At 38.7% G+C, this 288,358-nt stretch overlaps 2 protein-coding genes, 2 long non-coding RNA genes, 1 other non-coding gene and 1 pseudogene across 7 annotated transcripts; 3 read left to right on the top strand and 3 right to left on the bottom strand.

The window, feature by feature from the left end:
• The first annotated feature begins 45,820 nt into the window (after window positions 1–45,820).
• Window positions 45,821–113,883, top strand: B3GAT2 (beta-1,3-glucuronyltransferase 2). Its single transcript, XM_028508988.2, is given in 5 exon segments — window positions 45,821–46,628; window positions 81,864–81,978; window positions 81,981–82,010; window positions 113,517–113,665; window positions 113,754–113,883. Coding segments are annotated over 5 exon segments (978 nt in total). The 5' UTR covers window positions 45,821–46,031; the 3' UTR covers window positions 113,841–113,883.
• Window positions 104,031–104,788, bottom strand: LOC114494055 (annotated as a pseudogene).
• A 42-nt stretch (window positions 113,884–113,925) lies between the features above and the next one.
• On the bottom strand, window positions 113,926–278,959 carry SMAP1 (small ArfGAP 1). Of its 3 annotated transcripts, none has more exons than XM_028508985.2 (11): window positions 278,593–278,959; window positions 226,491–226,624; window positions 204,735–204,820; window positions 197,468–197,543; window positions 180,601–180,681; window positions 175,235–175,315; window positions 142,768–142,858; window positions 123,642–123,769; window positions 118,463–118,634; window positions 117,265–117,572; window positions 113,926–115,262 (listed from the first exon to the last, which is right to left on the bottom strand). In XM_028508985.2, exons 1-11 carry the CDS (start codon window positions 278,708–278,710, stop codon window positions 115,128–115,130), a joined length of 1,410 nt encoding a protein of 469 aa, XP_028364786.1. In that variant the 5' UTR covers window positions 278,711–278,959; the 3' UTR covers window positions 113,926–115,127. The 3 variants fall into 3 exon arrangements, with proteins under 3 accessions (XP_028364786.1, XP_028364788.1, XP_028364787.1); XM_028508987.2 differs by lacking the exon at window positions 278,593–278,959 and adding an exon at window positions 211,719–211,839 and having other exon boundaries at window positions 226,491–226,619; XM_028508986.2 differs by lacking the exon at window positions 180,601–180,681.
• Window positions 179,327–200,445, top strand: LOC118500240. The gene is made up of 3 exons (XR_004902793.1): window positions 179,327–179,338; window positions 191,591–191,597; window positions 200,289–200,445. It is a non-coding gene; the product is annotated as an uncharacterized LOC118500240 (long non-coding RNA).
• On the bottom strand, window positions 200,540–204,728 carry LOC118500242. The gene is made up of 2 exons (XR_004902794.1): window positions 204,213–204,728; window positions 200,540–203,151 (listed from the first exon to the last, which is right to left on the bottom strand). It is a non-coding gene; the product is annotated as an uncharacterized LOC118500242 (long non-coding RNA).
• On the top strand, window positions 245,150–245,288 carry LOC114495885. Its single transcript, XR_003684546.1, has one exon.
• Window positions 278,960–288,358: the final 9,399 nt, after the last annotated feature.

Below are 288,358 nucleotides of genomic sequence, written 5' to 3'. Positions count from 1 at the left end.
TGGCTGACATCTTTATCCCCTTTCTCAGAAGACGAAAGCAAGGCACAGAGAAATTAAGAACTTGTTCAGAAACACACTCTCTGAGGCAGTAATGCCAGGGCTTAAATCCAGTCTGACCCCAGAGCCTGTCCTCCTGAGCACTGCGCAATACCACTCATAAGCATGAGAAAAATTCCCTGGGCACCTTCCTTCCCGGTTGACCTCTAAGACATGCAGACAACCAAAGCAAAGAAACATGGACTAGTCTTAGCAGCCTGGCCAGCATCCTGCCCACGGCACTAAGCTGACACTACAAGCCTGCGACTTTTCCTTATTTAAAAATTTAGACTGTGGTTACATACAGAAGTAATGAAAATATGGTCTTGATTGCCTTAGTCCTAGTTTAGGAAGCCATTGATTCACAATGACATAAGAAAATTACTGACAAATCCATTATGAGTTCTGCAGCTAGTATATGATATCTCGAAGTGTAGGGAATTACTAGAGTGAGAGCCTCCAGATGAAGTAAGCTAGGGCTTGAAAATTGATTGGACATTTCTCAGGATAAAGCTGCAAGCTCTTCTACTGCTGGATATAAAAATGCAGAGCTTTCAGATCTCATAGGAATATTTCAGTATCTAGTTATGTTTCTCAAGAGTGACTAGAAGTACTGACACATTTACTCTTCTCTTAAAGGGCAAGATATCATCTGTCATCACTGATTAATACTTAGAGAGAGTCATTCTTCATAAATCATCCAGCAGTCAGTGTAGCAACCCAGGTGGCAAGGGCCTGGAAATGCAGTCTTTCCTGAACCAGAACAAGGAAGACAAGCCTGGAAGGTGGGGCAGAGCAGGAGAGAGGCCCAGGATTAGACCATGCTAATGACAAAGTAAGGAGCCCATAGAAAAGGCTCAAAATGGCCAAGTCAAGGTTGCAGCTTTCCCTTCTTTGCTAAAAGCAATAAGGAGTAACCCAATGAAGAGAAACCCATATCTTCAGTGAAATTAAAAGGTGTATATAACCCCAAACTACAGTACTAGAGGAAGAGGAGTCAGATGCAGTGATGGTCAAGATGGATGCTGAAAGAGGCTGAAAGAGAATGCCTGTACCCTAGAGCTCAAATCCATGGAGAAAGCACAATTCTATAAAGTAAGAGGTGCCATCTGAGAGGAAATGCAATGACCTCTTGTATGGAATAACAAGAACAATGTGTATGGGAATTGGCCCCATGAGCTATGAAGACTCATTATAAAGCGGTAATAATTAAGATAGTGCAGTTCTGGGGCAGGTATAGATAAATTATCCAATAAAAGGGAACAGAGAGCCCAAAGCAGACCCACACATATATGAAAATATGATTCATGATAGAAAAAGAGTTACAGATTAGTGGGGAAAGGAGGAACTATTCAATAAATTGCACAATAAGAAGTAATGGGCCAATTAGTTATCCATTAAATATGAAATGGGATTTCTACCTCTCAAAATATAAAAATTCAATTCCAAGCTGATTAAAGATTTCAATATGAAAGGAAGAACTATAAAACTTTTTAAAAAGTAGTACAAGAATCTACCATTATTACATAAAACAGGGAAGAATTTTATAAATTAGCATAAAAGGCATAAATCATGAAGTTCAGCATTGATATATTAAATAAATTTAAAGTTAAGAGCTTCCATTCATGAAAAGATATCTTAGGCAGAGTAGAAAGACAAGCCACAAAGTTAGGAACAGTTTTGCAACATATGCAATTCACAGAGGACTGGTAGGTGTCAGAACAGCAACAACGAAACATATCAGCACAAAAAGAGACGACCTACAGGACCTACGGAGACTGGGCAAAAGTCACAAGCTGGCGTTTCATTGATGAAGATCCAAGTATGGTCGTGAGCACATGAAAAAATGTTCAGCTTTATTGGTAATTACAGAAATGCAAATTAAACAACAACAAAACTTCATTTCCCTGTATCTATTGGAATAAGTTAGCAGTGTAAGAGTACTAAGTACTGGAAGGACAGAGAAGTCTACCCCAAGACTGACATTACCGTGTAGATTCAAATGTATCTGTACTCCATGATCCTGCATATCCAGTCATAGGTTAAGACCCTAGAAAAATGACTTTCTCCCGTCAGAGTGAGAGGGCAGTAAGTTCAAAGGCCCACTGTGCTGGTGAAGGAACAGAGTAACAAACTTGCATGCCTTGCTAGTGGAAGTGTAAATTGATATAACCTTTTGGAGAGCAATTTGTCAGTGTATTTCTAAATTAAAATGATATGTTCTCTTAGATCCTGCAATTCCACACCTGAGACATAGTTATAGTCCTTATCAGTGCGGGTCAGTTGCTTGGGCATTGTCCCGGAAAGTAAAAAGTCACAGATTTAATTCCAAGTCAGGGCACATGCCTGGTTTGAGGGTTGGGGTCCACATGCAAGAGGCAATGGATTGATGAAACATGATGTTTCTCTCCCTTTCTCCTTCCCTTCCCCTCTCTCTAAAAACAAATAAATAAATTTTAAACAAAAAGAAAAGAAATAGTCACAAATGTGTGAAATTATGTGCAAGAAAGAAATTCATTTTAGCATTATTTGACATTTCAAAATATTTGAAATAATCCAAATATCTTTCAAAGACCACAATGAACTACTATGCAGCCCTTAAAAACCTAAGGGAGGTAAGATCAAGGGTGGGAAGTGGGGATGGCTGGGGTAGGCAGGAGTGGTGGGGAGAAATGTAGACAACTGTACTTGAACAACATTAAAAAAATTAAAATTAAAAAATAATAATTGAGCCCAATATGTACTGATATGGATGACTCTTCAAGGTATACTGTTAACTGAGAAAACAAGGTACATATGCTGCATTTGCATATTTGAAACAAATATATCCATGTATTCACATGAATTCATATAATCATATCCACATGTATCTATGTACATATCTGTGTGTACGTGTATATGTGTGTATACATGTGTGTTTATTAACACACCTGTATGTGAACATAGAATATTCCTGGAGTACGTAAGAAAAACTAGAGTGTAACTGATTTCAGAGATGTGCACAAATGAGTCAGAGTCCAGGTTTACAGGGAGTTATACTTTTAAATTGTATAATCTTATGTGTTTTTTAAAGTGAGTATGTGCATGTATGATATATTAAAAAAATAATTTTAAAAAGTATAACAGTCACCTGCCATGGCAGACCGGGAACCTGGAATCAGGAGATCAGTACAGAGTGGGAACATATCCTGCTCCTCAAGGTGAGACTCAGGCAGAAGAACGTGGGAAGACCTAGAGAGCAAATGTCAGTGCAAGCAACAAGTCCGCAAGTGAGGGAGGCTACGAGGAGTGGGAACTCATAATTCGTTGCGGGTAGAAGGCAGAAATTACATGGTCTGACCCTGGGCACCAGCATTATTCAAAGTTCTTGATACTGAGCCAATACGTTGTCTGTGTCTTCTTTTTTTATGGTTGTATTTTTATTATATTTTTTCCATTACCATTTAATCCCTTTATGTTCCCCTTCCCCCAGCAGTCACCACACTGTTGTCCGTGTCCACGAGTCCTCTTTCCTTTTTGCTCAATCCCTCCACCCCCTACCTTCCCCTTCCACCTTCCCCACCCCCCGTCCTAGCTGTCATCCTGCTCTCTATGAGTCTGTCTCTATTTTGCTTGTTAGTTCAGTTTGTTCATTAGATTCTGCATATAAGTGAAATCATATGGTATTTGTCTTTGTCTAACTGGCTTATTTCACTTAGCATAATGTTCTCTATATCCATCCACACTGTCACAAAGGGTAAAACTTTCTTCTTTTCTACAACCAAGTACTATTCCATTGTGTAAATATCCCATAGTTGTTTTATTCACTCATCTACTAATGGACACTTGGGCTGCTTCCATATTGTGATTGTAAGTAGTGCTGCAATGAACATAGGGGTGCTTATGTTCTTTCAGAGCAGTATTTAGGGTTCCTTCAGCTATATTCCCAGAAGCTGGGTCAAATGGCAGATCCATTTTTAATTTTTTGAGGTATCTCCATACTGCTTTCCACAGTGGCTACACCAGCCTGCATTCCCACCAACAGTGCAAAAGTGTTCTTCTTTCTCCACATCCTCTCCAGCACTCATTGTTTGTTGATTTATTGATGATAGCCATTCTGACAGGTGTGAGATGGTATTTCATTGTCGTTTTAATTTGCATTTCCCTGATGATTAGTGACATTGAGCATCTTTTCCTATGTATATTGTCCATCTGTATGCCCTCTTTGGAGAAAGGTCTATTCAGCCCTTTGCCCATTTTTAAATAGGGTTGTTTGGGGGGTTTTCTGGTGTTGAGTTTTGTAAGTTCTTTATAAATTTTGGATATTAACCCCTTATCAAATGTATCAGCAAATATGTTCTCCCGTTCTGTGGGTTGTCTTTTTATTTTGTTTATGTTTTCCTTTGCCATATAAAATTTTTTATTTTGATGTAGTCCCATTTGTTTATTTTTTCTTTTGTCTCCCATGCCTCAGGAGATATAGCTGATAAAAGATTGCTATAAGCAATGTCCAAGATTTTCTTCTATGATTTTTATGGTTTCAGGTCTAAGTAGTAATCAAAAACCTCCCAACAAACAAAAGTACTGAACCAGATGGCTTCACATGTGAATTTTACCCAACATTCTGAGAACTAATCCCTCTCCTTCTTGAACTATTTCAAAAATTTTAAGAGTAAGGAAGGCTCCAGAGTTCATTTTACAAGCATTATCCTAATTCCAAAACCAGAAAAAAACAACACACAAAAAAGAAAATTACAGGCCAATATCCCAAAGGAACATATACACTAAAATACTCAACAAAGTATTAGCAAACAAAATACAGCAATTCATCACAAAGCAATGCATATACCATGATCAAGTGGGATTTATTCTGGGAATGCAAGGTTGGTACAACATTCATAATCAGTAAATGTGACTCCCCACATAAACAAAATAAAGAATAAAAACCACATCATCATATAAATAGATACAGAAACAGTATTAATAGAATCCAGCACCAATGTATGATAAAAACTCTCAGCAAAGTGCAATTAGAGGGAACATACATAAACACAATAAAAGCCATATATGACATACACACTGCCAGCACCATACTCAATGGGCAAAAACTACAGTGTTCCCCTTAAGATTGGGGACAAGATAGGGATGCCCACTTTCTCCTCTCTTATCCAACATAGTACTGGAAGTCCTAGCCACAGCAATCAGACAAGAAGAAGAAACAAAAGGCATCCAATTTAGGAGGGAAGAAGTAAAACTGGCAACATTTGCAGACATGATACTGTACATAGAAAACCAAAAGATTTCACCAAGAAATTAGTAGAACTGATAAATGAATTCAGCAAAGTAGCAGGGTACAAAATTAATATCCAGAAATCAGTTGCATTTTTATATGACAATAATGAACTAACAGAAAGGGAAATTAAGAAAACAATCAACTCACAATTGCTACAAAAAGAATAAAATACCTAGGAATAAACCTAACCAAGGATATAAAAGACCTGTTTTTGGAAAATTATAAGACACTGAAGAAAGAAATTGAAGATGATACAAATAAGTGGAAGCACATACCGTGTTCATGGATAGGAAGAATTAACATCATTAAAATGTCCATACTACCCCTAGCAATCTATAGATTCAACACAATTCCTATCAAGGTTCCAATGATGTATTTCACAGAACTAGAACAAATATTTCAAACATTTATATGGAACCAAAAAAGGCCCCACATAGCAACAGCGATCCTGAGAAAAAAGAACAAAGTTGGAGGAATCACAGTACCTAACATGACACTATACTATAAAGTCATTGTAATTAAAACAGGATGGCACTGGCATAAAAACAAATACTTAGATCAATGGGACAGAATAGAGAGCCCAGAAATAAACCCACACCTTCCTAGTCAATTAGTATTTGACAGAGGAAGCAAGTACAGACAATGGGCTAAAGATAGTGTATTCCATAAATGGTGTTGGGAAAACTGGACAGATTCATGCAAAAAAATGAAATTAGACCACCTTCTTACACCACACATAAGAATAAATTCAAAATGGATTAAAGATTTAAAAGTTAGACCCCCAAAACTATACTTTGTCTTGATTGGGAAGCTTTGTATGTTTCCAGGATCCTGGAGTAAGTCTCTACCAAGATAGCCAGAGAGGAGGCAGCGGAGAAAACTAGGAATGGCCATCTGGAAAGGAAAGTGAAGGAGCAGGAAACTGGCCATTGGTAGCAGGCTGAAGAGACCTGCCTCATCCAGGCAGGGCCAGTTACATCATTTGTAGGGGTTAGGGCAAAATGAAAATGCCCAGCCTCTTGCTGAAAAAGCAAGAAAATGTACCATTCATTAAAGGTGCTAAAACATAAAGATTTTTTCTCCTGCCATCTTTCTCTTGACTTGTCATGGTATTTTATATTTGCAATGTAATATCATTCTAAGTAAAGAAAAATTAAAATTTTAAATTATTATCATGCATTTTACAACTCATTTTTATATCATGTGATGACAGTTTAAATGCAAAACAAAAGCATTTAACTCATAGGCAGGACCACTGAAATTATACAACTCATATTTCGCAGCTCATCTATGCATATGTATTTTGTTCTTACCAGAACAGTGGCAGTGCTACACAAAATTAACTCCACTGTTTTATTTCACTTCTTAATATGTGTACATTCTACCAATACTCTACCTTCGCTTATGGATGAGTAAGGAAAGACTGAAAGGAAAAGAACTGTGGGTTGTCCAATCTTTCCCTTTCTTCTATGTCATTAATTTTTCTGTAAGCAGTTGGCTAATACAAGGAAGTGATGTGAGTTAAAAAGGATATGATTTGGTTCCTTAGTCATTCATGTGTCTTAGAATGCCATTGCCTCCTCTCTATGCTTGAAGCAAGTTCTGATTTAAATGGAAAACGTGGCCTGTTGGGGCTGCCAGCATTCCCACTTATTCAGTCATATCCAGAACCCACATATCTTGTATTCCTTTGAGTCTCCCCGACTCCTACGTGTTGTGGGTCCACAGGAATGATGTACTAATGTGGCATCATGAGTACCGCCTGCAGACGGGCGCCAAGGAATGGCAGACACACACTGTGCATAGTGCTGCTCAGGCCTGTGTTCCATTGTCCCCCTCTGATTTAATTTACCAAAAAACAGGTTCAGAGGTAAAATTATTAAGAATTTCATGATGATGAAGGCAGAGTATTAACGAAAACTCAGGGCCATTCTAACCACAGCGCCCTGTGCAACAGCACTTGTATGGCCACAAAGCCAGCCCTACCTGCTGGAGTTTGCTATTAAAGACGAAAATCTGGATAAACATAGTTGGTTCTCTCTCGTCAATATTTTTCTTTTCTATTTAATATCATAATAAATGCTTAGGAGGTACAATGCTAGAGCCATCATATTGAAACATGTGTGAATGACGAGCATTATGTTGTACATTTTGATTTTTCAGTGTTCTCTTTATCAGTCCACCACCAACCTATCTCTCTGTGAGAAAACAAAACCATCCTCTGAGGGCTCTCAATGACGCTGCCCTGAATTCTTATGATTATTACTGCAGGCTGTGGAAATTCCCCCTAACCAGCTAGGAATGAAATCTTAAGTCTGGAGTTTTCTTCAGGTAATAAACTCAAACAGATAAATTCTGGGATGAGTGTGCAGTGGAGAAACAAATGGAAGTGTCAGTGTGCATGCTCCTACTGTCTGTGTAAACTTGACAAGAATGCAGTGGGTTTCTCTGCATCATTTACTTTGCCATGTGATAGAGACTACACGATAGGAAGAACATGTTTCAATCATTGTGATGCCTATTCTATTGAGAGCTTTTCAAAATATATTTGACTTCCAATTGCCCCCAAAAGAAAGTTGGCTCTATTATAGAAAGGGACCAGACTCAGGACAGGGAGGAAAGTCTCTTCAGTTTTGATCAGCTGTATCAGGTGTGAATATATCTGAAAAGAGTGTCCTTGTAAGAGACCTTAATCAAGTCACTTCATTTGTCAATCGTAAAGGATCTGATGACAATAGTATGCATATACAGCTTGTGGGCTTTATATGATTTAAATAAGATGAACCTAGCCTAATGCCTATGCACAGAAAGTGCCCCATAGCTGTCAGTCATTATTATGAGCTGTTATTCCAGCTAATGTTAGAGGTAGAGATGGTGGCAGCACCCCACATATTCCTCTTCAGCCACCTGCTCCTTTTATCCCAATGGAATACTGAAGGATATTTTTAGTAGAATTCTCCTGGCAAGTCCTCAGACTTCACCACCATGTGTTCTCCACCCTTAGATAACAGTTTCCTGGACTTTATCAAAAGGCCCAGGTGACAGGCAAATAGAGCAGTTTATTCTACAGCCCCTTTCCCTAAGCCCAGTACCTGGCACTACCTGCTGCTCATCCCTCTATAGGGACCAATTACAATGGTCCCGGGGATGCCATTTTATTTAAGGCCACTATAAGAATTTCTTCCCCTAGAGGAAGGAAAGTAAGGCTTATAATATGCATAATTATATCTTTAAAAATGCTTCAGTGCATGAAGAGATGATCAACATCACTAATCATCAGGGAAATGAAATGGCTATCATCAAAAGATAAGAAATAATAAGTATTAGTGAAATTGTGCAGAAAAGGGAACACTTGTGCACTGCTGGTGAGAACATAAATTGGTACAGCCACTATAGAAAACAGTGAAGTAATTCCTCAAAAATTAGAAAAGAACTACCATATGATCCAGGGTTTCCACTTCTGAGTATTTATCTAAATTCAAAACACTGATTTGAAAAGATATGTGTATCTCTATGTTAATTGCATTGTTACTTACAATGGCCAAGATATGGAAACAACTAAGTTGTCATCAACAGATGAATGGATAAGAAAATGTTATATATACATATATAATGGAATATCATTCAGCCACAAAAAGTAATGAAATCTTGCCATTTACAGCAATATATATAGACCTTGAGGGCATAATGTTAAGTGAAATAAGAAAAACAAATACCAGCTTCCAGTCAAGATGGGGCATAGGTAAATATGGCTCACCTCCTCACACAGCCACATCAAAATTACAACTAAACTATAGAAAAACCATCACTCAGAAATGTCAGGAATTTATTTGAATGGCAGTCTGACAACTACAGAATCAAAGAAACCACATCCATCCAGATGGTAGGAGTGGTGGAGACACAGGACAGGCTGGTCCCACACCCACATGTGGTGGTTAAAAACTCAGAAGGGATATCTCAGGAACAAGGAGTCTCGACCCCACACCAGTACCCCCAGCCCAGGGTTTCAATGCCAGAAAGATAAGTTCCCATAACTTCTTGCTATAAAAACCAGCAGTTTGAGTGGAAGAAACTGCTGGATTCCCAAACAGTTCCTCTTAAAAGACCCACACACAGACTTACTCAGACTCACTCCCTCTGAACTCCAGCACTGGGGTAGGTACCTTGAAAGGCACCAGTGGCATATACGAAGGAGCTGAAGTGTCTAGCATCAGGGCAAGAGCTGGGAGACAGCTTTCAAGGTACCTACCCCAGTACCTTGAAAGCCTGAGTATAGCAGGTAGATACCATACTCGGATATGGTATCTACCTGCCACCCACTAGATAGAACAGTGGGCAGAGGCCATGGTTCCTTTTCTGAATCCTCTCCACAACAGAGCCACAGGGCCAGCAGGCAGGTGCCATATCTGAGACTCCATAAACCTGACTCACACTGTTTGCCCTGATCCTGAGGCTCTGTGCCACCCAACTTACTGGCCCGCCCAAGCTGTTAACAGTGGCATTTGCACATGAATGGCTTGCCTTGGCTCATGCTTTACATCTTCCTAAATCCTCTCAAACCAGTAACAGCCAGCCTCATCAAGCCCTCAACCCCTGTACCTCTTGCAAAGTGGCCTCGGGCACAGCACTAGCAGCAGCCAGCCTTGTTTCACAGTTTGGTTTTACCTGGGAATCTCCAACCCATCATAAGTATGAACCATATCTAGATTGCTTTGTAGCTCATGCTGGGTGGCCCTGGGTAGAACACAGGTTGGGGCTGACCTTGGCCTGCACCACCCAAGAAACCCCAAAGCCTGCATACCCATTGGACAGCTACAGACCTGATCATCCACAGAAGGTGGAGGTGAGTGGCCAGTGGTCACAACCAGTCTTTGCAGCTGACTGGCCTGGGTAAATCTCTCCCATTCACCTGACAACAGCAATCAAGTCTCAACTACAAGAGGAGGGTGTACTCAGCCCACATAAAGGGCATACTTCGAGTACCCAGCTTGGATGATATGGGAGGCTTTGCCACTGGACCCTACAGGACACCTACTACATTAAGCCATACAAAGACAGGGAGTCATAGGAGCTCTACCTAATACCTACAAACAAACAGAAGGAGGCTGCCAAAATGAAGAGACAAAGAAACATGGCCCAAATGAAAGAACAGGTCAAAACTCCAGAAAAAGAACTAAACAAAATGGAGATAAGCAGTCTCTCAGATGCAGAGCTCAAAACACTGGTTATAAGGATGCTCAAGAACTTAGTGAAGACCTCAATCGTATAAAAAAGATTCAGTCAGAAATGAAGGATGCACTAATTGAAATAAAGAACAATTTATAGGTAAACAACAGTAGAATGAATAAAGCTGAGAACCAAATCAATGATTCAGAACTTAAGGAAACAAAAAACAATCAATTAGAACAAAAAGAAAAATAATCCAAAAAATGAAGATATTATAAGGAACCTCTGGGAAAACTTCCAGTATTTCAATGTTTGCATCATAAGGGTACTAGAAGAAGAAGAGAAAGAGCAAGAACTTGGAAATCTCTTTGAAAAATAATGAAGGAAAAAATCCCTAATTTGATGAAGGAAATATACATGCAAGTCCAATAAGCACAGAGAATCCCAAAACCAAGATGGACACAAAGAGAACCACACCAAGACACATCACAATTAAAATGCCACAAGTTAAAGATAAAGAGAGAATCCTAAAGCAGCAAGAGAAAGCAATTAGTTACCTATAGGGGAGTTCCCATGAGACTGTCAGCTGATTTCTCAAAAGAAACTTTGCAGGCTAGAAGGAATTGGCAAGAAATATTCAAAGTGATGAAAAGCAACAACCTACAGCCAAGATTGCTCTACCCAGAAAAGCTATCATTTAGAATCAAAAGGCAGATAAAGAGCTTCCCAGACAAGAAAAAACTAAAGGAATTCATCATCACCAAACCATTATTATATGAATTGTTAAAGGACTTATTTAAGAAAAAGAAGAAGACCAAAAGTACCAGGGGTGTTCAACCTTTTGGCATCTCTGGGACATACTGGAAGAAGAGGAGTTGTCTCGGGCCACACATGAAATACATTGCAATACATAATCACAAAAGAATCTCATGTTTTATATAAACTTACAATTTTGTGTTGGGCTGCGTTCATAGCCATCTTGGGCTGCAAGTGGCCCATGGTCATGGGTTAGACACCCCTGAATTCAAAACGATGAGCAATAAAATGGCAATAAATACATATCTATGAACAACTGAATCTAAAAAACAAACTGAGCAAACAAGAAGAAAAGAGACATAATCACAGATATGGAGAGCATTTTGATGGTCACCTGATGGGAGGGGGGTGTGGGAGAATGCGTGAAGAGATAAGGGGATTAAGAAGTACAAATAGGTAGTTACAGAATAGCCATGGGGATGTAAAGTACAGTGTAGGAAATGGAGTAGCCAAAGAACTTATGTGAATGACCCGTGGACATGAACAAGGTGTGGGGATTGACTGAGAGAGTGGGGGCTGTTGGTGAAGGGGAGCAAAGGGGGAAAAATTGGGACAACTGTAATAGAATAATCAATAAAATATAATTTTAAGAAAATAAATAAATGCTGCCAATTCAGTTTGAACCCAACCAAACCTTCCTTTTCACCACCCAAACATAACTTCATCCCTCAAAGAGCTTATTGGACAGAATATACTATATTTCTTTTAAAAAAAAAGAAAAACAAATACCATATGATCTTACTTACACGTGGAATCATTTTTTTAAAGCTCAGATGCAGAGAATAGATGGGTAAAATGGGTAAAGCGATTCATTTCTTTCTTATATACAACTTACAGTAAATGAAAACATTCCTTGAAAGACCCAAGTTACCAAAGTTGAAAATAATAATATTTTTTTCAAAAAACATGAAAAGCCCCATATCTATTGAAGAAATTGAATTTAAATTACAAGCCTTCTCACAAAGACAGCGTCAGGCACGGTTAGCTTCACTGTTGATGAGTGGCCAAACAACTCTGAAAAGGAACATCATTGGAGAGCCTGTACTACTGATTTCAAGGTGACAGTAACCCAGACTATGTGGTATCAGTCTAAAAACAGATAAAGAGATCAGGAAAATAAAATAGATAATTCGGAATAGGCCCAACCTTATATAGCAAATCAATATTTAATATATACTAAGCAGTTTAGTATAATAATTTATTTAGACTTAGTCACCTTATGAGGTAGCTACTTGGGTACCTCATAAGGTGACAAATGTGGGTATTAATACCTACATGTGACAGATGAGGAAGCTGACACAGAGAGGCTATGTTACCAGCCAAGGGTCACACAGCTGCCAAGTGGACAGGCCAGGCTTGAAAACCACATGGAGCACACCAAGAATTTTTACTCTGTCTCATTTTTTTAGTAACTGTCACTGTACAAAATTACTACAATATGAGAATTTATAATCAACCCACTACACTGTTCTCCTTCTATGACAAGTGTTTCTTTATTAAATCAACCTTGTAAACCCTGAGAAAAATTATAATTAAATGTATAAGTGGCAATATAAATCAAACCTATAGTATTAATATTTTGAGCTATGTTTAGGGGAAAATAGTGAATATTTGGTATTTTAATTATTTATACTGTCTAATGACATATTAATTAGTAGGTAAGCCTAGGGGCAACTTAGATTTGTTATTTTTAATTGGCAAGTAAAAGATAATTCAGCTAAGATTACAAGTAGTTTGGAGCATGAGAATATAAGATCATGGTACATATATCAGGGGACACGGAGGACAGAAGTTTTCCCTCCCAGGAAGGATGTTTTATCACAGTTATTGTTAGCATGTCAGCACACAGAGATAATAAAAAGCAGGCTAATAAACATTTAATTGGTTTTATTGTTTCTAAATTCTTTACAGATAATGCACCTCCTTAGCATCTACGCCTAACGTAGACCACATTTATCACACCCACTGCTATGCTGCTGCTTAAGACTCCTCATATTTTTAACTTAAAAATTTTAGATATATGAGAATTATTTACATACAGGCATACCTCACTTTATTACGCTTCACAGATGTTGCATTTTTACAAATTGAAGGCAAAACCCTCCACCAGCAAACTTCACAGCTCACGGGATTTTGATACTGGCTTCTTACCGTGGTCTGAAACCACACCTGTGGTATTGCCAAGGTAAGCCCTGTACTGATGTGGTTTGTTTTATAGATGGATGAATTTCTTAAAGAAAGTAAAGAACACTGGATTTATAAATGTGTTTTAAAGTGTATTAAATAAATTAAGTTGTTGCAATACTGTGGTTTATAATAAGAAATATATATATTTGGCCTTTGTTCAGTTTCTGACACAAAGCTCCTAAAACTCTTGGAACTCCCTGAGTGCTGAGAATCATACAGTTGCCTGTTGTTACCACAATGAGAGGGCTTTGGATCACACCTATGGATAGAGGCTGGGCAACAGAGGAATCAACCCTGTGATTAGATGGTCCAAAGTTTCATGCCCACTCCCCACCTTCACCCTACTGCCCCCAGCCAACCAACCGCCCACTGTCCTCTGAGGATGAGAAGAGGCTGGGGACTGAGTTCAATTACCAATGGCCAACGATTTAATCAAACATGCCTGCATAATGAAACCTCCATAAAAAGAAAAGAAAGTTCAGAGAGTTTCCTGGTTAGTGAAAGTGAGGAGATCTGGGGAGAATGACACACCTGGAGAGGGCACTGAAGTTCTGTGTCCCATCCCCATACCATGCCTGATCCATCTCTTCCATCTGGCTATTCCTGAGTTAGATCCTTTCATAATACACCAGCAATCTAGTATACACAATATTTCTCTGAGTTTTGGAGCTTCTCTGACTAATTAATTCAACCCAAGAAGTGAGTCTTTGAAGCCATTGATCCATACATAGCTCTTTGGATGGAAGCACAGGTGAGAACCTGGCCTTGTGACTGGGGATGAAGTGTGTGTTGAGTGGAGGAGGCTTGTAGGACTGAGCCCTTAGCCCACAGGATGTGTATGAGGAGAAGTCATCAGCCCAAGGTTGTGGAGTTAGCAAGTGGTTGAGCTGAGACTCAGACATTGTATCTGCCTCCTTGAACCCAAGCTTTTAAATTTTTAAATCATAACTTTAATTAAATTGAATATTAATTTTTTAAGACCACAGTGGTCCCTGAAATAGTCCTTGGGCATAAAAGCTATCTTCAAGGACACCAGAGAGCACATCGATAAATAGTAACTCTATAAGTAAGATATTATTGTTATAGAAGAGAAAACTTCATTGAGGTCAATCACCTACTAAATAACAAGGGAAATATTCTATCTCAAGTCTATCTGACTTGAGAGCCAGTAGTTTCAAGCAGTCTGACAGAAAGTGCTCGTAAGACCTTGCTTCTTTTCAGTGTGGTCCACAGACCCACCAGCACTGAGGCATGTACTCAAGAGCTTGCTAGAAATACAAATCTCATGTCTAAGACAAGAATCGGAATCTGTATTTTAACAAGATCCCCAGGGACGAAGATGCGCTAGAATTGGGAAACACATCTCTCATTAACCTGACCTCAAACTCCCTGCCATTTAGAACTTCCTGGGCCTCAGCACACAGCTGACTTTCATTTCACTAATATTTTCTGAGGAGAACTTCTGCTAGCCGAAAAGTATGAATGAACAAGGGGAAAGATAACTGGATGGTGAGAGTCAGAGAAAAGAAGAATAGAAGAGAGAGGGGGAAAGACTTTGATAGTTCTTCTGAATATTTCAACTGGAAATCTCACCTTTCTAAATCATTCACTTCATGTGTAGTTTAAGTCTAATTTCCATATCATTTCAAGTACCATAGTTTTATCTCCACGTTCATATTTTAAGTAGTGTGTGAGTAGTAGATTGAATAACTTCTTTAAGTAGCCCTAATTATGGGAAACTCCTGGTATTGATTGGATATGTAGAAATAATAAGGAAAAGAAAATTGGGAGCCCATCTTTTCCTGACTTAATATTTAAAGGATGAGCTCTGGCTGGCATAGCTCAGTGGACTGAGCATGGGCTGTAAACCAGGTATCACAGGTTCGATTCCCAGTCAGGGCACATGCCTAGGTTGCAGGCCATGGCCCCCAGCAACCGCACATTGATGTTTCTTTCTCTCTCTCTCTCCTCTCTCCCTCTCTCTCTCTCTCTCTCTCTTTTCTCCTTCCCTTCCCTCTCTAAAAATAAATAAATAAAATTTAGAAAAATATTTAAAGGATGAATATAAACTTCAACCCCTTCACTGCTATTAGTTTCATTAGTTCCATTCAGTTTAATACAGGTTCTGCCCACTATCCTCATTTTTTTGGCAATGCTTCAAATTTAATCTTTCCAAAATTGAATCAATCATTTTCCTTCAAAAATTGCTATTTATGTTATAGTATCTCAGCTTAACACCAAGACTTTCTACTCAGGCCTCCTAGAATTCCAATGCAGGCCCATTCTCAGTGCCTCCTTCTCCTTTACCTGCTACAGTAAATATTGTCCCCAATTACAAGTGGATTCTGCCTCCTCAGTCTCTTTCTCATGTGCTCCCACCTCCCCTCCCTATGCCATGGCCTCACTGTACACCCTGAATATTTATCACCTGAACCACTGAAACAGCTTCCTAATTGCTTTTCCTGACTCTGGTTCTCCATTCTTCAACTGGTAGACAGTCCCCCTTCAGGAAACGAATCTGATCACATCACTCTCCTGAAAACCCTCTGATGGTTCCCATTGCTCACAGGACAATGTCTAGGTTTGAATCTAGCACCTGAGATGCTTTGGAAGTGTTCCCCCCTGCCCCACGTGCCCCATGCTCTACTGACCCCGAAGGGCTCACCACCACCCCCATGTGCTTACACCATTCTCTGCTTAGAATGCACATACCCTTTTCCATCTGCCAAACTCCTCACATTTATTAAAAGTCCCAGCAGAGATGTCACCCTCCCCAGGAAAGCCTCTCCTAACTCTCTGCCTCTAAATAGTGATCCCCAGGACAAACAGCTCACCATTACCTGGAAACTTGTTAGAAATGCAAATTCTCAGAATCTACTGCAGACCCACTTAACCAGAATCTCGGGCCGTGGTGCACAACAACCCTCAGTTCAATCTGGCAATTCTAACCCACATTCAGGTTGGAGAACTGCTGCTCTCAAACTCCTGCCCACACCCTTGGTCTCCTCACACACTACATTGTTGTAATTACTACGGTCTTTGTCTCCACTCGTTGACAAGGAGTATCTAACATGCAGGGGAATGTCACACTCATCCTTATTTCCTCGGCATCAAAAACATAGCAGCCTATCAACACTTCTAACAAATAAAAAATAAGTTCTCATCTGGATTTTTTCAGTAATATCCAAATATGTTTAAAAAGACCATAATTATTCTTTCTGCCACTTCTCTGACCTCCCCTAAATTGTTAGATTCTCATGGATGGGAATTCTCCAGGGTTGGTAGGTTGGTTGGACAATGCTCTGTTTCCCAAAGACCAGAATGTGAAATCCCATTTAATGAGCCAGCCAGGCAGCCCCCAATACCAATTGCTTTCGCTGACAAAGGACCTGGTAGAACAAGCTTTTAGGAGCCAGGCCTGTCTCCAAGGGCTCAGGGAGTTTGTAGCCATTCATCTGCAATTGCTTCCAGCTGGCTTTAAAGGACAATTGCCACAAGAAAACCTTGTTGAAGGCCCGAACATTTAATGCTCTCAGTAACGATAACCTCATTAAGGAATGACATAGGAGGAAAATATAACAGCTAACTGAATGTGTTTGGTTATTGTTTCTCTTTTGAGAAACATATCTCATACCATAATGGTATTTTAATATAACTCTGAAGTGTATTTGTACAAAAAGAAAGAAACTTTGGTTTCGATCGTGGCAGCACAATGGTGTGTATCTATGTCCCCTGACCCAATATTAAATACTAATACAGAGGGCAGGGGTTTTCATGTCTATTCCTCTTAGAGGAACACCTGGTACTAGGTAGGCACTTCATAAATATTTGTTGATTAGTGACTTTTTTCTTGGTTCTTACAATTCCATTTTTAGTTAAAGACAAGAACCCACATGCTATGCACATGCAGTTTTAACATTCTGGTTATATAAAGAGAAATTACTGTCTCCATTTTGAACTACAAAATGCAAATTAGTTTTGTGTTTTGTTTAAAATTCCCCAGTCTCCTCCAGCCACCACTCTGGAGAGTTGAGGATCTCCCATCTTTTCATGACCTGATTACTGAAGCCAGGGCATAGCGGCTGGTGGGTAACTTCCCAACACACTGTTGTTGGTGGGATCCTCCCCTCCTTTCCCTACAGCCAAATTGCCCCAGCAGTTCCTGCTATCCTACCCACGTTTCATTCCGCTCAGAAGATGGCTGAGCTATTCAATGAACAAGAGGGTGGGGCCATACCCAAAATTTGGCTTTCAGATTTTACTGCCAGTTGTCTGTGCACTGCCCCCTCTTCCTGTCCACTAGATGGTGCTGCAGAGCCATGTTTGTAACAAAAGAAGTGGAAAATATACACAAGTGAAATGCTATGGAATGCTTGAAATTTATAAAAGTTAATCCTTTAAACATTCTGGTCCATGCCTGTGTCTTGGCAGACACTTGAACAAAAGGTCCATCCAAATGAATACAATTATGCGACATGCCCATTTATTTATTACACCTGGCAGCCTGGGCATACACATTTTCAGGACAAGTACCTCCTGGCACTTCTGTTTATAAAATAAAGCAACTGTTTACTCAGTGCATGACAATTAATATGCTCCCTAAAGAATATAATTTAGGATGCTGAATACAGAAGAGAATGTTTTGTGATCTCCTGAGACACCACTCAGTAAAGTCAACGTGTTGTCAGGTCTCAGGCTCACTAATTGTTCCAGTGTCCTAACACCCTGTAGAATATTAATGGGAATTACCAGAGGTGAGCCCCTGTACTTCACTAATCACCTTTTCCTTAGAACTGAAGGTCAGGTTCATGGCAAAATCTGTTACCAAGGAAATCTTGGCATTTCTTTTGACTATGAAAGAACTCCCCCAATGGTTATTGCTACTCCAGTTTTGCTGCAGAGGGGGTAGGTTAGTTAATGCGACTCATTTGGAGAGTGATCTGTGTCCTTTTGTAAAAAGGGCTAATTTTGTTGTTCTGGTGTGTCCTTTCTCTGTGGTGCTGAGAACCTCTCTCAGTGATAACATAAATCAAGCAGATTTGGCTTGGAGGCAGCCATCAGCTTCCTGTCCACATGACAAAATGAGGTTAACCTCATTTGCAAGTGACTACCCTCCTTTCACTGATTTAGAATTGTTTGGTTAACTCACTTTGGGAAGAAGTATCAATAATCAGCATGAGTCACTTGGCACGTCTCCCTGACAGATGGAAACAGCAACAGGTCTATGGATTCATTTATTCCCTGGGGTGTGGGTGGGGGCAGCAGTAGTGAAATTCCCTTCCCACTCCATCCACACTCCTGCCCCCCATCTACGAGACAGTGAGAAAAGAAGATGGTTCCAACTGTCACTAAAGCCTGTCTAAGACCTCCAGTGACAGCCAAATATTCAAATTTGCTAGGAGGTTTTCACTTTAGGGGGGAAAAGAGGAATGAAGAAGCAAAAGCAAAAGGACATTAACGATGCACCTGAGGAGAGAACTGAGCAGCTTGGGGAGAGGAGATGGTAGGCAATAGATGGCCCAGAAAAAGCTCTCAGCCAGAGACCAGCTTCCTGCTTCTGACACAGCCTTCCTCTCTGGAGCCTGAGCAATGAATGGGAGGAAGAGGGTGTGTGTGTGTGTGTGTGTGTGTGTGTGAAATTGTATGCTGCAATTGTTGTGGGCTTTTTGGCTTCTGATTTCCCTGCTCTCCTGATTTATCAGCTGCTGCTACTAAGCTGTGCTTAGGATAGCGAGGGGCTGTCAGTGCAGTCAGTGTGGAGCAAGTAACTAGCTGGTGGCCGAAGGCCCCAGTCTGGGATGGCATCTGGAAGGTCTGGCTTGTGTCTATGGCTGAAATAAGCTTATTCTCCTGTTTTGTTTTATGTTTCACCTACCTCTGGGTACATTCAAATTAACAATTCCATAAAGAGTTCGATTATACTGCCGAATTTTTTCAGTTCTTCATTGCCCGAAATAGTATCTTTGAAAGTGATTAAAACAAATGAGTGACTATATTTCCATTAAAAAAAAAGCTACTGTTTGACCAAGGTGTTGTTCATCCTGGAGACCTGGAAACTCTTACCTTCGGTTGGCTCATCGTGGTACTCTCAGAGTTCCCCTCTGATTTCAGGTTCCTCCCAGGGCCTTGGCTGCAGAAACACATCTTTGCTTCTGTGACTGTCAGGCTGTCTGTCCCCTAGCCTTCTGTCAGGGAGCAACATCGTGGTGTCAATCAAGCCTTGATTTCCCAATGCTCCCCCAAGCACACAGCCCCAGTCTGCCCCTCCCCCTACAGCGGCTGTCTGCAGGATGTCTCCACCCCGCAAGGACCCTCACCGTTGATTTGGGCGGCTGTGGGCAGGACTCTGTTGTGTGATGCCCTTTTTTCCGTGAACCTCACAGGTGACACTGATGAAATCACTACAGATGTTAGAACAACAGTTGCGCCCGTGAGAACAAGAGGGTGCAATGGGTGTTTATGCCACTTTCATTTGGTCTCAGGTGGAAACACCTCCTGGCCTCCCAAATGATACGATCGGTCTAGGGTTTCCCTCGGACAAGCAGACTCACTAAAACAGTCTTCAGGTAACACTAAATAACCCATGTTTACACAGAGTTTTAAAATTTGCAAAAACTCCTTTGTTAATATTACCTCATGTAATCATCACAAAATGCTCTTTGCTAACACTAGTTTTAAAGATGGTGAGAACTGAGTGGAATTGCATGATCTGGCTGCAGTTTCATAGATGATGAATGACAGGGCCAGGTCATTTGAGTCTATATCCCATATTCTTTTTCCTACCTCTGTCCTAAGCAGAATTTACTGCCTTTGTATGCCTAGGTTAATTACTGGACTATATTGGAATAATACTGGAAATAAAGCCCCCAAAATGTTGTATACTGTACTGTCTCCTCACAAATCTACAGAGGTTCAACAAGAACAAAGCGGGGTCACAGCAGAGTGGAAATAGTATGGAATGCAGGGTGTGACCACCCTGAGCTCGAACCCGCCCTACCTCTGTGTGAGGCACTCAGCCGCCCTGGCCTCCGTCTATTCTTACATAAAATGGAGATGATAGTTCCTACTGAACACACTGGCGAGGTTTAGAAATCTTGCCAAATACCGAAGATCATAAATTATATTGAGGGCACCTAATAAATACTAGCTTTTATCAGCTATTATGATCATTTTTATTAGTTTTAACATCACTACTACTATTGAAAAAACAGAGACTTCATACAATTCCAGGATAATCGGTGAGCTTGGGGTGATAACTTTAGAAGCTCTAACTGTACAAACAATAGAAAACTGGCCTTCCATCTTTACACATGGTAAAGATTGGCTGATGTCTCTTACTAACAACTTGATATTTGTACATCCTCTGGATACTGAAAACTATTTATTGTGTGTGAAAATAATTTTGGTCACAGAAAACAATTGTTTCTAGGAATATGGAAACTCTGAAAGACACTTGGCAACTTGTTTTGTTAACCACTTGCCAGTGATATACCCAATTTTGCATCTGATTTCCTGACGTTGTCAATTACGTAGTACCATATCAAGATTTGGAAAAGTTAATCAGGTTGGCTTGCTAGGCAGCCTCGAGTCTGCCTTGATTTACTCAGAAAACACACACCTGCTAGCGCCCATCAACTTGCCTTTATGTGAGCTTCATTGTTGCGATGCTTACCTTTGCCCACAGCTTCCGGTTTGCTGATTTCCATGCCAGAGAAAAGAACTGCGATATAGAAGAAGCTTCTGTGAGAAAGGGCAGTCAGAACAAAGGTCTGGGGTGAATTTAAAGAAAGTAATTTAGCAGAAAATCCATGTAGTCCTAATCCATTAGTCTGGGTAGAAAATGTGTTAACAGATGGTCAGGACAATGCCTGCATTCCACCAGCAGAGATGTGGTGCAAGCAGCATGATGGAAACACAAGGGAACACCTTGAGGAGGGGCTGAAGAAGTGGATCCAAGGGCACCACAAGTATCGCATGGACAGCAATGGGTAGTGTGTACTTAAGAGGCTAGATCTCCTGTTACTGCTCATGCCCCACAAAAGGGGAGCGCAAAGAAACTTTTGAGATGACATTTTACTACATTGATGGGGGCGATAGTAACATGATAGTATATATATGTCCAAACTTAACAAAGTTCATGCATTAATTATGTGCAGTTTTTTTTCTTTGCCAATTATGCCTCATTAAATCTAGAGGGATAAACATTTGTTGAGACCTACAAAAAAGTGGCGACAGTGAACGTAAGAAAACCACAGCAACATTCTATTATCATGGCCTTATTTTTTTTTAACTAAGGTCAGTTTTATTTTTCTGTAAGTGAACTTAATGGCAGCAACCCCGCAGAACCTCAGCGCATGAGTGCGGAAGACGCCATCACCGGCTCTCACGGGCCTCAGCCCGTCCCGCTGAACAGTGAGAATGCGGGGGAAGATGCGTCACCCACCATTCACCAGTTTAGCAAATTTTGAGGAACTCCTGCCACTTGCCCCTGGTGTTCTTGATTTTTTTTCTGGGTCTCACTTTCTGTGTTTAAACATGGACAGTTTAGATTTCTAAAGTCTTTTCCAATTCCGCATTTACAAATTTGTAGCGCTTTATATTTAACTCATGTATGACCTCCCGTGACTCCCACTTAAACTCTGAGGCAGGCAGGAAGGTGTTCTCTCCACTTCACTGACAAAGAAATGGCTCCCCTGAGGCTACCGCCAAACTTAGTCGCCCTATATTGTGCTGTTAAGCTCTGGACCACTGCACTTGGTCATCATGGGTGGGCAGTGCTGACCAGGCTCAAAAATTTCTTGGACATGGCTCTAGAACTAACGTGCACAAGACATGCAAATCTGTCTCAGTATGGTCCAATGGCACACAGACAGGAGTGTGTGTGCTGGTGTGTATGCACGCTCATGGAGATGTTACTGAAAAACAATTACCCAAGTTCAATCATTTACTATACTCACAAGGATTGCCTCTGGGTATTTTGGAAGTACTCCAAAATTCCAAATCCGCCTTTTTAAAAGTAAAATGTGGTATTCGAATGGAATGAGCTTCAATAGGTGACTTGGGTTCAAATATGGTGAATTGACATAACATGATATAGCCTCTGGAGACCACATCCTCTCTTGCTCGCTTGCTGTGTGTTGTGTGTGTCTGGTTCTTACTCTATTGCTCTCATATTTTGAGCCATCTAATCTTATATGAAGGGGAATAGAGAGCACATGTTTGTTGAACAACAGAGAGTGCCAGTTAATGCATTTTATTTAGTCTCCACATTCCTGAGAAGTAGGCATTATCCCCACCACTTTACAATTGAGGAAACTGAGGCCCACACAGGCATGGTGCTTTGGTAGTCCGTGGTGAAGCCAGCATGGTGGCCTCACTCATTTGGTTTTAAAAGCCAGTATTCTTTTGATCATACTGCCACAATTCTGAAGGTGACAAAATTCATTTTGAGGTATAGTTCTGACACTATATATTTTGCAATGAGTTGAGTTCCTTTCTAATCGTACCTTATATTTCAGAGATGTCATATTTATGGGGACTTTGGTCGATCTATAGCTCAATTTCATTTCTCTTCACAGCACTACTTTTCTTGGTTTCCATTCATCTTGTACGGCTCATACAATGTTATTTATATCCTTTCATCTGAATTAGCTAACAGGAAAACCTAGAGCAAGTCTTCAGTGGTCTTAATGGTGTTTGTCTTTTAAAAAAGCAACGTGTAAAAACCACACCCTAAAAAGGAGCAGATCCTGCTGACTTCACTGTTTCTCTGCCTTCTGAGGTGCCAGCTAGGTTTTTCCAATGGGGGAAGAAAAAGGAAGGACCTTTTTTAGCCTGGCCATTAACATGTTTCATTATATAAAAGAGAAATATCAAGCAGATTTGGAAGAGTAGTAGCTTTCACAGAAAGAAGTAGGGCACGCAGTGTTTGTCAGACAGAACAGAGGCCTGGAACAAAGGCAGGAGCGTTTGGGGAACAGAGTGCATTCTGACTGCAGACACACCACACACCAGGTCCGCTGAAGTCTGCCATTAACCCCCGCCCGGGGAGGCCTTTCACACGGCACACCTGGGAATGAGTGAGAAGGAACGTTCTCCAGGGATAACTTCAATTTTAAAAATCAAGACAAATGTTTAAAATAAAAGATGAAATTGTGCCAGGCATCAATTGGTGCTTTTGTTAGTGCTTTACTGTCTATGTTATGTTTACACAACATAAACATTGTAATGCTTTCTGAAGAGAAGCTGTGGACAAAAAAATTTTTGGCATGGTTGGATATGATTTGTTAGAAACACAAGCATATTCAGAGGTAGTTAGCTGTATAATTTATAGAATGGTGAGGCGTATTTTTCATGCCTATTTTCTTCCTTAAACATCAAAATAGTGGTAAACATTCTTTTCAGACACTTAACCGCAAGTGTGGGCTACCTATCTTTTGATAAAGGTAGGAAAAATAATAACTCTGTGACATTTGTGTCATTTATCTTGGAAAACACATAAATCCCATGCACTTATTATTTTTAGGACTGTTATACCAGATAAACAAATTTTAGCTGAATGAGGATGGTACCTGAGGTAATAAAACTTAAGCTCAGACGCAGGCACACTCACTTCAGGAAGAGATCTGTCGGCAACACTTGGCCTTTCTCTGAGTCAGGAGTGTGATTGTTTAACCTTTACTTGATGTCTCATTTTATCATTACAGACTTTGATTTCAGTATATTACATTTTGATTCTCATTGAGGGCCTTCAGTGCTATAGTATATAATATGTTTTTAATTTTGTGTGTATTAGGATGTTTCAGCATCTTACTGAACCTTTCTAGCTGGCAGAGACTGCCCTTCCCAGGGCTAGCCAATTCTTGGAGACTATAAAGGGCCCAGCTGGGAGCATGCCTTTAATGGACAAACCACGTAATCCAGAACCTCACTTCCTCTGTGGAGCGTGCACACCCCAGGAGTCAACATTCTTCTGCTTTAATCATCCCAGGACTAGGGACCAGACAGCTAGAAGCCACCCATATAGCCCGAAGCCCACCATAGTTATCAAACTAGCCAATCCTATGTTTTTCCTGTCCTGCTTTGCCTTTCCCAAGGAAACTCCAGGAAAGGCTGCGGCCTACGTGATCCCAACCCTTGTCATATGCCTCCTGACCATGCCTGTGTCTTTCCCACGTAGCCCTGCATGCGCCAGTCCTCTTGCTTCTAGGCCCTGTGCATACAATAAACTTTTCCTGAACCTTTCCTCTGTCTTCTCTTGCACCTGCACCTGACTGACCAAACAAGTGCTCATAAAGTATGTACATAAATTTCCCTAGGTGACTATATTTATATAATTGAAGAGTCTGCTCTTTTCTCTGTCACCATGGTTACTGTTGCTCAATATGTCGACTTCCCAGTCAAACTTCCCAACGCCACACCCTCCTGCATATGCTCACACTCATGAGATCTCACACTCAATGCAGCAGACACATCTATCTCCATCCATATCACCTCAGTCCAGTGTCCTCTCTGCCTCTGCCTCTGCCCCTGCCTCTGCCTCTGCCTCTGCCTGTCCCTCTGGGGCTCTCTCTTCCTCCATCCTTACATCTAATTGCCTGCCTTCTGAAATCCAGGAAGTACTGAAGATCACCAGAGAAACCAATCAAGTTTGTTAAATCAAGTTTTACATAACGCAAAGTGTATCCTGGGGCAGGTTCCAGTCCCATCCTATGAAATCTCCTCAGTACCCAAAGAGAGCTTTCTTATTTTATTGTGAGTGTGTAGCTGTGTGGGGAGTCATTGAGAATGCCGCATGCCCAACCACCAGAGACGGAGCATGATTTTCATACCTCCATCCAGTGATTCTGCTAAATTTCCTTCTTTATTAGAGATGAAAGATTCTCTCTAGGTTCTAATTATCCTGTACATTGGCAAGCCAAGACTCCTTTTTTATCCTCTTTTGAAAAGATTTAATATATTGTTTCTACTAATGATTTGCTTAATCTTAAAATGCCCAAGACCACATTTTAGTGAATTTTTGAAAGATAAGAGTCATTCCAAGTTTTTTGTTCCACTTTAGAAAGTCGTAACCTCATCCCTAAGTCTCTAAATAATATGGTCTCAGTCAACATAATTAATAAATTACTCAGGCAAGGTGACCTCAACAAGAAGTCTTTAACTCAACATTTGTGTTTCTCCTGTGAGGGAGTGGTTAGGGGGATTTATTTTGTTATCAGCAGTATTGGGAAAAAGAAATGAAGGACGGACAACAAAACAGAGAAAAGAGATTTATTTTTTTAATCAATTCAATCTGTCCTGGGGTCAGTACAAATCCAGCCATCATCTCTTAAACCTTGTATGTCTCCATTATGTTCCCAATCTAAATTGATGTTCACCAAGATATCCCTGGGCCATTGTGAAAGCTTTAGTTATCTAATAAAAATCAATTATGTCAGTGCATTCCCACTCACTAGAGTAAAGCAAGATAACTTCAGAAGATTCTTAACAACAGCCTGAATGGCAACCATCTTCTGATTAACTCTAACTTAACCCACATGGTTCACTTGCCCAGAATTCTCTCTTTTCCAAATTAGGATTAAACAAAGTTTGATATGTTTACTCCCTCTTGAAAATATTTTTATATGGGTCTCAAATATCAAAATGTATATATTTTTGTTTTCTGAAATGTGTTTATATTTAACCTACCATGGTACCAAAAAGATTTGATTGCTTATAAAATTCAAGTATGATAACCAAACAAAACAATTCAAAATAGGTTTTAAAAAAAACTGAGACATAATATAATAAAAATAGGAAAGTTAAGCTGGGACCAACCAGGAGTGGATAAGCACAAAACATGGGCTATAAAGCCCTCTGCATTTGCTAGTGTAAACTATAATCTTGTCCTTAAGCCTTTAGTGGCCATGCATTCGCTCTGTAATTCACAGAAAACCAAGCAGAGTGCTTGTGTACCAGGTAGTGGATGCCTGTTAGCATCAGCTGACAGCCAGTCCTGAGACTCTGAGACTGCAACAAGAAAATGAACAGGCCAGCCAACAACTTTCCAATGATTTTTATAGATCATAAAATGCCAGGAGCATGTTGGGGGATGGGGGCGATGTGGCAGAAAGGGGCTCGTGGAAGCCAGTCGGTTCCAATCCACAAAGACACCAGTCTTAGTGAATTCGAGTGCAAAGGTAAGACACATGAACACGTCACTTTGCCCACTGGGCACCATTCACCCTTACCGTCACTGAAAAACACTCCTTGTAGATCGTATTTTGTTTGTTTTTCAAACAGCTTAAAAAGAGCTTAAGAGTAAAACCCTAACTAGCAGAAACTTTCTAGCAAAAAGTAAATAAAAATAATAAGATCCAGGTATGGAAATCAGCTTCAGTTAATTTTTACTTAGAATAACATAAGTATTAAATATTAATATCATTTTCCAAAATTAATACATTTCATTCATATTACATAGCATATCATAAATATTGAGGTTTCTCCCCTTGATAAGAATAGTCAGGGGCTCTGGAGGCCTGGGCAAGGCCCTGATGTGGCCACCCCAGAAGGGGCTTCCTAGGAAAGTGCCAGATTCGATTCTGGCAGACAGTCTTGAAATATTGTGAAACTAAAGGTTAAAAGCAAAGGGGTGGGGTGAGGGGCCAATGTATAGCCAGACAAGCAGAGCTGAGAGGGAGGGTGGAAGTCATTGAAGAAGGAAGGACACTGCTTAGACAGTGGTCTCATCTGTTCCCTAATGCCACTGCGTGGGCCTCGAGAGCATTCAAAGGGAGCAAATATGAGGTTCGGAGGCTCAACATGCAACCTGAGTGCTGTCTGTTTCAGACACACAGATCCAGCACGACAGAGTGGCCCACAGATTTGTAGTAGTTATTATCTCATAATATTTGGGGTTACATATTTTTTATGTCAACTTCATGGGTACAACAAACTTCAACTTTGGTTAAATCCAGTGAACATGTTTGACCACCTTCTACAATGCACAGCCCTGGCCCAGTGCTGTGGGGGTGGAGACAAAGGTGCACAGGACATGGCACTTCCCACAGGGAACTCACTGAAAAGAAGGAGGCTGCGAGGAAATGCCAATTACAAGTATAATGCTAAGGCGAGAATATGCTCATGAGCGCTAGCACCAGCACGTGCAGTGAAGGAGAGAGTCTGCCCTGGAGGAAGCAGAAAAAGACCCTGAAAATTGCTGATGTTTGAGCTAGGCATTGAACCTTACGTAGGACCCAACAAGAAGGTCCTCCAACCAGAAGGTGGAAATGGAGGAGGACACTGCAAGGCAGAAGAAGAAACTCAGCAAGGCAGGAAATTGAGAGTGTGTGAAGAGAACAGTGACATTGCTATGTTACAGTGGGGATTACATAGTCACGCACGTGATTGCTGTCCTAAGACTGGTGTTGTAAAGACTTACTCAGAGTGTCTGTAAAACCATCCCAAAAGATACAGTAAAACCTTAAGTATTAATTCTAATTCTTATGATAGGCCACAAAAGACTCAGTGTTTCACATATAAATTTCATGGTTTTTAAAGAACAATACTTGTCTATTTTTATTGTTTATGCTATGACAGTTGTTTCCTGAATAACTTGTCTAGTTTGCAGCATTCTGTTGCTGTGAATTTCTAGTTACTTCTTGCAAATGTCCATGAGAAACAATCACAAAGTTGTTAAACTAATAATTCCTTCTACATCACAGCTTCCTAATCTAGGTATGCCTAAATTGGCATTGCAAAATGTGTTATGGTAAATTTTGCACTTAATAGTTATAATGACTACCTTTTCAATGAAATAACCAATTCACATACAGGAAAATAAATTGTTTTTGCAGTCCAGAGTAGTGAGTGGAGTAAGAAAATGAAGGAAGTGAAATTTCATTATAACAAATCTGATGTAGGAGATGACATATTTAATAAAACTCATCACTTTTCATAGATAAGGAATTCCTAATATAGATGTGTCAAATAAAATGTTAATTATACCATGGGAGAATGATACACTATCTCATCTTTAGTGGAAAAGATAGGAAAACTACATAATTGCTTCATTGACAAATTAAATAGTATTATCTTCTTTGTAAAAAATTATGCAAAGAATCTTAATTAATTCTTAGCCTACATTTTCAGGAAAAGTACATTATTTTAAGTGGTGCAATACAAACATCTTAAGTAGGTAAAATAAGTATTGCACAAATATTTGAAATTTGTATTTCCAAACTGCAGAACAATTATGAAATGAGTTCACCTTATTGTAACATACTTTTCTAGTTTGAGGAACCAAAACTATTCCAGCATAGGGATCAAAAAATTGACTTGAAAAGATGAATTACTCTGGTAAGTTTCCATTCCAAGTCAATATAAGTTAAGGTTAAAATTGGATATCTGACCATATCTGTTGAGATTTGATTCCTGGATGTCATGTTGTTGTTCTTCCTGTTGAAATTAATTTTTTCTGGAGATGCATTATAATTTGTATTTGTATCCCCCCACCCCAAAAAAGTACTTGCAGTGATTTTGAAAGATACATAAACTATTGCGAGGTAAAATCGATGAAGAGGATGAAGCAGTGGAAAAATAAGGAGAGGAAAGCAATACAAAGCCAGGGTGAGGTGAGTGCACACAATGTGTGTCATGACGTCCTGGACCCTCACCTGAGGTGGCCACAAATTTGCCTCTAGTGTTTCTAAGCAGTTACTATATATTGTGAACCATATGTCAGAGGGTCCTGTGACCAGTTATATTTTCCTAAAATGGACATGGCATTATTTCCAGTCCCTCGTGTTTCTCTATGTGCTTGCTACGGGTAGACTCTATTTCCCTTCCCTTTGAATATGGGGTGTGACTATGTATTTGCCTCAGCAAGTGAAAAGCAAGAGAAGTAATGCTATGTGATGTCCATCTTTAGGCCATAAAAGATGTTACAGGTAGTCTCTCTCTCCCTCTCTCTCTCTCTCTCTCTCTCTCTCTCTCTCTCTCGATACTCACACTTGGAATCCAGTGCCCATGTGTGAGGAATCCCAAGCTACATAGAAAAGCCATATTATAAGGGTTCTAGCCAACAGCACCGACTAAGGTCTTGGACAAAGCCAGCATTAGACATATGAGTAATGAACTTAAAGAAGATTCTAACCCCCAGCCTGAGTCTTTCATGTGACACCCCAGACGGTGGAGCAGACCAGACATCCCATTGTGTCCTGTTGGAATTTCTGGCCCACAGAATTCATGAGCATAACAAATGATCATTTCACACCATTAAGTTTAGCGTAATTTATTATGTGACCATTGCAACTGCAACAGCCCTTTGGATGAAAACAAATCTGGAGAAGCTCCACCCTCCCCAGTTCTAAGAGACTAAGAGGCAAATTTGTCTTGTAAGTCTTCATTGAGAGAACACTGTGAAATAATGAGCAAGTTCTCAACCACATTTGTACAGCAAACATGGTCATGGTTTCCTGAGTCTCACCTTATAACTCTCTGGGTAGGCTGATTGCATCAGAGCAAAGGGCAGTCTGGCAAAAGCAAATACAGGAAGAGAATGGAAATGCAGTTCACATTCACAGCTCTCTGATGGCCTGACCTGATGCAAACATAGGTTGTAACGTGTATGTAGAAGGCACACAATCAGATGTAACTCAAAGGCACTATTAACAGTGCTTCATACAGAGGAGTGGAGATGCTGGGGTTTGGGGGAGGTGGGATAAAAGTGGAACAAAGAGAACTCCTACTCTTTATTGCTATTTAAAAATTTTACCCTAATTATGTCCTTAACTTAAAAAAGAGTTTTGAGTTAATGAGGCTTTGAGTCTAAAATGAGATATTTATAGTCTTCCAAATTTGTCTTTTTTTATCTTTTTGTAAACCCTTCTAATGTATTAGTATTGATATATAAACCCTTATCACATTGTCTCCCAAATATACATATTTGAGGATGTATATAATCTTACCTTTTCTTATTTATCATTAGCACAAGCAATTCACCTTTTTAGTTGACCCATATTGCTTATGTTGTGCTAAATTGATTACTGCTACCCTCTAGTTACTGAATCCTGAGAGCTGGCATGTGTGTGCTGACGGAGGAGGGGTAACAAGGGCATTGTGGAGTTCTGATTGGTTGAATTCCCTGGTGTCCTAATTAGGCAGAACTCAATCTGTGATGCATCTTCCCAAATGAGCAGGTTGTGGTAACAGCACTTTCAGTGACAAGATGTTGAGTTCACTTTCTGTTTTATATAGCACATAAGAGTATTTATTTGTTCTAAGTAGCTGGCAGTGTCTAGTTGCACAGATCCTCAACATTAATAACACAGTTCCTCCCTACAAGACAGCAGAGACTATGCCCTTGCTTATGTTTTATAATGTAGCACTATGTGGCTGTGATAGAAGCATGTTTGTATGAGACCCTTGCCCGGGTAATGCCTCCACAGGCAACCTATCCACCAGGCTGCCCTTCCTCTTGTCATACTTTTGACTCATTGAAAGTTTAAAATTATGCCCTTTGAGAAGTTACCTAAAGTGCAATTACTCTATGTTGACAGTCAAGTTCACAGTCTAAATACGGATAGGTTTGACATTTTAGGGAAGCTGGGATGGCATGGGATTGGGATGAGATGGGATTGGGATGGGATTGGGATGGGATGGGTTTGGGATGGGATTGGGATGGGATGGGATTGGGATGGGATTGGGATGGGATGGGATGGATGGGATGGATGGGATGGATGGGATTGGGATGGGATGGGATTGGGATGGGATGGGATTGGATTAGATGGGATGGGCTTGTGATGGGATTAGATGGGATGATATGGGATGGGATGGGATGGGATGAGATGGCACGGGGTGGGATGGCATGCTAACTATGTGACTTGCCACCCCAAACATTACTGCTTTTGGTGGCATACCATGACCAAGATTTGGTCTTGGTAACTGTGGGGTGAAGGATTTAACCTTGTCTATGAAGATGTCTGGCAGTCGCCTTTGGACCCTGGGAGTTCATCTCTAAACCCTTGGAATATGCTGCATGATGGAAGTATTTCGGTTTACTGGGGGCTTTGAGCCACACCAACAATGTGATGTAGGGTGGGGGTTTACTGTCAGGTGGTTCAGCTCAACCTCCCAAGGGGCTGGAAATTGAGGTCAGTCTTGTGGGGACCAGTCAGGTTTGCATGACCGAGCCCCTATAAAGACTCTAGATGGAAAGGCTTGGGTGAGCTTCCCTGGTTGGCAGTGTTCCATGTGTATTGTCACAGACCACAGCCAGGAAAATAATGCTGTCCAGGACCCCATGAGGAGGGGACAGTTGGAAGCTCCATGCTTAGGATATTCCAGATTTTGCCCTAAGAACATATGCTCTTAATTGACTTTAATAGACATGTATGAAAAAAACAGGTGTGTATGTGTATGTATATATAACATTTTACATTTCTGACACAACTAATAAAAACTATAACTTCTTTAAAGTTTTGAACAGTTATAGACAAATTTTATTCATTAAAGTTTTGACAAAGAATCTGCCAATGACTGTTCAAAACTTTAAAGAAGGTTTATATTTTCATTACTCATGTCAGAAATATAAGCTGTTTTATTACCTTGTTATCATTTATAAAGTGTGTCTGTATACATGAACAACCATGACCTTCATAGCAACCCCTGAAGGATGCTGGTATTGTGTTATTTGTTTTCCTTAGTCTATTTGGGTCACATTAACAAAAACACCATAAACTGGTGGCTTATCAACCACAGAAATTTATTTCTCACAGTCCTGGAGGCTGGAAATCCAAGATCAGGGTGGCAGCACGGTGAGGCATGCAAACAGCTGGCTTCTTTTTGTATCTTCACACATTGAAAAGAGCTCTGAGCTTCTCATCCCTCAGTTAAGTCACCAGCATGAGGGCTCCACTCCTATTACTTCATCATCCCAATGACATTAGGCTTCATAGATGAATTTGGAGGATTCAGTTCATAGCCTCTCTCCTAGTCAGTTTCTCTAAAAATAGCAGTAATACTGTTACAGGGTGCAGCCAAGAGGGGGGATCCCAAATAGGCATTTGAAATTGGGTCCAGAACTCAAGATGTCCAGGAGATTTTAAGGTGTCTTCACCCCTTCCCCCACAGGTGTGAGTTGGGGGAAGGGGCACACAGAGCAAGAGCATGCAGGGCAGCTTTGCAGCTAATCCATGGCATGGTCATTTAACATACCTATAGCCTTTGGCTGGTTGCTTAAATATGCTAAATAGCTATGGCCAGTCTCAAGGCCAGGGGGATGGAAAGGGATCTCCCCCCAAGATGGGACTGGGGGGCAGGTCCCCTGAGTTACAGCGCCTGCGTGGGAGCTGGGAGAAGATTGGCTCCATGACTGGGGTGACACCTGCCCAGACCCATGATGGCGACCAGAAAAGCTGGAGAAGACAGCAGATTGAGGGCAAGTGTGCCCAAGTGTAGGAGGAGTCGGAAATGGGGCTGCAGAAGAAGATTGGCGCGGGGGATTTAAACCCAGACCGGCAGCCATTGGGGCAGAACCACGCGGCCTTGACGGAGTGGGGACCTCTCCTTCCCATGGCCCTGGGAAGAGAGGACCACGAGCCTTTGCCAGAGTGGGGACCCCCCACCCCGCAGCTTAGAAGGGGGAACCACAACCTGGTTTTAGCAGAGATCCCAGCGACTCAGCTGAGTGTGCCGGGAACCCAGGGAGGTCTCCCAGTCGAGATGGAGGACTAACTGGGAAGAACCAGAGGACTGCCTGAGTCATGGACTTCTATTTCCTTTCCTGAGATACGGTACTCTGGACTGGGCAAAGGGGGAAGGAAGGACTGTCTGTTTGTGGGTGTTTTAGGGACTTTAGGATTTTTGATAAGACATTAGGTCACTACTTGAAGTTTGCATAGCATTAAATAAACATTTCCTTTCCTTTTCACGAATCTCTGGCATTGAGAGACGTCTTTCCTCGGGCGGCGGACATAACGGACCCTGGGCCTTCGTTCAATAATAGTATATCGTCCCAGGCCCCCCCTTGTTTGTTCTGTAACAATACTAGTTAACACACACTGCACTTAATAAGTGTGAGCACTGTTTGAAGATCTTCAGGTATGTTAACAAACAATACACTAAATGAAAATTTTCAATTTATTGGAGACTGTTTTCCTCCTTTTATTCAAGTGCCCTTGTTAAAAGGGGGTCAGAGGAAGAGAACTGTTCCTCTGAACCTACAGTTTGTATTCCCTATCAAATCAGTTAAATTCCCCTTTCTGTCTCCAGTCACCACCGGTCTGCTGCTGGCAGCAACAAAGAGGAAACACAGAATATCAATAGATCCTCAGGCCCCAAAAGAGATTACCTTCTTTATTGACCAGCATTTTTATAGTGTCGTGCCCATTACAAATAGAATTTCACACACTGGTGAAGTGAGCATGAACCTTCCCCCACCCCCACAGTTCTTATTATTCTGAATAACAAAATGGGAATGGCCAAAACGGGACCCTGATCTTCTGACCTCAAACCCAGGCCTCTTTCTATCACCAGTTTGTGCTTCTGCATTACAATGACACTTGATTACTCATTTTTAAAAATGTGTGCAATCAGTCCCATTCTAATTGTCATGATTCACTGTGTACTTAGAGGCCAAAAGTGCACCTTGCATCATCGTTTCACTGCATCACAATAGCAGCAGCCAGTGCTTACTGAATACTCACTATGTTATTGTTCTCGGGGTCTTACATGTACCAACCCATCTGATGACAAGGACTTTAAATGCTGAAGTAACTCCATTTACAGACCAATTATCCACTCAACTCTTTTACATTTGTGGAAAACAGCTACGGTGGAAAGAACATTAGCCTTGGAATAAAAAAAGAATTAGATTCAAATTCAGTCTTTTATACTTACTGGCTATATTATTTTAGAAAGTTTCCTCATTTTCTGTACCCACTATGCATCACTGTTGTGTTATAAAAATACATTTAGTGTGCTGAACAGAACCTGGCTCATGGTGGTTCTTATACAGCATCTTAGTTTTAGAAACAACAACAAGAGGCAAGTATTGTCATCATGTTCACTTGAGGAGTGAGGCAGAAGTTCAGAATGGTAACCAATGAGTAGCTACCTAGGGTATGGACTCAGGTCTCCTCATTCTTTCAGGTCATTCCTCAGGTGCCACGTTGTCACCCTCTTCACAGCGTTGGCCTGGGTCTCAGGTACCATCTAAGTCTCAGAGTAACCTGCCTGGGAGACAGTGTTCACACCACTAGGTTTCTGTGCTTTATTACTGCCAGTTTCTAAATAACCAAGTGCTTTAGACACTACCAAGTGACAGCGCCTCAGCTGTGACAGCCTTGACACCTAGCTGCTCAGGGACTATGTTTTTGGAATTGGAGGGCTTTTGTTTGGCATTAGTTGAAGTGTGACTCTAAGCAATTAGACCATAGTTTGGGAATGATGATTTTGTTGGCTTAATTACATTCTATTTGAATAGAATTCCAAGCACTTTTCTTGAAAATAATGAGCTCAATTTTGCAGCACCAATGCTATTCCTGCTTCAGAACCAAACTTCTTAATGAGCTCCTATTTTGACTAAATCTGTGTGAGCAAATTCTTAGGCTGAAGCTATCAAGTCCTAATGGCAGAGAAATAAGGGAACAAACCCCATGTCCACTTTGTTTAAGGGGTTCATTTTACTCAGACCACTGAATGCATGCCCACCTCATGTTGTACTTAATCTGGTACTCAAGAAACAGGAATGAGTAAGTGTGTACACGGTACTTGTGTGAGTTTAGTCTCATAAATTAATTAAATTTAAAAAAACTAATTCAAGTCAGCAGACTGCCACAGTTAGAAGAAATTGCACCTAAAACATTGATAGCGTTCTGTTGTTGGTTCTTTATATTTTGGAGGTGGGGTGCTCACATAACGTGTGTTTACCTACAGGGACCAGATTTACTTCTGAGACTTGCACAGGATACTTTCTTATTTAATAAAATGCTCCAAACCTTCTTTATCCTTGTGCAATGGACTAAATGTTTGTGTCCCCCTAAAATTCATATAACAAAACCCTTACTCCTAGTGTAATGGTATTAGAAGGTGAGGTTTAGGGGAGGTAATTGGGTCATGAGAGTGGAGCTCTTAACAACAGGATTAGTGCCCCTAAAACCAGAGCTCCACAGAGCGCTCACCCTTGCTCCGCCTGGTGAGGATGCAATGGGAAGGAAATAGTCAGCAGTTCAGCAGAGGGATCTCACCAGATACTGAATATGCTGGCACCTTGATCTTGGACTTATAAGCCACCAGAGCTATGACAAATAAATATTTGTTGTTTAAGCCACCCAGTGTCTGCTACTTTGTCATAGAAGCCTGAAGGGTGACAGAATGTGCCACCCCAAAATATGCTATGTGTCATAAATATTATGTTAAGCTCAAGGCACTTGAAAAACAGCAGGTATAAGAAGGGCTCTCTGATCCTCCTTTTTTCTTCCTGAAAGCTGGAGATAAAACTCCCAGGTGAAAGATGTTCTCCCTATACCAGGAAAAAAAAATTCTTATCACCATAGAGGAGTCGAAGCTGAGAAAATCCCATACAAACAGACCTTGTTAAAATAATTCTCATCTTTGGCTAAAGCCTCTCATATATTTTAGTCAATTTCTCAAGATGCTTCTCTGTTCATCCTAGTATAAAAGCATAGGTTTTGCCACTTCTTTGGGGTCTTCATTTCCTTATGAGGGTTCCCATGTCACATAAAACCTGTATTAGTTTATATGGTTTTCTCCTTTTATTCAGTTTTACATCTGTTTCATTCTCAGGGCCACCTAGAGACCCCCGGTCTGCCTCCCCTACAGTTTCCGGACAATGAGGATGTGATCGTAAAAGGCCTGGACGCCCACTCCCACTCTCTCCAGAGCCTGTGGTTGGGAACTGGGAGAACTGACAAAAGCTGGCAGAAGCTTTCCTGGATCTCTGTAGTAGTGGTCCAGAGAGGAAAGTTAAAATGTATCATTGTCCCTTCCTTTCCAAGTTCAGGTTGGCAGGGGAAAAAACATTTTTGAAAAAACTAGTTCTTTGGATTGTGACCCTGTGAATCTGGTCTTGGTACCAACTGACTGTGGATCCTGTCCACACCGGGGGCAGCTGTTGCTTTCCTTTCAGTCTCATTTGTGCACTGAGAACAGGGCTTGGTGCTCCACTTGCCAGGGCCCATCCACTTGCCAGGGCCCACAGGCTGTTGGGTCTATGGCTGCAGGCAGCTAATGGTCAGAGCGGGGACTCTGAGGGCGTGGTGGGACAGACACGTGGGTTGCCACAGCTCCTCATTCTCAGGGGGATTGTCTAAGTCTTTCTTGCTTTGAAAGACTGTCTATGGGAGTGGCTCTGGAACTTGGGACAGCTGCATCTTTTGCACCGTATTTAGGGACACTTCTTGTGACCACAGTTAATCCATTAAAAGGCTTATTGGTTTTAAGCCATAAGAAGGCTTATTGGTTTGAAGTCACATTGAAATAGATAGGCCTTGGAAGATTTGGACTTCTACATCTAAAAGGATTTTTAGAAGATCTCTTATTATAAACAAATGCACTCACTATTGCTACTATGTGAACATCAGATTAAAAGGAAAAAATTAATAAAATGAAGATGAGAATCAACTCTTATATAAGTTAGTACATTTTGAGTTTCTGTATCTGTACGTAACTCATGGATAAGAATTAACATGAAAACTATAAAACCTCTGCATCAGTCTGTGTGTTTATGTCTATGTATGCATTTATGGACACTGGGCAGGGCACAAGTATCTCTACAGTTGTGAGTACATGAAACAGTTTATTCTTGTATTATTTATTAATTGTTGCATTATTTTTATATGAACAAATGTAAACCTGCTTTTGCCCCCACGCTATATATGGTCTTTTTCCTACCAACAGATAATATTGCCAAAATTAATTTGTAAAGAGCTCTATTTAATTGGCTTAAGAAAAATAAGTGCTATAAAAATTCATGAAAACTGTCAAATATATAAAAACTAACCCCAATGTTTTTCAAGTTCACATGATCTGGGATAATCTTCAGTAAATAAAAGTTTAAGTTTGTTGGCTTCATAAAAATAGACGTGTCTTCAGAGTTGTCAATATTAAATATAGCGCAGGAATACAAATTCTTCTACCTGAGCTTACTAGTTACATAAGCGACTAGATGTTTACAATTATAAAATTATAAATTAAGCCTAAGAACAAAGCATGCAATAAAAACTAAAGTGCTTATTGTATGTCAAGCATGGCAGTAAACAAAAAAAAAGCTGGAGAGAACCATGTGTTTTAACTTTTAGGTTCTTTGCTTATGTGATTTTTTTTCTCTGATACTTACTTGAGTCATCTACAAGAAAAATAACATAAGTTAAAGTTAATTTACAAACAAAAGCTATTTGAGTCTGCTAATAAACATGTTCTTCTTTTGTCACACTAAAATCTTGTACTATGAAAAAACGTACCTATAAATTACAAAATGGTATACTCATAAATTGGCTAGTTTGCTACAGTATGCTAGTACAGTAAGTCCTCACTTAATATCATTGATAGGTTCTGCAATTTTAAGCAAAACAATGTATAATGAAACCAGTTCTACCACAGGCTAACTGATAGAAACAAGAGTTAAGTTTCGGTGGCATCTCACAAATAGTATAACTAAACGACACCATTTGAGGACTGTATATGACTGGCGATCAATATATGTAAATGAAACTACTAGAAACCATAAGAGTGAAGGGAAACAATTTTGTATGCAAAGTTTACAAGGAAAGTAGGATGCAAAAAAAAAAAGAAAAGGGATTTGAAGGACATAATCTCAAAAGATTTGTTCTCTCTCCTTATGAAAAGAGAGCTGTTGAACTAATTAGGCTTATTTGATATGTTTAATTATGTAGGAAACATTGCCAAATAAAAATGATGCTTCACCTTTTAGCTTATATTTGTATGAGTATATGCTACTAAGTATTTCAAAAATTGTATAAAATTCCTGGAAAATTTGTCAATGCTCTTATGACAAATAAGAACATTGTATAATCAACCATAATTATATATATCTTAAAATGTTATATGTCACAGAAATAACCAAATTGCCTCATCAATTACACTATAATGAACTCTCACCAGGCCTTTAACCGTGGCTATTTTTGAGTGTTTTGTTATTCACAGATAGTTATTTTTCACTCTGATGCTTTCCTGAAAATTTTTGCAATCAACTACAAATAAAAGTGCATCTTCAAAGAAATTCATGAAAGGACTTGTACAAGTACCCCGGAATATAGGTTTCTGATAACTTTAAAATCATATCAATGTACTAGGTAAGAACTTCTAGAAAGCTAATGGTAAAACTGATTGATTCATAAAAGTGCTAACCCAAGATCAGGCAAAACAAGAATTAATTACATGGGACTAAGTAAATTAATTTTTAAATTAATTTTTGTAAAACAATAAAAATGTTGTTGTTTTTAATATTTTTACATTTTAAAATTTTTAAATTTAAACTTATTTTTAAATATTTTATCTTCCAGATTAAAAATTTCATTTTTTCTTTTCTCTTAAATTATCTGTAACTTATAGGAATTTTGTGACTTATGCAGAATTTGTAAACAAAATTGAAACATTTATTTTTTCTCCTTACCTGATCTCTTCAGAATTTGGAAACTCTTACTAAATATTTGTATATTCATGACAATATAATAGTTGTTAGCATAAGTTCAGTAAGGACATGTTCTTCTCAACAGTACATGATTGGAAACATTGGTGATTTTACCATGGCTTTGACTGGAACATCATATTTGGGAACAACATGCATAGAATTAGATATGACCAGACAGATTTAAGGAACTAAAGTCGACTTTATAAAGTCCCTTGAAATACCAGCCTGGTGCCTTGCTTACAGGGTTCCCCACTAATAGGTAAATAACAAAGGTCATTTCCTGGCAGACACAGGAAACTTGGGGACTTCTAAAAGAGAGTAATTCACTCAAATCTATATAGTATTGCAGGAAAAGTATGGTGCCAAATTCCTGACTTGGCTTATGTACCTTTATAGGCTTTTAAAGGTCCAGTCTGAGATTCCTTATTAAAAGTTGTGGCAAAGTAGACTTAACAAGAGTCTATACGATAAACCACTATTCTTGTTGCACTTATGTAAATAACCAAGCCAAGTTTAATGAGAGTAGACTTGTTTTACAAACATATTTATCTTGCTTCAGTTACTATCTCCGATAAAAATGGACGTGATAGTAGAGGGGAAATTTTGTGTTTCAGTAAAAGCTATAACACACCCTTGTGGGTCATCAAAAAGTGCCATGCTCACTGATGGTGGGCTTTCTTTCTCTTTGTAAACTCGCTCCTGCAACGCTGTGTATTTTGTCAATAATTAATATTCTCTATTTTTTCCCACCCTTTTGACTTGACACCACTAAAAATTACAACTGCCCTTTTTCTGGAGCTCCTCAAGGCAAGGCTGGGTGACTTGATATAAATGTTAAAGCAATCACCACAACAAATCACATCTGGACAACCTTCATGCCTGCCGCTGTGCAGGCCACATGGAAAGTTCACCATGACACCTGATGCCCCCACCAGAGACATTCAAACTAGAAAAAAATAAATAAAGTTAATCGGATTGCCACTGCCTGTCCTCCCTCTACTACCTAAAGGCACTATCTAAAAATCTGCTTGACTGACTGCCCTCCAGAGTAAAAAACTGAGTGTGTAGTTTGTTCTAATCATTAAACTTTGTTTTTCTTTTGTTTCCATTGAAATACCCCTCATTCCATGCCTGTTACTCCTACTATAAAAAGGGCTAATTTAGATGCCCCCCACTTCCACCTACACTGACGCCTCCTGAAATGGGCAATAACTGTGTAGGCGAATTGACCTATTTGCAGGGCTGAGAGACTGACTCAGTGAGATACGGAACAATCTACCAACTCAGCTTCTGGATTGTGACACCAGTATTATTTTGGTAAATTAACTGTAGTGTGTAATAACCTAGTTTGTGTATTTTAACTTTCCAAAGGAAATTTGGAAACATGTAAAAATAGGCCCAATAGTATAAGGAACCCGATGTGTAATCTTCCAGCTTCAGCAATGATCAATTCATGGCCAATCTCCTCTATTTTACATGTATGAGTTACAGTGTTTAAAATACTTTCACCTACATCAGCAATTTTCAACCAGCGCGCCACAAGAATTTTTAAAACATGCAGCACCTGACTATTTCATCAGGGCTCTGACCTCTTTTCCCTTAGATTGTCAAATTTTAAAATGACAACAGCCAACACAACAGTAGCTGTCTGGTGTGAACGAATCAAAATTATACCTATTCTTTTTGTCAGGTTAGCCAAAAATGTATTTTTTAGTGTGCCACAGAATACTAGTAATTAGTTTGTGTGTGTCATGAGATGAAAAAGGTGGAAAATCGCTGATCTACATTATCTCCTTTGATTGTACTAAAAATTGCAAAAGGTAGGTAGGTTGTGCAGTGTTACACTTAAATTCCATTTCTAACAAATTAGCATTTTAATGTAAATGCCAATTGTTAAGATAGTGGAGCAAAAGATATAACGTCCACTCACATTCTTTATGTGTGTTTTATTGGATTTTTGTGGGAAAGGAGGGACACTGGCATGTTTCTCCTCAGCTATTATTCAAACAGAATTGAATTATTTTTACTTTTTTACTTATTTAATTTACCCTCTCCCAAGGACATGCTTATTGCTTTTGGAGAGAGGGAAATGGAGGGAGTTGGAGAGGGAGAGAAACATTGACTGATTGCCTCTCATCTGCACCCCAACTGGGGACCAAGCTGACAACCTAGGCATGTGCCCTGACTGGGAATCAAACCCACGACGTCTCAGCCAACTGAGCCACACCAGCCATGGTTGAATTATTTTAAATAAAATTTTTAGGATAAAATGCCAAATTTTACTGTACTAGAAAACTCTTTTTACTGAATAACCTTGATCCCAACTCATTCTATAGAAAATGGGATTTTACTAAACAAATTACTTCTAATGTCACATTTTCTGCCTAATAACTGCAAATGTCTAAAACTTTAAGGAAGCACTATAATTTACAATAATTCTAGGCCAAAGTAATATTTGTAGAGGATCCAGATGCATGGAAATAAAATAAACCAAAGAAGCCATTTAATCATGGTTTGGGTATCATTTTGCTGACAGCCATCAGTTGAGACTGTCACATACCGCTGGAATCAGGGGCTGTTAGAATTCTTCACGTTGATGTGGCCCTTTCATGTAATTGTGTTTGATATTTTAACAGAAAGTACTTAGGTTCACATGCATGTGCGTATTGATTATTGATACCCCCACATTACATTATTACTCGTGCATGGTTTAGTTCTGATTCTGTGTACAACCTGATTTGCATACCCATATTATCATATAGATATTTACAAATACATAACCGTGAACAGATATTTTCCCTGCTCTTTCTTACTTGACTAAGAATATCAGCGATGTCCCCGGATGCTCTTCTGAAGGTTGGTGTAGTCGCATGAGCGGAACCCTGGGCTCCACTGTCAGATGGGATCAGTTCTATGCAGTGCACTCATCGTGCGGTGGTCTTTCTGCCGCAGAAGTGCAGATGCATGTTACTCATCAAGGCAAAATGTCAATGTTTAGTGATTATACAATATGTTTTTGTTAATTCCCCAGATGGGATTTTTTTTAACCTTTGTTTATTTGAGAACAGCTACTGCCTCCTGAAATGCAGGGGCTGGCGCCAGCAATCGGAGCCTTCATTAGTACAGATGAAGCAAGGCTCATTTGTTACACAAATAATTAGAGAGATTAAATGAAAATAAACACTGAGAGGATGTACAGAAGCTCTAAAGTGAGGTAATCATTTTAATTACTCTAGTGATTTCCACCAACCTTCATTATCAGCCACACATCAAGTTTAAATTGTTCTAGGGGAAAGTACTAGAGCTACCCAGTGATTATGCTTCATAAAAATGACATTTCTTCAAGCTTCCATTTAAAGGAGTTGTTTCTATTCCAGCACCTAGTAAATTATCTAAATATTTTAAGGATGATAAAATCTTGCACTTAAAACGGTTTAACCCTCATATGCTTCAAATGGACAGTCTTAATAATTTTTGTATTTTGATATCTTTACTGAGATTTGATCATAAAAGTTGTGGGTCCACATTTTTGAGACACTGACTAAAACATTATGGCATATTTCAGTAGTTTGAAATAAATTCCCCTCGGAATCTTATCACCCTTAGTGATGACAAGCTGCACCTTTTCTTTGGGGTAAATTGATTTACTCTTTCTTCCCTTTCCTACCTCAACCTGGAAAAAACTCTACCACACACAGTAACACCTTCCTGACCTGTGGGAGCCCTATTTAGAGGCATGGTCAGTACTGTTTAGAATGGATTTCATTTTATATTCTTAGGTGATGATGATCCTGCAAGATCTCCTAAGATCTTTAGAGGACATGCTACTTGTATTTATAAAGCATTTATTGATTGCACTCACAATACCAGCTCCTCTGTAAAATACTATACCTAACTTATCCTATTTAGTCCTTACAGGATTCCCGTGAAGTATGTATTATTTTCTCCATTCTCCAGGTGAGAAACTGAGGCTTTGAGAAGCTCCTTGACTTTCCCAAGTTGCCTAAGCAGCCCAGCTGGGAATCAAACCCAGTTCTGCCAGACTGCAAAACCAGGATGCCCTCAAGGGACGACTGAATGAGGAAGACCTGGATTCGAATGCTGACTAAGGATAATAGAAAAGATGAAGTGATCGCATGATGTGGATTACTAGTCATGTGTTGTGTTGCATGACACCTGGGAATTCTGGGCACCAGTTAAATCTCAAATTCCAAAATTGATTGAGTTTGAAAGTGTCTCATCTCTGAACAGCCCTGATTGCTGAAGAAGAAGCAATTAGGAAGTAGGTTTTATGGTGTAGTGGGAATAACTAAGTGTTCCCTACTAACAAGGTTAGTAAGGCTTTTTAATGCCATTCAGTAACCACTTGAGCTTTACTCCAGCTAACACACAAGGCATTTCTCTTCAACTACATCAACATTTCTGGCAGCATGCACGAGACTTTGGTAATCTTTGTGGGGGTACTGCTTTCTAATAATCAAGAAAAGCCTTTACTAAATTCCATTCTCTTCCTCCTTCCCCAAGAAGGAGGACATGTCTTCTGAGGGCCAACAGCAGACCTAACAAGGACACGTTTATTCTGAGGTTGTATTATACAGGGTGTGGCAAAAATAAGTTTACAGTTGTTGATATGGAAAATAATACAATAATTAAGAAATAGCAATGCAAGAATAAACTCTAGGTTCTGCCAATTCACAGATGTAAACCTTATTTTGCCCCAACCTGTGTTCACAGGCCCACTGGCTAGCGCAGAATACATGAAGCTGTCTAGTGGATTCCTCGTTTTCTGTGTTTAGGGTGTACTAATCTGCGGAGTTTAAGTATGAGTTGTGGGTGACCCGGGGAGGTCGGGACAGAAGACTTGTCCTTGCGGGGGTCCCGAGGGAGTGGAGCTGTTAAACCTGCACATTTCACTCTGAGGGGAAAGTAAGGGAAACTCGCATATGCGCCAGCACCGGATGAAAGGAGGGTGCAACGAGGGTAGGGCTGAGAGGCTGAGAGGCCCAGGAGGTCAGGAACGCTGGAAGGGCATCCGCCCTCACTCAAAAAGCGCAACCAGAGAAATTTACTTGTGAGCAAGACAGAGGAAGACAGACAACTGAGGGAAGATGGACTCGGAAATTATCATAGGCTGAGGAGGCTGGGGAAAAAAGGCTGTCTTGCTGCTTTGCAAGCACCTCCCTGGGACGTGAGCATGGTACGTGGCCCCTCTTGTCTTCCTGGTACATACATTACAGGCAGCCAGGGACTCAGCTAGTAGGTCTGCTAGACTGAAAAAGTCCAAACTAAGCACCAACGGTTTACTAGTCGTCTTCCAGACATTGTCACAGTTTTACATGTCAATGCTTACATGTGCAGGAGGGCCAGCTCCTCCCGGTCGGCTGGGTCCGACGGGATTTCTCCAGGCCTCGCACAGGGGAGGCCACTGGCTGCACCCGGGGAACCACGTTGCATTTTCACTTGGCTACTTAACATTGACCTCGGAGAAATCACTTTAAACTCTGGGCCTCAGCTTCCTCATCCACAAAATGGAGGTGACTCGACTTCCCAGACCCCCGTGAAAGGATCGTTTGGGAGGGTCAAGCGGAATACTTCCTATGGCAGCAAACTCCGAGTAACTGTGATTCCAAATTACCGAAGAAACACAAGTAAAACATATTCAAGTGGAGTTTCAGGAATTTCCCCCACTGATCTAACTGCAGCCAGGCAGCAACCGTTCGGATTGATTCTTTCTTAAGAAGGCTATCTCACAAGTCAAACACCTTTGTCCGCCCCTCTCGGTCTGTCAGGCCTTCCAGTGATTTCTGCCTTTCAGTGAAAGCGCTTTTTGTTGCCGCTGTTGGGCACACCCCTAGCAAACCAACCCCGCAGCTGGTAGCCAAAGAATCCAATGCCCTCTCCCGCCTCTAGGTCTCCCCAATTTTCTGCGCGTGAATGGGTTTTCCTGGCTTATCTCCAAAAACCCTGCAGTATTTCAGAAAGCTGGGGGCGCACAGAGATGAGCAGAAGAGCATCAACCCCCTCCCCGGGGTCGTGCACCCTCGGGGACCCGCCTCCCTTGTCTCCTTCGGCGGTGCAGCAGCCGCCTCCAGAGCTAGCTCGCGGGGGCCGTCAGCTCCAGACCCGGCGGAGAACCGGGCCCCCTCCCCACTTGCCTCTCGTAGCCCCTCTCCGCCAGTAGCAGCGCTGCTGTCTTCCCACGGGAGGACTGGGAGGACGCCGGAGTCCGCAGCGCCCCCGCCCCCTCGCTTTTTCTTTCTTTCCCTGGTTTGGGATCTTGCTGCCGGAGCCTGGAGAGGTTCTGAGAAGAGCAGAGCGAGGGACAGGAGTGCAGGCTTCTGCTGCAGAGCGGGAACGGAGCTGGGGTCCTGTATCTCAGGCGTCCCCTCCTGGTCCTCGCTACCCCGGCTGGGATGTGACCAGGGAAGCCCTAAGCGCCTGCCTCCAGCCCTCGAAGGTGTCCCGGAGAGCCCACGGTTGGAGTACCTCTGCACGCAGGGCGCGGGACGGAAGCGGCGAGGCGGCCCGCCGGGGGCCAGCTCCCCGTTCCCACTCTTCGAAGAGAGCGCAGTAGGAATCGCCGTCTTCCGGGCGCTTGACACAACTCTGGGGTAACAGCGCGCAGCTGGACCAAGTCTCGCTTCCCGCCGACTCACCCCGAGTGCGGGACAGCACCTGCCCTCCTGCCTGCACTCCCTGTAGCCCTAGCTCCTTGGCACCTGCGCCTATCCCCCACGCCCAGGCGCTGAAATCGCGGCTCCCGGACCCCGCAGCGTCGCCCGACCCTGTGGAGAGCGCGCGGGCCGCAGCTCCCTGAGTGCGGGCGGCGTCGCCGTCCAAACTGCGCGCTGGGGTCCACCGTCTGGCCCCTCTTAGGGGCGTCTGAGAGGGAAAGAGCGCACCATGAAGTCCGTGCTGTTCAGCCGCTTCTTCATCCTCCTGCCCTGGATCTTAATCGTCATCATCATGCTCGACGTGGACACCCGCAGGCCCGCGCCCTCGCTCACCCCGCGCCCCTACTTCTCTCCCTACGCCTTGGGCCGCGGGAGTGCACGACTCCCGCTCCGCAGGGGCGGCCCGGGACGCGGATTGGAGAAGCGCAACCAGTCGCGGCCACAGCTACAGCCTCAGCCGGAGCCTCCTCTGCCCACCATCTATGCCATCACTCCCACCTACAGCCGCCCGGTGCAGAAAGCCGAGCTGACCCGCCTGGCCAACACGTTCCGCCAGGTGGCGCAGCTGCACTGGATCCTCGTGGAGGACGCGGTGGCGCGCACCGAGCTGGTGAGCCGCTTCCTGGCGCGGGCCGGCTTGCCCAGCACGCACCTGCACGTGCCCACGCCGCGGCGCTACAAGCGGCCGGGACTGCCGCGCGCAACTGAGCAGCGCAACGCCGGTCTCGCCTGGCTGCGCCAGAGACACCAGCACCAGCATGCGCAGCCCGGCGTGCTTTTCTTCGCCGACGACGACAACACCTACAGCCTGGAGCTCTTCCAGGAGGTAGTGGCCGGCCCTCCCCAGCTTGGGGGTAAGGGCGGGAGGGGGCCTCGGTGGTCGGCCCGGGTGCGGCTGTACTTTGGCGTTATCACTTCTCAGTGCACTCTTTTAGGACTCCAGGTGGAGCGCTCCTCGCAGGCACCCTCAGCCTTGTCGTCCCTGGCATGCTTCCCTGACCAAGGGGGTGGGGTTTCGGGTGAGGGACAAGGACCACTGCGGACTCAAGGGAGGAAGTCTGGCCAGGGGCTTTGCTCTCTGCCTGGCCCCAACATTGGGCGGAGAGAGTAGCACAGTTGTGGGGCGCGGGAATGATTTCCAAGAACAGGATCTGGGTAGCCTGAGGGTGAAGCTCAGATGTAGAGGGCGGTCAGGGTCGGCTTGGTTACTCCAGAGGCCTTTCAGCAAACAGGTGTGACTGCGATTCTAGAACCATACGGAGAGGAAGGTGGAGATGATTATTAAAAATCAGCCCAGAGACAAATTTCTCTGGCACAGTCCATTGGCATGGAAGTGATTATTAGTGAAAACGGTGCCTTCTAGGGGGTCCTCCCTGTTTCTTCTGCCACCCCACAAAAGGCCTTTTCCACTCTGCATACTACCTCTTTTTCAAGAAAACCCTTTGGCAAATGACTTGAGACTGTTCTGGCTTGAGACTGCTCTGCTTGAGACTGTGGTTATGTTATTTTCACCGTCAGAGCTACCAGGTGCACTGTCCGGTTCCTTTTCTCCACCTTCCTCGAAGGTCTGTCTCTTTGGTGAGTTAGCCAGTCCACTCTTACATGGTGCCATTCCATCCTGATGCTCGCCACGAGGTCCTGGGTGCAGTCCAGCCCCAGCTGTTGAAATGGCCTTATTTTCCTTTGGAAGGCCATACGTGCACACAACCAGCCAGCACCGGGTTAGAACAGGTGTTATTTTTTGAGACTGGTATGTTGTGGTCTGTGTGTGTATTCTGCAAATGAGACTGAGTTACATGGGTTTTTTTTCTTCAGTTTTCTTCTTTATACACAAGTACAACTGAAACAAATCTTGGATTCTTTGACATCCTGTGGGGCCATTGCCTTCCTCTACCAAAAATTCCTTGACATCTCCTGCCTCTGAGACTCCATCGTCCCCCCTACCCCGCAGCTTCCCCAGGTAAACTAGATAAGCTGTGTGTCTAATAATCATATATGCCCCACACCCTCATCTTAACATCTATTTGGCTTTTTTAACCTCAGGACAAAGCTACTCTGTACACTTCCAGTTTAATTTTTCTGCCTATGTGGCTTTTAAAAAATCCACTTCTTAAAGGCAGTTGCTGCCTCCATTTCTATTCATCCTCTTCTTCATGAATAAAAGGACCAGTAATTGCTCTCCATCTTTTCTCCTCTATCTTTTCAGGATGTAGGGCTTTCTGTTCATGTTTCTTCAGAAGAAAAGAATATATGGTATAGACTTCATTATAACCAAGATTAGAAATATCATCTGATGTTTTTAATTTGGGCTTTTAGTTTTCCGCTTGTGTACTCTGTCTCCCAAAAGATGTGGTTTGTATTCTGAAGCACAGACTGTTCCATGTCAGTTCACCATAATTTAAACCCACTTTTCTCCTACAACTGGGAAGCTGCCTTACCTGGGAAAATTCGGTCTTGTGTATGTAAAGTAATGCATATCATTACTAATTAACCTTTTAGGGGGCTGGGCTGTGACGGGAGAGTGATTTTCAGTGTATCCCCAGCTGCTAGCCCCTTTTGTGAGATGTTAGATAAAGGGGAAGGAAGAGTTGGCACTACAGGCAATAAAATTATTCAGAACAGTCTTCCTTTGATGCTTCCCAAACTGAAAGGAAGGCTTGTTGGTGGATGTTAAACAGCAAGAGAAGAATCCAGTATTTTTTTTTCTTTCCCATTGGTCCATAGGAGGAAAAAAGAGAGAGAAGATATAAGAAAGGAGGGGATGAGGAGAAAAAAATAGTAGTGGCCAGAGAAACTATAAAGGGAAAAAGCAAAATTTTCAAGGTGCTAAAATTGTGTACAGTTGGAAGTAGTGAAATAAAGAGAATAAAATTAAGAGCACATGCAACTTTTTTAAATGTCAAGGTACCAAGTATACAAAATACACAACAAGCAATTTTTATGCACAATATGCACAATACACTTAGAATTTAAATTCTACAACTCCTAGAGGCCCCTTGAGGACTGTAATTTTATGATCAGTCCCTTTGTCTACCAGCATCCTCCCTCCCTCCCACACGATGTGTTTGGACAGAGTAGACATCTGGATGCCTGTATGTCAGCACTTTCAGTTTTCCTCTTTACAATACATTCTTTCCTCTCAGGGCAGGCGGTACTGAACCCTCCAAAAAGTCAGATTCATGAAATTTGTGCACCCTTAGATTTATGCATTAATGGGATGGCCTCCCCTAAACCATTTCTAGAATTAATGATTCCATGTGGATTACAGTGTAGACACTGCCCTCTTGGAGAAAAGGTAGGAGCAGATAAAACGTCTACACTCTGAAGCTCCTTGGAAGAAGGGGAGATGCTGATCAGGGATGCTGTCGGGCTGAGGTCCATATCTCACCCCTGTGTGTGGACACACGCACAGATCAGTTTTTAAGTAAGTCACAGCCCTTAAGGAAAGAATGTCCCAAGTCAGTCTTCATCTTTTATTCATAGCGCTTCTAATTTCTGTGGTTGATGTAAACGCAGATAACATAGGAGGAAAATGAACCAGGTACAAAATTAGCTCACTAAGCATTGGTTGCAAATGAAGGAAAGTAAAAGATGAAAGGTCTCCAAATTAAATTAAAGGCGCAACAGGCAATCCATGTTCAATTATTGCTCTGTGGTAACTGGCATGGTGCTTGCGTCTCCCATACTGCTAACTAATTTTCAGCCAACCCTTTCAACCGAGTTGAGCTGCTAGGAAAGAAATATTTGGGTTGAATGATTCCTACGTTGACAGCCAAATCCATTTGCAAATGAAGCTCAGTGTGAGTTGCAACCACAGAAACTGGGCCAGCCTTTGGAGAAAACAGTGGTTGGGGCTTTTTTCAGATTTCCAGTATCTCAAGAACTACTGCTCTTGCTGTGGCCTTGATGGGGCTGTGCACCCCAGATCACAGGTAATCCTGCCTGCCTGTGCACTTTGTCAGTCCAGCTCTCGGAAAAAGCTTATTTGCAAAGGATTGAGACTGCTTTCATAAAAGCAACAACTACAGAGAAATGTGACTCTAGCCAGTCAGGTTTTCAATAATGCTTTTGATCAGATTTTTGTGCTTTACTGGACAACCTTCCAGGCTCTCCTGAGTTTAAAGCTGGTGCATTTCAGGTGAAGTTGCTTTCACCTTTGCAAATTAATCATATTGAAAAGTTAAAAAATAGCACTTTCCCAGCTATTTCCCAGCTATTTTCCAGCAAGAACAAAAACTTTTAAACATTAAATGTAATGAGGTAAGACTAGAAGACAGGTCAACTCTGAGACATTTAAGGAGTTCATGAAAGGACTCAGTTAATGAGACTGCATCTTGAAGATGTTCCAACAGCAGTGAACTAAAGAGGCCCTTTGTTTCGATTTTTGTTGGTTGGGGGGGGAGGGTCAAGCTATTGAGTTGGCCAAAATGTTCATTCGGTTTTTCCGTGTGATGGCTTAATAGCTCTTAGTAGTCTTTAACTTCATTTGAAACAATTTGTAGATTGTATTGTGACAACTGTCATATCAGTGTGCATTTAAAAAAAACTTACCAAACTTGGTGAATTTTTGTGTAGCCATTTTAATATTGAAGATGGAAGAAAATAAGCGATATTTTGGGCATATTATGCTTTATTACTTCAAGAAAGGTAAAAACATAGCTGAAACACAATACATAGATTCGCGCAGTGTATGGAGAAGGTGCTGTGATTGGCCAAACGTGTCAAAAGTGCTTTGCGAAGTTTTGTGCTGGAGATTTCTTGCTGGGTGATGGTCCACAGTCGGGTAGACCAGTTGAAGTTGATAGCAATCAAATTGAGAGATTAACTGAGAACAATCAATGTTATACCACACGGGAGATAGCCAACACACTCAAAATATCCAAATCAATAAAGTTATTGGTGAAAATGAAAAGTGTGTATTTTATTTTACAGAAAAAAATTAAATGAACTTTTTGGCCAACCCAATATTTATATGCTAGGCAGGTGGAAGAGTTGAGGCTTAATTCTGCCTTACTCCTTTTCTGAAATATTCATAAACTCTCCCTTTATATGCAGCTTTTTGGAGCTATAATCCAAAGAATACTTAAATTCACAAGGTAAGCCCCCAAAAGTAAATTCTGTATGTTGCCTGAAAGAAGACAAAAGATCTACCCTTCTTTTTATCCTTGAGACAGTTACTTGGTGTAGGGTAATTATCTTTTCAAAGTGAAGAAACCTAGAAGATTCCCTTAGGTGCAGCATGAAAAGATTATTTTACCTGAAATGTGTCCCTTGTGTTTTATTTCCCCCTGTCTAAGAGCATATTAATAGTCATGCCATAAGTCTCATGAAATGTGAGAGTTTTGTAAAAATATGTTCATAAAACTATAGCCAGCTTTCTCAGGCGATCAATGTTAAATCTTCTGATTTGCTTTAGTCTCCCTGTGTATAGTACTTGAGTTATGGCTAGTTTTTGACAGGGCTCTTTGGAGACCAGCAGTTTTCATTTGGATTTTGATAATTTAATGGACCAGAAATAATAATTCAGGTATAAAAGACATTCTCCCCTGCCTCTTTCAATTGTCTTTTCCATCATTTGTCCTCCTGCTTTTTACTGATTATTCTTTCTCATGAATAGATATGAAGACACGTCTGGATTATTGTTTGGTGCAGTGAATGTGTGTCTTTTAAACATTTAGGCTGTTGTCTGCTGCTTCTTGGAAACTATGGGAGTGACTCAATTTCCTTCTGTCTATTCCACTTCTTCTAAATTACAAGCTGGTAATTTTTCTCTTGTGTCAACAGTCATGGAATAGTAATTGCTTCTAAGGCATGCTACAAAAGCAAAATAGGAGAACCAAAGTGAATGGTCTTATTTATTAACAATTCCAGGTGGTATTCAAGTAGTGCTTTTTTTTTTTACTAGTTCAATAATGTTCAGATATGTCTATTCAAATCTTTTGGACTCTGATGGACTATTTGCTCAGTCTGTGTAAGTGAACGTGTTATTGTATACTTGATTTGCAGTACTGTTGAAGCATGGTATTTAAGTTTGGCATGGTTCTCAAATTCTCTCCCTAAAACATACCTAAAATTGTCACACCACTCCATAGATAGGTAGGTAGGTAAGTAAGCAGGTAGATTTAGAATAGATTTCCAACTCACAGAAATAAACTAATAAAATATAATCCATTGTTCATACCTGGTAATTTTTGTGTACAACCTGAAATACATGTTAAAAATACCGTTTGCCATGGATACAAGCAAAACATACTTGACATCATCAAGCACTCACTATGGGCCAGGAACCACCGGTAGGATTTTACCTGTATTAGCGTAGTTGACCCTCATCACAACAGCTCCTAATGTAGGTACGAGTTCTGTCCTCATTTTTCTTTCATCTTAACACTGATGCTCAGTCGTGAACACAGTTCCTCAGTGAGTGAAGGGATTTTTCAAAGTGCAGCCTGAATCTAACATGGTGGGTGCAATCAGTAACCCCTTCTATACTTGAGCCGAAGGTCCAGGAGGTAACTGGAAAAGATCATGCAGACAGGATTTCATTCGGAGACCGGACTTCAAGCCTCAGGGCCCTTGTCACAGAGCCTGTGCTCCTGAGTGTCCTGCAGCTCGTCCAACCTAACACGCATGCGCAACACGCGGGCCTGGTCAGAACAGTGTTTAATTAGCAGGGGGCCTTCTGAACTTGTTGCTCTCTTCTTTCGTGCGGTAGCTCAGCTCTGCCTTCTGGACTACACCAACTTCTAATTTTCCCTTATGACCTTTTTGTCCTGACATCATTTGGTCTTAAAAAAATGTTACCTCCTCTCTCACTGTCTCACTGATAGATCGTTTGATTTTTGGATTTTTTTTTCTAGTCAAGTGAAAACTGCCAAGTTAGTACATAAACTGTAGTCTTCTGTTTTTTTTAATCATATATTCTTGTGAACAAGTAAGAACTGATCGTTTCTGCAAGAACATAAAACATTAAAGTTAATTTTTTTTTCAGTTAATATGTGTACATCAGCAGCTGTATCTCCTGGGCATGTATACTATCAGGGAAGACAGAATTGAATGAGAGATACTGAATTGTTTGCAGTTAACCACTGGGACAGAGGAGAGGAGCTGGGAACCGATTTGAGCTGGAGTTCCTGTGGGAGGCAGACCCTGCTGGTTGCTCCTCCCACAGAGGCGGAGGGGGCTCCCCCTGGAAGCACGAAGTGGTAGGGCACTGTGAGCTCTCAATGGTGCACTGGGTGCGCTGGCTGCGGTGGGCCTGCATTGCCAGGCTCATGGGACTGCTCACTTGTTGGCAGGTTTGTTAATTTTCTTGTCTCATTTCTTCTGGGATTAGTGATTTCCCTGGATTAAAATCGAGATGAATAAAAATCATTGGTCAAGTCTTTTTGCATGCTAGGAAAACTGGGAGATAGCTGTGTTCTCTACCACAAGTCAGGTTATTTGGTCTTTCCTCCAAATAACCAAAAACTCAATAGTCCCCAACCCCATCAATCTCCTCCACCAATGGAAAGAGAACTTTAAACAGTACGTATGATAAAAAAGAAAATAAACACTATATATGGTACATGCAGAATCTAAAGCTCTTGTTCCTTCAACCAGCTATTTATAAATTATATCTTCATCTTTCTAATGAAAGCCAAGTGTGCTAAATGTTAAACATTCTCTATTAACTGGAATTTCAGTTATCTAAGAAAATTGCATATTAGCAGTAATAGTGTATCACTCTGGGAGATTCCATCTACCTACCTGAGCTTAAAGTTAGCACATTCAGAAGATATTTAAATATAATTAATCAGTATGCCTTCTCCTCGACTTGACATATGTTAATTGATCACTTACTATGTGCCAGGCACTGTGCTTAATTACTGTAGTAGGTAGTACAGCTGTGAACACAGAGCACCCCAGCCCTCCCAGGCTGAGCACCTGGTCTTAGTAAGCACACTCTCAGTGTCTGCTGAGAGACCTGCAGGTGCTTGGGAGTGTAAAGCAGAGTCACCCAGTAGAGTTGTAAGTTGGTTTTGTGTGTGGTGATGGGGGAGGGGTGGGGGTATGATTACTTGGGCCCATGTGGACTAGGGGAGGTTTATTCAGTGTGTAGGAAAACAGAGAAAGAGCACAGTTGGGCTCACAGGGAAAAAGGCCCAAGATTCTAGTGCTTGCCAAGGAGCCACTCTGAGCTCTGACCCCTCCTGTGAGAAGCATTATAGGGTTACTAGGCCTCTGGGGATGGGCCCCAGGCAGGCAAGGATGAGAATACAAACCAGCTCGGCTTCCCACCAGCTGCAGGGGTGGGAAGGGACCCATCAGGCCCTACACAGCAATGGACCTGTCAAGGAAACCGTCCTCCCAATGGAGACATGGACAACTGATGGGTGGCCATCTTGGCACTGCTGTTGGGCACCACATGCTCCTTGACCCCCTGATTTTTCTTTTCCTGTGAAAGCAGCAAGCCCTGGGCCCCAAGAGCCCTGGCTGCCTGGTGACAATCAGTGTAGGCCAAGCCACAGGCAACGGTGCTGTCCAGACAGGGCCCCTGCTCCCGAGAAGCCTGGGGCCTGCCAGCATCCAGAGCTCCCCAGGTGAAGGGAGCCAAATTTATGGACCTGAGGAAAGAAGATGCGTGGATATCCAGAAAATTGAAAGGTGTCCTGTTAGCTTTGGGAGAGGAGTGGGAGTCTCTCCCCGAAACCTGTCCTGTACAGGCCCCTCAGTTTCTCTGTATTTGGAAGTGGCATTCAAATCATGCCCATTAGAGTCTTCTTCCCAGGCACTGCCTATCCTCATGCCAAGCTGTGGATTTGAGAAGTGTGTACTGAGCAGTGTGAGTGGCATGCTTCCATTCTTTCTGTCTGGCTTTCAAATCACCCACAGGCAGATCTTTGACCTTTAGCTTTTAAAATGGAACTTGGTAAATTAATAGAAAAACTACAGATATGTATCTGTACATCTGGTTGTATTGAGAAAGCAGTGACATAGACTGTTGTGCATTCGGTACAGCACCTAACATTACATTATATAATGAAGTACCTGTATTTCAGTTCACTTTCTCTCGTGAGAATATAAGCTCCACAAGGACAGGAGTTCTCTTTTGTTCGCTGCTGTGCCTCTGGTGTCCAGAGCAGCACCCACCATGTGGCAAATGCTTATTTGTTGAACGAATGAATGAAGGACACTTAGAAGCTGGGAGATTCTATTTCAGAAGGAAGCTGTTCTAGAAAGGAGCTCTGCACAGATTGTCAGTCAGAGAACACGTTTGAAGTCTGTGTTGTGTGCCTCGGATTATATCGAGGCTTTGAAGTAGTAATGTCAAGATAAATGTGGCCCTTGCTCTGTCTCAAAGAGCTTCCATACTAAAAGAAAAGAGAAGGAGAAAAGGTCCATGAATATTTATGGTATCCCTGTCAGTGCTCGTTAAGGTGTGTCAAGGTAGTTGTGAGCCAGCCTAGTGTTAGACTGCTTCACACATGTGAAAGGCTGGAGGCTGGTGGGGAGCTCAGGTGGGTGTCGGGGAGTCAAACAGCCCCATACTCAAATGCAGCCTTACCACTTGTTGGCTGCATCACCTCGGCAAGGGTTGCCTGCCTCCTGTGATTGCTGTCAGTGCCGAACCATAGGCAAGTTGTAAGTATTCTTTTCCCCGTGTTTTCTCCTCTGTGGACAACTTCCCCAGTTGGGGGGTATACCAGACAGCTGCACTGCCTCAGTTGGGTAGATGCCTTAAAACACTTTGTTCCTGAGACCTGGACTGTGTTTCTGGAGGCCTGGTGGGGAAGAGGAGGGAGAGGTGCTTGGCTTTCACAACCTAGTCTATACCCAAGTGGAACTGAATACATTGGGCATTTCAATTACACCATTGGGTCACTACAGTGATTAAAGGAAGAAGAGTTAAGTAGGGCTTGTCTGCAAAGAGTCCTGGGAGGAAGTCATATTGAGACGAGGAAAAAAAAGCATCTAAAAGACATTTTAGGTTGAGAGCGGGTAGTAGGGTGGTCTCCTGTGGGTTGAGGGGTCTGAGGCTGATTAATGAGTGTGTGAAATCTAGCTAATTAGCTTACATGTAGTTCAGAGTAGGGTACCAAGCTGCCTGAAGATCCTGGGTGTAACTCTCCATCACTGCTTTAGTCCCAGTGCCCCACGTGGACCCAGGACATATCACACGATAGGTTGTTTCTGGTGTGAGTGAATGGATCAAAGAGACGGTGTGCAGTCAAGGAGAGGGCAACGTAAAAGGGATTAAATGAATAGATTTTTGAAGCACATTATTAGAAGCAATAGTTTAAGGTAATTTGAGAAGGTTGGGAAGGTTAGTAGTGTTCCTCTACCAGCACCTCTTGGAGGAGGAAGGGAAGATGCAGTGTGACAGCCCTACCTTGTGCCCAGGCCCCTTCAGCCTCACCTGGGCCACTGAGCTGGACTTCAGCTGATGGGCAATTCCTGGGAAGTCTACCCTTTGCTTGTTTCTCATTTTGCAAATGTTGCTTAAATTTTCATAAACAAGAATATTTAAGGCTTATTTTTTGCCAGAATGAGGAAGATGTGATAGTTGCTTTGTGTGCGTGCATGCGTGTGTGTGTGTGTGTGTGTGTGTGTGTGTCTGCCCACAGGGTCCCCTGGTTGCCTCCTTGCCTGTGAATGTTGCTTCTTCACACACCCTCCCTGTGCTGTCCCGGTCAGCCTCTGGCAGGAATGGCAGTCACACCAGAGTCTGGTGCTATGGTGCTCAACACTTTCTGTTTACGTAACTCCTAAAAAAAAATTTAGTGCCCTGAGTAGCATAGCTCAGTGTGTTGGGTGTTGTTTTGCAAACCTAAAGGCCACCAGTTCAATTCCTAGTCAGAGCGCATGGCTTGGGCTGCAGGCCAGGTCCGTGGTTGGGAGTGTGCAAGAGGCAACCGATCAATGTTTCTCTCTCACATCCATGCTTCTCTCCCTTTCTTTCTCCCTCCCTTCCCCTCTTTCTAAAAACAAATAAATAAAATCTTTAAAAGAGAAAAAACTAATAAAATTACACAGCCTCTAGGATATTTTTAATTGGTATCTAAATTTAAAAAATCATTTAAAATAGTTGCAAAGTATGTAATTTCCAGTGTATTATAAATGTCAATATTCATAAATTAAAAATACATCCAGTGGATATTATAAATACTATAATAGTTTTATACTTATTATTATTCATTTAATAAATATACTTCTCAATAATTTGGGAATTTTATATTGTCCTTTTTTTCTATCTCTGTTGTCCCTTGGAATTTTATTCTACCATAATATTTTAAGGTTCAAGGTCATTTATTGTTTCTCCTATTATGTGTATCTTCAGTAACAAAAAATGACTGTACATGGAATTTACATTTTTCAAAAATTCCCATGACTTTAGCTTCTGTCTTAAAAACTCTTAGGACTGAGTTAACATTTTAATTAGTAGCAATTAAAAAGTAATCAAAACAACAACAAAATTGGTTAATTAACTGTTAAGCATAAAAGCTACATTTATTGGAAATTGATATCTTAATGACGTGGATAGACATTTTGTTGTTGATAGATACTCCATATTCATGTATGAACATTATTTATTGCTAGAAGGAAATAAAGTTCAGCATACATTGTTTTCCCAGTAGGTCAGACTTGTTTACATAAAGAAGTAAATAAGACAGGAAGCATCTTCTCGTTCTGACGTTCTTCAGTTTTTTCAACTCTCAGGCTCTAAGCCAAAAATTCTATGTTGATCTCTTCTCGGAAACTGTTTTAATGATCTGTTGATGGCATTAGTTTTCCTTCCTTCAATTTTGTTGGAAGTAAATAATTAGAAACTTCCTGTCTTCCAACAGGATTGATTACCCATTCAATAGAGACATTAGGTTTCTTAATAAAGACAGGGATATTTCTAATTACCTTTGTTTAGTGCCGAAGAGGTTTGGCCACTTTGGACAGTATTTTCAATACCATTCAGATTGGAGAGAAGTTGCCCTTCTGTGAGGGGAGGGGTGGGGAAGAGGGGAGGCAGAACCCGCCCCTCTTTCATGGAGTCAGCCAGAGTGAAGCATGTGTGGGATTTCTGCGGGTCTGGGATGTGTCCCCGTAAAGCCGTCCATGCTCACCTGTTCCATGGAGTCTTTGTATACATGCAGCGACCATGCTGTCCCAGCCTGGGAGTTGCTGTTCTGGCTGAAGGAACACTGAGTTAGGAACTGGAACTGTGGGCTACAGGCTTGGCTGAGCCAAAAGCCCTCACACCTCACGACCTCAGAGGAACTAACATTTTTGATTGCTTACTGTGTGCGGGGCCCCACCCTAGGCATTTAGAGGTGCATGCTGCTGTTTAATTTTCACATCTCTGAGGTAGAAACTATTGGGTTGGCCAAAAAGTTTGTTTAGTTTTTTCCATACATCAGCTCTAGTAGTGCTTAATTGTCTTTAACTTCATTCAAAACAATTTTTGTTAGGATGTGTTGTGACAGCCGTCATATCAGTGTGTATTTAAAAAACATTCCTGGCTGGTATAGCTTAGTGGATTGAATGTAGGCCTGCCAATCAAAGGGTCACAGGTTCAGTTCCCAGTCAGGGCACATGCCTGGGGACTGTGTGGCACAGTCCCCAGTAGGGGGCACTGTGAGAGGCAACCACGTATTGATATTTCTCTCCCTGTCTTTCCCCTTCCCTTCCCCTCTCTCTGAAAATAAATACAGAAAAAAAATGTAAAACTTATCAAAACTGGTGAATTTTGTGCAGCATTTTAATATTGATGGAAGAAGATACACACCATTTCAGTGTATTATGATTTATTATTCTAAGAAAGGTAAAAACACAATTGAAACCACCCCCCCACACACACACACACACAAATTGTGCAGTCTGCAGAGAAGGTTGTGACTGATTGAACATGTCAAAAGTGGTTTGTGAAGCTTCTTGGTACTATTGACATTTTGGCCAAATCTTTACTGTGGGGCTGTCTTACGCATTGGAAGATGTTAAGCAGCACCCCTGGCCTCTTCCCACTAGAAGCCAATAGTGGGACATAGCCTACATACTCAAAATATCAATAAAGTTATTGATGAAAATGAAAACTATGTCTTTTATTTTACGGAAAAGATGTAACGGAATTTCTGGCCAAACCAGGACAACATCTGTTTTACAAATGAGGAAAAGCTCTGATACTCAGCCTCCTCACAGGGCCTGATAGAACTGTATGCAGTTGTTGTGAGAGGTGGGGTGAGGATGGACAGGCAGAGTGGGTGAACGGGCAACTTTCCCACCCTTTATCTGCTCTTCTGGCAAGTCAGTGGCCACAGGCACTGTGGAGCGGCTCCAGAAGGCAGGATGTCACAAAACCACCCTGCTGACCGTCTCCGCGGCCCCAAGATGCTGCTCTGTCATCCAGTGGGAATGGGAATTTAAATATGAGATATGTTCCATGTGTGGGCATGTTGTTTGTCTGAATAACCTGGGCCTTGCAAGATTAAAATGCCAGTGTCGGTTTTAAAGGTCAAATGATAGTTTGTGGATGTTTCTGTAACTTGGTAAATTTCCTCAGCTACCTCTGGCAAAAGCGCCGGAGACATACCTGGGCTTCTCTACCGGGAGCTGCGGCCGTGTTTGCAGAGAAGCTCTGTGGCTCATGGTCCTCAGAGCCCGTGTTCGGAGCCCATGCCCTACCCGGTCATTGTTTTCATGTTTCTTTCACAATTACATGGAACTATTTGCCCATTACCTTTGAGTCCTGCCATGCACACTGAAAAGACAGGTTTTGTAAATTTTAGCTTTGTTTAAGGATTTAAAGAATAGAACTGTCAAGAAGGCGGGTTGACAGTGCTTGTACTTTCTATGGGCAGTGATCTGGGTATGTACAGAAACCTAGGCTTTCCTCTGGAAGTCAATGATTGTCCTGTAGATTAAAATATAGGTGTTCATTTGGTTGGCTCTTGTAACTGTAGTGACATTTAAAAGTAAGTCCCACCCTGGCCAGGTGGCTTGTTTGGTGGGAGTGTTCTCCCATACACTGAAAGGTTGCAGGTTCAATTCCTGATCAGGGCACATGCCTGGTTTGCTGGTTCGATCCTGGTCCAGGTACATACAGGAGGCAACCAATCAATGTTTCTCTCTCTCTCTCTCTCCCTCTCCCTCCCTCCCTCTCTTTTTTATCAGACTTATTTCACTTCGTGTAATATCTTTGAGATTCAAACACATCACAAATGTATCAAAATTTCATTCCCTGTAAGGCTGAATGCTATTCCATTACATGTATAGACCATACTTTGATTATCCATTAAACCCCCCAGAAATACTTGTGTGTTTCCTTCTTTTGACTATTGTGAATTCTGCTATGAACATTGGTGTATACTGGTGTATGTTCAAGTATCTGCTGTCAATTTTTATGTGTATATACAGAAATATTGGGTTGGCCTAAAAGTCTGTTATGTATTTTCTGTAAAATAAGACACATTTTTCATTTTCACTAGTAACTTTATTGATTTGGATATTTTAAGTATGTCATCTATCTCCTGCTGTTGGCTTCTAGTGGGTAGAGGACAGGGGTGCTGCTAAACATCTTCCAATGCATAAGACAGCCCCACAGCAAAGAAGTATTTGACCACAATGTCAATAGCACCAAGAAACATCACAAACCACTTTTGACACATTCGATCAGTCACAGCACTTCTCCATACACTGCACAAATCTTTTACTTTTTTTGTATTTCGGTTGCATTTTTACCTTCCTTGAAATAATAAAGCATAATATGCTGAAAATGGTGTGTATCTTCTTCCATCTTCAATGTTAAAATGGCTGCACAAAATCCACCAATTCTGATTTTTTTTGTTAAATGCATGCTGATATGACAGCTGTCACAATACAATCTAATAAAGTTGTTTTTAATGAAGTTAAAGACACCTAAGCACTACTAGAGCCATCATATGGAAAAAACTAAACAAACGCTTTGGCCAACCCAATAGAATTGCTGGATCATATGGTAATTCTGTTTAAGTTATTGAAAAACTGCCAGTCTGTTTTCCACAGAGGCTGCACCATTTTACATTCTCACCAATAGGGCACAAGGGTTGTATTGCTTCACATATTTATTTTCTGTATTTTTATAGTGACCATCCTAATACATGTGAAGTGATATCTCATTGTGGTTTTGATTTGTGTTTATCTAATGAGTAGTGATGTCACCCACCTTTTCATGTGCCTATTGACTATTTGTGTATCTTTTTTGGAGAAATGTCTATTCATGTCCTCTGTCAATTTTTTTTAGTGTTTAATACTCTTTTTATTTTATTTTTCATTTACAGTTGACATTCATTATTGTGATTAGTTTCAGATACACTGCATACTAGTTAGGTAATCATATACCATACAGTGTTCTCCCCAATATTTTCAGTACCCACCTTGCACCATACACAGTTAGGATAACATTATTAACTATATTGCCATATGCTGCTCTTTACATCCCATTCCTACTTCAGAACTACCAACATGTACTTCCTAATTCTTTCTAATCCAGTTTTCCCAATTTCCTTCCCTCTGGCAGCCATCAGCTTGTTCTCTGTATCTATGAGTCTATTTCAATTTTGTTTGTTCATTTATCTTGCTCTTTAGATTCCACATATAAGTGCAATCATATGGTATTTGTCTTTCTCTGACTGACTTATTTCATTTAGCGTAATACTCTCTAGATTTGTCCATGCTGTCGCAAATGGTGAGGTTTCCTTCCTTTTTATGGCTGAGTACTATTACATTACATATGTGTACTACAGCTTTTTTTATCTACTTGTCTATTGATGGACATTAGGGCTGCTTCCATATCTTGGCTATTGTAAATAACGCTGCAATGAACATAGGGGTGCATATATTCTTTCAAATTAGTGTTTTGTTTTTCTTCAGATTTTCACCCAGAAGTGGGATTACTGGGTTGTAAAGCAGTTTCATTTTTAATTTTTTGAGAAACATCCATGCTGTTTTCCACAGTGGCTGCACCAGTCTGCATTCCCACCAACAGTGCACAAGGGTTCCCTTTTCTCCACATCCTCGCCAGCATATTTTTGTTGCCTTACTGATGACAGCCATTCTGACAGGTGTGAGGTGGTGTCTGCTTTTGGGTTTGATTTGCATTTTTCTGATGTTAATGAAACATTAGAAAAACATCAGCATCTTTCATGTGTCTGCAGGCCATCTGTGTGCCCTCTTCGGAGATGGGTTTATTCAGGTCCTCTGCCTGTTTTTAATTGGATTGTTTGCTTTTGGGTGTTGAATTGTGTGAATTCTTTATATAGTTTGGGTATCAACCCCTTATTATATTATTATTATTTGCTCATTTATGAATTGGGTTGTTTTTTGTTCTTGTTGAGTTTTGAGTTCTTTATGTATTCTGGGTATTAATCTGTATCAAAACTGTGTTTTGTAAATAAAGTCTCCCATTCTAGGGGTGGCCTTTTTATTCTGTTGATAGTGCCATTTGATGTTCTTGAGTTCTAAATTTTGATGAAGTTTACTTTGTCAGTTTTCTTTTTTGTTGCTTTTGCTTTTGGTGTTATAGCCAAGACTTTGTTGCCAAATTCAATGTCATAAAGTGTTCCCCTAAGTTTTCTTCTAATAGTGGCATATTCTTAGCTTTTACATTTAGTTAACTAATGGTCCATTTTGAGTTAATTTTTACACATAGTATTTCATAGTATCTTTTGAATATGGATATCTGGTTTTCCCCAGCACCATCTGCTGAAAAGACTGTCCTTTCTCCATTGAATGGTGTTGACACCCTGTCGAAAATCATTTGACCAAATGAGGGTTTATTTCTGGGCCCTCTTGTCTATTTCATTGGTTTGTATGTCTGTCTTTATGCCAGTACCACACTGTTTTGATTACTGTTGCTTTGCAGTAACTTTTAAAATCAGGAACTGTGGGTCCTTCACCTTTCTTATTTTTTTTTTTAAGATTTTATTTATTTATTTTTAGAAAAGAAAAAGCAAGGAGAAACAGAGGGAGAGAAACTTCAATGTGTGGTTGCCCCCTGTGTGCCCCACACTAGGGACCTGGCCTGCAACCCAGGCATGTGCCCTAACTGGGAATCAAACTGGCGACCCTTTGGTTCACAGTTTGGCTCTCAATCCACTGAGCCACACCAGGCAGGGCAACTTTCTTCTTTTTAAAGATTGTTTGGATTATTTGGGGTTTCTTGAGATTCCATGTGAACTTTAGGATGGATTTTTCTATTTCTGAGAAAAAATGTCATTGGGATCACATTAAATTTGCAGGTTGCTTTGGAAAGTATTGGCTTCTTTGCAATATTGTTTTTTAATCCATGAACATGGGATGTCATGCCATTTGTTTATGTTATCTTTATTTCAGCAATGTTTTATAGTTTTCAGTGTATAAATATTTTGTTTCCTACCATCAAATTTATTTGTAATTATTCTACTTTCAGCTTTGTTTTTTGTTTGTTTGTTTGTTTGATGCTACCTGTTAGATTTTAATAAATTAGTTTTGGTCACTGTCCCATATCTGAACCATATCTTTATATGCTACTAACAGAACTAAAAAATCCAGGACTAAGGAGAACTTCAGGTAGACAGAGTGACATAAATAGATCTTTAAAATATGGTACAGCATAGAAAATGGGAGAAAATCTATTCCACAATGCCATTTATGTAAAGTTAAAATACTGCACACAAAGTATTATGCATTTTACAAGGACAGACACAAAAGAATGCAGGGTTTTCTGAACTGTGTTCCACAACAGTGGTATCTAATAAGAGATTTCAAGGCATGATTTTTAAATGACTTGACTCTTGTTGGTACTCATGCTCAGGACAGACCTCAGGCATGCATCAGAGCTTCAACTTCTAAATCCTGAAGCATACTAGGAAGGGTGCCTCTCATTCCAGGCCTGAGTTTGTAGAATTTACTTAGTGCAGTTTTGTCCTAGAAAAGTGTCTTATTTGTTAAACATCAAGAAAAGAGTTTCCCTGGTGACAGGTCCCAATGTCTATGGCAGGGTGAGAGAATCTCTGTCCCTGGGCAGCTTGTGATGATGGTGATGATGTTACATTTATGGCAGCTGAAACATATCTATGTGCCAGGATGCATCAGTGCTTTACCTGTTTTAACTGACTCAATCTTCTAAACAACCCCGTGCGACGGCACTGTGGTACCGGTCTACCCATTCACATGTGCAGAAACAGGCGCCGAGTGCCTGCCAGACTTGCCTGCGGCCATACGGCTAATCCGTGGTGGAACTGAGACCTAAATGTGGGGGGTCAGGTTCGCAGTGCCAGCTCTTCGCCTTGCTTCTCTCTGTTGTCTATTTCTAATTTGTATAATTTTTGTTCCGTTTTGCTCTTTTATTTTCTTCCCTCTTTATTTTGTATTTAATTTCTCTTTTTTAAGTTTATTAAAATGGAAACTTAGACCTTTAAATTTTCTACCTTTCTTCTTTTCTAATATATTGTTAAAGTTATACATTTCACTCTATACACTGTTCAGCTGCATCCCACAAATTTTGATGCTCTATTTTCATATTGTTTACTTCAAAATATTTTTAATTTCATTGATTTATTTTGCATATCTTTTTCTTTAATTTTACTGAATAATTCTAAGTATGTTGCTTAATTTCTGAATACTTAGGGATTTTTAAATTATCTTTGGTTCTGATTTCTAGTTTTATTCTTTGTGATCTGAAAATATAATTTAGTTTCACTCACTGGAAATGTATTGAGATTTGCTTTATATTCCAGCATATGGTTGTTTTGGGTGCATGTTCCAGATGTGCCTAAAAAAGAATGTTTATTCTGCAGCTGCTGGACATAGAGCTCTGTGCATCTCAATCAGTTGAATGCTGCTTAAATTCTTATATTTTACTGACATTTATTTTGCGAGCTCTATCAAACGGAGAATTGTGTTAAAACTTCTGACTATGACTCAGCTCTTCCCTTTTAGGTGTATCCATCTTTTTTGCCTCGTGTATTTCAAGGCTATATTATTCAGTGCATACACATTTAGACTTGCTACTTTTCTTTTTGACCCTTTTATTACTGAATTGACCCTTTTATTATTATAAAATGTTCCTCATTATTTCCTGTAAGCTCTTTGTTTTGAAAGCTACTTTGTCTGACATTAACATAGCCACAGTAGCTTTACTGTGCTCACTGTTCCTGTGGTATGTCTTTTCCCAGCTTTTACCTTTATCTCGTCTCCCTTCTTGTGTTCACAGTGTGTCTGTTGTAGAGAACAAGGAGCTGGTTCAGGTTTCTTTGCCTGTTTTGCTTTTCTGATACTCTCCTCCCAAGTCAAGGATTTAATAGTTTGTTAAAAAAAAAAAAGCCTTATTTAAATAAATCCTGCTGTGAATCTTGTAGTGAATAAATAGCCTCTGCATTTTGCTGAGAACTGAACTTGTGAATTAGTTTTTCTTTCAAGAGCCCCCTATATTGTTAGTTTTGACCAAAGTAAAGGCTGGTCACGATAACTGTCAAACAGCCTTATACTGAAGCGACAAAGAGTCTACATAATGTGCTGGGAAAAGCTCTGTCAAAACCTTCCTTTTCAATGTTTCCTGGGAGTGTTTAATTACTTGTATAATTTTAGAGAGTTCCCTCTCTGTTCCTCTTTTATTAATTTTTCACACATTCTGAGTATATTTTACACCAGGAGAACCTGAGGTTTTTTTTTTCTTTCTGTCATATTTCAGGTACCGAGGTAGTTCTAACCTGCTATCAACACCGTCCTGTGCGGGTTTCCTTCCTTCTTCTGTTTATTTCCTTTTATTTTTATCTTCATTTATTCTAATATGCATGCTGTGGATCATTTCATCTGTATGTGCCCTTATGAAATGCTTACTGCTTTGTGTGCACTATTTCAAATGTATATAAATGGCATTATGGAATAGTTCTTTTCCTTTCTTTCTTTCATGCTGTACTGTGTTTTACAGATGTATTTTTATTGCTGTGTGCCTCTCTAATCCACTGCTTCTAGCTGTGAAACTTTTTTCTTCAAATTGGAATTCTCATAAATCCTCTATTTGGAAAATTACAATTTGCCATGATGTACTATGCTATATTGATCACCATAGCATACTAGTGCTTTATTAATCAGTGAAAACATTAAAATTCTAGTCCTGCTGCTCAAATAAACTATTTAGTCAAAGACCCTTCCACGATGGAAAGTTTCTGCCTTCTTATGGATTTGGTCTGAGTACATGGGAGTCTTGCGCTGAGATGCCCAGTGCCTCCAGCCCCTGGGACCAACACCCCAGGGAAGATGCCCCTGCTCCTCCTGGCCCTTTTCCTTTCAGGCTCCATCTTTGTTAGATGCCTCAGGTTACCTTCATAAAACCATACCACACTTTTCCCTGGGTCAGCAGTTAAGGCTTTTATAGCAGTGAACCAAACTTATAGCTCAGGAAAACGATGTCCCTGGGAGCTGTTGTGGGGGAGCTTCACTTCGGGCACAACTGTGAAGAACCCTATGTATTTTTGAGACTTCTGGTCCAAGAAAATGGAAACTGTAACAAAGAGGAAGCTTTTGGCTACATGTTACAAAACCCCAACATATATATATTTATACATGTTTATATTTATATAGACATAAATATATATATTTATGCTTATATAAATATATATATTTATGTTTAAGCCAGATAGATAGTTATCTCACTTTATGAGCAGAATAATTAATATTGACCACTGCAGCAGGCAAACACTGGCATCCGAGAAGCGTACTGCTGGTCCTGCACATCTCACTGGGGACTGGGGACTCTCCTGCACAGAGCTGGTGGCTCACATCCCAGGACTCCCTCTTGTTACTACACTCTCTGTAATGATGGTTCATGAGGTCACTCTAGTAAGGGCAGAGGGCCAGGGAATGGTACAGGTTGCTTTTGAGGACCAGACTTGGAACTGACTGATACACTTTCCACCTGTGTGCCACAGCTCCAATCAGCCCTCTGACTCCATCCCAGCTGCCCAGGATGCAGGGACATGGAGCCTTCTCTAAGCCGGGGAAGAGGAACCACATTCCCGTCTGGAAGTGCAGATGTAGAACAGGCTTCAGGGTTGGGCTGACTTGGCAACCCAATGGGTCATCAAGGGCCTGGTGTCTGTCTGTCTCTCTCTCTCCATGCTGTCATGTTCAGAATGTCAAACTTTGTCCTCTGCTGTCCTCCTGGTTATGAAATGGCTGTTGCAGTTCCAGCCATCACGTCCAGACACAGCTGTGTGCTAGGGTGGAAGGACTTTGGGGGTCTCCTCAAGAATGAAGGAGCCTTTGTCAGGAGCAGCCCAGCACACTTCTTGTAAAGACTGGAACTGCCAACACTTGAACTAGTCACTGACATGTCAGGATTTGCCCCTAGCGTTGGAAGAGGGTCACCTCAGTCCTGTTGTGGGGTGGGGTGGGGAATTCTGGTCACCTCCTGAACTAAACTGAGACCCAGCTAGTAGGGAAGAGGAGCGAGCAGATGATGAGTGGGCAGTCTCTGCCATAGCCAGTCTCTGTCCCCATCCACGCCATTGCTGATCCTTAGTCAAATTTGCTATTCTCTTCATACGGTCCCCACGCTGTACTCAGTAAGTTTATGCCTGGCATTGCATATTTGCTCTTGCTTTGGTAATGCTATTTTCCATGCTATTTGCTGGTATAGGAAAGAAGCTATTCATTATCAGTTACTTCTGTTCAATTTTCTTTTATCTATGTACCTCTTTAAATTGCCTTAAATTCTTTTTGGAGTATGTTAATTAAATACTGGGAAAGAAACCCAAAGGTATAAGGATCCTAAATGGAATAGGGACAGGATTGAAGAGTAAGAAAGAAAACTATTTTATTATTTTGTACTTCTGTGAAAAGAATGGTTATATCTCATTGCCTGGGGAAGAAGTGGGATTGTGTATATTTCTCAAAATCTATTTTAAGAGAATGCTGTGTGTGTGTGCAGTGAGGAAGGCAGGTATTATCTCTTCAATACCGCCCCCCACCGAATGTTATACCTCAAGATGAAACTGGATCATTAAACAACGTCTTTTAAAACTACCTGAGCATTTTGAAAACATCTTCCCCCCACTGTTCTCTCTCAGAACAGGAGATGGGTGCAGTAGTCCTCCTTGTCCAAGAGGGGCATGTCCCAAGACCCCCAGTGGGTGCCTGAAACCACAGATGGCACCAAACTTTCACCTTTTCCCTTAAAGGGAGCACTTTATAGCTCCTCTTGACATATCCAAACCGCCAGCATCACTGCTCCCAGGCTTTGAGTCCATTACTAAAGTAAAATAAGTTTACTTGCACACAACCGCAGTGGTTCTGAGGCAACCCAGGCAGCTGCCACGTGGCTAACAGACGGGGGTGGATGCAGGGTAGACACTGCACAGGGGTGATTCATGTCCCAGGCAGGCAGAGGATGTCACATCACTAAGAGCTGTGTGCAATTTACAACTCATGAAGTGTTTATTTTTGGAATTTTCCTTGTACTATTTTCAGTCTGTGATTGACTATGGGTGATTGAAAACATGCAACATGAGACTGTGGATAAGAGGGGACTGCTGTAGTTGGTTCTCATGGGGAAAAATTAAGAAACAGAAATGAGGGAATTTGAATTTCCTCACACAGTGCTGGGCAAACTGGATTGGAGGTCTTTGGGGTCAGTACTCATTCAGAAAACAGATTGGGCACTCTTGCAGTGAACTCTGCCACCTCTTACACAGTCATGGAGAAGGATTGAACAAGCTAACACATGCCCCTAGGGTCCCCCCTCTACACACACACACACGTGTGCATGCACACACAACACCAGAAGACATGTTTGAGACCATATTCATTTTTTTAATGCTTCCAAGCTAGTGGTATTAATTTATAACTTCTTGAAGTGGGTTAACTTCTTTGCATCCAAGTCTGCCTGTTACTACATGCAAAGGCTAGTGGACTGATAAGACCAGGCATCCGATGTCCTTTAGAGCTCCAGGTGCCCGTGCTCCCTGAGCTGCACATTCGGACAAACACTTCCTTCTGTGTGCTGGACACACGGCCACAGGGACGGCAGCACGCTCACTGCCACCAAGGAACTCTCGAAGCGTGTGGGGGAATGTGTAGCAAAAGGAACAAATTTTGTTAGCAAGCTAATTTGCAAAAGTTTTATGCAAACCTAACTGTACATTTGATTATATGTAGCTTGCCACCTTCATATACAAATGGAGATCAACATGGTCATTGGCACTTAGTTCATTGTGTTCATATTTTTAAAAAAAACATCAAATTTTACTACAGTAAATACAACTATAAAAGGGATAGTACAGTAGATGAAGCTTATTTGAATTTTTTAGGACTGCATTTTAGTGTAGGTGGCAGGAAAGAGGACGGGCTCATGTAGGGTGGGGGGACTAGCATTCTAGCATCACAGGATGCTTTTTACTTGAATTAGTTATTACATTGGGCATATGAAATGGTGGCTCTCTTATTACGTCATTCCTTCTACACTTGTTAGCTGGCATTCTTCTTTGAGAACTGCTTCTCTCACACACCCCAACCTATAGCTGTGGTCTGTGGGTCCCTTTTCACACCCAGTGTGTTTTAATCTAGCACTGCCATTCTTTTAATGCTCAAATTATTCACAGTGTGACCACAGCCCTTCAGACCAGCTCCTATCTGTATTACAAATGTCCTTGTTTATCTGTGAGCACTTCTCTGCTCTTTGGGGAACAAAACATAATTTACCCACAATTCACCTATGCCAGACCTGGAATCAGCTGCTTCTCCAAGGAGCCCCAACTCCTTTTGGTGAAGAATGGTATTTACAAAGCAAGACCTGTGTGAAGTGTTGCTATGGCTGCTGAGGTGTTAATACTTCTAGGTTCTTTAATCATGAGTTCATATTGAAATCTCATTATTTTGTTTTTATTTCAAATTAGCTTATTGAGGTAAAATCCACGTACCATAAAATCCACGTACCATAAATACACTTATGCATTTAAGTGTAGAGTTTGCTGAGTATCAGCCAACACCACATACACCCTTGTAACTATCGCCTTGTCAGTTTTCACTGCTTACAGCCTCTAATCTGCTTTCTGTCACCATAAATAAGTTTGCCTATTCTAGAATTTCATATACAAAAGTGAAGTAATACAATATGTAGCCTTTTGTCTGGTTTCTTTCTCACTTGGCATTGTGTTTTTGAGATTCATTCATATTGTAATGAATATCAGTGGTTCATAACTTCTTATTGCAGAGTAGTAATCTATTGAATGGATATACCACAATTTGTGTATCTACTTACCAGTTGATGTACACTTGGTCCATTTCCAATTTATGGGTATTATGAAGTTTAAAACTACTGTGAACATTTAGGTACATGTTTTTGTGTGGACATATGCTTTCATTTCTCTTGGGTAGATACTTAGAAATGTAACTCCTAGGTCATATGATAAGTATATTTTCTAACGTTATAAGAAACTGCTAAATTGTTTTCCAATGGTAGTATCATTTTATACTCCCACCAGGGATGTATAAGAGACCCAGTTACTCTATATGTTCACCAACACTTGGTATTGTCAATCTTTTAAATTTAGCCATTCTAGTGTGTTTGTAATGGTATTTTATTGTGGTTTTAATTTCCATAATGATTGATAATATAACAGGAATTTCCAACCTTTTGGTGTCTCTGGGCCACACTGGAAGAAGAGATGTCTTGGCTGCACATTAAATACACAAACACTAATGAAAACAGATGAGCAAAAAAGAAGGGTTTTAGGTAAATTTACAATTTTGCTTTGGGCCACACTCATAGCCATCCTGGGTCACGTGCAGTCCTCGGTCCATGGGTTGGACACTAGAATATCTTTTCATGTGCTGGTGGATTATTTATTTTCCTCTGTTGAACTGTTCATTCAGATCTTTGGCCCATTTTTAATTGTCCACAATGGGTAATGCTACTCATGTTTTAGGTATTTTATTGAACTATAAGAATTTTCTGTGTATTGTGTGTATTCAGTCAGATATATGTTTTGGGATATTTTCTCTCAGTTGGTGACTTACTTTAATTTTTTTAACAGTATCTTTTGGAAAGTAGAAAATTTAATTTTGAGTAAATTAAAATATTCCAATTTGTGGAATATTTTTTAGGCTCTACCTAAGGAATTTGTGGCTACCCTGCCTATCACAAGAGTTTCTCCTATATTTTATTCTGTAAGTTTTTTAACTAGTTTCTGTGTTTAGATCCATGATTCCATTTTACATTCATTTTTTATGAATACTGTGAGATATAGGGCTTAAACTTCTCCCTTTCTCCCTCTCTCTGTCTCTCACACACAGATGTCCATTTGTTTCAGTACTGTGCATTAAAAAGACTAATCTTTCCCCCATTGAATTGTCTTGTTACCTTAGCCAAAAAAACTCAACCAGCTATCTTCGGGAAGGAATATTTCTGAGCTCTCTAACCTTTTCTGTTTATCTAAATGTCTGTCTTTATATTAGTACCACATCATCTTGATTACCGTAGTTTTATAATGAGCAGAGAGCCCAAGTGAGCTCCTCCAAGACCGTCTGTGCCAGGATTCACAAACTCATCTGTCTTCAAGCACGTGATGTAATTAAGTGAAGCTGGCCACATGGAAGCAGTATTACATTATTTGTGTTAAAACTTAAAGGACTGTCCTGGCTGGTGTGGCTCAGCTGGTTGAGCATCATGCCGCAAACTGAAAGGTCACTGGTCTGACTCCCAGGCAGGGCACATGCCTGGGTTGCAGGTTCCGTCCTGGTCAGTGAAGGCAACTGATTGATGTTTCTCTTTCACATGGACATTTATTTCCATCTCTTTTTCCTTCCCTTCCCCTCTCTAAAATAAAAAATTAAAAATAAAACAGAAAAAACTTAAAGGGCTAAAACTTCAACCTGATTTATTTTTATGTATGTCCCTTTCCCATTATTTCTCATGGTTCTTCTTTCTAATTGTGTCTTTTATACACATACTTTACATATTCAGGTCACAGGAACATTCCTGATTTCTACACACACAACAATGTTGCCTCCTGGCTTCCTAGAAATGCATGACTCATTGGGTGTGTTTTCACTTCCTGCTTTGGAGAGAGGAACGCCTCCCATGCAGCACAAGCCAGTAATGAACGGTGACAGGTGCGTGGACTCAGCCCTGGGGACTGTGGCAAACAAGGCAGGGCTAGCACTGCTCAGAGGGACTGAGCCTCTCAGTCCAGAGTTGCAGTGGTATGGCGGCGGGGGCAGGGGGGGCAGGGTGCTGTCTCGTGTGCCAAATTTTCAGAGAGACCTTAAATCTTCGGATTTTTAATATGTCTCAATTTAAAACTAGAAATCTGCAGGCCAAACCAAACTTTCCTCCAGGGCCACGTGTGGCCAGATGCCCCAGCCTCTGACTTCTGGTCACACAATAAACGAGAGCATAGAAAGTGAGTGACACACTGACCTCAGACTGGAGAATGGGTCTGTGTCATACCTGACCGAGGTGGATAGAGAAGGAATGCTTGCCTTGGACACTTTTGAGAGGGATTCCTTTTTGCTCAGTCCCTTCACCTCCTCCCCTCCCCTCCACCTTTAACTGTCATCCTGCTATCTATGAGTTTCTGTTTTGCTTGTTAGTTCAGTTTGTTCATTAGATTCCACATATGGGTGAAATCATATAGTATTTGTCTTTCTCTGACTGGCTTATTTCACTTAGCATAATGCTCTCCAGGTCCATTCATACTGTCACAATGGATAAAATTTCCTTCTTTTTATGGCTGAGTAGTATTCCATTGGGTAAATGTGCCATAGTTGTTTTAACCACTCATCTATTGATGGACACTTGGTCTGCTTCTGTATCTTGGAGATTGTAAATAATGCTGCAGTGCACATAGGGGTGCTTATGTGCTTTCAAATTAGTGTTTTGAGTTTCTTTGGATATATTGCTAGAAGTGGGATTGCTGGGTCAAATGGCAGTTCCATTTTTAATTTTTAGAGGTGTCTCCATCTCAGTGGCTGCACCAGTCTGCATTCCCACCAAGAGTGCAAAAGGGTTCCCCTCTCTCCACAGCCTCACCAGCACTTGTTGTTTGTTCATTTATGGATGATAGCCAGTGGATTAAAGACTTAAATGTTAGACCCAAAACCATAAAAATCATGGAAGAAAAGATAAGCAGCAAAATCTTGGACATTGCTCATAGCAATGTTTTTTCAGATATATCTCCCCAGGTAAGGGAAACAAAAGAAAAAATAAACAAAATGGGACTCTATCAAATTAAAAAGTTTTTGCACAGAAAAGGAAAACATCAACAAAATAAAAAGACAACCCACAGAATGGGAGAACACATTTGCCGATGCATCTGATAAGGGGTTAATATCCAAAATTTATGAAGAAGTTAACAAAACTCAACATCAAGAAAACAAACAACCCAATTTAAAAATGGGCAAAGGACCTGAATAGACAGTTCCCCAAGGAGGACATGCAGATGGGCAATAGACATATGAAAAGATGCTCAATGTCACTAATCATCAGAGAGGTGCATATAAACTGCAGTGAGATACCATCTCACACCAGTCAGAATGGCCTGCAGCATTTGAGTTCCTTTCTTCCTGGAAGGCTTTTGGCCTGCTGTCCACATTGGTTAATGCTACTCATGCTGCAGGCATAGCTCCCTGATGTCCTCAAGGAAGTCTTGGAAGGCCCCAGGTCAGGTCCAGTTCTCTGCAGCTGTTCTCACAGCAGCAGCGTGGGTCCTAACAGCATAGCACTTATGTAACTAATTTCACAGGTAGTTTTGTCATTGCTCCCCCAGCCCCCAGCTCCAGAACATTGGCTTTGTAGGCAAGGGCCATGTCTGCCTTGGTCAGGGACTAGTGCAACACAGCACTGGGCACACATTAGGTACATGGTAGATATTTAGTGAATAAATGCAGGAGGAATGGAAGAAATGTTATGCCAGTGGCATAGGAGAGGGGTTGAGAATATAACATTAGCAACATTTCTGCTTTCTAGAAGGCTCAACTCCTTTAAAGTAATTAGCTTGTGTACCTCAAAAGTTCATGCTGTGGATGGTGGTATGTAGAAATCAAAATAGGAAAAAAAAAACCCCACAGAAGTCCAGGGCAATATAAAGTCATGTGAAGGACACTGGAACAAATAGCACGAGCTGGGTAACAATTAGTTGAAGGAAATAGATGGTGAAGTCATTCGGGGGCAGTTGCAAGAAACAGAAAGAGCAGACATGACGTTAATTTCCAGACTTGCTCCAAAGAAAATCACAGTGTATTGGATCGTGCAGATGTCGCTTCTGTGTTGGAAAACGACAGATGTCTGTGGGCAGTGAAGTTGGAAAGGACCCCGGCTCGAGGCCATCGCGCCTGTGTTCCTCCATCATATCCACACTGCTCTTTCCTCTAATTCACTGGAGCCTGTTGGATTTGGGGTGGGTTTGCTTCTTTTCTCTGAAATTACTAGTTTAAAAGGCAGGATACCAAGTATAGTGTTCTTTATTGAAATTATAATCCCTGAGGTTGCCTATAGCATTTTAAATTTCAGAAGATCAAGAACTTTATTCATTTCCCTTTGGAAAAAATAAAGTAAGATTTCACCTAATGGTATGTCTTGAAGGAAGCTGAAGGCATCTGTTTAACATTTTCTGTTTTACTCTAAGGGCATTATGATCACATATGTGTGATCTGAAGTTTTGCAGTCCCTGGAGCTGGCTGTTCGCCATCTTTCAAGGAGGGACTGAAAGGATGCAGCTTAAAGCTGCAGGAATAAGGTTGGCTAAAGAAACAGGAGCTGGTTGTTGCTAAGGGCCGCCAGAGATCGGAGTGCACAGTGGGTACCTGCTGCCCTCCCGTTGCACCACCTGCCCTCTGATGGTTTAAATGGCATTTAGTCCAGAGGAGTGTAGAAATGTACCAAATGTGTCTTTTACATTTTTATTTATTGATTTTTAGAGAGAAAGCAATGGAGGGGAGAGAGAAAGAGAGAGAGAGAGAGAGAGAGAGAGAGAGAGAGAAACATCGATTTATTGTTCCACTTATTTATGCATTCATTGGTTGATTCTTATCCATACCCTAACCAGGGGTCGAACCCACAACCTTGGTGTATCAAGATAATGCTCTAGCCAACTGAGCTATGTGACCAAGGCCCCAAATATATCTTTTGTGTCCTTTTAAGTTGTTGGGTGTATGGAAATGACTCTGCTAGCAGTGACTGTGACTGGTTAACATTGCTAAGCATGTCCTGGTGGGAGGAATAAATGACAGAGTATGGCGTTGAATAAATAGGAAGAGAATGCCTTTGGGGATCCAACCTGTTTGTAACTCTTACAAGTATGTGCACTGCTTCCTCTTTATTTTACTGTCCAGGGCTTTACTCTTTGATTTCAGATCAGAGCTCACGCCAGGCACCTGAAAAATTGTGCCTGTTACCTAACTGCTACTTTATGTTAAGAAAGTAACAAATCTTTTAAATACTGAGGATATTTTTAAGTTCTACGAAAAGGTTTTACTTTTAACAGGGACAGTCATTGTTATGTTTTCACCCCTCTCCCAAAACCATGTGGCTGCCAAGGAACGCTTGCAGAGAAAAGGACACACAGCAAAGGATGGGTCCCAGGGGTGAAGTGAAGATGTTCTGTAAATAGTGGTGCTATTTTCCTTGGAAATGTCTGGCCCACTCTATATAGCGCTGTGGTCGTGTTCTGAAGGGCTATGTATCTGATTCGGGGTGAAGCATCCCACACTGAATCTCCGAGCCATGTGAACATGGCAAGGGCGTCTGAATGTGTCTGAAGTTTCAAACCCTCTAAATGGCAAACTTTTTTAGTTAGCAGACTTGGAAACAGAATCCTGCCACTTCACTTGCATTCAAATAGTCATCACTTCACCTCTAACACCGTGACATTCTGAGGGGGAAAAAAGTGCGAACAAGTGTTAGTTCTGAGATCCTCTCAGAAATTTGGAGTGTGCTAAGCAAAACTTTTTTTCTAACAGGAAACTGACACAGAAATGTTAAGTTTTGCTTCTTTGACTCTTCTCAGTACCCGGACCCCTAGGCCATTCTGTGGTGTGTAGACACAATCCCACGTTGTCTCTCTGACCTCACTTGCATGGAAAAGCCTGCCATGAAACATTTCCTTGTTTCCTTACTAGTAGTACCATAGCTATGGTTTATCATATTCCCTTTAATGGTAGTTCCTCTTTTTCTACTTTGTAAAAATGTTTTTGTCTTCTGTTTGTTTCACTGTCTATTCTCCTGTTTGATCATGAGCTTGTTCCTCGCACATCACAGGCACACACTGATGACACTGATGGCTTGTGATGTGTGGCCCGCATTGCAGTTACTCGCCGGTGCTCACATACATACTAAGAATTTCTCGGCACCTGCTGTGTGCAGGGCATGGCCTATGCATTTGCAAGAGGACACCCAAGTCTGAGGTGGAGTCTGCTTACCAGTGTTTCACAGATTTGAAAATTTAGTGCGAGTAGGCAAAACCAGTTTGTGAGCTGAAAAATCATAGACATTTTAAGAGAATAGCAAAAAAAGAACATACTGCTACTTTCCATGCCAGAAGGCCATTTTGTTAATTTAAGGAAAAACATATGTATTAGTTTTAACTTGGTTTCTTGGTGTGTTTGGCTTGTTTTATATATAAGACAAAAAAAATGGAATGATTTTATTTTCTGCAATGTGGGAGGGAATAGGAGTCTGAAGGTGGAGTGGGAATGAGCTGTATTTTTGTGAAAATGATAGTGGATTTTCTGGGTTTTCTTCCCCACCAATGGAAAAAAGCTAGGAGGCAAAAGCATTAAATGCTATCATTGATTCAATAGTTAAATCACTAAAATATTGCTGAGAGAAATGAAAGGTTGCAGTAAGTGGAGAGATAGATCATGTCCCTGGGCTAGAAGGCTCAATGTGGTTAAGATGTCAGTTCTCACCAAACCAATGTACAGAAATGGACCCACTGACTGTGGAATTCACATGGAAATGAACAGGAGAACAGTTAAAACAACTTTTGGAAGGCTAACTCTGCCTGATTTCCAGAGTTATACAGCCCTCGTACATCAAGACAGTGTGAAGATAATAGCATCAGAATCACCAGACAGACCAGTAAATCACAGGAGAATGTCCAGAAATAAACTCACACACATAGGAGAACTGATTTTTGACAGAGATGCAAAGGCAACCCAGTCGTTCTGAGACAACTAGGTGCTGTTGGAACATTGACTCTCCACATGCAGAAAAAAGCTTCCATCAGTCCCATATACCATGTATGCAAATTAGCCCAAGTAGATCATACTCTAAATGTGAAACCTAGAACTCTAGTGCTTCTAGAAAGGAGTAGAAAACCTGTGACTTGGGTTGGGCATAGCTGTCTCAGCTGTGACACTGAGCACGATCCATAAAGGAACAAGTTGGTGGATTGGGGTTCTTGAACATTAAAAGTTTCAGCTCTTCAAAAGTCACTATTATGAGAATAAAAAGGTTGAGGCATGGACTGGGAAGAAAATACTTATATATCTGAGAGAAGGTTTATATGTGGGTGTGCGGAACATATTAAAAATTCTCAAACAACAATAATAAGGAAATAAGCAGTACATTTTTAAAAATAGGCAAAAGGTTGAGCAAATATTTTACCAAAGAAGCAATACAGGTAGCAAACAAGCACATGAAAAGATACCCGACATCATTAGTCATCAGAAAAATACAAATTAAAACCATGGCGAAATACTATTAGTACCTATTAGAATGCCAGAACTGCACACCGACCGTACCAAGTGTTGGTGAGGATGTGGGAGCAACTGGAACTCTTGTAAGTGCTGGTGAGAATGTTAAAATGGCACAACCACTTTGGAAAATAAGTCAGCAGTTTCTTAAAAAGTTAAATATATACCTATCATATGATCCAGCCATTCCACTCTTGTGTATTTATCAGGAAAAAAAGTCCACACAGGCTTGTACACAATATGACAGCAGCTTTATCTGTAATAGCCAAAAGCTTGAAACAACTGTCCACTAACAGGTGAATGGATTTTTTAAAAATCAAAAACAAACAACAACAAAAACCAAACTGTGGCAATTCATGCAATAGAATGCTGTTGACAATATAAAGGAATGAACTATGGTTACACATCACAGCGTGGATGAGTAACCATATAGTTATGCTGAGCGAAAGAAGGCAAATCTTAAAAAAATGAGTATACACGATATGATTCCATTCATATGAAATCCTGTGAAGTGCAAACAATGTGTTAGTGATAGAAAGGAGAGAGTGGCTGCCCGGGGTCGGGGGTGTGGAGAGGGCGGGGGAGGGTTGGTTCATAAAAGAGAACAAAAGAAAACCGGAGGTGACAGAGATGCACATCATCTTCCTGTGGTGATGGTTTCATGGCTATATATACATATGTCCCAGTGTATCCCCAATTATATTGCATTTTTCAGGGGTCCCAAGACCACCCCTGTTAGATTATTTACTAGGACTCACAGAGCTCAGCATGTAGTTAAGCTGTGCAGTAAGTCCTCTCTGAAAGTCTTTGATAGGTTCTGTGACTAAGCAAAATCATGTATAAGAAAAACATTTTTGCCAAGGGCTAGTTGATAGAGACAAGAGTTAGGTTCCTGCAGCATCTCCTCCAAGTTCTGACTAAACCAAGCTGAACAAAATGACATTGAGGACAACATTCATCACAGTGGCACGGTAAGGAAACACAGCCGCGTGCGCGAGGCGGAAGGACGTCAGGAAGGGTCTGGAGGCTTCTGCGAGCACACCTCCCGTGTCCTCTCCCTCGCAGGAGGCGTCACACGAGCGCGCCTGCCCCCAGCGAACATGCAGCCTCGGTATGCAGTGTTTATGCCGGGGAAGTCCACGCAAGGGTCAGGGCTTTTATTGAATCTGGCCCACACAGGCACGCCCCGCCCCACCAGTATTTCGGATTCCCAAAGGAAAGCAGGTTTTAATTCTCTAGGTAGGCAAAACAATTTTATAAGTGTAGGAGATTACTTCAAAAAGCAAGGTTTTCAGATGCCAGCCGAGGGTCAGCCTGGCACGCAGGCCTTTCTGAGGATAGTTGGTGTCAGGACCGTCTGTTCTTCCCAGCAGTCAGTTTATACCTCAGTAGGACTGTTATTTTTTTACTTTTGTTTTTCTTTATTTAATCTTTTTTTATTTTTCAATTACAGTTTACATGCAATATTTATTAGTTTCAGATGTACACTCCAGTGAGTACAATTATATAACTTATGAAATGATCATCCCAATAAATCTCACACCCATCTGACACCATGCATAGTTATTAGAATATTATCAAAACTATATTCCCTATGCTGCACTTTACATCCCCATGGCTGTTCTGTAAAACCAATTTATACCTCTTCACTCATCCCCCCAACCCTTCCTCCCGCCCTGACAACCATCAAACATTCTCTACCTATAATTCTGTTTCCAGTTCTGTTTATTAATTTTGTTGTTTAGATTCAATTGTTGATAGATATGTACTTATTGACATTTATTTTTTATTTTTAAAATATTTTACTTACTGCCTGGCTGGTGTGGCTCAGTGGATTGAGTGCCAGCCTGCCAAAACCAAAGGGTTACTGGTTCGATTCCCCAATCAGGGCATATGCCTGGATTGCAGGCCAGCTCCCCACCGGCAACCACACATTGACGTATCTCTCCCCCTCTTTTTCCCTCCCTTTCCCCTCTCTCTAAAATTAAGTAAAAATTTTTTTAAATATTTTATTTTTTTTTTAGAGAGAGGGCAAGGGAGAGAGAAAGAGGGGGAGAGACACATGGATCAGTTGCCTCTTGTACACCCCCCAACTGGGGAACTGGCCACAAGCCAGGCATGTGCCCTGACTGGGAATCGAACCAGCGATCTTTCAGTTCACAGGTGGGTGCCCAATCTACTGAACCCCACACTAGCCAGGGCTATTTCTTGACATTTTATGTTCATATTTTTATCTCCTTCTCCTCCTCCTTTATATTAAAGAAGACCCTTTAACATTTCATGTAATACTACTAGTTTGGAGGTGGTGAACTCCTTTAGCTTTTTCTATCTGGGAAGCTCTTCATCTGTTCTTTGATTCTAAATGATAGCTTTGCTAGTAGAGGAATCTTGGTTGTAGGTCCTCTCTTTTCACTCACTTTGAATATTCCTGCCAATCCCTCTGGCCTGCAAAGTTTCTTTTGAGAAATCAGCTGAAGTCTTATAGGAACTGCCTTGTAGATAATAACTACTGTTCTCTTGCTGCTTTTTAAGATTCTTTCTCTGTCTTTAACCTTTAGCATTTTAATTATGATGTGTCTTGGTGTGGGCCTCTTTGGGTTCATCATGTTTGGAAGTCTCTGTGCTTCCTGGATTACATGTCTATTTCCTTGACCAATTTGGGGAAGTTTTTGGTCATTATATTTTCAAATAGGCTTACAATTTTCTTGCTCTTCTTCTGGGCCCCCCCATAATGCAAATGCTGGTACACTTGAAGTTGTCCCAGAGACTCCATATAGTGTCTTCATTTTACTTATTTATTTTTGTTTTGCATTCTCCCCTCCCCGCCCACCCCCCCCATTCTGATTGGGTGTTTTTTGCTTCCTTACATTCTGAACTGCTGATTTTACTCTTGGCTTCATCTACTGTACTATTGATTCCCTATAAGTATTCTTCATTTCAGTTAGTGTATCCTTCATTATACTTCAGTGGAACTTTTTCAAAAAATGAAACTGGCACAACACAACAGTGATTAATTAATTGGAAAATGGGTAGACTTTAAAAATGGTAATTTCAGATTTGGGGAAGACAAGTGAGATCTTTGTTACTTGGAGCATTCTCTTTAAGTCCTCTTGTTGGAATGAGGTGGCATATTAATACATAAATAACTTGGGATGCTTGGCAAAGGGAGCATCCAATTATTTTTCATCTTTTATAAATTGACTTTTCATTTGAATTGCATTTGAAAATCTTTCCCAAATGTATAATTTTCCTTTTTCTCATTACAAATATCCTTGATTGCTAATCCACTATTTTAACATGGTTACTGATCATGGACTCGGTTCTATAGAAATGAGCGGTAAAGCATTGGTGCTGAGATTATATCACCTCAGCAACAGCGCCACCTCATTGCTGCTGTTGCAAGTACGCCCTGTCCTAGGACACACCTGCAGAGAGGGGTGAGCGGAGTTGGAATCCTGCTGATCTGTTGACCGCTGGGTGGGTAAGCCCTGGGCCCCAGCTTGCAGTGCGTCTGCCAGAGAAAGGGGCACCTTTTTCTAGTTTGCCAACAGTGCTGTGTGGGCTGACTACAGCCATGCTCAACAAATGCCAGGAAGAAGATGGTGGTTTTCCCTAAAATGCTGCCTGGCATCATTGAGCTTTCTTGTGAACATCTCTTTCCTCTAAAGAAATCCAGCAGATTAACCTTCAGTTGAGGGCTGTCTTTAACCAGAACTCCGCTAGGTATGAAGGTGTGCTGGGAGAGGACAGCTACTTCAGCTGCCTGGGTAAGGTGCTTCTTCTGTAATCTGGCCAACTGCTGCAAAAGACAGGCAGATTTAGGGTTTGGTTTTTCTTTTTGTCACTGGGAGGATGGCTGGTGTCTGTTCTGTGGTGGATCCCATTATTAATGTCACCAGCCAAGATTTCTGTGTGTCTAAAACCAATGAAAAATTTAGAGAAAGGCACACTCCTGTGGCTCCTCTGAGTAAACATTTCACTGTTACTGAGTAATAAAGTTTCCTAAAGGGGAACTAAACTTCTCACTTCTGAAGATACAACGTGTTGTTTAAAAGATTCCAACTTGAAACAAATGGGAAATATTTGAGTCAGGTGGAACTTCCCTTAAGTGGTGTTCAGATACTGACACCCACTGTAGTTCCCTTAACCCTGAACCCCAGGCTTAGTTTCCGTCTGAGCGGTGCGTGGCCGAGGGCCGAGCAGATGGACAGCGACTGGGCAGCTCCCTGCCTACAGAGGGTTCTGTCTGGAAGCCTTCAGCTTGTGGAAATGCACACACCCCACCCCTTCTTGTTTCTTCTCCATGTCTCACATTCTTGTCCTCCCTTCAAGTTCCGTTCCCTAAGGAAGCTGAAACCAAGTCTCTTTCCCCTGTTTACAGATGCGAACCACACGCAAGGTCTCGGTCTGGCCGGTGGGCCTTGTCGGCGGGCGACGCTACGAACGTCCCTTGGTGGAAAACGGCAAAGTCGTCGTCGGTTGGTACACCGGCTGGAGACAGACAGGCCTTTCGCCATCGACATGGCAGGTGAGGAGTGTAGAGTTTGCTTCTGCCGGATTGTTCTTACAGGCATTCCCATTTGTACCCAGGCACTAGATGAGGGAAGCTGGAAAAGGCCACTTTGGTTAAAATTCTGGGTCACATTGTGTTTAGCAGATGCACTATTTAAACCTTCAAAACAGGCCCTTTGGTTAATTCCGGTGGACATTAATTTTGGGGGTGACTAGAAAATGCTCCTTCTGTTCCATGTTGCCGCCTGCCCATGCAGCCATCCTCCTGTCCAAGAAATGTCTGTGTGCCAGGTGCTGGGCAGGGCACCGGGGGGGTCGGCGGCGAGAACTGGGCCTGGCCCCTGCCTTTTGGTACCTCTCTCTGGAGGTCCAGCCTTTTAGAATAAATCACATGCTTACTGAAGTGGGCAAAGGGGTTGGGGAATGGGGGCATCTGTGATAGAGTCAACAATAAAAGTAAAGTTAAAAATAGTGATAAGAAATTGACTAACCAATCAATTTGATGCTTATTGATCAATTTAGTGCTTCTTGAGACTAGCTAAAATATAAAATTAGATTGCTGGCTTTTTAAGCATTTATTAATTTTGAGCATAACTGTGCTTTAAAGAGTTTTATTCTCTAACCAAGCAATTGAATGAAATAAGACCCATAGCAGACCACATATTCCAAAATGCTACCTTATCATAGAGTGACTTATTTTCTGTGGGTTATTTGAAATGATGCCTGTGATAACTGTGGAAAGATGAAGTTTGAAACATAAGGCTTAGAGGCAAAAAAAAAAATCACCAACATCTATAACCCAGGACAATGAAGGCAGAAAAGCTTCCAAATTGATCGCATCAATCTTCAGCTCTGGAGCACTGCTCTGTCTGTCAGCCAGCACTTGGCCGGTCTTCCGTGCAGGTTTCTGAGCTGCAGTCAGGCTCCCTCTGCTCAGAATTCTGGTGCGACGAAAGCCGTTCTGACCTGGCTCCATCACTCTCATTCTGAGGATACTGAACGTTTGAGGAAGCAAGCTTAGGAAAATACCAGGAGCAGGAGCTGTTGGGGGAAGCTCTCGTGGATGGCAGCGTGGAGGGTCTGTCGCACTGCATCACGGGAGAAGACGGACTGGGATATTTTTACTCAGTGTCAAACATACACTTTCTGAGGCCCAGTTTGGTGGGACTGTCACTGTGTCTAACTCCAAGGACCGTCTGGATCTCTTACCCTCTCCCAGGCCCCTCTCTCTGCTTCCTCATGGCCCCATCCCTCTTCTAACCCCAGCCTATGCTTTGGTACTCAGTTCTTGCAGCCCCAGAGCGGAGCTGGCATCTCACCCAAAGCATTTACCTGAAGGCACAGAGAGAGTCAGGTTGGCTGGATGCGGAGAGTCCGGGGATTCTCGGAAGAGGCTGTTGTTCAAGTCTGACTTTGTGGCCCTGAAAATACAAGGCTGACCATATCGTGTCCTTGAGAATCAGGGTTCCTGCTGGTGGGACACATGTGTAACCTTGAACAGAAAACATGGCGACCATCAGTCCCAAGTCTGTTGCGTCTGGGACTTCCTTTCCTCATGTGTAGAATGAAGCAGTGACATGAGTGGCTACTGAGGTCTTCTCTAATGTAGTCTTTCTTCTCCCAGCTTCCCACCCTGGGAAGCTTGAAGAAAGCCCAGCTCCTCAGACTCTATACAGGCACGTGAGCAGCAATGCAGCCAGCTGGCAGGTGTTCGGTTCTTACTTGCCCCAGAGCCTTGCTTCAACATGACCTTCCCAGGCACGCCTCCTTACACACAGCATCTCTGCCCAGTACCCTGCAAGGTAACATCAAGGTCAGGGCCACCTGGATGAGTTTTCTTGGGTTTTGCTTCAGGAACTTAGTGTAGATGATTAAATACCCCCCAAAATTGAGAAGACACATGAGTTTTGTGCATTAGACCTGCCTATGACAAATTATCTGATGCACTTTCCCTGCTAGAGTCTCTGGGAAACCTTCTCCTGGCATGGCTGACATTTGGATTTTTCTAAACATTTCAACTAATTTTTTTTAATTAAGATTTGATTTATTTATGTTTAGAGAGAGGGAAGGGAGGAGAAAGAGAGGGAGAGAAAATTCAATGTGTGGTTGCCCCCCCACACCCCCTCCACTGGGGACCTGGCTCACAACCCAGGCATGTGCCCTGATTGGGAATCAAACTGGTGACCCTTTGGTTCACAGGCTAGCACTCAATCCACTGAGCCACACCAGCCAGGACCATTTCAATATGTTTCAAAGCATAATAGAAGACACCAATATGAATGATTTGCTTGTTTTATAGTAATTATCCTGTTTTAAAATAGAATAACTTTCTGTTTCTAAGAAAACAAACTTTTGCCACACTAAATTTTTCTTCACTACACACACAAACTTGCTTTGCAAAATTAGTTTTCAGTAAGTTATTGATATTGATATTTTGGAAAGCCTTAAAGTGAGAGTGATTCGTTGATCAATAATGATTCTGATTTTGAGGAAGTTGTTCTGAATCTAAATCTTAAAATTCACAGCTTTACCTTAAGATTCCACAGAAGACTCATGCTTCCTCTGTGAGAAGAAGGAGGAGACCTTCTGGCCCTTCACGTGCACACGGTACCTCCCACCTCTCGTTCGGGCGACGTGCACCAACACACACACAGTGTCCGAAAGAGAGAAGGAAGCTGGGAGCCCCCACCAGTGGACGCCCAGGCCAGTCTGAGAAGCACTGCTTGGGATGTGGTCTGAGATAGTTGAACAAGCTGGGGTCTCTCTTGGATTCTCACTAGCTGATTAAAACCATGAAACTTAAAGAGGCACAGGTTCACATTCCCACAGCTGTCTTGTTTTTGGGGTGTTGGGCACATTCATGTAGAAGCCCTCAGGGTCTGTCCTGGCTGTATCTCTGTGAAGTCACAGAAGCTTATTGAGTGCAAGATGTCAGGACTGTTAAAGCACCAGACAGTCATGGAGTTGACTCTGGGTCTGTGTTTGGCCAGCTGGACTTTGCAGATGCTGTTTTTTGCTCTCAGATGACGAAACGTTGTTCTGATAAATTATCTTGTAGGCACAGTGTTAGTGGCAGAAGTCAAGATTATTTCTGTTTGCACTGGAGAAAATTTTTAAAAAGTTTTCTCATGATTATTTTTTTTAAATATATTTTATTTGATTAGCTATTACAGTGTCCCCATTTCCCCCCCTTACACTCCCCTCACACCCTGTATACCCTCTCCCACCCTGTAATACCCTCCTCCACCCTGTATACCCTCTCCTTTAGTCATGTCCATGTGTCATACTTATAAGTTCTTTAGCTTCTACATTTCTCATACTATTCTTACCTTCCCCCTATCTTTCAACCTACAATCTATGCTACTTATTCTCTGTACCTTTTCCCCCTCTCTCCTCCTCCAACTCCCCTGTTGATAACCCTCCATGTGATCTCCATTTCTGTGGTTCTGTTCCTGTTCTAGTTGTTTGCTTAGTTTCTTTTGGTTTTGCTTTAGGTGTGGTTGTTAATAATTGTGAGTTTGCTGTCCTTTTACTATACATGTTTTTTCTTTATCTTCTTCTCTTAGATAAGTCCCTTTAACATTTTATAAAATAAGGGCTTGGTGATGATAAACTCCTTTAATTTGACCTTATCTGAGAAGCACTTTATCTGCCCTTCCATTCTAAATGAGAGCTTTGCTGGATAGAGCAATCTGGGATATAGGTCCATGTCTTTCATGACTTGGAATACTTCTTTCCAGCCCCTTCTTGCCTGTAAGGTCTCTTGAGAAATCAGCTGACAGTCTGATGGAAACTCCTTTGTAGGTTCCTGTCCCCTTATCTTCTGCTGCTTCTAGGATTCTTTCTCTTCATTTTTACCTTGGCTGATGTAATTATGATGTGCCTTGGTGTGTTTCTTAGTGGGTCCAACTTCTCTGGGGCTCTCTGAGCTTCCTGGACTTCCTGAAGTCTATTTCCTTTGCCAGAGTGGGAAGTTCTCCTTTATTATTTGTTCAAATACGTGTTCAATCTGTTGCTCTACCTCTTCCCCTTCTGGTACCCCTATAATTCGGATATTGGAATGTTTAAAGATTGTCCTGGAGGTTCCTGAGCTTCTTGGTTTTTTTTGAATTCTTATTTCTCCCATTCTTTCCTGTTTGGTTGTTTCTTTTCTTCCTTCTGATCCACTCTATGTCTGAGTCCCAGTTTCCTTCCCATCACTATTGGTTCCCTGTGCATTTTCCTTCATTTCTTTTATGGTAACCTGCATTTGTTCATCTAATTTGAGCCCCAAATCAACCAATTCTGTGAGCTTCCTGATCACCAGTGTTTTGAACTGTGCATCTGATAGATTGGCCATCTCTCGGTCACTTAAAAGAATGGTCCTAGGACATTGATTGTTCTCTGTTTGAGCCATCTCTCTCTCTCTCTCTCTTTTTTTTTTTTTGTGTTTTTTTTTTTTTTTTTTTGGTCTGGCGCTCCCTGTTACAGTGAGGGGCGGAGCCTTAGGTGTTCACCGGGGCTGGGCACCCCAGTTGCTAGATTGTGACATTGTGATGTTGTATGTGGGGCCGGGGGCGGGAGGAACAATGGTGGTAGCTCCATTCTCCATGGGACCTCAGTCCCTCTCTGGGATCCTGGTTGCGTGCTTCTGACCCTGCCTCCACAATCGCTGTACTCGCTGAGTCTGCCAGCTGCACCTTGCATACTCAGGGTCCACCGCTGTGATCTTTGTGCCCCAGATGCCTTACATGCCCCGGATGCCTTATGCACCCAACTCTCTCTGCTCTCAGCGCCATGACCCGCCCCTGGCTGCTCGTCTGCGCCCCTCCTACTGGTCTGGATGAACGGGTCTACTTCAACTTCTTGGCTCTCTGACTTCCATTCAGATAAATTCTCTGTCAGTTCTGGGTGTTATTCTGCCTCTAAATTGTTGTTGTTCCAATCTTGGTTGTGCGTGGAGGTACGGTGCGTCCACCTATGCCTCCATCTTGACGGAAGTCCTCTCATGATTATTGAATAAAGAATTAAGATACCCATTCACACGATGCAAAGAAAGCACTGGAGGCAGCCCCGGCCCGGCAGCAGTTGTAGCTGGCTCTGCAATCGGTCGCTGGCTGATGGCCAAGGTGTTCTGCCTGGCCGGCGAGGCCCCAGAGTATTTCTGCTGGTCTGCACCTCCCTTGGTCTTCAATTCCTACCCCTCAGGCACCTGCCCACTAGCTAGTCCTTGTTGACTAAAAGCAGGGCAGTCCATGCCAAGTTCTTAGCTCCGTTTTGAGGTCGGGGAGTTACTTTGAAGTGAGACTCACTTTGTTCATTTCTGTGGGGGTTGGAGGGTGGGGTGGTCAGTAAGAACCACAGCTTGAAAGAACCAAGCTTAATGTCAGTTCTCTAGGAGGTGTAGATTTTTTCAAATTCAGACTTAAGACTGAGGTGTTTACTTTGAATTCCTGACATTTGCCTGCACCTCTAGGGGGTGAGGCAGGGCCCTGTGCTCCTCTAACGGTGGCATATGCAGCTTCCAGTTAGGTGGCTGGCCCACGGTAGGGACTGTATTCCAGTAAAAATCCAGCTGGGTCTATGTAGCTCAGCTCTGGCACTAACCACCCAGAGTCACCACAGACCCCGCAAGCTGGAGGGTATAGTCCCCAACAAGGAAAACTGCCCTTGCTTCAGACACCACCACACTGTGGGGTTCCCGGGCCACCTGCCCTTCTGACCAACCAGACTGTAAATGTGATGTTCCCCACACCCCTGGCAGGTCTGATAATATACTACAAGGGCTGACAGAACCCAGAAAATGCTCTCCTTATTATTACATTTCTAACACAAAAGACACAAATCAGGACCAGGCAAACGAAAAGACACCTGTGCTGTCGGGGAGAGACCGCAGGGCTTCTGTGCCTTTTCCTCGAGGAATCAGAGTGATCACCCTCCCAGCACATTAATGATTTAGTACCCCGACGTCCCACTGATCTCTCTGTGTTGAGTATTTATTGGAGTTTCTTTACAGGGCGTGATTGGTTTAAATCAAAGGCCTTGTGACTGAACTCAGTCTCTAGCATCTATCTGCAGGGATCGGATGGCCCTGAGTTCCCTCCCTTTAATCATGTTTTTTTTTCTGGTAACCAGCCCCCATCTTGAACCAATCTAGGGGCCCACCAAGAGCCACCTCATTAGCATAATGAAGACACTCCTCATTGTACTAATGCTTTGATTCGCTAAGCAAAGGGGTACATTAAGTGATGTCTCCTGATGCCTCAGGGTCACCTTGAGCGTTGTCTGTGGCCTCTTTCATGACTGATAGAAATGAGACATTGTAAAGTGCTAAGACAGTTTCACCCACGTGACCTTTGGAGGGATGCGAAGTCTAGGAGGACTCTGAGTGTGCTGGCCCGGAGCCCGCTGGACGGGGTAGGTGTGCCAACACCCTGGGAGTGGGTGAGCTCTCACAGGGACACTCCGTCGTGGCCTAGGATTGCTTCCTGGGAGCAGTCGTTTAAGGTGGCTGCAGGAGGAGGAGCCAGCGACAGGGACAAGGCCCAACAAGAGGGTTTTGGGGTGGAACAGATGACAACAGACCCTGGAAAGCAGAGGCGAGTGAATCACGATTTCAGCTGGCAGATGTCCGTCTCGCAGACATGGAAGAAGAAGTGCTTTGGTGCTGTGAAAGTGTGAGAGCAGGAGCATGTAGTGCGGCGTTGGGATGGTTGAGAGCAACCGGGGCCTCGAGGACTGTTCCCAGGAGCAAGGGGTACGAGGACGAGTGAGGGCCTGAACTCCAGAGGCTAATAAAAGATCAGCAAACTCGTCTGAGGAAAGTCTCCAAAAGAGCAAAGAGGGAGTGGAAATTCGATCTGTGAAAATACTGAGGAGGTCCCGTTTGGGGGGAGATGAGGCTGCATAGGGGGAGCGGCTGTTGTGCCACAGGCCTTGCACAGTAGCTGGCAGTCATTCATCGGATTTCAAGAAGCCAATTCAGATTCTGTCCGTAGACCCAGCAGAAGTTAAGACCTTTTTAACATTGTTGTCTGTTATGGTGATGGCAGATATATTAAACTTAATTCTGGTTTAGTTTAATGGCATAATTTGTTACGTCAATTTAATTGGCATTATCTGAGTTGTAAACTAAGTGCAGGAAATATGGTGATCTTGGGAAATTAGAACATTCTGATAACCAGAGTACCAGTTTGTCTAAAAACAGGAATGTGCACATTAGGAAGAGAAAGATCACATTCCTTGACTGAAGTCCCCAGACTGTGGATCTGTTGTGGATATGCCATCCTTATGGAGGGTTGTGGAGCTTGGAATGGCTGAGATGAGGATAGGATACCCAGACGGCCCACCTGGGTTTCCTGCATCCCCACTGCCCTGGCCAGCCCCCACCTGCTGAGAGGCAGGAGGAATCATTCAGGAGTGCAGACCTGATCTTGGCAATCCCTCACCCTAGGCAATTAGGGTAAAGGACTCCTCCTCCTCAGCATGGTGGCACAGTCCTGCCTGCTGCTCCAACCCCACCCCATCCCTCCCCCACCCACCCACCTACCTGACTCCCCTTCACTGGTCTTTGAGGACACCTGCTCCCACAGTTCATCCCACATATCCTAACCTTCACCTTGGGGCCTGCACAGATGCCTGTGCCTGCAGTCCTTTCCACAGTTTGGCCCTGCTTATCCTTTAGTGCTCAGTTTAAACTCACTTCCTCTGGCAAGTCTTTGCAAGCACCCCAGACAGACAGTCCCCCACCCCCCCCCCCCCCCCCCCCCCCCCGGCTTCATTATTACCTCTATAGTTAAAAGCCCCGGTACTGCTGCACCAGAGCCCTTACTACCTGGCGTGACATCTTGGACTGTAATTGTGGGCACCCCCACCCCCACCTCCAGCAGGATGCAGCCACGACTGTCCTGCCCTCCAGTCCACCCCCAGTGCATGTCCCTTGCAGACCCACACCCCAGTCATAGAGCGGGTGAGGGATTGCCCTGTGCCAGAGCTCCTGTCCCCATTGATGGCTGACCTGGCAAACCTTTTCAAAAGTATGATAACCCTGACTGGTGTGGCTCAGTGCATTGGGCATCCTCCTGCAAATTGAAAAGTCACCAGTTCAATCCCTGGTCAGGGCACATGCTTGGGTTGCGGTCCAGGTCCCAGTTGGGGGTGTGTTTGAGGCAACTGATTGGTGTTTCTCTCCCTCTCTTTCTCCCTCCATTCCACTCTCTCTAAAAAAAATAAATAAAATCTTTTTTAAAAGTAGTATAAATGATGCCTATTAAACTGAAGATGGTGAAGGGGTCACACTACACAGTAACTGAAGCTCCTTCCTGGGCTGTCTGGGAATAGCAGTGGCACCGGGCCTTCTTTCGGTATTTGGTGACCGCGGACTCTGCCTGGGTTGGTTAGTTGGCAAGCCCTTTCTGGGCAGATGGAGCAGTAATGGACCTCAGCGCAGCCCAGGTCATGTGACCACCAGAGCCAAATGAGCACAACCAAAACAGGTAACATTTTACTTTGTTTTATGAATATAATACTGTAAGAATATGGAAGGAATAACCTTCTTGCCACCTCAGAGCCATTGCAATTTACGTGTGCCGCTTTCAATGCATGGTGGTTCTGTGTGAGAGAGAGAAATGTACTGAATGTTCTCAGCAGAACGATTCGGTATGTTACATGGTAACCTTCAGCGCAGGGTGTGGGGACTGATGGGACGTCCCCCTCAGGCCAGTGCAGTGTGGCCGTCCCTGGAGCAGTCTGTGGGTGATCGGGGGGAGGACCGCCGCTGCAAGCACAGACAGTTTCCAGAACCGCAGGGTCAGCAGAGGGGCATTAGGGCGCTAGGAAGCCTGTTGCCCATTTCTGAACCTTTTCCTGAATGACATGCATTCTAGAGACTTGCGGGCATTTGATGGCCACAGCATGTTCAGTCCGTCCCCATGGACGGTGGCCATGTCAGGGTTCAAGGTAAGGAGCACCAGCACACTGCCTTGCCATGGTCAGGGCGCTTTTTCTGGGTGGATGGCGGTGGGTGGCCGGGTTCACACTCAGCTTCGCGGAGGTAACGCCTCAGTGGAGGGATCCACTGAGCCCTTTAAGGGCTGCAGGGCAGGTGGGGAGGGGAGGGTTCCAGAGCCCCATCCTACCCCAAATCTAGCAGCTCTGTATTTACCTATTATAATTTCCCTCACAATTTCAATGGAACAAAGCTACCCTTCAGAACTAAAATTTTGAAAACCTAAAGTTTTCTCTTACACCAGGAAAGCCCACCAAGCTTAATCATTATTGTTTACTGAGCATTTACCAGGTAGGAGCCATTCTTAGACATTCTGTGTGCTTTCTTACTTAACCCTCACTCAGGGCTGCGAGGGATGTGCTGATACCATCATCCTCTTCAAATGTAAGGAGACTGGGGCCTAGACGTGCTACATAACTTGTCCAAGGTTGCACAGTGATTGAGTGAGGGGTGGAGCTGGGATTCAACTCAGGTCAGAGTGTCCCCAGAGATGGGCCTCCCACTGGGCTCTGAATCCCTTTTACCCACTCACAGGTAGGTGACCCAGGGCTAGATCTATGAGCCTCTGTTTCCTTCATCTGCAGAACAGAGGAAATGGAATTCTTCAGAGTAAGGCTTCACATACAGAGCACCTAGTACAATACTGTAGACACTCAATGACTGTTATGTTTCTCAATGAAGAAACAAGATCAGCTGTGTCTCTGGGTTCAAATCGCTCATACATTTGCCCAAGGGGAGTCGTCTCACTACTATGTGACTGGTTATCTGGTGGTCACATCCGTGCAGCTGCATGCAGCTGTGGGAGAGGAGGGTCACTGGTGCCCAGGCTCCCCTTGGGCAGGAGCAGGCTGTATTTCTCAGTTTCCCAATTCTAGATGAGGGATCAGGCCACCTGCCTTAGGAGAGCTCAAAGTGAAAGTAGATATGTGCAAAAGCTCCCGGTCTTCTGCGAATGCTTGATCCTCACTGCATCTAGCTATTTCAAATTATCCTGGAAGGTAATTCTTAGGAACATGCAAGCTCTTTGCTTTGGGCTTGTGATGAACTTCACTTCTGCCCTGGCTGATGGGCCTGTGCTCATTATCATTCAGTGAATGAGCCCCCTGTGCAAGATGCATGTGGAGACAGACACTGGCTCTTGCTTTAGATAAAATATTGTTAGAAAAGAGTCATCAAGAGAAAAACAAAACAGAAGCATTATTAAAAAGTTGTTGAAAAGCAGATATGTGCTTACTTTCTTAATTTCCCAGCTGAAAAACTAAACAAAAAGCATTTGAGCTTTCAAAAGAAAATGCCCTTGGAAGGGAAGAGATCCAAGATGGTTGAGGAGTAAATGGAAGCTACACTAGCCTCCTCCAAGGACCAATCTGTAATTACAACTAAATTGTAGAGAAATCATCCTGAATAACCAACTGAACACTAGTTGGAAAGAAGCCTTATGACCAAGGACATACAGAAGAAACCACTTCAACTTAATGTGATTGTCAGGGAGTGCGAGGAGGTGTGAGAGGGCTGGAGGTGTCCCTGGGTAGGAGCTGAAATTCTGGATGGGTATTTTAGCAGCTGGGTGTTTCCCCCTGAGAAGTGTGGGGTCTAAACCCCAAGGTGGGCTCCCCAGCCTATAACACAAGACCCAGAAAGGAACCCAGATAACACCCAGTTGTGAAAGCAGCAGGGCTTCTGTCTTCCAGGGAGAGATGGCTGCAGACTCAGAGAATCTCTTAAAGAGCCAACCCACAAAATTTTGTTTGTAGTCACTTACCCTGGGCTTCAGCAGAGGGAAGGCAGAGTGGACTAGAGAGGCTTGAGGAGAGTTTGGAGTTGGTGGCCCCGGGGAGAGAACTGAAGGAACAGCCACCAGGATCCCTGTGCTGAGTCATTCCCCACACTGCAGAAGCCATCTTTCTCAGGCAGAGCACTCCCCTCCACATGGCATCAGCCTGAGGGGAGGTGATAGTCTTGCTCTCAGGAATTATTCTGTCCCACCCTGTAGTACTTAAGGCTACTGATTACAGTTTGATTAGTTTAACATCAGATTGGTTTGATGGATGGTTAGTTTAACTGCTGAGGTGGAAACTACAAAGAAGCAGCCAAAACAGGAAGACAAAGAAATAGACCACTAATGGAAGAACAAGAGAATTCTCAAGACTAAGAACTGGATGAAATGGAGACAAGCAGTTTATCAAAGAGTTTAGAGTAATTACTATAAGGATACTCAACAGCATGAGAAAAGACATAGAAACCATAAAAAGGACCGATCAGAAATAGAGAATGTAATATCTGAACTAAATAATACACTGGAAGGAATAAACAGTAGGTTAGATGAAGCAAAGGATGGAGTCAGTGATTTGGAAGACAAGGTAGAAAAAAACACCCACACAGAGCTGCAAAAAGAAAAATGAATTAAAAACTATGAGGAGAGCTGAGGACATATTGGACAACATAAAGCAAAACAACATCACAACACAGGAATACCATAAGGAGAAGAGAATGAGCAAGGGATCGAGAACCTATTTGAAGAAATAATGACCAATAACTTCCCAAAATATAATTTAAAACTCTCACAAGTCTAGGAAGGTGTGAGAGTCCCAAACAAGGTAATCCCAAAGAGGCCACACTAAAACACATCATGAATAAAATGGCAAGGCTTAAAGACAAGGAGGGAATCCTACAAGCCACAAGAGAAAAGTAGGTAGTTACCTACAAGTAGCACCAATTGGACTGTTATCTGATTACTCAATAGAAACATCTCGGACCTGAAGAGAGTGGTGTGAAATATTCAAGATAGTGAAAAACAAGGGCCTACAACCAAGGCTACTTTACCCCACAAGACTGTCATTTAAAATTGAAGGATAAGTAAGGAGCTTCCCAGACAAGAAAGAGCTAAAGGAGTTTGTTAACACCAAACCAGTACTACAACAAATGTTAAAGGGATTTAAAGCAAGCTTAAGGGCTTGCTTTAAGAAGAAGAAAAAGGCCCTGGCTGGCGTAGCTCAATGGATTGAGTGCGATCTGCGAACCAAAGTGTCTCAGGTTTGATTCCGAGTTAGGGTACATGCCTGGGTTGCAGGCCATGACCCCCAGCAACCGCACATTGATGTCTCTCTCTCTCTTTCTTTCTACCTCCCTTCTCTCTCTAAAAATAAATAAATAAAATCTTTTTAAAAAAGAATAAGCTTTAAAAAAAGAAGAAAAAGAAAATAAAAAAAAACAGAGGAGAACAGTCTAACAATAATATAGCACTATATCCGTATCTATCAATAATCACCTTAAATGTAAATGGCTTAAATGCTCAACCAAAAGACATAGGGTAGCTGAATAGATAAGAAACAAGACCCACAAAGATACACACAGACTAAAAGTAAAGGGATAGAAATATATTTGATGCAAATGTAAAAGGAAAAAAGCTGGGGTAGCAATACTTATATCTGACAAAATGTAATTTAAAACCAAGGCTATAGTAAGAGATAAAGAAGGACACTACATCCTAGTAAACATTTATGTACTCAGCATAGAAACACCTAAATATATGAAGCAAATTTTGGTGGACATAAAGGGAGAGATCAACAGAAACACAGTCATTCAGGGATTTTAACATAACATTGACTTCAATGGATAGATCTTCAAGACAGAAAATCAACAAGGAGACAGCAGCCTTAAATGGCACACTAAGTCAAATGGAGTTCATTGATATTTTCAGAGCACCTTATCCCAAAGCAGCAGAATACACATGCTTTTCAAGTGCATGTGGAAACTTTTCTAGGATAGACCACATGTTAGGACACAAAACAAGTCTCAAAAAAAGAAGACTGAAATCATATTAAGCATCTTCTCTGACCAGAATGCTATGAAACTAGAAATCAATCACAAGAAGAATACTGAAAACACACACAAAGACATGACAGCTAAATAAAGTTATTAATAATGAATGCTTCAACATTGAGTTCAAGGAAGAAATCAAAAAAACACATGGAAACAAATGAAATGAGGTCACAGCAATCCAAAAATCTGTGGGACACTGAAAAGCAATCCTAAGAAGGAAATTCATAGCATTACAGGCCTATCTCAAAAAACAAGATAAAGATCAAATAAACAATCTCACTTCACACTGAAAGGAACTGAAAAAGAATAGCAATCAAAGCCAAAGTGAGTAGAGATAAGGGAATAATAAAGATTAGAGCAGAAATAAACAAAATAGAGTCTAAAAAGATACAAAAGATTAATGAATACAAGAGCTGGTTCTTTGAAAAGATAAACAAGATTGACAAACCTTTACCAGACTCATCAAGGGAAAAAAAAAGGGGACCCCGATAAATAAAATGAGAAATGAGAGGAGAAATAACAATGACACTAAAGAAACACAAAGAGTGTAAGAAAATTTATGAACTATATGCCAACAAACTGGACAACCTGGATGAAAGGGAGAAATTTCTAGAAAAATACAACCTTTCAAAACTAAATCAGAAAGAATCAGAGAATCTGAACAGATAGATTAGTCCTAGTGAAACTGAAACAGTAATTAAAAAAAAAAAACAACTTCCAACAAACAGAAGCCCTGGATCAGACTGGCTTCACAGGTGAATTTACCAAATATTCCAAGAGGAAGTAACACCTCTCCTTCTCAAACTGTTTCACAATGCAAGAGGAGGGACAGCTCCCAAACACTAAATCAAGGTCAGCATCATCCTAATTCCAAAACCGATAAAGACACTACAAATAAGAAAACTATAGTCCAATATCCCTGATGAACATAGATGCTAAAACTTCTCAATAAAATATTAGCAAACCAATGAATACAGCAATGCATCAAAAAATCATACATCCGATCAAGTGGGATTTATTCCAGAAATTGCAAGGTTGGTACAACATTCACAAATCAATAAATGTGATTCACCACATAAACAAAATAAAGAATAAAAACCACATGATCCTGTCAATAGATGTAGAAAAGTCATTTGACAAAATCCAGCACCAGTTTATGATAAAAACTTTCAACAAAGTGAGAATAGAGGGAACTACCTCCACATAATAAAGCCCACATATGACAAACACAATTCAGCATCATACTCCATGGGCAAAAACTATAAGCATTCCCCTTAAGATCAGGAAACAAGGCAGGGATGTCTGCTTTCACCTCTCTTATTCAACATAGTACTTGAAGTCCTTGCCATAGCAATCAGACAAGAAGAAGAAATAAAAGGCATTCAATTTGGAAAGGAAGAAGTAAAACTGGCATCATTTACAGATGACATGATACTGTACCTAGAGAACTCTAAAGATTCCACCAAAAATCTACTAGAACTGATAAATGAATTCAGCAAAGTATCAGGTACAAAATTAACATCCAGAATCAGTTGCATTTTATATGCCAATAACAACTAACAGAAAGGGGACATTAAGAAAACAATCCCATTCACAATTGCTATAAAAGAATAAAATACCTAAGAATAAACCTAACCAAAGATATAAAGGATCTGTACTTGGAAAATTATAAGGCACTGAAGAAAGAATTGAAGAAGACACTAATAATGGAAGCACGTGGCCATGTTGATGGATACGAAGAATTAACATGATTAAAATGTCCATACTACCCAAAGCAATTCTATAGATTCAATGTCATTCCTATCAAGATTCCAATGATAGTATTTCACAGAACTAGAACAAATATTCAAAAATTTATATGGAACCACAAAGGCCCCACATAGCAACAGCAATCCTGAGAAAGAAGAACAAGTTGAGGAATCATACTGATATCAAACTATATTACAAGGCCATAGTAGTCAAAACAGCATGGTACTGGCACAAAAACAGACATATAGATCATGGAACAGAATAGAGAGCCAGAAATAAACTCACACCTTATAGTCAAGTAATATTTCAACAGAGGAAGCAAGTGTACACAATTGGCTAAAGATAGTTCATTCAACAGATGGTTTGGGGGAAATTGGACAGATATGTGTAGAAAAATGAAAACTAGACTGCCTTCTTTCACCACACAGAAGAATAAACTCAACAATGGTTCAAAGATTTAATTTAGACCTGAAACTATAAAAATTCCTACCAGAAAACATAGGCAGCAAAATCTCAGACATGCTTATAGATATATTTTTTCAGGTGTATCTCCCCAGGCAAGGGAAACAAAAGAAAAAAATAAACAAATGGGACTACATCAAACTAAAAAGTATTTGCACAGAAGAGGAAACCATCAACAAAATAAAAAGACAACCCACAGAATGGGAGAACATATTTGCTGATACATCTGATAAGGGGTTAATATCCAAAATTTATAAAGAACTTACAAAACTCAACACCAGAAAAAAAACAATAAAAAAGTAGGCAAAGGACCTGAATAGACACTTTCCAAGAGGATATACAGATGGCCAATGAACATATGAAAAAATGCTCAACATCACTAATAATCAGGGAAATGCAAATTAAAACCACAATGAGAAATCACCTCACAACTATCAGAATGGTTATCATCAATAAATCAACAAACATATAAGTGCTGATGAGAATGTGGAGAAAGGAGAACCCTATTGCACTGTTGGTGGGAATGCAGATTGGTGCAGCCACTATGAAAAGCAGTATAGAGATACCTCAAAAAAATTAAAAATGGATCTGCCATGCAATCCACTTCTGGGAACATACCCAAGAAAACTGGAACACTAATAAGAATATAAGCACCCCTGTTTTCATTGCATCATTATTTAAAATCACCAAGATATGGAAGCAGCCCAGGTGCCCATCAATAGTTGAGTGGATAAAATAACTATGGGACATTTACACAATGGAATACTACTCAGCCGTAAAAAAGAAGGAAAATTTTACCCTTTGTAACAGTATGGATGGACTTAGAGAACATTATGCTAAGTGAAATAAGCCAGTCAGAGGAAGACAAATACCATATGATTTCACTTATATGTGGAATCTAATGAACAAATTGAACTAACAAGGAAAATGGGGACACAGTCATAGACAGAGACTCATATTGGAGTGGGTGGTTAGGGAGTAGAGGGATTGAGCAAAAGGAAAAAGGATTTATGGACATGGACCACAGTGTGGTGATTGCTGGGGGGAGAGGGTATAGGGAACTAAGTGGTAATGGAAAAATAATACAAAAAAGATTAAATTAAAAAAGAAAATGTAATTTGTGACATGTAGATTTGCAAGGTGTAGGTTGTAGTGTTCATGTCAGCCCCAGCCAGCTTCTGTAGAGGGAGCGTTCCTTCTGTACAAATTACTGGTGGCACGCTGGAAGGATTTAAGAGAATGATTCTCGTGTTTTCTAATTAGGTCGCAAGGGTGGGAAGGGGTGCTGTCCCTTTTCACCACCTTGACTTATCTGAGTCCCTAGGAGAGTATCTGTAGATATACTTCTCACTTGGAATCTATTATAGACAATTTATTAGTGCAATAATAAGAATTAAGGCTTATTGCCCTGCACCACTCTCTCTCCACTGGCTTCGAGAAGTTTAAAGTTAGCTGGCATCTTCCTGGGCACCCCAGCAGCCAAGATCACCCCAGCCCCAGCATCTGCACTTCAGTCCACCTACTTTCAAACCCATCCAAGGTCCAGAGTCAGCCCAGCATTGCCCCAAGCTGGTGGCCTGAGGTCATTGAGAGGGCACACATCGGCCATCAGCCCAGAATAGGGAATGCCATTTTGTCTTCCCATGTTTGCTCAGCTAATTTCCAGTCACTTGTCAAGACTCATGAGTGGTGCAGGAATCGCTTTGTCTGGAAAGGTTTTCCTGGTTGTCCATCCAGCATTGATGCCACTCCCACATGTTCCAGTAGAATACTGCATGTACTCACCTGTCCTCGAGGTGGCGCTCGAGGCAGCGTCCTGCTGCCCCTTGCGACTCTGCCAGCCCTCAGCTGCCCTGATAGAGAGGGCTCACATCTTTTCTCCCCTGTGCCTCCAGGTCCCGCACGGTCCTTGACAGAAGTGGCTTGAATAAATTTTTGCTGAATTCATGAATTTTAACGTGTCTTTCTTTTCTAGTTTAAAGATTTTCAAAATTAAAAGAAAAGTTTCTTATTCCTTCTGAGATCACACTGCCATTATTTCTTAACGGTGAGATTTTTCAAAGTGGGGAATACTGAGCTGCACTCCAGAGACCTCTCTAAGGAGGGCCTAATTCGTAGAGCTTAACCTGACTATGCATCAGAATCACGTAGGGAGCTTGGATAAAAATACCCAGAAAAAAATGTCTGGGCTCCATTGCTGATCAGTTAAACTGTAACTGTTATCTCTGGGTGTGGGGTCTGCTGTTGGGGTATGCATATGTATTTTTTTAAGTCCTGAGGTGACTGTGAAGTGCAGCCAGAGTTAAGAACAACTGGTGTAGGTGGTCACAGGCTACTCTCGAGTTCCCTCCTGGGGTTCGTCATAGTCTGTTAGTAGACACGGCCCCTCCCGAGCTGCCATTGAGTTGTTCTGGAGGTTTGGGGTAGGATCACCCCACACTACAAAAAGTTTGAGAATACTCAGGAAAATTATTTCCATATGAAGCACTTCCATTGGTGACACAAGAAGAGAATTTGAGCACAGGAGAGGAGACGTTTTTTAAGGCTTAGCAACTGAAAAGCAGCATCAACCATATAAGAAAAGACTGCCTAAATGCACTGGGAATGTAAGTGTATTTTTTACATAAGAAAATTTACCATTTTAACTGTTTTTAAGTGTACAGCAGCATTAAAACATTGACACTGTGCAACCCTCACCACCATCCATCTCCAGAAATTTTTAGCATCACAGACTGAAACTCCATCCCGGTTTAAACAATAGGCCCGCCCACCACTGCCCCTGGTCACCACCGTTCCACTTTTTCTCTATGAATTGGACTGTGCCAGGGTTTCACATAAGTGGAACTATACAATATTTGTCCCTCTTGTCTGGCTCATTTTACTTAGCATAATGTCTTCAAGGTTCATCCATGTGTGAGAATTCATTCCTTTTTATAAAGCTGAATAATTTTTCATTGTATATATAAGCCACATTTTGCTTATCCATTCACCCAGTGATGCACACTTGGTTGTCTCCACCTTTTGTGTGGTCTGAATACTGCTATGAACATGGCTGCACAGTCGCTGTTTCCAGTTATTTGGGGTGTATACCTGGAAGTGGAATTGCTGGATCATATGGAAATTGTATGTTTAAAATTTGGGGTTGGGGGGACCGCCGTGTTTTTTTCCACAGTGGCTGCATCACTTTATATTCCCATCAGCAATGCACAAGAGCTCCAGTTTCTCCATATTCTTACTGGCTCTTGTTATCTTAAAAGATTATTTTACTTTTGTACACTCAGGTTTGAAGAGTAGGAACACAGATCTCTTCTCCACAGGCTCTCTTATATTTTCTGGGTTGGTGTGGAGTGGTTTAGTGGTGCATTCGATAGTAGTCATAGATAATGTGAAGCCGAACATCTCAAAGGTGAAATAAAGCAGGAGACTGTGATTCTTACAGGCAGCACCAAGCCTGTTGATTCTGCCATTCTCAAGATATACACGGTTCACTTCCCATCAGAGTCTTTTTGGCTGTCAATCCAATAGAACCACTTTCCCCTCTAAACTTCAGTGTTAGGTGTGTCTTAGTGCCCTGCCACCAGCTTACCAGAAAAGCATTCATGGATATTTTTAGTATTCAGTTAATTAAGCCTCTTTTATTCTTAGGATCCAGTTTTCATCCTTGTTCACTATCCCTATTGTTTCCTTAGAATGTTTCGTTTTCTAAGATGGTATATTGTTTTCAGAGTAGAGATTTAAATGAATCGCTTATAGATTAAATAAAGAATATATCTTAGAAATGGAGAATGTTTTCTTTTTTTCTACAAAGAACAATGGCTGCTAAATAGCTTTTGCGGACCTTCAAAAACTGGACAATAAATTTTTTAGAATGGTTTACCCTGAAGCAATCATAAGGTTTCAGTGTCCTGGAGCAGATTAACAGCCCTATTTAACAGCCAGGCCACGCTTTCTGTCCTTTCTACACTAGTAGAAAATCTTTCTAAAGTATAATTGGAAGTAAATGTGAAAAGCTGTAGTTTGTCTGTGGCTTAGGAAGCAAATTAGGAAGGGATCTTTATCGTGGCTGATGTAAAGCACATCATGACGCTCGCGCATTCAGTCCTAGAACCATGAAATCTGTGTAAACCCGCGCATGAGATAGTGGCAGTTTAGAGAAGACAGTGTATAAGTGAAGGATACATGCCTTTTACACAGCCCTTGCTTTTGCTTTCTCTATATATCCCATTTAAATCTAGTGAAAGTGGTTCCCAAAACACTATTATTAAATATTTGTTTTTCAGTTGAATAGTCCACAGATGCCAAGGCTAGAGAGTACAAGATTATGGGGGAAAAACACTTAAGTAGAAGTTTTCTATTCTTTATTGAGATATAATCTATATATAACATTAGTTTCAGATGTACAGAGTAACAATTTGATATTTATATAAATTGCAAAATGACCATAATAAGTCTAGTTAACAACCATCACCACACAGTTAAGGTGTTTTCTTCTTGTGATGAGAAATTTTAAGATCTACTCTCTTAGCAACTTTCAAAGATGCAGTGCAGTATCTCCTATAGTCACCACGCTGCACATCACCACCACAACGTACTTATTTTGTAAATGGAAGTTTGTACCTTTTGACTATCTTTACCCATTTTGCCCACCCTCCACCCCCTGCTTCTGACAACTACTAGTGTATGAGTGAGATTGGTTTTTGTTTTTCTTTGGATTCCACATATAAGATTATATGGTATTAGTCTTTCTCTCGCTGCCTTATTTCACTTTATAAAATACCTTCAAGGTCCACCCATGGTGTTGCAAAGGGTGAGATTTCCTTTATTATGGCTGAATGACATTGTGTGTGCATGTGTGTGTGTCTGTGTATCACGTTGTCTTTATCCATCCATCAGACAGTGAGCACTAAGTTTGCTTCCCTGTGTTGGCTTTGTAAATAAAGCGGCAATGAACATGGGGGCCGTATATCTTTTCAATGTAATGTTTTCATTTCCTCTGGATGAATACCCAAAGGGAATTGCTGAATCATATGGTAGTTCTATTTTTAATTTTTTGAGGAATCTCCGTACTGTTTCCATAGTGGCTGCACCAGTTTACATTCCCACCAACAGTGCATGAGCACCTTTGTCAACACTCGTTTGTTGACTTACTGATGATAGCCATTCTGGCAGGCATACAGTGAGATCTCATTGTGATGTGGGTTTTTTCAAGATTTTATTTGTTTATTTTTAGAGAGGGGAAGGGAAGGAGGAGAGTGAGAGAAACAAGAAACATCAATGTGTGGTTGCCTCTCATGCGTCCCCCAACTGGGGACCCGCCCGACACACAGGCAGGTACCCTGACTGGGAGTTGAATCAGTGACCCTTGGTTCACAGGCGTAGGCTCCATCCACTAAGCTACACCAGCCAGGGCGCGCTGTGGTTTTAATTTATATTTCTGTCAAGAATAGTGACATTGAGTATCTTTTCAAATGTCTACTGGTATGTCCCCTTTGGAGAAATGTGTATTCAGTTCCTCTACCCATTTTTAAATCATATTGTTTGTTTTTTTGATGTTAAGTTGTATGAGTTCTTTATGCGTTTTGGATATTAACCTCCTACTGGATGCATTATTGGTGAGTACCTTCTTCCATTTGGTAGGTTGTCTTTTCGTTTTGTTGATGGTTTCCTTGCTGTGCAGAAACTTCTTAGTTTGATATAGTCCCATTTATTTATTTTTTCCTTTGTTTCCCTCACCTGAGAAGTCAGACCCTGAAGATATTGCTAAGAGCAATGTCAAAGAGTTTACTGCTTATGTTTTCTTCCAAGAATTTTATGGTTCAGGTCTTACATTTAAGTCTTTAACACATTTTGAGTTTTATTCTTGCATATAGTGTAAGATGGTGGTCTCGATTCATTTTTTGCATATATCTGATCTGTTCAGTTTGTACAACACTACTCATTGAAATAATGTATTTACTTGTATATTATTGCCTCATTTGTCATAAACTAATTGACCCTATAGGCACGGGTTTGTTTCTGGGCTCTCTGTTCTGGTCTGTTGAGATATGTGTCTGTTTTTATGTCGTAACCATGCTGTTTTGATTACTTCAGCCTGGTAGTATATAGTTCAATATCAGGCAGTGTGAAACCTCCAACTTTGTTCTTTCTCAAGACTGCTGTGGCTATGTGGGGTTTTTAGTGGTTCCATACAGATTTTAGGATTATTTGTTCTAGTTCTGTGGAAATGCCATTTGTATTTTTATAGAGATTGCGTTGAATCTATAGATTGCTTTGGGTGGTAAGGGCATTTTAATGATGCTAATTCTTCCTATCCATGAACACAGTATATGCTTCCATTTATTTGTGTCTTCCTTAATTTCTTCAGTGTCATACAGTTTTCCAAGTACAGATTTTTTTGCCTCTTTGGTTAAATTTATTCCTAGGTATTTTATTTTTTATGCAGTTGTAAATGGGATTGTTTTCATAATTTCTCTTGCTGATTGTTCATTATTGGTGTATAAAATGCAACTGATTTCTGAATTCATTTATCAGTTGTAATAGTTTTGAATGGCATCTTTAGGGTTCTCTATATACAGCATCATGTGATTTGCAAATAATGACATTTTACTTCCTTCTTTCCAATTTGGATGTCTTTTACTTCTTCTTGTCTGATTGCTGTGGCTAGGACTTCCAATAGAATATTGAATAACAATGGTAAAAGGGGCATCTTTGTCTTATTTCTGATCTTAAGAAAATGCTTTTAGTTTTAACCCATTGAGTGTGATGTTACCGGTGGGTTTGTCATATGTTGGCCTTTATTATGTTCGGCTAGGTTCCCTCTGTTCTCACTTTGCTGAGAGTTTTTACCATAAATGGATGCTGGAATTCGTCAAATGCTTTTTCTGTATCTATTGATATGATCATATAATTTTATCCTTCATTTTGGTTATGTAGTGTATTGTACTTATTAATTTGTGGATATTGAACCAACCTTGCATCCCAATAATAGATCCCACTTGATTGTGATCTTTTTTACAGTATTTTCAGTTTTATTATAAAAATGCACACAACAAAGATCTTTCATAAGTCATTTCTTAGCTCTAATTGCATTTAGTACTTGCCTCTGAGTAGCTTTCTTTGCCTCTACCATCTCAACAAGGTCCTTATATTGTTTCACGCAGGCCCTTGCCCTGTCAGGCACTGCTGCTGCTATTTCCCCATCTTTCAGATGTATTTTGTGGGCACGTTCACAAAGGTTGTTACAAAAGCTTCTGTTCTGTTGCCCAGGGGTGAAGCCTGTGTGTGGACCGTCACTCGCTCTGAAGGTGTTGAATTGTCTGCTTGAGGCACCACTCCATGCTCTTTTTAAAATTTATCAAAAGATTTTTTATGTCATCTTTTTGATGAGGGTCAATTCTCTTGACTCCAGAAGAATGTATTTTCTAGCAATAACTTCCCATCTTGAGTTTGTTGCAGTGGGGAAGAGGTTCACAGCTTTACTCAGTACTTTCAGATCATCTTCTAAGTTTTACTGCCATGTCCACCTCCTCCAGCTGATTTCTCTGCATTCTTAAATGCTTGTCATACCTGAGCCTCAGCTTCCTCTTTTCTAATTTGCTCTTTTCTTTCTTTTCTTTTTTCCCCTTTGTTAATTGTATGTTTCATTCAAGCACTGTAAACTTGCTAGTTCAATGTGATCACAAAGTTTTTCTACCTCTTCCATCCTTTTAACCCACTCTGTCTCATTATCAGAAAAGTGATTTATTGATTTTAGTGAGAATGAGAGGAAAGGGGGAGGAAAAGAGGGAGGGAGGGCTGGGAGGAGAGAGAAACTTCAATTTTTTATTCCATGTATTTATGTATTCACTGGTTGATTTTTTTAAATTTTTGTTTATTTTTTAGAGGAGAAGGGAGGGAGAAGGATAGGGAGAAAAACATCAATGCAGGGTTGCCTCTGGTGCACCCCCTACTGGGGACCTGGCCTGAACCTCAGGCATGTACCTTGACTGGGAATCAAACCAGTGACCCTTTGGTTCACAGGCCAGCACTCAGTCCACTGAGCCACACCAACTACGGCTCATTGGTTGATTCTTATTTGTGCCCTAACCAGGGATACAATCTTGGCATAGTGGGATGGGACAACAATCTAGCTGAGCTACCTGGCTAGGAGATTGCCATTCTTTTTTAACAGCTTTTTCTGGATATATTTTTCCTTTTTTGCTAGGAGTGCTTGTTGTCTAACTTCCTCCTCTTCTTTCTCTTTAGCTAAATGAGCACCTTCTAATTCAGCTTGTCTTTGTGTCTCTTTAGCTTCTTTTTCCTTTCATTTTGCTTCTCTTTTTCTTTCTTTTCTGCTTCTTTCTTGGCCTTTCCTTTTTCCTTAATATTTTTTTTTATTCTTGGATCACAGCTCTGTGTGTTGTTAACCAATGCTCTTATCCTGCCGTTTTCCCCTTTTTATCATGTGCACTCTCGTTGCCCCATCCTGCCTTTCAGTCCATCTCCTCTCACCATGACATCCTGCTTTTTTTCCTCATCATCTAAGAGAATTCTGAGAATCGAAATTATACCAGAGAGAATAAAGTGCATCTACATTTTCAAATGATGAATTCATATCACCAAATTTAGGGACAAATTTATTTTACTTGACCATCTGGAATTTCTTTCAAACATAGGAAAATAGTTCGAAGAAATTATCCTTTGCTTCACTTTTAGAAGGAACTAAGTTATGAAAAGTAGGATCTACACTGTTAATGCTGGTCTTTTCACTGGATCAGATAACATGTCGTGAGCATTATTTATGCAAGTGATATATCATTATCTCCTTTTGTGGATTCACGAGCTGCTTTCTGTTTGGGTGATGTTTTAAAACCATTGCTCTGGGAGCTGCTTTGATCTGTCTCTGCATGGCTTTGTGTCTCACGTGGTCCAGCCTACGCACTGCATAATGACCTTGGTTCTCTCAGTCGTCAGGCTCAAGTGTTTTCCAGCACGGGAAATTCTTCTAACTGCAATTCTTCATCTTCTCATTCTTCTGGTTTTGCTTTTTTATCCTCCAGTTCCTGAAAAGAGGCAGAAGTGTTTCTCTTAAAAGCTTCAAACCATGTTCCCACAGGTTCAAATTGGCAGAGTGTTGAGGCTATGATTGAAAACGTTAAGAGAGGTTTCAGTGTGTTGCATGGAATCGATCAGAGGTCATGCGTGGGGGTGGCAGTGGCAGCAGAAGCGCTCAGCAGGAGCGGCACGGTAGCCCTGGGGCCAGCCCCAATCTTGGGTGCCAGGCACTCCGTGTCCCCTCCAGTTCCCCCTCCCGTCTCAGCCTCGCACCTGGGCTCTATGGCGCCATTGCTGAATTTCATTTGCTAGTATTTGTTGAGGATTTTTACATCTATGTTTTTCAGGAATATTAGCCTATGATTTTTTGGGGGGTTAATATCTTTGGTTTTGGATTCAGGGTAATTCTGGCCTTGTAAAATGAGCTTGGGAGTCTTCCCTCCTCTTGATTTTATTTTTTGAATAGTTTGAGAAGGATAAGTATTAAGTCAACATTTGTTATTTCCTGTCTTTTTGATAATAGCCATTCTAACAGATGTGTTTTTGTGGTTTTTGATTTGCATTTTCCTGATGATTAACAATGTTTAACATTTTTTCATTTACCTGTTGGCCACTTATATGGGAAAGCAGGGGACTCAGAATAGCCAAAAAAATCTTAAAAAGCACGAAGTTGAAGGACTTACACTTCCTGGTTTGAAAGCTAACTATAAAGCTACAATAATGAAGACAAGGTGGTCCTGGCATGAAGATAGACAAGTGAGTCAATGGAATAGAATAGACAGTCCAGAAATAAACTATTACATTTATTGTCATTTGATTTTTGCCAAGGGCATCAAAACCATTCAACAGTTGTTCCAAAAACTGGTGCTCAGAGTTATAAATGTACTAAAAGTCACTTAATTGTATCCTTTTAAAGGGCAAATTTGAGTTCAGGAATTATATCTCAGTGAGGGAGGGTAGTAGGGAAGAAACACACACACACTCCACACCACCCTCCAAAGGCAGAGCACTTTGCTGGGAAGAGATGATGAAAGGAGAGCCGGCCTCGGGAGGAATCAGACAGGAGAGGAGAGGAGATGAGGTGCCGGGCGTGCGCACGCGCGCACACACACACACACACACACACACACAATTCTTTAGCAAGTTGCCTGAGACTGTCGTGTATATGTGTAAATTTTAAGTTGGTAATTGAATTTTTTCCTCTTATTGTTTCAAGTGGGTAGGGAGAGACTTTTGAAATTACCTGATACCTGCTGGCCATAGAAGTGTGTCAGGTGCTCAGTGTTCTAGTACAACCAGCCAGAGTGACTGTCCAAGAGAAGAAAAAGCTGTGTCTTTCTTGTGACTGGACTATATATAAAGGTATTATTGCCATACACTGTCCTCTGCAAACTCGAAGTCATTTTGATTGGTAGCAGCCTTGCTGAGATTAGATTACATATAGTTACAGAAAATGCACTGGGACGAGCATTTGGAGGTGAGACTGAGTTCATAAATGATAGAAGAAATTAATAAGCACTATTGATGGTTTTAACTTTGGCTGAAGAGGGATAGGAGGTTTGCTGGACTTCTGTTTCCAATTTTTTTTCTCTCCCCTCCCCGCTCCCCCTCATCCTCTCTCCCTCTCTCCTCACCCACTTTCTCTCCCTTCTTTTTATCTTTTCCTTATTGTACTGGTTAGGACCTGCAGTTCATTGTCGAACAAAAGTCAAGAGCAGACATCCTTGCCTCCTCCCAATCTTCAGGGGTTAAACACTGTCTTTTATCACACTAAGCATGACGTTGGCAATGGGTTTTTGTAGGTGCCCTTTATCAAGTTGAGGAAGTGCACTTCTATTCCTAATTTTGCTGAGGCTTTTTAAAATTATGACTAGATATTAGATTTTGTCAACTGCATTTTCTCCATCTATTGAGACAATCAGATTTTTAAAAGCCTCTTAATTTGGTGAATTACCGTGACTGAATTTTGAAACGTTAACCAACATTGCAGTCTTGGGATAAACCTCACTTGGTTGTGATTTACAGTCATGTCTCTGTTGGAGTAAGAACCCTCTGTCCGTGTCCATGAGAGCTGTTTCCTTGGAAGTTTCTGTCTGGGTTTGTGTCAGAGCAGTGCTGGCCTCACAGAATGTGAAAAATGTTTCTTCCTTTTCCAGTTTATGGAAACTTTTGTTACTTCCTCCTTAAACATTCAGTAGAAATCACTAGGGAAGCTATTTGGGCCCAGAGGGCTTTTGCGGGGTTTTGGACTTTTTGTGGAAAGATTTTTAACTATAAATTGATTTAATTGCTAAAGGGCTATTTAGATCATCTATTTCCTCATGAGAGAGCTTTAATAGCTTGTGCATTTCAAGGAATCTGTCCATTTTTATATCAGCTATGAAATTTACTGCTATAAATTTACTTATGCCTTTGTTATCATTTGCATGTTTGTAGAATGTGTGCCGATACTAACTACTCTCTTGTTGTTGGTATCAGAAACTTGTACCTTCTCCCTTTTTTCCTAAGTATGGGTAGTCATCAATTTTATTAACTTTCTCCCCTAAAGGCATGTTTTTAAAATTGTTTTTAAATTTATTGTTTTTGTTTTTTGGAGGAGGGGAGGGGGGGAAAGAGAGAGAAGAATCAAATTGTTCCACTTACTTATGCATTCCTTGGTTGACTCCTGTATGTGCCCTGATGGGGGATTGAACTCACAACTTTGGTGTATTGGGATGATTCGCTAACCAACTGAGCTATCAGGCCAGGGCCCCAAGGGCATGGTTTTGATTTCACTGACCTTCTCTATTGTTTTCTATTTCTATTTCAAGGACTTTTGGCCTTTTTATTTATTCATGCCTTTTTTTTCCCCAATTCACTTTGGGTTTCATCAACTTAAGACACAGAGCTGAGATCTTTGTATCTAATAAAAATGTTTGGTACTTTAAAAACTTCATTTTTCCATCTCAGTACTGCTTTAGGGCCACCCCGCAGACTTTAATGTCTCATTTCTATTCCCTTTTGAGTCCTCCTTTGATCCGTAGTTTTAGAATTATGTTGTTTAGTTTCTAAGTATTAGAATTCCAGATATCTTTATATCATTGATTTCTATCTCATTCCATGTGGTCAGAGAAATATTTTGTACAATTTGTATTTTTAAAAATTTACTGAGACTTGATCTGTGGCCCAGCCTACGGCTTCTTTTGACAACGCCCCAGGTGCGCTTGAAAAGATCGTGTGTCTGCTGTTGTTGGGCAGTGTGTTCTAGACACTCCAAGTTGGTTGCTCATGTTGTCTGTCTTATATATGATTGTGGAGCTTTCAAATTTCTAAAATTTTTAGTTCTTTAAATATCTTTCTCTCCTTCCTCTCCCACCTTTTATCCTTTCACTTTCTTTCTGTACCCTGTGCGTGTTGGTGTCCCCTCTGGGTTTCCTTTCAGTAGTTTCTCTTTTCGTCTTCCAGTTTACTGGTCTTTTATTCTTTAATGTCTTACCATGTGTTAATGCCAGCCAGTATGTTTTTCATCTCAGACATCATATTTCTCATCACAGTGAGATCACCTTAGGGCTTTTTCATATTTCCCATACCTCTATTTCGCATGTTCAATCTTTCCCCTACCTTTTTTAATATGTGAAGTATATTTATAATGCTTTAATGTCCTCATCCTGTAATTCTACCATCTGTGTCATTCCTGAGTTTTTCTGTTGACTGATTTTTTCTTTTCATTATGGGATTGTAGTTTCCTGCTTCTTTGTACATCTGGTAATTTTTGTATCCCAGACATTTTGAAATTTAGCTTGCTAGTTATCAGAAAGATACGTAAGATACATATATTCACTTATGTTATGAATATATACATGTATAACATACATTTATATACACATACATGTGCATCCATGTAAGAAATGAAGCATATCTGAACTGCCTCCCTCTCCTTTTTGCATATTTTATATATATTTTTATGGGATGCAACTAAGTTACTTGGAAACATTTTGATACTTTCCAGGCCTGCTTGTAAAGTTTTGTTAGGCAGAATCAGCACAGCCTTTAGTTTAGGGCTAATTTGACCCCACAGTGAACCCAATAATCTTCCAACTCCTCTTCCAGATGCCCCGGCTATTAGGGTCCCACTCTGGCTGTTGGGAAGTCAACTAACCCCAGCCCTGAGTGAACTCCAGCAGTCAGCCCACCTGCCTCTTTCCAGGGGTTCTTTTCTGGGCCTCAGGCAGCTTCACAAACATTTGCTGACCATGTTCAGTTGGACTTGGGTGGGGGCCCTCTCTCTCCAGCACTCTGTGCTGTGAATTTGAGCTGACTTGGTCTCCTGGAGTGAATTCTCCATTGTGTTTCCTCAGCCCAAAGGGACTGAAGAGTTGGGAGCTCCCCTCCCCGCTGCCACAGCCTGTAGACTTCGCCCCTCAGGCAAGCTGAGGCAACCAGAGGGCTGTGTTGTTTTTTTCAGACATCTTTGTCCTGCATGCCTCTTTTTCATCATCTAGAAACTACTTTTTCAAACATTAGGGAAAACCCAGCCCTTGTTGCTCTATCATGTCCCCAAGTGGAAATGGCTTGTCGGACTTTGAAAGTCTTAAAGTGTTTATTACTCAATAAGCACCCACTGAGGCAGGCTTCATCTCGCTGAGTAGGAGGGAATGTAACCCCCCCCCCCACACACACACTACTCAAACAGGAAACCCTGCATTCACAGTGCAGAGCCAGTTTTCATTTGCATTTTAGTTCTTCCACAACTGACCGGGACAGAGATCCTCCTCCCATGATTTTTTTGTAAGATGCCTGCAATCTCAAAAGCTGCTGCAAACATCTTTAAAGCTACTATAAATTAATTTCACTGAAAAAAGTGAAAGGTCAATGTAATATTTGAGGCATGAACACTTGGAAGAAAAAAGTCAAGATACCCATCTTGGGTGGGAAGTGGAGTTTATGAGCTGAAGCTCCCTGCCCTGCTTTCAGAGAGAGAGAGCTCTCCCAGTTGCACAGCAGGTCAGATGGTTCCCCAACAGGCAACCCAGGGCGTGGCCTACTTAGCCCAGGTTCCTGTGGTTCCTGCTGTGTGCTGTGACCTGTGCCTTCCAGGAACTCTCTGAACTGGAGCTTGGCAGAGAAAGTGCAGGTAGGAGTGAAGAGCATCCAAACTGCCCCATCCCCCTTGTTGTTAGAAAATACAAAACCACCTTGCTACCTTGGTGAGCCACCCACTAAAATCTCTGCATGGTGCTGGCCTTTCAGGTGCCTCTGGGGGTTCAGGGATGCCAGATCCAGGCCTTGTAACTCCACAAGTGGCTGCTTTGCTTCAAACTGTAGGTCTTGCCATGGACTCTGCTTTAAAAGCTGGGAGGATATTCCTGAGCTTAGGAAAGCAAGAAAGTACTCTATTTAAATCCTTGAGTGGTCACAATGTCATGAGTTTGTTAAAGTCTTAGTGGGGAAAGAAGGAAATCAGAAGAAAGTGGTTTCCTTTTATTTTGAGAAGGACTTCTGCACAATTTGGATCCTGTATTTTTATGAATGGGGAAATACAATCAGGATCTTGAGGCCACGTGAGAAACAGACCAGCCTCTTCAGTGTGATTGAGACGGGAGGACTGTTAGCTAAGAAAAAAAAAAAAACAGGAACAAATTTAAAGGACACATGGACAAAAACTAGGGGGAGGGTGATAATGGGAGGGAAGTGGGGAGGGTTGGGTGGGTGGGCTGGAATGGGAGTAAAAGGGAGAAAACTGTACTTGAACAAAGATTAAAATAAAAAAAAATTTAAAAAGAAAAAAGAAAAAAGGATGAAGCTTATTAGCACATGAAAATAAGCCAGGAATTTTGAACACTAAAACCTGAGTTGACCTAACAGAAAAGTCACTTTTTGTGTGTTAATCTGAAACCTTGGCTTTTAGTTCAGGAGGCCTCGTTCTGCTACCCAGAACTCTCACAAGTGGCTAATATCACTGTTCCTCATAATATGTACATGTTGGTATATAATTGGTATATAATATATATAATGGTATTATTATATACCCCAGTATCCATCATTTGAATGGTGCCTCACAGTTAGTGGGAATTTTTCCATCCACTGATTTTATAGCAGACACTGAGTTAAGGTATCACGTCCCTCTTGCAGATGAGGAAATGGGGAAGTTTCAGAATCAGGAAAGGTTAAGTGACTTGGCCAGTGTCTTAAGTGCAAGGACCCAAACAAAAAAAAAGACTTCAGATTGCAGATTCTGTATTCTTTCTGCTAGAAGGTGCTGCTTCTCTCCAGGACTGGTGGGAGGTCCTGCTCAGGCCTCAGGCTAATGCTTTATGATTGTTTCTTTGTTCTACTCAGCACATGTTGTACCAAATTGTGTCTGTATGTGGCTTAGTGGTATGTTTTCCCATAAAGGCCACAGGGTCTAGAATATGGGACTGGCCAGCCTGGCATCTAGAGAGGGCTTTGATTTTCTCAGTTCCCCTTTTACCGTGTGGTGTCATGTGGTACTTTGCTAACTATGCTTTTGCAAAAAGAAGCGTAAATCAATTAGGTTCATACGGAGAAGAGCAAAAGCCACCAAGAAATGTTCCTGGGGACTGGTCTTCATAGCTTAACTTGGGGAGGGTGCCTAACTTGACAGTGCCCGCCTTGCGGCTTTCAGATAATTACAAAGGTTGGAACAACTGCTTGCTGATGGCTTGTAGAGTGTTTAATGGCTAAGCCTTCAACACAGAGTTTGTTAAACTACAGAGTAAATAATGATTTTTCATATGACCAGACCACTGAAGGAACGCGACGCTAATTTGTTTCCTTAAGAAATGAAATACAAAAACTTTGTTAAGTGGCCTGGTATCTTCACTGATTTCCAACCTGTCCACCTTTTCCAGATTGAACCAAATCAGAAATTTAAACTAAACAATTGGATAGTTAGGGACGCCTGAATGCTTTTCAGCTACATTTACATCTTAGTTGTTTCCAGAATGTCAAATACAGGGTTTAATGACTTCTGTGAAACATAGCAGACTTAAATATGTTACAGTAGATGCCCACCCACATAACTCCATCATGGCACTGAACGCACTCTATTGTAATGACTGGTTTTCCCTGTGAGACTGCCATACAGATAATGTTCCTACTCAACTTGGTGCACCAAGAGACCTGGCAGAGAAAACTGATCTTTTAAAAAAGATTTTATTAATTTATTTTTGGAGAGAGGGAAGGGAAGGAGAAAGAGAGGGAGAGAAAGAAAGACACCGATGCTCAAGAGAAACACCAACTGGTTGCCTCCTGCATGCCCCGAGCTGGGCACCTGGCCTGCAACCCAAGCATGTGCCCTGACAGGGGACTGAACCAGTGACCTTTTTTTCACTTGTGGGACAATGGCCAACCAACTGAGCCACACCAGTTAGGGCTGTACAACTGTTTTTGATGTGACCAAAATTATATAGAAAAAAGATAAGTACACCAATATTTCAAAGTCTTTTTTTTTTTTAACTTTTCACAAAGGATTTGCTGTCAGCCTTCAAGTCATCTTGTCCAATCCAAAAGCTGTATTTAAGCGCCGTGGATCCCAGCCAGGGATGCAAGAATCTGACTTTCTAAAACAGATAACAACAGTTGAAGAACTGGAACCGAAAGCAAGTAACTGCACCAAGGTATTGATTTCACATGTGCTGCTTGATCTTACCCAGTGTCAGCATTAAGAGTCTGGCTACCCAAAAGGTTTCCCTCCCCGCCCTTTAGGTTCTTGTGTGGCACACTCGGACAGAGAAGGTTAATCTGGCCAACGAGCCCAAGTACCACCTGGACACAGTGAAGATTGAGGTGTAAATGGAGGCAGCAATGGATGCAGTCTGTGTGGCCAGGGGATGTGGAAGAGGACGTTTTGAAGGTTAGGCTACAGAGCATTCAGGTATTATTCATTTCACTTCAGTACAACAGCCTTTATTGACACCTGATGGACATCTGGTTAAACAGAGCTCGTCAGTTAACATAAGCTAATCGGATGGTATAAAATGTGTTTGTCTCCGTTTGTGTTACATGTTTCCTCTATAACTAAACTGGAAGATCTTTGCACAGCACAGCTAATGACACTGCAGGTACCATTCTGAGTATCTTACATACTTTTCTTTTTTCCCCATTTGGCCTTATTAGAACTGAACAGGTTTTAGAAACAGATGACAAGTATTTTGTCAATTAAATTTTGTCCCCACTTCCTGACTCCACAACATTTAAGTAATTTATGTAAGGTTGGTGGCAGCACACATTGTAGGAAATAAAACCCACAAATAAAAGGTTTGTGGATTCATCTATTTAATATAGGGATAGAACATTTGTCAATACTAGGCACCATAAAATGTAAACACAATTACTGTCATAAACCTGGATATACCTTCAAGGATTTAAAGTGGCTTTGTTTAGTTACCCTGTTCGCATAGAGTACAGAGAAAGGTCTTCATGCTAGCACTATGTACAATATGAGATCCAAATTACAAGAGAGGCAGACAAAATTTGAATTCTTTAAATATTCATTAAACTAAGTTTTACAGTAACATCCAGGTTTATCTTCCTTTCACTAACCACGTTCCCTGTTAAGCACATCATAACAACAGCACAGTGAAGTGAATGATGGAATAAAAGAATTTTGATACACTAGAAAACAGTGCTCAGTGATACATTTACATTCTATTTATATGATTAAACATCTGATCATACAGTACCTTCCTATGAGATTACTGGCTAATTTGGGGGTGGGGTTTATACTGTTAGATGTATTACTAACATGATAACTATTTCCCTTATATGCAAACATTAGAGCTATAATTTTATTAAGAGTAAAACTGATTTTGCAAGTTGACTGAGCAGCTTCTCAAATAATATGGTTTATGAAGTTATGGGAAATATGAGCAAAGCTGCCCTGGACATAAAAGTTTCTCAACCTGCTTTTCACCACATCAAATTTCAGCAGTACAAACCAACACAGTCAATCAGATGATTCTTAATGTGAACCAATGGGAAAAAAGAAAAATATGTATATACAGGAACAAACAGGGGTACTGGATGCATTCAGCAAGGAATGTCAGGTGGTAGTTCTAGATGAAACGCACGTTGCAGTCTTCATTTCCACAGCTGTGTGCTGAGAGTCTGACCCGACGAGCTCCCAGACCACCCCGCTGTGGTGCTGGGGGGCTGGCCGAAACCCGCCGCAACGTTCGCACTGCCGACGCTCATGCCAGCCATCTGCTGATTCATCTGGGAAACATATAAAGGGTTTAGTTTAAGAAGCTTACTTCATTTTTTTTTAATTGTTCAATTAGAGTTTTCCCCAAGCTTACTTCACTTTTTGGGGTTTTTTTAGCCACAGTTAGGATAACTACTCAAATGTCTATTTTAGTAGAAGCAGACAACACAATTATTTCTTTGCAGAAAAACAGTTACTATTCCCTTCCTGTTCTTTATTTCCTTCCAACTTTTAGCACTGTCCATAAAGTACACTCCAGCATATTTGTTCATTTTCTATACTCAATTCCTTGTCCCCCAAGGATTAACCACAACTGAAAAGTGCCAAAGCAATCTTCACAATTGTATCTGGGTGTATGGTTGAGTCCACTATTCTAAATTTCAACTGTACTAGTGCTTTAACTACTGAAGACTGGAAATTTTAGAAAGTAAAATACTCCAAAATTATAAATTGTGTATCACAGCTATTCTGCTTTCATCAAAATCTTAAATGGCTCTATATACTTTCTATATATTAAAGGTCAGAAAGGATACATTTTTCTTTCGCTTGGCTAACCATAAACATCTGAAGTTTTCATTCTATAATAATAAGGTATAAGACTTCATACATTTTTCTTTCAGACTGAAGTCATGTATGTATATTGTATGTATATAAGCATCTCAACCCTTTCCCTGTGGTTCTCTTACCTCTAAGATTGATAACAGGTTACAGAAAGGCAAGAGGACTGATTACAAAGTGCAGAGTAGATTCAAAACCTATGCACAGGGTTCAATTGTGTTCTTAATAAAGTTTAAAGTTGCAATTTTTCAGATACTAGTGTTAATCACATCACTAGTGAGACATGTGTCTACAGGGACAGATCACTTCTGATACCTACGAAAGGATGTTTTAACCACCCTCTCACTGGCCAATAGAACCCACAGGTAACTCCTTACAGGTTGATCCAGCACCTTAACCTCAGCTGGCTGTGGTTCAGCATTTTGGCTACAGAAAGCTTTTACTGCCATTTGGTCCTTATAATCTTTGAGATTCCTAGAGAGTACAGACCAATGTAATACAAGATATTACTTTAAATAGTGATAGTAAAAATAACTTGGAGCATTCATGGGATATATAATATTGATTAGAAATCACTACAGATGATTCCTTGAATGCTCTCGAGGTAGAACAGCTGAGCAGGAGCCAAGGTCATGAAAATGCTGCAGAAACAGCAAATAGCAAGTGTAAAGGGAAGAGGAGCAGGACCATGAACCTAAGTCTGAAGACCTTTCTAGGGGCCAGAGAAAAGTTAGAAGACAGCACCTAAAATAGAAGTGGGCTTCAAGAAGGTTGTACTAATGTGTCCTCTTGTAGCTCTAAACTAACTGAGGTAGAAACAGGATAATGCAGATTGGTTCATATCTTACAGGAATCCTTGAACTATTGGGTACTTTCTGAAAGTATAAACCTAATTATAGGATAAGTAAAAGGAAATAGAACTTTACAAAGGTTTTTGAACAAAAAGATTTTTTTATAAATCCATGAACCTTAGCCACATAACCTGGTGACCTGCCTAGACCCCTCACAAAGCAGTGCTATAAGAAAGACTATGAGACTGGGGTACTTTGTGAAAGCTGCCCCAACCTCCTGCCCCCCAAATTAGTGAAGACAAGTTGCGTGGTCTAAGCAGACTAGAGAAACACGCAACCCTGGAGCTGGATTAACACTTGCTGCTAATTTCAAAGGTGGCAGACAGTCTCTTAAAATGCCCAAGATAATTTCTAGCTGTCACAACTAGATTAGGGATATGCACCGTTAACATTATAATGTGAAATGACAAAATGCTCAACACTTCTTTACAGAATACTCTTGAACACAGGGGATGATGACAGGTGATTCGTCTGACATAACTTCATTATCCCTACTCAATTCTTTCTGCTGTGTACACTGTTAGATTTAAATGCGAACAAAACCATTCAGAATGTAACCTTGTTTCTCTGACTTTGGGTGAATTGGAGAGCAGAGGGCCCTTACCTGTGACAGGCTCCACTGGGGTGGCTGGGCTTGTGGCAGGCCGAACTTACTCTGGGGCGCACCCATCTGTCCCACCATTCCACCTTGGGGGGCAATCACATTCTGCGGCAGTGGCACCACACCAGTTTGTGCACTTCCCACAAACCCATTGGATATGGGCATGCCCACCATCATGCTTGCACTCTGTCCCATCACATTTCCTATGAGACCAGGGGCTGCAGGCACAGGTACGCCCATTGACGGAAAACCTTGAAATGCAGTTGGTGCTTGTGAGGTAAATGGTATATTTGTGGGTCCCATAAATACACCTGCATCATAAGAACCATGAAAAAAGAAAATGAATCATGAGAACAGAGCTATTGTACACAGCTGCATTCACCTCTATGATCGCACAGCAAAATTTTAATTTGGGTTTGGCTGCTCCTATTGTTCAGACCAACTCACACCCTACTATCTCAGAGTTAATTAGTTCCAGAACGCACATAAATCCATTATGAACCTGAGCACTTTTAATCAGAATAAATAAATCTGGTAATAGTATATGTTACAATAAAATATCCACTGTGAATGAAGACCAACTGCATCGCATGAGAGGCTGCGCCATTTCTGCTGACTTGCACCACTGGTCTCCACCCCCAGACACTCCAGGGAGAGTTCTCTGTGTCTGGCTTTCAGGCAAACAGGATGTCAAATTTCAGTTCAGATATGAAATGAAGTTCATTATTTCAAGAGAGAGTCTGATAGATTTCAACTACGTAAACAACAAATTTTACCATGCTAGTATTTCATTATAATTATTTTTAAAATTTCAAGCCTTTTTTGGAATTCAGGTGATAATTCAGACTGCTTATTATTTACTTGCAGAGAAGATACCATACTGTACACAGTTATAGACTTCATGCAAATCAAACTGACATAATTCTTCAAAGATAATCCATGTCCTCCTAGAAGCTTGTGAAACAATATTTTAAGTGATATGTGAACAGCTTGTTAATTCTAAATGAATAAAGTTTTGTGAATCCTATACCTGCTTTTTAATTCTAATAATTCATTTAGTTCTGTAGTTCTGTAAATTGCAACAAAGCACCCATTACACACAAAAATGGGAAAGAAATATAAGTGATACTATTATAACCACAAAGGATATACTTCTAGCAATGTCACTGCGTTCCCTGAAAGCAGAGTCAGAGCGCATTACCAGGAGTGCTCTGCTGCTGAATGGTCCCCGCACCATACAGAGATAAAATGGAGTCTTTGGAAAGTTGTTTCTTTGCCACCTCTTCTGACTTTGTTGTTTGGTCAGTGAAGAGATCCAGATCCCCAGATGGTACTGTAGACACAGTGGCAGCTGCTGGTACAGAGGACGTCCCCTGAGAAAAACACCAAAACATGTTGCTGAATTCTCCATACTAAAACATGGGCCATTCATTGCTTCAAATCCAAGTATAGTTATGAAATTAGAAATTCACAAGTTGTAGAAGGTAAAATAGAGACATTAAAGTTCACTCATAGCCCACACGAAAACACCTAGGATAAAGGTACAATGTTTCTTATTTTGAATGTATTAATGAAGAAGAGGTAGACCAAAACTGCTTCATAGTAAGTTGTGTTTACCTGCTAGACTGATGCTGATTTCTGTAGCATGTCCTGACCACAATAGGTTCAGCAGCAGGTAGGGGTAGGTGGCTGCTGTGTGAGCACTACCATTCCTCAGCAACTAGTGCTTCAAGGAGCTGGTGTCCCTTGGAATAAAGGACATCTATACTACTACAGAAGACTGTAAGAGGGTGCTGCAAAGGCTGGTTCTGTCTTCTTTTTAAAAGAAGCTTTTCAAAAGCTGCACTGTGATAGTCTTATAAAACTAATCTAGATCAGTTTTAACCACACCTTAGAATGCTTCTCATCTTTCCAGAAATGAAGTACAGCAGAACCAGTGAAGTACTTGTTTTCCAGAAAACAAGAAGTACTTTAACCACCTGTCCTGTCAAGCCAGATCTCGTATTCCACTTACGGACAGGGGCAAACAAACCTAAACCCAAATAAACATGTGGATATTTACTACAAAACTAAAATTTCACTTAATGTCCTCAACCTTGCACATGGTGTCATCCAATCACAACTGATAACCTAAGTTTAACAGTCTCTGTAGTCATTAATTTTCAATCACATTCACATTTGTTTATATGGAATTGTTTTAGATATGAAGAGTTTCAAAGAATTCTATGAAGACTAGTAAAAACTGAGTATGTCTTCTCAAGGTATAGAATAAGGTGAGTAGCAAATAGAAGTTAAAAATCATGTATATGATTTACCTTGAATTTTTTAAAAATCCAAACATTTAACATCTTTGCCAAAAAGAGCCTTATAATAAATCACCATTCAAGCATTATACTTACAAACTAACTTAGGCAGAGTAATATTTTGAATCTATTATGACTAATTAAGAAGTTTTAGATAGAAAAATCCACTTAACTTTGCAAAAGATATGAAATGTGTAAAGTTGGACACAATGGAACACCAAATATAACAAATGCACCTGAACTACCAACGAAGAAGCAAAGACCCCAGAAGCTAAGAGCGTGGGCTCTGGGGCTGCCTGCCAGATTAGAGCCCACATTTACTGCAATTACTGCACCATCATTCATTCATTTAATGCCCACTGCCCGTCTACTGTAAAATGGGATAACAACATCACCCGCCTTAAAGAGTTGTTTGATGACCACAAGATGTGCTTTGCACAATGGCGGGGATAAGCACACAGTATTTACTTTTAGTATTGTTAGATAACAAAGCAGCCACCTCACCAAGTCATCTTCTCATCATGTGTAGTTTCTGTTCAATCCAAGAACCTGCTCAAACATTCTGAGTTCTATTCCCTGTGAAGGAGTTACATTACTTCAGTCTCCCACTAGAGCAGCCTAACCAATACTCACATGCTTTAAACAAGGGTTATTTCTTTCGACAAAGGTAATGTAGAGCATCTACCTCAACGTGGACATAGTCTTAAAATGGCCAAACCAAACTGCATGGCTAATGAGCACTCAAATGACCATTTATTATTTCTGGTGCCCCCTTTACCAGCACTACAACTTCAGAATAAAATTTTTGCCTGTTATTTTTCACTTTGAGAGGCTGCAGGACCCCTGAGCAAAGGCTCTCTGACTGACTGGAATTCCCGGGGCTGAACCAAGGACAGGTCATAGTACTTGTGTAGGTCCACACACTGTTGGTGTATATATACAGATAGGAAAGGACAGGGGTGGCTTCTGTATGTCACCTTCGGGGACTGGAACAATTCCCTTCAACCCCCAGTACACATGTACACTCTGGGAAGCACCTCCAGTCCCCTTAGGGGAGACTACGCAGCCAGACAAGTAAGGCAATCTATGTCATATTCACATGAGAGGGAAAATGTTTTACTAGAGTTTGTGCTATGCTCAGAAAATAAAATCAGGAGTGAAAGAATACAGGATCCAGAGGGCAGCTGACCCTTGTACAACAGGTTTAAACTGTTCTGGTAAACTTATACACAGATTTTTTTTTTTCAGTAAATACAGTACTGCTACTGTATTTTTCTTACAATTTTCTTACTTTTTTTCCTCTAGTTTATTCTATTGTAAGAATACAGTATATAATACATACATACAAAATATGTGTTGACTGTTATCAGTAAGGCTTCCAGTCAACAGTAAGATACTAAATGTTTTGGGGAGTCAAAAGATATATGCAGACTTCTGACTGCTCAGAGTTGGTGCCCCTAGCCCCGCATTGTTCAGGGGTCAACTGTAATTCCTACTGGTGTCCAATCAATTCCATGTGATAAAACCCCACCAAAAATAGTAAATTATGTATTACCAGTTTATGTATAAAAGGTATACTTTAACCCACCTACCCCCATTTCAAAGACATTATTTTGAAAATATGTCTGGATTTGGATCTTTACTGTTCCCCAAATATTTTATAGGGCTCAATAAAACAGGCACAATTTTGGTTCAAAATCAATGTCTGAAAAAAAGAATTACGTGTGATTAAAAGTATTAGCCCTGATGTGCTACCAGTTAGTGATGCAGAGTGCCCAAAGCATGGAGGCCAGACCAACCCCTCACGACAGCAGAAGCTATCCACACACACTCTCATCGTGGCTCTACTTATACTTAGCAGTTAAAGTCTGCAGGGTCCCCCTTGCTGCTTTGATACTGAACAGAATACCTGAGGTACACGGAAGCCTCAGATGTGGGTCTAATTCTTCAAGCAGTTGCAAAGCAACTCTCATGCCCCAGTGGAATCTAAAGAAGTCTAGCAGATAAAGCAACCTCACTAGAATGCTAGACCAAAAGAAGTTGCTTTTCAAACTCAGACTGTCAAATATCTTACTTTTTTCTAAAGCCACATTAGCATTAGACAATTTTTTATCACACGCATACCCAAACCTGCACTAATTCACAAGGTAATTAATGTCAACTGAAACATCAATAGCAACACTTAGTCCCTCTTTCTATGTGGTGGGGGGTGGGGGAGGGGGCTCAGCCATAAAATAAAGTTCTTTTCTGAAAATAAACATTAATGCTGAACATGATTTTGATAACAATGCATTTAAACTAATATTCCTAAGAAATCCATGTGCTCAATTCTGGTAGTAATTATACAATGACTGCCATAACAATAAACATGTATAACAAAAATATATGTAAGTAGTCTTTTCAGTAAGACATAACTTCTTTCATATTAAAACCTTCCATCTAAACAATTCCAATTTGGTTCAGTTTTTCTAGAGAAAAGGAAGTATTTTACCTCAGAAATTATGCTTCACTGAAACAAACTGGTTATTTGTAAAGTATAAATTTAAAATAGAACCTTAAAATTTTCTGCTTAAGAGTAATCCATATTCCTGCAAGTTAATATTTCACCTTGAAGAAAGACAAATACCGTATGGCTGCATGGTATCACTAATATGTGTAGGGCTGGAGGAAATACAAGGGCTTGGAAAACCTTTCAGGGCACAAATAAAAAACACAGGGCACACACTTTCAGCTGAGGTAAGGTCTGAGGATCTAAAGCGCAACATAACATGGTGACTACAGTTGACTACCATATTTTGCCATGTCTAATGTGCTCCCGTGTCTATGTGCTCCCATGTACAATGGCGCACCCATGTTTTTGGTCCAAACTTTCAGGAAAAAAAATCTTTCATTTTAATTTTTCAATTCAATTATGTATTTACTTATATTTAGATACTTGTTTTTGTATTGTAAAGAAATTTTAGCATTTATTTTTTAACATATTATGGTACATTTTTATGTAACAAATAATCACAAAATATAATACATACAGGGCACAAGAAACTTTATGCACCAGTAACAAATTCACAATATTTACATATGGAATTAGTACTACCTATGTATAATGCACATCCTTATTTTTCCCTAAAAAATTTGGGCAAAAAAGTATGTATTATACATGACAAAATACCATATACTTATTGTATAACTGAAATTTGCTGGGAGTAGAACTTCTGTTCTCACATCCCCCCAAAAAGTAAAAACATACAATGTATATATGTATCAAATCATTACATTTTACATTTAAAGTATATAATTTTGCCAGTCACATCTCAATAAAGCTGAAGTAGTATTTAAAGTATTAAACAATTTGTAATTAAAAAAAAGGAATACAGGCAAATAAAGAAATTGCATGTAATAATCAGAAGGCAATTCAAAATTTCTTTACCTAAAAATACTGATCATTAATATTATACTCTAAATAGCTTTTAAAAATCACTAAAATAAAAAAGGTTTTAAGGCTAATTTAAAACAATTTATCTTCGTAATAAAGAATATGAATGCTGAACTGTCCAGAATTTCTTATTCCTAGTTTCCCTGCAACCAGACGTAAACACTACTTGGGGATGGCTCAGTACAGCAGAAGGAGAGAACTATCAGCCTCCAGTCTATAGTTACACACTCACAGTTTATAAACTCTGAGGTAAGTGACCCTGTTGTCCCAGGAAAGGCTGAAATAGTCTGATTTTTCCCACTTGTTCACTGTAAACACTGCTGTTTCCTAAAGCAAAAGTTAGCAAACCTTAGGCAGTGAGTATTTAGGCTTTGTGGGTCATATGGTGTCTGTTCTAACTATTCAACTTGTGTTTTTAGTGTGAAAGCAGCCACAGATGATATGTACATGATAGGAGTGGTTATGTTCCAATAAAACTTTATTTGCCAACAAGCATCAGGCTTAGTTTGTCAACACATGTTCTAAAGAACAGGAGGCTTTCAAATCAGCGACTCCTCAGAAACAATTCTTTCAAAATTGAAGTTTCAGAATCTTCAGAAAGGAAGTAAGCAGTGAGTATGTGAAACCATATTCTTACCACATACCTGAGCTGGGGACATGACAGTTGCAGGTAAGGGATTCGAAATCATTGGTCCAAAGATGTCCAGATCATCATTCAGAGCTGGCACTGTGGTGGTGTTCCCATTGGCCACTGGTGCTTCGGCAGGACCATCTGAGAAGAACAAATTCTTGTCTTAAAATAGAATCTCTTAATACCTGAAACATGGAATTATTTTTAAAAATATATGGCTAAAAAAAAGAACAGTTCAAAATGTTGACACTCTTCCTCAAAGAAACCATTTCCAGTTTTGTTTATTTGTCCAGAAATAATTTTTACCCATATTTTATACTCACTCTGTACATCCAAATAGACTGTGTGTGTGTGTGTGTGTGTGTACCTTATCTGCCCAGCACTGTTCTGACTACTTTGCATATGTTAATTCATTTAATACCCCAAACCTCATGAGACACTACTTTTGAGTTGACTGGCTGGCTACACTGGGATCTGATACCACATTCTTACAATGCCTCTTCAGAAATATATGTGAGTGTGTTTTGGATATCACTCCATGTCGTCAATAACTAATTTGGAAATAAATGTTGATGATTTGAAATGTTGACTTTTAAAGTTACAATAAGGGAAAACAAACTGGTTGGATGGAGGGGGGGGAGAGAAGGAGAGGGAGAAGGGAGGGAGGAAGGGAAATAAAACACTACTGATTCTACATAAGTATCCATAAACTCTGAAACAAACCCTTTCTTTATTCAAGGACAGCCACTTCCATGGTGGCAGTACCAAGCCACTGAACTGTACTGGGAAAGGAACTCTGGTGGGGTGTCAACACCCTGTTATCAGCTTCCTGCTCACCCTATCATTCAAAAAATCTTCTTAAATATCTCCTTTTTACATTAGTGTGGAAAGTGTAAGGGTCGAAGTTGGAGTGGAGTGAGGTGGTGTGTGCAAGCACTGTATTCCAGGACATGGAACATCTCCCACGGGTCAGTTTTTTGTGGTCATAGCCAACAGTTCAGAGGATTACAACTCTAATCTCTGGGATTTACATACATCCCAATTGAGCTTCTGTTTTAACACTTTGCAATCTTATTTGATCTGCCTTTGATATATCATACACTTGTCAAAAGACAAATCAGTCATCTTTTGAAAGTTCTTCAATACTGAGTGAGATGTCTTGCAAAGAACAGGTATGTAAATACTTGACAAAAATAATGGAAGGGCTATCACGTCCTGGGTATTTCTTCTACAACCCAGAGAAACTCATGGGTTTCTTCTCTTTTTTGAAGTAGAAATATAGAAATCGGTATCATTTATCCTATTTGAAGCTTCAGGGAATCACAAATTATTAATTTCAATGAATAAAATGTCACAAAGTATTTTTTACTACTTAGCCTATAAAAGAGTGTGTGAGACCCACAAAAGGTTTGGGAGAGATCAACTGCAAATATTTTCCAGTCATTTTCAGTGATATGACATTATCAGAATCATATGTATTACCCATGCACTATGGACAAATGAAGGTTGAAGCAGTAAAGCAATGCACAGATTATTACTAATTTACAACATATAGAATTTTAAGCCAAGATACAAGTTATGACACAATAGCATTCAAATTACATATATGAAAGTATTTTTTCATTGTTAATTCTTTTCAAATGGAAACATTCATTTTAAGTTAGGCCTCTTTGAAGATCTATTTTATGTTTTTCAGTCCATTCCACATTCCACCTACATGAAGTATATAGTACATCATGTAAATATAAACCAGAAATAAAATATTTTAAAAGGACAAGATCTTTCAGATTAAAAACACAACTAAAGGACCATCTTTGTGGTATCACAACAGCTCAGGAAAATAAACACAACCCAGGGACATGTAAGCCAGTGGTGTTCTGACCCATAAACTCTAGAGGAAGCGACAGGGAAACACCCACATCAGAGACATGTTTAATTCAGTAACGGAAACATGCCTATATTATGAATCTGCAATTTCTACTCACAAACAGAAGCACATGCCCTCCCCCAAACAAAGTACAACCAAGAAGAACCAAAGTAGAAAAAAAAAAAAGACAAAGCTACCAAGTCATTATTTCTGGTTTTACAGTTAAATTACTTTGCTTTTTCAAGTAATAACAAATACTAACAATTAGGACAAATTTATGGAAAAATCCTTAAACATAAGAAAATACTATTACTTTTTTCCCTTGGTGAATTAAGAAAATAGTATCAATTCATTTTTACTATCATGTCCATCTAGCCAAAACAGTGGCTGGTCATAGATGCACAGTGTAAGAACCAAGGTTGCTCCAACACAGCACATGATCTGTTTTTATTACTTTTATACTCTGCATCTTTTAAAGACTGTAAGTGTTCTAAGTAGTACATCATACTCCACTAAAAATATTAATTTATTTATACTTTCAAATCTAAACCCTATCTAGTAGTAAATTATCTAATCTGTAAAAACATGGAGCACTTAATTTGGCTTTTAAAGTCATATTTTACCCTTCACACCCTTTAGGATCACACACGTAACTCGTAAAAATAGCAGCCAACATATAGTATAGTGTTTGTTTTATACGAGGCTCGAAAAAATACAAATACACACATAAACACATATGCATTTGTTTAATCTTTGTAAGAATGCTATGAGAGAGGTACTATCTTCATTTACAGGTGGAACAAAAAGTTAAATTTGTCTAATGTCACAGAACTGCAGCAAAGTCTTAGGTACTCAGTTTTTACTCTGAAAGCAACACATTCTTGTAAAAGATGCAAACCAGGCAAAAATGAGTAAGACTTCCCTACCCTGAATGATGGTGATGGTTGTACAACAATTGTGAATGTAGTTAATGTTACTGAACTGTACTCTTAAAACTGGTTAAAATCTTCAATTTATGTGTATCTCGCCACAAAAAAAAAGGCCCTTACCATACATTTTCTAGGCTTCACACATATGCTTATAAACATACTTAAAACAATGTATGTACAACAATATAAACATGGTTTTCTTTAAGTGGAATTGTCTATGGGGGTCGGGATGGATTGCATTCTGTGATATTGTATGGACCTATTCAATAAGTGATTTATTCAATCATTCACTTCTGAGGGCATTTAGGTGGGCTACAGACTTTCATCATTACAGAAACAGAATGGTAAATACCCACAGTTCTTAATATAAAACTTACACAGCTCACTTCCTTCCCTCAAGGTAACATGACTTCTGTATCTACCACTGCACTGTAAATAGCTCCATTTTCACATTCCATTTAAAAATTTTTTTAACTGGTCTTTTAAGTCTCAAAAAGGCATTCCGCACAAACAACACACTTGGACTGTCTTGCAACCACCTACCTCAATTAGCGGAGCTGCCATGAAAGTTAACTCATAATGTAAGTACAAGCAACTTTGGAATCCTTCAGAATGAGCAAAAGTGATTGCTGTGACAAGGCTGTCACTATTTTTGACTGGGGAAAATTTTCTCTTAGCTCCAAAAATACAAGAACTTTCTTCCAGGCCTGACCAACATTTCCTTCTGTACAAGCCTCGTGATGGACACAGGTGACTCCTCCACTCTCACACCTACAACATGCCTTACCCAGCTCTCTTCGATCCACGACCCCCCAATATGACAGATTGCACTCTCATCAATTTTGTTACCACAAAAGCTATGCAGTCACAGAACTGTTGAAAAACAAACATTTAACCTAAATGAAAACTCAGCCTTGCCAAATCAGTAAAGACAAGTTTCCAATGGGCTTTCCTAACAGATTTCAATGTCTGCTAACTTGACTCACACTACATTTGGCTTGCTACATACATTCTTTAAAAAAGATTGTTTCAATTCCTTTTGATGGTTGTGCTTTTGAGTTCTGGTATGTAAAAAGGACAGTTAAACCCTAGGGGGGTGGCTCAGTTGTTTGGAGCATCGTCCCATACACTGAAAGGTCATGGATTCAACTCCCAGTAGGGCACATACCTAGGTCAGGTTCAGTCTTGGTTGGGGCACATACAGGGGGTAACCAATTGATGCTTCTCTCTCATATCAATGCTTCTGTCTCTCTCACCACCCTCTCCCTCCCTTCCTCTCTCTCTCAAATCAATAAAATACCCTTGGGTGAGGAATTAAAAAAATTAAAAGGAACAGTTAAAGACTAGTTATCATCATCATCATCATCATAAACATGTTTCCTGGATGTTTCCATAGAATGTTTGCAGGTTATCATTTTGTCTCCATGAAATATGGAAAGGGCATCTCTTTCCATTATCTACAGTTACAGAAACCAGGGCACAGAGAGATTAAAACACCTGCTCAGTGTCACTTCCCCAGTTCAGTACCGAAAAACATGCACTAGAACAGTCTTCTGACCTCTAGACCAGTGAGTGCTCGTTCCCTTAAACCACATTTCATCAAAAGTCATGTGTTTACAACAGAACTTAATCAAAAAGAAATCACTGAAAATTCTGAAAATGAAAAGCAACTTTTAAATAGTTTATAATTATTTGTACTAAGTTAGAGAAGCAGCAACAGAAACAGTTCAAAAACCATTCAGCTCCACACTCATAGTTTCTCATGTCTCCCCACTCCACTCTCCTCCTGCCAAGCCCTGTACCTTCTCACTTTATAGGGAGGGAACAGGTTGGCATGGTCATCACTGAGCTGACTGGGCTGAGGGAACCAGCTGTTGGCATATTATCAGTTAACAGAGTATTTGCAAATCACTGGGAATTCAATTCATCCTTTTGATACGGAGTCCACTAACTTGCTAATTAAATGAATAAAAGCTCAGAGGCCACAAAGACAACAGAATATCAAGATGGTGAAAACAGTTTCTCAGATATATTTAAAAATTTAGAAAAAAATGAAGTTTATTCAAATTAAATGGCTTAAGTAGTGCAATTTAAGAAAAATACTTAAACCTGCATGGGTTATGTTTTGTGTGCACAAAATACACATGCATGTACACCTAGACACACAGAAACCTCCTCCAGGGTTGGGGACCTCAGACCAACCCACACGAGGCTGCTATGAGAGAAGGGACACCTGCTCAAACAGTGAGAATTCACCAGACCTGCACCTCAGGACGGGTATTGTGCTCTGTGCTCAGCTACACACTGGTGGAAGGAGGAGACAGCAATCTGTTTTAATCAGTATGCAGAAACAGTAGCCAGTGGACAATAAAAATAATGGGAGATCCAGAATACAAGAAAAGCCTAAGGCAAATTGAAGAAATTCAGCTAGGAAGACATCATAAAGAACGATAATGAAGCACAAAGGACCCCTTAAAAAGGCAATGAGCAAACAGAAGAAATCAGGACAATGCAGTAAAATGAAGAAGGAATTTCAGTCTTAAAGACAAGGCATCAAGCCTACAGTTAGTTATTTGCTTGTGGGTAACCATTTTCTGTGTTACCTTAAGGTTTCATACTAGTTATTTTATCTGAAAACTGTGTTAGTAGGTGACTTTTAAACTGCACACATATCAGAAATTTACAAGAAAAGATTAAAATGTTTTGAATTAAAGAAAAGTTGTTGAAAGCAGTGCAGTATCTCACATGAACTCACAGCATGCCCAGCATGCGTTTACTGGCCTATTTCACATCATGATGTTGACAGATGCTTTAAAAGGAGGTAACATTTCAAACAGGACAAAGTCATGAAGACTAGTCTCTACCATCAAGAAATCCTTAATATGATAAGTGAGACTACTGATTCTCTTACCTATGACTATCCCATAACTCATCTGATACCAAAATCCAAATGAGTGAAAGTAAACAAAGTATTTATAACAACATTTACTGTCTTCTTCTTATTCCCTTCCAAGTGCCTTTGAACGGTAATTTATAAACTAAAGGAAAATAACATAATAACACTTTGCATTTTAGTAACACACTTTTGACACTAATATTTTTATTTTTTCTATTGCCAGGTACTCTGATCAGATATAAAGCATCTCACAAGTGAATCACCACATTACCTCAGTGAGAGAATGTTTATACAATAAGCCTAAAATTTCAACAGAAGTCTGGTGTTGCACCTGGAAAACTTAATTGCTATAACCAGTTTGAGAAACTTTTCCTGGTGCCCCAAAGCACAAGTGGGGTTAAAATAGGTAGTTACCCAACTTCCCTATGAAAGCAGGGTTGACTTCACTACCCACTGCAGCCACAGTAGTTATCTAGCTGAGCTCCCTTTCAGGCAACAAATGACTCCTGAGCCCATAAGCCCCAAGCCCCGCACCACTGCCAGTGTCAGCCACGTCGCCCACATCTATCTGATCAGTCAGACCTGCTGACTCCCTGCTAACCGCCAGAGGCTGCATGCAAAGTGGAAGCCTTCCCAAGTGCTTTTACATTTTCATTTTTAGTTTTTAATGACATCTGAACACATTCAGATGGATAGGCATGCCTCAGTGTGCTACTGGCCTCTGTACTACATCAACCATATTTATACCCACAGCCACCTTCCACTCCCTCCTATCTTCTCACCAGGAAGAGTGCAGCTTAATTTAATGCTGGAGCAAAGCAAAATGCTCAATAAATGACTGAAAAATTGAAACGCTTTCCAAATACAGATTATGAGAGGTTTTACTGGTGACAGCAGCGCCATGGTGGAAACAAGTCAGGTGATCCTACTTCAGCTGGGAGAAAAAGTGAAATAATGACACTATTTCTGAAAAGTACCAGTGATCTGGTTACAAAATCCCTCTCTGGTCCTTGCTAACCACCTCATTTAGCACTTGCTGATCCTTCCATCTTGAAAATCTCCTCCCTTTGAGTCTAGGGCCACAGTGTCTTGGGAGCCCCTCTGTGGCCACCGCTATTGATAATCTGGCTGGCTCCTCCTCCTGTCTGTATAGCCACAGATTCCACAGAACAGCTCCACTCCCACATTACAACTGCTTCCTTCCCAACTGGACTCTTCCCTGGTATCCCCACTTCACCAATGACAATGAGGTGGAATTATCTATCTAAATCAGAAATGTGTCCTCTAGAGTAACTCTGTGACTCAGCTTGGTGCATCACTGCTGTCACAGCTGTCACACGGGACATGGGTCAGTCCCCTCTACCAGCTGCCCTGTGGGCCAGAGAACATCTTCCTCTCCGGCAGAGCTGTTCCATGTGTGCTGTCACAGCACCTGACCAGTAGTCTGAAGCAGTCTGCTCAGTCAGAGGCAGGTGGGTTTTAAGCCATAACATGCTTTACAAAGGTAAGGCACCAAGAGCTGTATTTACCTGGGAAGTTGCTTATCTTCTCCAACTGTTATTCACTCTAAAGGTGACCTCCATAACACATTAGATTTTACTTGAAATAAGTTTGCACAATACTATAAAAACCTCATTTGCTCCTCCCTCTGACTTACCAGCAGCAAGAAAATTAACCTTTGAATTAAAGAAAATACAATTTAAACTGGGAATTTTAGTATTATTCCAGATTTCAAACTGAATTCTCATAGCCAATTCTCTTATGTAATCCCGTCTCTTCTCTCAGCAATAATTCTCTGTCTTCTAGTTTCCAGATTGAAACCTCTTCCCCTACTTGCACATGCACACTGAGCTGCATTTTCTGGTATTTACTAGAGTTCCGTGAACTCTGCTGGGGCTCAATAAATATTAATTGAATTCATCCTTTACTTGAATGTCAGAGGCATTAGCTGGTCATAGTCTATTTGTACAAACAATAAAAAAATGTCAAAGAGCAGCGTGAGATTTTCTGTATTGCTAATCTAGTTTAAGGCAGATAAGAATATGATAAGTAAATGGGTGTTATGCTTTTCATTACCATTTTTGACTGAGCATGAACATTCAGCTTTCGGCATACCCTTGCTACAATGAAAACTGCCAAGTCTAATTCTTCATCGGTAACTACTGATGCATCATCCTAAGAAAGAATGAATTTAAAGTGGGAAGAGCAATGATCAAAAAAGGCTGCTGCTATGAAATGCAGTGATACTCTTCTTAATGGCAAAAATCTGTCCTCTTAAAGCTTTATAAATTTTCATGTTATTCAAAGAACCCTTTTTATTTTTTACTCCTGAAACCATTTAAAGCTTTTTACCCTAATAAAATATTACCTGGAATTCCTTCATATCAAAACATAACTTGCTTTATAAATGAAATAAACATCCATATGCATTACCTTGTAAATTCAAGCCACAACCGTCCATCTGAAGCATATTAAAATTTTCAAGCTACAGACTTGTCTTCAAATGCTTACAAAAATATAGGTGCCTGAGAGTTAAGGGGAACTATCTGTTGTTGTTGTTTTTAAATTAATCTTTCTTAATGCTAAATTAGTATTTGGGCTGGCTAAATGACTGAACTGGTCTTCAAAGACGACCTAACCTCTGTTCTGTTCAGGACTCCCTCTCTGAACCTCCCCGTGTAACCCGGCCAGCTGACATGGGGACACCGGTGTGCGTGGGCGCCCCAGTGCTGTGCAGAGGGGCCCTGCAGCACTGTCCATCTTCCAGGAGACATACACATCGACGTACAACTGCTGTCTGGAGACTACTGAGACGTGGTTTAAGAAGTAAACTTCATAGAACTCATTGTTTTAAATATGTGAATTTAAATTAATATAAATCTATCAAATAGTTCTATACAGCTTTATAGCCTCAAAAGACAAGAAATACATAAATATGAAATAAATTGTATAATAAAAATTTCTTTGTAAATGTCTAACAAATGGTGACAGACTAGATTTCTTTGAAGCTGCCCAGTATCCTCAGTTTTTCAGGCAGCTACAAGTCCTCCACAGGCTAAGACCATGTTTTATGACCCTGGTTTCCATGCCAACTTACCTCTTCCTGATCTCCTCTGACCTGACTGATGTTCAGGTTACAGTCACAGCCCCGTATGGCATGCAAATCACCATGTTAGGTGTTTCATGTTTATTTACTCATGTATTCTGGCCATCGATCACAGAGAGATTCTTACTTCCATTTCCCAGATAAGATTCTAGGGCCCAAGACAAAATACAGGTACTGTCTCTAAATCCAGTGCTCCTCTTATGACACAAAGCTGCCAGCTATCAATTTGACAAACAGGCCCAATGTCTGTTTTGAATGGCACAATGTCATCTGGTAGGCTTAGAGTTTTATTTTCATCACAGCTCAATACAGTGTAACAGCTAAGAACATGGACTTGACTCGGTAATCTACTAGCTGTGTAGCTTTGGGCGACTTAGCCTTGTTGTGTCTCAGTTTCTTTATCTGTAAAATGGAAATAATGATAGTTCACCAACCACAAGGCTGCTACAAAGATCTGGTGAATAAAATATCTATAAACACTCAAAACAGTGCCTGGCACACAGTAAGTACTACAAGATAATAATTTGCAACTCACCCTTTCCAACTGCCAAAACCCCATGTAGTACTTCTTGATGGCAAAGCCTACCTCCCACTCTAGAGGTTAAATATTATTTTCCTAACTTCATTACCGCTAGAATGAGGTCACATAATCCAATTCAGGTCAGGAGTATCCTGAGAACTGGTCTGGGAAATTTTCTGGGAAAAGTTCTCTTTCCCAAGAAAAGAAACTTATAAAGAAAACACCACCCTCTGGATGCAGTCCTGTAATGACAAAGTGCTGAGAGCTACACCAGCCATTTGTAGACCACGAGGGGACAACTCTAAAGATCAAAGCCAGGGCTGTACTGAGGGCAGCAGAATGGGAAGAAGGAAAGAGAAGCATGGCTCCAGACCTTGAAGTTCCAACACTACGCAGCCGTGAGCCACCTGGCCTCTAGATTTCTCATCTACTAAATGCCTTATGTTTAAGCCACTTTTAGACAATCAGAAGTAGCCTCACTCACAGGTCATTTTTTATTCCTTTAAGTACCTAAATATGTTGTTTGATGCATTGTCCATCAGAGGTCCTGTGCTGTTTCAGCACTACGAAGAAGTACTCTTTCCCAGAGTACTTCTGGGGTATCATCGAGATCCTGCCCACACCCCACATGTTTCTGGTGCTAGTAAGTATATGCCTATTTAGCCAGTTCTTTAGCAATATACTCACCTATCTGCATTAGCTCTTCTCCACAGGTGTGATTATCAAAAATAAAACCAATTCCTAAGACCTCCTTTTTGAAAGAGTGGCAACAGTTTACAACAGCTCGCTGAACACACTCTTCTGAACAGAAGCAATATAGTTTTTATCAGGTTTTAAACCATATCTGAAAAACAAACTATAAAATTACTTTGGGCACCAGTGCTAGAATATTCCTCTTTACCCTTCTGTCTAGAAAGAAGGGTGTGCACACAAGTACACAAACACCCTCCTGGTCTGGTCAATGCCCAACTCCCAAAACACTGGTGGTTTTCCAGGGTCACTGCTGGTAACTCAGGCATTCTTTTAGTGTGCTTCCAAACTCATTTTATTTTACAGCATATGGACTTTGAGAAATACAAATTTCCCTGTAGGAATTTTCTGTTTTAAGGCAAGTAGGGTGATTTCTACTGGTATTTTATCCTTTAGTTTCTATCTAGAAAAATATTTTTGAAAGAAAAAAATTTACACAAAAAAGGGTAATGGAGTTATCTCTTCCATTATATGAAACTGGAGTATACATTACTAGATAATTAAGTAGGCTATTGATACCTATATATAATTATCATTGCCAACCCATCTTAATTTGGCCAAGGTGGTTAAGTTTTATTTCCTGAAATACAAGTATGAATGAAAACTTTAAAACTTTCCCCAAATTGTATATTCCTTGAACTTGTCCACTGAGAAAAAAACAGGGGAACTCTTTTCTGCTCCTTTACAGGCTTACCTCAAAGATATTGCTGGTTCAGTTCCAGGCCACCACAATAAAGCGAATATTGCCATAAACCAAGTCACATTAATTTTTTGGTTTCCTAATGCATGTAAAAGTTGTTAGTATACCACAGTCTATTAAGTGTGCAATAGCATCATGTCTAAGAAATGATTTATATATGTTAATTTAAAAATACTTTACTGCTAAAAATTGCTAACCTGAGCTTTCTCCTGAAGCTTTCATCAAGTCAATCTTTTTGCTGGTGGAGGGTATAACCTCAATGTTGATGGCTGCTGACTGGTCAGCGTGGGCTGTGAAAATTTCTTAAACCAAGACAACAATGAAGTTTGTTGCATCAATTGACTCTTCCTTTTAAAAATGACTTCTCTGTAGCATGTGATGCTGTTTGAAAGAATTTTACCCACAGAACTTCTTTCAAAATTGCCATCAGGGCAGGGGCAGAGCACGAACCACAAAGAACAACTTTTAAGGGCAAGCTAAAATGGCATGAAAGGATAAGGCTCCTGGCCTCGAGCTCAAGATAGTGGAGTAGGAAGATCCTGAGCTCACCTCCTTCAATGGCACCAAAACTATAACCACATAGAGAACAACCATCTCTGAGAACCTGAAGACTAGCAGAACAGATTTGCTACAACCACAGATATAGGGTAAAAGCCACACCAAAACGGGTAGGAGGGGTAGAGACTAAGTGTAGTTAGGACGTACCCTACTCCCCACTCCCCACACAGTGACTTGTAAGTATGGAGGGGTGTTACTACTGCAGAGGTCATCCCTGAAGAGCAAAGGGTCTGAGCCCTAGCCTGGAGCACCTGGACCAGATACTGGAGCCCCCATAACATCTGGTTTTGAAACTCAGTAAGGCTTATATGTCTGGGAGAGCCAAAGGGCTGCGGGAAACCCAAAAGCTGTGCTCTTTCTGGGTCCTGGCACAGAAGCAGCAGTTTGAAAAGCACCTAAGTCATATGTGAAGGTGACACACTGACTAATTTTAGAGTGTGTGCTGGAGGGGCAGGGATCTGTTGGAACTTTCTCTTGAGCCAGAGTATTGGTGGGTGCCATTTTCCCCCTTCCCTTAACCTAGCTGCCCCGATGCTGGGAGGTGTCATATCTGACATTCTCCACTAATCTTGTTAACGCTGTTCACCCCTGCCCCCAACCCATGTGTTTCCCTGAGGACCCACCCAGGATAGTACCCCTCTAAAGTTGCTCCTGCCCTGCCACACCCAGTGAGAGGCCTCACTTGGCACCAGTGCACAGCAGGCCTAAAATATTGAGCTTAAAACAGTAGGCTTAAAATATTTAGTTAAACTGACATCAGGGCCCATGTTAGGTTAACTGAGTATTTTAAGCCCACTGTTGAGACCTACAGCTTAGGAAAAAGAAGATTTCTTTCAAAATATTAGTGCCCAATAACAATGCCTCTGGTCAACCAAAACCTATGATGGAGATATACAGTGAGATTGATGTGTTAATGCCTACTAACACAACATCCACTCTACACATACCGCACCACAACACAGAGCTGTGAGTTGCCCTGCCCTGATGAATCCTAAGGCTCCGCCCCTTATTACTATGTAACAGACCAAATAGAGGAAGAAATGAAGGCTACAAAAAGTGAAATAAGGGAAAATGTACAGGAAACCAACAGCAAAGGGAAGGAAACTGGGACTCAAATCAACAACCTAGAGCAGAAAAAAGAAATAAACATTCAAACAGAAGAGAATGAAGAAACAAGAATTCAAAAAGATGAGGAGAGGCTTAGGAACCTCCTGGACAACTGTAAACATTCCAACATCTGAATCACAGAGGTGTCAGAAAGAAAAGAGGAAGAGCAAGCAATTTTAAATTTACTTGAAACCATAATGAAGGAGAACTTCCCCAATCTGGCAAAGGAAATAAGACTTCCAGGAAGTCCAGGAAGTTCAAGAGAGTACCAAAGAAGTTAGACCCAAGGAAACACACCACAAGACACATCATAATTAAGTTATCCAAGATGAAAGATAAGGAGGGAATCTTAAAAGCACCAAGAGGAAAGGAGAGAGTTACCTACAAAGGAGTTCCCATAAGACTATCCACTGGTTTCTCAAAAGAAAACTTACAGGCAAGAAAGGGCTGGAAAGAAATATTCAAAGTCATGAAAGGTAAGGACCTACAACCAAGATTACTCTATCCAGCAAAGCAATCATTTAGAATGAAAGCAGATAAAGTGCTTCACAGATAAGGTCAAGTTAAAGGAGTTCATCATCACCAAGCCCTTATTATATGAAATGTTAAAGGGACTTATCTAAGTAAACGAAGATCAAAAGTACAAACAGTAAAATGACAAAAATTCACAACTATCAAAAACTGAACCTAAAAAACAAAAACAAACTAAGCAAACACCTAGAACAGGAACAGAATCACAGAAATGGAGATCACATGGAGGGTTATCAGCAAGGAAGGGGAGGAGAGAGAATGGGGGAAAAGGTACAGGGATTAAGAAGCATAAATGGTAGGTACAGAATAAACAGGGGGAGGTTAAGAATGGTACAGGAAATGGAGAAGCCAAATAACTTACAAGTATGGCCCATGGACATGAACTAATGGGTGGGGGGCGGGGGGTGATGCCAGTTGGGGCAGGGTGCAGGCTGAGGGGAATAAAGGGGAGGAAAAAAATGGGACAACTGTAATAGTATAATCAATAAAATATATTAAAAAAAAGAAGAGACACCAAAAAAATTTCAGTTAACCATGTTGTAAACAGATGTGCTGTCATCCAGGCTTTGTGTTCCATTTATAGAGCACAGGCAGAGTAGAGTTGGCATCATTCTTAATGGCCCTAGAATTTTCAGAATGGTAAGTGAGCACTGGCTTCAATTTCAAGTCACCAGGCTCATTAGCCTATACCAAGACAGTCAGCCTGTCCTTTGAAGCTTTCAAGTCAAGCACTCACCGACTTCTCTCTAGCTATGAAAGTCTTAGATGGCATCTTCTTCCAATGTAAGGCTGTTTCATCTACAATGAAAACATGTTCAGTGTAACCATCCTTATTCACTGTATCTTAGCTAGATCTTCTGGATGACTTGCTGCGGCTCCTCCATCAGCACTTGCTGTTTTACTTTGCACTTATGAAGATGGCCTTTTCTTAAATCTCACAAACCAACCTCTCCTACCTTCAAACTCTTCTCTGTAGCTTTCTCACCTCTCACAGTTTTCACAGAATTGAAGAGAGTTAGGGCCTTGCTCTGGATTAGGCTCTAGCTTAGGGGACTGTTGTGGCTGGTTTGATCTCCTATCCAGACCACTAGAACTTTTTCCGTATCAGCAATAAAGCAGTTTCTCTTTCTTGTCACTCATGTGTTCCCCGGAGCAGCACTGTAATTTTCCTTCAGGGACTTTTCCTTCGCATTCACAACTTGGCTAACTGGTGTAAGATGCCTAGCTTTTGGCCTGTCTTGGCTTTTCACATACGTTCCCCACTAAGCTTAATTATTTCTAGCTTTTAGTTTAAAGTGAGAGTCGTATGACTCTTCCTTTTGTTTGAAAACTTAGAGGCCAATGTAGGGTTATTAATTGGTCTAATTTCAATATTGTTGTGTCTCAGGGAATTGGGAGGCCCCAGAAGAAAGTAAGAGATGGGGGTTGGCTGGCCGGTGGAGCAGTCAGAATCCACATTTATGGATTGAGTTTGCCACCTTATATGGGCATGGTTTGTGGAGGCCCAAAACAATTACAGTAACATCAAAGACCATTGGTCACAGATCACCATAACAAATACAATAATGAAAAATTTAAAATATTGCCAGAATGACCAAAATGTGAGAGACACAAAGTGAGTAAATGCTGTTAGAAAAATGGTGCCAATAGACTTGCTCGATGCAAGGCTGCCACAAACCTTCAATTTGTTTAACAACAGCAAAAAAGCGGTATCTGAGAAACACAATAAAAAGAGGAATGCCTGCATACAGTTCCATATTTAAAATAATACATAGCACGTTCAGATATATTAAGCAGAAATTACCCTAGATTAAAGTGAGTAAGCATAAGAACAGACTATTTTATTTAAGCAGTGAATATGCTCTGAGCTAGCTTTTCATTACCAGAATCATACTTGATCCTTTGTGGGATGCCTTCAAGAGCACTGAGAGGATGTGATCCTCTCTGAAACCTTCTTTGGCCCACCCATTCACACATTTCCCCCTGTACCTACAGAAAGAATGCTGGCCGAGCCTCCTGGGGCAAGCCAGGCTGCTTTGCAGCACATTTGTGGCACATGGCTGGCAACATGACAGAAACCCCACAGGAGGGCTTTTCACCTCTAGTGAAAGACTGAAGTGAAACCTGTAAGGTCACGTTAAACACCAGCAATTTATGAGGTTTTTTTCCAAGATTTAGGTTTGGAGCATCTGCTCACCCTTTAAGATTTTATTCTCAGCCAGGGTCTCCTACCAAAAAAAATACTGCTTAATTAAAGTATCATTAAGTCTGGGGGATAATCCTAACCAACTGCTAAGCAGTCTGTCAGTTTTTAGTCACGCAAAAACTAAGTAATAACCAACAAAGAATGAACTAGCCTAACAGAATAATTCTCAGTCCTAGAATAACTATACAGGTAGAAGACATGAAAACTCTACCCCTATAGCCCCTAAAGCTTTCAATTCTCTTCTAACTTATAAAGAACCTATTCAAGTCAAGATGTGTCTATCTCTGAAGTTTGATTTGAGTCTAAAGCATTCAGGGATTGTTCAGTTTTTCCCTTAGTCAAGAAGGGTCCTGAGCTCTTAGGTTATATCCAAGGCTAGATAGAGAGTAGATAATAATCAAGTATCTGTCCCCACTTCTGGTATTAGAATAAAGCATTGAATAAATAGTATTTCTGCAAGATTTAAACAGAAATTAACAACTAAATATGAAGTAGCTCTTGTAGGTATAATCAAGAACATAAAGCAGAGGTCAGCCAACTACAGCCTGCTGCCTATTTTTAAAGTTTATTGGAACACAGCAATAATCATTTGCTTACGTATTTGTTTAGGTCTACTTACACACAACAATAGGAGAATTGGATAATTACAACAGGGACCATATGGTCTGCAAAGCCAAAATATTTGGTCCTTTTCAGAAAAGCAATGCTGATCCTGGCTAAAAAGTATATAGAGAACATTTATGTTTGTCCCTGGGATAGGGAATAGATCAGGAAAGGTGACATGAAGAAAGCAGGTTTAGTTTGAGTCACCAGGCTGAAGAAAAGAATATGGTCTCACCAAAGAGTCATTTAAAAGGAAGTCAAATTATAGTTATATGCCTCTTAACAAAGGAAAATGTGTTGTTAGGCAATTTCATTATTGTGCACAGAGTATATTTATATAAATCTAGGTGGTATAGCTTACTACTGTAATTTCATGTGTACACTGTTACATGACTGGCCATGCAGTTGGTTTGTTCACACCACAAACATGTGAGCAATGCATTGTGCTAAATAAGACATTACCAAGGCTACGAAGTCACCAGGCCATTAAATTTTTTCAGCTCCATTATAATCTTATGCGACCCTGTTGTATAATATGGTCCACTGTCAACCAAAAAGTCATTATGCTGTATTATGACTACACTAAAAAATGATCTTAACTATTACCCTATTATGAGAATATTCAAAGTGAATTAAACTATGTAAGAGTTTTCTCTGTATTTTTCTGAAAATGTTTTAAGTTAATGCTTATTCTGGTCTCACTCATATGGGGATATGCTGTCATTTTTGCACAAGCATAAATCATACTGCTCCCTACTCCAACCATGTTTCCATTTACAGGGGGAAACCAGAGTCCCATCGGGGAAAGTAGCATGCTTAAGACCAGAAAAACAGTCTGCTGTTCAAGGTTCTCCCACTGTCGAAAGAGAGGTGTCTCAGGAGACACACAGACCCTGAGCGACAGAAAGAAATGTGAACTGATGCAAGCCACTTAGATTTTGGAGTTAATAGGTAGAATGGGCAGCATTAGCTGACTGTCACAGAAACTGATACCAGAAAAGGAGAGTGAGCAAGCTGCCATCACCAAACCCTGAAGTGATACTGACTTTGAGATTAAGAAGCCAAGGAAACATTTATTCCTATGAGAAAGGTAGAAAACATATCAAATGAAGTTCTAGCAGAGATGCCCTAGTTGACCCCCCAACAGACCTGAGAGTGAGATAAATGTTTATTGATATAAGCTGAGCCCTGGGGGGGGTTATTTGCTATTCAACATTATTCCAGTAACAGCTGATATCTAAGGCCAATCATAATCCATTTGTCTACTAGATCCCATCCCCCCTCTTTGCTATTCAAAACATTGCTACAATTTTTCTTGTCTTAAATCGTCATATTTGCCTGTTCCACAGGTTTATTCCCGAAGGTAAACATCATATAATTTCAACTGGTCAGCAAATCCTATTGACACTATCTTTAAAATATATCCAGAACTTGAATACCTCTTATAACCCCCAATGCCACTGCCTGCTCTAAACCATCTCATCTCTCACCTGTACTCTTGTGATAGTTTTCTTACTGGTCTCCCTGATTCCGACCTTCCTCTGCTACAATCTATTCCTAACAATGTACCTACAATACTTTAAAAACAAAAGTGAGATCATGTACTTCTTTGCTCAAACCCCTCTAATATATCTCCAGAACACTCAGAGTAAAAGCCAAAGTCACAATCTGTCTGCCCTTCCTTGCACCTTACTTCTCTCCACTCTCACTCCCCTTCCCCAGATCATTCCCCTCTAGCCACACTGTGATCGTTGCTGGTCCTCGCACTCAATAAAGTAAGCTGCTACTGCAGAGTCTTTACACTTGCTGTTCTTTCTACTGAGAATATTCCTGCAGCGCATACCCAGACACCCACAACTTCTCTGGGTCTTTGCTCCAATGATATCGCAGTGAACACCCGTATCCCTAACCCTATTTCAAATTATAGCCACTCATTTTTTTTTCTTTTATCTACAGCACCTACCATATGATCTATGACATATTTTACTGAACTGTTATTTATTCACTGTCTCCTAAGATAGAATGAAAACCCCGAGAGGTCGGGTATTTTTATTTGCTTTCTTTCATAGCCACCTCCTTAGTTCCTACACTGGTGCCTGGACACATAAAAGACACTTGACAAATATTTGTTGAATCAGTGAATCAGTCTATAGGAAAAGAGTCAGGTCTGGTTTATATCTTACATTCCCAAGTTATAACTAATAAACCAGGGACCCAGACTGGAAAGAAAATGATGCAATGAAGACAAAGATGCATATAGTTTCAGTCAGATTTTTTTCCTTACTTTTGTAGTAAGTCTTTTTTCTTTTCTCTCATTTATAGAAAAGGAAATAAAATACAGCAATTATGAGGACTAGAATTCAACATAATTATATTTAGAGCCCTGGACTGAAGCTCTATTTTCAAAATTACAGTTTTTAAATATTTTTAATGCACTACTTAGTTTTACCACCATAGGAGATTTTTAACCCCAGGGTGTATATTTGCATGTTATACCAGCTTCTTAAGAAATGAATAAAATATTAAACCGTAATTCTTCACATAGAAAACAATTTACTGAGTAAGAACTAAGATCAAGAAAAGCATCGTATGAAGTTCAACTCTCCCCTTCAGCTATTTTTCATTATTTTCCTTTAATCTTTCTCTAACGAAAAAAAAGTTTTAATTAATTACTGCTGGAAGGCTAAGATATTACTAAAAATAACCATTTACCAAGCTATTTTTGAACCAACGGTATCAATAGATAAGCAAGGTACAAGCAATTCTTGAATGAAAAAGCCTGTTTACTTACCAGGGAGACAACACACACCTACTGGTCATGAGAATAAACATGACATTAAATTAAAACGAGCTCTATTGTCATCAGGTATATAAAATGAATCTAACTAGTAGGTGTTAAGTATAAAGCGTGCTGCTTCAGTTAACCAAAATTAAATTTTCTTTAAACCAGCCTATTTTACAATAAGGCTGCCCCAGACTTATTTTGCTAAGAGACACCCCAACCCCCACCACCACACAAACACAGACAAAATTAGACAGACAGGGAGAGACAGAGAAAGAGAATGAATCTACTCCTTAAATTTTGAAATGTCACAGTCTGCCAAGCCTTTGAAGATTACTTTGATATCTTTTCCTTCCCCAAGGAACTTATTACTTGGCTTTCAGTGAAGACAGTGCTGACAGAGACTAGCTCCCTTATTAAACACTTCCTTTTTTTGTAGGAACTAAGCAAAGTAATCATACCATTTCCAAATTCAGTTAGCAGATACTTTTAGCATACTGACAATAAAACCATTATGTTAATTTGAAGTAAAGGTTTCAACTGTTCTGTAACTCTGATGGTGACTGAGGCTTTTTATTACTTACCGAGTCCTAAAAGATCAACAGTGGGTTCTGCAGCTTTTTTAGGGCTGGTGCTTTTTTTAGGCTCTAATTGCTGATCTTCTTTCTTCTGCAGCTTTAAAGTAAATAATCAGTTTTATTAATTTTTCTTAAATAAACCAATCAAGACTTTAAAGCCCCAATTATATATATCATTTTGATAAAGTTAGCATAATGAAGCCTTAAACATTTATTATTGTATAAAAAACAAGTAAACATGATTATTGACCTCAAGTGACAAACCTTACATATTAGGACCTCAAAACAGTGAATATATAAATTTAATCTTAATATAATTGTTCTTAACCATTTAATTCATTTATGTGAAATTACACTTCAAGAGCTGTATTTGGTATTACTTGCTAGCCACTGCTAAGGTGCACCTATTAACAGAGGGTGGGCAGGCTTGCAGTTTTTAGGAGCACAGTTTACTCCCCTCACCCACACTGTTGACGCGTAAGGCAACACTGCACCAAGAAAAGCCTAATGAAATGTTATTTGATAATATTTTCCCCAAGTCTACACTATCAGTTACATTTTAAATATAATATCCTTCTAGTTCCCACAAGTCCAGGCCACAGTTACACATTCCAAACCATCTTTCTCTTTCTCATACATATAAAAACTGCTGTATAAAAAAGAATGAAAAAAAAAAACCCATTATCTGTCCTGACCAATGTGGCTCAGTTGATTGGACATCATCCCCCTAAAGCTAAAGGTCACTGGTTCAGCTCCCCATCAAGGCACATGCCTAGGTTACAGGTTCGGTCCCTGGTCTGGGCATGTGTGAGAGGCAGCCCAATCAATGTTTCTCTCTTACATCAATGTTTCTCTCCCTTTCTTTCTCCCTACCCACCCTCTCTAAAAATATAAACAAATTTTAAAATGTTAAAAAAATATATATATGGGGTTTTCAAATCAGAAACTTATCTCTCTATAACCAAGAAAATAAATTCGTTCACTTATTCCTTTCTCAAACCACTGCTACAAGATAATTTATTCTACAACTACTTAAAGAATTATTAAGTTAGTTGAGTTCATTTTATATAATTCCTAAAAAATATATATATCTACCCTTACTTGTTTTTCATCACTACTGTCTCCCTCAGATTTATTTTTTAACCAATTAACCTACCATCACAGATATCAATTCTTTACTAACCTTCCGAAATACAGAATTATCAACCTGTAGCTACATAATTCATTTCATATTCTTTTCCTTTTCAACCTCCAGTATAGATAAGATTTACCTTGCTCAGCTAAATATTAAAGAAAGTATAGTTTATACTAACAAGGTAAGTAATTCTTTTCAAGTTAATACTAAAGCTGCTAGACCTTCCTCCCCCCTACACTTTTAAAAAAATTGGATTGGTTATGTTAACATAAACACTCAAATCTGGAAGATAATGAGGATTAAGTGGCCATGAGCTTGCCAACTTCAAATAACTCCTGGGCAGGATCCTAATAGCACCATGGGGCAAGTCTTCATTTGTCACATCCCTGCCTAATACTCTGGATATTAGGATTTAAGTGTCTTATGTTTAGAGGCAACTTAAAATCTAATCAATGATTTAATTTAAAATTAGAAAGCCTGAAAGATGAAAATAAATTTAAATAAACTTATTAAATGCAGCCCTGGCTGGCGTAGCTCAATGGATTGAGCACGGGCTGCGAACCAAAGTGTCGCAGGTTCGATTCCCAGCCAGGGTACATGCCTGGGTTGCAGGCCATAACCCCCAGCAACTGTACATTGATGTTTCTCTCTCTGTCTCTATCTCTCTCCCTTCCCTCTCTAAAAATAAATAAATAAAATCTTAAAAAAAAATTTCTTAAAAAAATAAACTTGCTAAATGCAGTCATTCTTCATATTAACTGAAATTCAGATATTATATGCCAATTCTTTTTGATATAATATTTTACTGAATATTATTCCATGGAAAGAAGCATGGGACAAAAACCCAACTGGTGAAAGAGTACCTCCTATTCATCTTCTCTAGTCTAAGAATCTGGAATTTCTTTAGGCTAAAATGATTTCTTTTTAAAAATTCAAATTCTGGTTTATTTCCCCACCAAATTGGAACCACCTTTTTAAATACTTTGAAGTATGAAATTACCCATTTGTTGTCTGAAAAGAAGAGAACAAAGTCAAGTCCTCTAGCAATCCTGACTCCTACCCTCCAAGCTCCTGCACAGACAGCACACATGTAGATAGGTAGATATGTGCAACTACTACATAAATAGCCACATAGTACACATAGATGTGTATCTATGTGTCCTAAGAGTTTCTCTTCTTCCTTAGATTTCAGTTGCACCATAATTTAAAGAGGTGTTTATCAAGCATCCCATAGGAAACTATGTAATAGAGAACACGTATATAGTTGTGCAGGGTAAAGAAAACTGAAGGTAAGTATAAGGGAAGAGCCTAAACAGAGTTTATCAAATTGCAGGTGGGTTTTGAAATCTGTTTTATAGAATTTAATTTTGTCATTAAAAATGAAACAGAACATAAATTAGAATGCACTGCACAAAGTATTCATGAATGATTTTGCACATTTGTGCACACGTGTGAGTGCATGTAAGCTGGACTGAATCATAATGTAAAACATACTTCTTACCAGAACATAGGTTAAGATATTCTGTTTTAAAGAAAAGTCTGCTCCTTTGCTCCTACTTACATGAATGGGTCTGCTTACATGAATGAAGAATATCAATGCTCTAAACCTTACCAGGTACTCCAAAGAGAGTTGACTAGTCTAGATGGATTTCAACATTTCAGACATGAATTGCCTATAGTTGGCATCTCATAGGTTTTCTCATAAACCAGAAAAAAGCAAAACAGTTGATCACTGTAAGAACTGTCTTACATCCCTTTATTCTCAAATCTCGCTAAGGCAACACTGTTGAACACATCAATGTGTGGAAAGAGATACTTTTAGAGGTAACTCTTCTGTATCCACATAGTAGCACAAGTACTACCTTCTTGTATTAGTGAGAGATACAAAGACTGAATTCAGGAAATATTCTTCTTTGTTCATAACTGTAAACATAAAAACTGACCTCACTATTTTTATTTTGAAACGTATTAAGAGCAAACTCAAGGACAGATACACCAAAGCACAAAACCATATAAATGAGAAATCTCCCTGAAATTCTTACCATAATAATACTTGAAATTTTAGAGCTAAATATCCATAAAAGGTATTAATTTTCTATACATTTCTTTGAGTGACTTTATAGTAATGAATGACAATTTTCATTCACACAATTATTTTTACAGATCTCTTTGTAAACTAAGAATTAAGTATTTTTCTAGTGTTAGATGAGTATATCTAAAAAATGTAGACTCAGGGATTATGAGTTTTCAAAACAGCTCTAAAACAATCCTTTAAATTGTGCAATCCTTTAAAACAAAGATAAACTAAAGATATCTAGGTATTATGTTTTATTCCATTATAACTTGCATATAAGCCTAACATTGTCACCAATAAATTCAGAGACAGAGCCTATTTCAAAAAGGCACTACTTCCAGCTATTCAATCATGTCCACTGCCACATTTGCCTATGCTGCCATATTCTAAAAACTGACAAGACCCAGCTTTTAACTGAAGGAAGATTGTGGACAGCCTCAAATATTGGTCTATGATGAGACCGTCAAACTAACAGACCTCCTTTCTTTACCACATTGCATAATTCAGCATTTCAAAAACATTTTAAATTATCAAAATCAAACCTCAAGAAGTAAGATAAGAAGTTTGGAATAGTTTTCTCCTTATCCCTCATTAACAGTCCCTGTAGCAACAAGGCAATGTGATGGCCTTTAAATAGCCTGTTTACCAAGAAGGTAGAAGCAGCACCCTGAAAAAGTGTCTCATGGCCACTCTAAAGGCTGCTTAGTTTCTACAACAAAACATATTTGTTGCTCTCTTTATTTATGTATATAAAGAATTTATATATACATCACCAGATTAATGCCAGAGAACTATAAATAGATTCCCCAAATGAGTGGCAGTTAAGGAAACGGGTGTGTGACAGATTATGCTTTCCTGACAAGCTTTTCTAAAATTAAAAAAACTCTCTTGCTGGCCGGTATGTCTCAGTTGATTGGCACATCATCCCGCAGACCAAAAGGCCAACCAAGTGTTGGCCTTTCCAGTCAGGGCACAAACCCAGGTTGCAGGTTCAATCCCAAATTGGGGATTGTACAGGCAACCAATCAATATTTATTTCTCATCTCTCATCTCATATCTCTCTCTCTCTCTCAACAATGAAAAAATGTCCTTGGGTGAGGATAAAATTTTTTTTAATTAAATAAAAAAAAATACCTGATTTCTAACAAGGCTTGCCTATAACACTATAAGATAAATGTTGAACAACAAAAATATTCATATACAAACTATAATTTATAGCAACGATTTCAACCAGTATGCCACAGCACAGCACTCTGATGTGCTGCAAGAATGTTTAAAACATGCAATACTCGACAACTTAATCACGGGCACTGACCTCTTTTCTCCTTCAAGGGTGTTCAACCCGCTGCCTGCAGGCCACATGTAGCCCAGGATGGCTGTGAATGTGGCCCAACACCAAATTGTAAGTTTACTTAAAACCTTTTCTTTGCTTTTCAGATTTTGTTAGTGTTTGTGTATTTAACATGTGGCCCAAGACAACTCTTCTTCTTCCAGTTAGGCCCAGATACACTAAAAAGTTGGGCACTCCTGCTAGACTATCAAATTAAAAAATGACAACAGCCAACACAACAATAGCCATCTGGTGTGAATGAATCAAAATCATACCTATTTTTTGTCAGATCAGCAAAAAATTTATTTTGGTGTGCCACAGTATTTTAGTAATTAGTTTATGTGTGCCATCAGATAAAAAAGGTTGAAAATGGATGATTTATACCTTTGTTCAAAACCAGGGACTTCTGAATAAGATGGAGGCATAGGTAGATACACTTTGCCTCCTCACACAACCAAAAGAAGGACAACAAATTTAAAAACAAAAAATAACCAGAACTGCCAAAAAATTGAACTGTATGGAAGTCTGACAACCAAGGAGTTAAAGAAGAAACATTCATCCAGACCAGCTGGAGGAGCAGAAACAGGCAGCTGGGGCAGAGAGGACTCATGGCAAGGCAGCAGCTGGCGGAGCGGACAGTCCCACATTTGCAAGCAGATAAACCGGAAGCAACAACTGGGGAGTGACACAGACCACTATATTTCCCTGCACTGGAACGCTGGGTAAAGTCTCAAAACCTCTGACTATAAAAACCTGTGGGGATTGTGACAGCAGGATAAACTCCAAGCTTCACAAGGGAGTTTATTGGAGAGACCCACAGAGCCCTAGAATATACACAAACCCACCCACCCAGGAATCAGTACCAGAAGAACCCAATTTGCTTGTGGGTACTGAGGGAAGTGATTGAAAACTGGCCGAGAGCTGAGCAAGCAGCACTGTTCTCTCTCTTGGACCCCTCCCTCACATACAGTGTCACACTGCAGTGATGTGGCTTGCCCAACCCTGGCAATTACCAAAGTCCTTATCCCTTACCACGTACCATGCACATGGAGACAAAAAAAATATGGCTCAAATGAAAGAACAGATCAAAGGCCCAAAAACAGAACATAGCAATGAAAAGACAGCCAACCTATCAGATGCAGAGTCAAAATACTGGTAATCAGGATGCTCACAGAAATGGTTGAATATGGTTACAAAACAGAGGAAGAAGCGAAGGCTATGAAAAGTGAAATATAGGAAAACGTACAGGGAACCAACAGTGATGGGAAGGAAACTGGGACTCAAATCTACCATTTGGAGCAGAAGGAAGAAATAAACACTCAACTGGAAGAGAATGAAGAAAGAAGAATTCAAAAAAAAAATGAGGAGGTTTAGGAACCTCTAGAACAACTATGAACATTCCAACATCTGAATCACAGGGGTGCCAGAAGGAGAAGCGGAGAGTAAAAAAACTAAAAACTTATCTGAACAAATAATGAAGGAAAACTTCCCCAATCTGGTAAAGGAAATAAACTTCTAAGAAGTCTACGAAGCCCAGAGTTCCAGAGAAATTGGACCCAAGGAGGAAAACACCAAGACACATCATAATTAAGTTACCCAAGATGAAAGATAAGGAGACAATCTTAAAAGCCTCAAGAGGAAAGGATAGAGTTACCTACAAAGGAGTGCCCATGAGACTAATCAGCTGATTTCTCAATCAGCTGATATCTCAAAAGAAACCTTGCAGGTAAGAAGGACCTCAAAAGAAGTATTCAAAGTCATGAAAGGTAAGGAACTACATCCAAGATTACTCTATCCAACAAAGCTATCATTTAGACTGGAAGAGCAGGTAAAGTGCTCCCCAGATAAGGTCAAGTTAAAGGAGCTCATCATCTCTAAGCCCTTATTATATGAAATGTTAAAGGGACTTACTTAAGAAAAAGAAGATGATCAAAAATATGATCAGTAAAATAACAACAAACTCACAAGTATTAACAACTGAACATAAAACAAAACAAAACAAAAAACTAAGCAAACAACTAGAACAGGAACAGAATCACAGAAATGGAGACCACATGGAGGGTTATTAGCAAGGAGGGGAGGGTGGAGAATGGTGGAAAAGGTACAGGGAATAAGAAGCATAAATGGTATGTACAAATAGACAGGGGGAAGTTAAGAATAGTGTGGGAAATGGAAAAACCAAATAACTTATATGTACAACCCATGGACATAAACTGAGTTGGGAAATGCTAGTGGGAGGCGGGGTGCAGGGCAGAGGGAATAAAGGGGAGAAAAAATGGGATAACTGTAATAGTTATCAATAAATCATATCAGTAAATCAATAAAATATATTTAAATTTTTAAAATAAAATTAAATAAATAAATAAAATCTATACCAAGGGTACCCAATCCCAAGGCTATGGGCTGGTATCGGTCCACAGTCTGTTAGGAACTGGAGTGCAAGTGAAGTTGGCCTGATGCCTGAGCGCCACCTCCTGTCCCCCAACACCCTCACCCCCATCTTCCATGAAACCAGTCCCTGGTGCCAAAAAAGTTGGGGACCCCACTGTACTATAGCGTACATGTTCTGTCGTATGTTGCAAATAATAATAAGATAAAATTATTTAAGGTATCTGAAATATAGCTGTGATGTAATAATAAGTAAAAAATATCTTAAAGCCACATTTTAGAAAACATAAGAAAAAAATGCTATTAATCTTGTTAGGATTTGGGGGCACAAATATAATAAAGTGTGCTAACACTGTAACAAAAAAGAATGCCTTTGATGGTATCATTAGTAGACTGAATGCGGCTGAGGAAAGAATCTCTAAGCTTAAGGATAGGTTAATAGAAATTTCCAAAATGGAAAAACAAAAAGACTGAAAAAACAATTAAAAGAAAGAAAAACAAAATATCTAAATGGGGCAACTATAAAAGGTATAACATACGAGTGTTGGAGATAATAGAAGACAGATAAAAGAAAAGATGACATATCTGAAGCTATAATGACTGAGAAGTTTTCCAAATTAATGTTGGACACCAAATCAGAGATCCTCAGAGTTCAGAACCAAGCAGGATACATGCTAAAAACAAAACAAAACAAAAAAATCTATACCAAGTCATATCACTTTTAAACTACAGAAAATAAAGAAAAAATCCTGAAAGAAGCAAAAGAGGAAAAAAACCTACAGTGGAACAAAATATATAAGAAATTATATTTAATTTCTTAGAAATTTATACAAGCAAGAAAACACACAAGCATTTCAAATACTTAAAACTGTTGAAAGACAAAAAAACCCACAAACATAGATTTCTGTGTACTGTGAAATTATCTTTCAAAAGTGACAGAGAAATAAAGATTTACTCGGGCTAATAAAAATTTGAGGGAATTTATTACCAGTAGATTTACCATGCAAGAAATGTTAAAAGAAGTTCTTCAGAGTGAAGGAAAATGATATAGGTCAGAAACTCCGAACTAAATAAACGAAGTATAAAAGTAGAAAATTATAAACATTTGAGACTTTAACATTACTATTTACGGTTTAACTTTCTTCTCTTTTTCTTTACTATGTTCAGAAGCTGATGGTTTTATATCATCATATCGTCAGGCACTACGACCAAACCACAGCATTAGGAAACACGTTTGTGTAGTCCAATGTAATTGCAGCATGTTTGATCAGACACCTTACACTGTCTCAAGACTTCTTTTATGGTCAGGTTAGGAACTCTCTAGAAATCATAGAACTTATTACTAGATCACAAGAAACCTAGTAGAGAATTTCATCCTTTCACTGTTTGCTTTAAGATGATGCATTAAGTCTATAGTGGAAACAGAAGTTCAGGGTTGGAAACCACTCAATTCTTAAACACAAAGGATGCTTTCCCTAAAGCTCTTGGTTTTAATAAAGTAAAATATCTAAAAATGAAATAACATCACTGTTAGTAAAGAACAGAACTAATACTTTATACCTACTTTATTTCACATGTTATTCTATAGTTATGAGTGAGATACCATTTGATACTTAGTATGTATAAATTTGAAGTATTCTAACAACATGGTAATGAATCCACCCAAAGATGTAATTTAATGTTACCACAACCAAAATAACCACAATAACAACTTCCATGTATAAAGTTTACATGCACTAAACCATGTTTTTATTTTTTACTTTTATTATTTAATGATAACCTGCGACTCACAATGGCATATTAAGAATTTGGAGACTATGCTCTTTGAGTTAAAAGTGCTGTACCATTACTACAGTTACTAACTACTAACACTATGGCCAATACTATAAACACTACTATTGTTAACCTCCCTGCCTGGGGCCACTAGCTTCCAACCCAACCTTCTCCTAAGAATGGAAACTCTCTCTTTGGCACTTAAATGTGGCTACTCCATGCTATTTTTCAACACTTTACTTCAAGCTTTCTATCTTCTTTTTAAACTAGGGGAAGATAGGTAACTTCAAGCTCCTATCTTTTAGTTCTGCCAGAAAAATACAGGGCCCCTCAGCTTAGTGATTCTAGATAGGAAGAAACATGAGGAAAAACTTTCAAAACAAATGAACACATTATCAAAGTTACCAGCTATTTTACCAACAACCAATAGATTGCTCTGTATGAAAAATTACTGTTACTGTTCAAGTTCAAAAGTCAGAGAAAAATAAATGAAAACTGCAAAGTATTTCCTGTAGGGTTTGGGTAAGCACAAAAAGCCAACTGATAAAGACGACTGCATCCATCATTGGATATGCACACTCACTGCTTGATCCAGCGGCAGCGTTACTGACAGAAGACAACTGCTAAAAACCAGTTATTGTTGGCAGAGATTCAGGTCAGGAGCTGTGGGAATTTGAGTCCTGACATCACTTACAGACTATATAATCACACTCAGCTACCATTTCTTCCTCCGAAGAATAAGGGGTTGGACTAGACTGCTTACATCCTTACCAGCTCTAACATATTAAGAGAACGCAAATAAAATCTCAATATGGACCCTAAATATCTCCCCACTATAAAAATGCCTGTGTGCCTATGGGTACTGCAGGGCTCCATCTATGGCTAGTGCATACATTTCCATATAGTCTACTGGTTACTGCACCAGAATCTTAAGTGCAAGAAAACACCTTTCTAAATGGCAAAGCCTGTAGACATTTCAAGATACATCATCAAGACACAAATTACTTTCACTATCAGTACTCTATTAACTAATCCTCTTAGAATGGCAAAAATTTATTAATAATTTATCCACCAGGACATTTTTGCTATAATATCAAGATATTCCTTTTTAAAATATCTTCTATTTTGGCTAAATACTTCCCAGTATTATAAAATAAGTTTTATGCCCTGGCTGGCGTAGCTCAGTGGATTGAGCGCGGGCTGTGAATCAAAGTGTCGCAGGTTCGATTCCCAGCCAGGGTACATGCCTGGGTTGCAGGCCATAACCCCCAGCAACCGCACATTGATGTTCCTTTCTCTCTCTCTATCTTCCTACCTTGCCTCTCTAAAAATAAATAAATAATTTAAAAAAAAAAATAAGTTTTATATCTTTTCCTTATGTAAAAAAAAATTCCTAAGGTAGGTTATTAAAAGTATCAGCTGGAGGCAAAAAAATATCCTGAACACTAAACTATATGTCCCACTGCAGGCTCAGTGGTTGTGTGGCTTGTTTTAACCCTCCTAAGGATTGATTATTCAACACCTCTGCCCTCTATCCATTCAAGACTCACTCTATAAATGTGAACTGACAGTGAACTGTTTGCATTACAGATGAAGTAAACAGACAAGAACTGAACTTTTCTTTCAGTCTTTTTTAAGCAATATAAATGGCATTTATTTAGTGCTTCCATAGTTTGTTTGTTTATGTTTTGTGGCTGTTCAAGTACAGTCATCTCCATTTCTCCCCTACAACTCCCCCCAACTCCAGCCATCCCCACCTCCCTCCCTTGATCTTGGTCTTAAGCAGCAAACACCCTTCAGCAGTTCCCTTCACTCCTCTAAATTTTGTCAGTCTTTGTGCTCAGCTTTCCCAACAGCACAATCGTAAAGAGGACCATTTTTGCCAAAAATCATTTTACAAAAGGACTGCTTACTCCATTGATAGTCTTTTTATTCAGTAACTAATCCTCTACATGCTCAGCACTATTCTAGGCATGATATTCTACCATAGCATTTAAGGGAAGTGGAGAAGAGGTTGAGAGGGGAGAAAAAGAAAAAAAAAAACCCAAATGATTACAAATAAACCAGTAGTGTTAAGTGACACAAGATAAATTAGAAAAGGATGTTGTAATCAAGAACGACTAGGAGCTAGCTATTTTGTATTCAGTGTTCAGGGTAGGCCTCTCTCTAAAGCGCCATTTAAATTAAAACCTGAATGACAAGAAGGTGGCCCCCCTAGAAAGATGGGGAAAAGCACCTTAGGCAAAGCAAACAGTGCAAAGGTCTTGAGGTCATGACGAGTCTGATTTATTCTGGGAACACCAAAAAGGGATGGCTGGAGCACAATAAATAAGAGAGAGTGGAAAGAGATAAAGTCAGAAATATAGACAGGGGCATAAGACTTCAAGGCTTTAAAGCCTGTACAAGGCTTTAAAATAAAAGGTGTAAAGTTGTCATTCCAAGTGCAATGGTAAGTCACTGGATGGTGTCAAACATAATCTGAATTACTTTTAAAAAGACAAATTGGGGAAATGAGGAAAATGTTTAGGAGACTATTGCAGAAGTCCAGGAAAGAGACACTGGTGGTTTGATCTACAAGGGTAACAGCAGACGAAGAAAGGTATAGTTACTAGGATATTTACTTATGGAAGTGATGTGTCAGAGGTGGTGAGGGAAAGAAGAAAGTAAGGTAAAAATCTTAGTTAAGATTTTTGCCTTAACCAACTCAGTGAGCTGACTAGTGATGTGGTTTCTTGAGATGGGGGAGGCAGCAGACAGAGAAAGATAAAGAATTCTGTCTTGGCCATTTTCAGTTTAAGACATCTGTTACATGGAGATGACAAGAAGCTGCTGAATACACAAGTCTAGATAGAGTTCTGCGGCTTGGTCAAGTTTAGATAGATTTGGGAGCCATCACCATGTCCTTGATAATTAAAGCTATAAAACTAGTTGAGGGCATTTAGGCAGAGAGAATACAAAAGAAGAGAGCTCAGCACTGAATTGGGGACTATATTTTGTGTCTTGCAGAGAAAATGAAGCCAACGAAGGATACTAAGAAGGAAAAGGCAATGAAGTGAGAATAAAACCATGGTTGCCATGACCAGTGTGGCCCAGTTAGCTGAGCATCGTCCTGCAAAGCAAAAGGATGTTGGTTCTATTCCATCAGGCACATGCTGGGTTGTAGGTTCAGTCCTCAGTCGGGGCGCATACCAGAGGCAACTGATTGCTGTTTCTCTATCACATCGAAGTTTCTCTCCTTTGCTTTCTCCCTCCCTTCCCCTTTCTCTAAAAAGAAATATATAAAACCTTTTTTAAAAAAACGAAAATACTATGCTTAAAAAAACAAACAGGAGAATGGGTTCATGGAAACCATGACAAGAAAGAGCTTTAAGAAAAAGGGAGTTACCATCTGTATGGAAAATTGATAAGAAGGTAAGAAAGAACAGAAAAACCTACTGAATTTGGTAACACAGAGATAACTGGTGACCTTGATTTGAGGAGTGTCAGGAGAAAGATGCAAACAGAAAGTGGAATAGAATGCAAGGAGAAAAAAACCTTAATAAGAAAATGTACACAATGACCAAAGATGGTCCTTTCAAAAAGGGTGGTAGCTAGAGGTGATAATAATTGGAGGCATAAGATATGGTAGCAAGGGGAAAAAACTGAGAAAGCAAGGGAGAGGAATAAATGAAGAATGAAGTTGTGAGGTAAGATACTCAGAACCCAGCTGGAGCAGCTGGTAGAGCACCTGACCATTTCATCAAGAGGAAAGGTAGGGCAGAGATGCAGGCTGTTTTGGTGGTAGAAAAGTAAGGGAGTTCTTATATGACTGCAATTTTCTCAATCAAATATGAAGCAAAAACATTACTGAAATGAGGTATGTAGTGTTTTTATAGAGACAAGAGAAAGCAAGAAATAACTCTTTGGAAAAATAAATATTAAACATACTAGGAAAGATGGAAAGTATAAATCAGGACTGCAAGGCAACACTCAATAACCGTTTGAGATTTGTAGCTATGAAGTGGAAGTGAGACCAGTCAGCAGACAGTTTCTGCTTAAATGAGGGCATGGAATAGGGAGGGCAGCAATGGATTCGGTACCTGCCAGACAGGAGAACCACTGAGGGAAAACAGGGTAGTCACAAGGAAGTGAGCAGAGGGAGACTGTGGATCAGGAGACCTATTTTAATCACCCTATTTTGAGGCACATAGATCACATCAGCAATTTTCTTTTGATAACTGCTTACCTCTATCAAATCCTCATTTGACAGTGGCACTGCATGTAATTAGAGCAGCTTTCCACCATTATCTACTCAAAATCTTTTCATATCATGATGACTCAACTGCAGCGACTAGATAGTAAACTTTTTCAATAAGGACTTCCTACATACAATGACTAGTATGCATGTTAGTCATGCTCCTAGGAGAAAAATTTTTTCTGATGTCATCTTTAAGACCCTGATGTCAGAATAAGACTTATCACATAAAAAAAAAAATGCTCAGTAAATGTATACTGAAAATACAACATCTGTGCAAAGAAACAGAAAATTGATGGTCCTGGAGAAAGCTAGCACAGATGGGGCCAAAACACCTTTGTTCCTGGATGCTCTCCGAAATGAACTATATCAAGTAGGCCACCTCCTAACCTGTCAGGTTGCCAGAGGAAAGCAAGGAGACAGTATCAAGATCAGGTTCCCAAGAGAAAATCACAATGAATTCACTAGATTAGACTATGAACTCTAAAGGTCAGGAATTTCTGGCAGATTTGTTTACTGCAGTATCCCAAGAGTGTATGAGAGTGTCTGTCACATATCAGGTACTTGTTATAAATTTGTTGAATAATTTGGGTGTGTCTTCAGGATTAGGCAGACAAAGTGACACATCTAATATGTTTATAAACTATGAACTTAAATTACCATTTTAAAAATAAATTTTAAGCATAAACACTAAGATCTCTCTGGTGCCAAGTCCATATTCTTTTTTACTACACCATGCTGCCATTATTTAGCAGAGATGGTATGCTGGGTCACTCTTGAAACACTTATAGTAGAAAACTTGTCCCAAAGATATAAACAGCTTGTTACTTTCCAATGGGTATTAGTTGTTTATTAATCCATAGTAGACAGTTATAAGAAAGTAATGCAGACCCCACCAGTGGCCTCCTTTTTAGAAAGACATGTTCTGGCAATTATGAGATGTATGACCCTGGGTAAAACGTCACTCTTCAAGTCTTCTGTTTTTCCTTTGTAAGACAACTACATTAAAACTATCTATGGTTATGTAAGAATTAATTAGCACACATAAAATGCTTAGCACAATGCATGACACTTAGCAGAAATTTATTTAATCCTTGACCTTTCTTCCTTCTTTCTTTCTCCACTTTTGGCTACAATAGTAACCAAAAGGGCACAGCAAGAGGCCACAGAGTATACTGGTTAAAAGCATATATTCTGAAGGCAGAACATTCCAATACAAGTCTTGGCTTGGCTACTAAAAAGCTGTGTGACCACGAATAAATTAGCAAACCTGTGTCTCAGGTTCTCACCAGTAAATGAGGATAGCAGTATCAACCTCATGGCACTGTTGTGAAGACTATGAAATAATATATCTATAAAGGGTTTAGAACAATGCCCAGTGTAAGTTAAACATCAAGTAAGCACTTACTTACCTTCAATGACCCATCAAATCTAACTGCTGACCATTCCACCTTAACTGCAACATTCTTAAGCACAGGCTTTAACTTGGTAAAACTACCTTTCATCACAGCATTTACCGAGGGAATATTTTTCTTATTTTCTATTGAAGGAAATATTGAATCTACTGTGAGGGACTGTAAAGTCTGCATGCTTCCTGAACAAAAGTTTTCCCTTCTTTCATTAAATAGAAATGAAAGCTTTGCACATAAAATAATTAGATTTCTTTCCTTTTTATTGCCTCACTTGCAATAAAGCTTTAAATGATTGCAAAAACATTTAGAAATTCCCTGAAGGAAAAAAAATGTTGCAATTTACTACAAGTCTATAATAGAACCTGAAATATGGTTTTCGGCCACAACTTACTCTTTATCACTACAGTTACTTTAAGAATGAACAAGTATTAAAAAGCTGTTACAACTTCAGGTGGTTCCTTTTTCTTTTAGGGTTGAGGGCCTTTTGGTATACAGTTATTTCACTAGTCAAGTACAGCTACTATCATCTTATTATTGTTTTCTATAAGATAATTCTTTTAACTACTCAATTCTTTCTTTTTTAAGCTAGGTAAAACAGAAGAAAACAAACCTTCTGGCTGAAAGAACTTTTATGTAGAAGTCACAATTATTTCAAGCTAATTATTTACTTATTTAAAGATAAATTTTCAAATGCCAAGATATTCCTTTTTTTTTTTTTTTTTAAATCCTTGCCCAAGGATACAGTCATTGATTCTAAAGACAGGAAGAGAGAGAGAAACATCAATGTCAGAGAGAAACACTGGCTGGTTACCTGCTGCAAAGGTCCCCAACTGGGACCAAATCTGCAACCCAGAGTTATGTACCCTGCCTGGGGATTAAATCCACAACCCTTTGTTGAACAGGACCATACTCCAACCACCTGAGCCACACTGGCTAGGACTTGCCAGAATTTTCTGTATATTTAATTAGCACCAGTTAATAAAAATATTAGTTTCTATATCTACCAGATTATTTTTTAAATAACAATACCAACTTTTTGTGAAAATGCAAAGCAATTGTAACTGTCATACAATACTGAAGAAAATATAAATTGGTAAAATCACTTTGGAAAACTCTTTGGCAGAAAAACCACAGCTGGGCATATATATTCCCTGTGACACTATATTTCTACTTTTAGGTACATACCCAATAGCCTACATGTGTTTATCAAAAGGCATGTACAATAATGTTCACAACAGCTTTATTCATCAAAGCCCTAAACCAAAAACTACTTGTGTCAACCACCAGTAGAATGAAAAAATTAAGTACAGCACATGTAAACACAGTAATACTTAACAATAAGAAAAGAACACCCCAAAACAAGGATGACACAATGATTAGCAAAAGAAACCAGACACAGAAATAGTAGGTGCTGTATTTCATTTACATAAAATTAAAAGCAGATAAGATGAGTCTACATTGACAGAAATCGGAATAGTGATTATCTGTAGGAAAGTGCTGAACAAGAAGCCCAACACAGTGAGAGGTGCTAGTAATGTTTTAAATAGTGATCTGTGCATTGGTTACACAAGTGTACAAATCTGCAAAAATTCATTGAGCTATAAACTTAAGATCTGTATGTTCCAATTTAATAAAAAGGTTAAGATGAAAAGAACTAATTTAACTTCTAAAATAAAATCTCTGTGAAGTTAGAAAATGTCACTTTCAGGTAAATATATGTTCACAATATACTGATTACAAAAGTTTTAAAAACTCCCTTTATTTTCTCTTTTAAAACTAAAACATCTTGAGAAGAGGACATCCCAACAGCAATTTCAAGTGCTACCTGGAGTGACATTTTGTAACACTGATTTTACTGAGAAAAAGGATAAAGTCAAACTTCATACTCTTAAAGGACTAAATCCAGAAACTATTGACTGATTACTCCCTTGAACTACAGTTCATTGTATTGATTAGCTCACTCATATGTGATTGCTTAGCCTATTTAAAGAAGAGAGTTTGAAGATTTAAATCCTTATTTAAGGATGCTTCCACAGTGGTGAAAAGCTGGCTTCCAAATAATGCCTATTTATAACAAAGTAACCTAACTCATTCTGTATAATTAAGTGAAAAGAAATAACAAAAATATCTACTAGATTGTCCTAGACAAAAATTCTACTGGCTAAAAATTACTTTTAATAATACATTAAATTTTCACAGTTTTTCTCTAGTCTCTGTACTAAGACATACCATAACCATCACCACCAAATCAAACAGTTTTCTTCTCCCTTTCTCCTCTTTACAAAGCTTGTACATCAATTTAGACTGTTTTCTTTCATTTTACTGTATAGAAAAGTGATATCAAAATCTATGAACAACATCTCTACACAAATATCTCATATTGCAAATATAAGAGATATATCAAATATCCCTTATAGTTGGTAAATTTCTATTTGGTGTGTATCTTAGCTCAAGTTTATTTAACCAAAGACTGATATTCTTTAGTTTTTTTGTTCCCACTTATATATACTATATTCAATACGGCTCCAGAACTCATCCTTAATCACACCCTTTCAGTTCAAACACAGACAAAATATTAAGTGAGAAAACCAGTAAGATTAGTCAGGCTCAAAATTGAGGTAAACATCTTCCTGGAGCAGAAGGCAAAGCAGAGAGTCAAACTGAAGTCCCTGCCCCACACAGACATATGGGTAAGAAAAACAGAGTAATAGGGGATTCTGAATCTAGTGTACTATTTGAAATTAGGGGCAAACACAAGTTTTCCCAAAATGATCTTCTTCAATACCGTATGATTTCACTCATATGTGGAATCTAATGAACACAGTGAACTAACAAAGAGAATGGGGACAGAGTCATAGGCAGAGACTCATATTGGGGGGGGGTGCCATTAGGGCGTAGAGGGACTGAGCAAAAAGGAAAAAGGACTCATGGACATGGACAACAGGGTGGTGATTTAAGGGAGGGGAGTGGGTTGTAAGAGGACTAAATGGTAATGAAAGAAATACAATAAAGATTAAATAAAAAAAAAGACAAAATGATCTTAAGTAAAGGCATGTTACTGCCAATTCAGCAGATTGTTCCTTTATTATTAACAGTTTAGATATATACGTGGCACCCTATTTCAAAATCTTAAATAATACCAATATTGTTCCTATGTGGCTTGGACATATTCTGTTCCAATAAAAACTGTACCAAGGATACTCCCTTTAGTGGTCACTTTAACCTTCAGTTTACCAGAATAAACAGTTCTCACCATTTACTGTATGTGTCTAAGCAACCATTTTTATTTACGTTTTTAAGTAATTTTATACCTACTTTCGAGAAGAATAAAGGAGAGTGAAAAACCACATTAAAATTTTCAGTAAGAATTTAAACACAGAAAACTGAAATTTTAATTCCACGTGCTTCTGGTTTTGACAGTATAATGACCTGAAATGGGTAACATTCTTTTAATGAAACTTGCATAAACATGGAACTTATCTGTCTTCTAAATATTGATTTCAGATTTCAAATCTCTAATAAATGGCTGCTTCTAGACTGTTTTACTCTTGAATCATAAAAAATGACACTTTAAAACATTTTGAAGGCTAATAATTTGAAGAGAGAATGACCATTTCTTTGCTTCACAATTACAATAAAAAATATACTGCAAGAAAAGAATAAGATACTGTCACATGGCCTGACATGAATGAACCTTAAAAACATTATGCTGAATAATAAAAGCCACTCACAAAATACCACATGTATTAAGATAGTATTCATATAAAACGTCTATAATAGACAAATCTATGGAGACAGAAAGATTAGAGGTTGCTATGAAGAGTAACTGCTAGTAGCTACAAAGCTTCTTTTGAGGGTTATGAAAGTGTCTTAAAATTGGACAGTGGTTATATTTGTGCAACTCGAATAACATACTAAAAATCACTGAGTTTTACATGTTACATGGGTAAATTTTATAATATGTGAATTATATCTCAAAAAAGTTATTTAAAAATCACATGGTAGAAAAATTTGTAACTGGAAAATGTTATGAGAATGGTTTTTCCACAAACTGGAAATAAAAAGACAACACTGATTATACTTTAGTAGTAAAATTTCAATCCAATTTGAGGAATGCTGACATTCTAGGAGGAGAGTCTTCTACCACAGATCTCGTGTCCTTCTGCCCAGCTTATCTTCTTTCTCTGAAAGATTGTTAGGAAGCCAGGAAGGAAGAAAGAGAATATTGGGGAAAGCATGTCTGATACACAAACCTCACCACCTCAACATCTTACCCCCAAAACCAAGAGTATCTCCTGGATACCATTTATGAAAAGAAATCTCTGTTACAGTCTTCCTGTTTTGTTTTGTTCGCAAATACAACTCTATGTGGCAAAACAGTGTAATATGAAAACCACAATAATAGGGTTATATCATAAACAAGATCTGGTATACCCTATCAATATTTAATGTACTGGCTTATTTAAAAAATAGGATTTAAAAAGGGGGAAATGTGGAAGTAATGGAGAAACACAAATGGAAAGAAACACATGCTACCTGTGGTTCTTGAGCAGCGGGCTGCAACTCTGACAAAGTCACTGTTTGGTGACACATTTTTCAACTAAGAAAATAGTAAACTACTGAGTTCTAAATTGAAGTCTACAATTAGTCTTTGATTTGCTATCACCAGTAACAATTACATTTATATTACATTTTTAATATAAAATGACAAGTATGAGAGTCAAGAACTTCAATTTCAGAAACAACATATTGCAGATGGACTGAATGCATTTTATGAGCACACCTAAAACCTGTAATATGATGATGAAATGCCCTTTTCCATGAAAAGGAAACAGGGCTTCTTAGTAAAATAGCTGATGACAGTTCTGGGTAGGCAATGTACAAGGTGAGCTTAAAAACAATTAGCATATCCAGTACCAAGGAAATTATACTACCACAGCCGTCCTATAAAATGACTCAGAAGCCAACTTGAAGAGCTTACCATCAAAGGATGGTAACTGCAATAAACAGAAACATACCATATATATTTATACTGATGAATACATAATGAGACAAAAGCCCTAAGTAGATACAACTGGAGGATGCTAATGAATCAAATCATTATTCTGAAAACTGGTAAATTAACGGAAAGTATCAATCTGCCTCTCATATGTGAATTACACTACCAAGTAGCCACAACTAGTAGAAATTTCAACTACTAAATGAAAAAGAAACAAAATTAGAATATCACCATTCTGCAGCCCCTGATGAATTTCTGGAAAAGGTATTGAGGTAAAAGGTCAAGAAGAGAAACAGCCAGACATTTGGTGCCTCCTGATGGAAAACTAATGACATCACAGACTAGCTTAAGGAAAAAAAAGGGAACCCGATAAACTATGTTTTTACAGGAAATACAAAGGACAGAAGAACTATGGAGATACATATTGGCAAAACTGATTATCACAGGCAAAGAAAAGGACTCCATTTTTCCCCACAAGTAAATTAAAAGAAAAAAAAGAGTGAAGAAGGATTTTCTAGGTTAAAAAGCTCAAAAGATACCAACCTGATCTGATTTTTGATGCAAACTAAGAAACTGACTTCTATGAGGTAATTGAACATCTGAAAACTTTATAGGATACTTGATGAAGAGTAAGAAATGACTATTTTGATCAGAGATCCAAGATGGCAGCACAGTAGGTGGAAGCTACCCTAACAACCTCTCAGGACCAAACTGGACTCACAAATAAATTACAAAAACATCATCCTAAATAAACAACTGAATACTAGCTGGAGAGAAGCCTTGTAATCAAGGACAGAAAAAATAAACCACTTCACCACAATGAGACTGTAAGGGAGTGCAAAGGAGTTGCAAAAGGGCCAGTTGGGCTCCCAAGGGTGGCAACTGAAGTTCAGAAGGGATATTTCAGTGGCTGGGGGTTTCCTCCTGAGCAGTGTGGGATCTAAACGCCAAGCTGGGCTCCCCAGGCTAGAGCACCACAAGTAGGAATGGAACCCAAATAACTTGCAGCTTTGAAAAGCATCATAGTTTGTGTCTACCAGAGACAGAGCCTCTTAAAGGGCCATCACACGAAATACCGTTCTCAGCCAATTACCCTGGGCTCCAGCAAAAGGACTAGAGACACTTGATGAGAGAGTGAGGTTGGTGGCTGTGGGGAGAAACTGAAAGAACAGTTGCCAGGATCCCTGTGCTGAGTCACTCCCCATAGTGCAGAAGCCATCTTTCTCAGGCAGAGCACTCCTCTCCAAGGGGCATCTGCCTGGGAAAAAGCAATAACCGTGCCCTCTGGACTCCCTCTCATCCCTCTCAGTGGAGATTAAGCTAGGTTGCTCAGGAGGACAGCTGGAGGCTATTTAAGTGATGAGGCCTAACAGAATGCCTGCAGATCAAAGTGGATCTCTGGAGCTTTAGCTGACCATCCCCCTGGGCCAGTGCCAGTAAAAACCAGATTTGGTGCAGAGCCTCATACTTTCTGCACATACAAAGGCCCAGCAGAAGGAGCCAAACGCTGTGGATCAATGAGCTCCAAAAAGGTTTCCCAGAGCCAGTCATAGGCAGTGTCTAACAAAAGTCTGCCCTAGAATCTTTGCAGATCTACCTAATACATAGAAATAAATACAAAGTGGTGGCCAAAATGGGAAGACAAAGAAACAGGCCCCAAATGAAAGAACAAGAAAATTCTCCAGAAGAACACTGAATGAAAGAGAGGTAAGCAATTAACCAAAGAATTTAGAGTATTGATTATAAGAATACTCAACAGCATAAAAAAGGATATAACCCCTCCCCTAAAAGGAACAGTCAGAAATAAAGAATGTAATATCTGAAATAAACAATACACAGGAAGGTATAAATAGTAGGTTAGATGAAACAGATCAAATCAGCGATTTGGAATACAAGGTAAAACAAACAAACAAAAAAACCCAGCCAATCAGAGCAGCAGAAAGAAAAAAGCATTTTTTAAAAATGAGAAGAATATAAGAGACTTTTGAAACAACAAGGGTTCGAAAACCTATTTGAAGAAGTAATGGCCAAAAGCTTAGACACACAAGCCCAGGAAGCACAGAGAGTCACAAACAAGATGGACCAAAGGTCCACACCAGACACATCATAATTAAAATGGCAAAGCTTAAAGACAAAGAGAGACTCTTAAAAGCTACAAGAGAAAAGCAGTTAGTTACGGACGAGGGATCTCCAATTACACTGTCATCTGATTTCTCAATAGAAACATTTCAGGCCAGGAGGAAGTGGCATTCAATTTTCAAAGCGATAGAAACAAGGACGTACAACCAAGCTACTTTACCCATCAAGACTATTAAAATTAGAGGAGAAAAAAGACCTCCAGCTTCCCAGACAAGAAAAGGCTAAAGGCATTTGTTAACATCAAACCACTACTGCAGCAAATGTTAAAAGTCTTGCTTTAAAAAGAAGAAAAAGAAGAAAAAAAAAGAAAAAGAAAAAAAACAGGAAAACAGTTAAAAAATAAAATGGCAATAAATATGTATCTATCAATAATCATTTCAAGTGTAAATGGCTTAAATGCTCCAATCAAAAGACAGAGGGTAGCTGAATGGGTAAGAAAACAAGACCCATATATATGCTGCCTCCAAGAGACTCACCTCAGATCCAAAGATACACACAGACTAAAAGTAAAGGGATGGAAGAAGGTATTCCATGCAAACTGAAAGAAAAAAAAAAAGCTGGGGTAGCAGTTCCTATACCCAACAAAATAGACTTAAAAATCGAGGCTAGAGTTAGAGATAAAGAAGGACACTGCATAATTATAAAGAGACAATCTAACAAGAGGATATAACCCTCGTAAACATTTATGCACTCTACATAGGGGCACCTATACATGTAAAGCAAATCTTGATGGTAATAAAGGGAGAGATCAACAGAGAGCAATAAAGAGAGCATATCCAGTCATAGTAGAGGATTTTAACACCCCATTGACTTCAATGGATAGATCCTCCAGGCAGAACATCAACAAGACAGTGGGCTTAAATGACACAATAAATCAAATAGATGTAATCAGTATCTTCAGAGCACTTTACCCCAAAGGAGCAGAATATATATTCTTTTCAAGTGGACAAGAATGTTAGGACTCAAAGAAGTCTAAATGAAAGAATACTGAAATCATATCATGCATCTTCTCTGACCACAGTGCCATGAAAATAGAAATCCACCACAAGAACACTGAAATACACAAAGACATGGAGGCAAAATAAGATCTTATTAAACAATGAATGTGTTAACAATGAAATCAGGGAAGAAATCAAAAGATACCTGGAAACAAATCAAAATGAGAACATGACAATTGAAAATCTGCAGGACATAGAGAAAGTAATCCTAAGGGGGAAATTCATAGCATTATAGGCCTATTTCGAGAAACAAGAAAAAGCTAAAAAAAAAAATCTAACTTGACACCTAAGGAACTTGCAAAACAACAACAATGTCCAAAGTGATCAGAAGGAAGTAAGTACTAAAAGATCAGAAGTGAACAAAACAGAATCTAAAAAATAACACAAAAGATCAATGATTCCAAAAGAATGGAACGATTTCAATGTGCTTTGAAAAGATAAACAAGACTGGCAAACCTTTAACCAAACTCATCAAGAACAAATTTTAGAGGACCCAAATGAATAAAACCAGAAATGAATGAGGAGAAATAACAACTGACTCCAAGAAATACAACAGAATGTAAGAAAATATTATGATCAACTATATGCCAACAAATTGGAAAACCTGGACAAAATCGACAAATTCCTAGAAACATACAATCTTCCAAAACTAAATCAGGAAGAATCAGAGAATCTGAAGAGACAGATTATACTGAATGAAAGTGAAGTGGTAATCAAAAAACTCCCAACAAAGAAAATCCTGGACTGGATGGCTTCATAGGTGAATTTCCTCAAACATTCTTGGAAAAACTAACACATATCCTTTTCAAAATATTTCAAAAAATTCAACAGGAGGGAAAGCTCCCAAGTTCCTTTTACAACGTCAGGATTCTCCAAATTCCAAAACCAGATAAAGACACTACAAAAAAGCAAAATTACAGACCAAAATCTCTGATGAACACTGATGGCTGAAAATAAAACCTGAACAAAATATTAACAAACCAAATAAGGCAATACATCAAAAAGATCATACATGATGAAGTGGGATTTATTGTGAGGGTGGAAGGTTGGTGTAACACTCGCAAATCGATAAATGTGATGCTACACATAAACAAAATGAAGGATAAAAAACAACATCATATCAATATATGTAGAAAAAGCATTTGATAAAATCAAACACCCATTTATGATAAAAATTTTCAGCAAAGTAGGAATAGAGGAAACAAACCTAAACATAGTAAAGGCCGTATACGACAAACCCCTGCAAGCATCATACTCAATGGACAAAACTTACAAGCTTTCTGCAAAAAATTGGGAACAAGACAAGGATGTCTGCCATAGTTCAAGAAGTCCTAGCCACAGCAATCAGACAAGAAGAAATAAAAAAGGGCCAAATTGAAAAGGAAGAAGACTGTCTTTATTTGCAGATGACATAATACTGTACATACAGAACGCTGAAGAATCCACAAAAAAACAACTAGAACTGATGAATGAATTCAGTGAAGTAGCAGGATGCAAAATTAATATCCAGAAATCATTTGCATTTTGATACACCAGAAATGAACTATCACAAAGGGAAATTAAGAAAGCAATCCCATTCAGAACTGTGTCACAAAAAATCAAATACCTACAAATAAATCTAACCAAAGATGTAAAAGACCTGTATTCAGAAAATTATCAGACATAGAAGAAACTGAAGAAGAAACTGAAGAACATAGTAAGTGGAAGTAATTACTATGTTCATGAAAAGAATTAACATCATTAAAATGTCCATACTACCCAAAGCAATCTATAGATTCAATTAAATTCCTATCAAGATATTATGACATATTTCACAAATCTAGACCAAATACGTCAACAACTTATATGGAACCAAAAAAGGCCCCAAATACCAACAGTAATCTTGGGAAAAAAAAAAAAAAAGAACAAAGTTTGAGGAATCATGCTACCTGCTACCTATACTATACTATACTATGCTATCAAACTATACTATAGGGATAGTAATCAAAACAGCATGGTACTGGCATGACCACAAAAACACAGATCAATGGAACAGAATAGAGGGCCAAGAAATAAACCCATGCCTTCATAGTCAATATTTGAGAGAGGAAGCAAGCACATACAATGGACTACAGATAGTTTATTTAATAAACGATGTTGGGAATGTTGGACAGATATGTGCAGAAAAATGAAAGTAGACCATCTTCTTAAACCACATGCAAAAATAAGTTCAAAATGGATTCAAGACTTACATGTCAGACCCAAAACTACAAAAATCCTAGAAGAAAACACAGGCAGTAAAACATTAGACAAGGTTGTAGCAAAATTTTTTTCTGATATATCTCCTCAGGCAAGGGACACAAAAGAAAAAAAAACAAATGCAACTACATCAAATTGAAGTTTTTGCATGGCAAAGGCAATCATCAACAAAATAAAACGATAACCTACCAAATGGGAGAACACATTCACTGAGGGATTATTATCCCAAACTTATGCAAGAACTTATAAATCTAAATACCAAAAAAACAACTCCAAATAAAAAACAGGCAAAGGTTCTGAAAAGACTCTACTCCAAATGAACATACAGATGGCCAATACTTATGAAAAAATGCTCCATGTCACTAATCATCAGAGAAATGCAAATTAAAAAGTAAATTGAGATATCACCGCACATCAGTCAGAATGGCTAACATCAATAAATCAACAAACTTAACAAGTGCTGGTGAGGATTTGGAGGAAAGGAAACTCTTTTATACTGTTGGTGAGAATGCAGTTGGTGCAGCAACTATGGAAAGCAGTAGGAGATACCTCAAGAAAATTAAAAATAGAACTACCTTATGACCCAGTGATTCTGCCTCTGGGAATTTATCCAAAAAAACCTGAAACACTAACCTGAAAGAACTAAGCACCCCCAATGTTCACTGCAGCGTTATTTACAATCGCTGACATATGGAGGCAGCCCAGGTGCTCACAAGTAGATGAATGGATAAAAAAACTGTAAGACATTTACAAAATGCAATACTACTCAGCCATAAAAAAGAAAATTTTATCCTTTGTAATAGTGTGGATAGACCTGGAGGACATTATGCTAAGTGAAATAAGCCAGTCAGAGAAAGACAATAACCATGTTATTTCACTTATATGTGGAATCTAACGAATAAACTGAACTAACTAGCAAAATACAGACAGATACATAGAAAGCAGACTGACAGCTCTGGGAGGGCAGGTTAGAGGGTGGAAGGATTGAGCTAAAAGGAAAAAGGACCCACGGACATGGACAACAGTATAGTGATTGCAGGAGGAAGGGGAATATAAGAGTGATAAAAGGTAATGGAAGAAAATACAATAAAAAGGGAGACTTCCAGTCAAGATGGCATAGGTAGACATGGCTCACCTCTTCACACAACCACATCAATATTGCAACTGAAATATAGAACAACCATCATCCAGAACTGTCAGCAGTGGAGTTGAATGAAGTCTGACAACTACGGAATTAAAGAAACCACATCCAACCAGACTGGTAGGGCTGGTCCCACACCCACATGTGGATAAAAATTTGGGAGAGATGTCTTAGGAGCAAGGAGTCCCAGCCCCACATGAGGATGCCCAGCTCAGAGTCCCAAGCCAAGAAGATAGGTCTCCACAACTGGCTGCAAAAACCAGCAGTAATTGAGTCTCTGAAAGAAACTTCTGGAGCCCCAAGCAGTTCTACTTAAAAGAACCCACACACTCATTTACTCCCTCTAAGCTCCAGCACCAGGGTAGATGCTTGAAAGGCACCAGTGGTATCCTGAGAGAAACCGAAGTGTCTGATATCAAGGCGAGCAAAAACCACTGTCCCTTTTCTAAACCCACCCCCACAGAGCCACACAGCCAGCAAGCTATTGCCATATCTGAGACTCCATCAACCTGGGTAAATTGTTTGACTCACCCTAGAGATCCCCAGAGTCTTCCCTTCCACCTAATTTATGGGCTCACCCAAGTTGCTTTTCCATATGAATGGCTGGTCTTGGCTATATTGCATAACTTTCTAAATACTGTAAAAAAAAAAAAAACAATAGATGGCCTCAGTGAGTCTCAGGCCCTACACTAGCAGCAGCCAGCCTGGATTCACAGCTTGGCTTCGCCTAGAAATTGCCAAGCCCAGCACAAGCAGCAGCCATCTCAGATTCTTTATAGTTTAGGCAGGTGGCCCTGGGCAAAACATAAGAGGGACTGACATTGGCCTGCACCACCCAGAAAACTCCAGGGCCAGTGCACCCAGTGGACAGCTACAGACCATGTCAGAGCACCACCACCCTGCCCCTGAACAGCTATTCCTCCACAAAGGGCAGATAGTGGTGGTCAGTGGCCACAGCCAATTCTTGCAGCTGACTGGCCTGGGTAAATCACTCCCACTGATCTCCCAACAGCAACAAAGGCTCAACTACAAAGAGAAGAGTGTACTCAGCCCATGGAAAACGCACCTCGAGTACCCAGCTTCTTGGATAGGGGAAGCTGTGCCACTGGACCCTCCAGGGCACCTACTTACCTTAGGCCACACTACCAAGACAGGGAGACAAAGCAGCTCTATCTAGTTCACAGAAACAAACACAGGGAGGCTGCCAAAACAAAGAGACAAAGAAATATGGCCCAAATGAAAGAACAGATTAAAACTCCAGAAAATGAGCTAAACAAAATGGAGATCTACCAGACACAAAGTTCAAAACACTGGTTATAAGGGAGCTCAAGGAATTCAGTGAGGACCTCAGCAGCATAAAAAAATCCCGTCAGAAACAAAGGATACACTAATTGAAATAAAGAACAATTTACAGAGAAACAATAGGAGAATGGATGAAGCTGAGAACAAAATTAATGATTTGAAACATAAGGAAGCAAAAAACAACCAATCAGAACAAGAAAAAGAAAAAAGAATCCAAAACATGAGGATAGTATAAGCAGCCTCAGGGACAACTTCAAGAGGTCCAACATTCGCATCATAGTGGTGCCAGAATGAAAAGAGGAAGAACAAGAAACTGGAACTCTATTTGAAAAAATAATGAAAGAAAACTTCCCTAATTTGGTGAAGGGAATAGACATGCAAGTCCAGGAAGCACAAAGAATCCCAAACAAGATGTATGCAAAGAGGACCACTCCAAAACACATCATAATTAAAATGACAAAGGTTAAAGATAAAGAGCAAATCTCAAAAGCAGCAAGAGAAAAGCAGTTAGTTACCTACAGGGGGGTTCCCATAAGACTGTCAGCTTATTTCTCAAAAGCAACTTTGCAGGCTAGAAGGGACTGGCAAGAAATATTCAAAGTAATAAAAAACAGGGACCTACCGACAAAATTGTTCTATCCAGCAAAGATATCATTTAGAATCGATGGGCAGATATAGAGCTTCCCAGACAAGAAAAGCTGAAGGAGTTAATCATCACCAATTATTATATGAAATACTAGGGGACTTATTAGGACAGGGAGAAGGATCAAAACTATGAACAATAAAATAGCAAAGATGCGTATCTATCAACAGTTGAATCTAAAGGACAGACTAAGCAAATGGGAGGAGCAAGACAGAGTCATGGATACGAGAGCATTTTGATGATTGCCAGATAGAAGGGAGGTATGTGGGAGAGGGTGGGGAGGTGAGGGAATTGGGAGGTGCAAATGGGTTGTTATAGAATAGCCATGGGCATGTGTGGTAAGGTGTGGGAGATGGAGTAGCCAAAGAGCTTATAAGCCTGACCCATGGACATAAACCAGGTGTGGGGATTGCTGGGTAGAGGGGAGTAAAGGGGGGGAAAAATCAGGAAGATTATATTTTATAGTCAATAAAATATAATTTAAAAAAATTTCTAAGATTGAAAGAGGGCAAAGGGACCAATCAAAGAACATATATGAAAGACCCACAGACATGGACAATGGTGAGGGGACTGATTATGAAGTGGTGGAAGAAGGCAAAGGGGGGAAAAGTGAGTTATGTAATAGCATAAAAAATTACAATAAAATACATAAAAATTTCTAGGAAAAAAATTACAATAAAAAATTTTACATAGTAAAAAGCAAAAAAGAAATAAAATGACTGTTTTTTTTTTAGTATACATGATAATGGCATTTTGTTGCTTTTAAAGAGACCTTATTTTTAGAGACATATAATGAAATATTGTAGATGTATTAATAAAAATTCTGGAATTTGTTTCAAAATAATATGGGAATTACAGTAAAGTTTGGGCATGACTTAGCAACTACTGAAGCTGAATAATAGGTATGTATACATTCGATACTTTCCATATAAAATTTAAAAATATTTTTAATATCTGGACTAAATTTACACTTATAAATAAAGTTTGAGAAATAAATCCCAATGATTTATATGACCTTATAATAAAGGCAAATTTATATAAATAGCATAACAATCTTCCCCTGACAATTACCTCTTTTTTCTTTTAAGATTTTATAATGTAATTTACAAATACTTGTTTGAACAACAATTCTCAACATCCTGTTGAGAGTTTTTTTTTCTTTTCTCTTCTTGTTTTTTTTAAATTTTATTTTAATCATTGTTCAAGTACAGTTTTCTCCCACTTACTCCCACTCCAGCCCACCCACCCAACCCTCCCCTCTCCTGCCCCTTACCCCCCACCCCTAGTTTTTTGTCCATGTGTCCTCCAAATTTGTTCCTGTAAACCCTACCCATTCCCCCCTGAAATTCCCTCTTTTCTCCCCTCAGATCACTGTCGGTCTGCCTCCTATTTCAGTGTCTTTGGTTATATTTTGCTTGGGAAACTAAGTATTAAATTCATTTTTTAACCTCTCTTTATAATCAACAAATGATGGAGCCAGAAACGATTTAAACTTTGTAAATATGTTTGAGAACTTAGAACTACAATGGTTACAAAGGGAATGGAAATGAAAAAAGAATAAAAGAGAAGCAAAGAACACTCAAGTACCTAGATTAGTTGGTTGTCTTTTAAAAGAAACTTTTCAATGGATATAGACACTTTAATCCTGAGCTGTGGCTGAAAAGAACAAGTCCCGGTTTTCCGAAAGCATGGATAAGATCTTGCAGAAAAGTTGGGATGTCCAACACTATTTTGTATCACTGCAAGGAACCATGATTATACAAACCACTTTCAAATCTCCTAGAGATTAGAAGACTAGTAGAAACCAAGTAGATCTGTCCCCCATCTTTCCAGATGTTTTCTAGCATTTGGTAGCAGAAATTTAAAGTTTATGTTATAAAAATAGGGTCCTAAGGTACAGTAAGAAATAAAAGGGACATCTACTCAGCAGAATCAAAGAAGTCTGACTTAGTGATTAAGAAGTAGAGACAGTGGTAGAATGTATTCTTGCTGTATTTAGTCTCCATTAGAGTATATGCGTTAAACATACGATATTTGGGGTCCTGTCACCAAAACCTATCTGCTAGTAAGGAAGAGATAAAATTGGGGGAATCGGTTAGATTCAATGCAATGTCCACAAATTACCAATCTATCTGAAATAGGCATTTGCTTAAATTCCTTGAAAAATAAGTAAATATATAGTTTCATTAAAATCAAAGTACTAAGCCTTTTTAACTCTTTACCAATGCTATTAAGTTTAAGGTCTAATGATCAATTAAAATATTTTTCAGGAGATAAAACAGAATCGACAATAATAACAATTTTAGGAATTTGGCTAATAATAGAGTAATGATGGTGGTAATTACTAAACATCACACTAATATCTTTTATTGATAAAGAGCCTTATGCATGTAAAATGATTCTATATACATTCTCATATGAAGACAGAAGTATCTGTTTGGTTTATTACTGTAACCCTAGTGTTGCATATATAGCGACTGCTTAATACATATTTGAGGGAATAAATGAATGACTGTCATATAATAGTTCCTTGGAGTTTGACAAGGCTGTTTGTCAAAAAAAGCAAAGTAAAATGCATTAACACAAAAGTCTTTCAATCATTCTTCTAAGAGAATCAGATGTTGGCTAATCTATTTTTCAGAAAGCAATCTACATCAAGCCTTAATTATCTCTTGCTTGGATTTATATAGCTCATAGCTTTTCCTTTGTATTCCAAATCAAAAGCAATCCACTGTTTACCATGAAACAAGATTTCCTCAAAATTAATTTTATTGTCTTATATTCCATTATTGTCCTATACTCTAGTTATATTATTCATTATTGCCAAAATATGCCTTACAATTCCACTCATTTTTCATGTTATTTCCTCTGCCTGTTGCCCTCTCCTCCACCTCCCTAACAATCTTTCACAGGTCATGTCAAATGTAACCACCTCCATGAAGACTTCCCTAATACTCCCAACATGTGATCTCTCATGTCACCAAATGTCCACGCTCTGTAACCTCTCCTATTGTACTATATCAGCCTTTTGCTCTGGTTATTTTTCATGTCTTCTGCTTTCAATCACTTGAAAATTCAATCACAGGAAATTCTTTCTCAATTTTAAGATTCTTTGGGGTATCTGTCTTCATTATTTTTATATTTCTTCCAGCCACTTAGTGTGCCTTCTACACTGCAGGCATCCTAATAGTTGCTATATTCAATCCAAATATTTCCTCCCAGAAATCTTCCAATGTAGCTCTCCAAATAGTACATGTGTGCACACACATGCACACACTCTCCTGGATGCAAAATGGTGGTAGCATTTAATCTACTTGAAAACAAACTGTCAAACCAAATCCCTCTTAAGGTTATTTTTACCAGCCATACTACACACTTAAATCACACAGAACATCACAGCAGCTATAAGTGCAACACCCACTCAAGTCCTATAGCATGCTTTATACAATAAAGGAGGGCTGAGTGCGGTTGGAGAGTAAGAAGTCAGACTGCATATGTAAAGGACCTTAATTCAGGTGAACTAAAGCAACAGGATATAAAACACAGTATACATTTGCAGACACTAATAACATTTGATCAAAGCTATGCAGCCTATGAAACTAAAAAGGAAAAGCTTCAAATGATGAAAGATCTGAAGAGTACTGTGCATAGAAGGGAAAAATAACACAGACTGCTGCACAGCAGTCTCTATAAGGTTATTAATATTCACTATAATCAATGTCCTCAATTCTAAGGCTGTTCACACCATGAAGTATCTATGAAATGAGTTTTTTTCCATAACCCAGACTAAAAACCATTCTTGATACTTTTGAAGCAATACCTCGAGATTGTCAATCATAGTTATCAAAAAAGAGAGCCCCAACCTATTTCTCCAGATCCACAGTCAATAATGTTAAATGTAGTACCAGGTTGGTAACAGGAGGCCATAAACCTAGGCAACAGACGACTTTAAAAAGACTGAGATGTTTATCTAGAACAACCATCTTCTGGCAGACAGCAAAACAGGAGAGCTAGAAATCAAAAGGCCAGGGGTTCTGTTACTATGTATATAGGTAGACACTTTTGAAAATTAGAACATGGATGCTTTCCATATGAGTGAAGAAACACCTTGTCCTTTCCTCACTGCATTTTTTACTTTCTGGTTAGGTTGTATTGCTTTAAGTCGAATGACAACACATGAATTAAGGGATAAAAAATATAAGGAAAACGATCTTCAAGTAAAATAAGAAATAGGTTTTAAAACTCTCCTTAGAGTTTTTGTACATTTAGAAAATTTATTTTAGAATTTTAAAAACAAATATTACCAGATAAAGCACACATCAATGCATCCAGGACACTATACATTTAGGTCTCAAAGTATAAGTTCTTTCACACGAGTTTTTGTTTTTTGGTGGAGTATGAGGAAAAATAGGGTAAAAAAAGCTAAAAACAAATGGACTGACAATCCGATACTTGTCTTAGAGAAATTCACATAATCTATACCCACACATACGTACTGACAACAAATCACACAGAGCAAGCTGTTGAACATGGTTGGCACACAGTATTCACTCAACAAGTACCTGTTGAGAGAATGATTTAATTTGCCAACCATGAATATCCCAAAACTCATTCTTATATAAGTATACAAATGAGTCTTCGTAGATTAAAAAAAAATGAAATATTACCTTTTCAGTTGTAAGAGGTTTTACAGGCTTTTCTTGTTCTTTTTCTCTCTTTTTCTCTTCCTTTTTCTTTTCTTTTTCTTTCTAAAACATAGCCCAAAGTTTTGATAAGTTTACTTTTTAAAAAATATCAGCTCTTAACACATTTTTGTTTTATTAGTTTGAGTTGTCATTTGAGAAAGGTCAAAATTTTCAATGATGACAATATCTGATGATACTGAAATAGAAATGTAAATAGCAATTTCATACTCTTGCTGAGGTTTCACGTTGATAACACAATAAATATCTTTTCCTAAAAAACTAAAACAGAGGAGAGACAATTTAGAACTTCTTTGATATTTTAGCGCTTGGATAATTAAACAAATGAGACCTCTACTCAATAAATTCTCACTGAATTTTTACATAAGTTTAAGCCTCCTAGTAAAAACCATAAAGTTGAAATGTGACTAAGAAGAAAAAGTAAAGTAACTGATGGAACACAATTCTTATCACACAGATAAAGGCAGGTTATAACATGTAAACATAAGAGAGAAAGGGTACAGTATAATTACTTTAATTTTTAAAAATATCACAAAACATTTTCAGTTTCTCACCACAGTGCTGTGATTTTAAAAATGGCAAATACAATTATATTCTCATGAAAAAAAGTTAAATATAGTACTTTACAACCAGAGCCAACTTACTAGTGTAATTCAACAGTCAAGGTAAACTATAATGGTATTATGATGCTCACAATTTGTGTTTTCAAGAAAGAGAAAACAGGATATAATATTTAATACTTATAGTCACAAACATGCCAAAAGAGGAAAATGAAATAAAGATTAACTTGGATAAACCTTGAGAATATAATGTTAAATGAAACAAGTCAGACAGAAAAATAACCACATGATTTCACTCATATGTCAGATGTAAGAATGAAAGCAACAAATAAACAAACAAGAAAAACAAAGAAACAAAAACTCTTAGAGCAGTAGGGTGGTAGTTACCAGAGGAAAGGGGGGGGTGGTGGAGGGAGGCACCTCGGAGTGGTAAAAAGGTGGTCAAACATTGTAGAAATGGTAGGTGGTAGGCACACTGTGCAATATACAGATGATGTATTATTAAGCTGTATACTTGAAACCTACATAATCTTATTAACCAGTGTCACCCCAAAATCTAATTAAAAATTCTAAAAAAGAAATAAAAATAAAAATTAAGAACATTATTCATAAGGCATTAAGAGGGAAGAGATGAGTATAAACATAGAACTGAATGACTACTGCAACTGAGTACTGATCTGACCTTAGTTTCCTGATAGTAACATGAAAATATAAACTGATGAACCCAGGAAAGGCAGAACAGTCATCACACATAACTTAATCTAAATGCCTAAAGGTTGTGTTGGCACCTGTGCCTTTAAAATGGTATTTGACACAACCTCTTTCAAGGATAGGATTTTTACTATTTGTAAATCAGAAAAGATAATACTGGCAATTCCTAGACTATAACATAAGAGATCCAATAAAAGTTCCTATGGGCCAGGCAGTGGGATAAGCACCTTATATTCTAATTTAATTTTTATAATAACTGTCTGGAAAAAGCTATCATTATTGTCATTTTATAAATGAAGAAACAAAATCTTAGGAAAGTAAGGCACACAACAACAAAGCTAATGAATGGAAGGGCCATGGGACAACAGAGCCCAAGCTCCCAAATCTCACTACTCACCGCCATCCAGTGGAGCACTGCTATTTGGGACTGTTCTTCCTTACAACAACTGACATTTACTGATCCCCTGACTACACACCAGACACCGACTTCACTCATTTAATCCTAACAACTTTATGAGGTGAATATTACCCCCACTTTATAAGAAGAATAAATAATGAGATTTGCAAAAATTTGTATATAATATGAAATGTTTTCCACTCCCTCATCCCTTCCCTCCCAACCTAGACCTTTCCTCTAGACTATAAGACCTGTATATGCACCCACCCATCAGACACCTGGATGTTCCATGGTCACCTCATACTCAAAAGATACAACTTTTAATTCATCTCCCTTACTTCTTCTCCTCAAACCTGTTCTTCCTCCTCAGTTTCCATCCTTTTCTCACTCAATATCACCATCATCTACTGAGATACTCAAGCTAGAAAATGGGAATCATCAAATCTTCCCAAAGCACCTCAGTATTCCATTGATTACTAAATCCCACAGATTCTATCTTCTCAAGAGCTCTTAAAACTCCACTCTCTTTTTCATCCCCTCTGCCTCCATTTTAGCACATGTGCCCATCATTTTATTCATGAATTATAACAGGTTCTCAAGCCATTTTGACACCCATCAGTACAAAATTCACTTCCCACAGGCAGTGGAGCCATGTTATGGCATGAAAATAAAATCCTGTTATCCCTCTTACCCTTAAAAGGCATCATTAAAGTGCCAGGGCCTTCAGAATGAATACCAATTTTCTTCAGCAGGCTCACTAGAAGGCTCCTCTCCCACTTGGGTCCCTATCCTGTGCATGTTCCAGCTATGCCATTCTACTCGCAAACCCCCAAACATTCCACTATGCCCACAGGTCTTTGTTTTCCACAGATGCTTTCTTTCCTTGGAATGCACTCTTATTCTTATAGCTAATGTTTATTAAGAGTTTAAGATGCATCAAAACCAACAGTCAGAAATTAAATGCATTTTTGTGTACCAACAATGAAATATCAGAAATTAGGAGGGAAAATCCCATTTACTACAGCAACAACAAAAATAAAATACTTAGGAATAAAGTTAACCAAGAAGTAAAAGACCTGTACTGAGAAAACTACACAACACCGAAGAAAGAAATTAAGGAAGACACAAATAAATGAAAGCATATACTATGTTCATGGATTGGAAGAATTAACATCATTAAAATGTCCATACTACCCAAAGCAATCTACAGATTTAACACAATCCCTATGAAAATACCAATGAGATATTTCACAGATACAGAACAAATATTTCAAAAATTTATATGGAACCACAAACGACCCTGAATAACCTCAGCAATTCTGAGAAAGAAGAACAAAGTAGAAGGAATGACAATACCTGATATCAAACTATATTACAAGGACACATGGTAATCAGCAAAATTTGGTACTGGCATAAGGACAGCCATGTACACCAATGGAACGGAAGAGAGAGCCCAGAAATAAACCCATGTCAATATGGTCAGCTAATATTTGACAAAGGGAACAGGAACATAAAATGGAATAAAAATAGCCTCTTCAACAAATGGTATTGGGAGATCTGGACAAGTACATGCAAAAAAATTAAACTTAACCACCAACTTACACCATACACCAAAATAAACTCAAGATGGTTAAAAGACTTAAATATAAGTTGTGACACCATAAAAATCCTACAGGAGAACATAGGCAGGACAATGTCAGATATCCCAGGCAGCAATATTTTCATTGATATATCCCCTAGGGCAAGGGACATAAAAGAAAGAATGAACAAATGAGACTTCATCAAAATAAAAAGCTTCTGCATGGCTAAATAAAACATCAACAAACAGGAAAGGGAACCAACCATATGCAACATATTTGCCAATAATATCTCGGACAAGGGTTTGATCTCCAAAATGTATTAAGAACTCACGTGACTCCAGTTTGTCCAGAAGACAAACTATCCAATTAAAAAATGGGCAAAGGACCAGAACAGACATTGTTCCAAGGAGGACATACGAAGGGCCCACAGATACATGAAAAATGCTCAGCATCACTAGCCATCAGAGAGATGCAAATTAAAACCACAATGAAATACTGCTTCACACTGGTCAGAAAGGCCATCAACAAACAATAAATGCTAGCGAGATTGTAGACAAAAGGGAACCCTAGTACACTACTGATGGGAATGAAGAATGGTGCAGCCACTGTGGACAACAGTATGGATTTCCTCAAAAAAAGAAAAATGAAACTGTCTTTTGATTCAGTGATCCCACAGCTGCAACTATACCTAAGAATCCTGAATCATCAATTCAAAAGGACCTATATGCCCCAACATTTATAGCAGTATTATTTACAATAGCCAAGTGCTGAAAACAGCCTAAGTGCCCATCAGCAAATGAGTGTATCAAAAAACTAGTATGTTTATACAATAGAATACTACACAGCAGAAAGAAAGACAGAACTCCTACCCTTTGCAACAGCATGGATGGAACTAGAGAGTATCGTGGTAAGTGAAATAAGCCAGGTGGTAAAGGACAAATACCATATGATCTCACCTCTAAGCAGAACTTAATCAGCAAAGCAAATGAGCAAAATATGACATGAGACATGGAAATAAAGAACAAATGGCCAGTGATCAGAGCAGGGGGGTGATAATGGAGGAAGAAGGGGAAGAGGCAAGCCAAGGAAGATGAACTGAGGACTCATGGACATGGACAATGGGGGGTGGGGAATGACTGTGGGAATGCAGGGTGAGGGTGTAGGAGTGAGCAATGGGGGAAAAAGGTGGGATAACTGTAACTGAACAATAAATAAATGATTTTAAGAAAGAATTTAAGATGCATTGAAAGTATGTCTCCTGTTATTAATAGCGGCATAGTGAATACATGTCAATCACTGTATATATTATATTGCACAGGACCTGTAAAGTTACCTAGTAATCTGTTTTTCTCCATTAGACTATAAGCTCCTTGAGAGATGGGACAGTATCTTAGTTTTTGTAGCCCTCATGTCTAGTGCACCGTTGTCAAGAGGCAGACACATAAAAAGTACTAGTTCCAACAATGTCTCAAACTAATTCATTAGGGTCACGATAAATTTAAAAAAGGTAAAGAGTAAAAAAATAAAAACTTTCAAATATGTGTAGGGATGGCTAAAAAATCTATAATGGTAGTATCATGTACCTTTAACAACCCCTACCCCAAACGCAGTCTAAAAATTATCACTGATGATTCTAAACTCATGATTCTATACTATATACAATGTATCTATGTGACTGTTACTATTGCTTAAAAAATTAACTTTCTTCAAGTGATTATGACAATAGAGTCATACAAAGAAAACATTTTAATCAGATTTTACTAATAGATCAAAGAATTCAACAGCAACTATAAAAAAAAGTTCCTGTAAAGGAAAAGCATAAGACAGTAATAGAAACACCAAAAAGCTAAAAGCTTCTTAAATACTGAGATATACCTATAGTACCAATAAATCAATCATTCTGCAATTAAATATAGATTAAAGCACTTTAATCCTACCTGTGGCACCGGGAAATATTCTAGAAATTGTCGTATATAACACATTTAATGCTGGAGACCATTCAAAATTTGAACTATTACAGCACTCCAAATTATGGCATACTGCAAACACTACATAATGCGGCTAGCTAGAACACTACCATACCTCCAATTTGTTTTTCTCAACAGCAGCTTGTAGAGAAGGAGAGGCTACCAAAGGCTGAAGAGGGGCATCAGAGGAAGAAATCTGTGGAATGAAGGTGAAAAATCAGGAGAAAAAAAACAAAAAGAAGGTAATCAGAACTGACAGGTACAAGAAAGAAACAAAACTCAAGAATATCTGAGATTAGAAGTACTCAGAAGTGCGTTAACAAGGGAAAATAATGCATCAAGAAGAATGCACTGCTTTTTAAAATTTTCCACATAAAATTTTGAAAAATGAAACATTTATTACAGAGCAGTGTATGATCTAAAGTGGATTTTACTAAGATATAAAATTTAAAATGTACTAAGACAAGGTCATACCAAAGTATTTTAAAAATAATTAAGCGTCTCCAGTGACTCACTTTTAGTCATTGTTACTACTGAAACACTAATGCATGAGACATTGCCCCAAGTAGTAGGAGAGCACAAATGAATTTTTGGGTTGGTTTTTTTTTTTTTTTTTTACTTATAATAACTGTTTTAAGAATGTAAAATAAAACAGAGCTGAAGTAGGGAAAATTAAAGTTTCAATCAACTGTTTAAGAAAAGAGAAAAAAAAGTCTTGGAGAAAAAAAGTGATTAATGCAATATAACAACAAAGCAGCAGACTTAAAATTTATATACTTCCTTCTTTATGATCAGTACTTACAAACACCATTTCCAGTGCTATACTTGCTGAATTACCCCAAAGTGTTATCAGAGAGTTATATACACAGCAGAGGCAATTTATATGTGAAAAAGGATTTCATCTAAAAGCCTTTTCACACATCTTCCTACTCAATTTCTACATATGCAGTTGATCACTTTAATGGAAGCATTATCTTCCTGCTCTCTTTACTGACAAAATGTAACTGAAAGACATTTAGAACTAAATTCATACCCCTTTGGAGCCATAAAACTGACATCTCTATATTGCCCTATCATATCAATAGTGCCTATGAGGAATTTTTTAGAATAAAAGCCACTATTAAAGAAAGGTCATTATGTAATGTCAAAATAACATTGTGAGATGACAAGTCCTCCTTCCAACTGCTTGTTAAATTAGTTATGGCTGTAATTCTTGAATCACAATCTGAGACCGTAAAGTTAGGGGGCTTTTTGCCTCGCACATTATTTGTTAGCTGTTATAACTGTGCAAACTAACCATTTAGCGACTACTAATGGAAATTACACATAGACGAAAATATTTAAGAAGTCAAATAGCATCTTAAAAGATGGCTTCCAAGCTGGTTTATCCCACTGGACATTTACTGGTAAGAGATCTTTAATTGCTACTTTATGTAGAAACAAGAGATTAAAAAAAGAAAAAAACATAAAATCACTTAAGATGATAAGCTGTATCATAAATCCCTTTTTGCACAAATTCATGTAAAGCTGAACATAGAAATAGAAGAGGAATAGAAGCATTTAGTATGTCGAGAATTACTAATTCAAGATAATTCAGCCCTGGTCAGGTGGCTCAGTTGGCTGGAGTGTTATCCTGTATGCCAAAAGGTTGCAGGTTCAATTTCCAGTTAGGGCACATACCTCAGTTACAGGTTTAATCCCTGGTCAGACTGTGTATGGGAGATAACTGATTGATGTTTCTCTCTCACATCAATGGGACCTGAGGGTAGCTGCTGGGAACTGAGAGTAGTCCCGATCTGACAGTTAGCAAGAACACAGGACCTCAGTCATACGGCCATAAGAAAATGAATTCTGACAACAATCATGAGCTTGGAAGAAGACACTGAGCCTCGGATAAGACTGCAACTGGCCAACTCATTGATTTCAGTCTGGGGATATCCACAGCTGAGAATGCAGCTCACCGATGCGCAGACTTTTGACCAACAGAATGCAAGATGGTAAACCTGTGTTGTTTTAAGTCACGAAGTTTCCAGAAATCTATTAAGCGGCAAAAGGAAATTAATCCAATGACTATCTCTTAATACAAAAAAAAAAATCCTGAGAAATCTGGCATCAAGTCCTCTATACAATCCCTGTTTGCCTTTCAAGACTTATTTCCTCATACAATGATTCTCTCATTTATCCACCCCGAATATTCCCCCTTTACACTCACTAGGCAAGACAATCTTGTGGACTACTCACCAAAACCAAACACCAAATAATATACTTGAATTCTCTTTCCTCTTTATCTAACTTTAGTATAGATGGGATAAAATGTCCCTTCAGCCAAAATTGTCTTTTCTGTATTATCAACACTCATTCAAGTTTCTCTAAAATCTTACTCAATTAAAGATAATCTTAAACATACCTCCTTTAAATATTCTCCTAAGTGGAAATTAACTAGTGCTACCTAAATTCTGTGTTCTATAACACTTTTATTCTTCTGTCATAACAGTTACCACATTCTGCCCATTGTATATTTACACATTGATCTTTAGTAAGAATAAACTACTTTTGGACAAAGATTATACCATTTCAATCTCAGTGCCTTGCAGATGGTATACGTTCAATAACGTTTGCTGTAGATGACTAACTGAACAAAAAAGGGAAGAAACAATCAATCCAAGGAAACTTCAACAACCAATCTCTATCACTCTACATCTAGTTTCAACATGAGACACTCACTGCTAGCCCAAATCTCAAGAGCAAGGAAGGAAAGTAGTGAGGACTGATATGAATGAAGACTGATATGATATGCTCACACTGGTGACCAGCACTATGCAGTTACTGTAAAAGATGCAAGTAAATAAATTTTTTGAGATTACAAACCAGTAAAAATTCTAGAAAAACCTTTTTACTTGGAATATATTTTCCTTTGTTTTTGTTGTATCTAAACTTCACTTTTCCCTTTTAAGCCTTCTCCCTTAATTCATGCTTATGGTACTATACAGCACTCAAAATCATATGGCCTATACCACAAACTCCTTCCATAAAAGCAGCACATACCAACTGGGGACCAAAAATAACTCCAAAAACTCCAAAAACTTCAAAAATGTATTTATTGAAAACTGAGTATTTATTCTTACATGTTTAAACTTCAGTCATCTTCAAAGTAATCTTCATTTGATGCAATACACCTATCGAGACTTTTTTCCTACTGCTCAAAATAGTTTTTGAACTTGTCGATTTTGAGGCCTTTTATAGTTCTGCCATTTTTTCTTCCATATTGGCAAAACATTTCCCTTTGAGGATTTCTTTCATCGAATAAACAAAAAAAAGTGACTTGGGATGAGACTGGATGAAAAGAGAGTGGGCCATGGGGGCATGCCATTTTTGGTCAAAACCTGCTGAAAACTCAGCGTAGTGTGGGCAGGTGCGTTGTCATGGTGGAAGAACAGTGACCTGTTTGCCACAACACAGGACGTTTCTTCTACAAATTATGATACAGCCCTCTCAAAACTTCCAGATAAAAACTTTGGTTGACCATTTCATCCAGAGAAACAAATTCCAAGTGCACAACCTTATGACATCAAAGAAACAGATGATCATTTTTTTCACATTTGACTTCACTTGTCATGCTTTTTTGGGGTCATGGTGAAGTGACAATTTTTCATTAGCTAGACTGCTATTTCATTTTGGGGTCATAACCACAGCACCAAGATTCATCTCTGATTATTACTTTGGAAAAAAAATCAGGGTCAGCCTCCAACTCTCCTTCAAAGCACTGCATGTAGCCCTGGCTGGTGTGGCTCAGTGGATTGAGCACCAGCCTGCGAACCAAAGGGTCACAGTTCAATTTCCAGTCAGGGCTCATGCCTGGGTTTGCAGGCCAGGTCCGCAGTAGAGGGCCCTTGAGAGGTAACCACACATTGATGTTTCTCTTCCTCTTTCTTCCTCCCTTCCCCCTCTAAAAATAAATAAGGTTGTATAGAAATCAAATATATAATTTTAAAAAATAAAATTAGTACTTAAAAAAAAGCATGGCATGTAGCCAAGCAATTATCTCTTTGTTTAGGTGTGAGCAAGTGTGGCACAAATTTTTACTGAAACTTTCTTCATGCCCCAAACTTCAGATAAAATTTGCTGACAACTCCACAACACCCCACTCAACTCCACAAGTTCATCAATAGTCCAACAGTGGTTTTCCAAGATGGCTTGACTAATTCTTACCGCATTTTCCACAGTTCAGCTGGCTGAAGGACACCCAGAACGAGGCTGATTGTCAATCAACATTCTGCCTCATTTAACACAAGAAAACCAATCATAAACCTGTGTTTTACTTAGAGCAGCTTCTTTGTAAGCTGTCTGTAGCATAACAACATTTTCTGCTGCATTTTTCCCCAACAAGTAATAAAATTACTGTCACACATTTATTCACATGTATATTATCCACGTGAAAAGGGCAAATGCATTGAAAGAGTTTTCAAAAACAAATTCACTGAAGCCAAATGCAGCCTCTCTCTACACCAGCTGGTAACTCTGATACAGATGGTTTCCTAGAATACTCACCCATTGGGGAAGCCTGTACTACAAGTGACCCGCCCTCTAGAAGAAAATTCTTGCTTTTTGGGCGGTCACCCCTCATATAAGTCTCCCTACTTTCTCAAAAGGATCATGTTTATACAACCAGGCACCATGTTTATTAACAGTTCACTGAAGCCACTCTTCACCAGACAAGCAAGTACCTAGAGATGAAGGAAGTACCACCCTAGCTCCTTTCATACTCTACATGATGGGTTCATGTGAAGCTTAGCTCATCAACACATTAAACAGCCTGGGAGGCAAAAGGGCATATTTTAGAAAAATCAGCAAACTCTTTGCCACCATTCTGCTATAGTCTATGGTACTTTTTTTGTATTTTGCCACAATATTCTAAAATGTTTATGTTCAGAAGGGCAAGAAATTTATCAGTTTTTTAAAGGATTAAAAAATTACTGTCTTCCACAGAGAGGGAGCAGGGTCAACTTTAGGCCCTTACTCTTGTTTAAAATAAGAAAATAATAAGAATAGTAACACACGGATCTAAGATGGCGTCGGAGTAGGAAGGAGCAGATTTGGCTTTCCTCTGCTCAGGGGAGAGAGTCCTGACCGATCTTTGGAGTACAAAGGCAAGCGACCAGCATATTTCAGCATTTTTGAGAACGGAGGACCAAGGATTGTGGCAGAACCGAAAGAACAAAGAACGGATCCTAGGCGGAGTGCTGCTTCCAGCTGCGGACGGGCCGCGGAGCCAGTGCGAACCCCACGGGCCTAGGAAGAAAAGCCAAACAAGTCATCCTTCAGCCTGCCTCAGCCAGCAAGAGCAGAAAAACCGGTTTGGCCACTTTGAAATCAAGAGACTTTTTAATTTGATTCTATTTTTTTTAACAATTTTTAATTTTTTAAGTTTTATTGTTTTTATTCTCTTTTGATTTCTTTTTCCTCTCTTACCTGATTTCTTGTTTTATTCCTTCCTCCTTCCTGCCCTCCAATTTTATCTCTTCTTCCTGCCTTCATCTGCCTTTTCTATTTTTTTCTTTTTTAAATTTTTTCCTAAATACCTACAAGTGAGACAAAATCCTGGATCGGTGAAAAGACCAAAGTTGAACCCAAAGAAGGGGCATCACAACAGCTGGGACAGTGAGATAAATGTCACTCTGCTATTACAGAGAACCTGCAAGTTATTGCATATTTGTATTATTATTATTTTTCCAGTGTTCCTACATCTTTTTTTTTTAACAATATTTTTATATCCCTCTTATTTTTGTATAGCCTGCTTTGCTAGGCTGGTTTTATTGTATGACCTGACACCTTTCCCCTGATATCTCTTTCTATACCGTATTACTAATCTACTGTCCATTAACTCACCTGTGTCCTATCAGCATACTACTCAATGTTCTGTACTCCATATCCTTATTACCTAGATTTCATAGACTCTGCCATATGAATGTTGCCATAATATTATTGTAAATAACTGCTGTTCCATGCAATTGTAATTACTTCACAACACCCCCCCCCAGATCTTAGCCCATTTCAAAGTTTCCTGAACTCTATTACTGTAGTGGTTAACTCTATTCTCTCACACACTACACCTATTTACTATCCTTTACTCTCACCTTACCCCAGAATCTGACTGCCCACAACCTCTCTGCTTTATAGATCCAACTCACAATCCTTCCTCCCCCAACAAGAGTATTATCTTCTTTCCATACTTTCTACAAATCAGCTAGCTGGGTGGAAGACCACGGTTAACACTATACATAGTGAAAGGATCTCCTATATCTTCCCTACTTGCTACTACTGTAAATATCATAGAATTCTCGATTGCTGTCTTAAACCATTTTGCCTTCCCCTCCATCTGATGACAAAAAAGAATAGGTGGAGGAGGTGAACACCAGGATACCCACTGGAAGAGGAAATCCAACAACTAAGGAACCACTAACAGATAACAGCAGAAGAAGGTGAAGGAGGGAGTAGTAACCACACAAACCTCAATCCAGGGCTTATCTGGAAATACAACTAAACAGTAGAGACAGTACCCAATACAAACAACTAAACAAGATTTCTTTAAACCTTGTACACACAGAAGAACCAGCCTCAACACAACCTGCCCTCACCAGCACAACAAAATACAGAAGGTGGTGGACAGAGTGACCCACATTTAACCAGCTGGCGGGAAGGAACCACCAAAGAAAGACTCAACAACAATCAAAACCCAAAGGCAAACACAAAGCCAACTTAAACAACAGCCCAAGACCAGCGAGCGTGGGGGGTCAAGGAAACAGCACCACTGAAACAGCACCACTGCTGTAAGGAAACAGCACCACTGAAACTCACTGCTACTCTACTAAAGAAGTTCACATCATAAACCAAGGGAGCCAGAACAGATCAATATAAGAAGCTGAGGTGAACAAGAAGAGTCTCACAAACAATGGGAAGACAAAGAAATACTCCCCAAATGAAAGGAAAGGAGGAAGCCTCAAAAAGAATGCTAAATGAAACAGAGGCAATTCAACTATCAGATATTGAATTCAAAGCAGTGATTGTCAGGAAGCTCAATGAGCTCACAATGAGCTACGAGAAACTACAGGGAAGCTACAATGAACTCAATGAAAACTACATCAGCATAAAAAAGGAAATAGAAACTCTCAACAAGGGCCAAGAGGAAATGAAAAATACAATCTCTGAAATGAAGAACACAGTAGAAGGAATGAAAAGCAGGATTGATGAAGCAGAAGATCGGATCAGCGAGCTAGAGGACAAAATAGAAGAAAACACCCAGAAAGAGCAAGAAAGGGAAAAGAGGCTCAGAAAGAATGAAGAGGGATTAAGAGAAATGCAAGACAATATGAAACGTAATAATATCCGTATAATAGGGATACCAGAAGGAGAAGAAGAAGAACAAGGGATAGAAAACCTAGTTGAACAAGTGATGATGGAAAACTTCCCTAATTTGATGAGACAAAAAGTCACACAAATACAGGAAACACAGAGAGTCCCAATCAAGAGGAACCCAAGGAGGCCCACCTCAAGACACATCATAATTAAAATGGCAAAATTTCAAGACAAAGAGAGAATCTTAAAGGCAGCAAGGGAGAAGAAGGAAGTAACATACAAGGGGGCCCCAATAAGGCTAACAGCTGACTTCTCAATGGAAACACTCCAAGCCAGAAGAGAATGGCAAGAAATAATCCAAGTAATGAGAACCAGAGGCCTGCAACCACGACTACTTTACCCAGCAAGGCTCTCAATTAAGATAGAAGGCCAAATAAGAAGCTTCTCAGACAAAAGAAGTCTAAAAGAATACACCTCCACTAAACCAGCTCTGCAAGAGATGCTGAAGGGACTGCTTTAAGGAAAGAAAGGAAAAGAGAGAGTGAGAGAGGATCACACATACATAAAAGGCAATGAATAAGTACCTATCAATAATAACCTTAAACGTAAATGGACTAAATGCTCCAATCAAAAGACATAGAATAGCTGATTGGATAAGAAAACATGACCCACACATATGCTGTCTACAAGAGACCCACCTCAGGATAAAAGATCTGCACAGGTTGAAAGTGAAGGGCTGGAAACAAATTTTCCAAGCAAATGGACAGGAGAAAAAAGCCGGGGTAGCAATACTCATATCTGACAAAATAGACTTCCAAAGAAGATCCATAAAGAGAGACCCAGAAGGTCTTTTCATAATACTCAAGGGAAGAATTCACCAAGAAGACATAAACATAGTAAATATATATGCACCCAACATAGGAGCACCTAAATACATAAAGAAAATCTTAGAGGACTTCAAGAAAGATATGGACAGCAACACAATTATTGTGGGGGATTTTAACACCCCTCTATCAAAAATGGACAGATCTTCCAAACAAAACATCAACAAAGATATTGTGGCATTGAACAATACCCTAGACAAACTGAGCTTCACTGATATTTACAGAACCCTCCATCCCAAAGAAGCTAAATACACATTTTTTTCAAATGTACATGGAACATTTTCAAAGATTGACCACATGATAGGACACAAAACAAGCCTCAACAATTTCAAAAAAATTGAAATCATACCAAGCAATTTCTCGGATCACAAGGGACTGAAACTAGAAACCAACCACAAGGAAAAAAACCCAAAACACTCAAATTCATGGAGATTAAACAGCATGCCATTAAACAATGAATGGGTCAAGAATGATATTAGGGAAGAAATCAAACGGTTTTTGGAAACAAATGAAAACGAACTCACAACAACCCAAAACTTATGGGACACAGCCAAGGCAGTCCTGAGAGGGAAGATCATAGTGATACAGGCCCACCTAAAAAAGTTAGAAACATTTCAAACAAACAACCTAACCCTACGTCTACAAGAACTCGAGGAACAACAACAAAGACAGCCCAGAGCAAGCAGAAGGAAGGAAATATCCAAGATCAGAGCAGAATTAAATGACATAGAGACTAAAAGCACAATTCTAAAGATCAATGAATCCAAGAGTTGGTTCTTTGAAAAGATAAACAAAATCGACAAGCCTTTAAGCAGACTCATCAAGAAAAAAAGAGAGAAAACCCAAATAAACACAATCAAAAATGAAAGAGGAGAGATTACAACAGATACCACAGAAATACAAAGGACTGTAACAAATTACTACAAAGAGCTGTATGCCAAGAAATTTGAAAACCTAGATGAAATGGACAAATTTCTAGAAAAATATAACCTTCCAAAACTCAATAAAATGGAAGTAGAAAACCTGAACAAACCAATAACAGCAAAAGAAATTGAAGCAGTAATCCAAAAACTCCCAACACACAAAAGCCCTGGACCAGATGGTTTCACAGGAGAATTCTACAAAGCATTTAAGGAAGAACTAACACCTATCCTTCACAGACTATTTCAAAAAATCCAAAAAGATGGAAGACTACCAAACTCTTTTTATGAGGCCAACATCATCTTGATCCCAAAACCAGATAAAGACACAACAAAGAAAGAAAACTACAGGCCAATATCGCTGATGAACATTGACGCTAAAATCCTCAACAAGATACTGGCAAACCGCATCCAACAGTACATTAAGAAGATCATACACCATGACCAAGTGGGATTCATTCCAGGTATGCAAGGATGGTACAATATACGCAAATCAGTAAATGTAATACATCACATAAACAAAAGCAAAGACAAAAAACACATGATCATATCAATAGATGCAGAAAAAGCATTTGATAAGGTACAGCACCCATTTATGATAAAAACACTCAGTAAAGTGGGAATAGAGGGAGCATTCCTCAACATAATAAAGGCCATATATGGAAACCTACAGCCAACATTATACTCAATGGGCAAAAATTAAAATCTTTTCCACTAAGAACAGGAACAAGACAAGGATGTCCACTTTCACCACTTCTATTCAATATAGTACTGGAAGTTCTAGCCACAGCAATCAGACAAGAAAAAGGAATAAAAGGCATCCAAATCGGAAAGGAGGAAACAAAACTGTCACTGTTTGCAGATGACATGATAGTGTACATAGAAAATCCTATAGACTCCACCAAAAAACTGCTTGACCTAATAAATGAATTTGGTAAAACAGCGGGATACAAAGTCAATATCCAGAAATCAAAGGCATTTCTGTACACCAACAATGAAACAGCAGAAGCAGAAATCAAGAAAAAAATCCCATTTGAAATAGCAAAAAGGAAAATAAAATACCTAGGAATAAACCTAACCAAAGAGGTAAAAGACCTGAATTCAGAAAAGTACATAACACTGAGGAGAGAAATCAAGGAAGACACAAACAAATGGAAACATATACCGTGTTCATGGATTGGAAGAATTAATATCATTAAAATGTCCATACTACCAAAAGCAATTTACACATTCAATGCAATACCTATTAAAGTACCAATGGCATATTTCACAGACATAGAACAAACACTTCAACAGTTTATATGGAACCATAAACGACCCTGAATAGCTGCTGCAATTTTGAGAAAGAAGAGTAAAGTAGGAGGAATCACAATACCTGACACTAAACTATACTACAAGGCCACTGTAATCAAAACAGCCTGGTACTGGCATAAAAACAGGCACATAGACCAATGGAACAGAACAGAGAGCCCAGAAATAAACCCAAGCCTCTACGGTCAATTAATATTTGACAAAGGAAGCAGCAACATAAAATGGAATAAAAATAGCCTCTTCAACAAATGGTGTTGGGAGAACTGGACAGCTACATGCAAAAAAATGAAACTCGAGCACCAACTTACACCTTATACAAAAACAGATTCAGGGTGGATAAAAGACTTAAATATAAAGCGTGACACCATTAAAGTCCTAGAAGAGAACGTAGGTAGGAAAATCTCAGATATTTCACGCAGAAACTTTTTTACTGACTTGTCTCCTAGAGCAAGGGACATAAAGGAAAGAATAAACAAATGGGACCTCATCAAAATTAAAAGCTTTTGCACAGCTAAGGAAAACAGTATCAAAATAAAAAGAGAACCAACTGTTATGGGAAAACATATTTGCTAATGATACCTCAGACAAGGGTTTAATCTCCAAAATATATAAAGAACTTACACGACTCCACTCTAAGAAGACAAGTAACCCAATTAAAAAATGGGCAAAGGACTTGAACAGACACTTCTCCAAGGAGGACATACAGAAAATCCAAAGACGCATGAAGCGATGCTCAATATCGCTAGCCATCAGAGAGATGCAAATTAAAACCACAATGAGATACCACTTCACACCAGTCAGAATGGCCATCATAAACAAAGCAACAAACAACAAGTGTTGGAGAGGATGTGGAGAAAGGGGGTCCCTAGTGCACTGTTGGTGGGACTGCAGACTGGTACAACCATTATGGAAAGCAGTTTGGAACTTCCTCAGAAAACTAAAAATGGATCTGCCTTTTGACCCAGCAATTCCATTGCTGGGACTCTATCCTAAGAACACTAAAACACCAATACAAAAGAACCTTTGCACCCCGATGTTCATAGCAGCACAATTTACAATAGCTAGGTGCTGGAAGCAACCTAGATGCCCATCAGTAAATGAATGGATCAAAAAACTATGGTACATTTACACAATGGAATTCTATGCAGCAGAAAGAAAGAAGGAGCTCATACCCTTTGCAACAGCATGGATGGAGCTGGAAAGCATTATGCTAAGTGAAACAAGCCAGGCAGTGAAAGACAAATACCACACGATATCACCTTTAACAGGAACCTAAACAACAAAACAAAACAAAACAAAAAACTAGCAAATTATAACCAAAGACACTGAAATAGGGGATAGTCTGACAGTGGCCAGAGGGGAGAGAAGAGGGAATTTCAGGGAGGAATGGGTAGGGTTTACAGGAACAAATTTGGAGGACACATGGACAAAAACTAGGGGTGGGGGGTAATGGGGGGAAGGGGGGAGGGTTGGGTGGAGGGGCTGGAACGGGAGTAGGGGGGAGAAAACTGTACTTGAACAATGATTGAAATAAAAAAAAAAAGAAGAAAAATAAAAAAGAATAGTAACACACACTGGCATCACTAAAAAATGACAGCTACATTAAGAGACAGAAAATATGTAAAAATGAAACATGAAATCTATAAATGTAAAGCAATTTCAAGTCACTTAATATAGGAGTAACAGCCATATAAAGCTGCATAGCCATTCAAGATAATCCCTTTATCAGACTACAACTAATATTCAAATCGCCCCTCCTTAGAGATACCCTTAGGTGTCCTAATACTCCTTAAGTACCTTAGATATAAGAAATTCAGAGGGGTCCAACCTGCAGTCCAGGATGGCTGTGAATGTGACCTAGCACAAAATCATAAATTTACTTAAAACATCATGAGATTTTTTTGTGTGTGTGATTATGTGTTGCAATGCATTCACTGTGTGGCCCAAGACAACTCTTCTTCAGTGTGGGCCAGAGACTCCAAAAGGTTGGATACCACTGTTAATAGAATACTTATATTCTGTTTCATATTTATTTTTTTAACCCAGTCACATCCCCACTATAAAATTAAATCTCTCTCAAAGCAAAGGTCATGTCCTCTTCATTTCAGTATCCTAGGACATTGTGACCAATAAATAATAAAAATTATTTGAATGAATGTTCAATCTATTACTGAAAACAAAATACAGGATATACATATATAATGTAATTCTTAATAATATATAAGATTAGTAACTTGCACACTGACTGCCACAATAAAAGAAGAAATACTTTAAAATTACTGGAATATAAACTTTTAAAGAATCATTACCATGCTTATATATGAATCGGTAAAGTATATTTTCCTGTGGGTTGAATGTGATTTTTGTGACCTTTTCTGAATTTTCATCATGTTAGCAATATAAACTCAAGAGTATACAATCTTTTACCTTGAACATTTTATTTTCAAACCTACAAAATCATGTAAAAAATTAGAGAATATCTCTGTAAGTTTCACTAATATTCACCAAACCTTAAAAGTGTGACACATTTGTTTTGTCTACACACGCATCCATACACACACACACACACAGCTGCCAGGTTTCACTGAACCACTTAAAAATCAGTTACACATGAGGCCGAGCAGCGCATGAGAAGAAAAGAAGTGCAAGAAGGAGCGCAAGCTGGAACAGAGCGTGAAGTTGGCTCAGGAGGGACATGCTCCAGTGGAGTGTCCATCTCTCAGCCCTGTGCCCCAATGCCCTCCATTTGAGCCAGGCAGTGCTGCAGTGGCTACTGTGCCCCCCCCATCTGGGTCCTGACACTCCAGCCCTGTGCACTCTCAGTGAACATGCCCAGCCCCACGTCACGTATCTTGGCCATTGCAACCATCTGTTCTACATGCCGGGGCTGGGCAGTGGACTGAGGACTCCTAGGTTACAATGTCCCACCCCTGCACAACAGTGACCCAGAATTCCGGGAGAGAAAGCGGGAACCCCTGAAGAAAATCTCTATGACAGCTTCAAGCCTGGCTTCAAGGTGAAGCCCAGTGAGCTGGAACCACTACATGGGGTTCCTGGGCCAGGCCTGGATCCCTTCCCCCAATACAGGGGCTTGGTTCTGCAGCCTGGCCCACCTGGCCTGCACCTTTTCTCCTTTCATCCGAGCATGGGGCTCCTCCAAAGGGAATGTCTGGTGCTGGCCACTAGACCAGCCCTGCGCCCTGACATGTCCTATGAGGAGCATCTGGTAGCTGAGAGGCAGCATATTGAAAGGTGGCAGTCCTGAGCAATAACCCCACCGCCCAGCTGCAGATGCTCAGTGTGACCACCAGCACTCCCACATCCACGCTCACCTGCACCTCCACCAGTAGGATGCCATCCACGCAGCCTCTGCCTCAGAGGACCCTCTCTTTGACCTCCTGGCCTCAGGGTCTCACCTTACACAGATATACTACCCAACTGGGACCCTCCCCAAGAGAAGACCCTCTCTTCTTCCTCACCCTCTGCATGAAAACAAAGTTCTTCATCACCAGCTCTTTGCCTCTTAGAGAGGCCTTCCAGCTTCCCTATCTGCCCTGACGTCAGCAGCTCACCAGCTGCAGGCCATGCACATGCAGTCTGCTAAGCTGCAGGGCTTGGTGCTAGAGCAGCAGCAGTGGAGGCACACCCTTCAGCCACTGCACAGTGTGCTGCTACCTGCCCAGGAGTACTACAGGTCACCTGAAAAACTGAAAATGGCAAGCCACTGTAAACCTGCAATCAAGAGCAGCCATGGCCAGAGTGTACATCTGGACCTTGGAGGCTTCCCTCCCAGCCTGCCACCTAGAGTGTGGAGAGGTGTTCAGTAACAGTGCCTTGGCAGAGGGAGAGGGAAGGAGGGAGAGATGAAGGGCCAAGGCTCCTGTGGCATGCAGAGGTAGAGCGACAGCAGGGGTGGGGACAGAAAGCTTATGGTATCTTGGAACAGGTCCTTCTTCCTTGTCCCCCCCAGCCCCGCTTTCTTGCTTTCCCACACCCAAACCTGGTGGCCACCATGCACTCCAGCACCTTGTTGGTGTGACCATTTCATCTGTTAGATATGGCTGTTTTTGAGGAGCACTATGTGTTGCCCCTGCCCCTCCCCAGTCCCTGTGTGTGCGCCCCGCTCTGTGATGTAGGCTCCCTGCCCCACATTAATAATTTATATACACATAAATATCTACATAACAATCTTTAAAAACATCCCAACCAAAACCAACCAAACATCCTCCTGACTCCCCAGGAAAAAAATGTTTAAGAAATTAAATATGAGTTATACATGGATACAGAGAACATACTGATGGCTACCAGGCAGTAGGACAATTAAGAGATAAGTGAAAAAGGGAAAGAAATTAAGAAGTACACATTACCAGTTACAAAAAGAGTCACAGGAATGTAAAGTAGAGCACAGAGAATACAGTCAGCAATGTTGCAATAACTATGTACTTTGTCACATGGGTACTCAACTTACCAAGGTAATCACTTCATAAGTTATATGTGTCTAATTATTATGTTATACACCTGAAACTAGTAATACTGTATATCAACCATAATTTTAAAGTATTTTTAATTTAAAAAACTTAGGTAACTCAAAAAAAATGGCTCTAATGATGACAAAGACACTGATATTAAAGATACATGTAAAGATTTTGAATAAAGTTATTGCAATATACATGAGAGTGGGAGAAAGCAGTATTTCCACATTAATATATTTTATATGCTAGGTTATTTTAGATGTGTTTGTGTAACAATTGCTATATTAAATATTATTAATAGAAAAATAAAAATGAGTTATAGATATCATGACAGTTGATCTTAAACATTTTATTCCAGCATCTTTTGTGAGTAAAGAATTTCCCTTAACTACATATACTAACTACTATTATCATTCCTGAGGGGGGAAAAATAATTCTTAACAAAAACTATTACTGAAAGATAAAACTGTTTTCATGTATATTACTCATAAAAATAATTTCTAAATTATTGCCATGAAGGAAAAAAACTATAAATACAGATATAATAAAAAAGTTTAGGAGATAGGGAGACACTGAAGAGTGTATAGGGGATATAAATGGTGATAGAAGGAAACCTGACTTGGGGTGGTAAACACAGCACAACATACAGATGATGTATTAGAAAATTGTACACCTGAAACCTACATTATTTTATTAACCAATGTCACCCCAATAAATTTGATTTTAAAAGTTTTAAAAATGTAGGATATTAAAAAGGATGTTTAATGCAAAGCAGTATATTTTATAAAATACACTAAAAAGGTTTCTTAAAATTTCATATAAAAATACATTGCTTATATTTTAAAGTTAGTCCTTTTTCCCTCATAATGCAATAACTAAACTTAGTTTTATGGATGAATATTCTAAACATCATTCTCAACATTGTCAATTTTTATCAATTTTTCAAAAGATTTTCTCTTACATTCATTATTCATTGTAAATGAAGCCCAAACTCTACACATAGGGTATCTTCACTCCAAATTATGCAATAATACTATGTTACATTTTTTAACAAGATTTTTTTCATGGTCAAAGACAATATACTAAAATATCCTTACTTTCTGTTAGTATTGATCAATTATTTTAGTATATTGCTTCTCCATATGGACTGAAAAAACCCAGCTTATATATAAAATGAGAAGAAATTATTGTTCATAAATTGCTTAACCACAAGATTAACTAACTTATACCTTGCTTATGAATCAAGAAATCAATGGTCAAAATAATGACTGCATCAATAAAAACAATTCATCTTAAGTTGTAATTAATTGAGATGGGAAAATATAATGAGGAAAAAAATTTTAAAAACTGATATAATATTTGATCACTACAGTAAGGTTTCAAAAGGCTTAATATGAGTTATCAGAAGGCATAATAGTATTAGTTATCAAAAGGCTTAATAATAACCAATTAATAGATCCATCAAAGCCCTCTGAGGGGAGAATAAATTTGCCTTTTTTATTTTTCACAAATTCCCAGAATGGAGTAAAATAATTTTCTCTCCTCCCTTTTTCCATTAGTGGCTTTATCTTTTTGCAAATATCATAAAATTAATTTAACTAAATGCCATTTAGGCAGTTATTAGACTCAGAATATGCTTCTTTCTAAATCAAGAATTCTGCTTCAGGCTTTGGCTGGTGTGGGTCAGTGGGCTGATCTTTGTACCACAAGCCAAAAGTCTGCTGGTTTGATTCCCCATCAGAGCACATGCCTGGGTTGCCGGCCAGGCTCCCTCTTGGGGAAGTGCAATAGGCAATCTATCAATGTTTCTCTCCCTTCCTTCCCCTCTCTCTAAAAATAAATTTAAAAAAATTTTTTAAAGTAAAATAAAAAGCTCTGCTTCATGGGAGCTCATTAACATACATGACAAAAATTCCAATATTCAAGTTTTATAAAGTTATAACTAGTATATTTTTACAACTAATAAATTAAGCTGTATTGTATGTGAAAAGTTCAAGATCTATTAAACTTAAATTGGTGGCAGAGATAAAGATTTTACTTACATTTGTAACAGCTATAGCATTTTTATCATAGTATTTCTTCTTTTCATATTTATCTCTGATGAAAAATTCCACTGCTCTGGAAACACATAACTTAAGGAAAAGCATGAGCTCAGTGACGTGTACACTCCCCTTGGGCATTCCCCAAATCATTCCCCCTTTGGTCATTCCCCAATGTCCCCCTTGGTCATTCACCAAGTTTAAACTCCGAATTCAGTTTTACACATCCCAGTCTATATTTTCTTCTCACACTGTTTCTGCAACTGAATTCTAAAACCTATTTTTCTTTCAACCAAAAAAAGTCTGTCTCTTTCAGGAAAGTTCCCCTATTCAACAAAACCAACCTACCAAATTCTGGGGCAGCTGGGGTAAGTGATCACATTTCTCAATTCCACAACACTCCTCAGCTTTCTACCGCACCTCTACCAAACTCTAAATTCAGTTAAAGTTCATTTTGGATTTTCACTATAAGAAACTAATACTCGTATAGTACAAATAGTGTACCAGACACTGTGTATACGTGTTGTCCAGAGTTTCTTTCCTTCAATCCTTCCACAACCCAGTAATGTGCATATTATTTCCACATCACAGATGAAGAGTCAGCAACTTGGGAAAATTAAACGATTGTGATTTTACTATTTATGTTCTTTCCCAACATACATGGCTGCTCCTATCTGAGTAATGGCCAATTTCTTTTCTTGCAAATCTAGAGGAGTGAAGAAGTTACGCAGTTTAAACCAAGATTAATACTATTTAATTTTTTTGAAGTTGGCTTTAGTTTTTTTGAACAGAAGTCTTTTCTCTTAAGTCAACCTGAGTGTTCTGGGTTATCTGACATAGATGACTTCTCTTGCCACTCAATCACTGATTTATGATATTCAGGGGCTCCTTCCTGGGATACTGATCTTTAATGCATAAAATAAAATACACAGAATTACGAAGGAAATGAGTAACACGGAAATACAGTTTCTGTGTATCCCTAGGTTGAGACATTCTTCTGCTCAAAAGTTTCCTGAAGCAATAAAACAATATATTTTCAGTCATTAACTCTGCATTAGTAGTTAATAAAAAGCCTTTTAAATCGACAGTTGAAGTAATAGGTAACAAAAAGAGTTGACAGACCACCATGCAGTGGATAGAATAAAGTTGGAGCCTTGCGAAAGCACTCAAAGGCCTTTCATAATGGCAAGACAGGAGATCTAAACATTCAATTTATTAAGTAAGCTGAAGGACTGAAAGCTGCCTTTTAAAGATAGTTTTCTACAACCCTGACTATGTTAGAGGCACTTTATCTTTTTTTCTCCTCTTAACAACCTACAAAGTAGGTGCCACTTACAACTAAAACTAGGGCACAGAAAGTTTAAAAAGCTCTCTGAGATTCTATAGTACAAAGAAAAGTTGTAATTCAAAATTTAACAAAACAAACAAGTAAGCAAAAATATAACCAGAGACTTTGAAATTAAGAACAATCTGAGAGTAACCAGAGGGGAGGTGGGAGAGGATAATGAAGGGAATGGGGGAAGGAGTTTCAGAACAGCTATAAAGGACACATGGAAAAACCCAAGGGGAGGTGAACTCAGGGGAGGGAGGTGGTGATGGCTTGGGTGGGCGCAGAATGGCGGGGGGTTTCTTAATGCAGATAATTGTACCTGAACAACAATAAAAAAAATTAGGAATATCTGACATGTGCATTTTCAGAATGTTGTTGGTCATCACAGGTTCATTTGTGAATCAGTCAGTTATTTTCTGGTGTTGATAATACGTGCTTTAAAATCTGGAGAAGCATATCAAAGTTGCAGGCAACTTAATTTTCTAGGTAGCCTTGGAGACCCTTTCAAGTGAAAGGCCTCAGAACTGCTAAAAGGTTCCTTGTTTAGATACGTGAACATTTTGTCAGCCAATTCAATAGCAAAAAATTAAGAAGTATGCCAAGATTTTCATAAAATACAATGTTATTTTTACATAAATTATTTTACATGTAAATCAGCTAAATGTTAAGTTTGCTCATGACCATAAATCTAAGTTCATATTGTTCTATTTTTCTAACAGAAAATAATGAAATAATCAAAAAAGCTAGTCCTTTGAATGAGGTGTAGGAATGTGCATGAACTGAACAATTTTCATTGTTGAGACTACTATTTACCTCCACAAATGGGAAGAGAAAAAAGAATTTACTTAGACTGATACCATTTTCACTCCAGATGATATGAAATATAGTTTTAAAAACATAAATATTTTAAAAACTAATTATACATATAATATCTATATAGCTTTTGTTAACTAAAGAAAATTTTTGGAAATCCAAATTCCCAAGAACGTAATTTTTATGTTTAAATATCTGGGAGGAGAAATCACACTGATAATTTTCCTTCTTAACAGTTTATTTGGAATATTGTTTAATGTTTCATTGCACTTTTGTTTCACTGTTTCATTGTTCTTATGAAATGATTATAGCAAAGATCACTGTTTATGATCAAAAGAGTAATAGTAATTATAATTATTATTAAGGTTAAAAACACAGTATATAAAATAATTTAACCACCAACAGTAAGACTAAAATCCTGGAAACTATGATGGTTTTATAAATTCTAAATTTGAAAAAGGCAAACACTTTAAGTGTATACAATCCCTTGGAGTCAAAACATTACTAACATCTCATAAAATTATATGTTGTTGTAAATTTCTGAAATAACAGGTATCAGTGAAATCTTAATATATACTTAATGTATTCTATATAAATAATTTAACATTTAAGTGTAATTTCTGCTTATAAAAAACTATCAGAAATTATCAAAGACATAAGCAATATTTTAAAAATTATCAGAAACTGATGTTTCTTAAGGACTTGAAAATAACCTAAAATGAAAATAAAGCATTAGGGCAGGAGAACTTACTAAGATCTTTCTATTAACATCAAGCATTACTTTTTAAGGAGCAAAGTACACCACCAGGTGAATTTTTTAAGTTCTATGAGAGTCACCTGAGAAAAGGCTGTGATTTAGAGAATATGTATGCCCTTGATTGCTCTCAGTTCCTGTATGCCCCTTAGAGCAACAATGTACCACATGGTCCTTATATGTTTTTGCATAAGGTCACAAATGCACACCAATTCTTCATTGTTAAGTCACCTAAAGAAACAATATTTTACTCCAGGATCAGCAAACTTTTTCTCAAGGGGCCAGATAGTAAATATTTTAGGCTTTGTAGGATAATTAGTCTATGTTGCAACCAGTCAACTTTGGAGCCTTTGCAGCTCCAAAGCAGCCACTGAAAATTCATAAATGGATGGGCATGGTTATAATCTAATAAATTTAATTATAAAATCAGGAGCTGGTTCATGGGCCTATAGTTACTGATTCCTTTGAATGAGGTGTAGGAATTCTAGTCCAACACTAGAGGTTAAAGAACTGCCAACCTGGATTTAGAGAGAATCTCTGTCTCTGCAAACTATCATTATAGCAGTTCCCCCTTATCCAAGAGGAATGTGTTCTGAGACCCCAGTGGATGTCTGAAACTGCAGATTGTACTGAACCCTAGATATACTACATTTTTTCCTATACATACATATGTGTGTACCTATGATAAAGTTCAACTGTAAGTTAGGCACAGTGATTAACAGCAATAACTCATAGAACAATTAAAACAATAAATTGTGATAAAAGGTATGTGAAGGTAGTCTCTGCACCCCTCCCCTTTCTCTCTCAAAGTATGTGAAATTTTCCATTTAATATTTTGGACCATGGTTGACTTTGAGTAACTTAAAAACTGTGGAATGTGAAGCCATGGATAAGAGAGGACTACTATATAAACAATTTGGTAGACTTTTAAGGTAAACTAATTCCAAATAAAGGTGGTCTCCAATGTATATCCTTTCTGGTACCAGTAGGCACTTGCTATTTAACTGGCAGTTACTGTGACCTTGAAGTTTTAGCTAATCTACTAAACCCATACTAGATATGTAAAAAAAGAAAATCATACTCATCTCACAGTTATTAAGTTTGGGGAATAATACATATAAAGCACGTAGCACAGTGCCTAACAAAGAGTAAGCAATCAATAAGGGAATTTAGCTTTTATTTTTACGTATATTTGCATCTCAGCTTCCTCACATTTAAAATGAAGACAGCACTAAAATTCACCTCACAGAATTACTTTAAGAATTAAATAAGCTAGTGCATATAAATAATCTAGTGTATATGAAGAACTAAGAAGAGTGCAGGGTACACAGTGAGTGCTATTTAATTTTTAGCTGTTATTATTAATAAATATTTTGACAATATTTTAAAACATTTTAAAACATAGTGCCCATGGTAGGGGGCGGAAATGGACAACTACTGTGTTAAGTGCTAAGACAGCTTGCATGTGCCAAGTTTAAATAGATGAGCAAATGAGAAACAACAACAAATAAACCAATGAATTTGGAGATTAGGAAATACTTATCTTCATTTTCCAGTCTCCAGGTATCATTTGAGATATTCAATTTAGTTATACTGATGTATACAACCAAAAAAACAAAAGAATACAAACGAACAGAAATAGAATAGTAATATTTTTAGGGAATCAAGGTAAGGCATGTATTAACAACTCAAGTTTAAGTGGTCAATTTGGGATCTAGTAAGCAGACAACAGTAAAATACCCCAGAATCTTACCCAGGCTTATAGTTACAAAACACTCAGTAAACAACCTGTATCTGTCCCCATCCTCATAACTAACAAATGGTACTATTATAACCCCAGAAATTTTTTTATGTTTCTATGTATTTTATCTTTAACATGTTTATTTGTATTTTAATATTTTTCCTTTCTTTAAAGACACCATTTAAAGACAATTAAATTAATATCTACTTCCAAAAAGAAAATCTTCCAGTTTCAGAGACATAGCATGGACAGCAATAAAACTTTCAAAAACTCAAAGGAGAACTGCTGATTAGCATTGGTGCACAAAAGATCTCATGGAGCTGAAGTAATTAAAGTTTTAGATGAGATGAAATATCCTAATAATGTAAAGCTTTAATGTTTGTCATGCACTAGTACATGCAGTCTATAATTAACCACATCCCTCATGAGAAATTATACTTTCACAGCAGCTTTTGCATAACTTTTGTAATTGTAAAGCTGTTGAAAAATGAAAAAAAATTGTTAAGAATGCTGTGAGGTCCCATATTATGTGAGTTTTACTCAGTTTTATTGACTTAAATATAGTTAGAAATGTTAGGCTTTTTAAAAGAAAGCTAAGTTTTAGAATGGTTCACAAAATAAAGGTGACGGTTTCCTTTCTAGTCTCCCTAATAGGACCTCCAAGTCACAGTGTTTCGTAATTAAACAAAGGGATAAAAGTGCTATCACTATTAACTAAGGTTAAAAAAGAATTTTTTAAGGTATTACATCAGATTTAGGAGCCAGTCTCATGGTCCAAGTGGTATTATCTTATATACTTTTACCATTAGTGGTTATCTCAAATTTGTTTAGACAAACTCCCTCTTTAAGTAGTTTCTGACCACTAGATCATCCTTTTGTGAACAGTAAGAGATCGACACCTCATACAAATGACCATAATTTGTAAATGCTTTAGAAGTAGTCACACTTACTTTGAAAGATCAAATAAGCATCCTTTTCTGTGGGTGCAGATTCATGTTTCCAGCTATTAAATAGGTATCTCTATGTATGTGTCCAACAGACACCTCAACCTGCCCAAAGTAATCAAGGATGGCTCATTATCTTTCATTTCTAACTCTTAAACTTTCATCTGGTATTAAATTCTGTCTCTCCACTGAATTCCATAGAACCTCTGCCAAGCTAGAAAATCTGGGGTCGGCTCAGTGGTTTTCTAAGAAACAAAGCCAATCTAAACTTAATCCCATAACTCCTGCTTTCCCAAATTTCTTTCTGATCTTCCCAATTTCCTGCTGTCCATTCTCAATGCCATCATTTAGTTTAGATCTTCATTACTGCTTACTTCAGGGCTACACTAGTAATTCTACATGCTCTCTCTGACTCCAAAATCTCCTTCAACTAATCTTCCTTGTGGAGAAGTTAATGTTTCCAATTTTTCTACTGCTTTAAAACCCTTCAAGGCTTTTCAAATCCTTCAACTCTTTGGGCCAATAAAATGAGGTCCAAACTGCTCTATTTAGTATTAAAAACCCTTCGTAATTTGGAAAATAACTTCTACTTCCACTTACCCCACAAAATTTAAATCTTGTCACATCAAAACCTTAAAATGTCATGTTTCCTCACAACCTTAACGCTTCCCTTCAATTTTTTTTGCCTAAAATGTACCTGCCACTCTTACCCTAGGATCATGCTACAATAAAAATAGCCTCCAATACCAGACTGCTAAATTTGTGGGAAGGAAGCGGGAAGTAGAAACAGAACAGGTCGAATACAAATACTAGCTTTGTGACTATAACTGAAATGGTTTCTATATAAATACGAAAATATATATTATATAACGGCCTGTATCTCGTGTGAGAAAAGATCACCTTTTTCTCACGTTTGACCACAAGCTGTTTTAATATACAAATGGGTAATATATAACTGATCTTTAAGAAACTACATTTTAGATCAAAACTATAAATGTTACCTTTGGATAGAATCACAAATAGCTACAATGAATTAGGTAATCTTATTTATAGAGTAGTACAATTTTGATGAGGTGCTTTCTCAAACTTCAATGTGAGTTTAAAAAATCCTATAGGATCAAATGTTTATTTTTAACAAATGTGAAAAACATCCTTAACTAAAATACCTGTGAGAAAATATTATATTCATTCACTAGAGCAGATCTGTCAAGTAGCATAACTGTGCAAACTATGTAAAGATAAAATGTCAGTAATAGCATAAATTAATTCAGCACTTCCACTAAATATGTAATTTGCCTTTTAAATGCATACATGCCAAAACACTTCACATAAATATAATTATATAAAGGTGATCAAAGAAAATCCCTTTAGAAAAGATTGTTTTAAATAGTCAAGATGCTCACAAATCAAATCTCCAATAAACTCTCCAATCAAGAGTTAAAGATCAAGAAGAACTAGTCGTAAGTTTATTCTTAATAATTACATTGAAAACAATACACAGATCATGTATTACCAGATTCCTAACAAAAATTTACTACGTACAAAGCACAGCTCAGGGCAAATTAAGTTCTGTCTCTAGTGAAAAACAGTGTGATAAAGTTCATATGTTCCTAAACACAATTAAAATATAAACTGTAAAAATGAGTTAATTCTTTACAAACCCACAATACAGAAATATTAAAGGATACTGATCTGTCTGTGGTCTTCGAAAGTTCTCTGGAAGATTGGCTTCATAAAGTAGTCTTGCTTTAGTATTTCCCATATCCTGCATACACTATAATAAAAGAAAAATCAAGTATTTTCATCATTCGCATGAACATTAAAAAGTACGTAATTCCTACACATACACACACACAAATACCAAGGTAACATTTATTATTTCCAAATATATACAAGGTCTGTCCGGACCTTGTTAATATAATGAGAAGTCCAGCCATTGTTAATATAAAGTCCAGCCATTGTTAATATATGAGAGCAGTTTGCACGACACTGATGTAACCTGGCAGCCAAGGATAGCAGACTGGAATGTGCACGTGTGAACAATGACGACCTCGCTGTACTACTCAGGGGGCGCAGTAGACACTGTTAAGTGAACTTGTGTACTGTGTGACCATCACATTCAAAATGGCTGAGGGAGTAGAGCAACGAATCTGCATCAAATTTTTTGTTAAAGTTTGAACATTCCTCCATGGAAACTAAGCCAAAGCTATGGGTGACTGGTGATTGGCAACTTCATCACCACAACATGTCCACTCATGCATCACATCTCATGCAGTTTTTTGGCAAAACATCAAACAACCCAGGTGGACTCAGCCTCCCTACAACCCAGATTTGGCACCCTGCAACTTCTGGCTTTTCCAAAAACTAAAATAATCTTTGAAAGGAAAGATATTTCAGACCATCAATGAGATTTGGGAAAATACAACAGGGCAGCTGATGGTGATTAGCAGAACTGTGTTAAGGTCCCAAAGGGCCTACTCTGAAGGGGACTGAGGTATCCCTGTCCTATATACAATGTTTCATGTATCTTGTATCTTCTTCAGTAAATGTCTCTCTTTTTCATGTTACATGGCTGGATACCTCCTGGGAAAACACTTTATATTCTTTAGAAAAATAAACCACAACAATTATGAAATGACTCAAGTTCAAAATAAAAGCATAGTTTTAATACTTCATATTTTTTCAACATATATGGAGCCACAGTTTTCTAATGTCTTTTTCTGTGCATACAGTAATATCATATTCATTTATACTCACTATCTCCTAAAAGTGAATTCCCAGGGTAGTTCATGGGCAGTATTATTATTGTTTTAAATATTCCACTTAAATAATGATGCTCTTCTCAAAGTAACACCTCAGGATCAAATTTTCTTTGTTTTGAGCTTCAAAATACTCTGGGGTTTTATGATTTACACTCAATACCACTATAGAGAGCACATTAAAAAATAGTGCTGACCTATAACTCTATAGAAGTGAATTAATTTCTTTGGGGTTATTAACTTCTTTGAGATTATGCTGAAAGTTATGGATCCTCTTCTTTAAAAAAAAATTGTGCCTGATGGCCATATTTTATATACATGTTCAGGAGTTCATAAGTCTGCCTCCCTAAAATCTATAAACCCCATGAGTATTTGATTATCATTTCAACCAGTTTAATTAGGTTTCAGTATTATCATGAGTAAAGAAAGACTAGCCAAAGAGTACTTTCTGGATAGTCCATTAGGTAAGACATTAAATTAACATTTACAAACAAAACATTATTCTATTATTATATCATTTACATAGACCGTGAGTTCCTTAAAATGTTTTAATTGGTAGAAAAATCAGTTTTTTAATTCCTTTTATTTTTTTCATTCCCTGGACAAACACCCCCACATCCCTGAGAAGACAACCCAGTTTTAACAGACTACTGGATGTCAACCTTGAGTTGCAGCCCTCAATGGTACACAGAAATTATCTTCCTTCAAATAAAAATGAGTGACTTTATTCACAACTGAGTTTTAAGGTATGCAAAATACTAATATACACTCACTTATGGATGTCTGTTCCCCTCCACCTCAACCTAAATATTCTCTCAAAGTAAATGAGATTTCTAAGTCACTCGTCTAGAGACAATGATAAAGTGAATTAATAGGGTCTGGGAAATATATGGTAATAGTAAACTGACAAAAAAAATTAAAGGTTTTTTGTTGTTGTTGTTGTTGTTCTTATTTAGCTCTAGAGGGAAAAAAAAAAAAAAAAAAAAAAACAGAAGCTAAGGCAAAACCCCCAAGCTTCGAAAGTGTATCATATGCTAATAAAATATTGTATGTCAACTATAATTTTTTTGAAAAACATATGAGGAAAAGTTTACAGAAGGTGAACTGACAGTACAAGGTCAGAGGACTATACCACATCATCATCAGCATGAATTTAGTATATAAGTAGAGCTAATATGTAATGCTGTGTGATGGGAAAAGAGTTGAGAAACTTTCAGTATAGCTTACCCTTCCTAAAAAAAAAAAAAATGTTTTCCATCTCAAATATTCAAATGATGCTGCACCTTTCAGCCATAGTGAGATTTTGAAAGTAGAGATTATCAAGTTACACTATCATAAAGGAATTAAACATTTGGAAAGAATGAGACCCCCCCAAAAATTAGTTTGCACATATCTGCAATGAAGCAAAAAGTAACTTAGAGCTCAAAGAAACTATGAAAGTAAAACAAATTTGAAAAGTTTCTCTCAAGCCAACAATACATGAAAATTTTAACAAAAAACTTAAGACTAAAAACAGTATCTACTATACTTGTATATCTCACTGATCCTGCTACATTTTCTTCATTTTAACATTTATGAAATAGTAATACATCTTTCAACTAATGATATAATTTTTTTCTTATTAGTCCATAAATTTGAGGTATATCTTACAATCAGCAATGTCTTATATTAAATTAATATGACTATGCACATTTTATATAATATATTCTCTTTATTTAATGAAGGTAATTAATAATTAATTTTAGGAACAAGGTATACATGTACATTATACCAAATTATTTAATGTTGTACTAGGGATGCTATCCATCACAATTAGGAGAACAAAAAAGGGAGGTATAAAAATCTGAATGTGAAATAATGAGCCATTTCTACTAGAGACCACTACCAAAAACCAACTGGGCACAGATGCATGGGTGTGTGTTAGTTGGGACTAGGGGAAACAAGGATTCAATGATAACAGCAATGCAGAAAGATCATTTTTTAAGAAGGAAGATATTGGTAAGCTCAGATAATTTCTAAAATGTAGAATAAAGTATGGTAGAAGGAAGGTCAACAATGAAAAGATCAGCAGTAATAAAAGGTTAAAAGGTTAAGCAATTTGGAAATGATTAGAAATAGGGGAAAATAAACATTAGGAACAGGCATTCTTAGGAGGTGATAGGAGTATGGTATAAAGTAGCTGCTCACAAAGTTTCAAGACAGTATAGGTAAGGGTTCTACAGAACAGTGATGAAATTTATTCTTTTAAAAATATTTTATTTATTTATTTTTAGACAGAGGGGAAGGGAGGGAGAAAGAGAGGGAGAGAAACATCAATGTGTGGTTGCCCCTCACGCACCCCCCACTGGGGACCTGACCCACAACCTAGACATGTGCCCTGACTGGGAATCAAACCAGCAACCCTTTGGGTTGCAGGCCAGCACTCAGTCCATTGAGCCACACAAGCCAGGGCAGAAAACTTATTCTATTGTCTGGTAATCAGCAGAAAAATAACAAAAACAACCTAATAACTATAATGATAAACATTAGCATCAAAACTTAATTTTATATATGAATAATTTATTATAAACTGCATATATATGATATAGATTACATACACATATATGGCATTTTAAATTTAAAAAAAAAAAACAATTTAGACATTACTACCCTAATTTGACAGGGAATGAAACTGAAGCTTCAAGGTGTTAAGTAACAGGCCCACGATTATTAGCCTACAACTCTTCATAGAACCAAATCAGCCATCAGTAGTTTAGATATCTCAGGTTACATCTAATAAAACTGAGAATTATGTCCCACAGGGCTTGCAAACACCAGGCTCTTTGCTTTAGGGACTCAGTTTTCATTTTACGGATGAGAAAACTGAAGCTGAAAGAGGTTATGTGATTTCTCTATGGAATAATACCATGAATTAATTACAGGGTTACAGAGACCAGGATCAAGTTCCCTCAGTTCCGACCCTTACCACCATGAACCAACTAGTCAAAAGAAGTATCCAGGAAATGTCAACATAATATAGAATACTGTGAGTGTTGCCTCCACTATCATTCCTGTTATTAAAACATTCTTTCTCTTTTCGGGCCTCTCATTGAAAATGCTTTAGGAAAATGCCCTGACTGTTGGGAGAATTTTAATTGCTTATTCTGTGGCATTTACAATTCAGTTTTCCAAAGCTGGGATGTACAGACTGCTTGCAGGTGGAGGGGAAGGAAGGTGATAAAGGGCATATACTTCTTTTAAATGAATTTCCATTTAGGCAGAGCATATTTTAAAATTAATATTATTTACTATTCCTATTAAATTAAATCTTTCCTGTTTTATATGTTCCTATAAAGATGAATTTTACATTGTACTTTTTGAATGAACCAACTTCAAAATTACCGCCATTAAAACTGCAAAGGCAGGCTTCAGGTGGAAATGATATAATAAATCACACTTAAGAATCCAAAAACCTACTACTTAGAAGTGTTTTGCCCTTGTCAATCCATAATCTATATGTTTTTGGTTTCTCCACACAATCCAATACATAAAACAACACTTGCCCAGAGCCTCACACATCACTCGAAATTCAATTTCAAAAAATACTGTTTAAACTGAAATGCTGAAAAGCACCTATGGCTGACATATTATCATCACAATCTAACATGGATGAAGCATTTTCATTTCTGAAACTTTCTAAGTAGAAACTCCAATCATACCCAATCACACTTTTTGCTCTAAAAACAATAAAACCTAAAAGAGTTCTAAGTCTTTAATTTTTACAGAGACTGGAGAAAATTGGGATTGTCAATTTAAAGTTTTAATTGGCATGTATTTATTGGAATTGTGTAATGTAATAGATAAAACATACAAAATATAACTAAACAAAAAATCAATATAACAAAAAGTGGGAATAGATAAAAATAGGCAGTATCAATCAGTAGGCAAATGAATGTAATATGAAATTTTACTTTTATGTAACAGTACTATATATGTTTTTAAAAAATCACTTCTATGTTAATGGGACATCTTCAGTGGGGGGAAAAATGGTAAATAAGCCACATACATACACAGTTTTACTGGGGGGGGGGGGGGGAGCCCTGAAATGAATGTGAAGATAAAAGGTAACAGAAACAGACTGATAGAAAATGTGCCCTAATTTAGATAATTGTCACTATCAGGAAATAATAATAAATGACAGGCCACCTGATATTCCTAGTTAATGATTAATAAAACATCATTTGAGAATAAAACATCATTTTTTTCCTTTAATCTTCCAAAATCTTTTGGAAAGCAGAGCTCTTTGTGAAATCCAACTAAGTGATACAACTACTTCAGGTTATGGATTTGTCCTAGCCCAACTGCAAATACAATTCTGTCCAGTGAGTGACTACTTTTAAGAACTGCTCCTTGGACACCCCCCACCTTCTCCTCCACCTTTGCACACCCTCCCCTTTATCATAGTATCTACTTCCTATCTGTCCCCACAATGCTTCCTGTACTTTTTCAGATACTAATATGTACCTGGTTAACAACCATTTATTGTTAAACTAAAATGCACACCAATGTATTATTTCAGAAACTATCTGTAGAGTTTTCATAAATTTTATGCATGTACTGATTTGCCCTTCTACGGTGACTGCTGTTTTTAGAAAAACGAAATTAGTGGAAAAAAGCGCACTACAACATAAAGAACTGAGATTACCAATTGCATTGTTGCAAATGATTAGGTTACAATGTAGCAATTAGATTTTAAGTCACAAAGGCAAAATTACAACGCATTAAAATAATTAATAGAATCTTACATATTAGTGTATGATAAAAGGATGCTACATGTCTATGTTAAATCTGGAGGAAGAAAGGTAAAATCATGGAAATTAATACTCTTCTGTCCAATTTTCTGAGGTACGGATGGGGGACAAGAATCTTACATCCAGTAAGATACTGCTAAAGAGCAGTATATAAGAATATGAAAACAACTAAAAATATGTACTACCTGTACATTTGTATCTATGCATAAAATATTTTTATTAAGAATATAAAAGAAACTGATAAATATGGTGATTCCTACTAAGGGAAACTGGATGACTGAGGTACAGAAATGGGAAGGAGCCTATTCAGCTTATATCTTTTGTACCCTTGGACATTTGTACCATATATTTCCCATTCTCCAAAACAATATAATTATTACCGGAGAGTTATGTCAATCCTGCACTGTTTCTGAACAAAATACTATCCAGAGGGAACTTAGCCAGGATATCCAGAGCAGGGAGACCCTCCTCACTGGTATCCTCTACTCCTCCTATAACAGGGGTGTCAAACTTATTTTCACCAGAGGCCACATCGAGGTTGCCTTCATAGGGCTGAATGTAATTTTAGGAGTGTATGTATGTAACTACTCCTTAACAATTAAGAGAGCTCAGCACTGTCACCGGGTAGAAACAAGGTGCTGGGCTGGATAAAACAAGGTGTAGGGCCGGGTTTGACCTGTGGGCCTTGTGTTTCCCACCTGTGTCCTAGAAGAACATCTTCTGATGATCAAAAAGGTTATCAATTAAATCAAATTAGTACATTTTTATAAATCTCACTCGAGTATACCTTACAGTAAAAATACAAAGGATAAATACAGCATTTATTTACCACATTTTCCCCCAATATCATCATCTTAAAGAAACACTAATGTTGCTGAAAATTATATCACTGAAATTCAATGTTATTTGTTTTTTGCTTCTTAAAATTTCAGCGTTTGTTTTTGTGTGGAAGAAGGGATATTACTTGCTGTATTTCTTTCAATTCATAAAAAATTTTAGAACACAAAGACTAAGATTTTCAAACAGCCTTAGCTGAACCTGTGTTTAAAAGAGAAAAACTCAATTTAAAAGAGAAAATTAGTATTTGTAGTCCCTGAATAAATTCTTCATGTCAGTGACTCACCTCTACTACCACTTGAAATTTTCCAGAATAGTTCTCTATCTTCCTCTCAAAAGCCACCAGGATTTCTTGCATAGGAGCAAGCTTTTCAGGACTGGTTTCAAGATCTTTTGGATTCCAGCTGCTGGAAAAGAAGGGCCACCATTTTTGGTCTCAGGAACTCTTTGGAAATATTTAATACAGAGTCCATTCCTTCAGTTTTCATAAACTTGTGTTTTAGGGAAGTTGTTCTGTTTTAATTCTTCTTTTTGAGAACAAAGTTAAGTAAACTACACATTTAAAAATTAAAAATTTTAAATAATGATATGGAATTAAGAGCTACCAATTTTCGTATTTTTCACAGTATCAAATATCTAGATATTTGATAATCAGATTTTGATTATCTACTACAGCATTTGCTAGTTGCTACAAAATTCAAAGAATGCATTCTTTTTTCTTAAGTGATAAAATTAAAGACAAAGTTGAAAAAGTTTCACATCACAGTCTTTTCTCATTTCTACTTACTATGAAATCCTTACCACTAGAAGTCTAGGAATAAACCACTATTTTCATCCTAGGTGCTTAAGGTTGAGCTCAGTAGTCATACTGAACTTCTCTTCCCTCGGTCAGAGTCTTCCTGATTCTAACTCTTCAATATTTCCTGTAGGCTCCCCCTAATAATCTAACCCAATGCCAGTACTGTAGTTTAAGAGCTAGTTAACCACTGAGGCACTGAAGGAACAAGCCCATCAGATTCATGTTCTTAAAGAAACATAACATTAAATGTTACTCTTTAACTTTATACATTTTAAGAGCTCCCTGCTTCATCCCTGTTCCCACCTCCTATCACTGAGGATTAAGACCAAGCCAGCAGCTGGCTGCAACAATTTTACCTTTGCCTCCCATGACACACATAACTCTAACCAATGCTCTGGTCATGGAACACCACCTTACTTTCTAATGCAACATGAATCTCCATCCTTCTGCCTAAAAGATACCCACAGTGTGCTTTTAGAAATGCCTAAACAAATAAAAGAGTCTATAAAAGTAGAGTATTAAGACATTTCAAAAATGTTTAACTTACCATATCACTAGATGTTGATGTTTTAAAAAATAATAATAATGAGTCACTAAATAGTAACTTGCTGAAGATCATACCCCATTTAGTTAACAAAGCCAAAACCAGACCCCAGGTCTAGAGGCCCAGACCAGTGTTTTGACTATGTCCATTGTCCTCTATCATTATTATATTCATATAAAGCAAGGAAGTGACTACACCATTAAATATTATGTGCAATGAAATTAATAATAGTTGTTTCCATGTAATCCATTTATACGAGTATTCATTCAGTGCCACGTAAAAATTTCCTACTAAATAAAGCACTATATATAGGGATATGTAAGCCTTTATCTTCATAAAGGGCACAATCTTGAACATTAAAATTCAAAATAAATGTGACTTTTATCTGGTCAAAAAGGACTGCTTAAAGAGGCAAACTTTTCACTAAACTTTAAATTCTTTTATAGACAGTATGACATGTCTTTGTTCACCTTACTCTGCAAGTATAGAGAATACATAAACCAAAACCGTAAGCTACCTGCTTGTTCTGCTCTTCTTTGAGGACACACTTAACGATCCTGGCAAGGAGTTGGCATAAACTGAAGATCAATCAACTTTAAAAGTTAAGTATATACATGAGGCCATGATTTGAGAAAGTTCATCAGTTTAATGGAATTATAATAAGCACCCTTCCCACAAAATAAGAAGAAGTTGCTTGACCTTGTGTTTTCTTGAATAAATGTGTACTAAGAATTGTATATTGAAAGCTTATTATGTGCCTGGTTCTATAAGGCACTATGCAAATTTATCTAAGGGTCAAAACCTTGAGAACTAAACAATATTCAGATACATACAGGTCAAACATGGTTAAATCATGGACTTTTCCAAATTAGCTTTTTTTAACTGCAACTTCACTTTATTAAATATTGCTTGTTTGGGAATTCTGTAATAGTGGTGACAATTTGGGGGGCTCCTGGAAGCGCCTCATGAGAAACAAAAAAGAGTAGCTACATAGAAAAACCAAAAACTCCCAGACAATATTAACAACAAAACTTAGCAATTGAGCACCCCCAAACTCCAAAATGCCATCAAGTAGGGGTAAGACCCTAATGACCACTAGACCTCCTATGATGCTTCATGGGGAATCAGGCGGATCTGAGAACAGAATGCTAAGAGTGAAGAGATACAAAACTGGAAATTACAGTGAATAAATCTGAAGAAAACTGAACGAAAATGAACACTTTTTTATACAATTCAATAGCAAGTAATTTAGTCCACAATAAAACGATCTAGTACCTATGAGCACTCACAAGCAAAAACTACTAGGAAATGATTAAAAGTTGAGGTCAGGAAAAACAGAGATAAAGGAAGAGAAGTTCAGATAAAAGTGGGAGAATAAAATGGAGCAAGAAAATCTCAGAACAGGTGATCTTATTTTTAAATCTTACGTGAAAACAACTGAAGAGAGAGGTCTGTGAAGTTAAAAAAGCTGTCTTGAAATTTAATTCCTTTTAAAAATAATAGAGAATTGTCACATAAAAATAATCAACAGAGAAGAATCAAGGTCAACTCTCATGCAAAGTTATTAGAAGAGGAGAATAAGAAGCAGAATAACATTTCTACAATGAAACCACACTAGAACAAACAGGCCCAGAAAACAGATCAAAACTGTAACCTACTAATTCAGAATAAGCTAAAAGATATATACAAGATATAAAAGAATATGTAAATTGAGTTTTAAAAGACGTGAAGTTATGAAAGAACACTAAGTCAGGAATTAGAAATATTGAGAATTAAAATAAAGACTCCAGAAAGAATTAAAAAGTATTTCTGAAATGAATATGAAATTGGAACATGAGAACAAACATAAGAAAACTGAAGATACAGAAGAAAAAAATACTTCAATTTAAATTTAAAAAAGAAATAATAAAAGGGATCCAAGAGAAAGCGACAAATACAGGAGTTAGGCAATGAAGATCCAACATACAAGTAAGGAAATCATGAAGGAAAACTCAAGAAAGAATACTAAAAATATATTTTTAAAAAGTCACTATAATAAAAAAAATTTGAAACTACATATTGAAAAAGCATACCATAAGCAGGCATTTCTCGTCTAAGAGAAGTGTCTTAATATTTAAAGATATAGGTAAATTAAACACAAAAGCATGGAAGAAGATACACCATGTAAACATTAAGCAAAAAAGGGCTGCAGTGGCTACAAGTGAATGCATAACTATAACACACCACTGCTGTGCAACAAAAATATAAGCTGAGCCAGTTACCCTGAGTTTAAATTTCTAGTAGCCTCATTAAAAAAAAAATAAATAAAACAGGTCAAATTAATTTTAAGAATATAATTTATATATTGCATCTTTCTCCTCTACAGAATGCCCATGGAAAAGATAACTTAGGTCACCTTCATCAATGCAATGCATTACTGGATCCTGTTCTAAGTAAAACAAACCTGCACCACCGCATGATTCATGTAAAATTCAAGTTTAGCCCTGTGTGGCTCAGTTAGTAGGAGCATCATCCTGTAACTGAAGGGTTGCGCATTCAATTCACAGTTGGGGCACATGCCTGGCTTGCAGGTCCGTCCCCGGGCAGGACACGTACAATTCCAGGTACAGGCACAGAGGATCCCCAGTATGGGCATATACGGAAGGTGACCAATCAATGCCTCTCTCACATTGATGTTTCTCTCTCTCCCTCCCTCTCTCTATAAAGCAATGAAAAACTGTCCTCGGGTGAGGATAAAAAAAAAATTAAGTTTCAAATGCCTGTGAATATTCTAGGTTCCAGGTTTCTATTTTTTAAAAGATGGCAGAGATGCCTCACAAGAATGCTGTACTTCTATTGAACTGTTGGCCATTTTATTTCACAAAATTAGTATGTGCTTTTAAAGGATAAGATTTATCGTAACATCACCTAAAATATACTGTCAGAGAGTCAAAGAGGAGAAAACTACTTCAGTGTATTTTAGCCCCTTTCATCATCTCCCTCTCATACACCTTTACGTGTGTGCCCAAATTGAGCACTGAGTACAGGCACAACATGACCACCAATGTAAACACCTGTAACTTTGGTTTGTTTGTTTTTTTTTAGCTACAGACAAATATTTAAAGTATCATTCAATTTTCTTTTACCTATTCTCCCTGCATTTGGGCTCTTAGAAATTCAAGCTGACACCATAGAATACAGCAAAGCTTATTGATGAAGATTAGTGAAAACCCATGATTTTAGCTTCCTTGGGGAAAAAAATCTTTCTAAGAAAAAACAAGTGTTTAAGACAAGCAGGTCAATACTATGACATATCTATTTGATAAACTAAAGGCTACCAAGTAACCTGATAGTAGGTGTTTCTAGTAATAAAAAGGTTACACCAGAAAACTATTCCATTTAACTAGTGATTTTTTCCCTTATGAAAGAAAATATAAAAAGCAAAGATGTTTGTTCAAAAAAAAATTTCGAACCTGTCTTTCAAACTTAACCTAAGAATCTTGTCACATTCTTTTGAATTATCCAAGAGTACAGGTAACTTTTAATCCTCTGAGGCGGAATTTCACTTTTGGAAAAGTTGAATCACATCTCTAACTGTATCATATTATTTTTACTCAAATGCAAATAATGAAAATGTTTTTGAACTGCTATGGTAACCAAAGAGGACTGAGCATGCAATAAAAAATCTCAAGAATGAAAGAGACTTCAGAGTTTCATTTGCCCATTCAACCTCTGCACAAACCATTCCAATAGTAGTAAACTAACTACTATTTTCCAAGGCAATCAATTTCAGTTTGGTTGGTTTGAAGTACCACCTTTCTAGTATCTTCATGTATTACCTTGAAAATTCCATATACTACTTAAGTTATATTCCCTATGACTGTTATATTTTTGGAATTTCAAAAGTATATAGAAACATGGGGAGAAAAGGACAGAGGTCAAGAAAATTAAAAAGAAACAACATAAAAATGTTTTTAAGTTGGAAGGAAATGCTTGTTGTTGTTTTTTTTTGTTTTCTCCCTTCTCCCCATTCATTGCTAAAAAAGAAGCATTATCTCACAGAATTATGGCAAACCAAACATTGTTCTTAGCTTGCCATTAAAAAAATTAAGCATGTGGTAGACATCACAAGGACTACACATACACATATAATAAAGTTTCTAACTACTAGAAGCTTACAATTAAGTTAAAAGCATGCATAAAGGTAATTAAAATATACTAGATAATTAAGCACAGCCTACACTCAGAAGATTTTATTAGATAGGAATTAAAGCTGGGTTTTAAAGAATGGGAAGAATTTACTTTGATATAAGGAATATGGAAAATGACATTTCCAACAAGGACAACAGGAGAACCAAAACAAAAAAAAAAAGGAACACACCATCACATTTCCTCAACAGGAAAAGCTGTCTCTGGATAGCCAAAGCTATATACTGTAAAGCATCTGGAGTAAGGTCAAAGACACAAGATGAAACCAGATGCCAGAAGACTACCAATTTAAGGATAATAAAATCTTTATGATTCTCAGAGGAGAACCAATGCAAATCTCTTAGGAGAGAAGTACAATTATCAAGCAGTATTCCAGGAAGATTACTCTGGATGTGGTGTGTAAACCAGATGAGGTGACAGTGACAGGAAGATCAGAAATAAGCTAAAACCTTAGATCTGGTAAGATAAATAAGAATGGAAAGCAACAGAAGGAATAAACAAATTAAGAACCAATGACAGAGGGACAAGAAAGAAGAAATAACCACAGAACACTACAAGCTTACGATTAACTAGAATAATAACATTAAGAAAGAAAGCCAATCTGGACAATCAGAGAATTATTTAAATCTTAGATCTGTCAATTTGCAGGTACACAGACATCTACCAGTCTTAACATTACACGCACTACACATTAATAACTATGACTGTAGCCAGAAGTTCTCACATTGAAACACTGAAACAATTTCACAAATCCTTTTGTCCTGTTTCCATATGGAACATATAGAGGTTTTGTTGATACTGTAATAAAACAACAGTTACTTCTGATACTCTAGTTTACTCAAATGCATATTTTTTAAAATTAAATTTTATTTTAACTGTTGTTCAAGTATAATTTTCTATCTTTTACTCCCATCCCAGCCTCAAATGCATGTTATCTCTCTCTCTCACACACACACACAAAACCTATGCCTGATCATATTTATGCCTTTCCCTTAACTTCTACCATTGTATTAACATCCAGTTTTCTTTGCTTCATTGACAAGCAAACTTCACAAGAGTTACTGAATATACAAAGATAAAGTAGATAATATAAAAGCCATGTTGAAATTTCTGTGTCCTGTAATCAATTAACTAACTCCAGCCTCATAGAACATACAAATAAAATGGATGCCAGAAAAAATTACCAATTACTTCATGTCAAGGATATTCCAGGTTTCTTAAGTGTTGGGAACCACCCTGCCTGGTATCATAAGCTGTAACCCCTCTGCCAAGGCTAAGGCTGAGGGAATGACCTTGGACTGTAAACCAGCAAGGAGACAAAAGCTTATCTCCCTGGCAGAAGCACCGCTCTGCTCCTTTTACTTCACCCTGCCTGGCCCCCAAATGCTTGGTCGGTCAGCAAATGACGGGTGAGATTCCCCAGAGGGGGAATGACCTAAGACAGGCATGATCACATAGGAGGACCCCAAGGAAGGACTTTGGGGGCTACAGCAAAAGGGGGTGATAGACCCTCGCCCCTCAGCTTTGACATAGCCTGAGTCCTCATTGTCTGTGAGAAAATCTCCTAATCTCTTGGCTGCCTTACTTCCCTTGCTGCACACCTAAGCCTGAAACAATGACAGAGGGTGGTACAGCCCTGTGCTGGAAAGGGCGGGTTCCCCAGGTGATCAGGACTAAGAAAGAATATGTAAAATCCCGTGAAACCTGCTTTGTTTAGAATGCTCTCAAGTAAATGGTAAGGGTCCAAGCAAGAAGTAAGTTTGTTCCTTAAAGTTTTTTATAGCTCTTTGACCCTGACTCAAAATAGGCCCTCAGACTTCCTTATTATCTATTGTTTGATCCTTACTTCCTGGCAATATTTAATGAGCTTTACCTGAATTCTTATGCAAACAAACCCAATAAAAGCCTGCTCGGGCAGGAGAACTAGGCGCTCTCCCTTAGGGGCACTATCCCCTAGGGAGGATCGCCATGGCGTTCCCCACTAGAGAGAGTGGCCATTCCGTTCCTATTTTCCCACAGGACCTGGTTGTCTCTGTGTATGTTTTTCTTGTGTTTCGACGAGCCATCTGCAGCATTCCATGATCATTGCAGGTTGGTGGCCGTGTCACTTAAGAATGATAAATCCAGCCCTGGCTGGCATAGCTCAGTAGACTGAGTGTGGGCTGCGAACCAAAGTGTCGCAGGTTCGATTCCCAGTCAGGGCACATGCCTGGGTTGCAGGCCATGACCCCCAGCAACCACACATTGATGTTTCTCTCTCTCTATCTCCCTCCCTTCCCTCTCTAAAAATAAATAAATAAAATCTTTAAAAAAAATGATAAATCCATGAACAAAAGTCTCTAAGAGATAATCTAAAAAAAAGAATTGAAACTTGTTGTAGAAGGCACTACTGGAAAGAGGGGGGAATCATCTCCACAAAAACATAGCAACTGACTGCATGAGAGTAAATAAGTTTTTCTATGGAGAAAGACAAAAGGGCTAAAGATAAAAGTGTAGAAAATCTTCAGATGGTAGGAAAAATAGAAAAATAAATAGTAAAAAACTAAATAAACAAAATAAAAGATATGGGATAGTAACTTTAGTGTCTTTTACAAAGAGAAAGCTCAAGACAGTCGTGGTTAGTGTCAAGTGAAGCAGGAAGCCCGAGGAGGGGGAGGAGGAGGATAGTGAGCTGGATTTGGCAATTAGGGTAACTAGCGTTCTTTCTGAGTGCAAACTTTGCAGAATAATGGGAACAGAAATGAGTTAGTAGAGGGAAAAGAAAGGTAAAGAAATGAAATGCAGGTAAAGACCTTGCTCAAGGAACTCAACTGCTAAGAGAGGATAAGAGCTAGTCCCTAGAAGACAGTGGTTGGCACAATGTGAGTACTTAAGAAATGCTTACTGATTGAACAAGCAAACGAATAGCCAAGTGCAGCCAAATCAAAAGCTATATGTTAAGGGAAACAAGGTATGAGAGAGATGTTTTTATGGGAGGAGGGGGTAAGGCAACATGTTTCAAAGAAGAAGAAAGAGTTTAAAGATACCTCCAAGTGAATACATTTTTTTAATAAGGTGGAAAAGCAGGAAGAAAGGCTGAGGATACAAATAAAGGCAGAAAAACTAGCAACCACCACCACCTCCCACTCTGCCACTAAAACAAAGAGAAACAACTGCAGGAAGTCAAAGCAGAAACACTCCCCAGTTAGGGTGGACAGAGAACAGGGAAGAATGCTTCTATTCTTTAGTTATAACAGTAAAGAATAATTTTAAAAAGTCTTTCCTTGAAGCCCAAAATGTAGTCAAAGCTAAAGAAAAAGTGGTAAAAATAAGAAAAGAAGGAGTGAAAACACCTACAAAATATTGAAGGCAAGTTCACTAAAGATAAATCATATGCACTTCTGGCCAAGACAGAGGTGCAGATAGACACACTGTGCCTCCTCACACAACCAAAATAAGGACAACGACAATTGAGAAACAAAATAATAACCAGAAATGACAGAAAATTGAACTGTATAAAAGTTGGACAACCAAGGAGTTAAAATAGACACATTCATCCAGACCAGTAGGAAGGGTGGAGTTGGGCAGCCAGGCAGAGAGCAGTCGCAACAGAAAAAGCGGCATCCCGGGTGCACAAGACTGCAGTGGGCAGACACTGGGCACACAGGCAGCAGCTGGCAGACCCAGGGGCCCGGGGTGGTAATGGGCAGACCCATCGAGGCAGCAATTGTGACGCAAGGCACTACGCACAAGGAGGCTGGCTGACCTGGCGGTCCCACATTCGCAGACAGATAAACCAGGCAAAACTGGGGATCCAGACAGACCTCAAAACCCAGGGTCCCAGTATCAGGAAATAGAGCCTCGGAGCACTGACTGAAAATACCTGTGGGGGATGAGGCACAGGGAGAGACTCCCAGCCTCAAAGGAGAGTTCGTTGGAGAGACCCGCTGGGTCCTAGAATGTGCATAAGCCCACCCACATGGGTATCAGCACCAGAAAGGCCCAGTTTGCTTTGGGGAAGCTGCAGAAGGGACTGAAATCTGACAGGGAGCAGAACAAGCGCCATTGTTCCCTCTCGGACCCCTCCCCCACGTACAGCATCACAACCCAGCAACTGGATTGCCCCGCCCTGGTGAACACCTAAGGCTCTGCCCCTCATAACAGGAATGATAAGACCCCCCCCCCCAAAAAAAGGCTCAAACAGAAGAACATATCAAAGCTACACAGCAAATACAACTAAGTGACCAAGAGATAGCCAACCTATCAGATACACAGTTCAAAGCACTGGTGATCAGGATGCTCACAGAATTGGTTGAATTTTTTCACAAATTAAATGAAAAAATGAAGCCTACACTAAGTGAAATAAAGGAAAATGCACAGGGAATCAATAGTGATGTGAAGAAAACTGGGACTCAAATCAATGGAGTGGACCAGAAGGAAGAAACAAACAACCAAACAGAAAAGAATGAAGAAACAAGAATTCAAAAAAAAATTAGGAAAGACTTAGGAACCTCCAGGACATCTTTAAATGTTCCAACATCCAAATTATAGGGGTACCAAAAGGGGAAGAGGAAGAGCAACAAGTGGAAAACTTACTTGAACAAATAATAAAGGAGAACTTCCCCAATCTGGCAAAGGAAATAGACTTCTAGGAAGTCCAGGAAGCTCAGAGGATCCCAAAGAAGATGGACCCACGGAGGAACACACCAAGGCACATCATAATTACATCAGCCAAGATAAAAATGAAGGAGAAAATCCTAGAAGCAGCAAGAGATAAGGAGACAGTAACCTACAAAGGAGTTCCCATCAGACTGTCAGCAGATTTCTTAAAAGAGACCTTGAAGACAAGAATGGGCTGGAAAGAAGTATTCCAAGTCATGAAAGGCAAGGACCTACATCCAAGATTGCTCTATCCAGCAAAGCTTTCACTTAGAATGGAAGGGCAGATAAAGTGCTTCTCAGATAAGGACAAGTTAAAGGAGTTCATCATCACCAAGCCCTTATTTTATGAAATGTTAAAGGGACTTATCTAAGAAAAAGATAAAAACATGTATAGTAAAATGACAGCAAACTCACAATTATTAACAATCACACCTAAAACAAAAAGAAACTAAGCAAACAACTAGAACAGGAACAGAACCACAGAAATGGAGATCACATGGAGGGTTAGCAACAGGGGAGTGGGAGGAGGAGAGAAGGGAAAAGGTACGGAGAATAAGTAGCATAGATGGTAGGTAGAAAATAGAGAGGGGGAGGGCAAGAATAGTATGGGAAATGTAGAAGCTAAAGAACTTATGACACATGGACACAAACTAAAGGGGGGGAATGTGGGTGGGAGAGGGTGTGCAGGGTGGAGGGGAATGAAGGGGGGGAAATGGGACAACTGTAATAGCATAATCAATAAAATATATTTTTTTAAAAGATAATCATATGCCTGTGGAAACTGGACAATTTCAAGTATAAATTTCCCCAAGATATATTTTATAAATAAATAAATTTCAGTCATATGGCCTTGGTATTCCCAAGAAAATACTAAGTACTGTATCAATAAATGATGCTAGTAAGTAATAAACAAAGAGCCTGAGAGAGATTACTAAACATTTATAGATACACAAAATGTATTAAAAATGGTCCAAAAGTTAACAAGATAAATACCAAATATATGACATATATTTCCAACATGACAAAGTCTCACCAAGATGTTTCATTAGGCAGCACAACTTACAAGACTCTACAAAATGAGCTTTCTAAGAAACATAAGACCATGAGTAACATTCCTCTATAATAAAAATGTCCATTTTAACTACTTCAATACAGATACTGAAAATGAGTAAATAATGGGAAAAAATGAAAACACCTGGGGTTAATGAACCAGTAAAAAATAAAAAATAAAAGGTACAGTATTTATTCTAGTATTAAAAAATTGGTCCTTTCCAAAAAAAATTAGAAGTACTTGACAATAAATCCAATAAAGATATTTAATCTGAGTATGAACCACATTTAAAAAGAGAGCTCTGATTAAAAAATTAAGGTGAATACTGTATTTCAACGCTAATGAAAATCAAAATAAGTTTTGGTAGATAAGTTATTTTCTTTTAAAAAGAAGCATACAGCCAATTCTAGCACAGCTATGACATGGTAGATATCCTAAAAACTGGTTCTCATACACATAACACAATAACACATATATAAATAACTACTAGAAATAACTGATATACATATAATACCAGTTGATAAAAAATTTTGAGGCAAAACTTATATACACTTTACAGAGTCACACAAAAAATAGTATTTTTATGTAACAGCTTTGATAGTGCTCAAAGATTAAGTCACATTTCCACATTAACTAAGCAAAGATATAAAAAAAAGAACTAACCAAAGCTAAGTATCATCTTTGAAAATTATAAGCATGATTTTCATGAAATGTTAAGGTGATAGGAGGGGAAGGCACATGGGAGAACTATATGTAGTAAAAGTATTTCTCTTCTAGAAATAAATACCACCCAAGCATTTTTTTACATCAAGGAAATTCTAATAAGATTTCATATGAATAAGAAACACTAAATCACATGTAACCCATACTTCCCCTAATCTGAGTTAATAGTCAGATTTAATAAGAACTAACTTCAAAAGACAGAAAGAATTCCAATGTACAGCAACCTAAAGATATAGGCTTTAGGCCTATAAAATGGCAAGGTATAGAGTTGGATTATATGGAATACACCTGCCAGTCAGGAAATACGATATGCTTAAATCTGAGTAAGAAGCAACCTCAACAGCCAACTGATGTGATGGGTATACCTAACTCTTCACAACTCAAAATGCCTTAACATATAATATCACTAAAAAGGAATTACTTTTCACAAATATTAATAAAAAGTAATTCATTTACACTCAATAGTACAACACATGAATCAATTTATTTAGTCAATAGTGCATTTAGCAACTAATTCACCAGAGAAGGGTTACCAGAAAGTTGAACTGCTTAATCAATATCAGAAATTTATTCAAGGCAGCAATTCTTAGGGTTTTACATAATGAACAAATGGGCTAACACCTCTAATAACTGACAAGTTAACATTATTGAGTGTTTAAAATATGTCAGGTACTGTTCTAAATGCTTTACCCATATTAATTAATTTGATCCTCACAGCAACCTACAGAAGGAGGCACTATTACCATTCCCAAGAGAAGAAACAGGCACATGAGGTTAAGGATCCACCTGTAACCACCCAGATCTGTCTAACTCCCTCAGTCTGAGTTTAGGAAAAATTTTCTTAATCACTTTGTTCTACTGACACTCTATAATCAGTTGCCTTGAAATTTTCTAGGCCAAAATAAAGGTTGTGCTCTATGGTATAGAACCTTGGAGTCTTCACCACTTATCTCCTCATTTATATTGCAGAGAAGTCCCAGAATAATTTTTAAGGAACAATTTCAGCTTTACTTAACAACTTAACAAAGAATACTAGATGGTACACATGTCTGTGTGATTAGGCTTCTCTATTCTTTCTTTTTTTTTTTTAAGCAAAACTTTATTGTCTACTCATGCGATTTTTTTTTTAAGTAAGTGCATCCTAAATGCATTTCTCATCAAAGGATACCTGGGGGAGGAGCTCTGTGGTATATGGGCCATAGAGAGCATTCTCTGGTGACAAGTATCAATTAAAAATCTTTTATTCCAATATAATAATCCTTATTTCAGGAAGCTGACAGTTGGAACTATACAAGTAGTTTTCAAATAATTTCAAACACTATATATCACTTAATACTTGTTTTTCAAAATCCTTACATTTTTAAAAATACAGTAGTATCTTGTAGTACACTTGTAACGTATTCCACAGAAAACCAGTGAACTACAGCCCTCTGACTGGGAAGTTCTGCTCTAAGCAATAGGAAAAGAACAGCTATCCAACTCAAATAATCTGCTATTCAACTCCTTTCAACAGCCTAGTTGAGAAAAATAATATTTCTGGAGAAGTGAATTGTTCAGGGACTTCATGTTTTGTCCTTAGTTTGAATAAACCATTTAAAAGACAATACACTTTGAGTTTTGAATGTTTTGTACCTCCATTACAAACACCAAGTTACGTACATTTTCAAGCTACACTTTACATTTTCTTTATGTATGTGTGTATATTTATTTTTAATCCTGACACAAGGTTATGTTTATTGATTTGAGAGAGAAACATTGATCAGTTGCCTCCTATACACACCTAACCAGGGATCCAATGAACAACCTAGGCGTGTGCTCTGACCGGGAACTGAACCCACAGCACTTTGGTGTATGGAACAACACTGCAAACAACTGAGCCACCTGGCCAGAACTACATTTCACATTTTCTTAAAGACAACTTTAAGATTTAAACAATTACCATATTTACTACAGAAATGTTATTAAAAAGATTAACTTATATGAAATGTTCAAAGTTCTGTTTCCTTGATATAACAAAGAAACTTTCTCTACAAGGATCTTGAAAATACATAAAATATCATATTTTCTTTTATGCCCTAGCCAGCAAAAAGCTTAAAAATTTATTTAAAACTGAACTAAATAAATTATGCTTACCTTTATAAACTAAAGATCTCCACTCTTTTTTTTCCTTTGAGTATTTTTAAAGTTTTATTTTTTTTAATATTTAAATCTTTGCTGCATCTAGAATTTACTTTGGTATAAATAAATGTCTTCAGTATAGAAGTTTTACTTTCTTTAACAAAACCAATATATCTTTTTTAAAGCATTCTATTCATTCTACCCATACCACATTCCATTCATGCCAATTTTTGTGTTGTTTTTCTGACTGTGAGGTCTGTGTGCCACTAAGGTTCAATGACATGTATCTGTGTATTTAGCCTTCATACTAACTTAAAGTACTTTGAAAAGGGCATTAGAAAAAGTAGTGCAATTTCACTGTGAATTATAAAATAAAACCAGTAGAAATAATCATTTTTACATTACCAGTCAACCTTAAAAATTAGAAAGAAGGTATGATTTGAGAATTCAAAACTGTCATACTAGAAAAATGGTAAAACCTTAAAATTACAAATTTATCTCTAACAAAGCTAAACCATTCAAAACAAGTTCAAATCAGTAATTAGAACATGTGCTAACTGGGCTGTCTTCCAACTGTTAGGCCCTATCTGAAAATCAAGAACACCTCTCTACAGAAGCGAAATCCTCAATTCTTATGCTAGATGCTATTTTATTATTTATCTTTACCCAGGCTCCCTCTACTGACAGGAAAGCAAAACAGGTGATAAAATTATATGGACAAATTTCATCAACAAAGGAAAAGAAATTCATTTTTTAAATATTCCAAAATCAATATTTTAGATAAAAGTAGATTATCAATTGACATTCCTACAGACCCAAGAAGAAAAAACTATTGTCAACTGACAATTCAAATAACACTCAAATTTTATATGTGCCACATAATATTTTTCAACACACTACTTTCCATATTAATGCTTATTAGATGCAAGGAAGATTAAAATTTGAAAATTCACTTTAAATATTTTTAATAATTTATCAGTAAGAAAATGTTTACCTGTATCTGTTCTGGTGTCCATTGGTCTAGGTTAACTGACTTGACCCTGGATATATGAACCCCAAGATTTCTATGGATTCCAGCACATCTGATGCAAATAAACACACCAATGTTCCAGGAAGCCCATCGGGGACCTAATTAGCGAAAAGAAACAAAGAAAAACAAACATTAAAAACTAAAATAATTGTCATGATAGCACATATACATCATTCTTTTTTTTTATATACAATTGTAATGGAGGCTTATAAATTTTACATGCTCAAATTTTCAAATGGCACCAGCAGCAGATTGCTAAGAAGACGTATGTCCTGGCCATACTGAAAGGTTATACATCAACCTCAAGAACCTTCATGAGTTTACTAATTTTGGTTTCCTAAAAACTTACTCTGAAATCTAAGATTTTAAAACTAATTTATGAGTTTTTTCACTCCATGTGTTTGAACCAGGAATAGTAATATCCCATAGTAAAAAGTTCTTTGCTAACAAAATAAGCAAACAACTAGAACAGGAACAGAATCACAGAAATGGAGATCACATGGAGGGTTAGCAACAGGGGAGTGGGAGGAGGAGAGAGGGGGGAAGGTATGGAGAATAAGTAGCACAGATGGTAGGTAGAAAATAGAGAGGGGGAGGGCAAAAATAGTATGGGAAATGTAGAAGCTAAAAAATTTATGAAACATGGACATGAACTAAAGGGGGGAATGTAGGCGGGAGAAGGTGTGCAGGGTGGAGGGGAATGAAGGGGGGTAATGGAACAATTGTAATAGCATAATCAATAAAATATATTTTAAAAACTACTAACAAATAAAAATCAAAGACATTTTTAAAAGTAAACCTCAAAAATTAGTAAGAAATGGACGAGTCAGATAAAAAATGGGCAGAAAGATATGAATGAGTAATTTACAGAAGAACTATATGGCCAATTAACATATTAAAACATACAGAACCTCACTGATGTAATAAGAGAAAACGCCCTTTAAAACTATTACAATTCTCACTTTGCATTCAACATATTAGAAAATTTTTTAAATTGGCTAATACTAAGTGTTGACAAGCATAAGAAACAACAAGAACTAGCTCCAGAAGCCTTATATCAAATTAATCTCCAATATAATCTGAGATTAAGAAATTCAATAAATGACCTGAGATGTGGTACAAAATGTTAGTTCTTTGGGTCATGGTCAAAAAATTCTGAAAAACACTGCAGAGAACTGACCTAAGTATACAATAATACAAGCCTTAGCTGTACTATCATCATGCCTTTTAATGTTTTTTCTTGATAATTTTAAATGTTCTTATTATTTTCGCATATTGCTTGTATATTTAAAGTAAAAAATCGAAAAATATCTGAAAATTGTGTCAAATAGAGGCTTATCCCAACAGATCTGTATGAATTATTTGATTATAAAATATATACAAATAGAGATATCAATTAAAAAATCAACATCTTCAAAAAGTTTATGCTTCTGTTTTTAAGCACATACTTTTTATCTAAAGGTCAGAGTCAGTCTACAAAGTAACACTGAAGCTAGTAATTACAATGCAGTAACACTACATATATCCTCCCAAATTCCTTAGGAGATAGGTTACCCATACATAATTTGTGCCAAAATATCCTGCTGTTAAATTTAGAATGACATCTATAAAGTGACAAACACCTGGCACGTGCTCTATTTAAATATTTAATTGCTAACAGTGTCAAAATGAATTTGAGGCCAAAAGACTGTACTGTCAACCCACTCTACTATCTTTGAGCTGCATAAATTACACTGGACAAAGTAACAGAGCAACAAGGTTCTCACCTGTCAAACTGACTTAAGATTGGCTGCCCTCATAACTTAAGACCATATGAAATAATGTTGAAAGTTTTAAAGCGCTGCTTAAGTACAAGTTATTGTCACCTTAAGAAATTTTGAAAATCAAAATACAATACTTTTTCTTCTGTAGAGAAGTTTCTACATAAGTCTGCAAAACAAGTATATCTTAACTTTCCTCAAAAACAATTCCCCAAAAAGGCAACGAGTAAAGAGCATGACCGAAAAACAAAAAATTTTTCAAGGCATTCTAAGTGCGGCTTTATTTTTATTCTTAAAATAGAATGATCCCTGCAGAATATCTGCTAAGCACCATAGCCAAATACAAATTGAGACTTTTCTTTATAGCACAGTTTTCCTGATGTAGCAAATGTTATAACTGAATGAGTGGATTAAGTAGCAAGCATAATTTGCATAATGTAATAAAGACTGTCACTACAGGTAAAAAGCTTAGTACACAATACAGTAGTACATTTTTACAGTAACCAAAGATAATACAGGGATTAAAATATATGAAAGCATGTATGACAATAATGCTAGCAGAAATAGAAAAAATGGTTATATTACTATTCAGCAAAAGCGAAAAACCACATATAATTAAATGTTGGATGATGATTCAGTTTTAAACAAGTTAAGGCTATAAAAAACATTTCATTAATTCCTAAAACAAAACTTTGCGATCACTTATTGAAAACTTTAAGCCTGATCACTTTTAACCAAATGAAATAATAATGTAATTTTGTCAATGCATCTTTCTCTCAAATATAACTATCATGTCTTAACAATATATTTAGGAACCCTCAATAATAACTGAAATTATATATGTATTACCTACTCTAAAAAATTAACCTCATAAATTGACCTAAAATTGCCTTGATAATAGCTGGTCCACATTGCAGTTGTTCAATTATTGGCATGAAATCCTTTTCATTCACCCAACTATTCAATGAGTACTTACCAACTCTGTGACAAGTAAATGCTGTTAAAAGACCATAAACACAAAGTTTCCAACTCAGGAGACCAAGCCAAGGACAAATAGCAATTTAAAAAACAATTTGGTGAAACCTAGTCAAGTTCTAGATGAATGAACCCTTCCACCAATCAATCTATATTCTTATTCTCTCTTTCTCTCCCTCCCTCTCTCTCTCTCTCTCACACACACACACACACACACACACACACACAAAGCAGTACTTTAAACTGCAGATCACACAATGCATTGATTTAATCTTAACAAGTATTCATTTTTAGAAGAGAAAGCTATAAGTGCATCACATGAAGGGTAATATAATTTTGTTAATTTTTACAAAAAATCAGTAGCATATATGTGTACAGACACAAATACAAAATTGAGTCATGCTGTAAAATGTTTCCCTGGGTCATGGTCAAATAAGGCTGAAAAACACTACAAAGAAACTCACATATATATGCAAGAAGCCATATACAAGTATTTACAGTAACATGGTTTCTTAAAATTATAGGAAATAAATGTTCACCAGTATGATTATCTCACCATTCAATGAAATATTACACAACAGTGAAAAGACATCAAGTGCACATACCTCCACCAGTAAACCATAAATATAACATGGAATAATCAATGTTAGCATAAGGTGACACATATAAGAGGCAATAAGGACCCCCAATTAAGGAGTCTGTTGGAAAGCACACAGGTCTCACAGAAGAGACAAAGCCTGAACTGAAACTTAAAGACTGACTAGTAGGCAGCAGGCACAGAATATGTCAAAACACATTCTTGGCAAAGGTTAAAAAAGGTGTGGTATGGTAGGGGACTTTGGTATAGCTGAAGAGTAAAGTATGCAAGGGTGTCCAAACCGCAGCCCACAGGCCATATGCGGCTCAGGATGGCTATGAATGTGGCCCAACACAAAATCATAAATTTACTTAAAACATTATGAGACCTTTTTGTGATTATGTGTACAATGTATTTAATGTGTGGCCCAAGACACACATTATTATCAGAAGATGATAAAGAGGATGCCATATAATAAAAGGCCTCATATGGCAGGCTAACTGGTTTTACCCTGGCTCCCATGGAGAAGGTGCCTAATACGTCTTCTAAGTTCATCATGGCTCTCCCACTCACACACTATGATTACACATGCCCTTCTTGCCTTCATGCCTCTCCATTTGTTGCTCTCGCTATTCCAAATGTTTTTTTCTTAGGTCTTCGCATGCCTAACTCACTCTATCCCATAGGCCTCAGTTCACATACTGCCTGCTCACGGAGGGCTTTGCCATGACTACCAGCTAAAGTTGCCTTCCTCCTTACTCTCCATCATTTATAACACATAAAACAATCTATTTCAAAGTTCATGTAAAAATCTAGGGGGATAAAATGCAAATTCTAATTCTATAACCCTAATCCTGCATTCCTAACAAGCTACCAGTGTGTGCCCAGCTGCCATCACAGACCACATTTTGAATAGCAAAATTCTAGATTATTCCTGACAAGGTCTTCAATTCAAACATTCAACATATTCCCTGATCTGCTTTCATTATTCTTATTGAATTTGTGCTTTAAACTGTGTAAATTTGTTAAAACATACTAGGAATCAGATCTGCTGAGGGGAAAAATCAAAGTGTATTTAGAATTCAAATACTGGGGGCTTTGAATTATCCATATCACTACCTCATTTAAAACAAACAAAAAAAAAGCTAGGGTCAACTGAAGTAATATTAATAATCTAATAACCACAATCAAAATCACACTAAAACAAAACTCCAGTAACAGAAGAGAAGATGTATGTGCTCACTAATGTTAGCACTTTGACTCATATCCATTACCAGTGAACACTTAGGGAATACTAACAATACAAACACACCAGGTTAAAGAACTGATAAATATGGCAACAGTAGTAATGGAAATTAACAAATGTGAGAATCACCAAGAAGAACGACAGGACTTAGAGATTGGGAAACACAGTGATAAGAGAGAAGGTAGAGATCAAGATAGCTGGAACTTCTGCTTTAAATCTGGGATTTAAAGCGTAAAGGTACCTGTAATGTCAGAAAACTGCAGGAAATCTGTTGAATGCTTTACACATCAAGATGAAAATGTCCATCAAGCAATTAGCAATATAGGGTTAAATTTCAAACTGAAGGTATATACATGAGCATTGTCTTCAAGAGAAAATTTACAGCCCCAAGAAGAGCAAAAAAAAGCAGAATGCTGAGTCTTAGAGCAAAAATGAAAAGCAGCACAAAATCACAGAAAGTAAGACTTCTAAGTTGGTCAACAATGTCAAAAATTTCAGAGAAGTCGATGCCCCCTTTGTCAAATATTAATTGACCATAAAGACTTGGGTTTATTTCTGGGCTCTCTGTCCTGTTCCATTAGTCCATGTGCCTGTTTTTATGCCACTGTTTTGATTACAGTGGCCTTGTAATACGGTTTAGTATCAGATATTGTGATCCCTCCTACTTTACTCGTCTTTCTCAAAATTGCAGCACCTATTCGGGGTAGTTTATGGTTCCATATAAATTTTTGAAGTGTTTGTTCTATGTCTGTGAAATATGCCATTGGTACTTTAATAGGTATTGCATTGAATGTGTAAATTGCTTTGGGTAGCATGGACAAGAAAGAAGGAGCTCCTACCCTTTGCAACAGCATGGATGGAGCTGGAAAGCATTATGCTAAATGAAACAAACCAGGCAGTGAAAGACAAATACCATATGATCTCACCTTTAACAGGAACCTAAACAACAAAACAAACAAACAAGAAAAATATACCTAAAGACGTGGAAATAGAGAATAGGCTAACAGTGACCACAGGGGAGAGGGGAGGGAATTTCACGGGAGAATGGGAAGGGTTTGAAGGAACAAATATAAAGGACACTTGGACAAAAACTAGGGAGGGTGGAAATGGGAGGGAGGTGGGGAGGGAAGGGTGAGTGGGCTGGGATGGGAGTAAAGGACAGAAAACTACTTGAACAATAATAGAAACAAAATTAGAAAAAAAAATAATAGATTTAATACAACTCTGATTAGATTCTAACTTCTAAAAATTGAGTAAAAGGATCTCAATGTTTATATAAAGGGAAACAAGATAATAACAACAAAACATGTAGAGAAGAATGAGTGATCATTTTGCTACGATAGAGGACCTATCACTAAGTCACCATAAACATAAGGCACTGCTGTAAAAACAGATATTCAGGTCAAAACAAAGGAGAAAATTTAGAAATACATCTTATTACTTAGGAAAATTTAATGTATGACAAGAATGGTAAGCAATTTAGCAAGGAATAAATAATATACTTAATAAAAAAACTTCAGAGAAGTTATGAAGAATAGGGCTAGAACAGAACATCTGGATGAGTGAACAGAGAGGTCACCGATTACCTCACACAGATTAGGCAGGGAGAGAAGGAGGGAATTCACCCATTCTGAATTCCATTACCAAATTAAACTCTTACCATTTCAGTCTCCAACTCCAAACCTTTAACACAGCTTTCTATTTTTCTTCTATTTTGCTTTCATGACCATCTATAATTTTGATCCTTCTTAAATCAGTTTTATTTTGCCCTACTCCAACTTACATACTCAGGAAGCCAATGAGAACAGACTCATTGCTTTTCCTTGAATACAACTCAATTATCTTATCTTGAAACTTTCCTGTACACCATTTCCCTAGAATGTTCTGCTCAGGACCATATAAATCCTGCCTCATCTTCAAAGCCTAGCTAGAGTCCCAAATTCTCCATAAAGCCTTTCCTTATAACTCCATCCTTCTAGTCTCCTTCCTATAAACGCCATTACAGCTTATCTCACACAAGAGACACCTGCTATTTTTTCATACAAATTAAAAAATTATTTGTGCCTACTAAAGCAGATGGTACACTTCTCACTGGGTAGGCTTCTATATGGCCTTCCCTATCACCTACAGTAAGGGAACAGGCAGTATAATAAAAAACCAATCTACTAAATCTGACGACTTACTCAAATACACAGATTCTTTGATACCTGGAACAATCCATCCACTATTTTTTAAAAAATGAAAACAAATTCAAAAGTTGTGAGACATAAACTGTTGTTTTTAATCCATTTTGCCATTCTTCCATTTAAAATAAAATCCCCTAACTTTTAGCTAGAAACATGGCTGCCCAGATAGAGGCTACATTTCTTAGTCTCCCCTGTAGCAAAATGTGGTTAATGTCCAAGTTTTGAGCAATGATTTGTGAGCTGAAACGATGCATTTTGCCATTAACCAAATCAGGCCAATGTATTCTCCTTGCCTTTTTCCCTTTCCTATTAACTAGGAGATGATAAGAAATAAACCTGCTAGCTTGGATCCAGATATGAAAGTCCCACGTTGAAGATAACAGAGCTACTCTATCCATAATGAACAGTTCACCCGTAGACTAACCTAAAGGAGAAATAAACTTCTATCCTGTTTAAGCCACACTATTCCAGGTTCTTTTTGTTACAGCAGCTAAATCTGTAATCTAATTCAATGTGAATTATATTTGTATGTTGGTAGCAGTAAACAGAATGTACAAGAGATTGAATCCCTTATTTTAGAACCAAAATTCTGAAAGGAGAGGTAAAGATTAATGAAGCACATTTTTATTAACCTCAGTTTTCTAGGTTCAATTTGAACCACCACATACCTATTTTCACCAAGGTATTAGATGAAGACGACAAAACACCAATCCAGTCTTCAAGAACCTTCAACTATAGTAAGGCATACAATGATTACAGTATAAGTGAAGATGAAGGGGGAACATAAAATAAGAAAAAATGAATGCTGACCAGGGATATTAATGAAGGCTTTGTAGAGAGAGTGGCATTTGAGGTGATTACTGAAAGGTAAGTCCAATTATAGCAGGCAAAATCAGGACAAGGTACAAGGACAAGGTGCATTCAAGTGAAATGTACAGTGTCCCTCCCACCTTGAATAGTTTCAGCTATAATATAATGCCGTATCCAGAAAACACACCATTGTAGCACCTGATTACTGCTAAGTTTCTCTTATTTAAATACTGATTCGATATTTTTTAAGTACTGATACAAATGCACCTAACTACAATGTATATAGTACCAAGTGACTAATAACTTTCAGATATAGATGAAAGATAGTTTCAAGATACAAAAACTCCATGGAAAGTGGAAAATAAGGTTTTCTGGAAGATGTTTATATATGTGCATACATATATGTTTATATGTGTATATATACACACACACACATAAACAAGGTAAAAAAAGAGTATTTTAAAGAACAGGAATTTTACTGAGAGCTAAATATACTTGCTTTGTAGTTTTCATATCTTTTGAGAAATAAGATAAAATTGTATGCTTTTCTGAGACAAAACTTTTTACGTTTCTTCTATTAATATATTTTATTGATTATGCTATTACAGTTCTCCCAATTTTTCCCCCTATGCCCGGATCCACTCAGTATCTCCTGTTCCCTCAAGCAATTCTCCCATTAGTTCATGTCCATGGGTCATGCATGCACATAAGTTTTTTAGCTACTCCACCTCCTATACTGTTCTTAACATCCCCCTGTCTATTCTGTACCTATCCATTTGTACTTCTTCATCCCTGCACCTTTTCCCCCATTCTCCAGTAAATTGGATGGGGAGGAGACTTAGGTAATTGCCTGGGTGGGGCAACCCATGTGACCCAGTTTGATGGAGTCTCTGATAACGGTGTCAACACTCTGTGGCTCTGTGTAGGGGAGGGCACAAAAAGGGGACAATGCCGCTGCCTGGCCTCTGGAGTTTTGTCTGGAAAGAAGCTGTCCCCTGGCACACACCCTGATGCCAGACACCTCAATTTCTCCCTATATGCCACTGGTGCCCTTCCAGCTGCTGCCTGGTTCTGGAAGCTAGTCTGCATAAGTTCTAAGTCTGTTGTAGGCACTTTAAGAGGCAACTGCTGAGAATCCTTCAGTTTCTTCCACTACCCCAACCCCCACTGGTCTTTACAGCCAGAAGTTATGGGGACTTATCTTCCTGGCACTGGAGCCCTGGGCTGGGTGGTCTGGTGTTGTGTTGGGCTGGGATCCCTCACTTCTGAGGTATCCCTCCCAATTTTTATCTACCACAGGTGGGTACAGGACCACCTGTTCCATGTCTCCATACCTCTCTGTGCATCTCCATGTCTCCGCCCCTCCTGAACCACTGTAACTTCTTTAATTTCTTCGTTGTTAAGCTTCCACACAGCTAGATTTCCTGACAGTTCCGAGTGATACTTGTTTTGTAGTCTGGTTGTAATTGTTGCTGTGGTTGTGTGAGGAGAAGAGCCATGTTTACCTATGCCTCCATCTCAACCAGAAGTCTTTTGAACTTTCTGATTACCATAATAGACTAGCAATCATAAAAAACTACTTTTAATTTTTTATTAGTAGAAAATAAAATACAATAATGATCAGTGAATATAACATTAACTGCTAACAGTAATTCTTTCATGACTTAGTTCTATAAAGTCTTCTCCAATTCCTTCAACACTTTTCAAATAACTTTTACAACGATTTACAGTTAATTAATTGTTTTAACTGTTTTTTCTAAGGAAAAAGTCATCTTGTTGAGAATAGAGACTTCATTTTATTAAACTCTGTATGCTCTGTAACTTGTACAATGTCTGGTATATAAATGCAAGCTGTCTGTAGCTTATAAATAATAGCCAAGATCTTGAGAAATACCCCTCACCCTGACTGCTACCAAAACTAGGAGGGTAATTTTAGAGGAAATCACCATCTTACTGGATATGCAAGACATCATTCATCCTGTTTCCAGATACACTATCTGATTTAAACCTAACAAATAAAAAAATGAGGTGGAGAGGGAAGGAGGGAGACAATTTTGTGTTGGGCCACATTCACAACCATCCTGGGTCGCATGTTGGACACTCCTGAATGGTCCTAGTGGACTCCTGGACACCAGGGTCCACTAGGATCCAAAAATATTAAAGGGAAATTCCAGAGATAAACAATTTATAAGTTTTCAATTGCATGTCATTGTTAGTACCATGATGAAATCTCTTACCGTCCAGTTCTGTCCTGCTAGGGACATGAATAGCCCTATTGTCCAGGGTATCCAAGCTGGATACATGGGGTCTGGCACAAATAACACCCCTTTTATCACAAAATCATAAGCATGTGATTCTGTAACATAACAATATCACACTGAAGCACACCATATGACATTTTAGGTGAAATGTTCAAATTGCTGTCCATCTTGGGCAAGACATTCATGTAGCCTACCAACCACACTCAAGCAAGCCTGACTTCTGCCAGACCCTATATATTGTATGTATGTTCCCCATCTGTCAGTCACTTAGTAGCTGTCTCAGTTATCAGACTGATTGTCCTGGTAATGTACTACATGTGTTCAAGTAACTCTATTTTACTTAATAAAGTCTCAATGCACAAGAGTAGTGATGCTGGCAACTCAGATATGCTGAAGAAAAACTTTAAAGTTCTTCCTTTAACCAAAAGGGTTAAAGTTTTCAACCTAATAAGGAAAAAAAAAACTAATGCTGAGGTAATAAGATCTACAGTAAGATAGCCCTGGCTGGTGTAGCTCAGTGGATTGAGCGTGGGCTGCGAAACAAAGTGTTGCAGGTTCGATTCCCAGTCAGGCCACATACCTGGGTTGCAGGCCACGGCCGCCAGCAATCACACATTGATGTTTCTCTCTGTCTCTCTTTCTCCCTCCCATCCCTCTCTAAAAATAAATAAATAAAATCTTTTTTTAAAAAAAAGATCTACAGTAAGAATAAATCTTATGTCCATGAAATTGTTGAAGAAAAGAAATGCGTGCTAGTTTTGCTCTTGCACGCAAACTGCATAACTCAGAGCCACAGTATGTAAAATGGAAAAGGCATTAAATCTGTATATGGAAGATATAAAGAGAAAACATGTCCCAAGAGATGGGCAGTGTTGCTTCAGAAAGCACTGAGCCTATATGAAGACTTCAGAAAGAGATCCCTCTGAAACAAGTGACATCGAAATATTAACTGCAAATAAGGGATAATTACAATAAGATATTTTGAAAAACCACATTCACATAACATTTTTACAGTATACTATTATAACTGTTCTATTTTATTATTAGTTATTACTTCCTATGCTTAATTTATAAATTAAACTTATCATAGGTATGTCTGTATGTATAGGAAAAAACAGTAATATATAGGGTTTGGTACTATCTTTGTTTTCAGGCATCCACTAAGGGTCTTGGAACTTATCCCTTGCAGATAAAGGAAGACTACTGCATGTCAGCTCTCATACCCTTAACTGACTGGGCCATCCATCACTTCTTAAACATTTTCAGTAACAGACTGTTCCCTCCCATCTTGCAGCCTATATTCCAATGACATATAATTATATCTATTAGAAAATTCTCTCTCATATGAAAATACTACAAGTTCAAAGGAAGAAAAAATTCATGATGGGCTACTTTGAAGTAACTGGAAACAGCTTCATTCAAAGGCAGCTTCATAAATGCACTGTAACTTTGAAGGAGGCCTGGAAAAATGGATGAGACCTGGGTAAGCAGACATTGACTCATTGTCATCAAAAATGTGCTGCATGCTCCCTGGCTTGTGTGGCTCAGTGGACTGAGTGTTGGCCTATGAACCAAAGTGTTGCTGGTTCAATTCCCAGTCAGGGTGCAATCCTGGGTTGCTGGCCAGAACCCCAGTTGGGGGGGGAAGCAACCACACAATGATGTTTCTGTCCATCTCTTTCTTCCTCCCTCCCTCTCTCTCTAAAAATAAATAAATAAAATCTATTTATTTTTTTAAAGATTTTATTTATTTATTTTTAGAGAGGGAAGGGAGGGAGAAAGAGAGAGACAGACAGACAGACAGACAGACAGACAGACATCAATGTGTGGTTGCTGGGGGCTGTGGCCTGCAACCCAGGCATGTGCCCTGACTGGGAATCGAACCTGCAATGCTTTGGTTTGCAGCCCGCGCTCAATCCACTGAGCTACGCCAGCCAGGGCTAAATAAAATCTTTTTATAAAAAAAGAAAAAAATGTGCTGAATGATTACTATGTGCCAAGAACTTTCTAGATGCTGGGGATCCAGCAGGGAAATAAATCAGATGAGAGCCCCCCTTCTCTCTTTAACCATTCTAGTGGAGCAAAACAAAGAGATGAACAAGCTAAAAATGTATAGAATGTCAAATTGTGGAAAAGGCTAGGAAGGAAAAAATTATACATGTAAGGAGAATAGGAAGTGCTTAAAAAAAAGATGGGATGCTATTTTAAATTCAATGGCCAAGGAACATAACACTGATAATATAGCATTTGAGCAAAGGACTACAGCAAGAAGCCAGTGAGTCGGGATAACAACCACAGCACAGGAAGAAGGGGAAGCACACAGTATCTTTGGTCAACAACAGCTAACAGGAAACAGAGAAAGTTAGCATAAATGAAAATATAGGCTGGCAATGCTGCAGAGCACCTTGACTCCCAAATATGATTTTTTTTTAAAGATTTTATTTATTTATTTTTAGAGAGGGAAGGGAGGGAGACAGACAGAGAGAAACATCAGTGTGCAGTTGCTGGGGGCCGTGGCCTGCAACCCAGGCATGTGCCCTGACTGGGAATCGAACCTGCGATGCCCTGGTTCGCAGCCCGCACCCAATCCACTGAGCTATGCCAGCCAGGGCCCAAATATGATTTTACATTACTAGCAACAAGGAGTCACTAAACAGTTTTGAAAAGACCAGTGAAATGAGTAAGATCACAGCTTAAGAAAATATAATCAATAAATACATACTCAATTTATTCAGTTTGCACATTTGTTAACTACACATTAACAAAAAGTAACTTGCTTTTTCTTCATCTTTAGATTGTGGCTCAATATAAATACAAACTTTCAGTATGAAATGGAAAAAATAATTTAAATACTTTGTGTCTCTCCCCTAGGGCAAGGGATATAAATGAAAGAATAAACAAATGGGACTTCATTGTAACAAAAGCTTCTGCATGGCTAAAGAAAACATTAGCAAAATGAAAAGGGAACAAAAACATATTTGCCATTAATACCTTGGACAAGGGTTTGATCTCCAAAATATAGAAAGAACTCACAGGACTCCACACCAGGAAGACAAACAATCCAATTAAAAAATAGGCAAAGGACCTGAACAGGCACTTCTCCAAGCAGAACATACAGAGGGCCCAGAGACATATGAAAGGATGCTTAGCATCACTAGCCATCAGAGAGATGTAAATTAAAACCACAATGAGATAACACCTCACACCAGTCAGAATGGTCATCATTAACAAACCAACAAACAAGTGCTGGTAAGAATATGGAGAAAAGGGAACCCTAGAACACTGTTGGTGAGAATGAGGACTGGGGCAGACACTGTGAAAAACACTATGGAATTTCCTCAAAAAACTAAAAATGGAACTGCCTTTTGATCCACTGATTCCACTACAGGGATTATACCATGAGAATACTGAAACCAACTCAAAAGAACCTATGCACCCCAATGTTCATAGCAGTGTTATTTACAATAGCCAAGTGTTGGAAGCAACCTAAGTGTCCATCAGTAAATGAGTGAATCAAAAACCTATGGTGCATTTGCACAATAGCATACTAACAGCAGAAAGAAAGAAAGAACTCCTACCTTCCTGACAGCATGGATGGAACTGGAGAGTATCATGGTAAGTGAAATAAGCCAGGCAGTGAAAGGCAAATACCATACGATCTCACCTATATAAATGGAACCTAATCAATACAACAAATGATCAAACTAGAACCAGAGATGTGGAAATAAAGAACAAACTGACAGTAACCTGACAGTAAACTGACAGAGGGATGGGGGAAGAGGGATAATAGGGAAAGAAGGAGAAGGGTCAAGTCAAGGAACGTGTATAAAGGACCCATGGACATGGACAATGGGTTGGGGACTGACAGTGGAGTGGAGAGTGGGGGCACGGGGCGGGTAGGGGAGAGCAACAGGAAGAAAACTGAGACAACTGTAATTGAACAACAACTCAAAAAACAAAAGAAACCCAACTGTTGAAAGTGCAAACTAAGTACCCAGATGACAATAATTATCAAGTAAATATTAATCTTAATTTTAAAAAAATAGTTTTTAAATAAAGCCTTAATATGCTTGTTTACACTTTTGGCAGAGTCAGGCTTAGAACTGACACTGGAACAGAGTAGTAGCAACACATCAATAGTTGTCATTTTCTCCTATATGTGCTAATAACTCTAAGTACTATATAACCAGATGCTCTAAAAAAAACTTAAATATAACTATTGTGAAAATACTGTAAAAGGAGACATTTCAAAATGAAGTTGGAGTCACCATCCCAGAGGAATCACCTTGTATGTCTTACTCCCCAAACCCTTGGAATGTTTGAATTAGGCAAAATAACATTTGGACTGGGACACAGCAACACTGTATTCCAAACAGCTGTTTGTAAAGCTAACAAAAAAGCAGACATCTTGACTATGAGGGCTAAAAATTAAGAACATGCTTTAGAATTAGCACCACCATGTATCTGTAAGCTAAAGGTAACTTATTTGCACCTATAGAAATCTCTTCCTATTTATGGAATTGTTCCCCTTCCCTTTCTCATAAATATACCCCTTGCCTAGACCTCATAATCAGTATATTGTTTAAGTTTCTGCCTGAACCAATGCTTCCCAGATAGTTATTCTCTGATCTGAAATAAATGTTTATTGCCTCTCACCTTAGCTTTTTATGTTGGGGGTTTACACTATTCTCTTCAAAGACCCTAGGAAAAGTTTTAATAAAAATAAAAAGTTTTAAAGTAATTTTCTTTTCATACCTTTTCTAAAAATATACTGTAGTGGGTTCCATTTCTAACCAATATGAAGGGACAGACACTGAAATTAGCCTACTGACTAAAAACTTAAAAACCAAACAAAATATTAATATCTAAAACAACATTCCTGAAATGTTACCACACAGGCACGGGCCTGGAGCAGGTCGGCCTCAGGCCAGCCTGTAGTGTGTGAGTTCTTGTAGGAAAGATTTCACAACACAAGTCCAGGTGATTTTGAGTGTACATTTAGTAAGTCTGGGGACAGTGAGACAAAGGAAGGACTTCAAGTAGAAGTAGTAACAGGAGAGAGCCTAGTCAGTGTTCTGCTTTGGAATATTACAGAAAATGTTACAGGAAAGGAGTGAGCCAAGGTGGGGCTGCAGTAGCTCATTCCTGCCTTGGAGAAATGACCAGGCCTTGGAGAAATGATCAGGGGGTAAGCCTGGGTAGAGGTGCCACTGCCCACTGCCCTCCTGGCTCCAAATTTCATGGGGACCTCCAAGAGTTTAGGAGGAAGGAAAAAAGTTCATGCCTACAGAAGAGGCATGCGCTTGCTCTAAAGCAAGTCTGCCCTCAGCCCTTTACCTGGAGGTTTTTTATCTTTTTTCTGCAGCAAGACTCTTAGGGAAGGGTTTCAATAGAATATTCATCAGCTTTCCAGGTACATTTTTAATATGCTGATGCATCAAAATGAGTGCATGGGGGAATTTGTGAATATTCTTTGGTCTGCTATACTGTGTTCCTTTTATCTTGGGTATGTCTGGCTTTTAATGGAGTTTTGTTATTTGTTTCCTTTACTTCATCTGTCCTTGGGTTTAGCAGGCACAAATGTCATTAATTGGGTCTCTGTTCTCCATTTCCCAGGCCAGGGAGATTTAAGCTATGTACCCATTGGTTAGGAAGGAGAAGTGTAAACCATTTGCTCTAGAGTGTCCTTGGTTAGGGGAGATAAGTTCTTGCAACTCACCAGCTGGCTGTAAGATGCTTTGTTTGGCCTTTAATATTCTTGTCTGAAGTTTCCCCATTCCACTTGCCCAGGAATTTTTCTAGCTTCTTACTCTCCTGTCACATCCCTAACTTGAGGAGATGAAGCTGGGTGTCTGTCTACAGAGACCAAAGTGGCTAGATTCCATTAGGCAAAGCACAAGAGAGATACACAGAGAATTTCTTAGATCTACAAAACGTCACTGATTAAGACACACAAGTGAGGAAACCACAGAAAGTAGAGAAAGAACCATCTAAAACAATTAGAAGGAATAATCTTAAAGTTCAAAAGAGTCAGGAATAGTGTCTGTGCCCATCAGCCAGACTAAAAACTGCATCACATCATGAATGTGTGGTATTCAAAAAAATCTTTCCCTCTCTAGTGGGAAAAATTAACTAGAGTAAACACTGCTCTAGTTTCACCTAATAAAACTTAAAAAGCAAGATCTGGAAGAGCAGATGTTCCCAAATTACTGCACCAAAGAAAGAAAAAGTTCAAGAGTACTCATAGAAATACAAAAAAATAAAAAATAAATCCAGAACTAGTACACAAAATTCACCAATAAGAAAAATATGATCTATAAAAAAGGAGAAAAGCCAATCAACTGAAACTGACCCCCAAATTACATAACTATAGGATTAGTAGGCAAGGGATAAAACCATTATTATCTGTAACTTCCATATGTCCAACAAGCTAGAGTAAAGACTGAACAAGTTAAGGTGAGCAATGGAATAGAACATGATTATATATATGATGTATACACACATATATATACATACATACCCATATGCCCCATATCAAATTGCCTAATGTAAACAAATACACTGGATAGGGTTAACAGAAGATTAGACAAAAATATAAAGATACAGAAATATAAAGATTAAAGAATCCATCCAAAATGAAAACACCAAGGGAAAAACAAAAAACAAAAAAACAGTTGCAGCAGCCTAATTCCCTGAATTAGAATGAGGTGACCCAAAAAAGTACTTAAAGAAATAATTGCAGAAATATTTCCAAATTTTTGAAAAATATATGACTGCAGGACCAAAATCTCAAAAAATACCAAACACAAGAAATATGAAGAAAATCATCTAAAGGTATACCATAATATAATTGCTTAAAACTAGGGATGAATAGAAAAATCTTAGAAGGATCTAGGGGGAAAACATATTATGCACAAAAAAATAAATATGACGACAAATTTCTCATCAGAAACAATGCAAGGCAGCAGTCAGTGCTGACATCTTAAAAGTCCTGAAAGTAAAATACTGTTCAGCTAAAACTGTTTACCATACTTAGATACCTTTCAGAAACAAAGATGACATAAAGATCAGGACAGAAATCAATGTAACAGTGAATAGGAAAAGAACAAAGAAAGTCAATGAAAATAAAAGCTGATTATTTAGAAATATCAATACAAATTATAAACCTCTAGGCCAACTGATTAGGGGAAAAAGTGAAAACACAAATAATCAGTATCAGGAATGAGAAAAGTGACATCACTACAAATTCTACAAGTACTAGAAAGATAGTAAAGGAATATTATGAACAACTTTATGCTAGTAAGTTCACCAGTTCCCTGAAGGACACAAATTAGATCTTTCCAGAAGGGAAAAATAACCCGAATAGCCTAATATCTATTAAAGAACCAGAAGCCATAGTTAAAAAACCTTCCGGCAAAGGAAAAAAACAAAAAACAAAAAATAACAACTTCAGGCCCACATGGTTTCACAAGGGAAATCTACCATACAATTAAGGAATGATACAAATTCTGTATAAACTCTTCAGGAAATGGTGGGGAAAGGAGGTAAGGGTGGAAGGTGATTACCTCCCAATTCATTCTAAGAGGCCAACAAAACCCTGATACCAAAACCAGACAAAAGTATCACAAGAAACAAAACCTACAGATCAACAGCCTTTATAAATATTTGCAAAAGTTTGCAAATCCAAGAACATATAAGAGATGACCATAGAGACAAAGAGATTACATATAATCATGACCAAGTGTGGTTTGTCCCAAGAATGCAAAGTTAGTTTAACATGCAAAATCAATGTAATTCACTATATTAAAAAATTAAAAAAGAAAAACTACATGATCTCAACAGATGCAGAAAAAGCATTTGATAAAATCCAAAAATCCATTCATGATTAAAAAAAAAGCCAACTAATAACACAGGGATTTCCTCAACTTGATAAAAGGCATCCCTGAAAAACCTATGGCTAACATAGTTAAGGTTGAAAAATTTGAACACCTTCCTCCTCAACATCACTAACAAGACAGTTTCCCAGACAAGAAAAAGCTGAAGGAGCTCATTGCCACCAAACCAGTACTAGAACAAATGTTACAGGGTCTTCTTTAAGATGGGAGGGATTTAGGAGATGGGTAAAAAAGTGAAGGAATTAAGACAAATTGGTAGTTACAGAATTCTCATAGGAATGTAAATTACAGCACAGGGAATAATCGATTATACTGCAATAACTATATATGGTGTCAGATGGGTACTAGATTTATCATCAAGGTGATAACTTAGTTATATAATGTCTAATCACTGAAACTAATATTGTAGGTCAACTGTAATTGAAAAATAAGAAATTACTTAAAGTCATTTAAAAAATAAAAGACTAACAGATATTTCACTGAAGACGATATTACTGACGGCAAATAAGCACATCAGAAAAGATGTTCAACACCATTAGAGAAATGCAAATCACTATCACTACACACCTAACAAAATATCTAAAATAAAAATAGTGACAACACCCAATATTGGCAAGAACACTTCTATTTTATGGAAGATTTAAACTAGTGAAATACGGTTAGAAAAAGGTAAATAAAAGCATCCAAACTGGGGAGGAAGTAAAAAGTCTTTTTTGAGGATGACAATCAGCTAGGTAGGAAGGCTGACAGGATCTACAAAAAAAGCTAATAAAACAAATACCTGAGATCAGCAAGGTTGCTGAAGAGAAGATAAAGAGGCAAAAGATTACTGTATTTCCATATGCCAACAGCAATCAGAAATTAAAATTTTAAAAAATACCATTACAATAACATTTTAAAAAGCAACACAAACTTGTCCTGGCCTATGCTTTCCATGCTCCTCTGCACTCAGTTGTAAGAGGGGTGTCTGCAGGACACACAGTAATCTCCCTCTCAGTTTATTAGCGCTGTCCAGAGCACAGGTCTGGCTCTTAAAGGCACCAGAGGACAATTAAAAAAAAAGCAACATAGATAAATTTAAATTTGACAAAAGATAAATAAGACCTATACACTGAAAACTGTAAAATATTCAGAGAAGTTAAATGAGATCTCTAAATAAATGAATATACTTTGTTCATGGATTGGAAGACTCTATAATGTAAAAGATGTCAATTCTCACCTAAATGGATATATAGGCTCAAAGAAATTCAATTAAAATCCCAGAAGATTACTTTGTAGAAACTGATAAACTGCCTCCAATATTTATATAGAAATTCAGGTGACCTGGAATACCAAAAACAACTTTCAAAAAGAATAACACAGTTGAAGGACTTATACTACCTGATTTATAGAGTTACAGCAATAAAGACATTGTAACTGGATCACTCATATATTATTGGAAGAAATGTAAAATAATACAGCCATTCTGCAAAAGTTTGACAGTTTTAAGATTCTGAATATGCAATTATGGTTCAACCCAGCAAATGCACTACTGGGCACTTACCAGGGAAATAAAAACTTATGAGCAGACAAAAACCTGTTCACAAATGTACAGCTTTATCTGTAATAGTCAAAAATTAGAAATGACCCAGAAATCCTTCAGCAGGAGAGTGGTTCAACTATGGTACACAGATACACACACACCATAAAATTCTACTTATTAACGAAAAGGAAAGAACTATTAATATATGCAACTATTTGGATAAATCTCCAAAGAATTACACTAAGTAACAAAGCCAACTTCAAAAGCATCAAATGATTCCATTTATATAACATATTTGAAAAGACAAAATTTTGGCGACGTGGAAAACAGATGGGGAGGGGGAGAATGGGAGGAAGATGTGTGTGACTGTAAAATGGCAATGAAAGAGATCCTAGTGGTTATGGAGCTGTACTATATTATGACTGCGATGGCAGATACATGAATCTACATGTGATAAAATTGTACAGAACTAAATACACATATATAAATACACACACATGTGAGTACAAGTAAATTGTAGAAATCACAGTAAAACTGGTAGATCCCACCAATGTCAAAGCCCTTGTTGTGATATTGCACTATTGTTTTTACAAGCTGTTTACCATTAGGGGAAGCTGGATAAAGTGTTTACTTTTTTAAATCAACCAACAAATATTAAACTATAATTCACACTGTTATGAAGTCTTTGTTTCTCTTCATATGCTCTGATTTATGGCTTTCTATCTACCCTAAAGATGCATCAAAAGAGAAAAAAGCTATTACCTCAGTTAAGTGGCACAGAAAAAATATGACCAGATTTTTTACTTTAATCTTGAGAGAATGAAAACACTAGAAATGTTCAATGTTCTACACTGAGAAAACTGTACTGTAGTCACCTGACAATTATATATAAGGTACAATAAGTTACACAGTAACAAAAACATCTTAACTAAAATCCTTCTAAATAGGTTCTTCTTATTAATTGGAGCTCTTTATTAATAAACTTTATGTAAGAAAGGTACATGGAAAAGAAATTCATTGTAAATCTAAGAACAATGATTACTTCATGAAAATGATAATCTTTATTACATAAAATTTAAAAATAAGAACAGCACTGTCAATTGAACTTTCTGTGATATTTTTTAATCTGCCACAGTCACTATTTGCCACATGTGGCAACTACACCTTGATATGTAGCTACTGGAACAAAGGAACTGAATATTTAACATCAGTTAAATAGCCATAAATGACTACTGGCTACAACACTAAACAGAGAAGATGCAGAACTTAGAGAGAAATTCAAAACCACAAACACACAATGTATAATAATCATCAGTGTAAGTAAATCAGTATTTTTCACCTATGGTCTTTTGAACAGAATAATTAACTTGTAGGCCTGCCTAAAAAAAAGACATATTCCTTTCATACAATAAAGGTATTTTTTCCAAATTTAATTTTATGGCCACTCTAAAATATCACAGAGTATTATTTAATTCAAAGAAGTTACTGAAGGTAATGGGTTAAGAGCAATAATGCATTCTCACCAGCAGAGGGCAGGTATGTTATAAACACCACAACCAATTTCATATGTTTATGTCCAAGACACTAGTATGTTCCCTTTCACAAAATTGTACTTCTTAAAAGAAAAAGAAAAATGCTGAAAATTAATGTATATTTTTCAAAAATAAACTGACCAGTCTCCCCAGAACTAGGTGTTGCAATTTGACTAGTTTATTTAAGAGTTAACTATAAAAACAAAATAAAATAACCCTAGCAAACAAAATGTCACTCAAGCCTTATTTTCAAGACCGCGTGCATGTGTGTGTGTGTGTGTGTCTGCGTGTGCGTATTAACAATACTCCTTGAGCTGCAAAATAAATTCTAAAAAATTTTCCTCACAGAGTATAAAAGTTGTCAGAATTTCATAGGAAAATAAAGCATTCGTTTCAAAAGTAAACTAATTGTACAAAACAAAACAAGCACTGAAATGTGGCAAAGGAGCTAAAAAATGGCAAAGGTTGGTCTGAGAAAAACTTGGGAATGGTGTCAACATAATGAAGATTTCCTTTTTTTAACTCTGCACAGCAGTTAGAAAACAGGCTCTGAAGCAGTTTGGGTTCAGTTTTACAACAGAGTCTTCCATATAAGTGCTTAGAGAACACCGTAGTTTTAATGTCTACAAAATAAAATGCCCTTTCCTAGTCCCTTTTACCACCCTTCTGCATTTAATTTTTCTGACTATACTTATTTCTTATAACCCTCTTTCCTGGGGCTTCTGTGTTCTGGTTAGCCTTGCAGTCTTACAAGCCCCCATTCAGTTCCTTCAATGATTTCACTTTTGCTGCTGCCTCCCTACAGTCTTGTTCATCGACCCTCTCATTTACCAGGGTCTAATCCACTCATGGCTTTGGCAAACATTTCCATGCAGATGACTCCCAAATCAACAATCACCCCTTGTCTATCCTCTCCTCTAAATTTCTGCCTGGCACCAAGATACCATTGAGTGAGCATGTGTACTGTGTGGCCATTGCATTCAAAATGGCTGAGCGAGTAGAGCAACAAATCAGCATCCAATTTTTCATTAAGCCTGAATATTCCTCTGCAGAAGCTATCTGGATGATTCAGAAGGCCGCAGCTATGAGCAAGTGGTGACTGGCAGCTTCATCATGACAATGTGCCTGCTCATGCATCTTGTCTCATACAAGATGTGACTCAGCCCCGCAACAGCCCAGATCTAGCACCTGCAACTCCTGGCTTTTCCCCAAACTAAAATCACCTTTGAAAGGGAAGAGATTTTAGACTGTCAATGAGATTCAGGAAAATACAACAGGGCAGATGATGGTGATTGGGAGACTGTGTTAGGTCCCAAGGTGTCTACTTTGAAGGGGACTGAGGCATCATTGTCCTATGTACAGTGTTTCTTGTATCTTCTATCTTCTCCAGGAAATGTCTCTATTTTTCATATTACATGGCTGCATAACTTCTAGACAGACCTCATATGCACTAACCTGTTTACCAGCTTCTCCCTACCTAGAATAAGTTTTCTCTCTTCTCCTTTAACCTTGATTCTAGTCTTCCTCAAAAACTACCTCTTGCATTAAAAGCCTTCCCTAATTCCTGCTGTTGGTGATTTTAACTTTCTCTGAACTTCTACAACACAACATTTGCACTATTCTTTCCACACAGATATCCAGAATGTCATCTATGCTCCTGGCCTGTCTCTTTCAAGTCAAGATTCCCGAAGGGGTAGGGGCAAGGGCTTCTGTTGCATACCTCTTAGAATGTCCACTCCAGTGGAACAGAAGATAAAGGGTAAAATATAAGTAGTATACATACACATACACATAGGAGAGAGAGAAATAAAGATAACTACTTTCTTTTCTTGAGTCTTCCAAAAAGTATTCTTGTATGGATCTAGTGTCAAAAATCTGTTCAGCCCTGGCTGGCGTAGCTCAGTGGATTGAGCCTGGGCTGCGAACCAAAGTTTCACAGGTTCGATTCCCAGCCAGGGCACATGCCTGGGTTGCAGGCCATAACCCCCAGCAACTGCACATTGATATTTCTCTCTCTCTCTCTCTATCTCCCTCCTTTCCCTCTCTAAAAATAAATAAAATCTTAAAAAAAAAAAAGACTGACAAAGTAATGTGGTCCATTCTGTGGATTGCTAGATATAATGTAAAAAAAAAATCTGTTCAGTTACATTGTTTACCACCAAAATATAATTCACAAATGCTTCCTTCAAAGTAATACCTGAGTGCTTAAAAAAAGAAAAACCTGACATAATTACCAAACCTTCCTCTATGCCAGACATTACTTCACAAGCTCAGTTAATCCTCACAATCCTGTGACACAGGTATGGCTGTTTACATGTACTAACACTGAGGCTTAGAAAGTTTAAATAACACACTCCTGCCACAAGGAAAAAAAAAGGGAAAGAGGACAGGGTGGGAGGGAAAGAAAAGAAATCAGAGCCAACAATGGGAAAACTAAGGGTTTTTAACCCACAGCAATCAGCCTTCAAAGCCCATGCTTTTAGCTACAGAACCAGTATCTCAAAGATAACAGCAGAGCAATAGGTGGGCCAACCCACAGTCAAATGGGGGAGGGGGGGATTATGCAGAATAAGATATTATATATCATATAACCCTCTTTTATTATATTTCTCCCTTAAACTTGCAGAGGCAAAAGATGTAAATAAATTCAAAATATCATAAAGACACTGAAAACTTAGAAGGTTCGTTAAGAACTAATAAACTCTACAAATACAGCATTTGCCTGTATTTTTTAAATGTTGATTTAACTTTGACAAAGAAGTTAAGCTATGGTAATCATTTAAGAATTAGAATGGTACAAGACAAAAGGAGAAAATAAAAAAAAGTTTAATTTTAACAATCAATAATCCTTGTTTGCCCTGACTGTCCTAAAGTTTAAGCCTTGTCAAACCTATTTCTTACTTTGTCCAGATGATTTAACATCATCCAAAAATTGACTTTAAAAATTCAGAGTTTAAGCAAGCATATTACAGGTTTCCTTTATTTTGTTTACTCTTTCACAAATATTCTAGTGCTTTGTATTTGCAAAATTTCTCTCTCAAGCCCAAAGATATTCAATATTTACAAATAATTCTCTCTTTTAAACTATTCCTGACACTATTCAGACTTCATGAGATAACATTTGCTCCTAGGTAACACCTCAAACACCAAATAAACAATTCCAAGTTGTGGAACATGTTTACATTATTGCCAAATCTGTGTTTAAAGAAACTGGTTAAATAAATACTTAAAATGTAATCATTCCTCACTCTGATTACTATTTTTTTCCTTAATATTCTGCCATTACACAGAGGTTTGGTTAAGTATAAAAACCCAGAATTTATCTTTCTCATTGTGTACATGGCTGAATGTAAAGCAAATTAAAAAAATAAGAAGCTTAAAGTTACCTTTTATAAAGGTCAAAGGTAACACACTTATTTGTGGACTCCCAAACAACAGACAGGTTTCCAGACAACTTTGGTTCAGTCCCATGTTCTCTCATGGTGACACGGCTTTGAGCTGGTAATTTAACCTCTCTTAATCTGTTTCATCTCTCTAATAGGAGATTAGACCAGACCCCATGACAGGTCTCTTTTCATGTCTAAATTTTCTACCATTTCATAGTTACAAAAAAATGTAGTCAGAACTGAAAATCTGCCCAAAGTGCTCAAACATCCCTTATTCATGGGTTTACAGAGTCTAGGACTGAATGGTGTGACCTACAACCATATTCAAAAGAATCATTGTTGTCTGTAATTTTATGTTATAGCCCAATGACTGACTGGCCAAGAGAAAAATGTGGAAAAGATAGCCAACTTTTGCCTCCAAAATGAAGGGGCAAATAAAAAAAAAAACAAATGACCAATAAGCATACCGAAGACTACCAGGAAAATACAAAATGTGATGTTATACCATTTGCACCAACTACATTATGGAAACTTTTCAAAAACACATGAATACTGAGTGACAAGTTAGGAACACAGGGTCAGCTAGTCTTCACACATGAGCGGTGGGAAGGTAAACTGGACCCAAATCCTAGTAGTACAAATCAAAGAGGCTTTAATCTGGCATACTCTACCACACACCTTTCATGTAGATTTTATTCTGAGGAAATAGTTGTGTGCACACAAAGCTTTGACAGTAGTACTGTTTGTAACCATAAAAACCAAAAAGCAAATGCCCACCAATGAGGGAGCAGATTCACATATAATACTTTTAAATTTTTTCAAAATACTATTTCAAGTACTCTGTGCAGAGAATAACCTTAAATTCCCTAAAATGAATGTCCTGCTATCCTTATTCTTAGCAAATGACTTTATCACCTCATTGTGCCCTCACATTTCAGACCCTTTCCTTCTTTCTATAACCTGACCCAAGTTCTTCCCTTTTTCTCTTGTCCAAAGCTATCTACTTCACATTTTAAAACCAAATTTTCCTCTAAATCTTGCATATATTAACTATTTATGACATACTTCCTTCTTAAAGAACTTGCCTGATATTGGCCATGGAAAAGAAAGTCCTACTTGCTGCTCCTGCAGCCCTCCTGCCTCCAAACCAAAATGATCAGGGGGGGCCTATGGCCCAGGATGGGCCAGGCCATGTATCCAGGAATATGGAATGACTCCCCCAAAAGAGAGGGCCACCTATAGGATGCCAAACAGTAGCTCATATAGACTCTGGAGCTAATGAAGTATTTAGGCAAGTGAATGAATAAGTAAGGAAAGTAGTCAGTAAAAAATAAAGCACATAAGAGTCCCTTCAAGACCAAGAGATACAGAGAGAGCCAAAGACAGACACACACACACACACACACACACACACACACACACACACAATGGCTGCCTGAGGACTTTCTAGTTCTTTCAGGGTCAAGCTGTGGATGTTCTATTCACTCTGATGTGATTAGCTAAGTGAGAAGCCATGGCAGATGTTGCTCATTTGATCACACAACCTCTATTCCACCCTATTTCTGGTGTGTCTTCTTGTATTCAAAGAACAAAAAGTTAAAAAGCTCTATTTCTGATTCCTTTGTAGTCAGAGTTCTGAATGAGAATTAGTTTACACCAATTAGATGTACCCATGCAATATTTGAAGTCAAATGTGAGATGGAGATTATCTTCCTGCCTTGGCTGTTTTCTATAGGAAAACAAGATTGGAATGTCTAGTCTCCAGCTTCTTGTGTGAAGAAGCAGTTTTGACATGGGTAATGGCTAGACCCCACATTCCAATATCCAGTCATCAGCTTATACACACTGTAAAATAGCTGCAGCTTTCTAATCCCTGCATCACAACTAACTTGGTGTTGGTGTTTTCTTACACTCAGCAGTTCCAGTGATATAGTCTCAGGGCTAGTGTCTCCCTGGTGGATCAGTTCTGCTGTGACCTGGGGGCAGTCAGTCCTGGAGGCTCAGCCTGAAGCCTCTTCTTCTATTCCTACCAGGGCTTTCATAAACACCTGATTTCCAGTATTAAAACATTTCTGTTAACACACCTAGAATGTTCTGTTTTCTGTGCTGAAGCTCTACTAAAACAACCTCAACTTAAAAATACAAAAAGAATATGTATTATAATATTCAAAGCACAGGCTTTTACAAATCTGACTAAACAAAGTTTTTACATAAGCTAACGAAGTTAGGAAAAGAGAAATATTGGGTGAGGTCTATTTTCCAGAAAGAGAATCACTAAAGTCATAGTCACTTTTAAAATATTCTTAAAACCACTGAGATAAATCAGTTTTTCATATATCACTTGTATTATAGTTATGTATCTTATGCAGATAATGTCTTAAACTGGCAATATACATTATTCTTGTGCCAACCATTCTTCTCTCCCTCCTCACTTATTCATTTTACAAATATTTACCTAGCATTCATGTGCCAATAAATATTCTAGGCACTGAACAAAAAAGACAAAAGTCCCTGGCTTCTTACACTCTAGAAAAAAACAGGTAATTTAATAAAATTAAGTATTTACTATATTTGAGTGAGGACCTAACCTAGATGAGAAGGACCAGATAATGTGCATGTATGGAAGAGTAACACTACAGGGATAGAGAATAGCAAGATGAAAGTGCTGAGGCAGAGGCCAAATTAGTATATTTATGAGCACAGAGCAGTGTAGACCACTGTAAACAAGGTTTTGGCTTTTAGTCTGACACAAAAATAATGGAGGGTTTTGGGTACAGCAATCACATGATCTAACTGATATGACTTGTCTTTTTCAAAGATCACTTGGGCAGCTGTGTTAGAATAGACCATAACAGAGAAGAAAAAGCTGGAAGATGAACTGGGAGACGACTGAAGTCAACATGGGGATAATTCCAAAGTTCTGGCCAGATCCAAAGGGCAGAAAAAGACAGGTAAGACTGTCTAGAGAGCAGTCTTAGAGGAAGAAGATCAAGAATTCAGTTATGACATGTTAATTTAGAGCTGCTGAATGAACTACCGCATGCAATTAGATGTATCGGTATGGGATTCTGGAATGAGATCTTTTGGCCTGAAGATACCATCTGGGAGCTGACTTATGGTCAACAGTTAAAAGCAAGAGACTGAATGATATTGGCAAAGGAGTGAATGCAAACAGAAGCAAAAAGAGATTCAAGAACCAAGTCATGTGGAGTAAGCCTCTCCTCTACTGATTAAGAAAAAAAGCCAATCCCCAATGCTATTTTACTTAATTCTAGTTCTGTCTCTAACCCGTATAACGGAAAAGCCCTAAATCATACAGAAAGCCTCAGAGTCGGGATTCATGTATCATATACAACATCAATTCATACAGCAATTAGCAAGTGTGCTCTACACGTAACAGGTGTTCAGCAAATATCTGAATACTTCTTACGTAACTCCTGGATAAAATCCAAGAGAGTGATTAGCATTAGAGATTCTTGTGTATGTATTTTCATGGTTTGCAGCAGTTCTTTTCAATGTATTCTTTTAAGTATATTTTATTGATGATGCTATTACAGTTGTCCCATTTTTTTTTTCTTCCCTTTATTCCCCCCCTCCACCCTGCACCGGCACTCTCTCCAGCATTTATCTCCCCTTAGTTCGTGTCCATGAGTTGTACATGTAAATTCTTTGGTTTTTCCATTTCCTATACTATTCTTAACCTCCCCCCGTCTATTTTGCATCTACTATTTATATTTCTTACTCCATGTAACTTTTTCCCTATTCTCCCCCTGCTGATAACTTTCCCCTAGCCCCTCCCTGCTGATAACCTTCCATGTGATCTCCATTTCTGTGATTCTGTTCTTGTTCTAGTTGTTTGCTTAGTTTTTTGTTTTGTTTCACTTTAGGTTCAGTTGTTGATAGTTGTGAGTTTGTTGTCATTTTCACTGTTTATAGTTTTCACCTTTTTCTTACATAAGTCTCTTTCACATTTCATATAATGAGGGCTTGGTGATGATAAACTCCTTTAACTTTACCTTATCTGGGAAGCACTTTATCTGTCCTTCCATCCTAAATTATAGCTTTGCTGGATACAGGTTGTAGGTCCCTGCTTTTCATGACTTTGAATACTTCTTTCCAGCCTCTTCTTGCCTATAAGGTTTCTTCTGAGAAATCAGTTGATAGTGTTATGGGAACTCCTTTGTACATAACTCTCTTCTTTTCTCTTGCTGCTTTTAAGATTTTCTTTTAATCTTGGATAATTTAATTATGATGTGTCCTCCTTGGGTCCAATTTCTTTGGAACTTGCTGGGCTTCTTGGACTTCCTGGAAGTCTATTTCCTTAGCCAGATTGGAGAAGTTATTCTTATTTGTTCAAATAACATTAATTTCTTATGCTGTTTCTTCTCCTTCTGGTACCCCTATGATTCAGATGTTGGAACATTTAAAGTTATCCCAGAGGTTCCTGAGCCTCTCCTCATTTTTTTGAATTCCTGTTTCTTCAATCTGTTCTGGTTGAACGTATATTTCATCCTCCTGTTCCAAATCTTTGAGCACCAGTTCCTTCCCTTCACTGTTGGTTCCCTATATATTTTTCTTTATTTCACTTTGTACAGCCTTCACTTCTTCCTTTAATTTGCAACTGAGTTCAATCATTTCCGAGAGTATCCTGAGTACCAGTGTTTTGAACTCTACATCTGATAATTTGGCTATTTCCTAGTCACTTAGTTCTTTTTCTGGAGTTTTGATCTGTTCTTTCATTTGGGCCATACTCCTTTGCCTTGGCGCACCTGTTATGTTGTAAGGGGTGGAGTCTTAGGTATTCACCAGGGAGAGGCAACCCACTTGGCTGCACTATGGTGTGTGGGGGGGAGGGGTCAGAGAGGGAACAATGACTCTTGCTTGGCTCTCACCCTCTTTCAGTCACTTCCCTCAATTTCCACAAGCAGACTGTGCTCTTTCAGGTGCTGATTCCCAGGTGGGTGGGCTTATGTACACTCTAGGATCCTGTAGGATCCTCCAACGGACTCTCCTGTGAGACTGGGAATTTCTCCCACTGCCACAACCCTCACAGGTTTTTACAGCCAAAGATTTTGAGGCTTTAGTTTCCCATGCTTGGTCTGTCTCGATCCCCAGTTGTTCCTCACACTAATGTGGGATATCCCGGTCCACCTGCCCCGGCCTCGCCCACCCCTGCCTTGTTGCAAGTCTTCTCCACCACAGCTTCCTATCTCCGCCTCCCCTACCAGTCTGGATGAATGTTTCTTGAACTCTTGGTTGTTGGACTTCCATACAGTTCAATTTCCTGGCATTTCTGGTTGTTTTTTGTTTTTAAATTGGCTTTTATCCTTCTTTTGGTTGTGCAAGGGATTGAAGCATATCTACCTACACCTCCATCTTGGCAGGAACTTTTTTCCAATGTATTCTTGAAAAACAGGGTGATACAGAAGCAAAGTTAGAAGAACATTCATTACAATTTTCAAATGCTTTTTAAACAAGAGCTAAGCAGCACTAAAACAGCTCCATGACAATCCCTTTTCTGACCAGCATTCTAAAATGATTACAGATCAACAACTAATTTACTCCTTAATCACACTGTCTTTGCAGTAATTGTTTATCTGAAGTCTTAAACTTCTTTTTGATTTGTTTATGCAAACTCTGAACACATTCACAACAACTGACACATGTTCAACACACTGTATCCACAGGTTCTGTGGATTCAACGACTCACAGATCAAAAATATTCCCCTCAGGAGAGGGGAGGGAATTTCAGGGGAAAAGGGGAAGGGTTTACAAGAACAAGTATAAAGGACACATGGACAAAAACTGGGGGTGGGGGGGTGGAAATGGGAGGGAGGTGGAGAGGGCTGGGGGGGTGGGCTTGGATGGTAAAGACAGAAAACTGTACTTGAACAACAATTAAAATAAATTTTTTTTAAATTAAAATAATTTAAAAAAAAACATTCCCCTCAAAAATGCTATGTTGTTGCTGACATGTACTATGTAGTTAGGCCTACAATGACTGCATCTGTATTGAGCATGCAGACTTTATTTTTCTTGTCATTATTCCCTTAATAATACAGTATAACAACTATTTGCATAGTATTTACACTGTATTATTATAAGTAATCTAGAGATAAAGTATAAAGGAGAATGTGGACTGGTTATATACATATACTACATGACTTTATACAAGGGATTTAAGAATCCACAATCATTGGTATCCACAGGGGAGTCCTGAAACCAATCCCCATCAGGTACCAAAAGAGAGCAGTATGTTAAACAATAGTCATTTACTAATGAACAAAATGAACTAACAAGCAAAAAAGAGACAGACTCATAGACAGCAGGCTGGCAGCTGTTGGGGGCTGGGGGACAAGAGGGAGTGGGCGCTGGGGTTATGGAGTGATTGAGCAAAAATGAAAAAAAAAAGAAAAGAAAAACTCATGGACACAGACAACAGTGAGGTGACTGCCAGGTGATGGGGGGAGGTGGAGAAGGGTATAGGGGGATAAATGGTGATAGGAGACTTGACTTAGGGTGGTGAATACACAACACAGTACAAGACGATATGCTGTAGAACTGTGCACCTGAAACCTGTATAATTTTGTTAACCAATGTTACCCCAATAAATTCTATAAAAAGAAATGTAAATAAATAAAATAAAACATGGATATATGAAAAATAAACAGAAAAATAAAATACCAATGTGTTATTATTAGTTAGAAAATAAAATATTTAAAAAATAGTCATTCAGTATAATATTGCATGAAATATACAGATATATACTGTTAGTTGAGACTAGTTAATTAATGCTATTCTTCTAACGGGGGGACGGGGGGGGGGGGGTGGTAACTGCAGACCAAGGTGAACTGAACACTTTTTAAGTCCAAAGGGTCCTTCCCCTTGTTAGTAACTTGTTTGAGTTTTTTCCTTAGACACAAAAGCTAGAAATTCCTAATTTCTTAAAGATTTTATTTATTTATTTTTGGAGAAAGGGCAAGGGAGAGGGAGAGAGAGGGAAAGAAACATCAATGTGTGGCTTCCTCTCACTTGCCCCCTACTGGGAAGCCAGGCATGTGTCCTAACTGGGAATCGAACCTGCGACCCTTTGGTTCACAAGTCAGTGCTCAGTCCACTGAGCCACACAAGCCAGAGTGAAATTCTTAATTTTTATTATCAAAATTTTCAAATACAGAAAAGGCAGAAAGAATTGTATAGTGAATACCCATATATTCACTGCCTAGAATCAACAATTGTTATTATTTTGTCACATCTTTTTTAAGATTTTATTTATTTATTTAAGATATGTTGAAATATCTTAAGGCGATTTCATATATCAAGATATCATCCCTAAATACTTTAGTATGGATCACAAAACAATATGAACTCTCTCCCCATAATCACAATATCATTCTCACACCTACAGAATTCATGGTAAGTTTTCGATGTCATCTAATATTCAGTACATATTCTATTTCCCACTATTGTGCTTCCCTTAATTTTTTTATCAAAAGCTTTTCAAAATAGTATCCTCTCACCCTAGCTGGTGTGGCTCAGTTGGTTGGAGCATCCTCCCATAACCAAAGGGTTGTGGGTTCGATTCCCAGTCAGGGCACATACCTAGGTTTTGGGTTTAGTCCTTGGTCATGGAGTGTACAGAAGGGAACCAATTGATGTTTCTCTCTCTCACTGAAGTTTCTCTCTCTCCCTTCCTCTCTCTCTCTAAAAAAGCAATGAAAAAATGTCCTCAGGTGAGGATTAAAAAAATAAATGTGCCCTCTCAAGGACCATGCACTGTGTTTGGTTATGTCTCTTAAATTCCTTTTAAGTTAGAGGAGGCTCCTCTCCCAACTTTTTTCATATCACTGACTTAGTAAAGAGATATGCACATTAAGCACATTTATATAATACATTTAATAGAAAGAATTACAACCTCCAGTTAAAATATTTTCAGGGGACATAAATACATACAAAATGAAACTGATCAGTACAATGCTCCTTACTTTGTGTGAATCTTAAAAATAATTTGAATATAAATATTCAAGATCTACCATAAAGATTAAAGCTCAGATGACTGGGTCTGGTCTACAGATCTGTCCCTTGACCTGAACAGTGTCTCAGTTGGTTGGGCACATGCCTGTGGTCAGTACCTAGTTGAGGTGTGTGCAATAGGCAACCCATCAATGTTTCTCTCTCACATTGATGTTTCAGTACCTTTCTCCCTCTCTAAAGGTAAATAAATAAAATCTTTAAAAATATATATGTTCCTTAGCTTTGTATTAACAGTATTGATATTTACAGCATTAACAGTAGTATTATTTGGGACTGATATTCCCCTTTACAAAAACTTTACCACCTTTTAAACTAAAAGAATTTAATATAGCTTTGATGTGCACACATAGTCCATATAGCTTCAATGTTCAATCTGAACAGATACTATATTTAGCCATTTATATATTAAGTTATCTATGAGTGTGTTTTATACATTCATTTTAAACATTAAAATATTTTTCACAAGGTGTGGGCTGGTAGCCTATTACCATTCCTCAGATATTTGATGAACATTTTCACTGTGAAATTTAAGAACATCAACTTTTTTTTCCTGTATGCCTTGTAATTTTTTCCTGATAGCAGGACATGATATACCACATAAAAGTAACTGCTGTACACAAGCCTTTGGTAATGTGGTGGTGAGGTACTGGGAAGGGGAAAGCATTCTAGGGTTGTATGATTAGCTCTCAGTCTTTCAGTGAGCCTCTGCCTCTGGACAGTAAGCTTCACAAATCTGTTTTGCCCCCTTCAGTGGGACAGGATGACTACAGGAGGCTGGAGTTAGGTACTTCCCTTCCTCTGGGACACATAAGCTCTAGTTAAATAATTTCTTCTAAGGGTAGACCTTGCTAAGAACAGAATACTGTGTTGTGTTTTAAAATGGTTCCCTTCCCCCTTCCTCTGCCAGAAGCACTATGAGATGTTTCTCCCATATTCACTGAGTGGAGCTACTGGAGGTAAATTCACAAAAGTGTGTCGACTCTCCCCATGACAGAATCCCCCTGGAGTTTCTGACTCACACTTGTCTACACGGAGCCTCCAGCAATTTGTGGATTACAGTTCAGGTTTTCCTACCCTAGTACTGGTTCCCACAGAGTTGTGATTCACATTGTGATTCTCTAAATATATTCTCCTGTCTCTCCAATTTGGGGGACAGTGGTTTGCACTGTGACCTCATTTCTCTAATGGAGCTGAGATGTTGATTTTTCAGGTTGCTCAGGGTTTTACTTGCTGTTATGAAGAACTGGAGACTTGAAGCCAGGCTGGAAACAGGAAGTCCCATCAACTTTTTTTTTTAACTAGACATTTATTTTAGTTTTAAAAAGAAAAAAATTTTGCTATTGTTTACAAGCATATGTAAACAAGTTAAAAATAGTTAAAAGTATAATTGCCTGAATTTGGGGCATGAAATAAAAACCCCCCCAAAAGAAGGCAAATGCCTCATAGCCTTGTCTTATCTACGAAAGTAGAATTATTGCTGCCAATGAAAAACAAATTGCAAGTAACAACTGATTTTCCGTAAATAAACAAGAGAGGGAAAACCGCTTCTGTATAATAGTTGAGCCAATTTTCCATAGGGAAAACAACATTTATTTTAATATGCCAATATGGCAGGAGATATAACAGCAACGGGTTAGTAAATTTTATTTATAAAAATAATAGTTTAATAAAAATAGATAAGGAAAACATGTAATAGAAAGTGTATCAAACATCTGGATAAAATTTATCTTTTTTATTTCCTATAATTACAACAAAAAATTAATCCTCATAAGGTAATCAATTACAGCTTACAAATTAAGTTTAAAATTTTTAATTCAGAGAAATTTCACAATAAAATTAGGTAAAATCAGAAGCAACAGTTTTCTTATATGTGAAAACTCAGATGATTTTCCTAAAAAGTATTTAGAAGAAAAACAAAGACAAAAATGGTCTTTTGCTCAAAAATGGTCTTTTGCTTTATTTTCAAAATTCAGTTACCAAGGGTACATTAAAAATGTGTTTATATGACAATCTGTTCAACATTTGTATACATGTCTTTTAAATGTGTATTACAAAAATGTCTCCCTCTGGCATCTAAGCTTTCATCACTACATATCTGAATTATTCTAAAATCTATCCAGGTAGGTACACTGCATCAATATAGCTTCGAGTTTTAAAACAAAATGAAATTAAATAAAATTTAAAATTCAATGAACATGGACTGTCAACCGTGCCACCTCTACATTACTCACCACAGACTCCTTCACTTCAAAAGCAGGAGTCCTTTAAGTCTGGCCTCAGTAGGCTCCTCAGAGACCCAGCACCCTTCCCTTTCTGCAGGTCACAGGAAGAATCCAGCACAAGTAAGGGAGGTCCATAGGAAAATAGACATAGAAAGGGCTCAAGCCAGGAATATCTAAGGTAGATAAACAGTTTTCTTAAAATTCCTCATGGTCTGCTTCAGCATACCAAGACAAACATCTGACATTAGAAGAAGCATCACGGTCTTTAGAGTCTGGAAGTTTTCAGTCAGAATCCTGGCACTGGTGGGATCTTTGGCCAAGTTAGTAATCTAAGTTTCAGGATTCCCATTTCTAATGTGGGAACATTTAATATCCTTGAGATTGCTATGGAACTGTATAAATTACTTATACAACAGCAGAACACACAAAATTCTCAAGAAAGCTGAGAGAGGGAATTAACATTTGCTAAGTGCCCTAGTCAAACACAATAATAGCACAATTTTTCACCTTGAGAGCAGTCACCATGCCTCATTCCTCTTTGAACGCCTAATAAAATGGGTATAGCTGAGATGCTCAGTAATGACACTGTACATGAGACTGTATCTATTTCATCTTTATCTTTGAAACTTACTCTGGCAGCCAGAATAAGAAGAGATTTCAGAAACCTGGTTTTAATTCCACACATTTCAGATGATACTGAACCATGTTCTTTTCTACTGCTGTTCAAAGAGCAGGGTTGTTTGGGGTCTAATCACACAGGCCTTAGATTCAAATCCAACATTTACCAACAACCTACTATATATCAAATTCTATACAAATGCTTCATATACATTATAGCATGCAATAAATCATCATAGTCCTATTAACATATCAATACTTATTAAGACGATACAAATGTATTATTAAAACCATATACAGGCAACCATGTTGTCAAGGAAAAACAGTTGAGGAATATCTACCTACACCCCATTCACCATTAGGGACAGTAGATTTAATTTTAAGTAAAACAGGTTAAAATACAGAAACTCCTGTTTCTTTCATTTAATGAAGTCTAATCCTTCTTAGGTGCTGAAATTTTAGTTTTCATAAGAATAATTATACAAGGTTGTTAATATTAAAATTATATATACTATTTTTAAAAACTTTTTAAAAGATTTTATTTATTTATTTTTAGAGAGGGAAGGGAGGGAGAAAGAGAGATAGAAACGTGCGGTTGCTGGGGGTCATGGCCTACAACCCAGGCATGTACCCTGACTGGGAGTTGAACCTGTGACACTTTGGTTCGCAACCCACACTCAACCCACTGAGCTACGCCAGCCAGGGCTATTTTTAAAAAACTTTTAAAGACCAGTCAAAGCTAATTTTAAAATCTAACCACTATGTTAAGATGTGATTTCATACTCTCAAGACTAGAAGGTATAGAAGCAAACTAAAATGGAGTTGTTTATCAGGGACGAAATGGAGATGGTCAACATAGGCACACAAAAGAAACTTAACCTAACCATACAGGAATTTACAGCTCCTCTCAGAAATCAGTAGAGGATACCAGCCAATCCCCAAACACCAAGTTTGTTCACAACACATCTGGACTTCCTTGTTCTCCTGACTTAGCTACCCTGATCCAAAGAAAGAAGATACTAAGCCACCAATCAGCTGAAAAAAGCCAAATAATTCCCATGTTTATCTCTTAGTCTGTGAGCAACTCAGAATTCATTGCTCCTGTGGCCTTGAGTTCCTGGCTTGCAGGTCGAAAGCACTGCAATAAAATCTCACAGCTTTGTTTTATTCAGCATGCAGGTTATGGTTTTTGACAAAGATATAGTAAGCTGGTCAAGTTCCCTATTATCTACAGGATCAAATCCATGCTCCACTGTCTACTATTCAATGTATTCCACAACTCTGTCCTGATTTACTTATTCAAATATACGTAGGAACCTACTGTCATGAATCCTACATTGAGGCAAGCCAATCTCAGGAAAAAAATCTGCTATTCCACTGAGATCAAAAACAGAGTATTACTCAACAACAGGAAGGAATTATTGAAAGACATAAATTTCAGATAACCCTTATCTGATTATAAAATTTAGGTGTGGAAAAGGGCATATTAATAGAGCAATAACTCATTTTGGCTAAACAGAAGGTCATTAAAACCAGGGAATCATTCCAAATTTATGATACAGGAATTCCTTATACGTGCAACCAATTAACAAATTAACTTTAATGTTTTCAACAAGTTTTAAGAAGCTGTAGTAGATTCATAATTAGTAAAGATATGATCCTACTTTACTTTCTGGACCAGGAAGAGATATAAGTAGGCATAGCCCTATCTCAATAGTTGATGAAGCTAGAACAGAACCCCAGAATCTTTTTTTTAAGATTTTATTTATTGATTTACGTGTTTAGAGAGACACCAATGTGTGGTTGCCTCTCACTCACCCCCCACCAGGGACCCGGCCCACACCCCAGGCATGTGCCCTGACTGGGAATCGAACCGGCGACCCCTTGGTTCACAGGCCGGCACTCAATCCACTGAGCCACACCAGCCAGGGTGAACCCCAGAATCTTAAAACTGTCTGTGAAAGGGTCCCAGATTGGCTTCCTATGACTTGAATTTTCCCGAAATAATGATTTCCAAATTGTAGGAAGTAGGCCACTGGTCTCACAACAGAAATTCCAATATCAGTGCAGCTCTCTCTATGAAGCAGGCCTGTGCCTTTCCCTATCCCCTTCTTCCCCAACGCTCCCTCCCTTCCCAACTCCTCACCCTCACCCCTCAGCATGCCAGAACCTCCCCTCCCTCTTTTGGCTCTCAAGGCATCTCTCTCTTTTTCTCTCTCTCTCCTTCTGTCCTTCCCTCCCCCTGCTCCTAAGCTCCAAGGGCTGAGCCCACTTCTTCAGCTCACTTCTCCTTCTGTGACGTGCTAAATAAACTTTCTCTTAAAAAATCCAATATAATAAAAGTTATATAGCTCCTTGAAGTTAAAAGTACTTAAGTGGTATTCTTCTGGCCAATATTATGACAACCTTGTCTACAGACTGTATTTTCATTACATACTTATAAATTACCATAGAGCCTAGCAGGAAATCTTACAGTTCAGAAGCACCAAAAAGCTGATATTCTAAAGATGTCATAAGGAACATTAGAGCTGTGTATGAATAACACAATGTCTCAAGAAAACCAAAGTTAAATCAGTGATTTACATAAAGATTTTAAACTACTCATCAGTATTCTAATAGACTTGGGAAAAACAGGCACCAATCAAGGATTCTTTATCTTTTAAGCCAGGATCTAAGAATACTGCTTTTACAAAATCTTTACTCAGACCATTAAATTTATTTTCACAGAAGAAGAAAATAGTTTTAAGAATATAGATGTGTGGATTCAAATAAAATAATTGAGAAACTGCTACATAATCTATAGCAACTGTTAATATCACCAAATAAATAAAACAATACACTGGTATAACATTTTGATTAACAGCTACTATCCTCACACCCAACCCCTGGAAACCACTGATCTATTTTCTATCCCTGCAAATTTTACCTTTCTAGTATTCCATATAATTGAAATCACATATAGTCCCCAACTGACAATCACTTACAATTTTCAACCTTACAATGGTGCAAAGTGATATATGTAATAAATTACATAAACTATTCAAAATAGTGTTATAAACTAGGCTTTATGTTAGATGATTTCACCCTACTGTGAGCTAATGCAAGTGTTCTTTTTTCTTATAAATTAATTTATTTTATTTTTTTTATTTTAATCATTGTTCAAGTACAGTTTTCTCCCTTTTACTCCCATTCCAGCCCACCCACCCAACCCCTCCCCACTTCCCCCCCATTACCACCCTCTCCCTAGTTTTTGTCCATGTGTCCTTTAAATTTCTTCCTGTATACCTTACCCATTCTCCCCTGAAATTCCTTCTTCTCTCCCCTCTGGTTACTGTCAGCCTGTCCTCTATTTCAGTGTCTTTGGTTATATTTTGCTTATTTCTTTGTTTTGTTGTTTAGGTTCCTGTTAAAGGTGAGATCATATGGTATTTGTCTTTCACTGCCTAGCTTATTTCGCTTAGCATAATGCTTTCCAGCTCCATCCACGCTGTTGCAAAGGGTAGGAGCTCCTTCTTTCTTTCTGCTGCATAGAATTCCATTGTGTAAAGGTACCATAGTGTTTTGATCCATTCATTTACTGATGGGCATCTAAGTTGCTTCCAGCACCTAGCTATTGTAAATTGTGCTGCTATGAACATTGGGGTGCAAAGGTTCTTTTGTATTGGTGTTTTAGTGTTCTTAGGATAGAGTCCCAGCAGTGGAATTAACACGGTCAAAAGGCAGATTCATTTTTAGTTTTCTGAGGAAGTTCCATACTGCTTTCCATAGTGGTTGTACCAGTCTGCACTCCCACCAACAGTGCACTAGGGTCCCCTTTTCTCCACAACATCTCCAACACTTGTTGTTTGTTGCTTTGTTTATGATGGCCATTCTGACTGGTGTGAAGTGGTATCTCATTGTTTTAATTTGCATCTCTCTGATAGCTAGCGATATTGAACATCGTTTCATGTGTCTTTGGATCTTCTGTATGTCCTCCTTGGAGAAGTGTCTGTTCAAGTCCTTTGCCCACTTTTTAATTGGGTTGCTTGTCTTCTTAGAGTGGAGCCGTGTAAGTTCTTTATATATTTTGGAGATTAAACCCTTGTCTGAGGTATCATTGGCAAATATGTTTTCCCATACAGTTGGTTCTCTTTTTATTTTGATACTGTTTTCTTTAGCTGTGCAAAAGCTTTTTATTTTGATGAGGTCCCATTTGTTTATTCTTTCCTTTATATTCCTTGCTCTAGGAGACATGTCAGTAAAAAAGTTTCTGCGTGAAATATCTGAGATTTTCCTACCTACATTCTCTTCTAGGACTTTAATGGTGTCACGGTTTATATTTAAGTCTTTTATCCACCTTGAATTTATTTTTGTATAAGGTGTAAGTTGGTGCTCGAGTTTCATTTTTTTGCATGTAGCTGTCCAGTTCTCCCAACACCATTTGTTGAAGAGGCTATTTCAATTTATGTTGCTGCTTCCTTTGTCAAATATTAATTGACCGTAGAGACTTGGGTTTATTTCTGGGCTCTCTGTTCTGTTCCATTGGTCCATGTGCCTGTTTTTATGCCAGTACCAGGCTGTTTTGATTACAGTGGCCTTGTAGTATAGTTTAGTGTCAGGTATTGTGATCCCTCCTACTTTACTCTTCTTTCTCAAAATTGCAGCAGCTATTCGGGGTCATTTATGGTTCCATACAAATTTTTGAAGTGTTTGTTCTATGTCTGTGAAATAAGCCATTGGTACTTTAATAGGAATTGCATTGAATGTGTAAATTGCTTTGGGTAGTATGGACAATTTGATGATATTAATTCTTCCAATCCATGAACACAGTATATGTTTCCATTTGTTTGTGTCTTCCTTGATTTCTTTCCTCAGTGTTATGTAGTTTTCTGAATACAGGTCTTTTACCTCTTTGGTTAGGTTTATTCCTAGATATTTTATTTTTATTTTTGCTATTTCAAATGGGATTTTTTTTTCTTGATTTCTGCTTCTGCTGTTTCATTGTTGGTGTACAGAAATGCCTTTGATTTCCGGGTATTGACTTTGTATCCCACTGTTTTGCCGAATTCATTTATTAGGTCAAGCAGTTTTCTGGTAGAGTCTATAGGATTTTCTATGTACACTATCATGTCATCTGCAAACAGTGACAGTTTTGTTTCCTCCTTTCCGATTTGGATGCCTTTTATTTCTTTTTCTTGTCTGATCGCTGTGGCTAAAACTTCCAGTACTATATTGACTAGAAGTGGTGAAAGTGGACAGCCTTGTCTTGTTCCTGATCTTAGTGGAAAAGATTTTAATTTTTGCCCATTATGATATTGGCTATAGGTCTCTCATATATGGCCTTTATTATGTTGAGGAATGCTCCCTTAATGGAAGTGTTCTGAGCACATTTAAGGTAGGCTAGGCTAAGCTATGATATTCAGTAGACTGGGTGTATTAAATGCATTTTTTACTTACCAATACTTTCAACTTACAGTGAGTTTAAAGGAACGTTACCCCACTGTAAGTCGAGGAGCATCTGAATTATGTAGGTTTTTGTGTATAGATTCCTTCACTAAGCATAACATTTTAAAGAGTCATCCATGTTACTGACTACATCACTCATTTGCTTCTTTATATTGTAAAGTATTATTCCACTGCATGGATGTACCACCACTTGCTCATCCATTCACCAACTGATAGAAATTTGAGTTGTGTCCAGTGGTTGTCTATTATGAATAAAGCCACTATGAACATTCAAGTATAGTTTTACATTGTTCAATTAAGTTTCAATATTTCTTTATATATATTCTGAATGAAAGCCCTTCTCACTATAATTTTTTCTCCAGCCTATGAATTTTTTTCATTTTTTAAACACTGACTTTTGAAAGCAAAAGGGTTTTTTTTTAAGACTTTATTTTTAGAGAGAGGCAAAGGGAAGGAGAAAGAGAGGGAGAGAAACATCAATGTGTGGTTACCTCCAGTGTGCCCACCACTGGAAACACAGCCTGCAACCCAGGCATGTGTTCCGACTGGGAATCAAACAAGTGACCCTTTGGTTCAAAGGCTGGCACTCAATGCACTGAGCCACACCAGCCAGGGCCAAAAGTTTTTAATTTTTATGAAATCTACTTTCTTACTTTTATGTGCATGGATCATGCTTTTGTGTCCTATCCGAGAAATCTTTGCTTAATACAAGGTCCCAGATGTTTTCTCCTGGAAAGTTTTATAGTTTTAGAACTTAAAAAACAAAACTATTCTATTTTTTATAATTTTTTATTTATTGATTTGAAAGAGGAGGACTTGCTGTTTCATTTATTTATGCATTCACTGGTTGCTTCTTGTATGTGCCCTGATTGGAGATCAAACCTGCAACCTTGATGTATTGGGAAATGCTCTAACCAACTGAGCTACCAGGACAGGGCTTATAGTTTTATATCTTAAATTTAGATTTACTGTTAACTTTTGTGCATGGTGAAAGGTAAAGATCAAGGTACATTCTTTCATTGTTGTTAAAATTGTTCTTTTCCTATTGAATTATCTTGGAACTTCTGTTAAAAATTAACTAACCTTATATTCGAGTCTATTTTCTTGACCACCTATCATGTTCCATTAATTTATATTTGTCCTTACACCAATATCACACTGTCTTGATTATAGTAGTTTTTTACAATAACAACTTTTAGTCAGATGTGTAAGAACTCCAATGTTCTTTTTCAAAGCTGTTTAGATTTTGAGGGAACCTCTGAGTTTCTTCACAAATTTTAGAATCAGCTTGTCATTTTCTACCAAAAAAAAACAAAAATCTTCTGGGATTTTGACTGGAGTGATGCTGAGTATACAGATTAGGCATAAAGACTGCATCTTCTAATCCAGGAACATGATACCTCTCCACCTCTTTGGGTACTCTTTAAATTTCTCTCCGCAATCTTTGGTAGTTTCTGGCATACAAATCTTGCCGGTATTTTGTTAAATTTGTCTTTAATTTTCATATTTTTGTTATTATAAATGATAATTTTTATTTCAATTTCCAATTATTGCTTGCCAGCATATGGAGATCATTAACTTTTCTAAATTCACCTTGACTGGTCCCTGTTTGGGTGCCAGATGTGTGAGAACTCTGTCCCTTGAAGCTCTCCCAGCCACTGAGGATGAGAATAAGTCATCCCAGACACAATATTGTTCCGGTGGGAAAGGGGGTGGCAATTCCCTCTAGTGGAGAATGCCCTGAGTCCTTCTCCCAAACGGCTTTTATTGGGAATGGTATGTGTAGGGGTTTACAGCATACATGCATAGCTTATCAATCAATGTCAAAAGGCTATAGTCATACAAAAACATGTATTATCTATAGATAATAATTAAAGGAACACAGAGATTTGTCATAGCTCAGGGTCTGTGAGACATGCTGACGCCAGATGGTCTTTAAGACGTGTTTCATGAGGTAAGGAGTTTACTCCTTATGCCTTGAACTTAAACATCCGGTTTATATCAACAGAGCTATACAAAGCAAAGCAAGCTTCAACGGATACAATGTATTTATCAGGCCTGATCTCCCATAGGGAACCCTAAGTGTTGGTTTCCCATAATGCCTGCCACCTGCGTTTCCTGGTTTTCCAGTGAGACTTACTAACCTCTTTCAAGGCTTGCTCTCTCGGGGCAACAGTCTCTGAAACCATACAGAGTGGTCCCCAACAAGACTACCATGGCATGCATGATAATTTTTAAATAGTGAAAATGACTGCTTTAAATTGTATTCACTTCATCATCTTATGCTATCTTAAGTACATAAGGTAGCAGTAACCTTTTCTAAAAACCTAGGTTCAAGATACAATTTTTATCACAAATCTGCTTGTAAGCATAATAATGGCCCTCAAAGACATCCATGTTCCAATCCTTGTAATCTATAAACATGTTACCTCACACAAGAGACTTTCTTCGCAGGTGTGCAAGTTAAGGACCTTGATATGATTTTCCACTTGATTATCCATATAAACACAGTGTAATAACAGGGATTTTTTAAAGAGCCAAATAAGGAGGTGTAATGATGGAGGAAGGGAGGGAGGGGAGGAAGAGATGAAGGAAGGGAGGGAAGAGGGAGAGAAGAAGAGGGGGAGAAAGAGAGATATGAAGATGACACACTGAAGATGGAGGAAAGGGTTATGAGGCAAACATCACAGAGAACAGCTCTACAAGCTGGAAAAGATAAGGAAATAGAATCTCCCCAGTGCCTCCAGGAACACCTCTGATTTTAGCTCATAACACTCACTTTGGATTCTAACCTTTAAAATGAAACATGATAAACTTTGTTGTTTTAAGCCAATAAATTTGTGGTGATTTGTTATAGCCACAGTAGAAAATTAATACCCCAGTGATGATCATTTCACTTCAATATAATACTGTATTTTTCTGGTTTTTTGGCATCATACACCATCATCACCCCACACCAAAAGCAACTTTCAAGAGTAGAAATGCATCAACATCTAGACTAAACCTTAATTTTTATGAATTTTCTTATATTGGAAGATACAGCTATCTTACATATGATTTCCCACAGAATTTTCAAAATCCTTTTGTTTTCTGTTTGATGTGGTCACTGGTCCTTGAAATGTACTCTTTACAAAAGATAATGACAGACATATTAAGGTCTATCATCAGTCACTTGTGAAATGGAGACCAAAAATTGTTGTGTATTGGGGGGAGTGGGTACTGGTAGGTAAGAGGGATACAAGAGGGCACAGATTGAAGAATTACTAAAAAAACATATAATAAAAAATATATAACTCACTCCTTTTTGGACCTTCAAAATCTTCCCCTTTACCACTCAAGATATATGTGAAATAAGCACATATTTCTAATAGCATATTTCCTAAGCTCTGTTTTATGTGAAATAATTTTTAAAATCACCTCTATCTGGTACTACAGCTAAATGTCATTCAGAGTTAACATAACTCTACCTAACACCATAAGTAGAAAATACTGATATTGATAGATGTACATGGTGACTGAAAATTAATAGGCCTTTTATAGGTCTTTTCTTTAAATTCATGAATAAAATGGGGTTCTGGCTTTAGTAGCTAACTAGAAGGGGTGCTGCTTTCTTTGATTTTATTCTTCTCCAAGAAAGCATTTAAAAAAATGTTTCAAACACAAGAACTCCTCAACCTGTGAAGAATATTCCTATGAGTTATATGATATGGTTTGAGAGAATTAAAGGTAATACCAGCTAAATTTCCTGAGCAAGACCTAAGTCATCAATGAAAAACTTTTTAAAATGTAAAGATTTCACCATAATCCAAAGTTCAATAAGACACAAAAATAGTAACCCTTGATAACAGAATATTTTTAAAATTAACAATAAATACTGACACAGAAATGACATGAGGCATGGGATTTAAAAAAGAACACAGATCACATCCCAGTTGAAATAACTCTTTGCAGTAAGGCTCAATGAGGACAGGGACAACTGGTCACCACCAAGCAAGTCACAGGCAAAGCCTGAACCTAAACCTAGCTTTACTAACTTAACCAGGCCAATGCTCTTTCAATTCTATCATATTGTTTCTATGGTTTAAAAAGCTAGGGTAGATGAACAGTACCTGGCCTAAGGACATAACTGCAGAAACAGAAAACAAAGAAGTTATAAGGAGACAAAAAAAAATACTACTAAAGGATTTGTCAACAGATTCAATTTGTAGAATAAAGTTTAGTGATCAGAAAAAATATTCTATTTTGTTTATATTAGTATTTTGAAGTCATGGTGGTTCTATTTAATGCAAAGAGGTAAATTAAAACAAAGCCACAGCAATAACCTCTGAGAAATATATTAAGTCAGCTTGAAGGTGACAGTCTTCCCAACAATAACCTCTTATATATCACAAAATTTCAACTGTAAAAGCATGTTTTATCTTTCATGCCATTGAACAGGGTTTAAAGTACTGACAATGGAGAAAGATTCCCTGGGTTCAAATGCTGACTCCACAGTTCATATTCCCACCTCCATATCATCCCAATAAAATCATTTCTTCCTCTAATTATCATACCTGCTCCTCTGGTCTGTACCCTTCCTAGTAGGCTACGTTCTAGTGCTGGCTGAGATATACTGTGACTCCAACATGTCCTGTACAACATACTGGAGAAAAATATACATTATCCATTATGTTGGGAGGGTCCCAAGACCACCCTCAAGTTCAGTAATTTGCAAAGAGTACTCATAAGACTCAATATACAGTTGTACTCACAGCTATAATTTATTCCAGCAGCAGGTTACTAAGCATAATCAGCAAAGGGAAATGGTACATGAAGTGAGATCCAGGAGAAAACAGGCACAAACATCCAGGTGTACTCCCTCAAGCAGAGTTGCAGAAAACTCACTTAATTCTCCCAACAGTGAGTTTTGACAAGTGTAAGATGTTTCTAATTAAGCTCATTAGAAACTAGGTACCTGGGTGTTTTATTGCAGAGGTATGTGAGGTGGGGTGGGGAGGTTGGGGAGACTAGTCACACAGGCACCCTAATCCAGCACATATGCAAATTCCAGACTCCCAGAGGAAAGCAGGGTTCAGCATAAACCACACTTTGTACAAACAGTTTAGGTAACTGACTCTTAGTACTTATGGTGTGAGACCCTCCCCAAATTCAAGTTCTCTGATGCCAGCCAAGGGCCAGCCTTGCAAGTCAGGGTTGCTTTCAATAGATTAGTAGATACAACAGACCAACAGACTAGCAGATCCTTAGAGCATAGCCCCTTATCTACCTATTCCCTACTTCATTCCCAGCTCCCAGAAAAGTGCCTGAATATAGTAGCCATTAAAATTTTTTTCTTTTAATGAAAAAATTTCTGGCTCTATTATTTTCTTGCTGTATAACCTGGGGAAGGTTACTTAAGTTCTCCGTGCCTCAGTTTACTTGTTTATAAGATATGATAATATTACCTACCTCAAAAGGTTATTTTGAGGATTAAATTAATTAATATATGTAAAGTATGTGTAACAGTGCCTGGCAAGAAGAAAGCACAATATAACTTATATGTATATATGTAATATTATTAGTTGGGTGTTTTTTACTTCCAACCTTAAGTTCTACCTTCTCCAAGTCACACTAAGTTCTATCATCACTAAACTTAATGAATCTACAGTCTACACACAGATTAGAATTTCACTGATCATTGTTTCATGTCTATTGAGAGCCCTAACTAGTCTGTGGACTATTTCCCAAAACTTTTTAGCACACACAACAGTATCTGACCTGATATCTAATTTTAGAAAATACCAATTTGCCAAAAAAATTAAATGTCTGTTAAACCACCTCTTCAGTGGTCAGAATGTACGTCAGTTGGTTGACATTTTTGATAATTACAACAAACAATATGGCCTCCAAGTTTCCTTGATCTTCTATTGAGAAATGGAAGGGAAAATGAGTTGATTTCATCCACTGAAAAAACTAGTAGTTGTAGTAGTAGTAGCAGCAGCAGCTGCCACCGCTGCGGCAGCAAGCAGCAGGAAAACACTTGAGTTTATAAAGTACATGATTAGAATGTCAAATATTTGACTTTGCCTTAAAGACAGCGTGGGTTCAGATTCTCATAGGTCAATAAGGGTTGTATATATTTTTGACAGCAAGAATGAAGGAGATATACATTTCCTTAATTAATGAAATCAATCATTAAGATAAATCAATAAAAGAATATTTTAATCTTTAAAGAAAGACAAAGAACTGAAAGAGAAAAAAAGGAGGAAGACAACATACAGGCCAAGTTTTAAAGTAATGAATCAGAGAGAGACCTGAGATTCCATCCCAGTTCTGACACCAGGGCTCTCTGCATAATCTTACCAGAACAAAAGACCAATTAGACTGAAGTTTAGCACTGTGAGGGTACTTTTACATTGTCAAATGTCTTTAGATAAATTATAATCACAGACCTAGGTTTACATGAATTTGTTCTACAAGCATCAACATCATCATAAACACCAGTTCCTAAAGAATTACTTTAAAATAGGTTCATATAAGAACTCTTAAATACTAAACACTTTAAAAATTATCTCCATCCTCACTGCCTGTAGTAGATTCTGGTATTGGGTCTTTCAACCTCCATTTAACATTTCTACTACTGTATCTGAAGAGGTCAGAAAGTGAAAAGGGTCCCTGGAAGGCAAGGTGTTGTACACACATCTGCAAATTTTTTGCATGTGGAAGACCCAAATGTGGCAAATACCATCTTCCTACAGCAAAGGCAACTGACAAAAATGTCTAATAGACATTGAACAGCTGCAATAACCATAGTCCAGGTTCTCTCATCAGCTTACGAGTTTCATGGGTGAGAATCAGCCACAGCTGTGGAAGTATTGGTAGCAATGGCAATATCGTATGATCTGGAAAGCAGTCCGGTGGTGGCTCCCCAACTAGTGCTCCTCCAGACCTTCCAATGATGTTCGAAGTATCCCATTCCTTAAAACGACTACAGTGGTTCTGCTTCCTGCCCTATATTGATTCACGGCACACTGACACAGAGTTCAAGACCGCTTATACTTTTGCTTGGGCTACTGTTATAACTAGGTGACCTGCCTACAATCTCTCGCCGTACTTCCTCTGACCTGCCACCCTGAAATCTGACCACGCTTAAAGAAAACTTACAAAAGAAGGGCAACATGAAAATCTCCTATGTTCTTTTGTATACTTGTACTTTGTGGGCTATGTCCTTTAATTCCTTCTCCATCTGGTGAAATCTCACTCCACCTCTAGAACCTAGCCCAAACAAGACTCCTGTGATTCTTCCCCAGAGAAGTCACTCCACATGCCCTTATGTACACTCTTTTCCGTATATTCTGCTGCCTACCCCTGGTTCTGTGCTCCATCACATTCATTCATTCAAAAGATATTTGCTGAGTTATATTTACCTACCTCATGTCACACACTGTGTGGAGGGGCTGGGGATATAAGCCAAAACAAGACAGACAAGGTCTCCTCCCTTACGGATGTAATGCAACAGGATATAGATTACCCAATAAATATCCGAAAATGTTTAATTACAATTATGATAAGTGTAATAAAAGATTCAGGGTGTGTTTCCATGTATAAATGGAAGCCTAACCTAATCTGGGGGGACCAGGGAGAATCATTTCCCCTAAAGGGACATTTAAGCAGAAACTGAAATATAGGTAAAACTAATCAGGCAAAAATTATTAAACTGTTTCCTAGGCACAAGGAACAACATGTACAAAGGCCTTGAGGCAGCATTCTAAGAACTGTGAAGACAACCTATAGACAAGTCAGAATGCAAAGGAGACAGCAGCCCAAAATAAGTGGAAAGGAAGGTACTTCCTACAACCATTATTATAAGTAACACTTAGCACACTGTTTTCGAACAATTCATTTACAAAAATGCCACCCCCCACTAAACAAACTCCTTTAGGTCTTACAAATTTTTCTAGCCCCACAAGCCAATACAGTGCTTTGCAGCATCCCCTCTGGTCAAGATATGTGGAATGAAGAAAGAGTGATCTGGGCAAGGAGCCTAACATCTCAACACAAGACCCATAAAACAAAAATTATCTCTAGGGTTCAAACCCTCGATTCTGACTACCCCAAAACATTGCACAAGAGACGCATTTTCATGCCAACTTATACATATCTGGAATCAAACCTAATATTACTATGGATGAAAGTTTAAATACCACAAACTAAACAGTAAGTTGGCAAGGGGCTCTAACTCCTCACTGCTCCATAAAGTGCCACCAACTAATAACCAACAGAATCATGAATGAGGCCAGGGAGAGAAAGTGAGCTCTCCATCTGCCTATTCTTATTCTCCAGTTGCTTAACAAATTTGGTAAGAGTATCAATAACAGGAAACTGGCACCTATGTCATCCTTGTCTCCTTCATTCCTTTCTAAATACTGTCAATTCAGGAAACATGCACCGGTGGCTCAGTAGAAAATGTCAAAATCCAATTGACATACCTCTGCCAACTATTTTAAGTCAACAGAATATGGTCATCTCTAGCCCTAAACTTTTGATTCTGGGCACATCTTCTCGAACAGCAATGGAAAAAGCATTCTTTGAAAGAAAGTTGAGGTAACTAGGAAATAGCTCCAAAATTCATGAAAAGCTTGGTGTAGAGTTTACTAGACAGTGAAGAAAGCACCAATATACATATATACAGTATGAAATCTCTTTACAATAACTGAGCTGTAGAGTATGACCCTAAACTTGTCTTTTAAAAGTACCTTTAATCTAAATCTCACTACCTACATTTACTATGTTGTCTGGCAAATATAGTAATAACTCCAAAAGCAAGTAACAAGCCAAGAATGCTACCAAAAGAGCTCATAAATGGGTTCAACCAATGACTCAAAAACTTTACAAAATACATTTAATTACATTAGTTGTCCAATCATGTCAAACTTTTTGATTATTACAACCATGAAATCAAGTCTAGTTAAACCAGTAAGTATCCTTAACTGTGATTTTTCCCTCTGGAAAGATTAAGATAAAACAGTGAAATACTTTAGAAGATCATTTTAAAATTATTCTAGATTTAGCAGCAACAACAACAAAAATAATGATCTTTCTAAATCACAGCTATGGAGTTTGTGCCCTTCACATTTCACACTGCACCTCTGAACTCCCAATAACATTCTCTCCCACTTCCCTTACTTCTCAAAAACAAGCCCACAAACAAAAGATCAAACAAAAATAAAATAAAAAAGACATTTATTCAACATGTATTTTATTGACCTCAATGACAAATGCAAACAGTAAGCAAAACTAATGCTCCCTATCCCTTAAGTCAAAGGAAATAAAACTTTTGTCCTATTGAGTTGGCCAAAAAGTCCGTTACATTTTTTTCCATATGATGGCTCTAGTAACTGCTCAGTTTTCTTTAACGTCATTCCAAACTGTTTTGTAAGACTGTATTGTGGCAGCTGTCATATCAGTGTGCGTTTAAAAACTTATCAAAATTGGTGAATTTTTGTGCAGCCATTTTAATACTGAGGATAGAACATGACATGCAACATTTTCGGCATACTGTACTTTATTATTTCAAGAAAGGTAAAAATGCAACTGAAATGCAAAAAAAGACTTGTGCAGTATATGGAGAAGGTGCTGTGACTGATCAAACATATCAAAAGTGGTTTGTGATGTTTCTTGGTACCATTGACATATTGGCCAAATAATTCTTTGCTGTGGGGCTGTCTTACACAGTGGAAGATGGTTAGCAGCATCCCTGGGCTCTACCCATTAGAAGTCAATAGCAGAAGACAGCCAACATACTCAGAATATCCATATCAATAAAGTTATTGGTGAAAATGAAAAACGTGTCTTTTATTTTATGAAAAAAAGTAACAAACTTTTTGGTCAACCCAATAATTTGAGAAGTACATGATTCTCCTCCCCCACCTCAAAAAAAAGTGAATGAAAATGTTAACGTGGTAAATGATGGCCTTAAAAACCTATAAATTAGCCCTGGCTGGTGTAGCTCAGTGGATTGAGCGCAGACTTCGAACCAAAGTGTTGCAGGTTCGATTCCCAGTCAGGGCACATGCCTGGGTTGCAGGCCATGACCCCCAGCAACTGCACATTGATGTCTGTCTGTCTGTCTGTCTGTCTCTCTCTCTCTCTCTCTCTCGGTCTCCCTCCCTTCCCTCTCTAAAAATAAATAAATAAAATCTTAAAAAAAAAAAAAAGAAAAAACCTATAAATTGCCCCTTGCTAGTGTGGCTCAAGTGGATTGAGTGCCGGCCTGCAAATCAAATGGTCGCTCGTTGCCAGTCAGGGCACGTGCCTGGGTGGCAGGCCAGGTACCCAGAGAGGGGAGTGCAAAAGGCTACCACACACTGATGTTTCTCTCCCTCTCTTTCTCCCTCCTTCCCTTAACCTAACGGGTAATCCGTACCCCTTATGGTTGTGAAGTAACTTGCTGATGCTGTGTGGCTTTGTCTAATCAAACATCAGCCTACTGAAATGTAACTCATGTATACAGTATTGTGGAAGAACGGAAAAGCTTCAGGGTCAAATAATAACAGAAATCTTAAATGACATTCCCAAAGACTCACTAACTCCTGTTTTGGAGAACTACCCGTTTTCTCACAGAATGAACAAGTAAACCAATTTACAAAGAAGCAAGATCTCTTCCTAACCACATTTAAATAGCTGAAACACTGTTCCGATGAGCTTAGTTATAAGATATTAAATATAAATCAGATATCCAAAACATGTTGGCTAAAAAGAGTATCTCTTCCAAAGGCTGAGGCCAAAAGCCCTCCAACTGAACAAACTAAAATTAGTTTTTTTCATCTCTGGATTTTTAAAATGTACCTTGAACATTCATGGGGTACAAAACACAAACCTGAGTCCATATAATCACCCAAACTAGCTGGTCAGAGGCAATCTAATTATTAAAATCTTCAGGAACATAAGCGCACTGTCCAAGAGACTCATAATGAAATTCCTTTTCATTCTGGCTAATAACCAGACTAAAAAATATTACTAATAAAGACTCCTCCCTAGTTGTTTTCTTCAGTAAAACTACAACCCACCAAAATGGACCACCATACTCTTTCTCAAGAAGCAGAAGCAAAAGCCGTATATAAAGCTGTTGGGTGAGCAGGCAGGTAGAGAGCCACCTGGCATGCTGAGCATCAGAGCCCCAAGGTGGAGGGTGAAGTTACCGCGGAGGGTTGAGGCGCGGACGGAGACTTACGGGTGGCCCCACCCACGGAGGCACCTGTGAGCTACGGCGGGAGAAGGGCATCCCTTTAACTTCAAGCACTGCCCAGGCCGGCGCTCGATTTCACCCTCTCAGACTCGCCCCGACCACGGCCCCATACCGGGTCCGAGCTTCACGACGCGGGCACGGTTCAACCTCGGGGCCGGAAAGGGAAAAGGCTGGGGCCAGGGACGGCGCCCGTGGGCCTGACCTCATCGCCGCCTCGGGCGGAGGTAAAGGTCCATTTGAGCCCTGCGCCCCCCCTCCCCGTCAGGACTGGGGCCGACCCGGCAAGCCGCGGCGTCCGCTCGGGCTCCGGGGCGACGGGAAGGTCACCGGCTGCAGGAGGCCGGACCAGGGGCGGCGACGACCGCGCTACCTTTGGCCTCGCAGTCGGCGCAGTACTTGTTGTCCTCCTCCCTCAGCAGCTTGGACAGGATGAGCTGGTGCTGTTCGTTCAGCTTCTGAGCCTTCTCCCGGCAGGAACGCGTCGCCATCTCGGCAGCGGGGTGGACAGCCCGGGACAGCTACAGCAGCGGCGGGTGCGGGCAGGAGCCGGGCTGGGTAAACGCACCTGGAGCCGCTGGGACCGCGGGCAGACCCAGCCTCAGGAAGCGACAGCGGCCGCAGCTGGAACTGGAGGAGCGGCGGCGGAGGTGGTGGCAGCGCCGACGTGTCCCGCCTCCTCGCCGGGCCGGCCCCGCACGCACCGCGAAGCCGGCGAGACGGGAGAGAGGGGGAAGGGCCGTGGCCGTGGCTTCCGGGTGGCACCGCAGGAAGGAACCCAGACGCCTGGCGCGCTGCGCATGCGCTGAGCTTCCCGGGAAGCCAGCCAGCCCACTGTTTTTGCTCAAAGCCCTTAGCTCAAGGTGAATTCGGAAAAGTATCTTGCGCTGTCCGCTGTGGGCTTCGCTACTTTTGAAGTGGAACTGTCGTTGAGGGCCTTGGATACCCCCGGTAAGGGAAGATCTTTTACTGAGAGGCGACTTTCACTGGCTTTCTTGACTTTGCCTTTTCTGGCCCAGCATTGGAAATGCAGAAATAAAAGTGACCGGGTGGATTTGTTTATTCATTCGACGTTTATTCACCTGCACTTTTTAAACAGACACCAGGCTAGAAGCTAGAGACATGCGTAGAATAAAGTAAAACAGTCTCTTCTAGTGACATGCATTGAATTCTAAACTTTATAAATTACTCTGTGGCGTGAACGATTAACTCATTTAAGCCTAGTCACAACCCTGTAATATTATCCTCGTTATACAGCTAGGAAAATGAAGCATGGAGTTTAGTAACTTGCCCAGATTACACATCTACTCATTGGAGGAGTTGTGATTCAAATCCAAAGTAGTCTGACTGCAGAGTGTAAAACATCTGGCAGGAAGGCTTTCCTTATGGAGCAGAAGGTGTGCTCAAGTTGCCAAATACTGAGCAGTATCACTTTAACAAGAAGGTGTATAAACAGTGAACTTGAATTCATGAAAAAGAAAACTAGGGAAAGAAAACACTTTTGATTAAGCCCCAGAGTGCCCCACTCTGGGATCATGGGATTTGAACCCTGAGTGAGGCAATTTGAATGTTTTGGCATGTGTCTTACTAGCAATTTCTAATATAGGGTTTATGCGAGTAGAATAAGCATGGCCTTTTCCTGTGGTGGAGAAGATGCTAATAAAGACAATGAGCAAGGACCTGTGTCTCATACTTTTCATATGGCCAATTTCTAGCCTAGGCCCTACATAAAATGACCCTCCTGCTCACCTAGCCCTATTTTTTGACACAGAGTCTCAAAAATGAGGAATTAAATTGAATTGAATTGTAGTGGCAGTGAAGATGCTGGGTAATTAAATTATGGCCTAAACTGCATCGTTCTGACAAATAATAACTAGGTGGATACCAGAGTGAATTCCAATAAACAAAAAAATACCATGTGGGAGGTAGAACTTTTAAGCCACATCCTGAAAACCAGCTTGATATAGGTGGGGACCTATGGAGGGAGCTATGGAGCAATAGCAGCACACAGAAAGCACAAAGACTTCAAGTAGCTTGGAAAAGCGGCTAAAGGACATGGGTACTACTTAGCCCAAGTGAAAGGCTAAATAAGTCAAGAGCGACAAGATTAAAGAAGACTTGGGGAACCAGACAAAGCAATCTGGCTTTGATGCTGTTGACAATAGAAAACCTATGGATTCTTGGAAAAAAAAGAGAATCTTTTGGGAAAGTTAGTCCAGCAGTAACCAGTTAACAAACACTGTTTTTGAGTGTTTTCCCCCAGAAAATTCTGCTTAGGGATGCAAGAACTGAGAAAAAACAGAAGACAGGCTTACCACCAAGAAATGACTACACAATGGACTGAAGGATCGCAGCAATGTCTAATAGACATACGGGCACACCACATATGTACTTGAACTTTTTCTAGTAGCCACATGTAAAAATTAAAACAAAGCAGGTGAGATTAATAGCATGTTGTATTTAATCCAGTGTATCTAAGATATCATTTCAACATGTGAGTAATATAGAAAATTATTGTGAAATATTTTACCTTGTTTTCATATTGTCTTCCAAGTCCAGTGTGTATTTGACATTTACAGCTAATTTTAACTTCAGCTAATTGCACTTGGAGTGCTCAATAGCCACATATGGTTAGTGGATGTATTATTGAACATTGCTGCTCTAGATTGTCAACCTAGAGGCTGTTAAAATATAAATTTAAGTTGATTATTTATTAAGGATGTAACAGGAAAGGCAGAATAGAAGATACTGATACCAAAACCATCTTGGGAGGAAAATAACATTTCATTCATTCATCAATATTTACCAAACACTTGCTCATCAGTTCTCTGATAATCAGAACATTACATATCTTACAGTCTAGTAGAAATACAAACATGTCAACAGAAAAATTAACAGCCACACTGTATAGTCTAGAGCACATAACAAGTACACTAGGGGTTGAATATATGGTGAGAGAAGGAGATCAGACTTTGAGGGCTAAGCACACAATGTAATAGATGATGTATTATGAAAGTGTACACTTAAAACTTAAGTAATGTTATTAACTAATGTCACCACAATAAATTTAATTAAAAAATAAAGTGCCCTGGGAGCAAAAGGAACAGAACGTAAGTAGCCTGGAAAAATCAGGGCAGGCTTCATTGAGTTTGTGCTGCTTAAACTTCTTTTAGCAGGTATAGGAATTTTTCAAGTGAGAGAGAAAGACAAGGAATACCCTGAAGAAAATTGTATGGACTTCTGAAAATATGCAGTGATGTGCTGGAAGTAGTGAGGATATGAAGCAACAAGAGCCTAGAATGTGCGTGGAGAACAGGAAGATAGGAAGGGAAACAAAGTGGAGAGGTAGAGTGGCGCCAGGAGGTTAAGAACTTTGTCACCAAACTGCATAGTTTGAATTTTAATCCCGGGTATAGAGAGCCAGCAGAAGCTTTACACAGAGAAAAGACCTGATTAGCTTTGTTTTCTGAAACCACAGTGGCAGGCTGGAGAACACGGATGAAGGGAAAATGTCAGGGAAACAGATTACAAACAGTGCTATTGTAATAAAAGTCCAAATAAGATATACTGAAGGCCTATTTTAAGCCAGTAGCATACAGTTTGGAAGACAGAATCAAATGATGTTTTAAAATTAGAAGCAGCAAGATTTGTCAGCTGACTGGGGGGGGTTGAGTTAAAGGAGGTGAGAATAACACCAAGATTTCTAAGTTAGGAGACAGGTAAATGGTGATGCCATTAATCCAAATAAGAATAGAAGGGACAGTACAGGTTTGGGGTGAGAGGAGAAAAGGTGTTTGTTTGAGGTCCTGTTAAGTTTAAGGTGTTCGTTCATAGGACATCCAGTTCTGTTTGACTAATAGGACATTTTCTATTTCTAAGGAAAAAGTGCTGGTGAAAGTCTTTAGGGCGTTATCTACATTTAAATGGCCATAGAAGCCATTGGTAGGTGATACTCCTCTAGAGAAAGCATATAGATTAAAAAGAGAAGAATCCCAAGCACGAAACTCTAGGAACTGCCAGCTAAATGAGGAATGGACAGAGAAAGGTGCACGACTGAAAAGAGAGGTGAAGTATGTCCAGGAAGAGAACCAGAAGCCATGGGAGGAGCGGTTTCTGAGAAGTACAGGCGAATACTGATGCCAACTCCTCCAGAAAAATTAGTTATTTCAGTTCTCAACATATACAGCATGTAGTCGGGGGTTCATTGTTTTCCTTTACAACTGGCCTGTAGCCCAGAAACACGAAAAGTGAAATCATCTAGTGAGGCTTCCCAGGGACTGCAATTATATGGTATTTCAGTAGAATGTTGAGGGGAGGATGGGGATGGTTTGGAGGCAGAGTTGGGGGAGAATAAAGGAAGAAAGGAATAAAGAAGCAAAGAAACAAACGAATAAAGGGTAAGTGTACTGGTAAGAAGCACTGCTAGGGTTAACTGTGGAATGTAAGGTAAGGGAAGTGTCCAAAATATGTGCAAGAGGGTAAAGCCAGAGCAGCTAAATGACTACAGATTCCTTTGAGGCCAGAGGTGATTTGGTGTCCTTAGGAAATGGATGATAACAGCTAAAGAAGGGAACCTAGTGACCTAGAGTACCTATCTCTCAGAGGGAAGTAGTAACTTCAGATGAGGTCCAGATGTCAAAGTGTCTTCAGAGATGCTTGAAGGGTGGGGAGTGAGGTCAAAGATCTGTTTCCACAGATTTTTAGAGAAGTAATGGTCCTTTCAACTCAAATTCTGTTTCCAGTTGGAAGAAAAAGATGAGAAACAGGTTTAGAGAGTTATACCAGAATGAAGCTGGATTACCACAGAGGACAAAGAAAAAGGAAAAGTGGAGGAGTGGGGACATAAAAAGGTGGGTGGGGTGAAAGTGACAAGAGTGACCGTGTGTGTATGGAGGTGGATGTCTGATGAGAGCAGGAGGTATGGACAACTGTGAGAACATGGGTAGCAGTCAAAAGAGCCACTGCTTTTCAATCTACTGTGAGTTAATAATACTCACATGCCAGCTCTTTGAGGTAAACCATATTATACTCATTATTTGTATTAGGAAGCATCAGCCAGAATGGGCTAACTCACATTGAGTAACAACCCCCAAATCTTGATGACTTCAAGTAACAGAAGTTTAATTCTTGGTCATACTACATGTTCCTGGGGTTGGTAAGGATTCTGTTCCATGTTTCCTTTTCTCAGGGACCAGAGTGACAAGGTCTGTGTTGTGTTTCAGGGAAAAGGCAACAAGTTGAGTCTCTTACAGGCTTCTCCTCAAAAATGACACATGTCTACTCAATCCACTGCCCAAACAAGTGCATTACATGTCCTAATATCAAGGGAACCAGAAATGTAACCCTAACATGTACATAGAAAAAGAAATGGAAATCTCACTGAACAGCATGGAAATTGGCTCAGAGATTACTGCTTTGTTGAAAGCAGCCTAGATATTAAATAGCATAACTGGTATTTGAGGTTAGGTGTTTTGGGCCTTAAAGGTTCTGCTGTTCTCATGAGCCGTGCTACTGCCTGGGATGGAAAACAGTAGGACAGGTTAGATCCAGCAATGACAAGAATTAGAGAGGGGCCACGTGTTTTGAGGCACAAGGAACACAAACATGGAGATATGTAAACAGACAGCCCACACACCAAAAAGAGAGGAAGCCCAGGAAAGTCTTCGATTTTATTTTTGTTTTGTTTTTGAAAGTTACATCAGGGAATGTTAGTGCGTTTATGCTTCCTAAAAACTGCTCAGTGGGTACGGGAATCATTCTTTTGATCTTTGCTTAGATACCAGTGGGCTTTCCTCAGTGTGGGCTGAGTGGGGTCACTGGTGCAGATGTGTGACTTTCACATACTTCTTTCCCTCTCCCCTTCAGAAGTTACTTATTTCTAAATATGCAGTATTGAGCAAAAATGTATTCTACAATAGCTAACATTATACTGCTTAATGTAGGCAAACATGATTTCCAAATTCTGTAGCCTCATATTTCTAGTGCAGAAACACTATTTTTTAGGGGTCATATGGGCAACTAGTGTCCTCAGTCACAAAATACCTGATACAAGGATCCAGAAGAGTATATTCAACTCCTACAATCCTTTATTGGAGACAGAATGGCCAACACATACGTGTATCTGAAGGCACATGCCTGGTGGAACCCCAGAAGGGTAGCCAGTTCTCAAGTTTAGGCTTTGGCAACTCTAGGCTTTATTCTTTTAAGCATTTTGTTGAAGCAGAAATAAACAACTCTAAAACAAATTTCCTGAACCTGCCCCTTCCCATTATCCTCTACACTCCCAACCCACCAGTCTTTTCACAGGAACACTGACTCTTCCTCCATTCATGTATTCATCTCAACAATATATTTTTTAGTTCCTTCTATGTTTTTGATACTGTGCTAGGTACTAGAGATAAAAATCAGTGAACAAAACAATCATAGTCCATCTTTCATTTCTATAATGGTTCATTGTCTATATTCATACATCAGGTTCCCACACTATCTCCTTGTCTGAGATTTCCAGAGCCCCCACCGCTAATGCACACAGCAAACCCTCAATAAATATTGGGTTGGCCAAATAGTCTGTTAGGTTTTTTCTGTACAATGGCTCTAGTAGTAATAAGTTGTTTTTAACTTCATTCAAAAACAATTGTGTTAGATTGTATTGTAACAGTTGTCATATCAGCATGCATTTTAAAAAATCAAAATTGGTGAATTTTCATGCAGCCATTTTAATACTGAAGATGGAAGAAAAAGCAAGATTTTTGGTGTATAAATTATGCTTTATCATTTCAAGGAAGGTAAAAATGTAACTGAAGCACAAAATAAAGATTCGTGCAGTGTATGTAGAAGGTGCTGTGACTGATCGAACGTGTTGAAAGTTTGTGAAGTTTCTTGGTACTATTGACATTTTGACCAAATGATTCTTTGCTGTGGGGGTGTCTTAGGCATGGAAGATGTTTAGCAGCACCCCTGGCCTTCATCCACTAAAATCCAATAGTGACAGATAGTCAACATACTCAGAATATCCAAATCAATAAAGTTATTGGTGAAAGTGAAAAAAAAAGTTTCTTTTATTTTATAGAAAAAGTGTAACAGACTTTTTGACCAACCCAATATTTGTGGAATGAAGGAATGAAAAAATAAACATAGGATCTCATATGTGAAAACATATAGTTTCTGCAAGCAAAATTAGGAAGCATAACTTTTAAGCAATTTTTAGAAAGGGAATCAAATGCACAAAACCTCCATTTATATCACTGCTAACTCACTTCTGAACTTGGTCAAGTTATATTTTATTTATTGTTATCCATTTTCCCTACTTAATAGTAGATTTCCCAGAGTTTCTGCATCTCAATTTAGAAAGAAAAATTCTAATTAAAAATGTACACTCAACATCAAGATTTAAAACAATAACAACACCAAAAAAATTAACCTGGGATGGGTTCTAACCAGGGGCACTCTACTTCCACTAATTTGGCCTTTTTGGCAGTAACATAATTTAACTGAACCAAGCCCAGTTACTTGAGGGAAGACTTAAACATAAGTGAGTAAAGGCAATTTCATCCTGTTTAATGAGCAGACTTAAACACAAGTTGAAAGATGTATGTTCTGCCTTTTTAAGGGTGTAGTGGGCATGCATTGTGTTTACCTTCCCAGAATCATCCCTCCTTCAGCAGCCGTGCCCTAGTTTTCCTCTACTGGATCCAGTTTTGAAGGAGGAACTCTCAACCCTCCCAACCAAGGTCCCTCCCTGTACTTCCTCTGGCCACATGACTAAATTAGGCCACTTAGGTACTTTCCTCATGCAAGGTGAGCTTGAGAGGAGTAACACAAAGACAGAAATAGCTGGAGATCCTTCTTCCCTGTGACGTCTATTCACGTATTTGATCCTGTTTCCTTGATCCTCGCAGCTGCTCTAGTTCCCGTCCCTCCCGAGGACTAGCTCTTTGGCATTCCCTTAGATTCTTTGACTAACCCCACTAAGTCCTCCAATGTATACTTCTTTTGTCTGTTAGACACCAAAAAGTCAAACTAAAACTTATTTACATAGAGCACCAAAATTTTTTATAATGAGTACGTACCATTTGATGGTAGTCGAGGGGGCGTGTTCTCAAAGAGCGTTGCTTCCTTTCCTAGTCTTTAAAGGTATCTATTCCTTTTCTTCTATGACTTGGAAGTTTGGAAACCTTGCTGAGATGAGACATTTTACATATGGGATTTTCTGCCATTCTCAATTCTTTACCTTTTTACTGCAACAGTGCACATCATCTTAGTAATTTTAAACTAAAAGTAGCATCATATTAGGAGAAAGGGGAAAGGAACTAGGCATAGGTTTTTCTTAAATTGTTTAAAAAAACCCTCATATATTCTTTAAAATATAGGATAGGCAGCAGATGCACTGACCAAAAATGAAAAAATTGAAAATCAGACTTTATTAAAATTAAAAAATTTTACTCTTCAAAATACAACATTAAGAAAATGAGAAGGCATCATATATCTTAAACTTATATAACGTTATGTGTCAATTACACCTCAAAAAAGCTGGGGGGGAAGGGAAATATAAAATATAGAAAATATATAAAAAAAGAAAATGAAAAAGCAAACTATAGATTTTGAGAAAGTATTTTTAAAAGATTATGAATACAAAATACTTGTTTAGGGAATATATAAAGAACTCCTGCAAATCAATAATAAAAAGAAATAACCTACTCTGGCCAGGTACCTCAGTTGGTTAGAGCATCATCCCTGATGAAGACACATACAAGAAATCAATCAATCAATACATAAATAAGTAGAACGACAAATCAGTATCTCTCTCTCTCTCCCTCTCCCCTGCTTTCTCTCTAAAATCTGTTTTAAAAAAAAAAAGAAATAACTCCCTTCCCTAATCCTACAGCAACAGCAACATTTGTCCAATTCTAATCTCAATTTCCCCAAAAAGCCCCCTTAGATTGTTCCTGCCCTCATGGATCAGTTCTGTCTATAAATTCCTATTGATCTAATAATTACACCAAACAGTTTTGAACTTGTGTATGTGTGTGTGTATATACTGTTGGTTTTACATAAAAACAACTTTTTCTCACAACTGGATTGCAAATTCCTTTGAACTGCATTTTATACCTCTTTAACATAATGGCAAATAAAATGAACAAAACAGTGTTCTTAAGAATGTTACTGGGAAGACACTGCCTCCCCAATAAATGGGTGATTCTAGTAAGATGCTGTTTAAAGCTTAAGTCCAGGGTGCCATGGGAAAACAGTGTACAGGCTCTAAATTTGTTATTTTTGCTATTGTAGTTTGGGTTCTTTTCTTTGTTTATGTTTTTTAGTTGAGCAAGGTGTGGTCAGAGAAGCTGACCTCTAAACTAAAACTGCAATGAGAGGTAAAAATAACCAGACAAGGAGTATGGGGAATGGAAAAGGCAGTGTGAGGGGAGATTTTACAAGCATGTAAGGAGGAAAGAGAAATCCTATTTCTTTAGGAATTCCTAGTTAATCAGAGGACTTAATCTAGCTGAAGGGGAGTAAGAGAAGATCAATAGTTAATCTAGACTAGTGATTTTCAACCCATGTGCCGCAAGAGGCCCACTGGTGCGCTGCAAGAATTTTTAAAACACACAGTATCTGACTATTCAGTCACAGGCACTGACCTCTTTTTCCTTATGGTCAAACTTAAAAAATGACAACAGCCAGTGCAACAATAGCCATCCAGTGTGAATGAATCAAAATTACACCTAATTTTTTTGTGTGAGATCGGGAAAAAAGCAATTTTTTGCTGTGCGACAGAATCTTAGTAATTAGTTTATGTGTGACGTGAGATTTTTTTTAAAGGTTGAAAATTACTGATCTAGACTAGTTAATTCAAGGACTTAATCTACCTAGAGAATAGTGAGATTCAAGGCTAGGAAACTCAACCCTGAAAAAGTTGTCTCCATGTTCTTTTGGAGGTAAGGATTGTCTCAGTCCTGGTAGGATGGAAGGAGCCTCCTCCCCAAGGTCAGGATGGGGGCGAGGAGCTTGGGAGGACACCTCATAGTCCTTATTCCTTCAACTGCAAGACTCGCATGCTGTATCCTGTCATCTGTGTTCAACCCATGAAGGAAAGGCCTGCAAAGGGACTTTAGTCATGGCCTCTATGTTGAAAAATTAAC

The sequence above is a fragment of the Phyllostomus discolor genome, chromosome 4 (genome assembly GCF_004126475.2).
Source record: "Phyllostomus discolor isolate MPI-MPIP mPhyDis1 chromosome 4, mPhyDis1.pri.v3, whole genome shotgun sequence".
In the NCBI taxonomy this organism is placed as follows: Eukaryota; Metazoa; Chordata; class Mammalia; order Chiroptera; family Phyllostomidae; genus Phyllostomus; species Phyllostomus discolor.
Note: the sequence above shows the minus strand (reverse complement) of the source record. Positions and strands in the feature narration are given on the sequence as shown.

Coding starts and splice junctions, on each gene's coding strand:
- SMAP1 (XM_028508985.2), bottom strand. CDS start 278,710: ATGGCGACGCGTTCCTGCCGGGAGAAGGCTCAGAAGCTGAACGAACAG. Junction 226,625..278,592: donor CGCCGACTGCGAGGCCAAAG/GTAGCGCGGTCG, acceptor TTCGCTAATTAG/GTCCCCGATGGGCTTCCTGG. Junction 117,573..118,462: donor TCAGCAGCAGAGCACTCCTG/GTAATGCGCTCT, acceptor CTTATGATGCAG/GTGTATTTATGGGACCCACA.